The sequence below is a fragment of the Harmonia axyridis genome, chromosome 3 (assembly GCF_914767665.1).
Source record: "Harmonia axyridis chromosome 3, icHarAxyr1.1, whole genome shotgun sequence".
NCBI lineage: Eukaryota > Metazoa > Arthropoda > Insecta > Coleoptera > Coccinellidae > Harmonia > Harmonia axyridis.
Genome location: NC_059503.1, coordinates 37,313,405 through 37,601,762, shown reverse-complemented (window position 1 = coordinate 37,601,762; position 288,358 = coordinate 37,313,405). Strand labels below are relative to the sequence as shown.

Here is a 288,358-nt window from a genome sequence, read left to right as displayed (position 1 = left end):
TTTATTCAAATATGCCATCATTTTCTTGAAAACCACTCTCTCAAAAACTTTGGAAAGAACACTAAGAATCGATATTGGTCGATAGTTGGTTATTTCATTTATATTACCTTTTTTGTGAATTGGTACGACAATAGATTTTTTTAAAGCATTGGGAAATTATCCCGATGTGACAGACCATTTAATTATAAGAGCAAGATGTTCGCTTATTATTGGAGCAATCTTCTTCAGAAGCTTGGTTGGAATATTATCTATGCCAACAGATTTTTTATTTTTTAAGTTTTCGATAACGCCCTCAATTTCGAAGCTCAAAACAGGTTGAAAAAGGAAATTGCATACTGAAGGTGATGAAGCTGTACAGAAAAGAGGTAGAACATCACCATAATGCGCGTTTAACTTTTCTTTTGCTACTGAGGAAAAATATTTTCCGAATATATCAGCCACTTCACCAGGTTCATCATATGTCACCATCAAAATTAATGGTAATGTGATCATCTGCTTTATCTAGTTTTCCAGTGTATGTACTGACAATATTCCACACCGTTTTATTCCGGTTTTCAGAATTGGCAATAAGGGAGCAGTGATATTTATATTTTGTCATCTTTAAGAGGTAGACATGTGAATTTTTTGCATGTTTATAATTATTGTGAGTATCTGATGACCCAGTAATTGAATGAAGCCAATGTAGATTCATCAGATTCTTTTTACTTTCAATAACTTCGGGAGTAATCCATTTATTTTTTTTTTTTTGATACGCAAGTAATTGTTCTCAAGGGACAATATAAATCTAAATAATATTGCAGTATGTTGCTTAAGGTTTCAAAGCATTCACTCACGTTCGTCTCAAGCATTATTTCAGAAAAATCACACTCATATAAAGAGTTCATTAAATTGTTCAGATTGTTTTCACTCAATTCCCTAATTGTTTGGACATTTGATTTTTGGTTCTGAACAAGATCGGTCTTTAACTCAAGTGACATTGCTCTATGATCACTTATATCAGGATCAAAAACAACAGACTCACAGTTTCGAACTATTTCTGAATTAGTTATTATGTAGTCCACTTTAGAAATGGAAGTATTACCTCTAATGTTAGTAAAAACCCTGGTAGCCTCCGTAGAAGTAACAGTTAGGTTAAAGCAATCTAGTAATTCAACTAACAATTTTGACTTATAACTATTATTATCAAAGTAATCGATATTGAGATCTCCGCAAAGGAAAACATAATCAGAATCGTTGAAACAAGTCTGAAGGGCACCAAGCAGTCTCTCAAAAAATATTTCAAGATTGCCAGAACAAGGCCTGTAAACGCTAATTATGCCTAGATTTTTATTATTCAATGAAACTATTATTCCAGAAATTTCAACATGCATTTCAAGAGAATACTTCGAAACTGGCAACTTTTTCACTCTTAGACCCGATTTGGTGAATAACATCGAACCTCCATGAAGTCTGAGGACGCGGCAAAAAAAGTCAGCCCTTACATACCCTGGAATAGCCACAGAATTCACACTATCCACGCTGCACCAGTGTTCCACCAAACTCAATACATTAGGTTTTATCTCACTCTATAGTACCTCCAAACTTTCCAATTTATTGGAAATACATTGTATGTTCAACTGAAGAATGCTTAAAATTCCTACACCTGAACCATTCGAACTGAAGTTTAACCTACTGGATGTTGAGTCACTCTTTTTTGAAAAAACGATGTACGTTTACTTTGTTGGGCCAATTTGAACCATTCAGTGCTTTTTCATAGTCACAACTCGATATAAGTACCTTGAACGAGGAATATGAATCAGGGTACCTAGATGTTAATTTCTCGCATTTTACATAGGTGAAATTGCGCTATAGAAAATTTTCTAACTTTTCCACAGAAGTTTCCGGCTTCAAATTTGGGACATGAAGGGCTACAATCTTGTCCAATCCCTCAACTTCAGCTGCTCCTGTGAAGCTGCCCGTAACCAGGGATTTTCGGGTTTTACGAATCGGTCTTTTTTGGTTTACCACTTTCTATTTTCATGAATTAGTAGATTCATTAATCAAACTCCAGATTTGTTTATAATTATTTTTAGACTCAATAATTCTATATTTATAATATTCGTTTTTTGTTGACCTAATAACCCTATTCAAGAGTGTAATGATATTATTCAGTAGAGATGTAACCGGGGAGATGGTTCGTTGAGAAAAGTCAGATTGACATAGTATATTTTGGTACTGAATTGGAAATACATCTTTGTAGTATTAACGTTTATTTAATTGAGATAAACCCATAACATGGCGCAGTCGTGAAACGAAGCTACGTTATTATAATCAAAGGAAGAAGAAATGGAATTTTTGAAGCAACCAGCGTCAATGAGTATGAGTGGGGACTTGGGATCAAACTGGCGGAAGTTCAAGAACAGTTTCACCCTTTACTTAGTTGCAACAGGGTGTAAAGAAAAACCGAAAGAGGTCCAGGCGGCGGTTCTATTACATTGTCTAGGAGAAGAGGTTAATGAAGTTTTGGAGACATTGGATTTGACAGCTGATGAAAAAACTGATCCAGATACAATAGTAAAAAAATTAGATGTTTATTTCCTACCTAAATGCAATTCTAGTGTGGAAACTCACAAATTCAATTCAAGAAATCAACTTTACGGTGAATCATTTGAACACTTTTTGGCAGAATTAAAAAAAATTGCTAGAGATTGTGAGTTTGGCACATTCAGAGACAGGCTTATAAAAGACAGAATAGTAAGTGGGATCAGAGATCGGAAAGTGAAGGAGCGCTTGCTGCGTGAAACAAATTTAGATTTGACAAAGACAATTGAAATTTGTCGTGTTGCTGAACAAACTGAACAACATATTAAGGAAATGATAGATAAAACAGAAAACCTTGAAGTTAGTGAAATTAAACATGGAAAGAACAGAATGACTTATGATGAAAATAGCATGTATGCTAGAAGACAAGAAGGAAACCAATATAGAAGACAGCTCAATTTGAACAGTTCCAGTCATGAAAATAGACGGGAACAGAACGTATTCACTAAAAGAGGCAGAACAAGTGATGGAGGAACGCATAGTGAAAATTCTCATCAGTCAAAATGTGGCAGATGTGGATTAATGCACCGTAATCGTAAATGTCCAGCTTTTGGCAAACAATGTAGAAGATGTTTTAAGTTTAATCACTTTGCTCATTTTTGTACAAATAATTTTCAATCTGGTGTGAATGTTATTGCTGATGATGAACATGTATTAGGATCAATTCAAATTTTTATGTTGAAAAACTCGGAACAAGATTGGTTTGAAACACTTTATATTCCAGATTGTGGCAAGTACCTAAAATTCAAGCTAGACACGGGGGCTCATGTTAATGTCATACCAGAAAATATGTGGAGAATTTTGAAAATAGGTTCACTAAAAAAAATTAAACTGAATATTACGAATTATGGTGGTCAAACATTGGATGTTGTTGGTTCCTATAACTTGCGAGTTGTTTTCAATGGTAAGAATTACTTTCTTGATTTTATTATTCTGAAGACCAATGGAAATTCACCGCCTGTATTGGGAATTCGAAGTTTACAAGAGCTGAATCTTGTTCAGCGAAATATATTTCAAATCCAAAATAATAATATTTTCACTGAAAATCCAGCATTGTTCGAAGGTATTGGTAAAATTTTGAGTAGTCCGGTGAATTTTCAATTGAAACGTGATTACCAGCCAAAAGTTGTACCGTGTCGTAGAGTACCATTTCATCTCATGGATAAACTCAAAGCCGAATTGGATAGAATGATATCTGATAATATAATCACAACAGTAAAAAAACCCACAGAATTTGTAAATCCAATAGTAATTGTCAAGAAACCAGACAATAGTATTCGTATTTGTCTGGACCCCCAAAATTTAAATGATGCATTGTTAAGAGAACATTATGAAATTCCTACTTTTGATGAAATTACACGAGATATGTGTGGTGCAAAAATATTTTCAACTCTTGATGCCAGCAAAGGGTTTTGGCAAATTGTGTTAACAGAGGAAGCTTCTGAGCTAACAACATTTGCAACACCTTTTGGTAGGTATATGTTTTTACGTTTACCATATGGTGTATGTAATGCTCCGGAAATTTTTCACAGAACATTCACAGAAATTTTTGGAGACATTAAGGGAGTTAAAGTATATATTGACGATATTATAATTTACGCAAAAACCTTAAAAGAACATGATGAAATTCTGGAAAAAGTTTTTTTTAGAGCAACAAGAATGGGCGTTAAATTCAATAAAAATAAATGTAGGTTTAGAGTAAAAGAAGTTAAGTATGTGGGACATATTCTGACAGATGAAGGTATAAAAATTGATAATGATAAAATTGAAGCAATTAAACGAATAGATATTCCAAAAAATACTAAAGAATTGAGCAGGTTTTTAGGAATGGTTACATATGTTGCGAAATTCATTCCAAATTTATCCAAACTCACATCAAACTTGAGGGCATTGCTAAAAAAAGATGTTGTATGGGAGTGGAATGATATTCATAAAAAAAATTTTGAGAATTTAAAAAACCTATTGATGACAAGACCTATTCTACAATATTATGATGAAAATAAACCGATAGTTTTATCAGTTGACAGTTCAAAAGATGGGCTAGGGGCAGTAATACTTCAAAATGGAATGCCTGTTGCATATGCTTCGAAAAGTTTAACAGATACACAGCAAAATTATGCACAGATTGAAAAAGAAATGTTGGGAATTGTTTTTGGTTGTCAAAGATTCCACCAATTTCTTTATGGTAAGTCATTTTTAGTAGAAACAGATCACAAGCCACTCGAAGCTATATTCAAAAAACCACTGAATAAATGTCCTATGCGTTTACAAAGACTCAGAATTACCTTACAAAATTATGATTTGAATGTTAGATATAAACCAGGAGCATTAATGTATTTTGCCGATACTTTGTCGCGTGCTTATTATGATGACAAAAATTTTGACATCATTGAAAATGATTTAGAAGCTCAGGTTGGTATTATTGAATTCAATAGTATTAGTCCTCAAAAATTTGATATATTGAGAATAGAAACTGAAAGAGACATTGAACTAATGGAAGTTATGAATTACATAAAAAATGGGTGGCCTCGAGATAAAAATCAGGTGACTCAATTGGCAATGCCTTTCTGGAGTGTGAGGGATGAACTAGTTGAACAGAGAGGTGTAATTTTCAAGGGTAATCAGATGGTTATTCCAAAAAACATGAGGGATGATATCAAAGCTAGGTTACATTACAATCATATGGGCACTGAGAAAACGTTATTACGAGCTCGCGATATGGTCTATTGGCCATTTATGAATAAAGAAATATCTGACACTGTGGGAAATTGTTCTTCATGTCGTAGATTTCAAAATAGTAATCAGAGGGAACCTTTGTTAAGTAGAGATATTCCCACTCGTCCATGGCATACTGTGGCAGCTGATTTTTTTTATCTCGATGGAAAGCAATTTTTGTTGCTGGTAGATACTTACTCAAAATTTCCTGAAATTAGATGTTTAGATAATGATACAACCAGTAAAAGAGTAATTGATGCCGTAAAATCTGTTTTTGCCATTCATGGTAAACCAGATATTTTCTATAGTGATAATGGTCCGCAATTCGCAAATTTTGAATTTCAGCAGTTTCTCAAAGAGTGGGAAGTTATTCATAAAACTAATTCGCCAACATATTCGCAATCTAATGGTTTCATTGAAAGACATGTACAAACAGTAAAGAAAATGTTTAAAAAGGCTTTATTTGATGGTAAAGATTTACATTTAACACTTCTGGAATACAGAAATACACCAATCGGTCGAGATACTCCATCTCCGGCACAACTTTTGTTTGGTCGCACTCTCAAAGGTCATGTACCTGTAAGAGAAAATCTTTTGAAGCCTAGGAATTATCATAAAAATATGAATAAAGTTTTCGTAAATAATCAATATAAACAAAAATTATATTATAATAGAAATGTAAGAAACTTACCTCATATAAAAACTGGTGACCATGTAATGGTTCAATTTGGAAGTGTTTGGGAACCAGCATCAGTTATTAGAGTTGACATAAATAGACCTCGATCATTCGTTGTTAAATTAAATAAAAATGGTAGAATTTACTTGAGAAACAGAAGATTTTTGAAGAAAATTTTCTCAAATTTCTGCAGTGGCACATCTGATACAGAGTGTGATTTGTCTTGTAATGATAACGAAAATCAAAATATTGAGAATGAAGAAGTTAATGTGAATAATGATATTTTGGAAAATGAAAATGAACCAGGTGGAACACCAATAAGTGAAACACCAATAGGTGAAACACCATTAGGTGGAACACCAAATGCTGAAGAAGAGGGTAGTATATATAGAACTCGTTTTGGTCGTATTACAAGAAAACCTTGCTACCTTCAGGATTATATTTAGTTTCAGTTCCGATGTTGTAAATGTTCAAATGTGTTTTAATTTTGTTTATTTGAAAAGGGGAAGATGTAATGATATTATTCAGTAGAGATGTAACCGGGGAGATGGTTCGTTGAGAAAAGTCAGATTGACATAGTATATTTTGGTACTGAATTGGAAATACATCTTTGTAGTATTAACGTTTATTTAATTGAGATAAACCCATAACAAAGAGATTCCTAAAACGTTTAGGTATATTTCGAGATTTCTATAGAATCACTTGAGGAGTCATGAATAAGGCTTTTCTTAATTGCATCTCTGTGTTTTATTGAGTTCAAAATACCCTGAGTAATCCATGGTTTTCTTTTACGGTTTCTGCTAGATATCTTAATGGTCTCTGTGTTCCTATAAATATATATTTTCTCAGTTTTTCTATAAAACAGGTATAAGCCGCTTCAACATGGATATTATTTTCAAAAATTTCATTCCAGCTTTCATTTTCTAAATCTTTATTCAAATCATCATAGTTTATTTTATTGACCTTGACCTGCTCATAAGGAATTGAGCTCACGTTACCTGGCAAAGGGATACTCAAAATAGTGAAATAATGATCAGTTAGCGCACCACGAAATACCGCCGATTGACGATTCCAGTTGTTTTTTCTCAATGTTTACATTTTTCACGAATATATGATCGATACATGTATAAAGAAGAATTAGTGGTTACCCTTGTAGGTTTGTTTATACAAGAAAAAAATCAAAATGGTTATTATTATTCTTCTTCTTTAACAGATCTGAATATGGGCTCAGCCTGAGAGATTATGAACCCAATATCGGAATGTCAGTCTTGATCCTGGGTCCTGGGGCAACAGGAGTCTTGGAGATCCAATCCCAGGACTGATTTTCTAAGGGTGATTTCAATAAGTTCGAGAAAAGAAGGAAAATTCTTTGATTAGAGAATTCTATAAGCATTAAGTATGAGGAAAAGGGGTCAGAATGAGCAATATAGGAAAGAAACAGGGGAAGTGTCGAATCTAGGTAATCGTATCCATACTTGCTACAGTAATAACCTACTTTTACTCACAAAGGTAAGCAGCTGATCTAGCACATCTAGTTTTTGGCTAAAAATAATAATAGTTGAGCCGCTTATTTTGAAAGTGGCCTAACTCCATTTATCTTCAAATCGAGATATTGAAAGTTTTGCGTTTCGAACTACACGGCTCAGTAATTCAATTAATTCGGAAAACTTATGTGTAAAAAATGTATCGTATTTTCTCTGAATATAAGCAATCTGAAGTGCGTCACTGATAAATAACATGAAGTTATACATGTAAACAAGGTAACCGGCAGAAAATTGAAAAACGGAGTTAGGTCACTTTCAAAATAAACGGCTCAATTAATCCTCTATAATCATTGTTAACAAAGAAGAGATGACAAGTCCAATATAAGTCATCTTAGATTTATAAATTATCTCTGCATTCTTCATAAGGTGCTTGGTTAGTTCTTTTTTAAATATTTTTACGTTACTTATAACATGAAGGTTTCTGAACAGGGAGTTGTAGATCTTCATCCGTGCTACTTTGTATGAGTGATAGTTGTCTTCTGGGGTATATTTATGGATATGTTCTCCTTGAATTATGTTGGTTTCTGTATTGTTCAAATAGTTCCCTGTTGCTGAGAAGAAAAACTGAGCATCATAGTCCATAGATTGCTGTCAAAGTCAAAATACCCTCCCTCCTGAAAACACCCCTACTCGATTCCCGGTACTGTCATGAACGGGTTAGTCAGAGAATGTTGACCAACGTTCACTTATCTCCGGTTGGGATGTTCTTTTAACCCCTGGAAGAGCGGCTTTCCAGAGGTCTCGGAGAATTAATAATTATATAAATTCACAAAGATGTTATGTGTGAGTCCGGCCCGTCGCTTCAATGGACAGGTCTTTTTAGTTGACTTTCTTTCTCTAGGGACAGGATTAGTTTACTGGATCAATAAAAGTCGATTTAAATTTTAAGACTAAATATAATAAAGAAAAATGAAAATATTAGAAATTACAATATCCCCGAAATTTCTATGTTGACTCAACGGCCAAAACTTTAAAAAAAAAACAAAAAAATGTCTCAAATAATCTGTTATTCAACCAAAAGAAACAAAATACCAACTTTGAACTTGGGAGAATCGGGACTACTCAAATAAACTTTTTTTTCATCGAAAAAACATTCAAACATCAACAATTGAAATAAAAACTAAATAGCCAAAAGACTTGCCCTTATCCCGCGATGCTAGGTGAGTATTTTAGGCCCTGCCTAAACCTAGTTTTAATTTCTTTAAACTGTTCACTCGAAAGTGTAATTCCTTTTATAATAACTTACCTCCCGATCCGCGAACTCCGATCTAACCTAATTTATTCCAAAACAAATTCTAAACTTTATCCAAAAAATAATAATCCCTATTTTTCTATTTCTGACCTAATTCTTCCTTTCTCAGAGCCAAAACAATCCCTTTTCCTGAATACTTAAAATCCCGAAAACTCACACATATACCAATTTACCATCTATTTAACTTATCCTTAACTTAAATATTACTCTGTTATTGAAAAGAAATTGTCCGGTTTCGTGACCGACGTTCGAATTCTCAACCCTTCTCAATAAAAGACCCTAAGCGATACTGACCAAAAACTTAAGCCTCATCATTCCTTCTTCATTTTTCGTTAACAGACCCCACCAGCTCAAGCAAATTTTTCTGCTGTCTCAGCTAGAACCATACTTCGAATATGCCTACAGCCTAACGGATTTTCTGCTGTGTCATATGTGATCAAAACGCATTTACTGAACTTAGATAAGCTAATATTTAGTTTATTCTTTCTTATCCGTGGAAGATATATCGATTTCACCAACGTGGTGTCGAGACGTCTGGAGACGGTAATTAAGAAAAGCAATAATTGAAAAATAAAACATCCGGCTTCTAAACTAAGATCGGTTTACACAAGTCGCGATCGCTCTTTTGAATTTAACGTATATTCCCTCTGCATAATAATTCCAATAGTTCCAATAATTTCCAAATATCCGATTTACTACAGTACTTTATACTGTAAATTGCTCTCAGAGTTCGATTGTACGTTGGAAATATTCTGTTTTGCAGTGTGCTGTTTCCCCATAATAAAATTCCATAAGAGATGAGCGACTGGAAATTGGCAGAGTACAATATCTCCATTACATTTTTTCGAACATGGTGCCTCATAAAGTTAAAAGTATAGATGACTGAATTGAGTTTTTTTTTTTTCAAATTTTCAATGTGTGATTTCCACTTCATGTTATTGTGTTACCAGATTCCCAAGAATTTAACTCTTCCTGTGGGTACTATCTATATGTTACCTAGTGATATATGTTCGGTTATTATGTATTTTGTTCTTTCGGTGTGGAAGATGGTACATTCTGTTTTATCAGCCTTCAACTTAAGTCTCTTGTTCGGGCACTGTTTTTCTACTCTGCTGAAGATGTTATTTGCATTGTGTGTAACTGTACGTACGTCGTCCGCCGATGTCAGAACATTTGTGTCATCAGCATAAATCGTGATGTTGGTTTTACATGATTTGGGGATTTCTTCCGATATTTCTTGAATTTGTAATATATCAGGAAGGTCATTGATGTAAACAATGAAGAGAAGGGGTCCTAAGTATACTCCCCTGTATGACTCCCATCGTTAGTTCTTCATCTGTGGATATATATGTTTTCCTATTTGTTGTAATTATGACTCTTTGTGTTCGATTTTCTAAGTAACTTTCTATTAATTTTAGGGAGGATACAAAAACTTTGGAAGAAGCAAGTGCGTCACAAACAGGACTAAAGAAGAAACAGAACCAATATGGAAAAGTTACTCCGAAATCCTCTGTCGGAACTAGAATGTTCACAAGGTTGAGACCAAGAAATAGATCTGCCCAATAGTACAGGAAGCAGAAAATGGTATTAATTTCAATAAGTTTAACTCAGAAAATAAAATTACTTCAATGAATAAATTCCAATAGGAAATAACTAAAAATAAACTGTCAATATCAAATATCCTTACATGTGTTTGTAGTTTTACTATCTTTCAAAATGAACCGCTATATAAGGGATTATGACTGCTCAGCATATGATACTATCATAGTAGATATTAATGACTTAAAAAACTATAAATTAAAATTGAATAATAATTTCAACATATTGCATGTAAATATACGTAGCTTAAATTTAAATTTTCCTGAATTGATCATATTTCTAGAGTATTTATCCTTGGATTATGGAATCATTGCACTCACTGAAACATTTCAAAACTAAAATTGTAATCTATTTCAGTTAAATGGATTTAACACGTTCGCGACGTTGTGACCCACCGGTGGGTCTCACTGGTTATTACTATTGGCCGTTCGTGACCCACCGGTGGGTGACCGGTGGGTCACACTGGTTATTACTATTGGCCGTTCGTGACCCACCGGTGGGTCACGCTGTGTTCAGTTTATTTAGCCAAATATATCTCTGCATTTTCTAGGTAGATCTTTGAAATTGTAGCTACGGCTGCAGGTGAAGTACATGAAGCTATGTGCAGTGTGGTTTTGGAATTGTGAAATTTGGATAAAAAATAAGGCCATAATGCCAAAAAATGTTTTATTTCTGGAACAACAGACGAAAGCATAATATATTTAACAAAAATAAAAGTAACATCATTCTTTCATAACATATAAAAATTATAAAAACATAATTATTTTTCTCAAAACTCAATAATTTTTTACGTGAAAATGAAAATAAACTGCATCTATTTGTGTAGTTCATTGAAACAAGAGATACAGAGAGTTGGTTTTTCATCACAATCAACACAATATGTAAGCACTTTTTTTGCTTTTACTCTCGCCTCTTTGGAACCCATCTCTTGTTGGATACGTTTGTAGCAAGCACTGCACCTTCTTCTGTTTTTTCTTGCACTCCCTTCATACTTCCCAATCTTATGTTGCGACTTCGACCGCTTTCTCTTTCTTGAGTGCTCCAAATTCTCATTCATGGGTCCATCGCCTCCACCTTGTATATCTGCACTAGTAGTTGCATCTCCTTGGTTCAGCAACCCATGAATAACGTTTTCTCTGAACCTAAGCATGTCCATTTTTTTTCCACCTTTGTTGTAATTGTTGTGTAAAACCCAAGCATTCACAATACATGTTCCGAGCATAATCTCAAATATAACTTTCTTATACCATTTTAGGCTTTTTCTCAGACAAGTGTAGTAAGAGGACATCTGGTCCGAAACATCAACACCTTTTTTTGCTTTGTTATAAGCAATAATTGCATGTGGTTTGACTATATCATCTCCATTTCGGTTTTTCCTACCCGTTGGTACTAGGCAAGCTGCATGAGCCGGAACAGAACTAATCATCAAAACAGGTCGTTTATCTACCCACTTCAATACACGAATTCCATCTTGATTCTGTTGGCCATAAACTTCTCCCCTCTTCAGTTTTTTCGTGCACACTGTTTTCGGATTTCCCTTTCGATTACTGCGTAGAGTTCCACACACATATGTGTGAGATTGCAGAAGATCGCGACACAGTTGCACACTGGTGTAAAAGTTATCAATATATAATATGCGTCCCTCATGTTTGAGGTCTTTCAGTAAGTCCATACAGATGTTATATGTGTGTCCCTTCCCATTTTGTGCTGTGACACCAGTTGAAATGTTTTTTCCGGCGTAGATTCGCAAGTCATAGGTGTACCCTTCTGTTGTACACACTTTATATATTTTCACACCATATTTATGTGATTTCGCAGGAAGGTACTGCCGGAATACTAACCTGCCTCTCCAAGGCACCATACTTTCATCTATCACGACCTCTTCGTTTGGTGTAAGTGTCTCTTGGAATTGGCGACAAATTAGCTCAACGACAGTTTTTATTTTAGAGAGCCTGTCGGCATTGGCTTCGGGATCAGTGTTATCTGTAAAATGTAAACACCTCAACATCATATCAAATCGGTTCCGTGTCATGGTTTTCTTGATCAGATCGTTTCCATACATTTCGTCGTTTGACCAATATAAGCGCATTTTTGGAAGTTCATTGATGCCCATAATTTATTTATTTATTTATTTTTATTTAATTACTACACCCATCTACAGCCTAAGCCAATTACAGAATGGGGAAAAATACAAAATTACAATAAACAATACAAAATAGTATATATGCAGATAGCTTCTTAAAGAAATTGCGACTCTAAAACAGCCCTTCTTATATCAAAATGAGTACAGCAAAAAATGTCTAAAATATTCTGAACATTGCAAAAATCTTGACACATTCTGAACAGAGGCGAAAATCGAAGTACGTTTGTACGCGGAAAAGGAAGGTAGAACGTGGTTACATTTCGAACAGGCAGCCTTGGAACGTGCCAATCCACTGAGGCTAGCAAGTAAGGGCAATCAATTTGAGAACTTATAATATTATGTAGGAAAAGAATTCTCAAGTAAACACGGCGCACTTCTAGGGAGTTCACATGAAATCTATTGAATAAATATTCCTGTGGTATGCCACGATTTGGATACATGCCATCAATTTTGAAACAAACGCACTTCAAAAATCGCCTCTGTATTTTCTCCAAACTATCAATGTGAACTTTATAACCAGGGCTCCACACTACACATCCATACTCTAGCTTTGACCTCACAAGCGCCGTAAAAAGGAGGAAAAGGGTTCGAGATTCGAACAAGTATTTGGAGTTTCTGAGAACGAAACCGAGAGTCCTGAGTCCCTCCGAGACAACTGCACTCACATGTGGCACAAAAGTCAGCCCCTGATCAAATAAAACTCCCAGATCTCTACATTCAGTCACTCTGTTTAAAACGCTGCCTTCAATGTTGTACTGAAAATGAATTTTAGATTTTCCACGACCAAAGGATATCACATTGCACTTTTTGATATTTAATGAAAGCAAGTTTCTTCTACACCAATCAATCAGTTTATCAATGTCGCTCTGAAGATCCCAACAATCATGGATGGAACCAATTCTGCGAAACAACTTACAATCATCAACATACAAAAGAAACCGGCAGAGCAAAAATGAATTCAAATCATTCATAAATAACATAAACAGCAGAGGCCCCAAATTAGAACCCTGCGGAACTCCAGATGATGCTAAGAAATCAAATGACCTGAATCCGGAACACTGAACGAACAATTTTCTATTTGTAAGATAAGATTCTAGAAAAAGGACGAAATTCGTTGTTAAACCAAAAGAAGACAACTTTGTCAGAATAACTCCATGGTCTAGCCTGTCAAACGCCTTGGAAAAGTCCGTATATATAACATCCACTTGGGAGGACTCATCCAAAGCAGTGCACAGATACTGAGTCAAACAAGTCAAGTTCGTTACAGTGGACCGACCTCTAATAAAACCGTGCTGACTATCATTTATTCTGCATTTTACGTGTGCATAAATTATATCATATAATACACGTTCGAAAACCTTACTGAAATTGCTCAAAATGACAATGGGTCTATAGTTCTCCACGTCTTCCTTGCAGCCATTCTTGAAAACAGGGCACACTTTCCCCTCCTTCCAAATACCCGGAAAGCAGAGTCTAGAGAGTGATAGCTTCAAAAGCGTGGTCAAAGGCTTTACGAAAATGATGGCGCAGTCCCTCAATAAAAAGGATGGTATTTCATCAGGTCCAGCAGTCATGCTGCTCTTGCACTCTTTCAAACATTTTAACACATTATCTTCACTTATATCTGGAATAGGAAGAGTTTGCTCAAAACAGCCCTGGCCAACATGATTTTGTTGATGTCTAGAAGAGCTTACAAAAGCAGATTCGAAAAAAGTCGCAAAAGCATCAGCAACATCTTGAGGCGTCGATAAAACGGAACCATTAAATTTCATCGATCCCGGAACAGATGAACTTCCTTTAATTTTATTCAGATAAGCCCAAAATTTAGATGGATCCCTAGACAAATCATCCTCAGCCTCACGACAGAAACTGGCTCGAGCAACCGATATCTCATTCTTCAGATCTCTGCGAAGCCTCTCGAACTCCTCCAGGAATGAAATGCAACCTGTAGATTTATAGCTACGTCGACATCTATCTTTGGATTTTAACCTAAAAATAATTTCATTAGTGAACCAAGGTGGGTACAGGGACCTTTTACCCGCTGTTTTGGGAACACATGCTGTCAGTATGCAATTCAGGTTTTCATAGAATCCTACACAAGCCAAATTAATATCATCATATTCAGTCAAGAAATCCCAGTTAGTATTCAGCAGATAGTCATAGAGTAACGAGAGGTTAGCTCTTCTGAAATTGAATCTCTTGGAACCACCTTCCTTTATTTTATCTTTAGGCTGTCTTGATGTCAAAGTCAGAGAAAACTCCAGAGGAGGATGATGAGCATCTACAGGAACAAGAGAAGAATTAGACTTCACAACGAGGACCTGACGTCGACAACAAACAAGATCCAAAAGTTTTCCATTTATATTTACAATATCATTGAATTGACGCAAGTCCATATAGTTCAAAAGTCCCCTCAAAGCTTCAACCTTACCTACAACATGGGAAGAAGATAATTGACAATCCACATATTCAGGAATATTAAAATCTCCAAGAATAATGAGACTGCCATCATCCAGAAGCAAATATGGTAAGCTCGAGACAGCATCGAAGAGTTCTTCATATTGTTCAAGTCTGGAACTAGGGGGTATATAAATGGTGAAAATATATAAATTAGAACCTCGCTCTGTCACCTTCAAACCAAAAATATCAATGTTATGAAAGACTTCGGTTATGCAGCTGAGATCAAGATAGCTAACCTTTAAATCTGAACGCACCGCAATCAGAACTCCACCACCCCTCGTCGCGGTTGTGAGGCCAAAGCTACGGTCCTTTCTATACAAAATATACTGATCACTACAGATTTCCGAGCTTGAAACATCAGAAGAGAGCCAGGTCTCAGTTAAACATATAATATCGTAGTCACATTGAGAAATTCTATCATAAATAGTATGCAATTTCGACCTTAAACCCCTCACATTTTGATAGTAAAAATGCAGGTCCGCTGACTGAGATGCAAGAAAACCTCCAAAAAACCCATTGGGCATTGATTGTTATTTATTAGCAAACAAAGATGATTTTAAATTGTTGAATTTTTTTGAATATATAGGACATTTTCCGGCATCCCAGGCAGCATGCTCAAAATCATTCAATTTAGCATTAAAGCAATTAATACACTTTCGAACAGAACTCGTACAACTATTTAAACAATGGTCACCGGCACATCTTGGACAGGCCGTGTTATGAGAACATTTTGATTGACCATGATTGAAGCCACTACAATTGTAACAAATCATTAACTCTGTGGCATCATACACAGAACAAACATCAAAATTCACAAAAAGTTTTCCTTGCTTCATCACCATAGTATAAGTATCGGCATCCATCTCAATGATTGCTTGAAAAATCTCAGAATTTTTATTTGTGGCCCAAGTTTTTAATACTCTCAGATGAGAGCTATTAGAAATTATATTATTTTGACCTCTCAGAAACTTCACAATCTCATCAGCTGGATAATTTTCGTCTAGACCAACAATTTTTACTTTTGGAAGAAATTTCTTCACATCGGAAACTCGATAGTCAGGTGAAAGTTTCTCACGAACAATTTTCTTGATGTTGTCGGCACCCTCGGAGTCTTCACAGCTGATAAATAGACCACCATCCTTGACCTGCTTGACCTGTGAAACCTTCAAATTCAAATCTACTGGATCTATATTCTTCATAATGTCACGTTTTGTTCTGGAATTGGTTTGACTAGTGTCCCTAGGTTTAATAACAATCATTGATTTAGATTTGACTGCGTTTGAATAACTAGGTTCCGTAGATTGAGGTGTAAAACAAATTTTCGAAAAAGTTTCTTCAGCCTGATTGGAAATCTTAATTAAAAGGTCATTGAACATATCCTTGAATCCACCAAGCATTTGGTTCAGTTTTGAATCGAAAGATCCCTTGATGTATTCCTCGTATTTATTTCGGATTTTATAACAACCAGGGCAATACCAACAAAAACCAGGTGTTTTCAAACATTGTATGTTTTGGGACAGCGTGACGACTTGGTCGGTGCTGCGGTTTAATCAGGCCTCAATCTGATTAACCTCGGGACAACTAGAACAGGACATGCGCTAACTAGGCCTCTATCTGCCTACTCCTAGTTAGCAGGGAAAAAATAAAACAGTAAAATAAAATATACAAATAGATATATTATAATACACAAAATGCTACAGAAGGTAGGTAGGTGTTTATTTGACTGGAAATCTTCGGCTTGTATTCCGTTTAAGTTGTGTACTTCGAGGCTTAAACAGATTGTTGCGCCCTCTGTTGGGGGAAGTGTTAACCTGGTTGGCGGCGCCACCATGATGGTAACGCAGGAATCTGTAATCCCCACAGTACCCCCTTGCTAGTGATTAACGATATATTACATCCCCGCCTGGAAACGCTCGGGGAAATGAACTTGCCGACCTGATCTGGTCGTGTAAGGTCGTCGTACTGCTGGCGCTTGCGTTGCTGCCTCTGGTTCTGCTGGAGCAGGTGGGATGGGTTGTTGGGCCGGGGGTGAGTTCTCGCCTGGTACAAAGAGAAGAATTCCTTCGTCTTCATCGTCCTTGTTCGAATTTACAGCGTCCTCCGGTGAATTTTCGCTGACCGCGATGTAGGCTGGTTTCAGCCTGTCGATCGAGACCGGGACGTTGGTACCGTGAATTCGGAGGGTGTAGTGCTTTTCGGCTCGAGAAACCACCTCAAACGGTCCATCGTAGGGGTGCTGGAGCGGACGCCGAACGGCGTCGTGCCTTACGAAGACGTGGGATGCGGTGGCGAGATCTTTAAAGACGAAGATCTTCCGCTCACCGTGCCTGGTGCCACTGACTGGTCGGAGCGCCTGAAAGTGCTGGCGCAGGTCGCGAACGAAATCGTCGGAGTTATCCAGGTTCATCGTCGACGTCGAACCCAGGAACTCACCAGGAAGACGGAGTGGTTCTCCGTATATCATCTCAGCAGCGGTGGATTGGAGATCTTCTTTCCAAGCGGCGCGGATCCCCAGTAGTGCAGTGGGTAGTGTGTGGACCCATGTGTCAGAGTCCAAGCATTTAATGGAAGCTTTGAGCTGACGGTGGAGTCGCTCGACCATTCCGTTGGCGGCCGGGTGGTACGCCGTGGTTCTGAGGTGGTCCGTCCCTAGTAGCTTGTTCAAGCAGCGAAATAGGTAGGACTCGAATTGACGTCCTTGGTCTGTAGTTACCCGGAGCGGGACGCCAAACCTGGCAACCCAGTTAGTGTAAAATGCTCGGGCGACGGTTTCTGCTGTCTGGTCTTGGAGCGGTATCGCTTCTGGCCATCGAGAAAATCGATCGACGCAGGTGAGGCAATACCGATATCCTTTTGAAAATGGCATCACGATCAGGTCGATGTGCACATGTTCGAAACGGCTCGACGGCGGTGTAAAGTTACCTATCGGAGACGAAACATGTCGTGACACTTTTGACCGCTGGCACTGGATGCAGACTCGGGACCACGCTCGGCAATCTTTGGAGATGGAGGGCCAGACGTATCGTTGGCTCATCAGCTTTGTGGTGGCCTTGGCGCCTGGATGGGACAGGCCGTGGATGGCGTCAAAAGCTGGTTTCCGGAATGGAGCCGTCAGGAAGGGTCGTGCCTTAGTGGTGGATATATCGCAGAAGACGGCAGCGTTGGATCCTGGTATCGTGACTTGGCGTAGAAGTAAGCCAGAGTCTTGCTTCTGGCGGAACTCCTGGAGCTCTGGGTCACATTGCTGGGATGCTGCGAGGGCCTCGAAGTCGAGTGGTGCTGCGATCTCGTCCACCCTGGAAAGGGCATCTGCGACGACGTTTTCTTTTCCGGATATATGCCGGATATCTGTGGTGAACTGCCCGATGAAGTCCAGGTGGCGGTATCGGCGTGGGGAGCATTGATCGGACTTTTGACTGAAGGCGAAGGTCAACGGCTTATGGTCAGTTAAAATGAAGAAGTGGCGTCCTTCAACCATGTGTCGGAAGTACTTGACCGACTTGTAGATGGCCAGGAGTTCCCGATCGTAGGCGCTGTACTTGCACTCAGCGCCAGCCAGCTTCTTCGAAAAAAAACCGAGTGGTTCCCACTCGTTGCCAACCCGTTGATGCAGTGCAGCTCCAATGGTGTGGTCCGATGCATCACAAACCAATGAAACCTCGGCGCCAAGTTCGGGGTGTGCCAGAAGTGTCGCTTTTGCAAGTTCTTCCTTGCATGCGGCGAATGCGGCATCAGCGTAGTTGTTCCAATTCACTGGTGCCTTCTTTTTGATGTTTCCTTGGAGCAGGTCATTGAGTGGTGCCTGGGTCTTAGCAGTTCCGGGCATGAAACGCCTGTAGAAGTTCAACATGCCAAGGAATTGTCGTAGATCTTTTGCTGTTGTTGGCCTGGGATATTCGCGGATGGCAGCGACTTTCTCGGGGAGTGGTTTTGTTCCATCACCAGATACTAGGTACCCCAAGAACTTTACTTCCTTAGCGCCAAAGTAACATTTCGCTGAATTGACGACAATTCCGTACCGCTGGAGACGTTCGAATAGAATGCGTAGGTGTTCATGATGCTCTTCCTCGGACGAGGAGGCCACCAGTAGGTCGTCAATATAGGCATATACGAAGTCGAGTCCCCGGAGAACCTCGTCGATGAACCGCTGGAATGTCTGAGCGGCGTTTCGTAGTCCAAAGCTCATTGCCGGGAATTCGAATAATCCGAACGGAGTGGTGATGGCCGTCTTCTCCACGTCTTCAGGGGCCACCGGGATGTGATGGTACGCTCGTACCAGGTCAATGGTGGAGAAAATTGACTTTCCACGGAGCATTTGGGCGAAGTCCTGGATGTGGCGCACTGGATACCGGTCTGGTAAAGTGCGCGCGTTTAGTCCCCGGTAGTCTCCACAAGGGCGCCATTCGTCTCCCTTCTTTGGCACCATGTGGAGTGGCGAAGCCCAACTGCTCTTCGATGGGCGACAAATCCCCAATTGAAGCATGGATTCGAATTCCTTCCTAGCGGCGAGGTAACGGTCCGCGGCTAGGCGACGTGGCTTCTGGAAGACGGGTTGTCCTTGTGTGGTGTGGATGTGATGCACTGTACGGTGTTTCACATCCGCTGCTTTGCAAGCGCCATCGGGGCGCGTCAGCTCCGGGAACTGCTGGAGCAACGCGTGATATCGCGTATCGCCTGCGGATGTTCGGATTCCGGCGATAGTCGCGCACTTGGAGTCCCGTCCCGTGACACTGAGACTCGTGGATCGGTCAAGTAAGAGTCCGTTGCGCAGATCCACGAGGAGGTCGTAATGGGTTAAAAAGTCCACCCCGATGATGGCCTTGGACACGTCCGCTATGACGAAATTCCACGCGAAATCACGGCGGAGACCGAGGTTAAGGGTCAGTGGAATTGAGCCATACGTATCGATCGCACTACCGTTAGCCGCGGTTAGCTCGTAACCGGTTTTTACCCGTCGGCCTTTCACTAGACGTCGCGGAAACACGCACAAGTCTGCGCCGGTGTCGATCAAAAAGTTTTCTCCACTGTTTCGGTCCCTCAAAAACAAGCGGCGTGTGTTGGGGCAGCCGTCGCCTGCCACGTTCAGCGACTGCCTTTGCCGTTTCCCTGTAGTACGCGATGTAGGACCATCGTGGTTCCGCGAGTGACCGCGCACTTCCGCACGAAGATCGTTTAACTCGCGACTTTGTTCGTCGAGGCGTACCGACAACCTCTCCAACACTTCACAAAGCTGTGATTTGCTTTGTGACACCCGAGGTGATACCGCAGATACTTGCTGCGGCGCGACAGTACCTAGCGCTTCCATTACGCAATCTGCGGTCTTGGCCAGGTCGTCCAGGGTGACATTGGGTTGGCCAGCCTGCGCGGCGATGCTGGCGCGAGCGAGGGGGTTGATCCGCTCCATCCACAAGGCGCGGACGATCTCGTCTGCGGCGTTGTCCCCAGCGAGCTGTTGGAGGTATCGCAGGAACTGGGAAGGCTTCCTGTCTCCAATTTCGACTTTCTCCAGAAGTTGTCGCGTCTTTTGGGCCTGTGATTTCCCCAGGCGTTGGAGAAGCTGCTCCTTCAGCGTCTCGTACGGCTTTTGGCTGGGAGGGTTGATGATCAGGTCGCGGACCTCTTTCGCGTACCTTCCGTCGAGAGATTTTACCACCTGACGGAATTTAGCCAAGCTGGCTGTTAGCCCGACATCTTCAAGTGACCACTCGACCTGCTGAAACCATACTTCTGGGTCCTCTGGGGTGAACGCCGGGATTTGGAGGCGTGCGAGTATTCCGGGAGTGGGTGCTGCGGCGGATGGGTTCGGCATCTTGGCGTCTGGCGTCCTGGCGTCTGTCGATCTGGAGTTAGTCGACCAAATCGTCCCTGTCACTCATAGTTGACGTTGATCACATCGGGGTCACCAGTTTTGGGACAGCGTGACGACTTGGTCGGTGCTGCGGTTTAATCAGGCCTCAATCTGATTAACCTCGGGACAACTAGAACAGGACATGCGCTAACTAGGCCTCTATCTGCCTACTCCTAGTTAGCAGGGAAAAAATAAAACAGTAAAATAAAATATACAAATAGATATATTATAATACACAAAATGCTACAGAAGGTAGGTAGGTGTTTATTTGACTGGAAATCTTCGGCTTGTATTCCGTTTAAGTTGTGTACTTCGAGGCTTAAACAGATTGTTGCGCCCTCTGTTGGGGGAAGTGTTAACCTGGTTGGCGGCGCCACCATGATGGTAACGCAGGAATCTGTAATCCCCACAGTAGGCTTAAACAGATTGTTGCGCCCTCTGTTGGGGGAAGTGTTAACCTGGTTGGCGGCGCCACCATGATGGTAACGCAGGAATCTGTAATCCCCACATATGTTATCAGAGGGAATTCCCACACATTTGACCTGATAAATTTTACCGCACATGCCAGAGCATGTGATGCCCGGCGATTTTCGACGATCGAAAATTTCATCACAATGTCCACAAATAGACATTTCTATCAATTATTTCTCAGTGAAAACTTTGGAATGGAATAAACAAATATCGTACCTTAAAGTCCACTAATATAACTGTACAAGTCTTACAGCATACGATGAAGGCACTAACCCGAAAACTCAATTAAACTATAGGAGATCTCCAAAACACGTCCTTCGCTTATGAATTATGAATATCTTTTATATCAGTAGAACAGCCAAGAATCTTTGCATCTCTTCTCTGTTTGTGTCTACCCATTTGTGCAATAATGATCGAGGTCGAAGTGGTTTGGACTTCAGTTGCGATGCATATCTGTTAGTTTCCGAAACAATAAGATCAATAATTTCATTTGTTATAAACTGTTGATATATATCAAATGGTTTATTCAAATCCAAGCTATCTTTTTTCAAACCACTTTGCCTAGTGAATTGGAAAGTGACTGGCAGTTCCGTACAAGGTCCCCACCTGTCCAAATCGTCTGTTTCCGCAACGTTGCCATTATCATTTTTGTCGTCATCACTTGATACTTCACTTTCTGACAACACGTTGGGAGTTTCAACCTCGTCATCTGAAGGTCTGTATGAATCTTCAGAACTCTCAAATGGTTCAGATTCTGAAGACGATATAATATATGCCCTGCTTCTTTGATTTGAACCTGCTGCTTGTGGAAGTAAGGGAGAATTTCGGGTGCAGGGTGATTCCTGCGATGATGGGTCTGGATCAGCAGACGATGTTGCCTGTTGAGAATCTTCCTCGTTCAAAGATTTCACTGCTAATGAAACTATTTTTCGAGCTCTTGAACTCATTTTTCAATGATCTGAAACAAAAAAAGTCCAACATATGTTAGCGTGCTCAAATGACCGCTGGTTCACACAGAGCTAATATAAGCCCTGTGTGACCCACCGGTGGGACACGACGACTATGAGAGACAATTATAACTTGGGAACGTCGTGACCCACCGGTGGGACACGACGGAAAATGGTCAAGAATTTGAACGTCCACACGGGTATCTTTGTGAATCACTCGATGTCGCGAACGTGTTAATTGTATTTATAATGAAGGTTGTTACAATAGGAACGACGGAGTGGTCGTCTATACGTTAAAGAGAACCTTACATTCGATTATAAAATTGTTGAAATCGGGAAAACAAAAGCGATAGACATTTCAATAAAGGGAGCATTCAATAAAGATATGAAGGTAACAGCCATATATAAATCTCCACATCAGTGTACCAAACTGTTCAATCAAAGCTCATACAACTATCTGTAAACAAAATCATGTCAGAGGCACGTAATAGTAGGTGACATTAATATTAATATTCTAACCAATGAAGATTTTGCTGAGGAATACAAAAATATTATGAACAGCTTTGGATTTGTATCCTTCATAAACAAATGCACTAGACAAGCAAGCGGCTCTTGTCTCGATCATTTTTATGCTAAGGGTTGGAATTAGAAGAGTTCTCCAGACTGTGTGATTGGCTATTTAATAACTGACCAAAGCGCGATTATGCTATCTTGCGGTAAAGCTGTGCAACCCAAACAATTAGACACGGAACAAAGAAAATATTTACATGAATTATGAGCAACTTAAACAAGACTTACTGAATGAATCCTGGCAAGGAATGTATACGAAAACAGGCGTGGATTCAGTTACTGAAACATTTATTACCATTCTTACAAACTATATAAAAAAATACCATTTATGTGAAAATCGAAAACATAAATTTCAAACGTAATTCCTGGATAACACTATTATGGATTAACATTATTAAAATTAATAAATGAAAAAATAATATGTACAAGGAACTCAAAAAAATCCTATTTTCAGAAATATATATCAAGAAATTAATCTGAACCGAAGGCTTTATGGGATTATGCCCATAGAGTATGTAATGATATCAAACTTGCAACAAGGATTGATATGATAAAAATAACTGAGGGTAGGTACTTCGGAAAATCTAAAAGACATTGCTGAAGCATAATGAGCACTATAGCACTGTAGGAGAACGATATGCCAAAAATATTCCAAATATTGAAAATAATGAAGAAACGGATAAATTTCAGAATGAAACTTGTTTATTAGTCCTACAGATCCGAAGGAAGGCGAAAATATCATTGAAAGTTTAAAAAATGGAAAGTCGCCAGGAATCGACGTCATACGTGCAGAGGCACTGAAACAGATAATGAAAGAAATCTCCGAACCCCTTTCCCATGTTATCAATTGTTGTTTTGAAAATGGTATTTTTCCAGAGATATTGAAGATAGGCCTCATAATACCTCTTTATGAAGGTGGAAACAAGACCGAAATATGTAACTATAGGCCGATTTCATTGATTTCAAATGTGTCTAAAATAATAGAAAAAATTTTGAAAAAAAGAATGTTAAAGTTTCTGGAGCGCAAAGGCATATTAGAGAAGAGCCAATATGGATTTAGACAAGGTAGTTCCACGGAAGATGCTATAGGAGATTTAATTGGAAAAATATAAGAATGCTTGGATGAACAAATTCCAAGCTTGTGCATATTCGTGTATCTCGCCAAAGCCTTTGACACTGTCTGTCATAAGAGGCTTCTAAATAAACTGTGGAACTATGGTTTCCGCGGCATAAGTCTTGATCTACTAAAGAGCTACTTAATAAATCGCCAACAGATTGTTGATATAGGTAGAGATAGGAACTCTTCGAGGATAGTAACTTACGGCGTTCCTCAGGGAACGGTCCGCTTCAGTTTTTAGGGTACATTAATAGTTTGTCCAGATGAACAAGTGAGGGCGGTATAGTTAGCTTTGCAGATGACACCGCCATACACTACAGAGCGGATACATGGGAAGATCTAAAACATAAAGCAGAGAAGGATTTCAGACATTTACAGAATTCATTCCAATCGAACAATCTTACCTTGAACCTTGACAAGACTAAATACATGCCCTTTTCGTCATATTCCTTTGGTCCAATAGGGCATCTTGAAATAAGTCCAGAAATTAAAATTCCAGAGACTAAATCCATTAAGTATCTCGGGATAATAATTGAATGAACTTGAAATGGGACCAACATATGTCAACATGTACAGGGTCATGTAGTTAAAAGACTTAGAGGTCTTCTGAATAAAATTAGAATTATGAAAAAATTTTTGAAAATATGGGGGGTAATTACCCCCCCCCCATGAATATCGAAACCCTGAAAAAAAGTTACCCAACGTGGTGCACATAAAACATTTCATGCAATAATTTCAAATTGGTAATTTCCCAAATATTGCAAATTTTTGGTTTTGAATAATGATACGTTAATCATGTGAGCAATTATATCTGTGATGGGTTCAATTGTTTCCTTTACTAAGTTCATTGGAATTTCATGGTATCCCCTCGAAGACTTATTTTTTATCGATCTAACTGTTTTTCTGATTTCTTCAGATGTGATTCATTTTTCCTTATTTTGGAGTTATTATCTCCTATCGGTAGATCTTTATTCAGGTTTGGAGTCATATTAACATAATATTTGTTGAAATTATCTGCCAGAGTTTGGGGATTGCCAGTAGGAAGAGTAAGGAGAGTTTCGTTGTTGGAGTTAGATTTCAAATTTTTTATGATTTTCCATGTTCTTTTTGTTTTGTTGTTGAATGATTTAATTTTTTTAGGGTAGTAATTTTTTTTAAATTCTTGATTGTGTTGTCATATATCTTCTTTAGTTTTTTATAAACTTCTGTTAATTCTGATTTTTTGGTAGCTGCAATGAATAGAAAATCCAATTTTAGTTTTAGACTTTTAATTTCTGGGTCTTTGTTATATGGAATCTCGTTTTTTGGTTTTATTCTTGTTGTTGTGTAAGGTGTATAGAGCGTTACAGTTAAAAAAGTTTTTTTCGCAACCAAAAAAACATGTGTATAATATCCCCAAATACGCCACACTCACATAAAGCGGATTCTCTGAGTCCTATCCCGTATAAGTGTGAAGGGGTGAGGCAGTGGCCTGACCTGAGTCGAAGAATGGTCGTGAAGAAACGGCGCGGACGATAAATTTTTGCAAACCAGGGTGTTCTATAAACTGAATAGATTTTAAGGAATGATGCATTTATTCGACCCTTATGGATACATATATTCAAAAATTAATCTCTCCACCTTTGTGCTTGATCAGATAGAAACCTTGGCCAAAGTTCTTGGGGTCCACCAAGAATATTTGGGGGATCACTTTGATATCTACCCTCATTAGCTAACAAATCAGCAATGCCATTCCAGAGAATATACGAATGACTGGGAATCCATAGACATAACCATCACTATATCTGCAATGAAGGCATCATAAAACAGTTGGTGGGTGAGCGATTTCGAATTTTTTGGCCTTGAGCGATTGTAAAACACTAAAGGCCAGAAATCAGAAGATTTCTTAAGAAAAAATCAGAAAGCGGGATGTCAAAGAAAGGGATATTTGGTGAAGTTTTAATGAGATGTTTCCGTGATGAGAGATCTGCAACTGCCTGAAAAAGAGGAGGGATGGTAGTTCTCATCCACAAGCAGACAAGATTTTGTTCACTGATTGCTTTGAGAACTGGATGGTTTTCAATTCTGTAAAGTTTTGAGACGTACTTGAAGGCCTACCATTAATCGTCGATCTGGGCATCCTCATAAAGTATATGCATTAGTAGGGGTTGATTTCAAGAGAGATAGTGCTGATCGAAGTAGAGCATATTGAGCTTTGTCCAGTCAATTTGGGTTTGCCTTCGAGCATCTGCCAAAAAAATCTGAGAAGAGACATCAGAGCATACAATACCTAAGTTATTGAAAACAAAATAGAAGAAAATCCAAATATAAGGGTCTCCAGTTGATAAATTCCTGTCAATATGGATTCCAAGAAATTTTGTACAATCAGCTGAAGTTATAACATTATTTAAAAAACTCAGTCTTAGAGGATCAGACGCAAGGCTATTCAGGCCGAAATGCAGACAAACGGTCTTTCTAATATTCACCATCAAGTTGTTAAAACGACACCGCCTGAAAAACTCTGCTATCAAGCTTTCACAAGCCTGCTGTAGCTCCTCACGACTCCGCGCCGAAACAACCACCGATGTGTCGTCAGCAAAAAGTATCAACAAAAAAAAAGCCAGATGATAGGACAAATCATATATGAACAACAAAAATAGCAAGGGTCCCAATACGGAACCCTGAGGAACACCCAGCTCTTCCTCTCTTCCTCGAAAAGCATTCTTCCAATCTTACTGACATGGTTCTATCATTTAGAACACTGCGCAACCAGTCCAAGAATATTCCTCTGAAACCCATATTGTTATACTTCTCAAGAATGAAACTGAAGCTGAGAGTGTCGAAGACACAAGAGAGGTCAAAGAAAATCCCTGCCACTCCCATCCAAGCATTAATAAATGGATTCCACGAAGCTAATTGCAGCCGATTGAGTAGAGCAACTGTTTCTGAAGCCATGCTGAGCTGAGTTCAATATTTTGAACTTGTTAAGATAAAATCTAACATTCTCGCAAAAACTATTTTTTCGAAAACTTTTGAATAAACGTTCAAAATTGATATTGGACGATAGTTAGTTATATCATGTAGATTTCCGTCCTTGAATATCGGTACAACAATAGATTTTTTGAGAATCTTCACTAACATCAATAGAGAAAACAACTGAATACAATGTACCCCTATATCTGGCATTTATAGATTTTCATACATGAGGTGTTCGATTCTATGAGACTTGGGCATTCACACAGGCAATGCATGATGCCAGAATAGATTCTCGTTATACAAACTTACTGCAGAAGTAAGTGTAAAAGAATATATATATATATATATATATATATATATATATATATATATATATACACTCGCGAGCAACCAAATCGACTCAAGCCCTAAGTCTGCGTACAAACTCTATTTTTACGAAAAGTATACAAGGTATTTATAAAGACGATATATCATTTGAAAGCTCAATATGCAAGCTTTCATTTAACACTAATATTGATAAAAGAAATTAATTCTAACGGATCCATTGTCGCATCAATAGGACTTTGAGTAAGTTCACTCACTACGCTACCCGCGCCTTGCGCTAACTGCCACCCCTATAAAATCTCCCGTAACCGGTATACCTTATCAGTCGCTTATCACAAGTTGACAGGTACACATCTCCGTAAATTGCAATCATTGTTTCCACGAAACCATGGACACCACACCTGCAGAAGCCGCTCAAGTTGTTGCCTTGTTGGAACAAGGACTTAGCCAGCGAGTAGTCGCTGCCCAGCTTCGCTTGAGCCAGTCTGCTGTATCCCGGGTATACAGACGATTTCGAGAGACCGGTGCCTTCAATCGAAGACCAAGAACCAGCCGCCACCGGTTTACTTCTGATAGAGACGACCGTTTCATTGTCTCTACCTCACTGCGAAATCGGCATCTGACTGGTGTTGATGTGCAACAACAACTCAGACGCGTTCGAGGCGTGGTTGTGAGCGAGTGGACAGTAAGAAGACATTTGAAGGCAGCCAACCTGACTCCAAAAAGGGCTGCGACGGGGCCCAAATTGACTGCAGCCCACCGACAAGCGCGTCTTCAGTTTGCCAGAGAACACATCAATTGGACCATTGCCCAATGGCAGTCGGTTCTGTTTACTCACGAGTGCAGAATGTGTCTGCATGGCAACGACAGGAGAGCCCGAGTCTACAGACTTCCAGGCGAGCGGTTTGCCCAATGCTGTTTCGCATTTGGCGGTGGTTCCTGTATGATGTGGGCCGGAATCTCTTTAGAGGGAAAGACGGCCCTTGTTTTCGTGCCTGGGGGAGGCCGAGGAGGCGGCCTAACAGCGGATCGGTACATCGCCGATATTCTCCTGGATCACGTTGTTCCCTACGAAGGATTTGTAGGCGAGGACTTCATCTTAAAGCACGACAATGCTCGTTGTCATACGGGCGCATTACTCAGCAGTTTTTAAATGAAGTCGGAATGCGCACAATGGACTGGCCTGCGCTCAGTCCAGACCTGAATCCGATCGAGCATTTATGGGACCAGCTGAAACGAAGAGTACGAGCCAGAGATCCGGCGCCCTCGACCTTAGGAGAATTCAAGACAGCTTTATTAGAAGAGTGGAACAACATTTCTCAAGAGGACGTCAAAAAGTTAATAAGATCAATGAAGAACCGACTTCGAGCTGTAATTAGGGCTAGGGGGGGGAACACTAAATATTAATTAATAAATTGTAATGTACTGTTTTCACAATTTTCTTTTATTTCTAAAATACCCAACCACAACAACCTCTCCCAAATTCCCTGTATTTCCTGCATTTATGTTCAGATATCATTAATTACAAAAATAATGAACGGATATTGATAATGACGATATCTCATTAAAGCTGAAGTTTCAAGCTTTCAAATGACATATTGTCTTTATAAATACCTTGTATACTTCTCGTAAAAACAGAGTATGTACGTAGAGTAAGGGCTTGAGTCGATTTGGTTGCTCGCGAGTGTATATATATATATATATATATATATATATATATATATATATAGGACACTCGATAAGAATCGGCAAAGAAAATCAAACAGCAGAGATAAAAAAAGAATCAGGCTAACTTGGATAGCTTTTGGAAGGATGAAATATATGTTCAAAAATAACGACATCCCAATAAAGCTTAAAAGGAAAGTTTTCGAAGCCAGCATATTACCGGTAGCGACATAATGCCTGGAAAGTATGGCAATAACTAAGACCGCAAACCAGCTGAGGGTGATGCAGAAGAAACGAACTATGCTCAATGTCAGTCTTAGAGACATGAAGAAATCCGACAAAATACCAGATGATGAGAGTTAATGTTTCTAGCCGCAACCTAGTATCCTTCAAGTTTATTAGTTTCGCGAGATCTTCTTAACTATAGTGCAGATGGCAGTGGTAGTTTCATTGTTGAGTTGGTTAATGTTCATTTTCTCAAGAGTGTTGGTTGGTCTCAGTTTCTTTTCTAGTTCTCTTTGATACCCAGTAGATCTCTGTTTCAGGTCTTCAGCTGAAGGAAGTTTGTCTTTGCTGTAACGTTATTCAATATAAATTTTGGCTTTCGTCAGTGCCGCGTTCGGGTGTTTCCGTCAAACAATCTGCTAGAAACGATCTGCTATAGATTCACAACTTCACACCGACGTTCTTTTTGATATAAATAGATAAAAAATCGAATTCGGTAACCTTATTGCATCATAACTACCAACTATCGGACTGCTTCAGATTTCTCACTCAATTCCTGAATTATCGTCAGCACACAAAAGTTATTAATTTTATTGAAGTTGAGTAAAATTTGTTTTGCACTGAGATCAGTCACTAATCACGGCAATTCAAAAAAGAGCAATTCGAATAATTTAATAATAATTAACAAACTTTATATCAAATAAAGAAGATACAATGTACAATGTCACATTATCCACCTGAATTGAAATAGTGTCACTGGGTTCAACACCCATTCATTATATTTGTTTCCATTTTTGATATCATATTTCTATTGTGTATGGTTCGATTTGAAGCAATAGTTTGTAGATTTGCCTTTTGAATAACTTAAGGTTTGATGAATCTTTTATGAAGTTTGGCATCTTATTATAATACTTTATACATCTATATTCAGGACCTCTATCTGTTAGTGTGAGCCGACGTTTTGGAAATTTCAATTCTACTGTTCTTGTGTTATATGTGGTGGGGGTTTTGGTTTCAAAGTTGTTCTTGTTCTTGAAGAGAAATATCAAACACTCCTGGATGTTTATGGCAGTTGCCGTAAGTAATCCATTTTTCAGGAATACTCCTCTGCATGTCTCTCTACTCGTCATTCTCATAATCGTGCGAATTGCTCGCTTTTGCATCTTAAATACTTGTTCCATATTACTTGCTCCTCCATAAAACATGATGCCATATCTTAGCTTGGATTCAAAAGTTGCTTGATAAATAATTTTCATTGATGCACTGTCTAGGTAATTTTTCAGGATACCTAAAGAACAGCATATCGATCCCAGTTTGATGGACAGCTTTGATATATGTTCCCTCCAGTTCAGGTTTTCATCAATTGTGAGTCCCAAAAAGCAGCCCGAGTTCTGAAGGGAGATTTTGCCATCATTTAGATGGATGTGAGACGGAGTTTCAATGCACAACTTATTAATTTCAAACCATTCTGTTGCCTCTTGCAAAGTTGTTCATACTATGCTGCCCTCTGGCACTCCAAGTTGTAAGAGTGCCCCTTCAGATATAGTTTTTATACCATTTCTATTAATAATTACTCGCTGTTTACGATTTGATAGGTAGGATTCAAACCATTTTTTCTCTACCCCTCTTATTCCATACATTTCCAATTTTATTAGTAGATATTTGTGTATCAAGGTATCGAAGGCCTTGGAAAGATCCAACAGTAAGTCAGTCACGACTTTTGAGTTCTCCAATGCGTTTATTACATCACAAATAAACTCATATGTCGCTGTAGAAGTTGACTTTCCCTTTATACAGGGTCTTTCACGAGGAACCTCACCCATATTTATACGGGAAACTACTGAACGTATTTTCATGAAATTCAGCACTTATAAGTATTTCACGATGCTGATGAAATCTAAAATATTTTCAAGGCATGAGCACCTCCGGTTTTTCCGGAAATGACGTCAACTTCCGTTTTTCAAATAAGAACACCATTTTTTTTATTGCAGAAATAGATTCCTTAGAAAATTTCAAGTTATTTTGATGTAACATTTTTCAATTTTGGTTGGAAAATTCTCTCTGAGCGAGAAAATTCGAAAAAAAATCGAAAATAGAGCTCCGCTGAAACAAGAATAACTTCGAGGTTTTTGGATGGAAAATTTTCATTTTTGGGATTTTTCAAGATGTAAGATTGATGTATCCACTTCAAAAATCGAAATCGCGATTCATGATACAGGGGGTGAAAAAATCGCTTTCAAAGTTAGGGATGACAAAATCGTGAAAAATCAATTTTTTCAAATTAGAACCCCATTTTATTATGGCAGATATTGAATCTACGTTAAAAAATAATGTGAGTGTATGCATCACACCCTTGCCCTAAAGTGGATATTTTCTGAGTTATTCACAAAAAACTGTTTTTCGTCTTGAATTTTCAGCCATTTTTTTTCCCTTCACGCCAAAAAGATGAAATTTTCAGGAATTGTTACTTAAACCATGTTTTAGATTTTACTACCCTAATATGCAAGAGAAAAAAGTTACAGGTTGTTCCTAAATAGATGGCGAATTTTGATTCGAATTTGTATCGGAAACCTCTTTATTTCAACTAATCGGCCATCGGTTTTCTCTCCAGTGATAAATAAATAATTCCTTATGAACCATATGCAAAAACTTACCATGTTTTACATTCTTTTTTTTTAATGATAGATATCATTAATTACATCTGCCAAATTCCTCTTTATTCAGTAGCATTTTGTGTTTACTATTAATTTGGTGATAATTCGTATTAAGTTATAAAATCGATCACTATGCCTAATTTTACCAATGAAGATTATTTAAATCTCATTCTACTTCATGGAGAATGTAATAAAGTTGTAGATAGAACGATTCGACTGTTCATTGAGAGGTTTCCTGACCGACCCAGACCAACGAGAGATACCATTAACAGAACCATGACAAACTTGAGAAATGTCGGATCTTTCGTTAAGAAAACTATACACAGAGAAAAAAGTGTAGTAGAAGATGAGAACAACGAAATTACAGTTCTTGCATATTTTCGTGTGAATCCTCAAAATTCTCTCAAAGATGCCGAGATTGATCTGGGATTATCTCAATCGAGTGTTTGGAGAATATTAAAAAAACATAAAATGCACCCATATAAATTCAATAGGGTACAGCATTTGAAGGAAACTGATTTCGTCAGGAGAACAGAGTTTTGCGAAGCTATGATGATTCGATTTCAAGAGAATGAAAACTTTTTGGACTGTATAATTTGGACAGATGAATCTAAATTCACAAAGAATGGTTCTTTCAATAGGCATAACAGTCATTATTGGGATGAAGAGAACAACCACCACTTCAGACAATGGAACTTTCAAGAGACCTGGAGTTTCAATGTTTTTTGCGCCATCAAAAATAATGCAATTCTCGATGTTCACATTTATGATGGGACTTTAACTGGTAAGATAGAACACTACACATGTTTGCATTATTTAAAGAATTTTCTCCCTTAGGAGATAGATATTCTGACATATTGACTCAAATAATTGAGCCGCTAGTACAGAACCATAATGACTTATGGTATCAACAAGATGGCGCGCCTCCACACAATTCACTCAATGTGTCAAATAAACACTTTTGCAGATCTCTTCCTCCCGATGAAATAAGAAGAGCAACGCACGAAGCATTCCTGAGACGTATAAATAAATGTCTAGAAATTAACGGTCAAAACTTTGAGCATCTTCTCTAGTTATAACTGCGAGAGTTTGCCATGGTTCTCCTAATAGTAACTTGAAGTCGGTTTCAAGAAGGGGTGAAAAATCTACAGCATGGTTCAAATAACAGTTCCTGAAAATTTCATCTTTTTGGCGTGAAGGGAAAAAAAATGGCTGAAAATTCAAGACGAAAAACAGTTTTTTGTGAATAACTCAGAAAATATCCATTTTAGGGCAAGGGTGTGATGCATACACTCACATTATTTTTTAACGTAGATTCAATATCTGCCATAAAAAAATGGGGTTCTAATTTGAAAAAATTGATTTTTCACGATTTTGTCATCCCTAACTTTGAAAGCGATTTTTTCACCCCCTGTATCATGAATCGCGATTTCGATTTTTAAAGTGGATACATCAATCTTACATCTTGAAAAATCCCAAAAATGAAAATTTTCCATCCAAAAACCTCGAAGTTATTCTTGTTTCAGCGGAGCTCTATTTTCGATTTTTTTTCGAATTTTTTCGCTCAGGGAGAATTTTCCAACCAAAATTGAAAAATGTTACATCAAAATAACTTGAAATTTTCTAAGGAATCTATTTCTGCAATAAAAAAAATGGTGTTCTTATTTGAAAAACGGAAGTTGACGTCATTTCCGGAAAAACCGGAGGTGCTCATGCCTTGAAAATATTTTAGATTTCATCAGCATCGTGAAATACTTATAAGTGCTGAATTTCATGAAAATACGTTCAGTAGTTTCCCGTATAAATATGGGTGAGGTTCCTCGTGAAAGACCCTGTATATCCATGTTGTGAGGAGTTCAAAATATATACAGTGGACTCTCGATAAGTCGAACTCCCAGGGACCACATAAAACTGTTCGACTTATCTATAGTTCGGCTCACCAAACGTTCGAGTTATTGAGGTGGGAGTTCGACTCATTGAGGGAAAAACTCGAGGTAATACATATTGATCATCGTTAGTCAATGAGAAGCAAGCGTATATGTATTTTACATTTAATGAAAAATATGTATACATACATTGTACATATTCTAATCACATATCTTCATAAAATTCATACGGGTTTAAAAAAATCGTTAATTTTCATTTGCTTTAAACGTTTTTTTTTCCAATTTGGAAACGACCGAAGATATTTCATTTAGTTTCCTGAAAATGTCGTATTCGATATCTTCAGAACTTTCCAGAAAACATCTGATCGTATCGATAGCTTGTCTAGCTTCTTGAACAGTTGGTGGTGTAGGTGGCTCAATTTCAGGGTCCTCCAAATTGTCCAAACCTGCATCGTCTTCTTCTTCCCTTCCTAACACTTCACGTACGATGCTTTCATCAGTAGGTGGAAAGCATACCGGTAGATCACAATCCACCTCCACAAATTCGTTAAAGTTTGCATCCACATCAAATACAGATGAAAGGATTCCCCATCCATCAATTTCCACTTCTTCTGGATTTTCCAGCGCTGTGTCTGATTCATCGGTGGTAATCACGTCGAATCCACATGCAGAAAAACAATTCTGAATTGTTCGAGGGCTCACTTCATCCCATGCCTTCTTGATGAAATGTAGAGCTTCTAATACATTTATTGGGACTACAGCACGATTTTCCTGTATTTGTCGAAGCACATGGTTTACTACTTCAGTACGGTATTTAACCTTAAAATTTTTAATGATTCCCAAATCCAAGGGCTGTAGTTTCGATGTCGTGTTCGGTGGTAGAAACTCTACTTTTAACGATATAAGAACAGGCAAGGGATTATGAGCTGGACAATTGTCTATGAAGAGAAGAGCCCTCTTCTTTTTTTTTGTCAACTCGTTATCCCACTTTTGCAACCATTCTCTAAAAATAATTCCAGTCATCCATGTTCTAGAATTCGCAGTATACTCTGTAGGAAAGGTTTTAACATTTTTGAAACAACGGGGCTTCAGCGATTTGCCTATAACGCATGGTACATGTTTCACTGAACCGCTCATATTAACAGCAAGCAAAACAGTTAAACGTTCTTTACTTTCCTTACCACCATGACAATCTGTGTTTTTGAAATCTAATGTTTTGTTGGGTAAACATCTGTAAAACAGCCCGGTTTCGTCTGCGTTGTAGATCTCATCGGATGTGTACGTTTCCAATAAATCCGATAGATGAGCTAGCCATTCAGCACAAGTGTCTTCATTAACGCTAGCACTTTCGCCTGACAAGGTTCTTCCAGCAATTCCGTACCTTTTTTTAAAATTGGATAGCCAACCACTACTCGCTGCAAATTCGTGGCCTAGGGAAGATGCGAATTCCTTCGCTTTCTGTTGAAGAAGTGGTCCATTTACTGGAATATTGTTTTTGCGCGTTTCCTGGAACCACTTTATCAAACATTTTTCAACATCTGAGTGCTGAGGCAATTTTTGACGGTACCGGTGTACTGATTTTCCTTCTGCAGTGGAAGCGATGATTTTCATTTTGTTTTTGATGATGGTTGACAGGGTAGATTTAGGAATTCCGAACTGGATAGCGATGAGGCTTTTACTTTTTTCGCCTTTCTCTACTTCCCGAATGAGTTCCAGTTTATCTGCTACTGATAAAATTTTGAGTTTTCGCGGAGCCATGACTTATAACGCTCTTGGCACACGATGGCTTCATAAACAAATAAGGAATGAATTGAACTAATGTCCCTCGACTCCTGAGCGGTTGAAGAACACATTATGATGGCTGCCACTTGTGGTGATTGGTTTGCGTAACGAATCCTTTTCGCTTTCATTCGTGAGATCAAAAAGTTCGACTCATTGAGGCGATGGTGGTCAGGAGTACGACTCATAGAGGTGGAGATTTCCGCGGAGCCCTTCCAGCAGTTCGACTCATCTATTAGTCTCTTTAGTCCCAAGAACACTGTTCGACTCATTGAGGTGAAATTACATAGGGTAAGATACGCAGGAATCGGGACTGGAGAAACAGTTCGACTTATCAAAGAGTTCGACTTACCGATGTTCGACTTATCGAGAGTCCACTGTATATATATATATATATATATATATATATATATATATATATATATATATATATATATATATATATATATATATATATATATATATATATATATATATATATATATATATATATATATATATATATATATATATATATATATACATATCGGTTTAAAACGTGCGACGACGTTGTCCGATGCCTAGAATCCATTGCTTGCGATCAAAAGTTCAAAATACCCTTCTGAATTAGAAATGTCATCAACTGCTCACATATAACCATTTCCAATATTTTCGAGAATGAGGGAAGGAGGCTGATAGGCCTATAGCTTTCAGGATTGTTTTCATCTCCTTTCTTATATAGTGCTTGTTTTAACATAAATATGCCATTTAAAAATTGAGGATCAAGGAATCATCTAGACGAAAAGTTAAATCCAACAAATTTTTCACAGTATATGGTATGTACCTATATGAATTTGAATGTTTTTACTTCAAAATAATTATAAATTCCTATTTAAAATGTGAATAGAATACAAGAAATTTAAAGTTGATGTTTCTAACCCATAGATTGACATTAACTGAAAAGAGTACTATGAGTATTCAAACCTTTAGTAAGTTTTCTAATGATATTAAATTATTAAATGTATAAAAAATTATAAATCATTCAGAAAAAAGGTAAAACATCTACTTTTTTTATTATTTTTTCAAACCAAATAGTATTAAAGAATATTTTGAAACTACAATGTAGCTTAAATTTTGTGACGTCATTTCATTGGTTGAACTAAGTGTAATTAACATGTAACTTGAATTTATATAAAATAAAGAAATGTCTTATTATGTATTAACCTGGAATAGCGAAAATTTTGTGGACAAAACACGTATTTAATGAAACTGTCTTAAGAAAAACGTGTAGACGGAGAAATGCTGGCGATTATCAAGAGGCGGAAGCAAACTAATTGGGACATGTATCTACAGGATGTCCCGTAAAGACCACGTCAAACCGAGGGAGAATGTAGATCAAAGGATAACCCACCTGCTATGACAAAATTCCCATTATAAAAGTCTTACCGTCTTCGAGATATATTTTTTTTTTAAATAATGAATTTTTGCCCCTTTCAATAGTTTTTTCCTTACGGTTGGTACAATTTTACATCTTTTTGGTTAATTTTTTCAGTAAAATATTGCTGAAGAATGATTTTAACGTTTACGTTAAAAACATCCTCCGAACATTTTAAAGGGGGACTATGAGAAATATTTTTATTGGAAATTTTGGTATTGGATTATTTTGTTCATGAAGTTTAGCCCATCGTAGTGGGAAAAAAATGTACCGAGCTACTGCTGCACATTACACCAATAAATCGTCTGTTTTATAGTGATTTCAAAGAGGTATCACACAAGTCATTTGTTATTCAAAGAAAAAAGATATGGCTGTTTTTATCCAAATGGGTACGTTTCTGACAAAATCAAGTTTGTCAATTCTGTTAAGAAATCTTCAATATTGCATTACTTAGTGAACAATGGCAATTGTTTACGTGCGAAAATATTACTCGCATAATTATTCACCTCAACGAAATTCAATTTTGCCGGCAAATTTTGCGAAAACATCATGCAGATCCAGATTTTTTTAATAAGATCATTAGGAGCGACGAGTCTTCCTGTACCAAGGATGGGTACATGAATCTCCACAATTTGCATGGCTGGAATATCATGAATCCACACTAGGTGAGAGAATATAAATCACAATATCGATTCAAGATCAATTTATGGACTGGAATATTTAATGGTCCAATTTTGGGCCCGATCGAACTGCCGCCATCACTGAACGCAAACAATTATTTGGAATTTCCAACCAACCAGCTGCCCATTTTATTGGAAGATGTGCCACTGGCGCTGCGACGTAGTCTGTGGTTTCAACATGATGGATGCCCAACACATTACGGACTCGAAGTTACCGCTCATTTAAATAGAACTTATCCCGACCGGTGGATTGGAAGAGAAGGTGAAATTTTGTGGCCTCCCCGTTCACCTGACCTAAATCCTATGGACTTTTATTATTGGGGCTGCCTAAAAGACAAAGTATACTCAACACCCATACGTGATGAAGCCGAATTGCGGATGCGTTCTCTCAATTCGGTTTCATCACACATGGGTGTTGAGTATACTTTGTCTTTTAGGCAGCCCCAATATTAAAAGTCCAGAGGATTTAGGTCTTCATGTACCCATCCTTGGTACAGGAAGACTCGTCGCTCCTAATGATCTTATTAAAAAAATCTGGATCTGCATGATGTTTTCGCAAAATTTGCCGGCAAAATTGAATTTCGTTGAGGTGAATAATTATGCGAGTAATATTTTCGCACGTAAACAATTGCCATTGTTCACTAAGTAATGCAATATTGAAGATTTCTTAACAGAATTGACAAACTTGATTTTGTCAGAAACGTACCCATTTGGATAAAAACAGCCATATCTTTTTTCTTTGAATAACAAATGACTTGTGTGATACCTCTTTGAAATCACTATAAAATAGACGATTTATTGGTGTAATGTGCAGCAGTAGCTCGGTACATTTTTTTCCCACTACGATGGGCTAAACTTCATGAACAAAATAATCCAATACCAAAATTTCCAATAAAAATATTTCTCATAGCCCCCCTTTAAAATGTTCGGAGGATGTTTTTAACGTAAACGTTAAAATCATTCTTCAGCAATATTTTACTGAAAAAATTAACCAAAAAGATGTAAAATTGTACCAACCGTAAGGAAAAAACTATTGAAAGGGGCAAAAATTCATTATTTAAAAAAAAAAAATATATCTCGAAGACGGTAAGACTTTTATAATGGGAATTTTGTCATAGCAGGTGGGTTATCCTTTGATCTACATTCTCCCTCGGTTTACAGGACACCCTATAGATACAGACAATGTTTTCTGGGGTTGATAATGGTGGCAATAATGGTGGTTGATAATGAGAGCAAGGAATGTTCTTCAAATATTGGAATAGAAAAAACAAAAATCCATACTCTCATATAAAATTGAATTTTCAGAAAACCATTTAATGAATTCTACCAAAAACGATCCACAGAGCTGAGCTGAACCACACAAAGAAAATAAGGAGCCAGATCCATAATAACAGAAATAATCATGCATTCTAACTTAACTCTGAGACATCATGTATAACTGGAGTAGTGCTGTTCTGTCGAGTATTGCACAGCATACGAGAACCATTTCAATTTTCCAAACGTTTAAAATTGTAATTGTTTAAATTACGCATTTTCCCCTCATTTCTATTCTTTCTAATTCATTCATGTTCTTTTCAATTGTTCTTTTTATAATTACTATGTATAATTTTCTTTTTGTTTTTTGGTAGTGCACTTACATTGATATAATAATGTACAAGCAGTATATACACTGCTTCTGTTATTTGAATTTGTTATCAGTATCCCCGATATCCTCCTTATGCCTTTTTCTCTTCAGCAGCTGTTGTTTGCATCTGAAAAACAAGAATTGGTGAACTTGAGAGCAATTGCTATATACTCACTTAAGGTTTATAAATTTCTTCTCGACTGATTAAGGGATTTCTTATGCTGAAGTCGTGCATCATTTTTTCTTGTCCTAAAAAGGACATTTTGATGGTGTAGTCCGTAATATTTCCATTTCAAAAATTATATGATGAGTATTAATCTTTTTAGGAACCTTTTTTTTTTTTTTTGTTTTTTTTGATGCCCCAAATATTTATGTTGATATTATAAAATATACAAATTCATTTTTTACAACTATTTTTTTTCAAGTCAGGAATTTTTTATGAAATATCTTTTTTTTTATACAAATATTTTTTGGGCATTGAACTCCTATTTTTTCTTACCATAACATTATATTATACAAAAATTCTTTCTGAAAATCTGTTCTGATAAATTACAAAACTCAAATTCTTCAATAGCTATACCTAAAGAGACCAATTCTAGGATAAAAATAAGGAAAATCCGATAAAAACCCTCGAGATTGTCCCAATCAAAACAGACCATCAGTTCACAAAAGAATATCATCAATCTGAATTCTAAAACCAAAAGTTGGAACAATTCAACAAGCAATATATATATAAATTTCAATAGATTCAAAGAACTGAATATGACTAAATAAAGTTATAAATACATTTTAAAATACATTCTGTGGAAATTAAGGGTAAATTTATTTTACAGTGACGACAGCTTGATGAAATATGGCAAACAGTTCAATGCATTACATCTAGCTGTCGTTGTTGCCCATACCATCTCTGTGGCTATCGCCTCCATGAGCGATCCTCATCATCATCTTCATCATCATCTTGTAGAAGAACCTCTTCTGGAAGTTCTTGCTCAGTTCCGTTAGCCTGAAAAAAAGTTGTTGTAAGTTGAGAAAAATTCAGGAAATGCACTCAGCAATCAAGAGTCTTGAAGTACTCATTCATGCAATATGTTTGATCATTAAGTCATTGATGTCGGTTAGTTTAGCTAGATGAGGGTCATCTTACGGATGGCCATCAGCAAAGATCATCAAGATGAAATGAAAGAATCATCTATTCAGAGAAGGACCGTTCCAAAAGATAAGATCTCAGCAAAAATGAAAGAATTATTTGAGTTAAAAAAACAGAACTGGAATGAGTCAAAAAATTATAATGAAGTAATACTCACTTCTTCATCTGCATCTAGAATACTTTGATCTATGAGCTGTTCCTCTTCAGTCTCAGACATAACAACTTTTCGTGTTAAGTTATTATTCATTTGGTTGTTATGTTGCACATTACTGCACCATGTAATGGAAAGTGTACGATCCTAAAAAAAGTTTTTTAAGAATGAGTTTGCCATTAGAGATGTATATGAAATTGTTTTTTTTCTATAATTTCTATATATACAAGGTGATTCAATTTATAGTGGATAGGTGGAGTGTACACTACCTTTTGAGATAACATTTTACACACAACTAAACAGTGTAAAAAATACATTCTCCAGCTGCTTAATCATTCTGACACACGAAAATTTTCCATTGAAATAATTGTCATAATACATAAATTATATGTAATTTTTTTTCTTCAAACGATTCTAAAGGTTTATTATTTACAATAATGAATAAAAAACTAAAGAATTATCTTTGGAAACAGCTGAAAAAATGCAAAAAGATGGCTTTGGCACACGGCACATCATAGATGCAACAATTAATTAATCATGCAGCATCGATTCTTATAGAGACTGAGCAGAAATTATTGCTAAAAACTTTTCAACAATAACTATAACATAATTTTCAACTTGAACAGGTTTATCTCATTGTGCATGAAAAGTATGTATAGATAATCTAGGATTGGTCCTCTAAGTAAGGGGACAACCAAAGTTTTGTAAAAATATTCATTATAGAGAAATAATATTTTTATTTCTATCAATGAAGTATTTTATTTTTCTAAAATAAGATTCCTGATGCTATTCTTGAGGACTTTATTGATCAATATATATGAAGTCATATATAATAATAGATTAACCTTAATTTTTGAAAAACATCCATTAACACGTCCGCTGCGGTACGTATCCCCGGGGCATGTGTTGAGTCTTAAAGTTAGTGCGGCACCAAAAACATGAGTGGATCATTCCAGTGCGAAAGTCATAAATAAGTTGTTTTTTACCGATTTGAACGATGCAAACAGCAATTCTATTCTATTTGAAAAATATACTTATTCGAAAATTTATCACAACACATGCCCCCGGGGATACGTTCCGCACAAAACTAATATTTCATTAGTTTGATGCGACTAATATGTCTAAAAATCTGGTGTATGGACTGATTAGATTTTGTTTTGCCAATTTTGAGAATATTAGTTAAGCTTCGTTAAGTCAACTGTAGGTAGCGCTATCAACAAATTGAGATTCTTGTTATTTATTATTTATGAGGTCTGCGCCATTATGTACCTATATGTATATCTTTCATTATAATTATGAGCTGTGTAAGCAATTCTTGAAATTGTAATGCCCAATAAATACCAATAAACTCTCTATCTATTTCTAATATTTGAATTCATTCTAGTAAACGTTTTGTGTTTTGTTTCACGACTTTGCACGGTCATACTCGGTTACACATCGCTTTTGATTGGCCAGAATCAGGTTTTAATTAATGTATCCAATCAAAATCAAAGGAAATAAGAACAAAATGACAAGTATGACATTGCGGCGCCATAATTTCCAACAGTTGGTACCTTGAATATTAGATTATACCTTCGTTAGACGCAGCCCGAAAAAAATTTACACACGTATCCCTGGAGGCATGTGCCGCACAGAGATCAAGGAATGTAAAATGCCCCCGGGGGCATGTGCCACACATAGATTGAAATGGGCAAAATCTATAGTCGCAGTGAACGTGTTAAGAACCAGTTCAAGGTATTTTCTGAAAATTATAAGTGAATTCTTTTATGTGCAGTTGATCTAACTGGGCCTACAAGATGATTCTTCACTACTCCCATCAAATGGTTAAAAATATAAATGTTTTCCTCAAAATTGTATAAATAATCCATTGTTGAATCTTTTCCACTTTAAATTGAATCACCTCATATATTTTATCAGGGTAAACTTTCTGTTTGAAGAACTTACCTCGAAATGTTTCCCTTTAAGAAGAGCGGCTTCTGAATCCTTCCTATTTTTGAAATTGAATGTAACACTAGGTAGTGTGGGATCAGTGATGTATTCGGCAATTTCTCCAAATTGCTACAAACAAAAGATATACCATGAGTAAAAAAATAACGATTAGTTTTGAAACAAGTTCAAATTCTTAGAAAAAAAAATTACCTGAAAATGAGCTAGAACATTTTCCTGTTCTTCAATTTCATAACCAGAGACCAATATTCTGGTAGGCCTATGATCAATTGAATGTGTGGTTGTTTTATGAAAAGGTGGATGTAAGTTGGTATTTGAGTTAGTCCTATCGATTTTCGTTGCAGATTTCACTGAAAAGGACAATATCTAGTTAACCAAAATATCAAGAATTCAAGGTGCTTTTATCAAAACAGAACAGTTAACTAATCCGCCTACCTGCATTATCTAAAAGATTGTTTTTACTGAGAAGACTATGTCTTTGCATAGGATTATATCTCCTTCCCCTTCCTCTCTTCAACATAGCGGTTTTGGCCTTCAGCTCATAATATTTCTTTTGAATCTCAGTGACATCAGCTCCTTCTTGTTGTTTGGCTATTAAATCAAGCTCAATGTCTAAGATTTCTTTTTGGGCATCCTCTTTAGTTTTTTTTTGTGGTGCTGCCATTTTACTCGCGATAGACTGCGCAATATCTTTACGGATTTCTTCAATGGATTCTTGTGTTTTTTTAATAGTTTCTTTAATAAGATCTCTTTGGGGACCAGGTGTCACTAAGGAAAAAAAATAATAGATGGTACCAAATTATAATTTCATGTTCATATCTTTGCATAATTCCAAATATTAACTACTTACATTTTTCCATCTTTTCAATAAGAATTTTCTGTTGACTAAGCTGTTTCTCCAGAAGCTCCTGCTTCCTCTTCCTCAAATCCTGATTGATTTTCATGACTTCTTTCCTTTTATCATCTTGGTTTTTCTTCAACTTTTCTTTGGCAGCCAAAAGTTCCTGACTTTTTTTGATGTTGGCAGCAGCTTGAGCTTTTGCCTCTTCTTTATTAATAGTAGGAGGGGAGTTTTCAGACGTGTGATTCTTGACATCGTTAGCTTCACTGCCTGGAGGAATTAACTTGGGTTCCTCAGCTTTGAGTTGAACTAAATTCAGGACTTTATTAGTATTTGACGGAACAATCTGATTCAGGCCCAAACGTTCCTTCACTGGTCTAGGTGGGACATTTTCTTGTTTACCTTCATACCAACACACAAAAAATTGTTGTTTCAATTTGGAAAATGCAGAACAATTTGAATTTAACTATTCCCTTCATAAATAAAACGAAGAAAACTATTTCAAAAGTGTAGCCTTTTTTCAAACAATTTTCAACATAAAAACAATTGCTAAACATTTCTGTATATTTTAATGATCGACTTTCAACCCTATTGCCATCAAATTAAGTAATTTCTTTCGATGGTTCACTGAAACTTTTATTAATTGGAACTTTTGCAGATTTCATAAAAAAAAATTACCACTGCCTTCTTAAAACGTTTCAATTCATTAAAAACGAATATGTCAAAGATTTAAACTTAGGGTTATTAGTACTAGGGAATCCAATCCTGTAAATACTGGATCCCTCTGAAATTCTGCGGGATCAATATTGCGGGAATTTCCATGCGGGATTCAATATTAAAATTGCAAATTAGACAATAAAAGCGCAAACGTCTTTTGAAACGTCCCAAAAAGCAATAAACCACTCATAAGTAACGGACGAAGATGCAACACTAGTTACTGCATCCCGCGGATTTTCGGGATTGATATTTTGATGCGTTATTGGATTCTCGTATTAGTACCAACTTTCAAAAATTTCAGAGAAAGTTAAATTTTTCTATTTTTCCACAATCCCAGCTGAAAATGATTACCCGAACACTGGAATTAGGTATTTTTGTCCAATAAAGCAATTGTATTGTGTTTTGAATATTACTATTAATTTAAGGAAAACGTGTTCTACAAAATGAAGTTTCAAAAGAGTTGATCTGGATGGAAATATTTCATGATTTATATACATTTGAATTTTTTGTCTAAAACTATTGGAATATTACTGAATATTTATAGCATAAATCAAGAAAAAATCTGATATCAAACTCACCATCATTGTTGGTGTTATGCCAAAACACCTTAATAAAGCGATTGTTGAGAACTGCCTCTGTGCTTCTATAAGCAGCACTGGCTTCTGCATGACTAGAAAACGTGACTATGGCTGCTTCAGTGTCCCCCTCATAGTTTACCTGAATATTTGTAATTTTCCCAAATTTGGAAAAGTGATTGTTGAGGTGAGTTATACTATTTAATCCTGCCGGAATCTTTTTTAATTCTAGCGAACAATTTGCTAGGTTCCTAGGTGCCCGAGCACCCAGGCGATTGAAGTCAAACTTGTTTTTCTTCTGATGGTAGAAGGAATCATGATTTTCCAAGGGTATAAAGTTGGATTGAGGCGGGTATCCAGGAGAATAAACTGGTTGCTTATTATCCATAACAGGAACCGAAATGAGTTCACGATTGATGTTTGGTTGTGGGGGAAACATGGCCATTGAAGGTAACTGAAAAAAATATAGTCAACAATTGAAAATTTTTCAATGAATTGATAAGGAATAGTCAATAAATCAGAATTAATATTATGAGGTTTGAAAATGTGGTTTAAATAAGAAAGCTCTTCAATAAAAACAATAAAGTAATAAGCACTTGTTTGATTCCAAAGGTTATTGAAAATAACAAGACAAATAAAAATGTTAACAGTCATCATATCCCAAGGTGATCAATGTAATCCAGAGTTGTTCCCCAAGAGATGAGGGATAGTTTAATTAAATATTTCCTAAATCAATTGAATTTTTTTGTTGAGTGCATTTTTGGACTTGACAAAATGAAAAAGTAACAGTAGGTTGTAAGTATCAGTACTTTACTTACATTAATTGAAGATAAACGAGCTAACAAAAAAACACATCAGGTCAGAAATATCCTGAAGTACAGACCCCAGAATGTCCAAAAACCTTGGATATGTCCTTAATTATCAAATTCAAGCATATCCGATTATTGAACCACAAAAAACTAATATATACTAGTAATAACTTGAAAATAACAAGTGATTGAATACTTGTTGAATATGTAATGATGATGAATACTGAGTTACTGACTGACTGTATATTACTGGGTGAATACTGAATTATTGAAAGCACTCTCTGGTGGTGGGACTATGGTGGGAGAAAGCATCGAGTAGAATCACAGGAGTTCTTCTTCTTCCTCTGTAAGCCTCAACACCTAAGAAATCAACGCATTGGAGAGGAAGAAGAAAGATTACTTCAGTCGTCAGTTCTCACAGTCAGACAGATGGAAATCATTGAAACCATAGACAAACTAATCTTATTTTACGTAAAAGAAAAACAATAACAATTCGTTTGTCTAAATTTTGTCCGACATGACATCATGGACCAACTTGTTTTTAATAATAATTATTATCTGTAATCTGTGGTAATAATCCAATTAAAATTGTATCTTGCAACGTAAAGGTGAGAAATAATTAGTGTTTTTCGTTAAGTATAGTAAAAATTATCAGTGTTTATCATGGGTGGTGCTCTTAAATGTTCAGTACTCGGTTGTAAAATTAATTCCCTTCGGCGGCACCGTTTACCGAATGTCAGGAAAGGTTTCAATAATGGCTGAATATTATACAAAAAGAAGACTCAACGGACTGCTGCCAGAATCTATATACAAATATATGTCTGTTAGTTCATTCCGATAAAAAAATATTGTTCCCCAGGAACAATACGGCTACATGTAGATGCAGTACCAACTCTTTTTCTTAAGAATGGATCAGCATCAGGTTTGTATTTTTGTTCATATTAAAGAGTCTATTCAAATAGTATATTATTACTAGTGAAATTCTTCGTATATGTACTCCATCATTATTTTCAGGTACTGAGAAGGAGCTTGTTTTATCTCAAAGTATTGACGAGATGGCACCAACGACCACCTACAGTGCTTGAAAACCTTGATAGAAAAAACTATTGAATATAATAGCCTTTAGTCCTGACATTTGTTGATTTCCACAAAGCGTTTGATACAGTAGAATTAACGTCCATTATAAAAGCATTAAATGAATGCCGAATCGACCATCGATACACAAATGTCATCAAAAATATATACAACAACGCCAGAACAACTATCAACCTTCACTCCCAGACAAAGAAAATTAAAATAGGAAGAGGCGTAAGACAAGGTGATACTTTTATCACCTAAACTATTCATCACTGTCCTAGAGTATGCGCCCAAAAGGTTGGAATGGGAAAGCAAGGGCATCAGTATCGATGGGGAAAGACTCAATCATCTTAGATTCGCCGACGATATCGTACTAATCTCTGACAATCTAAGAGAAGCCGCTATTATGATCCAAGAACTAAAAACGCAATACAGGTGGTCGGTCTGAGGATAAATCTCGAAAAAACAAAGATGATGACCAATCTAATAAGCTATTAAGTGTAGACAACAATCAGATAGAAATGGTCCATAGTTACATATATCTGGGGCATGAAGTGAGGATTGGTGGAGACAACCAAACAGCAGAACTGCTCAGAAGAACAACTTTAGGATGGGCAGCATATGGCAAACTTCGTGATGTCTTCAAGAGCGATATTCCAACCAAGCTGAAGAGAGATGCTTTCAAATGTGTGTTCTACCCGTTCTAACCTACGGTGCAGAGACCTTAACCCTGACCAAAGCATCGGCACGAAAACTGCAGAAAACGCAGCGCAGGATGGAACGATCGATGCTGGGAATAAGTCTAAGAGACAGAATTAGAAACGAGGAGATTCGCAGAAGGACGGGTGTGGATGATGTTTTGGAGAGAGTGACGGGAGCTAAATGGAGGTGGGCAGGACATGTTGCAAGATCTAATGACGGAAGGTGGACGAGGAAAATTCTGGAATGGCGACCAAGAGCAGACAAGCGAAGCCGAGGCCGACCAGATGGACCGATGACTTGAAAAGAATCCACACCATTGGATGGAAGCCGCACAGAATAGAGAAAGATGGAAATGCCTTGGGGAGGCCTATGTCCAGCAGTGGACGGTTTAGGGCTGAATGATGATGATGATTGACGAGATGCCATCTGTTTCAAATAATTTAGAAGAACAGGAATGTAAGCAACCAATTATAATTAAATATTATTTTTTGATAATGATAATAACTGTTCTTTATTGACCATTAACCAAAGTCCTTCAGCCTAGTTTTTAATAATACATATTAAGTCATTTTAATTTCTGTTAACATTTTATGTATTGTAGAATTAGAATAATCTGATATGAATAATTTATTTTCAGTTCTAGGAGCATCAGAAGCAAAGACAGAAGAAACTAAGCTTTCTGAAACAAATAAAGAGAATATTAAGTGGAAGGAACTGAAGAGCATATATGGATACAGACCCAATCAAAATTGCAGCGATTGAATTTTCAATTATAGGAAAAAAAGAATCGAAAAGGGTTGAAAAATACTTTGATAAGGATATTATACATCAAAACTATTTTTTTCGATCTTCACAGTCCCCCTGTCTCAAATTTCCTTCACTAATAGACTTAACTTTTTGCCATTCCAGTTTAATTTTTCCACTTTTTTTTATTTAACAGTTATTTCAATATTTTGAATCTCCAGATGTACAAATAGTTTTTTCCTTAAAAACTTGTTTTTTTTTCCATAATAAAAACAAATGAGATGTGATGACGACTGACATTCTCTTTAAACCAAAAGCCTTCACAAATTTAATTCATATAAATGTGATACACTCCTGAAACCTATTCCTTATAGTATTTGTTTTTGCAATCTTGTTTCAGGCATACATTGTATACCATACCTGCCCTATAAGTGGTTTTGACTCTATTTCATTTGTAATGTTGCTTTCATGTCCTATTCATTGTTCAATTATAAGGTTTCTTATATTCTGTAATATAGAAACTAATCCAACACAATATACATAGTTCATTTATTATAATATTGTTTTGAATTGATATTTTTGTATTTGAATAACTTGGCAGCATACAAGCTTGTCGTTGAAGAAATTGGTTTATTTTGATACATAAGATTATTTAAGCAACGATTTTACTATTAATTAATAGACAGAAGGAACGAGATTCAATGCCAGTAAGTTTGAACTTGAAGTTCAAACTAATAAACACAGCTTTTTACAAAATCTGGGGAATGATACAGGATTCACACTTACTGGTATTAATCTCGTTCCTTCTGTCTATCAATTTATACTGAAATCGTTCCTTAAATACTCTTATTTATGAAAATTAACCAATTCCTTCAACGACACCGTACTAATTGGAATGACAATTTATTCGTTTGGATTCCAAACACTGACAGGAGAACTAAAATGGCGGTGTGTGACGTCACAGTCGTCACACTAACAGAGCGTATTATGTCTAAGATTCTCGAAAAGGTTTTAGAGGCTCAACTTGTTGAGTATGTCTATGCTGAGAACATTATTCCCCAACATCAGTTGGTATTCCGTAGGGGTCATGGTTCCATGACCGCTGTGTCAAAAATTACTGATGACATTTTCCAAGCTTCTGATCAGGGTAAAACAACCGCCTTGATCCTTCTAGATTATTCAAAAGCATTTAAAAGTCTTAATCATGAGCTTCTGGATGTTGTACTGGAATTTATTGATATCCCTCCAAACAGCAGAAGACTAATAGCTAACTTCACTGGTGGGAGATGCCAAGCGGTTTTATAATGGTGTTGTATCTTCTTTTCTAGAACCCAATAGAGGAATGCCCCAGGGTAATATATGTGAGCCAGTTCTCTCGCTGTGTCCTATCATGTTTGTTTCATTATTATGCTGATGATACTCAGATGTATTTGTCCTTCTCTCCATCAGAGTCTGATCAGGCAGTGGCGGCAATCAATTATGATCTCTATTCTATCTCAGAATTCTCTGAGAAGCATTGCCTTAGGTTGAATATTTCTAAGTCTACGGTTGTGGTATTTGGTGGTCGGCGATCCGACTTTGAGGAGAATTACAAAAATTGCATCAGTAATCGATGGCGAACAAATTATATTCCAGAAAAATATAAAGAGTTTGGGGCTCATGATTGACCAAGACTTGAGATTCACGGATCATATAAATAAAAAATTACAAAGTGCATATATTAGTCTAAAATTAATTTATCAAAATAGGAGTGTTTGTCGCGTCCACTTAAGTCTATAATACGGGATTCTTTGGTATTATCACAGCTTAATTACTGTGACGCGATAGATGGTCCATGTTTGACCAAAAATAATGCTTTACGTATGCAAAGGTTGCAGAATTCGTGTTTAAGACTGATTTTTTGTGTGAGAAAATTCGATCACATTAGTCATTATCTTAGGTTAAATGGATGGATGAACATAAGCGAGCGCAGATATTTGCACGCAATCTGTTTTTTCAGGAAATTTTTAAAACAAAGATTCCACTTTATCTTTATAATAAAATAACCTTCAGATCTGAATTTCACGATATCAGTGTACAGTCAAGAGGTAGACTATCGATGCTTGGGGATGTTCGAGCGATCCTTCTCATATCAGATTGTTAATCTTTTCACTAAACTGCCTTTTGACATTTTAGAGATTGTTTCACGGAGACGTTTCAGAGTAAAGATTTTTGAAAACCTTATTTCGTCCCCGCAATCTTTCATTTCCCTTTCTACAAATTAGGTATAAGTAACGACAATGTTTTTTTTGTTTGTTTCATTGGGCTGAGAGATTATTACTTTATTAGTTGAATTATATCAATTTGTATAGGTATATGATGTATTTTTTTGTGTATATTTTTTTTTGTCTTTTATGGGTTAGGTGGAAGAGCAGACCCCTCACTTGAAGTGAACTGAACCTCGCCCTTTGCCATACTTTTCAGTGACTATGACGTATTTTTTTCTCTGTCAACTTCAATAAAGACATATTATTATTATTGAACTTCTTTTGTTCTTGCCCAATGAAGAATTTCATGTTTTGCTATCCCGACTCTCCTAAGCCTCTGTTAGACGTCCCAGAAGCTTGTACAAGTTAGGAGAACCCATTGTGTTCTATGTAGGCTTTGTGACTGTGTCCCAACGCCACTTCAGGGACAGCATTGTTCATTTTTTACCCAACAGCGAATGGTTGGACACTTCATATAACCTTCAGTTTAAGAGTTCAGGCTGTCCCAAATTCAATGCTGACTGAGAGCTTGAGAACTATAAAACTAAGAGAAAAAATTTTCCAGAACCCAGACGTCGAGGGGTCTTCAAAAATGTTTTCCCCAAGTCTTATATTTCTCGAGATGCTCTCAATGAGAATCTAATTTGGGACAACCTGTACTCCTAAGTAGAAGGTTATGGGGAATTGCCCAGCCATTCGCAGTTGGGTAAAAAATGAAGAGTGTTGTCTCTAAAGTGGCGTTGGGACAGTGAAAAGCCTACACAGAACACAACGGATTCTCCTAAATTCTACAAGCTTCTGATAAGTCTAACAGGCCTAGGAGAGTCGCATACGAGACTTTTTGTGTTATCAGCTCTCTTCATGCTATTAGATAAGGTAAGATTTTCATCTCGGTTAACCATCACTGAAGTACACCATAGTTATGTGCCTACATAAGAAATCGAGACAAACAATTTGTACAGAACCTTTAAATTTTTTTTTGTATTTTTTGAATATGTTTCTGAGTGAAAAATTTGTTAACATTTATACATTTAATTAATGTACGTAATTTGTAAGTTCTATGAATTTTTCTTGAGTAATACACTACCAATTATTTCTAAGATGGTATAAGTGACCATTCTCCTTTCTTAAGTGAACCCTAATTTTTCAACTTTCAAAAAAGCATGAGTTGAATTTTTACACTCACAGTTTTCACACAATTAATTATTTTCCAAAACAACTCAGAAATTTTCTGAAAAGCCGGTATAACTCAGTATCCGCTTTCGACTCCTAGTTGACTGAACTTAATTTGTTGTGAATGACCTTTAGTATGACCCCTTCAAAGGATCACATTGAACACCCTGTATAGATATATACATCAGCATATCATTCTACAATCCGTAAGGATTTCAAATAGGCATCTAATGGCTTCAGAAATGGAAGATCCAAATTATTGAAACCAAATCGGTTCAAGCCAATTTAAACATTCAAAGAAACCAAATCATATGAACACAAAATAGCAGATTTCTAATCTACCAACTATATGAGAATGCATTTAGATAACACATAAGCTTAGAGGGAGCATAAAAAAATAAAACAGATTGACCTAAAAACCAAAGGCAGAAAATCACAACTGGCATGAAAAAACAAGATAGATTGTATAATAACGCTCTCAAGGAGTGGCAGACAAATAAGTATATCGGACTGACAGAAATCTAGGAGACATGATCCATCACTGAAGATGAGCGGCGATAGACCGGTTTCACTCTTTTTGGAGCTCATATCCAATATCAATGACAACCAAATGAAAACTATTTACCATCTCATGCTGGATTTCAATCGTATACAAATTATTGTTAGGGCAAAAAAATAAAAAATATATCATCCTGAACATCTATTATTAGAACTTTCAACGGTTCTGAGGATCCTTAAAAACATATAATATGTAGTTGTTTGCTTTTGTCTTCTATTGTTAAAAATAACAATAACGCTTATTCTGGCAAGTGATTTTCGGATATTTCTTGAAAATTACTTCTTTCAATTCTTCTTATGTTAGTTTGAACAGATATCCTAAAGATGTAAGTTTTAGTATACATTTCATCATAATTTAATTGTACTCACATTCATTATGTTTTTTAGGATCCTGAAAAATTGTTGGTTTAAAATATAGATTATTTAGACCATAGATTATTGATTTTCACCCAAAAAATAACTTGCCTAGCACCCAAAATCTACTTCTCCTTATATTATACAACAACTATACGTATACAAGTACATATTATACAAGTATTATACTTGTCACTGGAGAAAACCTCACAATGTCACTTGAGAGCTCCCAGCTCTGATCTAGCAAACAAGCCCGTAGAATACATAAAATTCTGATTGCTCATTGAGAATTTTCTGAATCTGTTCATTAGACATTCTAATTGCTTATAAACGAATGAATAATGAATGAGTTAATATCAACAATTATTTGGGTCATTTTTGGAATTCCTATTAAATAATTCGCGTCAATAATTGTCACATACCCTTGCTTTGTTTTTCATAGAGCTTCAAGTGAATATAATTTTTTCATCTCAAACCAATCAAAAGTGAATTATTTTCAAATAACTTCAAACCACTTACCCTTGCTGGTCCTAGAGGTCGTGGACCTCTGAAACCCCTCAAGAATGGAGCTTGAGGATTGTACTCAGAGGGTATGACGCCCCTGGGACCCATCATCGGGTGGCCAGGGGCTGTCAAAATAGGTGGTGGTATATTGGTTTGTATCTCCGGTGTGGCTCCATTGGGATTGTAATTTAGTACTGTAGAAAGAGCTGCATCTTCTAAAACAACTGGATCGACACCATGATCAAAAGGACACATCTCTCCCCTCATACATAATCCTTAAAAAAATTTTTGCATATATTGGCAAACTATAATATAAAAACTATTTGGTCTTGATTGACAAAAGTGATTCAATATTAAGATTTATATTATTTTTTACCTTTTTCATCAAAATCGCGACATTTCCTTTTTGTTGAAAGTACAACACAACTTTGAGTGGAAGTGTTCAGTCTCAAATCAGATTCTCCATGGTTTGAATCCTGAGTGGGAGTTCCAGGTCTTGAATGTTCTCTATCTTTTTCCTTTACAGTCTCTCTTCTGGCTTTTTCTAACGATCGTGACCTACTTCTACTTCTACTTCTTTCCAAGGATCTATGGAAAATACATTTTCAATGAAAATAGAGAGTGTCTACAACTATCACTTCTTTTTTAGATGATGTGACAAATTTGAAAAAATTTAGTTCTATAGAAACAGATTCAGTAAACCCTACTCAGATATTTATTAGTGTTCTGTTCTTCAACTCTCAAACAAATATTAGTATCAAGTATAGTCCCCCACTGCAAAGTATTTCAACATGTATTAAAATGCTTTCAATATAATAATAATAGTAAACTCTATTGCTGATCTTAAATCATTAAATATACACCAGTAACAAGGCCTAAATTTATAAATGAGCTACTACTAACAAATGTGATGTCTTTTCTAACAAGAATAAAATAATAATTCCCTTTATTTCTGCCCTTCATTAGTAATACCAATAACAATTATTGTATAAATACTTATTATTATAATTAATTATACTTATACATAATTATATATGAATGATATTAATATCAAGGAGGTACTGAATCTGTTAAAAATATGCAAAATGAAAATATCCTCAATTATTGTCCAGGAGTAAATAAGAGATAGGAGTAAAATTCCTTAATTTTTTACCCTTAAAAATTCATGGATCATGTTCTCGGGCTAGAAGGATCAATGCAGTATAGCAATTGATTTTTGTACAAAAGTCATGCAAAATGCACCAATAGTGCATAATATTGGATGTTGGACAGATGCATTTTTTTCATTCTAATTGTCGAATCTACACATCACAAAATTCTCAGAAGGAATACAATTTTTTCATCCTCAAAGGATTCCAAAGTTTTATTATTAGAAAAAAAAAAAACTAAAACCTGCAGTTAACCATATTATCATTGAATGTCTGACTACGCACATTGGAAAATGTGAAATAACTATTATAAATGAAGAAACACTGTAAATTTTATGCTATCGTTTAATATTTCCAGGTAGAATATCTCATGTCATTAAAAAGAGTAATCAACAAAATTAACAATAAATATCAGAACACACTGAACTCGAGCCTTGAATGTCAAAGTTCCAACACTAACCTTTGAGGCAAATAATTTGAAGTTGTATCGTATCAATAGATATATGTTATCAATTTTATGATTTTTTGCTTTAAGAATTCATGGATTGTATTCTGAAGAAAAGAAGATTTATGGAATATAGCAATTGATTTTTGCACCAAATTTCGTGCAAAAAAAGTCTTACAATTTCCCTGAAATGTTCTGGAAGGCCGATGGGGAGATTTCAATTAAATTTTCGAATTCTATACTTTCCAAAATATAAACTCTGAAAATTTTAGGAATTCTGGAATTTTTTTCTCAAAAAATTCTAAAGATTGATTGAAGATAATCAATCAATAAACAAAATCTCCCCTTCGTCTTCTATCTCAGAAGCACACGCAGATTTTCAACAGGAAATATCCAGAAAGATTTTATAATTTATGCAGAAATAACAATTATTATTATTGTGTACATATTGTCAAATTAAACATCTTCATACCTATTTCTGTACCTGCCACTCCTGTGTTGATATCTAGGACTTCTAGATGGAGAAGGTGGAGTCCTAGACCTTCTTCTTTCATACCTTGAAGACCTCATAGGTGGGGATTTGTTTCTCCATATGCGTGGTGGTCGATCTCGTTTTTCTCTTTCTATACCACCAGTTCGATGAGATGGGGATAAACGATCTCTCGATTTATCTCGACTGCGAGACCGCTTTGAACGATCCCATGAACGTGATCTAGAACGTAACCTGTCCCTAGATGATGATCGCTCTCGTCTACGAGTACTTCGAACTTTGTCATCTTTTTCTTTATTGTCCTGTTGATAAAAACATTTACTTGAGTATAAATGGTTAATTGGTCTTATCTACAATATAGATGAAAAATAATCATTAGAATAAAGGAATAGAGCAATTGGTTAGTTGACGAAATTATTGCAATTTATATTCTTAAATATGTTAAATTGAAAAAAATTGATTTTCTAAGTTTTCAATTCAACAAATGTAACAACTACTACTTATTAACCTACCCTTGAATTTAAAACTCAATAACAGTATAAAAACTTACAATACAATCAGGTTTTCTGCTCTCACGAACTTCCCTATCTCTTTTAATTTCGGATTCTTTTTTAGAACCATTTATCTGCTCATTCAAATTTGGCAGTTCACTTGGTTGCACTATCACTTTTTCTTTAACACATTCTTTGTCTTTTTTCACTATGTTTGGATTAGGCGGATTGGCATTTGGGATCACTGGGGTTGTTATGTATTCTTGGGTTTGTAGAGTTTGAAACACGAGATTCACGAAAGTTTCGGTTTCTGAAAGAAAAATCAATTACCAAGTCATAAATTTCTAAATATTATCAGTATTAACCCACCTTCTTCTAAAAATACTTCCAACTGTCCTACCATACTCTTTCTGAGTTCATCGTCAGCTTTATCCTTCTTAATCAAAGCAATAACGTATTTAGCTAGTGCTGCAGGATCAGCATCACACCTGTGAAAGAAAATGATATTTTATAACTTTCACCCCACGCAAATGAAAATTGAGGTTAGTTACTAGAAATTTACTTTTCAATTTTGGTTGAAATATTTAGTAAAGATACCCTTCATTCATAAAAAGAATTGATCACAAACAGAAATATAATAAAATAAATACGAACGTTTTCTAAAGATATACTTTAAAATGTGACCAAATATGGGGTCAACTTACATAGGTTTCAAAACGGCTGTTAGCCAATTTTTGAAAGCTTCAGGTTGCTCGACTATCATGATGCAACTCCTTTTTACATCAACAACAACAAATTTCGTTCAATTCGTTTGTACTTCTGATATTTCACTTATTTTCATCAATTTTCAATGCACGGTAACAGCTTGCCATTAGCAAACTTCTAACAAATAGAAACAATTGTGGGAATGCCAACCTAACACGGAGATATGTCACTGTGATAGATTGTTATTAAAAATAAATTTTCCTTTGCATCGTCTATTTTCAATAAATTCAAGATTACCCACGATGGATGTATAATTAGATGAGTTTGTTCTCTTGCAGAGACGTTCTAAAAATACAGTAACTATCATAAAACAAAACACAGATTTCTTCTTAAGAATCTGTAGAAGTCTTATAATATTATATAAGTAACCAGTGGCGGAGAAAAATTTTGGAAACATAGAGATTTGTTAATTAAAATAAAATTTTTTACTTCTTCTTCTTCAAGTACCTATCCGATTTGAATGCTGACAATAATAATATAATATTTAATGAAAAAAGTATGTATTTGCACACGACGAATAATAATATAATCACCATCAAAAATTTACATGATCTGTCAAATATAAAAAGAAAGGCTAAGCTAATCAAATATATAAAAAAATAAATATAAAAAACATTTAAATGTATAAAAATATACACAGAAAAAAGCACATAATCGAAGAAACTCACAGTTCAAAATTTAATATAATTTGAAATCACTCAACCTATATATCGTTTTCTCCAAAAGTGACTTTTTCACTCTTTTGTGAAAAACGGTGGGACTCAATTTCTTGAAAGATCCTGGAAGTTCATTATACAGTTTGATACAGACAGATACCAATCTGTGGCACTGTTAGTCATTTGTTTACGTATCTGTAATATGTGTTAATTTTGTTTTGTTTTATTCAGTTAGACTAGTGTTCTGTGATTATGACCACAGAAAACTAATATCTTCTTCTTCGTCCCTCCTTTACAATGTGCTTGGTTGATATCCATCGACACATCAAACAAATGAACCTCTGAGAAATGAACACTGTGCTGACCATAGAGCACTAAATATGAAAGTATTATTAGTATTCTATGTATGAAAGCTTGGAATTTTTAAGAATTCATTATTTTAGGTTATGTTGCTATAATTTCATACACAGAAAATTCTTGGCTGTTTCGTTTCTACTCTGTTATCTGTGTTTCGGTCCAGTGTTGCCGAACACACCGATTTATCGGTATTTATACCGCTTTGACAACTACTCTCCCGATATACCGAAAGGTGATAAATATATACCGTATTTTCAATTTCATAGATATCATGTCGAAATTGAATCTCTTACCGAAAATTTAATTATTTTTTATAATATGATGGATGGAGAGTAGATAAGATGAACATATCTTGCTCGATTTAGATGAATTAAGATTCACAAGGGTCGTCGGCCTTCATTACTGGAAAGTAACAGAGTAACGGGGTTTTCGAAATTCCTAGAAACTTGTAACTCTGGGATTTCTGGCTTATATATGTTTATTACCGACAACATTTTTGCCTGTAGGTAATTTCAATTCAATTCAAAATTTGTAGAAATTGACGATATATAATATATACCAGATTTTAGCTGTTTAAGGGTCAGCATTAAAAAAATATTATGGTGCCGCTGTTACGAATTATTTTCTCATTGGCAACGAACATCTTACAAAGAACAAATAAAAATTCTCAAAGTCAGGTGCTTGGATTTTTATGACTTGTGCAAGCAACTATATTGTTATGCAATATCACCAATAAAGGCTATTCTATTCTATTCATATAGAGGCCTGTCAACAAATAATTACTAGATTCCCATTAAAAAATAATATAATTAATGACTTGAATATTTTTGAAGCCACGAATGTTAAGGATAGCAAAACTGCCTCTGTGATTCCAGTATGCCGATTGTTTCCCCGTTTGATAAGTGACAAAGATTTTCAAAAATGCGACACAGAATGGAGAACTTTGCGAAATAAAGAAAAAATTAAAGATTTTCCTGATGATACTGTGTTATATTGGAAAGAAGTGGCCCTGATTAAGAATGATGATAGCACTTCCACTTTTCTGACCGTGACTAAATTCGTTTTCGATATTTTTACGTTACCTCAGCAAACGTGGAAAGATTTTTTTCTTCTATAAACTACATGAAAACGAGTCCATGCAACAGACTCTCAACAGAAACAACTCCCGGTTTATTGCACTCAAAAAGATTGATAAGAACAGACCTAACTATTTTGATTTTAGTCGAAAAATTTTATTTATTTTTAACTTCATGTTATTTTTGGTTAGAAGAGAATGTATTATTAGAGAATTAAATATTCTTTTGTTTTTGTTTCATTTAAAAATTCGATATTCTTGGAAAAATTTGCCTTATACCGATTTCTACCCCAAATACACCGATTTTGCGCAGTCATTTATACCGATATAGAGTTCAGACGTTCGGCAACACTGTTCGGTCTCTACTCAGGACTGTAACTAGAGCATGGCAAAGGTGTTACTTGCCACGGATGCAAGTTCTGCAGAAATATCAAAAGAAAAAAATATTGAAGCACTAGGCGAAATAATTCGAAAGATCACAACTCGCTTTTCATGTACATATGCGATGCCGAGGAATCTGGAAACATTTGAAATATTGCCTAAAATAATTATAAGAGAACAAAACTTAAAGGACCCCGCACGGTTTCTATGGAAAATGGGTCCCAGTCGAATTGGCTGAAAATTTAGTATAATGTAGTTTATGAATGTCTCCATGGGCACAACAAGATCTAATGTACAGTTTTTGAGATACAGGGTGTCAAACATGCAGAGAGAGGGTTGTTACTTACCTTTAGAAAATCAATAACGTGGCGATTTTTTCGTTACAAAAAGTTGAAGATAATAATTACAATCTCAATATTATCGACACGAGTTGTAATAAGAAGTTATAAGACTCCTTATACAGGGTTATTAATAATTATATAATTTTTATGTAATTCTTTAAACAAACTCAGTCAATCGCAAAAGCTCGTAGACTTGCAGAATAAGTAAAAAACATTTGATGAAAGCCATCAACAAATAATAGAATCCGTACATAATCACAATTACAATGTCTTAACAGATATGGTATGAACTGGTAGGAAATGTTTTTAATACAGTAGTCTCCCATTTGATTGCTGCATCATCATGCGGTCGACCAGGATCCGTACAAGATGCAACAAATAGACAAGAGCCACAGAATATGGATCATATTATATTTAGTTTAGTTTATATTCTGGGTTCATTCAATCCAAAATGCAAGCGTTCTTACACTTCTTGCTACCCTAAAAATTTAAAACTTTTCTCACTGATTCCATGATAATAAGAATTCAAATTGACCACTGGTTTGAATACCACTTTTTTCCTGACCTCTAGATAACAAAATATACTCAATTAGCCCAAATTTCTAGTAATGTACAAAACTTCAACCGTTTGTTGTGTTTCTTGAATTTTATTGACAAAACATAACATAACCTTTAAACATAACATTACAGATGCGAGATGATTAGTATTCATAGGTACATAGATTTAGCTTATTATTCTGTAGGTTTTTTGTCATTATAGTGTTTTATGATTGTAAACTTGGCAACGTGGGAAGTCCACAGATGATTATCATTTATGTTTATTTACCTATATAAAAATGAAAGGTTATATGAATAGGTAACTCTTGTACGAAACGAAGTGAAAAAGCGAAAATAAATGATTGGATATGAATATCAGATTTAACATGGGTGGTTGCAAGCTGAATTTTTATTATTATTATTTATTATTTTATTATTATTTATTTACACATGTAGAAATATAAAATTAGTAAAACATACATCATGTGTAAATATTTGTCATCAAAGAATTACATGGCTTGTCAAGTTTGTTAAACATACACCTATAGTATAATACAATTATAGTATATATAAAATTATAATAAATAGTTGAAACACTTAAAAATGAAAGTCGTAGAATTCGTTCAGCTCGTATATAGTCTCTTCCAAAAGCAACTTTTTCACTTTCCTGGTGAAGGCAGGTAAGTTTAACTCTTTTACATAACTTGGGAGCTTGTTATACAATTTGAGACATGTGTAATTAGGACCTTGCTGTGTCTTCCTTATTCTTGCTTGCGGTATAGAAAAATGTTGTTTCTCTCGTGTATTATAGCTATGGAAGTGAGAGTTTTTAGGAAACTTATCTTGATGTTGGTGAACATATTTGACGCATGTGAGTATGAAAACCGAAGTAGCGGTGAGTATCCCTTCCCTCTTAAAAATTTCTCTGCAAGAGTCTGTTGTTTTCATATTGAAAATAGCTCTTATAGCACTCTTCTGTTTGAGAAGCACTTTTTTGGCCTCCACAGACTGTCCCCACAGAATAATACCATATGTCATTAGACTGTTGAAACTTGAGTAATATGTGAGTTTAGCGATGTTGGTATTTGCTATTTGTCTCATTCTTCTGATCAGGAATATTGAAGTCGATAATTTTCTACAGAGGTTGTCTACATGTTTTTTCCAACTCAAAGAAGGTTGAAACTCCAAACCTAAATACACCATAGACGAATCAGTTTGCTCTTTGCTAGTGAACACTATCCTCTGTGTTTTAGTGCCATTCATCAGTAGTCCATTCGCTGAAAACCATCTCTCCGCTTCTTTTTCACTAGTTTTTGTCATTTCATGGAGTTTACTTCTTGATTCTGATTTATTAAGAATAATCGTATCATCGGCATAGCTGCAATTCTTCCTAGATGTTATATTATGGAAAAGGTCATTGGTATACAATAAGTAAAGTATTGGGCCCAGTATAGATCCTTGGGGAACACCACATTCATTTTTTTTCAGATTAGATCTAGAGTTATTCCACTTTACTGATTGATATCTATCCGTTAGATAAGAGTAGAATAGCCGATTTGTCATTCCTCGTACTCCATAAAAGTCAAGTTTTTCCAAGAGTATTCCATGACAGACACTATCAAAAGCCTTGCTTAAGTCCACAGACACTATTTCTACCTCTTCAGAACAATTGTATGCCTCCAACACAGTTTCGAGAACGTCTATCATTGCAGTAATTGTTGATTTATGCTGCCTGAAGCCGTGTTGGCCTGCATGGAGTAGTGATTTTCTCTCCAAAAATTTGACAAGACGTTCCCTGAGTGCTGCCTCGAAAACCTTTGATACAACCGGGAGTACTGATATGGGTCTGTAGTTTGTCTGGTCGCCAGTATCTCCTTTTTTGTGAGCAGGTGTTACAGTTGCCAATTTAAGTTTAGCGGGAAAAATGCTTTGGCTAAAACAGTCATTAATAATTTTGCTCAATGGGCCTTTAATATACGGGATAATGGATTTCAACAACTTGACGGACATTCCGTAATAGTCTTTAGAATCGGTATTTTTCATTTTTTTTACTAAGCTGAGCAACTCATCTTCATCAACTGCAGACAAGTACATAGAGTCCGCACTGCACAAATTACTGTTTTTCAGAAGGTCAAGAGAAGTTTGCAATGATGGTTTCACCTCCTCTTTCATTTTTTCACCTATGGAAGTAAAATATGTATTAATTCCATCTGCTGTTATCCGTTCATCATGTGTTTTCGGAATTTCCTTTCTTGTATGCTCATTTATCAACCTCCACACTGCTTGAAGTTTGTTGACTGTCTTGTTTATTCTTTTTGAGTTTCTAGTTATTATTATTATTATCGAATATAAAATAGAAATCAAGAGAAAAATAATCAACTTATTTATCTCCCACGAAATTGCAATAACTCATTTATTATATCGAAAAAATACTTCTGTCACCAAAGGGAATGGAAAAAGTGAGTTTATGCTTGTTTTACTAATATAGTAACCCATTTCCAAAGTTCAAATGGTATAAATTTATACTTGGGAAAACTTCAGTGGGCTGATTTCCAGGATCGGCATAGCTCATTATGAAAACTTAAAATGACCATATCTTTTCAACCGAGCCGAATCGGAAAAAATGGTAAATGAAAAAAGTATTTCTTTTGACCTCAAGAATCTACGGTTAAAATATATGTACAAGTCAAAGACTATATTTTGAAAAGGTACGATTCCCGATACTGACCTTCCACTCCTCTCTCCATCTTTCCCAAACAATTCTTTTGCATTTAGGCCAAAAGTCACTAATATCTGCCCTCTTGATAACTGATTCCTCAGAACCTTGTTTTGCGAGATTATCAGCCATATCATAACCTTGAATGTTAGTATGACTTGGGATCCATATAAGTTTTATAGAGAAACCATGGTCACTCAGATATAACAGGTTTGCTCTAATTGCGAGAGTGATATGGTCGTTTTTAGCTGAATTCCTCCATTTTGATATTTTTTTAAGGGCACTCATTGAATCTGAGATAATCAGACATCTTTTCAGGTTTTTACGTTTGATTTCTCTTGTTGCTTCCAAAATGGCGATTAATTCTGCAGAACAATAGAACATATAGAAAAATGGTCAGGTATTTTCTGAGACATGGAGATACCCACAGGGCTAAATATACCTATGCCTGTGAGAGTAGGACTTTGGGAAGCATCCGTGAACACCATTATATGGTCAGGGAAATCTTTAGAGCAACGAGTAATAAAAGGCAATGAGTTATCGGGAGAATCCTTTGAAAGGCCAAAGTTGATATATGGTATGAAAGATGAATGGACAGTTAAATCATGAGAAAAGCAGGGAAGCTGGTACGAGGAGTAGAAACTTTCTGGATTATCTATGAGAGAGAATGACTCTATTATGGGTGGTGGATTGCCAGCAGAAGTCCAATTTTTAATGGAGAGGATTTTATTAAGGACAGGATCGTTAGAGATTCGATGCAACTTTGTGACGAATTTGGTTGCTAGGTAGAGTCTACGATATTTGAGGGGGAGTTCATTAGCCCCCATCATAATAACGGGAATGGGGGTAGACTTCATGTATCCCATTGCTGTGCGCAAAGCTGAATATTGGACCCGGTCCAGTTTATTGAGAAGGGCTTTCTGACATTTCCCATAAAATATGCTACCATAGTCAAGGAAAGGGCGAACAGTGGCTTTATATAAAAGTAGCTGAGTCGATGGGTGGCTACCCCACCATGTCCTGCACAGAGCCCTCATTACATTAATACCCTGTAGTGATTTAGAACACATGTTGTGGATATGCTGAGACCAATCGAGGGACTGATGGATAGTGACACCCAGATATTTCACGGTTTTGGTCCAAGGGATACTTTGTTGGAACAGATTCAGTGATGGAATATTTGAAATGGGGTTTGTTCTATTACAACAGAGTGCTGAGGACTTTTCAGGCGACAATTGGAGCGATTTAAAGTTTGACAATCTTTCAACACACTTCAATGCTTTGGTCATCTTTTCAAATGCTTCTTTGAAGGAAGCTCCAGTTGAGATAATTGTGCTGTCATCTGCGTACTTCAACTCAGTAACACCAGGGATAGATATCCCTACACTGGTTGATTGTTTTGTTGGTGACTTACAGAATTGCATAGATATGCAATTCTGTAAGTCACCAACAAAACAATCAACCAGTGTAGGATTCTTTGGAGAACCCTGCAACAAGCCTATATTCGACTGTTTGGGCCCAATAAGTTCTCCTGAGCATGGATCAACGAGAAAAATATTTGTATGTGGTTATGTACCGTCAGAGATCTCAACAGCTGTATAATAGGCAAAGGGACTTTCATGGACCTGAGAGTCTTCTCGAGAAGGTCAAAGCGCACAGAGTCATAAGCTTGCTTGATGTCCAAGAACACGATAATAACTACCTCATTCCTTGAGAATGCTGAATACAGTGAAGCAACCAAATATGCTAAAGCGTCATTCACTTCTCGATTGTCAGTTGATTGCTGGTAAATTATTGAAGATCTGGGTCATTAACTCCTTGGCTTGAATTGGCAAACTTTTCAACATTCCATAAGAAATACCATCCTTACCTGGGCAAGATTCCTTTTTAGATTTAATGCACATTATTAATTCATCCAGGGTGATAAGCGGGAAAGGCAAAGGACGGTATACTTCCGGTATATTCGTTTGAATATTCGATGTATTCTGAGGGGGGCACAATCGATCAATTATTTTTTGAGCACAGGTTGTCGAAGAGACCCGTGCTGCTGGAGGTTTACAACCATGTTGGAATTTCGCTATATCTGACCACAACTTCGCACCGTTGCGAGTAGACAAATTCTCACAAAAAGCCATGAAGGATTCACGCTTAGTATTCCGTATTTTATTTTTAACTGCTGCTTGGATATTCTTAGCATGAAGGTATTGTTCGGTACTAGGATTTTGCAGGTACATTTTGAACGCTTCAGACCTTCTTTTAACAGCCTCAGAAAGCTCAACAGTCCACCAAGACTTCCTATAAGTAGTTGGCTTAGGAGGTTTTTTCTTTGGAATGGATGAATCGGCAGCCTCTTTAATGAGATCGCAAAACTTTTTAAGGGTATTGGGTGTTCGGGATTGGATCCCATTGGCGATGGTTTCCTGATATTTACACCAGTCAGCCTGAGAGAGGTTGTATTCCCGTGTAGAGAACCGAATACGAGAGGTGGGTAAGGAATGAAAGGGATTTAGCGATATTGATATCGGGAGATGATCACTATTTCCAGGGTCAGAAATCACCCACCATTTGGAATTAATCCTGAGGTCGCTAGAACTTAAAGCTAGATCAGGAGCACTCAAGTTTTTGCCAGGAGCAGTGACCCTGGTTGGGGAGCCATCGTTAAAAAGACAAATATCGTTGGATAGAAGGAATTCTGCCACAATTTTACCGTTTAGGTTTAGCATACCTGAACCCCAACTAGGATTTTGAGCGTTTAAATCCCCACAGATAAGGAATGGTTGCGAGATTTTGCTAAGTAACATGTTCCAGAATGATGTTGGCAAGGTTACATGTGGAGGGGAATAAATATTAATTATGGTAAGGTTCATAGAAGTTAAATTGATTCCATAGAATTGAATCATATCAGGAACTTTAATAGAATCTAGGTTGAGGACCATAAAGGAAATATTTGTCTTTATCAGTGAGGCAATACCTCCAGCTCGAGAGACTCTATCCTGCCTATAAATATGAAATCCTGGAACTTTGAAATTCCAAAATTCATTAAGCCAGGTTTCCGACAATAAAACAATACTTGGTGAGTACTCCTCTATTAGTGATTTTAGATTGTCAATATCAGATAGAACCGACCTGATATTCCATTGTATGATGTCCACCACAAGAGTGTGTACTTTGAAAATTACATCAACTCAAAATAATGTAAGAGGAGAAAAATTATGAAAGACTATGGTAGTGTTCACTGGGAAGTTGAAGGAGTGGAAGGGATGTTATTAGTTTCAGGGGACTGGGGTATAATGTTTTTCAATAATCCAACAATATTGTTCAATAACTCTGAACTTTTATTATCCATAAGACGCTTTGAAATTAGACTTAAGATCTCATTATCTGAGATAGAAGGATCTGAATCCAATGGGGTTTTATCTGATGAAAAGTCAGAAGCAGATTGGGTAGATTGTTTGTTGCCTACGATGGGCGATAAAGGAAGGGAGATGTTTAAAAGTTGGGAATCATGGAGGTCCTGATCATAACCTGGGGACTGTGGATTTTTCCTTCTTTTCTTACCTAAGACTGCTGAATAGGAAGGAACTGGAGTTGATCGAGAGTTAAGTAGAGTTCTTCTATTGTGCACAGAGACAATTGTTGAATCCTCTATTGTATTGGTAGCCCTAGAGGGGAGCTGCGGAAACAATTGTGAGCGTAGTTGTTGGGAAGGGGAATAATTGTCCTGAGGCGACAGGTTCACCTTATAAGTTTTGGGGATGAGTTTAACAGCCTCAAAGTAGGATATATTTTCTACAGCTATTAAATTATTGATTTTCTTCTGATGTAGGAACTCAGGACAATTACGATCCGTTGATGCATGTTTTCCAGAAAGGAAGACACATTTCGGGTTGTTAGGATCAGGGCACTCACCCTCATTGTGATTACTAGCACAATTTCTACAGCGTTTGGAGTCAACAGGGTTACTGCAGTTAACCTTGGTATGGTCATACCTCAAGCAGTTGTAACACTGTATGACAGGACCCACATATAGGAACACATGTCTCATACAGCCCCACAAGATAATTCTATCTGGGAGGTTTTTTCCCTGAAATGTTAGTATCCAAGTATTAGATGGGACTTAAGAAACTACACCTTCTGTAGTTATTCTTCTATTCAGTTGTCGAGCATCTAATATTTTAACTTTACTTTCTGCATGGTTGATTATATCCTCTTTTGTTATTTTCGACCCAAAATATTTTATGACCCCCTTACTTGTGACCATTCTAGATGGGATAAATACATCAATATCGGGATCATTCACAAATGGATTTTCTTTTAAAAAATTGTTAGCTCTATCAGGAAAATCAAATTCTAATGAAATTCTATTTTTGCCTCTTTTAGAGATATTTTTGATTCCCTTGTAGTTCAAAGTGTTTAACTTTTTAGCCAAGTTCATGGGGTGGATGTTCCCGATATTTCTGGTAGATTTTGATTCTATTATTACCATAAAAAGGCCCGGAACTGTGTGGTTATATTCGAATTGGAGCTTAGCTTTATTTGGTTTTGAGCGGTTAGCTTTTTGTGTCATAACTTGAGAAATTGATTGCGACAAAGATTTTGCTTCCTCAATGATTTCTGAATCATCGCGGAAGGAGTCTACAAGATTATTAACCTCTCTTGATAGGAGAGACAATTCAGCAACAGAGAAATTCTCACCATCTGATTCTTCACTAATTGAATATAAGTTATTTAATATTTTTTGAGAGGATGGGGTTAGTAAACCTATGGTTCTAGGGAACATAGGCGATCTCAGGGGGGATATAGGCGATACAGGGGGGTCCTCAGACCCCCCTGAATTCCAATCCATCAAAAAACAAAAGTTCTATCGGCTTCAAAGATAACACCTCTGTTAATGATGTAAATAATCCCAGTAGTGGCATACCTCACTTATATTTTGTATCACAAAGATTTAGTAAGATATGAAAATTAATCTCAACAAGGATTTCCACTAGTATTCAATTTTTTCAATAAAACTCAAGACTACACGTGGTAACAACAACGATTAACCTCCGAATCTATGGAATTCCTTATACTATGCTATGAGTATAAGGAATTCCATAGATTCGGAGGTTAACCGTTGTTCTTACCACGTGTAGTCTTGAGTTTTATTGACAATGACAATGACAGTATCACCAGTCACCACTCCAAGATGGAGAGGAAGGTGAATTTGGCAGAGACCACTGGTTGCCACATTGACGATTCCATCAGTGATCTCGGGATGAAACACCGCAATCCTCAGAGTGGGTGCACCTTTGAAATTTGCTCGAAAATGCCTCACCAAAATACAAGTCATAATGTGTGCAAAATTTCAACTCGGTCAGTTTTGATCAAATTTTGAAAATTTTCCAGTCGGTTTTTGCTCATGAACGAACTTGACCGGGAAGCTAACGCTCTAAAGCTTAATGCTATTTTCAATTGACCGATTCGCTGTGACACCTTTTCATCAAGAAAGAGCACGCCTATGGTTATTGGGGAACAGAAAAAATTGTTGGCAATTATGTAGGGATGGGAATACCGATTACTCACCAGTCGCGTTACATTCGCGACCACTCCAGAAAAATAAAGCGATTTTGAGTACCAGCGACAGAGGAACGAAGGAAACGAGACTGTTGGGATACCTAGACTATTTGTGGACTGTCCTGTTGAATGATAATTCATTATTTATTGAGTTTCTACGTAATTCTAGAAGAACGTACACAAGCATAACAAAATCATAAAACCATAAAATTTTTTGGTGGCTCAGAATAACAACAAAGGGCACCTCATTAAAAACAGATGGTGTAAACTGGTGTAATTCTATTACGTGAAAGAAATTAGGTATATCTACATATATGTATCTGGAATTGCATTGGCAAATTGACTGAATATTACAGATTGATAGATACTCATTTCATATATCTATATAGTATATAACATTACTAGCAAGGTAATGGGGTTTTTACTGGCGAATGGAGGATATAATTGACGAGCCGCAGGCGAGTCAGTTACCTCCTTGAGCCTGTAAAACCCGTTACCTTGCGTGTATTGTTTTATATTTTATTTGTCTCTCATTTGTAAAAAGGTTAGATAAATTCCAAAAAAATCTCAATAATTTGTCTCAAATGTCGTAAGCTATCATAGACATAAGTCTATGTAAGCTATGGAAGCGTTGCCATGAACATGTCAGTTTATTTTTCTTTACATTTGTTTTGGCGAAAACGAGAATGAATGTACCATAAGAAATTATTGAGGCAGCCAGTAGTGTAGCTTCAAGTTTATTACCTGCAAAATCAGCTTCAAGGTACGAGCGAGAATACGACGACTTCAAAAAGTGGCAAACTGAAGATGTTTTGTTGGTCTACTTGAATCAACTATCAGCTAGATTCAGCCCTAATACTTTATGGGCGAAATGGTCTATGCTGAAAAGCTGCTTGGAAATGAAAAAAAATGCCCCTGTTCGCAAGTTTGTTTTCCTTAAAAAATTTATTGAAAAATATGACGTTTAGTTGTCATTTGCAGATTTCAAAAGGTAATAGCGTTTCTGAAACGAAAAAATTAGCGTTATACGCCAAAAAAGGCCAAGGTATTAAGTAAAGAAGAGGCTGAACAATTTCTTTTACATGCTCCTGATGACCAGTGGTTGCTGGCGAAAATTGTAACAATATTTGGGATTTTTGGATGTTGTCGATGTGACGAAATTCTCTCCTTAAACATGAATGATGTAGAAGATATGGGAAAATACATTATTGTGACATTGCGGCAAACAAAAAATTTAACAACAAGAAGATTCACCATAACCGATGATGGCTGCAGCTTCAAGCCTTGCATGTTATACAGAAAATATGTAAATATTCGGCCTCCTGGAACAGAAAGCCTAAGATTTTTTTTGACATACCGACATGGAAAGTGCATTGCCCTTAATGCTGGCCAGCACACTATTGGTGGTATCTCAAAGCAAATAGCGAAATATTAAGGTTTAAAAGACCCAGAGTTATACACCGGCCACTCTTTTCGCAGAACTGGAGCCACTATGGTTGCGGATTCGGGTGGAGATATTTTAGCACTAAAGCGTGCAGGAGGGTGGAAGAGCACCGAAATTGCGATGAGTCATGTAGATGATTCGGTCAACAAAAAAATCGAAATGTCTAGCAAATTATTTGGTAGTATAAGGAGAGTACAAATGTTCTGCAGTCCTCGAGTTCAGCATCAGTTTCTGAGTCAACAGATGGTTCATCATCTTCAGTATCACTTCTTTCATCATCAAAAATCTGTGTTACTGGAAATAACAATTGTACCATGATTTTCAACATATATGACGATAAAACAAAATTTTCTAATGTAAATAATACTACTAACTCGTAAAAATTTTGCAAGTCAACTGTCAGTTTTACAAGTTAGTGATTTGATAAAATAAACTTTCTTGATTAATATTGTGTTTTTGGAAACTGACGTTTACAAATGAGAAACAAATAAAATCGTTTTTTTTTGTTTACCGCTATTTTACAGAGAATTTTCAAGTATCCTTGCATTTCCGATTGATTCAATCGTTCAATTGTTGAAAGTAATCTCGGACTAACTAATTTAAACTTGCTGCAACCAATTTTTATCGAAGAAATAATAAAAAAATTTTAAAAAAAAACATCAAAAATATTGAAAATAATTATTCGAATTGTTTAGTGTTAATTCTGGAAGATACTATACAAATCAAATATATTTCAGTAGGCACTAAAAACACAATGGCAGAAACGATGTTTACGAAGTTAGAGGAAAAGGAATTTTTCCTCATTGAACATGGCGCAAATGAATGTAAAAAATTATAAAAGCACTGACAGGAGTTTTTGAGCGATCGTAAATGATTTAAGTTTTGTAAAAGGCACTGGCGTACTTTTTTTTCACAAATATGAAAGTCAATGCCAGTACGCACAACACTGTAGTTGATGAAGACGAGGTGTTCAACGTGAAACCTTAATGAGGTCTCCATATTTACCAAACCTCATTCCAATATCCCAAACCGTTTCGAAAATAACGGGAAATTGTTATTTATTTGGAATGCATAGGAAATGAAGTATTTGCAGGAAAACCCTAAAGGACCTTCCTGAACCCAAATATCTCTGAAAACAATATCCTGAATTCGTTCGCACTGTTTATGGAACATCCTGTATGTATAAATATATATAAAATATATACAAAGAACCAATTATTAGGCTACTAGGCTACTTCTTATAATACAAACTCATTTTGAAGCTGATTCACATTAGTTAAGCTATACCCAAATCCAAATTAACTATATATATTATATATAGGTACATATACAGGGTGGCCACTTTTTCAATGGGATTGTATTGGTAACTTTTAAACCATAAGAGTTGGAAGGTCGGTCAAATGGACAAAAAGTTGCATGCATAGAAGCATTATCAAGCAGTTCAAACAAATCGAGATTATCAGGGCCGGTTTTCGAGATATCGTAAGAAAAGTAAATTATGTCATTTTGATTTTTCTTTTTTTCCCACTTCATTTCAAATATCATCGAAAAATGTCACATGATTTTTTTATTTGACAGTAAATTATCCTCAATTTGACGTAATCAGATTTCGTATCCAACGTTTCGTACTCTCTGGGCCACCCTCAACCTCATTTTTTTCAATACGGACCTGCATATTTTATGACATTTTTCGAAATAACTTTTAACGCTGAATTCAACGATATATCATACAATGTCATTCAAAGTAGATTTTCAGGTGATTTTGACCTTATCCAATTTTCTTTGGGTCGGATCTGTATTACCTTCATTTAGTTTAATTAACAACATGCAATATGCAATAAATTTCGATAAGAAAATCAACTTACCCATCTTGAACTAAATGGAACATATTAGAATCAAAGCAAGAAACCAGTATACTGGTTTCTTGGTTCTTCTTTTATAATAATCATTTAAATATTTCAATTCATAATAATTAAACGAAAGTATCATTTAATGAAAGAAAAATCAAATGATTATTCGAAAGTAAATGAAAATTAATGAAGTAAGTGTTCGAAATGTCCACCATTTTGTAAAATGCACTTTACGGTTCTGGAACCCATACTTCTTATACATTTGCTTGTTTGGTCTCCTTGAATACCTTCCAAAACATTCTCAATTTTCTCGCGAGGTATCACTATTGTTGTATTTGTCATTTGTTCCGTTGAAACAAATTACAGAATCGAACTTTATTTTGAGAGCATTACGATATAATTTTTGCAAGGCTTGGTACCTATTCAAATTTGAAACCATTGTATTCGCGTCTCTTGACTATTTTATTAAGAGCAGTTTTTAAAAATTCCATTCACTGGCCTCAGTTCTCGATTTTTTTTCTGGGTTCGATTGAATTTGGGTCAGAACATTGATATCGTTAAATAGACTTGTTTTTTCCTACATACACACCTCAATTTTGGATGAGCGTCAAAATCTCCTGAAAATCAACTTTGAATGACATTGTATGATATATCATTGAATCCAGCGTTAAAAGTTATTTCGAAAAATGTCATAAAATATGCAGGTCCGTATTGAAAAAAAATGAGGTTGAGGGTGGCCCAGAGAGTACAAAACGTTGGATACGAAATCTGATTACTCAAATTGAAAATAATTTACTGTCGAATAAAAAATTCCTGTAACATTTTTTTATATTATTCGAAATAAAGTGGGAAAAAAAGAAAAATCAAAATGACATAATTTACTTTTCTTATGATATCTCGAAAACCGGCCCTGATAATCACGATTTGTTTGAACTGCTTGATAATGCTTCTATGCATGCAACTTTTTCTCCATTTGACCGACCTCCTAAATACCTATTATGGTTTAAAAGTTACCAATACAATCCCATTGAAAAAGTGGCCACCCTGTATATCGATGGATATTTCAATTAGTTTATTTTTAAATTCAATTCCATTAAAAGTTTCAGTTTAAGTTAAAATTAGGTACCTTTGGATACATTTTTCACTTTTATTTTTCATATGATAAATTTAAATTGAGTCATCCCTGTTACTTTGAAACCGGTTACTTTACGTTTGTGGAACGCGCGACTAGGTTACTCAAAAATATCGTTCCAAAATCGCGGTATTGAAATATGCTCCGTCCCATCCCTACAATTATGTATTCTGTTCTGTAACTGTATTCGACATTGACATTATTGTCACTTTTGGCTGTAATTGTCAAATAATCTTCAAATTTCGAAAATTAACAATGAAAATTCCCAATAATTTTAGAATAAACTGATGTTCTTTCTTCTCGTTTCTATGTAAAACAAGCATAGGCTATCATAATTCACCATGGGAATAGTGCATGCAAAGGTGAATTCGTATTATCACTGTGTTATATCATTTCATCAAGAAATTCATTTTAGGCCCCACATCCTCCAAAATATCCCTTAGATGATCCCCCTTTGATGTCGTTTGCCCCGAATCCTGACGATCTACCGAAGTATAACTCCGAACAAGGCGAACCGGACCCAAATGCTAAAGATATTATAATAGAAGGGGTTTCAGTAATATTTTTGAGGTTATATGTTGGGACATTAAGTTTTTTATAGAACTTTTGTTTATTCTAGGCTAGAGTAGATAAAATACATATTGATGGTCTAGAACGAACCAAAGACGATTACGTACAAGACTGTTTTGATGACCTATTCTCTGCAACAACGTTTCAGGATGTGCTCATTGGGGCTCACCGAGCTCGTTTAAAACTGGAAGAACTTGGTTGTTTTAAAAATATAGCTGTATTTGTTGATACAAGTAAAGGAGTAGGAAGTACACCTGAAGGTTTGGATGTAGGTCGAACTAAAAATTGTAGCATTTGCATAGTAAGGTTTTCCTTATTGATAAACCTGGAATTTTTTAGGTAACTTTTAATGTTAAAGAATATAGAAGATTAACAGGAGGTGTAAGTACCCATATAGGAGACAATGAAGGCTCTTTATTAGTAGGTATGAAAGCTCCTAATATTTATGGTAGAGGAGAAAAAGTTCAAGTGGAATATAGTCATGGTTCAAAAAAAAATACTCAATTTAGTTTGGCTTTTATAAAACCACTTAAAGGGAAATTTCATCCTATGTAAGTGCGTTCTTATAATTTATTCTTTCTTCATCTAATGAATCTAAATATTATGGAAATTCAGAGTAAAAATTCTGACAATTTTCAGAATCACTGCCAGTGTTTTCCAAAATCATTCCGAATTTGATGCCTCAGGATTCCGAGAAAGGGGTAGAGGAATTTTATTAGATTTGGGTTTTCATTCTTTTCCTTTAGTAGGTAATCAAAAAATTGACAATTCAAGATATGACTTCAATTCTTTTTTAGGTAAAACATAATATTCAGTGGGAGGGTATTATAAGAGAGTTAGGTGTGGCTGGAAAATCTACATCATTCGAGGTTAGAGAACAGTCTGGAGCAACTTTGAAATCAGCTTTAAGGCATATTGTTTCTACAGATATGAGGGATGATAATATTTTTCCTACTGGTGGGACTTTAATTCAAAACACTACAGAAATAGCTGGTTTGGGTGGTGATGTTGGATTCTGGAAAAATGATGTGTTTCTTCAATCCAATATTTCCCTGTATGAGGATATTGTGAGTAATATTTCGTGAAATACATCGACACAATACTAGAAACAGGAATAGTTTAAATTCAGGAAGGTGAACACTGTACTGAGTAGAAGGTCACCTGTTCACACAGGTGTATATAACTACACACCCTTATCTATAAGATTGTGAGAGATTATACACAATTTTTCTCAAATTATTAAATTCTTATCTATAGGAACAAATGATAGTTTGATGAATAAATATATAGATATATGTGGAGGTCCTTGGCGATCGCTGACCTGTCCAGACCGGGCCTGGTCACTACCTCCACACAGTGATTAATTGCGGTTTTTCCTTATTTAAAGTTTTTTCTCGATAACTCTTAAAGTATTCATTTTAGGTTTAGGATTTGCTTAAGTAACCCCTACTATTTTTGTACATAGAATCGACTGAAATAATATAAAATATAGGATCTAATTTGACAATCTTGAGTTTTGATAGATTTGAGTTGTCAAAGTTCATGATCTTATGATAATAGTACATTTTGAATCAAAAAAGACAAAAATGTTTTCGATAAAAGCTTTTTCTGCCAAAATATTAAAAAAAAATGCGATTCCTCATCGGCACCATTTTTTTCATAAGAATCCCATTAACTCATGAACCGTTGAGTTTTTACCTAAGGTATGGCATATTGCTGAAATTGTCTTCAAAAAAGCTAAAAAAAATGATACATTTATATACTGGGTGTGCCATTTGAAATAAGGAAGTAGTAGGCTGTTTCCGGTATAACCAGAAGTTGTAGAGATCTGAAAATATTTTAGGGAGAAAGATCATTGTCTCAAATCCCATTATGTAAATTTTCAGCTCAAAATTATGATTAGTTTCCCATAAACGTCTAATAGGCCATCCCGGTTAATCACCCTGTATATAATAATATAATAATTTTGTAAGTTAATCACTGAATTAATAAACCATATTTCTTAATTTTCAAATCTCCCTTGGTAATCAAGGTCCAACAATAAGATTAAATTAATTCAAATGATTTATTTGTGAATAATTTTTATTATTAGGTTCTGCAAAGTTGCTTTGGTTTTGGACTTATGAGGGGTATAGGCAATGACATGAAGATAGGCCTTTCTGATATGTTCTACCTTGGTGGCCCATTATCCTTTAGAGGATTTCAAACCAGAGGAGCTGGCCCCCATTCTGATGGAGATGCCACTGGAGCCCTTGGATATTGGGCTGCTGGTCTCCACCTTTTCACCCCATTACCTTTCCGACCAGGAAGCGGTGGGCTTGGTGAATTGTTTAGAACACATTTCTTTGTCAATACAGGAAACATAGGAGAATTTCAACCTGGTACTATATTTTTCAATATGAATTATTCTTTGTATTTATTTAATTTATTTAAATTGTAGCAGAAGGAGAACCAATCACTACAGTTTTAGGAAATAACCTACGACTATCTTATGGTATTGGTCTTGCCCTTCGACTAGGAAACATGGCGAGAATAGAATTGAACTACTGTGTTCCACAGATATTCGACGAGAATGACCTTACACAACCAGGGATACAGTTTGGTATTGGAGTTAGATTTTTGTGAACATCTGATCAATCAGTCTAGTATTAACAATTTGCACTATTTGTACAAAGTGGCAAATGTGGGTATAACTTTTACCTTTTTGAAATTTATGTATTGTAGAAGTTATTAATAAAGTTGTTAACTTTATGTGTTTCATATATGTATTCATTGAAAAAAGTTTTATTCATGTATACAGGGCGTTTCAGAATTATATATGTATACTTATATAAACTTTAAAAGGTGATTTTGCAATACTTGTTAAGACCGTCAACATGTTGAAATGTCATAAAAAAAATAATACTTTCCAATATTTCTGAGTTAATTTATGCCATTGAATTGAAGTCTGATACACAAATTTCATTTGTGTAAAAAATTCAGGAACATTTACATATATTTCATCAGTAGGTAACTGAGGTCAAAAGAAACACTTTTTTCTTTTACCATTTTTTCCGATTCGGTTGAAAGGATACAGGCTGTTGAAAATCTATAAAAAAATTCATTTTACAAATTGTTTTATCAAAGGAAATGATTTTTGGAATATGGTTTCTAATAGATATGATGAATCTTCGCCAAATAAAAATCTTCAAATTTCATATTTATGACCATAACATTTCATAAAAGTACTAGAAATTCAAAGAACCCAACTCTTAAAAGCAATTTGAACAATAATTAAAAATATTTGACCATTTTGAAAAATAAAAGTATACCTTATATTTTATCGTACCATGCGCCATTTTTGGGCCTTAAAAAATATTGTCCACGGCAAATTTATAATCCGTACATTTCAAATGATCTTTCAGAAACGTAATGATAGTCATTATGCACTACTGAAAATTTTAAATCTGTCAGGACTCGAACCCGTGAATCTCGCGAATGATGGACTTGACTATGATAAAAGAATAACCAAGCTGTCGGCGCGATAAGAATTGCAAGTGGATATATCCATTTAATGATTTCAAAGGGCGTAGATCTTTTTGTTTCTTGGGTGGGGTAATTGAAAAATTTTTTTGACGACAACGTTTACGTTTTTATCTGTAATATGAGAAAGGTTTGATGACGGAGGTTTGAACCAAAAATACTCGAAGTAATAGAATTTTTTTGATTCGATTGTTTATACCATTCGATTGTTCCTGGAGGTATGAAGAAAAATGAAAAATTCCTTGAATAATTTTAAGAATAGAATGTCCTATACATGGGCCCGCAAATGCTATGTTTTCGAGATACAGGGTGTTTCTTGTAGTCCTACTTTTTTGTGATGCATATAACAGTGTATCGAATCTTTATTGATCTTCTCTGCATGTTGGATGAATATTTTGAGTACCAAAACTTATAATTAATTATTTATTAATCACAATTTTCTTGAGGATTACTAAAAAATTGACAAGAACCGACAAGAAACCATAAATTGTAGTACTGGACCAGTGTTTCTTATTACATTTTTCTAAACTACCAGTGGTTCACCAAAAAAAAAAGGTCTGGAAAGAAGAAGCGGGCACCCAGAAAAAATATCATCACCCTGTAGATTTGCATTCAAAATTCACATATCACATTATGAAGACTTCAAATTGGAATATCTATGTCAAATTCACGTCAATTATCTTGTGAAGGGAAGGTACTATGAGAAAAAAACTTGAACTTCAATATTTGTATCTCGAAAACAAATCGTTTTTGGACCCATGTTATGGAGAACTTTATTTCTTAAAATGATCCGAGAAATCTGTCATTTTCGATTGTACCTCCTATTCAGGAACACTCTGTATGGTCAATTCAAAACTGATGTCTTTACAAATGAATTACAATTTGAAACCAACAGCATTATGGAGCCATTATTCCATGCTTTAAAGTATTCTCTTCATAAATGAAGGCGTTGGAAAATTATATTAAACTGCGTTCACTTGAGGAAAGGAAATCAGTTGGCTATCATCTGAAAAAAGCATATAAGTATTTTCTTGCGATGAAATCAAAAAATTTATCTCTGAGGCATGTGATGAAAAATATCTTGTAATTAAGGTAAAACACTAGCTTTATTCAATGAGTCGTTTCAATTACATTCATTAAATATTCTTTTTTATCAGGTTGCAAGGATAACACACAGGACAAAAAAAATTTTTTTTTGGGCCTGGGATTGAATGGTTTTATTGTCAGTCTGTAATTGAGTAAATTCCAGGTAAATCTATAAATAGTGGAACCATTGCCTATCAAGTACCTGAACTGACCCTTTTGATTCCTTAACTCGGGTAAGTAATAGAAAAAATCATACTTCCTCTGTTACATATAAAGTTGGGCTTGATGAAGCAATTTGTAAAGGCTCTGGATAAGAATAGGTCGTGTTTTAAATATATAGGGGTGATAATGCATCAGTTGAACACAAAAAACTCAAAGCAGGGATATTTGACGTCCCACAAGAAGACAATTAATTAAGGATCCTGCCTTCACAAATTCAAATAATCAAGTTGAACGAGAAGCTTGGACATCATTTGTTGCAGTTGTAGAAAATTTTCTAGGCAAACATAAAGCTCAAAACTATGTTGAAATGGTTAACAAGATGCTTAATAGTTTCAAATCTTTAGGGTGCAATATGAGTATTAAAATACACTATTCACACAGCCATTTAGACAGTTTTCCAGAACATTTGGAAGACATGAGCGAGGAACAAGCAGGGCCGTCGCTAGGGGGTAGGCAGGGTAGGCGGTCGCCTAGGGCGGCAAAATTCAAGGGCGGCATTGCCGGCATTTCAAAATTAATCAACAAAAAAATCACATGTGGAGAAATTCAAAGTACCAAATGAGATTTAATTCAGTCAGCAACAACAGGAAGGAATACCGACAAATTTAAATAACATCAAAAACCATAAAAGGTCCGCATTATACATTATACTCATAAATATCCAGATGTGGCGTGATTCCCTCATAGTGCTGTTCACGAGTTATTGACGCTAAAAAAACACATGCACTCATCAGGCTTGTCGGCGTTCCCTTTACGTTGTCGAATTTTATGGCCACTTGGGGTTCTGGATTATTTTCTTTCCAATTCCCTAATCAGAATGTTGATTCCTCGGAAGAGAATGCAAAATATAAGAAAACGATTCCATTTCATCACTTCCAACTGATACTTCTCAAGAAATATAAGAAGTTTTATTATTTCATACGACATTTCATTATTTTATAATATTCTTCATTTTTTATATCAAATTAATTAGTGTTGGGCATGGGCGCATTCAAATGAGATAATGGTTCATTCGCATCTTCTTGTTTTACTCGATAATCTTAAACAAAAAAAAAAAACAAATTTTTAAGCTTTTTCTAAAATCGAAACTGAGCTAGGAACCTGAAACTGCAGAGCCCACTCTAGAGGGGCGTCAAATAATGGAGGGCGACATTATCTACATCTACATTTACTGGAAGAACGAATTAAATATTTTTTTTTATTCATTTAACAATTTAAATTTATTATTATTTTTAACGAATTTCACTGATGATTTTTTTTTATCAAATCGAAAATCGAAGGATCTGAAACCTGAACTAAATTCATATATCTTATCATTTATTCTTCAGAATTCAGTGGAGCACGTTTATTACATTCCACTTATCCTAAATCATCTATTGGATTAAAATTTGAATCAATGAAAAACTAAAACGGTAGAAACGCTTGAGAAGGCGCTGGACCTCGATTATCCAATATTAATTTTTAGCATTCTGCAGAGTTAGCTTCTGTTAGGGCGGCAAAATGAGTCTCTGCCTAGGGCGGCAAAATGGGTCTCTGCCTAGGGCGGCAGTTTGGCTAGCGACGGCCCTGGGAACAAGGTGAAAGATTTCAAAGTTATGGAGGATCGCTACCAAGGGAGATGCGACATGCACAAGATGGCAGACTACTGCTGAATTTAAAAAGCGACTCTTTAAAAAAAACATACAAGAATGTCGCGGAAAAGAGGTTTTTGAAATGTTGAGTGACTATTTGATTTCATCAATGTTTATTTTTTGTTTGTAAGTACGACATAATTTGTATAACTAAAATAAAAATTTCGTATTTCTTTTGTTTATTATTACACTTACGGATTTGAGTGGATTACAAATAGCGCTTAACTTGTTCTATATACTTATTCACAAAACGGTACAAAAGGGGGGCGATTTTCGAAAAGGCGCGATAAGTTTGGACTTTTTTCGACCGTTGGGAGGGGGGTAGGACGGGAGGAAAAGATATGTTTCGAAAGGGGAAAGACGGAATTTTGTACCATATTACTAAGTAATATTTGTTTACATACTTCGAATTTGGGAACAAGCTAAACGCTAAACGTATTTTCCTTCGGTCCGTTCGGTCATAAATAGTTCAAAATTGAAGCGGACGTTCTCAACATCTACTTATCTATGGTTCTCAATACTGAATTATTCATAGATTGTTTCATATGTGTATAAGTAGTACAGATTGTAGAATCAGGCAGTATTAGATGGTCGATCACAGTTGTTTTATTAAATTTAACATGAATGAAATTGAAAAATGAGCCACCTTGAATATTATAGTTATTTTTACAGAGCTCTGTTTACAAACTAAAAAATCTTTAAAAAAGTCACATTCTAAAAAAAATTGAATCATTTTATCATGCTTACAATAAAAAAAATTAGATCTGTTTTCGAATCAAATGTTCAAATTGTTCTCCATTGACTTCCATACAATAATACAATATCTTGAATGTAAACCGTCTCTAATATGGTTCAGCATAATTCGAGTTTTTTGACGATACTCATATTTACAATTCGTTTTCAGGCTGTCACAAAAATAATTTCTTTTTTCTTTATTTACATCTCCTTCACAGAATATGATGACGAGTTCTTACCAAGCCCGTCTCCTTGAGTTTTTATCTGAATATACACTATTTGTCGTATTACAAGACATTTCATCTATGAATAATTCAGTATTGAGAACGCTCGTTACATGCATTTTATTCGAAGCGTTAGCGTACACGAGCCACCCCGTATATTTCTTATTCTATAGTGATTGGAAAACTTTCCCCAGGTTTTTGTGACTCAGCCTGAAAATTTGGACCAACTGCGTCAACGAATTTTAAATGAGTATCGTCAAAAAACTCGAATTATGCTGAACCATATTAGAGACGGTTTTCAGTCAAGATTGTATTATTGTATGGAAGTCACTGGAGAGCAATTTAAACATTTGATTAAAAAACGCAGATCTATTTTTTTTTATTGTAGGCAAGATGAAATAATTCCATATTTTCAAGAATGTGATTTAAAAAAAATTTTTTTAGTTCGTGAACAGAGCTTGATGAAAATGGGCTTGTTCATTTCCATACACCTTTGTAAAGAGGCTTCCAAGACCTTTCATATGAAGTATCGTTTAACCCCTCCCTCCTATTCAACTTTGAAGCGTCGAAACGCCCGTCTTAGGGGTTGCTTGTTCAAGCCTTAAATATACGTCAAAAGATCTCTCCCAAACAAAATTCAAAGTGTTTTAGGAAATTTTTACAATCTCTATGGGATAAGAAATCTTGGAGGTGGCTCGTCTGAGATTGAACACCCTCTATGTTTTCAATCAGTCTGTATAAAAAAATTGGGTGGACCCAACATCTCCGTCTTCTGTCTCGTCGTTGCTTCCGTCGGTATAAAATCACCGTTAAAACTGTTTCTACTTCCATTTTTGACGAATGTAGAATTCAAACTGGCAACGCGGGTTCAAGGATTGACAAGCGCGCACAATGTGAACAGTATACAAATTCTAAAAATTGGATACTTTGACTAAATGCAACTATATTGAGAAAATCAACAGAAATGAATAGTTGCTATGTTGTCACTAAGATGTCTAGTATTTTGGACATCTTAGTTGTCACGAAGAAAATTTTAGAATTGAAGCACTAGCAAACATAGTTTGAAAATGAAGTTATTTGAATACAATAAGCTCACCTCAAGACCTACAATTTGATTTTAAATTACTGAGATTCGGTAAAGCTGTGATAATTTAAAGATTCACAAAATAGTCTTGTTATGAAATAATACCAAAAGACCCACTAAAGATTGCTTCTACAGAACATTACTGTATTCTTCTTCAAGTCACTCAATTTACATTGAAACTCACCACTATATATTGAAATATATTTTATGGGATTGAATACTTCTATTCATTTTCTATTTGTGTTTATACATAATAGTTTCCAATATGGTTTAAACACGCTAAACATAAAAAATCATTTCTGAAATGTTTTATTATTAAAGTAATATTGCCTAACAAAGCTATCATAATAGCAAAAAATTAAATACAAAAAATATGATGGAAATTTAAAATAGAATAAAATGATTCCTTAAATAAATAAAACTAAAAATAACAAATCTATTAATATAAGTACCTACTTCATCTCTGTCTTGAATACAACTTTATGAGCAGATGCCATATGAACGTTCAATTTATATATTTTGGGGAAAGATAGTTTACAAATAACACAGACATGGGTGTTCCCATGCATATCTACACTTCCATTTGACTTTTCATGCTGTCTCAAAATATGCTGTGTTAACCTAAACTGAGTGTAAGCACCATAACCACATTCCATACATTTGAATGCTTTTTCACCTGAAAATATCAACTACAATGATAAGCAATACAGTCAATGATATCAATTAAAAAAATTTGATTTCTTTTATTCTTACCTTTGTGGATTTTGATGTGTCCTGTTAGAATACTTTTAGACTTGAAGGCTTTCTCACAGTAGGGACATTGATGGGGTCTTTCATCACTGTGGCTCTTTGAATGTTCAGTTAAATGACTCTTCTGCGAGAAAGATTTGCCACATTCTGGGCAAAGATATGGCTTTATACCTGAAAAAAAAAAATGTTTTGATTGACTGCTAAGGCAGAAAGTAAAACAAAATCAAATATTCAAATCAAAAATACCTACCAGCATGTTTAGTCATATGGAGTTTCAATTCAGCAGGTCTACAAAATCGTTTTCCACACAACTCACAGACTTCAGGTTTTTCTGTGTGTCCAATCATGTGAGTTTTCAATGTACTCGCTCTACCAAAAGTCTGAAAAATCGAATTTCAGTCCCAAAATTTCTTTTATCAGATTTTACATACCTTTCCACAAACACTACATACAAATGGTCTATCTGTGGAGTGGATTTGTTCATGTAGCCTCATCTGAGAAGGAGATTTGAATTTTTTGTCACACTGTTTGCAACTATATAATTTTTCTTCATGAGTTCGAAAATGATTTCTTAATTTAGACTTTGTACTGAAAATGTTAAAATTAAAATTGAGAGTAGGAGTATTTGAATGGATTACTAACTCGTAAGTTTTCTTACAAACAAAACACTGAAATTCATTTGGATTCTCAGAAGTGTTTGAATGATAAAGATGAGAATGTATAAGTAAATCTTTCACCTTTCTGTTGCAGGGATGACAAAAGTTAGGCAAGGATACTCTAAAACAAAAACAATCATAAAACTCTTCTCCCAGTTGAAATAATAACAAAATATTATATTTAACACGTTCACTGTGATACGTATCCCCGGCGGCATGTGTTGTGTCTTAAAGCTAGTGGAGCATCAAAAACATAATAGAATTACTCCAGTGCAATACCCGATACCAATATTCAATATATAATAAGTTGTTTTGTTCTATATAATTGTATAATTATCATGACACATGATTGTGATGCCCATGACATTGTTTGTTGATTAGAGGGAGTTCGAACAAATTTTTACACATGTATCCTCACAGTGATCATGAATTGCCGCCAGGGGGTTGAACCACACATAATCTGAAATGGGCAGAATCTATTGTCGCAATGAACGTGTTAATATTTTTTATCCTAAGTCTCCTAGGCTTCTAGGATACTTCTCAAAAGCTTAAAATTTTTGAATTAGGTTATTTGGTTGTGTTAAGTGTAGGTTTTGTTACTGTCTCCCATCCCAATTTAGGCACAGCATTGTTGATTGTTTACTGAACAGCTAAAGATTGGATGATCCCATGAAACCAGAAAATTTCTTTCCTGACCCAATGTTTAATCTTCCAACCTTCAGAATAGAAGTACGGGATCTTAAGTAGCATTACAACCAACATGACATATATATTTCAATTTTTTTACTTTGGGATATTAAATACACACTTTTCATCTTCAGGTATGAAGCCATCTAAATCTTGCATAATATCCTGATTAAATTCCATCTGTTCTGATTTTATCCTATTTCCATTAATAACATCTGAACCTTCTTTATTATTTTTACACTCATGTTCATGTAATCTTTTTTTATACTTGAATCTCATAGAACAATTATCACACTTAAAAGATCCATGTTTTGCAGCATGCCAACTTAGAGTTTTTGAATCTGCAAAAGCAGCACCACAGTTTACACATTTGTGAGGTCTCTCATCTAAGTAAGGTTTTTCATCAGCATGAGCTCTCAGGTGAGTCTGAAGGCTGTCCATTCTCATGAAACCTCTTTGACAGTATGTACATTGAAAGGGCTTAGATGCTATAATAAATTTATATTATATACATTGTAATAAACCTCACGCTGAAACTTGGTTCAACTAAATATAATTTAAAAATTTTACCTAAATGTGTTTTCAAATGACTGACATAACCTGTTGGTTTCGAGGTTCTTGAACAAAATTTACAAACAACATTTTCCATATCGGCATGAACTTTCTTATGCTCTTCTAAATCTTCAACTACTTGACTGCACATAAAGCACCACTTTCCTTTATATTCCCTAGAATTCACATAATAGATATTTATGTATATATAAAGATGATTTGATAAACCTACTTATGAAAGTTAGCTATGTGGGTGGCTAAAGCAATATAAGAAACGGTTTCAAGTTGACAAAACATGCAAGTTTTTTGATATTTATGCCTATGATTCTCTCTGAATTCTGCAATCTCTTCTAAAACTAGTTTAGTGTCAAACTTTTCTGATTTGACTTTTTTCTTATCTTTAGTTCCTTTCTTGGCACAGGTTTTTCTTATTTTTTTTTTCTCAACTTTAATTTGAAAGTCTGAATCACTACTGCTGCTAGTATCATCGTTATCTGTATCATTTGTTGGTAAATCAATTTTAGCTTCTCCATCAGAACTTTCTATTTCTTCATTATCATTTTTAAATTGCTTGATTTCTTCCTCAACAGTGTTTTTTCCAGAAAGATTATCTGTCATTCGCCGAAGTCTGTCCTCAATCAGTTGATTTGACTCTAGACAAGTTTTTTTGAAATTATAAGAATCAACAACATTTTTACTGCAAACTGTACAAATATATGATGGATATAAACCCTTCCATAGTTCCATATCCTGAAAACTTTCTGTTTTGAATTTAAAGTTGAATCATTTATTTTCACTAATGAAGCATAAATAGTGTAACACAAGCTGTATAAGAGTAACCAGCTGAATAGAAAATTTCTTCAAATCAGCAAACTGTGTTTTATTTGAGAATTGTACCTCTAGATTTGTAATATGCTTAAACATTTCTAGAATGCTTATACATTCATGAACACTAGAGGAATCCAGGGCTACCATTTCGTTTGTATCACTCAAGCAGGCCCTACAAAGCTTCTCAAGATCTTTCGAAGTGCTTCCCATTTCGATAGATAAAAATATTATTTAATTGTTTGAAACTTTTAATTCAAAATTTGTATAAATACAGTTTCTGTTTTAGGTTGTTATGTTAGAAACATCTTTCGACAGGTAGAGTTTGCGTCATTGGCTTGTCATGTCAGAGCAAAAATAAACGGAGACCAGCGTTGCCAACCCAAAATCTTGAGATTACCGTATCAGGGACAAGAAATTACCGTATTTGGGACACTTTTACCGTACACAGAACCACAGAAGTACATAGAGAAAGAGATAAACAATTCTTTCTATTCTATGGCCATACCTAACCTACAAATTGTAATTTAAACTTGTCAAAATTTAACTAAGCCCTAAATCAAAGATTAGGGAGAGAAAGAAAAAATGCTTTGTCAAATTAGTGGAATTTTTAATTCAATTGAATAAACATAATAAAATGTACAGAAGAATATATACATAAAAATAAGTAATATATAAGTAATCTTAAATGTGAATCATTATTCATTGCATAGATTTCTTAGTTTTTAATTTTTTGTATTCACTTAACAAGCACATTTCTTTCAAGTCATCATCATATCTTCTGTTGAATTTATTAACAAAGTTTGCTTTCAACTCATTAGCAAAAATAATATGAGCATCTTTGGAAAGGTATCGTTTTGATTCACATATCAATCTTGAGATATTTGTTCTATTGGTAGCCTCGATGGGTCTTCCTTTGCAAAAACAGTTGGGAACTTTACGCCTAAATATTTTGCACTTCAAAGAATTGATTTTAGACTTCATTCTTTCAATTCTCTGGTTGGTTAAGGGGCTCAGCTTACTACCACTACGTTTTGGGGGTGGCCGAACTGCTACTTGCTTCTGTAAAACCTTCTGATTCCATTGTAACATCTAGAAAAAAGAAAAACATTTTCATCTTATTGCATTTAACACTAATTTGAATTGATAATTTCATTCAACAACTTCAAGTAACTAGACTTACAAATATGATTTGCATTCATGTGTCCTCTTTTCAAAAATTTATATTTCAACCGTCTATGACAAATTCATCTTCATCAACTTCGATACTAGAACTAGAAGAATTAGAATACATATCAATTTTGTTCATTCTTGCATACATATTCTGAGTAGGTGTAAAATCTACGCAGTTACCATCTTTTTTCACACACTGAGACGTTAATAAACAACCATTGATTGTATTAGTCATCAACTTATTACTTGATTTTGTTTTAACCAAGTTTATTTTACTGAAGACTCTTTCGCATTCAGCATTTGAGTGTGGAAGGGATAATATATTCAGTACGAACTGTGACAATTTCTGGAATTCAAATACACCCATTTCATTTGTATATTTTTGGAGTTTTCCCCAGAATATGTCAATGTCCTCGTTGATGTCTATTTTTTTTTCTTCATCAGCAGTAAAACGGTAATCTGGCAGCAACCTCCACTGTTCATCGATTAGTTGACCTTCACTACTGTCATAAAAACGTGTCATATTTTGGAGCAAATGAGCTAATGATGGGAACTGCTGGTATATCTGAAGAAACTGCATTTTTAGGCACAAATATCTGCAATTTTGGCAAAATAAAATTGTCGAAATCATACCATTTTCTAATTTCTACACAGAGACATGAGTAGAAAAGCTGGCATCTTTCAAAAAACATTTCTAATAACTGAGGCATTTCTGAAATAATGGGCTTAGAAATTTCATTCATTACATCTATGCCAACATAAACATTTTTCTTTGGTAAAAACCAAGTTTTGTTAGACGGATCTATTTCAGATATTGCAGTTTTTGTTACGTATTGTCTTTCCATGTAGCATAATAGAACATTTCTATAAGCTTCCTCCATCATTTTATGCAAATACGGCAGTACTACCTTATCTGACTGAAAATTTTGATTCAAATTTGATATTTTCGGTAAATTATAATTGAGATGATTTTTACAGGTTGTTATTTTACATGAACATAGAATGTTGTGCTATTACACAGAAATAAAACTTCTTTTTATCGATACATTACAATTTCAAAAGCCACTATTACAATGAGCTAAAAAAAAAAAATCGCAATTGAAATTACGAAATTACCGTATTTTGGCGTACGGTAGCCCCTTCGGACCGTATACCGTATTTGGCATCAATTTACCGTACAAATACGGTAATTACCGTACGGTTGGCAACGCTGACGGAGACGATCAACCAGAACCACAGACTCACAGATCATAGAGTAAGTATATAGGGCTGGGAATCATGAATGAATGATTTGAATAATCGAATATTCATTGAATAATTATTCGAATAATTGGGTTTTGCATTATTCAAATATTCACTGAATAGTCGAATATTCAGTGAATTGTTGAGTATTCACTGAATAGTTGAATAATCAATGACTATTTTTCTATTCATGAATGATCAGTGAATAGTCGAGTATTCACTGAATAATTTTCTATTCATGAATAATCAGTGAATAGTTGAGTAATCACTGATTATTCAGTGGATAGTATTCTATTCAGTGAGTATAATTGGATATTTATAAATATTCGTTACTATTCATAATTATTCACTGGTGATTAGTAGTTACAGTCCATTCAGGAATTATTGACATCGAAGTAGGCCATGAACGTTTAGTCGAGGCTTTATTTCTGGTTACAAAAATATCACTAAAAATTGCTATGATTCATCATAGAAATAACCAGTTTAAATTATTTTCATCATTTTTGTATCCGAAAGATCCTGAATTTTCAAAATTACGATAATTACGAAGGGACGCATACAGTCATGATTTCATAAATTAAAATTAAGATTATATAACGTAAAAATATAGAGAAATGCTATATCATTTTAAGGAAATCCAATGAAGAGATATCTATTCATTTAAGAGTCGCCCATGAAAGATCCCATTGAAGATCATTAAAATATGCATATTCCTTTTCACCAAAGGCTCTTTAAAAATTGTTGCATTACTGATGGACCCTGGATACCAACCTGCTTGCAAAATTCTTATGAAATAACTCTTATGGATCATTTTAACTGTGGTGTCTAAACTGGTGAAGAAAACAGAAAAAACTGGTTGATAAATTTAAATAGTGTAGCTTAGTGAATGGAAGAGCCATATCATAATAAGACAGAAATAAAATTCAAAGAATCCATTTAGTACATGAAAAATTTTGACATCACAGTTGTACTGTAACTTTCAAAATTGGAACCAATTTATCAGCCGATGTGTAAATTGCTTTCTGAAGTCACTATTTATTGAAACTGTTCATGACATGAATGATTGATTTAACTTGTATGAAAAATATAGGTGCTATTTGTACTCGAGTTTTCTGTTTTTTATTGAAATGCTTTTATACTAGTTTCTATTAAATTACATAAATTATTTTGCCCATAACAGCTTTAACTCACTCACTAAAAGCATTTTTGCATGAAATTATTTTTAATTTGTGAATTTTAAAATTTTATTGCATTCTATTATTATCTTCAAGTGGGTAAGAGGTGAAGAAATTCTTCAAGTTACTCTTCTGAATATATTTTTCTATTAAATACTCAGGAAAAATTCTATAAAGCAATTGGAATTTATTAGATTTTTGGATTACTCATTGAAGAACAAAAAACAGATGTAACAATACTTAATTTCAATATAGAATATAAATAAACTATAGATGCAATGCCAAGACTTTGTTTAGCAATCCAATAATAAAATAATTCTCTCTATAAGATTTATATAATCCTCATGATCACCACTGTCAAAACAAAACATCCAGGTAAAAATCCAAATATCCAGTATTCAAAATAGTGCTCCTTCTACTTTTACCCTTTAATATAGGGTAGATGCACTGGTTCTCGACCAGTTAACAGAAACATCGATTTCGAGCACGATTTTTTCACACATAAACTTATCAAATTTTAATGGTGTTGGTGTTCATCGATTCTTTGGCGAGTTTTAAATGATTTGTCATCTAATTTTAAGCGTTCTTTCCGCATTTAACCTTTGAAATATGAAAACATATAGAAAATCTCAATAACCTCGGTTCTCGACCACGCCGCAGAGTTCTCGACCATTTTTGTGTTAGTTTTCGACCACTAAGAATAGTGGCCGCTCCACTTAAAAATTTTATAAAAAATTTTAGAGCGAGATGAGTGATTAGTTCTTACTTACGTACCGTACCATCGACATCACTACCTATCACTCAGATGGGTTTCAGATGAGGTAATCAAGTAAGAAACACTCGGAACGTAAAAAAAATTATTTTGCAAAAGTTTCCACTTTCTATAAATATTTCAAAATAACAACTCATACAACATTATTTGGTTATTTTGCTCCTAATATCTATTTAGAAACTAATGAGTAAATAAAATATAAAACACCGACCACCAGTGGTCGAGAATTAAGTACAATCAAATTGGTTCTCGACCGCGAATAAATAAAGGGTAGAAATAAGTGTTTCAACGTTAATTCGGTGGTCGCAAACTAATATTCACAAAGTAGATATATGAATGAATCAAGGTATCGAAAAAAAACGAAAATGATCCAACAGAAATATATCAGTTGAAATGAACAATTATTGAAGAAACATATTGGTTCTCGACCACTTTGGTCGAGAAATAAAAGATACAAATTTTCCAATACCAGTTCGCGACCGCCGAATATTAAACAAAAAAAATATACATTTATTTGCTTTTTGATTGAAATACACTCGAAAATATATCTTATAGTTGATATGGAACAAAATATACACACATAATTCATTTGAAATAAGAAATAATTACTATTTTCTGGTCATATATCACAAAGCACTTTTCTAAGAGAGGACGAGAAAGAACCTTCCTCTATGATAGACGATTATAAACTAATTTTTAGCGCGAAAACTCTGACCTATACCACTACTATGCAAACTATCTTGGAAAGGTAGAATGGTACCGTACACGTACACGTACCGCGAAAATATTTTGCACTACATGATATATTTTTATTATTATTTCATCTCAAATCACGGAATGGTCGAGAACCAGTGCCGGTCGGCTAACCAGTGCATTTACCCTACTTGAAAAACATTTTGTTTACTTTCTAGAGTCCACTGTTGAATAATGCTGGCATTTTCAAATAACCAAGTTTCCTCCAGATAAATGAATTTCACATTTTGTTGCAAATATTCTCTGTATTCACCATAAAATCGTTCTCAACTTATTATTATATTTTTCTGTTTATCAATAAGAATTTTCCTTTTATTAACTGTTTTGAACTTGTAACCAATTAAGTTTATGTAATGTTGTCTTTGATTGATTAAAATCCAGATGCTTTTTTTGGTCAAATTTCATCCAAGCTGATATATTGATTGCTTTTGGCTCGGCTTTTGGTAACAATTAACAATCAAATCATTCAATGATTCTTTGAAGGTGAAATCGTATTGCACAGGTTTTCTTCCACTAATAATCCAGGTTGTAATGACTTGCCTTCTTCTTTTTTCAAACAGTACTGTGAGAAATACTCAAATTAACTAATCAATGTGTGTTTGAAATTGATACAACTTTTAAGTTTCAAAATTTCTTCGATCAAAACAAACTGAAATCTAACCTCCTGTCAATGACATTGCCAATGCCAACCCGAAATCTGCAATTCAAAATGTTACTGAATGAGCCAGTACCAACTTAATTTCGATTTTCCAAAGCCACCCGGGATGTCAATAATTCCTGAATGGACTGTAGTTGAGTAATTAATCAATTGTGAAGTTACGAATGAAAGTTTGAATGATCACTTAATTCACTATTCAGGAATTATTAAAACAAGGTTTTGTAATTTACTATGGACAAATCGTTTTATTAATATTAAAATTACTGGAAATTACATATATTGAAATTGAAAGATACAATTGAATCAAAATTATTTATTCAATAGTAAAAACTGGTATTCATCCAAAGAATAAAGAAACATGAATAGAATTGGGATTTTATCAATAAAAAAATATGAAAATGGAATATAAGATTCTAACACGTCAATTAAGCAATAAAGAGTTCTAATATTAATAATATAAGATTCTACATTCGAAATCTAATGCCGTCTTTTTAATCGATTGCAAAGTTTTTCATTTAAAACCTTGCTTTCCTGTTCCGTATGCATTGCTATTTCTAGACATTACTCTATTTCAGTGATTAAATATTGTTTGATTCTTAATTGCGAACCGATGAATCCTTCTTTTCTGGGTTTAAAAATGTACACACAGAAACTGGAGTAGCATCCTTCCCTAACAAAACTGTATCAGAAAAACATAGTTTTTGAATCTTTCATAGAATTGAACACGTTTTAATGTTCTCAGAATCCGCTTGATCATTGAATATTTACTCAATATTCATTGAATAATCAGTTATAATATCATAAGAGCATAGACATATTTCGATTATATACCGAGTCAATAGAGCGCCACTCGAGTGGTGTTTCGCGAAGTAAGTCGTATAATCAAAATATGAATAACATTTTCAATTTCTTATTTATTAATAGATCTACAATCGAAGTGCTGCCTTTTGAAGAATTCAATGACATTTCACTGAGCTTGACTTTTATTTTGGCGAACGTCCAATTACGTATCATTAAAGCATGAGTTTAATCAGTGAATATTCATTGATTAATCACTGAATATTCATTGAATAATCATATGAATAGTTGAATATTCATGACTACTCAAGCATGAATATTTGTTTGAATGAATTATTTGAATAATAGAATAAATTTTGGAATGAATATTCGAATACAAAAAGGCGAAAAAGTCCCAGTCCTACTTCATACCACAGACTACTAGTAACTGTAGTTAGTTTTTGTTCATACGGTACGGCTGAACGGCTCCTACCCAAGAACCACTCAAAATTTGTCCGATTTAAGCATAGAAATATAGTATTATATTATATTTCTATGGATTTTAGGAACACTAGAGTGTATGATCTATCTGTTCTGTGAAAATCGCACTTGAGTGTAATTTGAATCTATTATAGATGGAGTTTCATTCGAATTATGGAGAATTTGAAATTTGGCAAAGATACATAGAGCTGAATTTATGAAGTTTGGTATGCAAACGAATATAATTGAAAAAAATATTCCTGAGGTAAAAAACATGTTTTTCCTTCACTAATACTTTACGCATTCGATTTTTTTTCTCACTTAGTATAATGGGCATTCTGGAGTTAACCGGACTTCATAATGGAATTTTATGTTCAGAAAAAAACATAGACCAATCAAAATAATATAATAAGTCTATGATGAAAAACTATATTCCGAAAATCATTTCTTTCGATTCCATTCCATTTGCGAGATATAGTTGAAAATTACATTTTTTTATGGAATTGTTTCCTTTAACCTCAGGAATCTTTTCGATTGAAATATATGTATAAGTCAAAGACTCACCCTGTATACAGTTCTGTGGTCTCCAAGGTGAAAGACTCATTAATAACGAACGCCCAACAGCTCCTGACTTCACTTCAGTGCTTTCCTCTTCTTTTACATAATCTGCTTGAATTTCCTATAATTCTTACATATGCACAAAACTTGGAATTGTTGTAAAACCGGTCTGATCTTGTGTATATTATGAATTTTCTATGGTTTTATAATTAGGTACACTTTCAACGCGAAATTATGTATGCACAAAGCTCCAAATTGTTATTCTTTATATACCCGCAAATCTTAACCAAATCGTACGCTGGTTCTGATGATATGAATAGTTTGAATATTTGCTAAAGCTATTTTTTTTTATTCTTTATCTAAACTCAAAATCTCAAATTCGTTGGTATTGTGGTCACGGAGGCATTGAGTACCTCCCTTTTTTTATCAATTCAATTGAATTTTTTATGGTTCTGGTGACGCGATTGAGATGGAATATTATATGGAGCTTTCACATAATAGAATAATTCTATACGTATTACTCTGACATAAAATTTAGAAAGTCAGGCAATTAAAATTGATGATTTCACGATATTGAATATTTACAAAGATCATAAATCCCCATTATGCATAATCTAACTGTCAACCCTTATGGCGCTAGGTCATAAAACTCTCATTACAGACGACTTCAATAGCAGGAATACCCTATTGAATTGCCGGTCAAACAATAAAAATGGAAAGTTGCTACAAAATTTTCTGAGAAACTCAAACTAGAGAGAGAGAGAACTTTATTGACTACACATCAAACGGCTATCGACCAAAGTCTTCCAGCCAGTAATTTACATCTCGATTAAATACATTTTATATAAAAAATTAAGTAGTTGCAATATAAATACTATTCTAGGGATAGCAAGTGTTCATAAAGTGGGAGCGCTGGTAGTTTTGCCTTTTCAGTGGTTTCTCTATTATAGCGGTGTACTAGTGGTTCCATAATATTTCTGTTATTTTGGTTTTTGATAAATTTCATGCCCAGCCTATGCAGTCTCGTCAGTATTGGCTCCACTTCTGTTGTTTCATATAATAGAGTGTTGGAGGGGTTGTGTAAGGGATTGTTGGGATGTCTCAATTTTGTTATCTTTCTAAGGCAAGTTCTTTCTGCTATTTCCAGGTTAGGTTAGGTTTTTGTCGCATTCGAGAATATTATGCTACCATATTCCAGTAACGGTCTGCATATCATCTCAAACTATATTCTGAACTATCCTCATAATTCATATACTTTCTATCCAACAAGAAACGCAAATCCTTCTGCAATAGATCTGATGCTTACAAAGAACTTGTCGATAAGGGAACCATTGCGATCAACGACTTTGATTCAGACCATCTACCTGTATATTCTATAATCTCAAATTCCTTTCAAGTCCATTTATAAACAAAATTATATCTACTCAACTGACTGGAAAAAAATCAAAGATAAGTGCAACTACTATATAAAGTTAAATCATCAAATCAATTTCATACCTGAAATAGATAAAGCTGTTAAAAATCTCACAATATATAGATATTTAAAAGAGCTTCATATATCCTCGACCAACAAAACGACCGAAAGTAACAATTATCCAGAACTTCCCACTAATATAAGAGAACTGATTCCAAATAGAAACATAATCCGAAAACGCCTTCAAAATAATTTCGACAATAACCTTCATCAAAAATACAAGGAAGTAGTCAACTTAATAAGATAGTCATTATCTTCTTCAAAAACTTGAAGATGGGAAGACCTGACTAGAAATTTGTCAACAAGGTCTCTTATTCAAAGACAAGAATAAAGCAGATCATATAGCCGTGTCATACGCGGAAACCCACGACTCCACGAAATCCCTTTCAAATACAGAAACAGTGAATATAGTTGATATGTTGATAAAACAATAAAATCTTTTTTGAAACTTCCAATAGTCATACCAGGCGAAAATTTGACGTACCCTGCGGAAATTAAAAATATAAAATCTTTGAAAAATAGAAAAGCACCGGTTGAAGACCGTATCAGCAATAAAACTTTAAAAAACCTACCACGAAAAGCGATTGTTCAACTAATGAATATTTTCAACAGTTGTCTCTGGCTAAATTATTTCCCAACCTCGAGGAAAAATGCAATAGTTCTTCCATTCCCAAAAGCATCAAAAGATCCAAAATTTGCTATTAATTATCGACCTATTAGCTTACTACCAACATTATCGAAAATCCTAGAAAAAATAACCCTAGTTCGTCTAAGAAAATACCTGGAGGAGAAAAATTTGATCATCGTATGGCTTTCGTGAAAAACATAGCACTATTCTGCAACTTGCTAATCTAACCGATAAAATTGCCAAAAACTTTAATTTCAATAGAATTTCAGCTATGATTAGCTGAGATATCCAAAAAGCATCCGATACGGTCTGGCACGAGGGTCTCATTTATAAATTAATTAAAAATAATATCTCACCATTCCTGATCAAAATCATTTTATCATAATTAGACAACAGGACATTTCAAGTCAAAGTAGGAAACGTATTGTCAGAAAAAATCCCGATAACAGCGGGAGTTCCGCAAGGGGGATTATTATCCCCAGAATTATTTAAATATTTTATAAATGATATTCCAAAATCCAAAGATTTATCTTTTCGCAGATGACACGGCTATAACTACTGAATCCTGGTCAAAACCGCAATCAACCAAATATCTTCAAGAGCACCTGCACGTCTTGGAGGAATATTATCACCGATGGAAAATCAAAATAAATGCATCCACAACCAACTTAATTTACTTCACTCACAAAAGACGTGTATCAAACCCCAAAACATTAACATTTTATAACAAGACTATAGAAGAGAAGAATTTTTTGAAATATTTAGGGGTCACTCTCTTGACAAAAAACTGAATTTCAATCAACATATTCATGAAATAATAAGAAAAACCAACTTCCAACTCAGTAGCGTCTTCCCATCGATCTGTAGAGATAATAAACTCAGTATTAAATCCAAACTTAAAATATACAACCAGGGTGTAAGGCCAATGATTCTCTATGCAAATCCGATATGCAGTAAAACTTCAAAATCGAATTATGGCAAACTCCGACGTATCCAGAACAAATATTTATTTATTTATTTAAGTATTTACGGACAAGTCATTTCACATATTGATATACATATAATAATCAACAACATTTTGAAAAAAAGAAAAATCAAAAACGAAAAGAAGAAAAAACAACAGATATATCGAAACACCTCAGATATCATTTGAAACATGAAAACGATCTATCTCCACCGAACCAGCAGCTCGCAATGCTCTATCGAGAGGATTATTCATTGAGTAGTTGGTTCTGCCGAATTTTATTTTGAATTGTTTCCAAGTTCTGAGATTCTTTTGGGGTACATTCAAATTTATCTTTTGTAAAAGATAAGGACAGTCGATGTAATTGTGCAAAATCTTATATACAAGCATTACTTCAAAATTATGCCGTCTCATTTCAAGGGATCTAAGGCACAATCTATTGCGAATTTCTTCGTATTGAACATTTTCATAGGTTAATCCCCATTTGTATTTTATCCACTTTGAAAATTTATTTTGGACCCTTTCAATGGATTGTTTATGTTCTGCGTAGTGAGGTGACCATATTATACATGAATATTCAACAATACTTCTTACATGTGCTATGTACATTGCCTTAATGGAAAAGAAATATATTGTTATATATAACAATATCATTGTATTAGTTCGGAAAAATCGCATGGTCTGGCACTTGTTTATAGTAATTTCCACTTCGTTTCGGATACACCATTCTACAACGTTGTCGATATCTCTCTGAAGTAGTAAGCAATCATTCACGGAATTTATAAACCGAAACCATTTAAGATAATCCGCAAATAGGAGAAAATCACTAGATGTTATAACAGCTTTTATGTCGTTGATGAAGCATAACTAACTTCAACACCATCGGACAATACCTCAGAAATCCTAACGAACTATGTCAAACCTATCAAAAGTTCCGAAATCCACTGGGTTAAGGGTGATCTAAAACCTAATGCTCTGAGCTTAGCAATGAGTAACCAATTGCGCAACCTATCAAAAGCTTTCGTGAAGTCTTTATAGACTGCGTAGACCTGATATTTCTCATTGAACGATGGTGAAGTCTATGAAACATAGTAGGTTAGTTGCTACAGATCTACCTTAAATGAATCCATATTGTTCATCAATAAAAATTCGTCTAAATATCTGCGTTAAGTTGCTAGTATCCAACATTTTTGGAATATACGAGCTTTTTGTTGCCGGTCTATAATTTCTTACGTCACTAGCATCGCCTGACTTGAATATCGGAGTGACCCTATATCCTACGTGAGCGACTAATGTTACGACGCGAGCGACGCGAATTTTATGTACTACCCTAGCGATGCGAGCAGCGCGACTTTCAGTGTCCTACGTTGAAATCTACAAACACGACACGCCGAGACAAATATATGGTTGGGGTTGGGATTGTGCATTGCGGAAGATCAGTCGCGCGAATTCCGTGCAGAAATATCAAATAATTTGATCACCGACATCGCGCGAAATTCGCGTCAAACAGTTCTACGACCGATACGACTGCACGTAGGACAGCGCGGTTTGATAAATTCGCTTTGGTCGCGTCGCTCGCAATAATTCGCTCACGCAGGACACAGCGTGGCTATTCAGCGATCTCTGCTTAAAGCTAGGTTGACATGGGTACTGCATTGCGACCTATGATTTTACGCCTTATTCACGGGCGATGAAACGACGTGTATTCGTATCGCCATAACCTATTTGGCAAATTCATGTTGTTTCTTCGTCGGCACAAAGGGATGCCGACCAGCTCTGATGACTGCACATGTCTTTCTGCGTCAATCTAGATATTTATGACTATGATGCGGCTCCTTTTTAATGGGAATTAACTTTGTCGGTATTTCTGCCTGTTGTTTATGACCGAATTAAATCTCATTCCGCATTTCTAAACATGTGATTTCTGTTGATCAATCGCAAAACGTTTGTGGCTCTATTTTCATACGACTTTTTTCATCCAAGGAATATCGCTTTTTCATTTTCTCTTGCCGTTAATATTTTCACAAAAGTTTTTGTCTGAGAATATTTTTATATAGTTAGGCTATATGCAGGGTATCCCGGGAAGAATGCGACAAATGGATACATAAATGGAGGTCATTATGGGGGACTTATATCAAGATCGCCATTTGCTATATACAGGGTGATGTTAATCTCATAAGTGAAATTTCACAGTTCAATAACTCTTTAACTAATCGACCGAATAATTTCAAATTTTGGAGAGTAGTCACTCTACTATCGCCTTCCTTCAATATTTCTGAAATCGCGAACAAATCAGATCCGGACTTTTTCTATTTTTGGAAATATTGGATCACCCTGTACGTGCACTTTTCTCGAATTCGTAACCACAAATAATTAATTCATAGAGAAAATTCATAAACCATTATTGGCACCGTCATACAGGGTGATCAATAAACATTGCCTTATATGGGTGGAGTTTTATTGTTCGATAAACTTATCAGTAGAATTAAATTCAAATTTTGCAGTTCGCATTTCACTAGGGATTGAATCAACAATTCCTCTAATGGAATTGGACATGATGAATCTTTTCCGAACATGAAATTCCATCAAAGTCCGGTATACCTACTAAGTGAGAAGAAAAACGAATCGGAAGAAATAGTAAAGAAAAAAAGTGTTTCTTTTGACCTCAGGAATCTTCGGTTCAAATGTATGTACCTGCAAAGACTCACTCTGTATAGTTGGGGTACTATATACATATTTCTGCTGACTGATGTCTGTCAGATTTTCAAACAATTTACTGATAACTGATTTCCATCCTTTGAAGAAAAAGTAGAGTTATTTTTGAAAATCTGATCAGAACAAGACAACTGCACAAATGTAGCAAAAGTATCTGAATCAATTTTCGCCGAAGAAAAACGAAAGTGCAGGACTGACTTTCTTCAATTTTTTTTTACGGAAATGTCAGGGGCTCAACTTCCCATAAGTGCAGCACAATTTTTACACATATTTTCATAAGAAAAATCGAAATACAGATGTGCTTGGATGAGATTTTTCTAATTTTTGAGTGTTCCTGTGAAACCAGAAAAATTTATGAAATGAGTGCTGGCCTAGCTTTTAATTGAATTTTGTAATATTCAGTACATGTAGTAAAAATTTATTTCATCCGTTGAATCCCAATAACATGTTTTGGGAAATATTTTCAAAGTCGTATTTAACAAAAAAAAAAATCAATTTAACAATTAGTATCACAAACCTAGTACAGCTCAATTCATTACAAAAAAAAATCGAAAATAACCTTTGTCTACTTCCACTATGGTCGCTCCAAGACCACGCAACACGTTAAATATCTTACATGTTTGATATCCCATTTTCATGTAGGTGGCTGATATTTCGATTATTTTCTCCACTGACATCTTAATCAAATCATTTCTTTCGCGGTAGTTGGTGCCCTGTTTTACACAAATTGCCGAACCTTCATGTTTATTTGTGGATCGACAATAGAAACTTGTTAATTGAAATCTCTTGATCCCATAGATGAATTTGTGTTAGCACTGTTATTTATTTTCATTAAAAAAAAAATATTTATGAAAAAATACATTGAAATCAAAGCATATAACTCATAAAAAATAAATAATAAAATAAAGTATTCCAAACAGCTTGTCAAGTATTATTTATTTTTATTTAAACAAAATCGATGTACAAGATAGATTGAAATCAAAACATATTACAACAAAGTTTTTCATGAAAAATAAGCAATTAAATTGAGTTTATTCTAAAAAAACAAAATTTAAAGAAAAAAGAAAACTTAATAATTTAACAGGCAATAGCAAAACTATTGATATGACATGTTGTTGCCATGATTCAAAATTTCCTTCATAAATTGACTCTTATAATCTGAATGAGGTTTTCATCAGAAAAATTGAGATCTGCCTTTGAAGGATACACATTCTTCATCGTCCCTTCCTCATCATTTATTCTAACCTGTAGAACATTTAAATCTGCTTCAAAAAGTAACACCATTTCTCTAAGTAGGTTGTTCATTACATTTTTGCATATTTGAAGCGATTCTGAACTAGTTACTTCCAAAAATATATCGGTTGAGCCAAGTTCCATCTGAAAATCAATGTAAAAGTTAGGAAAATAAATAAAGCTATGTTTGGTTCGTTAGTAAAATAATTGGATTATACATGGTATTTAATTTGAAATAATCCAGGAACAAATGTACTAAGAGAAAGATACATATGCCTCTAAAACAAAAGTAGCGTGCATGCTTGTTAATGGCATGTATAAGTGACATGGATAGTTTTGCAAGCTTTACTTGAATGGGAAACATTCAAAGTGAATTGAACAGCATCGTATTGCTACTAGCATTGGCCAAATCAACGAGAGAAAAATTGACGTGAAGTCAATGTCATTTGTTGACCGTTTGTTCATTCATGCGACAATTTTACTCTGGGAGATTAATTGGATCAATGAATCACATCTTATACAAATATAGGTATATAGATGTTTCATTCCAGAATATGGTTCACAGTTGAAAAAGAATATGACAAATAATTTAATTTTCTAGATGTGATGATTGAAAACAAATTTGTTCAAAAAACCCTACAGTTCAGAGAGATCATTGAAATATTTCTCAAACCATGATTTCAAACATAAAGTAGCAGTAATTATGGAATTGATTCACAGAGTAAAGGTTTCAAGCAGTCGTGAATTTCAAATTGAAAATAATTAAAAAATAACTGGAACTTAAAAATTATCTCATAAGCTTCATTAACAGGATAATATAACAGATGAGTAGAGTAGATTATACATGCCAAAAACCAGGAAAAACAAATAGAAATAATGAAACGGTGAAATATTACAGACTCTTAATCCAATCAAATTAGAGCATTTTACAATACAAAAAAAATTTTGGAGGCTAAAAGATTAATTCTATTCACTTCAGCGGTCTAATGTAATTCACCAGATACCCTGTATTGACTGTGATAAAAGTTATAAAAGACAGAACAATATTTAAAAAATAGAGTCAGGCAGCAAATGTGGCTGTAAAGTTTAAAACTGTAATAAAACAGATAAATCTACTATAATTAAACAAAGAACTACACACATTCAATTTTGAAAATGTCAGGGTTTTAAATTATAAAACTATTAATCGAAATCCATTCCAAAGATTGATGTAAATTGCACTCAAATGTTGTTTCACTTCTTTCATTTACTGTAGAATAATAATTTATATGAATCATTTTGCTGATATATCTCTTAAGATATATCAGCAAAATGATTCATATAAATTATTATTCTACAGTAAATGAAAGAAGTGAAACAACATTTGAGTGCAATTTACATCAATCTTTGGAATGGATTTCGATTAATAAGAACTGACTAGGAGAAAGAATAACATATGTATTCATTGGAATCTGTTGTCAATATAGTGGAATTGTTTTCTTATCTGGCTTTAAATATATTATTTTATATTTATAACCTTAGACGTAATAGTACTTTATCTGTACACTGTGTGTTTGGATTTTTTTCCTTTATTAGCCTAAAAAATATTTAAGGACCAGTTTTTACTACATGTTAAATATTATGTATTGATTCATTGTATAATTCTAGCATAACATAAAATAAAGGAAAACCTGTACTAACCGCCATAGCACAGTTCAGAAAAACATAGTCAAGTCATTTGAAGATAATATCTGAAGATATATATCTGAGATTGTGAACATATGAGTTACTACGTTTATCTTGCGCTCCGTGAGTTTTTGGTGATTTTGGACAGATTTTCCGGTTGTTAATTTCGGAAATTATATCGTTGAGGTCCTTGTTGCCTGTGCTATCTGAAATTGTGATTTTCCCAACTTTCAGTGAGTAGGTTTGAGTGACTGTTCTCAATTGACAAATATTTAAAGAGACGTTATTCGTGAATTAAAAAACATGCCTGTCAACTGTGTATCATGTGGTACACCGGCCAGCAGAAATAAACCAGCTGTGAAATGTTTTTCGTGTACTAGCGAAATTCACCTAACTTGCCTCGGAGTAACGACCGATTCTTTGAAAACTCTAGGTAAGGCTGGATCAATTAAGTGGGTTTGCGTGGGATGCTCTTCGGAATCCACCAATTCTGGCAAAGGTGATATAGGAAGAAAACTCGATAAAATCGTAACGGATTTGGCTTCTGTCGCTAATAAACAGTCTGAATTCATGACGTCTCTCAACTTTTACGGAAATAAAATAGACGATTTTGAGTCTAAATTGGTTGCCTTTGAGAACATGAGCCGTAGGTTGGAGGGAATGGATACGCGCCTTAAGACTTTGGAGAGCGAAAACGAGAAACTACATCAGAGCGTCAATCTGTTACAACAACAATTAAAATCAAGGAGTGTGGATGTTGTTGGAGTTCCAGAAAAGAAATCTGAAAATGTACTAAGCATTGTTGAAAGCATTGCACGGAGACTTAACGTTTCTGATGTAAGAAGTTTCATTGAGGGTTGTCATAGGATTCATTTCATGCCGAAGAAAGATAACATGAGCAGACCTATTGTGATAGATTTCAGGAGCAAGTCATACCGGGATAGTTTTTTGCGAGCCTACAAGGGTAACAAGGATGGTATAAAAACCAGCGACATCGGTTTTGACGGAATTGAAAGTACTATTTATGTTAATGAAAGTCTTTCTCAGGACACCAGGAGAATTTTCAATGCTACAAGAAAGTTTTCCAAGGAGAATGGTTACAGATACTGTTGGATTCAGGATGGAAGTGTTTTGTTGAGGAGGGATGAAAGGAATCGTTCGCATCACTACAGAGAAGGACTTAGCCAGGCTTCCTCCTCATTAATTGGATCTTTCCTTCATCTGTTTTTGGTGTCTTTGTGATGTTCTCTCTCAATATATACTATCAAAATTGTCGAGGTCTAAGGACCAAGACAACTGAATTTCTGAAGTCTTCGTGGAATTGCTCTGCTGAACTAATTTGTGTCACAGAGTCATGGTTGAAGCCCTCAATAAATAGTTCCGAGTTCATTTGTGATAATTACAATGTCTGCCGAAGAGATAGATCCGAAACAGTCAGCAACAAAAGAGAGGGAGGTGGTGTTTTCATTGGTGTGGCAAAGCATCTGCGTTATGTTCCAGTCTCAAACTGTCTTCATTCAACACCAATTGAGGATTTATGGATCAAAATAAAGTTGAGCGGATCGGTGATCCTGTTTGTTGGTGTATGTTACATTCCTCCAGGAACGTCCTCCCATGATTACTTGGCGTATTTCGATGCTGTTACAGCCTTGATGGACGACAATTGTGGAGACCAATTTCTGTTGATAGGTGACTTCAATCTTCCGCGTTTTTCTTGGACTTCCGGAATGGGTGGATATATGGTTTGTGATCCGGTACAGGGGGATCTCTATACCTCTTTCAGGGACCTTTACATCTTACAATTCACTGGAACAGTTCAACTCCCAGAGCAATGTCAATGGTAGAATATTGGATTTGATTTTGTCATCCAGCCTCAATGTCGTCACCAAGCGTTCGTTGCCTCCATTTGTCACTGAAGATGTTCATCATCCCGCCCTGGATGTTTTGGTGGAGTTCGCAGGTGAGATGGTATATTCCAGAAGATCAAGATCCATGTACAAATTTTTCAACGCAGACTACTGCACAATCAATGAGGAGATGTCGCTGATCGATTGGGACACATTGTTAAGTAGTGAAAATGTTGATGTGAATGTTGAAACTTTTTATAATAATATTAATACTTTAATTGAAAAATTCATTCCATCTAGAATTGTAAAGAATACGAAATTTCCACCATGGTTCTCGACCGAAACTATTAAATACGTCAAAGAAAAGGCAAAAGCTCATCGTAAATTTAAAAAGTTCAAAACTGCTGTAGATTACGACAAATTCTCTTGTTTACGTAAAGTATGTAAAGAAATGATTCGGAGAGACTATACAGTTTATATTTCACGTATCGAAAACATCCTAGAAACTTCTGGTCATATGTTTCAGAAAATCGTAAAGGGGTCAATGTACCCAGATCGGTGACTCATGAAAATATCGAACACAATGATAATCAGAGTATTGCGGATGCATTCGGTAGATTCTTCGCAGATGTATTCGAGGATCCTCTTAAGCCTGTTATCAGAAAAACCGATGTTGAGAATATGAGGGATTCCACATATGTTCACCTTGATAGCATCAGTTCGGACGAAATCATAAATAAAATAAATACTCTGAAAACAAATAAAGGTCCAGGTCCGGACTTGATCCCTCCAATATTCATTAGGTCTTGTGCTGTTTCGCTTATTTCCCCACTCCATATTATTTTCAATCAATCACTACGTACTGGAGTTTTCCCCAGAGAGAGGAAACTTGCTAAAATAACTCCTATTCACAAGAGTGGAAAGACGAATTTGATATCCAACTATCGACCCATCTCTGTTCTGAGTCACTTCGGGAAATTGTTTGAATCTATTGTAACCAACTTTTTATTTTGTTCGCTTCAATCGACAATCAGCATAAGACAGCATGGTTTTTTTGGGGGAAGATCTGTTCTCACTAATCTATCGCCATATATTAGTTATTTATCTCAAAATATGGACCAGGGTACCCAGGTGGACGCTGTTTACACCGATTTATCCAAAGCCTTTGACAAAGTTCATCATGCGACACTTTTACAAGTCCTCTCGGATTATGGCGTGGGATCGAATCTGTTGAGATGAATTGGGTCATACCTGTGGGAAAGATCTCAGTTCGTCATTATAAATGACGCATTTTCATCCCTTTACAGGGTCGAATCAGGAGTGCCTCAGGGTTCTCATTTGGGACCACTCCTTTTTATTTTATATGTCAACGATATCTGCAAATGTTTTTATAACATAAATTTCGATCTTTACGCGGATGACATTAAGATGTACTTTGCAGTGAAGGATTCGGGTGATGCCCGGAAGTTTCAGGATGATTTGAACAGATCTGATGAATTTTGTTCCCTACACTATCTCTCCTTGAATATTAATAAGTGCAAACACATAACATTCACTAAAAACGTCAACATCGTAAGCACTTCTCTATCTCTGAGCAATAAGATTCTGGAGAAAGTGAAAGTAGTCAAGGACTTAGGAATATATCTGGATTCGAAATTATCATTTGAACGCCACATAGATGATATTGTTTCCAGAGCTTTCAGAATGCTCGGTTTCATTCTGAGAATTTCGCGTTCATTTAGAAGTGAGGAAACGCTAAAGGTTCTTTACTTTTCGCTTGTTCGCAGTATAGTTGAATATGCAACACCAATTTGGAATCCCTTTTATCACAAATATATTAATCGGATCGAAAGGGTACAAAGAAAGTTCACTAGAGTCTTATACTACAGGTTCGGGAATAGACAAGTTGAGTGTCCTTATGATGCAAGGTTGAGGCTTTATAGATTGACTACTCTGGAGCAGAGAAGGGTTGTATTCGATCAAACTTTTTTATATCGGATAATGAATGGCCACATCGATTCCCCTCTCATTAATGAGGTTTATTTGAACACTCGTGCTTTCACCGGACGTCGAAGAGAGCTGTTTTATGTCCCAAGAGCGCGCACGTCGTTGTTTTATAACTCCATTTTTTTGAGAATCATGCGGTTTTATAACTGGCACATTTTTTTTGTTGACATTTTCAATATTTCTCAAGTTGCTTTTAGGGAAGAATTATATTTGTATCTATGTAGAAATTACTGAATTGTTTATTTTTTTTGATATTGTTGATATGTTTTATCTTATAGTTTATGTTCATTCTCAATTGTAAATATCTTCTTTTTTGTGGTGAATCCTTGTAATTGGGTTATTCCTGTTAGGATTCCTGTTTATGTTAAATGAATAAATAAAATAATGAGATTTTGCTGGGTCTATTCTTGGATCTATTGAAAGCTTTCGATTCGCTTAACCATGAATCTCTACTGATCAAAATGGAAAAATACAGAATTCAAGGAAATGTGCTGAACTGGTTCAAATACCTAATCAGGTATTATGGTGAAACAATATGGTAAATTTGTAAAATCAGAGATGATAGGATGCATACTATTTGTTCTCTTTATGAATAATATTATCAGTGTTCTTGAGAATTCTAGAGTGGAGTACTGGTTTGAGAAGAATGGTTTGGTTTTGAACCCAGATGAAACTAAGGTGATATTATTAAAAACACTACAACAGAATGGAGACACCAACCACAATAAGGTTGTTGAAGAAAAGACTGATGGGAATGAAATTTAATTCTGTCTCATATAGTACGAAAATAGTAAGTCGACGTGAATTCACTAAAAATTTTTTATTTCGCCAACTTTGAGAGCTTGATGATGTTGGTTTGATGTTCTATGGTATGAACTCAAACACTCTGGAGATTTTTCGTGTTCAGAAGAGGGTTATCAGAACTGTGTTTGGTCTGGATTACCGTCAGTTTTGCAGAGGAGTCTCCAAGAGGAACCATATACTCACTGTTTATGCTCTCTACATTTAGGAAGTGCTAGTTTTCATGCTTAAAAATTTGGAATATTATGAGCAGTGCGATTCTATGCACAACTTTGGTTCTCGAAAACTCAATATCAGTTATCCGATACATCGATTCACGATAACAGAAACACACCCTTCTAATGCAGGTATTAGATTGTTTAATGAACTCACCGACAACCTAAAAATGTGTACAAGCATGAAAGTGTTCAAGAGAAAAATTAAAGAATTGTTGATTGATTTAGAGCCTTATTCTATAGAGGACTATGTACGCGCAAAGTACATGTTGTATATATTTTGAATTGTGGGGTTGATTTCTCTTTCCATTGGGTTCTTTTATATGACGTTGTTTCATTTAATGTTACCAAATCAACATCTGTACGACACTGTAACATTCTCTGGAATATACCTATTTATTATTATTAGCAGTGAAGAAGTCTAAATATATAGACGAATCGTCGCTTAGTTAATTTGTTTCTCAAAGCTGTTCTATTCCCATTATTCAGTATCTATATCATTCAGAACCTTCTTTCATTAATTTTACAGCTGTTAAACAGGCTAGTGCATACTATACAAGGCTCGTAAGAGGGGAAAGCATCTTTCATATGGAAAGTTAAAAAACGCTTATGTGTCACGTCGTCTCCCTTCCCACCCCTACCTCTAAGAATTGCATGCCTGCTATGCTTAGGAACCACACTAATAATGAATGTACCTTGGAAGAACATCTCTCAACCTTGTTAAACTAGAGTAACTTGGGATTGGATGGCTTATCAAAACAGTTGTTCTCACATGCTCCAATGATACTGCCTTTTCAAAGAGTAAGGTAGGTAAGTCTTCTGAACTTCCTGGTACCTATAGAACAATTGCTCTTTCACCATGTATTACTAAAATTCTCGAAACACTTGACAAAGCTCGTACTGAAAAAATAATCGAGAATCGGATAAGTCCTAATCAACCACTGTTTCCGAACTGGATTGCCTTGCATTCATTGCTGGCTTTGTTAGAGGGCATTTGCACATCGTGAGAGAGTGATGCTGTTCTCCCATCAGCCCTCTTGGATGAGTTGGCTCCGTGGATTTTGCAGCTTCTGACAATTAGAAATTTATACAGGATGTTTATGAATAACTGTACGCTGCAGGACAATTTGGATAGTCTGAATCAGCGTTGACAATTATCATAACTCTATTCGTTTATGAGATACAGGGTGGTTTATACATTTCATCAAAAACTAGAAGTACCAAACTATACATATTTTGCACTTTCCTCACATAGATATCCTCAACTCTTGATATTTCAATCAATTTCAGTGATAAACTGGATGCGTTGAATTTGCCAGTGACATTCCTTGCTGATAGTAACTTGATGTTATAGTTAATGTGCTTAAATAACCTTGACTTGACACCCCTGATTTTGCCCTATGTTGCTTGCCTTCTACCATTTTCCTTCGGTATGCTTTGCATAGAAACTATCTTTGCCTTATAAGTTTGAGTCCCAGTAAAGCTGACCTGGGTTCAGAATTCCAAGTCTCCCAGGATTCAAGGTCAGGACAACTTTAAATACCACAAAGAATGGGTACATATTTTTCCAGACTGAGCCCATATTCAGACTCCTGAAATAAGGAACATTCATGGTGGCAGATCAGTTTGTTTCAGACGAAGAAGTAACATTAGGTATTAGGAATGATATGCCTAATGACAGTACCCAATAAGATGAATATAACACTACCCAAACAAAACAGTAATTTACCAAGTTTATGAACTATGTAATGAGAAAGGAAATAAATTAAAAGCTGTTTATTTAATTCTTGATTGTTTCAGTCTCTAATTAACGGAAATTCATCTTAGTATGATTATTATTGCAGCAGCTATTCTCAAGACCAACAAACTAATAATGTCTTTTTGTAATAACTAGTGAGTCACTCACATTTATTTTGATTTTCCTTATGAAAATGTCAATATACGATTTTGTTACTACACTTAATTCTTTCAAAGCAGAAGTTGCGATAATTTTTTTTATTCACGCTTATACATGTGGAACAAGTGAATATCGATATAAGTCTGATTACCCTCAAACTTCTCAGTTTCATTATTAGTATATTTTTAGATTCGTAAGCAAACATGGTAAACATGTTCTTGGTAGTCAGCTACAGAAATTCATCTGATCAGTTTGATTTAATTCCCTCGAAAAAAAAACGATTCAAAATTAATTTATTACACATTCTGTCCATAGAATAAGTATATACATACTTGTTCTATGATTCTGTCTAATGGTAGTTCCAACCTAAAGTTAGGTTTAGGTCCCTCTCTTTATACGCGCATGATCAATAGCGGCATTATGAATATCGTCGTCGATATCCATTTTTATTTAACGAAAATTTATCTAATTTTTTTTTAAAGTAGAACACTAACATTAGCGAAAAATCTATAATTCTTTAAACTGTCGTATAATTCTTCTGTGGATAGCAAGAGGTGGAATATTTTCATCAAGATAAAAGAAAAAATTTTTCATTCTATGATACAAGGAAGAGTGTATCTTGTTTTCATTCTATGGTAAGAAGAGAAATCTCGTCAAGGGACACACGGTGTACTTCACAGACACGTGCAATCATTTGACAAGTGTAAGCAGTGAGTGATCTCTGGGACAGTGTTAATTTGTGATTGAGAAAATTTATAAGTAATTATAAGGTGAGTTAACATTTATTAATTATTAATGAACACGGATCTATAAGATAGATTGGATTGGTTATTTTAATTAGAAAGAAAGTTCTCAGAAATTACTGGATTAGTTTTAAAATGGGCCAATTTTTTCCATATCAGATTAATTTCTAATAATTCAATCAACTGACTTTGAATTGGATCATTAGAAGCTCTCCTGATATTGAAAAAGTTTGCGTCTTTTAAAAATGAATTAAAAATCTAGCAACCCTTGACCATACAAAAAATATTTGAAAATATTCCAGGTTTAAATACAGTAAAAAAACTTCTTTGACTCATTCAATTGAGTTTGAGTAAAAGTATTCTCAGAATGGCCCTTCCAAAAAAGATAATTTTTTATTGTTTTTATTCAACTTTTGTATCCTATTGGTCATTAGGTACCAATCAATTTCGCATGGGTAAGTTTCAAAATAAATATGTGAGTTGAGATCCATATGGGTTTCATATGAAGTAGATTTTGTTAATATTCTCCAAAATTTTTTTTATTGTTCACACATAACTTGCTTGCGGCTTGGATATGATTTTCTATTTAGTGATCACTGTTTCAGCAAGCCAATATTAGAACTCCCTCTATACTATATAGGGTGTTTGGAAATTCGACGTGATTCTTTGAAGGAGTTATATGCAACAAATTAAGCCTACTCAACTAGAAGTCAAAAGTGAGATTCCATAAGAAAAAACATGTTTGGTTATTTAGACTTTTTTGGTACACCCTGTGTATTTCTAAACAATTCGAGAAAGTAGCAAATGGAGCCTAATGATACTGTCAAAACAATAATTGAAAACTTTCAGCGCTTAACGTAAACCACCATTGCGTCAATGGTGTAACACCCTGTATAAATAACAAGATTAACTAAGGAGTTAACGGCCGCGTAAAGCAAAAAGATCGGTAACGCATGTAGTTTTGTTACTGATAGGTATCAGTTTGGTAACGTAAGTATTAGTATTCTTGTCTGTTATCTGCTGAACGAGTTGCTCTTTTTCTTGACAATGCCTTGATGTTTTAAAAAATAATATGTTCTGTGGGTCCTTCTTGAAGGTTATGTTATTTTCAGAGACAAATTTCTGTTATATCAGTCATTGTTATATTTGAAATTTAAATTTCGTCCCAAAACCATTGTCACAACTGTCACTAGTCGGTTACTTAACATGTAGCATAGGATAAATTCACTACCAAAGATTCATATATTTCATATGCACTTGGTGAAATTTATATGAATGATATTCCAAAATCGTTTTAGGTTGAATAATGAAATTTTCACTCATCTTGGGCACTCGACTGGTCTTTAACATCAAAAATGGTATAGAAAACAAGTTCTGATCATTTTTTTTTTCATTTAATCTTCCGGTTTTCTGAAACCGCTCAATATACTCCATAAATTAAAATATGTTTTATAATTTCTGTTTTTACTACCTATAATTGGATAAGTAATATCAACATGAGGATTACATTGTGTATCGCGCAGTTTCGAACTTATTTCAAGTTCATCTTCAGACACTAAAGATTGTAAAAATGTATTTATGTGAATCCAGGTACAGAAAGGTGAAAAACCGGAAAGAGCTACAAAATTCGGTAAGGACGAAGAAAACATTTTTGACCGTTATGCAAATGTCTAGAATTGCAGGTATTAATAAATGCTTTTCAGTCAGGTGCGTGTCACCCCAGGGCTCGGCGCACTAGAGCCTAATGTCCTTGCTATGACTGAAACGCGCCAAAACCAAACTGTCAAATTGAACGTAAACAAACCAGAAGGTAAAACGAGGGCTCGATGCTCGTTTAATTTGGGTTCTCGGTAAGTATATATATATATATATATATATATATATACTTACCGAGAACCCAAATTAAAAAGGATTTTTTCCTACTATATGATTATATATACAGGGTGAGTCGGGAGGAACAGGCCAAACTCCAGAAGCGAATTGTACACCTGAAAATAATCAAAGAAACTCATATGTTCTTATACGATTCCCATTTGTTTTTGAGATACATTTTTACAGTTAGAATTTTTTTCAAGTTTTTGTAGTATCTATAGTAGTATTCAGATATTCAACTGAAATTTGGCCTAAATATTATCATTGTTAGTTCACACTATGTGACATGCCAAATTCGATAGCAAATCTAGAGAGTGATATTTTCTCTGGAACACTGTCCACTGTTTTCCTCCAGAACTTTTTTATTGTGAGCCACTGTTAATTTGAAAAAATGTAAAAAAAAAGCTTTGTTGATGTGCTAAACTTTATGGTCTCTTGTAGTTTTGTCCTATCTGCTACCGATTTTGAAAAAAAAAAAATTTGAAATGATTCTCTCGAAATCCTCGGAAAAATCCAAATTCGCCATGAAAAATCCAGTAAGTGAGCTGTGGTGAAAAAATTCATTATTAGCTTTTATGGTTATTTTCCTAATCTGTAGCAATGATTCATAAAGATTCAATAAACTCGTATAATCATTACAAAAAATGTATTCAAACTTCAACACCCTGTATCTCCAAAACAAATGAGAATCTTATAAAAACATATGTTTTTTTCAATAATTTTTACAAGTACAATATGCTGGAGTTTGGTCCGTTCCTCCTGACTCACCCTATATATATATATATATATATATATACATATCGATGGTCTCAAATCAATACCTCATAAGTCCGAATTGAAAATTGACGGGTCCGAGCAATTTTTCACATTTTCATTTTAAAGTCGGAAAATAAAGGTGTAAATCACCAGGTATTTATTTGAGACCATCGATATATATACATATATACTTCAATTGCAGTAAGTAGTTATAATAAGTGGTTGAAAAATGTATCTACCTTTGAAATATCTGCATTTGTAATAGGAGGAAAAGAAATAACTTCTCCCTTTGAATTAAGTAGACAAGGGAATTCTGGTTTTCCTTCAATAAGATACAAATATCTGTGTATGCCAGAGTAGGTATTACGTTTCTTCTCTTTTCTAAAATTTTCAGCTTCAATTTGGAGTTTCTCGAACAGTTCTTTCCCAGTCATTTCTTTACTTCTGTTCAACGGTCTCAGTTTCAATTCATCGGGTTTCATGGTAGTATATGTTAAGTTTCCAGTGCCCTTAAAAATACACTTATGTACAATTTAATTAAAGAATATTGCAAATTTCATACTATGGATTCCCATTTTCACAAACCAAATGTTTCTGTTCTCCAACGTTTTCAGGTTTATTATTGAAATAATAAACAAAAAATCAGAATATATGTTGTACTTGGTACTACTGTTGAATATTGGTTCGTTTAAACTGAATAAAGTTCTACCTAAGTCTTCTCAAATTTCTCTCAGAATTCACGAATGAGCACTAATTTTGATGAAAAAATTCAATAATTTTGAAATGTTTTTGAAGCGTGTATCTTCCTATGAATAAATGGCATAACCAACTGAACACAAATGACATAAGAAATGTTAAAAAATAATACATAGTATTACCAATATAACCATTTCAAATTGTATCTTTCCTATTGGTGAACCCCATACGTACATAGCTTGAAATACTTGTCATTGAAAGCATATGTTACATTTGCTGATGATACAGTTTTGATATTCAGTAGTAAAAGTATGGAAAGTCTTGAGATGTGCTCGGAGATGTGTTTTAATGAAGAACTTCAAGTTTATGCTCAGTGGCTAGCACAGAATAAATTAATCATTAATATAGATAAAACAATTATTTACTTATTAAAAGCAAGAACAAAAAAGAGACAACACAAGTTGACCATTAGGCAAAGAAACTTGTGAACTAGATCAAAAAAACCAGCATAATACAATGTTCACGAATTTAAATTATAAGTAAAATCTATAATCAAATTCCTAAAGCATTCAAAATTAGGATATAAAAGTAACTGCTTTAAGGTCATAGTTAAATTCTACATAAATAAATGAAACAGCTACAACTCACCAGTTTCTTGAAATCATGTGTTGCTATAGTTGCTGCATTCCTTTTACAACATTCATTTTCATGAATTTTATTTTGAAGTTGTAAAAACTTTTTTAAAGTACTTTCACTAAAAACAATACTTTGTACTATACAGCAGATTATGTATTTCCTCACTGTTTCCACATTCTTAGAAATGATAACAGCACAATCATCATCTTTGGCACGGAAAACTGTAATTTTATACTTAAACTCTGAATTAGATGAGATGTCATCCGCATTTTCAGATATTCTGTGATTTTTCTTCCCTTTTTTGGAATTACCCTGTACATTCCTTGCTGTTTTTGGACCATGTTGCCTGACATAATCTAAAATTTGCTTAGTTCTACATTGGTCAATTAGTTTCAATAGTCTTCTGTCGCAAATTGGATTCTGCTTTACATTTAATTCTAAAATTAAAATTTTCAAACAAGAGATTGCTAAAAATTTTCTCAATTTAACCTTTTAATTTTCCACAGTCTCCTAAATTGCCTGGTAAACTCTTAATTTTATTAGAACCCACATCTAATACTTTCAACAATGGCAATATATTTATTTCTTCAGGAATCAACTCAATTTGATTCTGACTCAATTTTAACTCACTTAAATTAGTTAATTCAGCATTACAAACATCAGGAAATTCCTCCAATTCGTTATTGGATAAATTTAATTCTGTCAATTTTTTATTATTCCTCAATGTTGGAAATCGTCTAATATTATTCCTTGACAGATTTATTGTTACGATTTGTTCTAAATTACTAAATATATCTGGAACTTCTGTGAGATGATTGCCTGATAAATCCAGGGTTTTCAATTTATTCAACTTCTCAATTAGAGGATTCAAATGGATGATCTGATTATCATATAAAGACAAGGTTTGTAAATTTGTAAGTTGGGATATTCTGTCAGGAATTTCGCTTAAACAAGTACTATTTATACATATATAATTCAAATTTACTAAGCTAAATAATGAATCGTCTAAACCATGTTCTTTTATCTTTTCATCAATGGCAGATCCTGATAAAGCAATCTCATAACGATTTTCTCTTTTAACAGTTTCAATTTCAGGCCACATGTTCTTCATGAAATTTTCTTGAATGGAAAATAATAAAATTAACATTAGTAGTTTAAAAAGTTTCTTTTGAAATTGTATATAATTCTTACCTTCTTGGAAAATTTTTAACCTCTCATGTCTTATGCGCGGCTGAATGAAACTGAAAACTGAACCCATAGATAAACGAAACGAACCTATTAACTTGGAACTACTGTCCAGAGACAGTTATACAGTCATTCGACCTATTCAATGAATTTCTTTATAGTTCGTTAATCCTGAATGTCCTACACGTGTGTAAATGACACTTGACATAACCTAAATTATTACAAATAATTTCAACACAATGATGGATGGGGTATATATTGTATATTGTATTGCTGGTATCGAAAATACAATCAGCCATTTATACAGTTTTATATTTCAAGAAAAAAATGTAGAAAGAAATACCCATTTCGAAAAATTATTATCATTGTCATGTACGTCAAAAAATTGCCAAAAAGTGTGAATATATGTTTTTTGAACTGTGAATCAACTGTGATAGCTACAAATCAGAACAACAATTTTATGGGTACCAATAAGTAATAAAGTGTGATATCGATAATTTATAGTCCAAAATCATTCAAATGTGCAATCTTGTTTTTAAGGTATTTATGATTGTTGAATAACTGATCATACTTACACATGCATCCTAGAACTTGAAATTGATATAATTCATGAGAAAACAGGGACCTTGATTATGGCAACTTGTTACTTTACTAATATTGATTTTCCTGAGTAAATGATACATAATGATTCATAATTTAGCGGACATTAGAAGTGTTACAACCAGAAGGAATAATTTAATTATTATTTATTTTTTAACAATGATGTGGTCTTTGTTTGAGAATGAAACATTTGCAGACAAACAATCATAAATCAAAAGCGAATTCAAGCGAATAACCTGGTTATCATTAATAATTACCAACAATAACCAACTGCATTCAAGCGCTTTTGGTAATTAATGGTTATATCACATGATGATTATATCATATTTAGCCCTTTCTTCGTCACCGATTCGGACTGTAGATAACCAAACGTATCCACACTTGAGAGCTGGGTCAAACTTTTGGTCATTAGTGACATTATAAAAGTAAGGTTTAATTTGATCAAAATAAGACTTGATGAATTCCAGACTGAAAAGTATGCAATCTCGCAAAATTCTCTGTTGATAGCAAGCTTTGTTTTATTAAAACGAAGCATTAATACAGAAGGATGATTATTCGAGGTTATTTCCAAAGGGCTATAACCAAAACTGTCAAAGAAATATTAACATCGATTTCCATTTGTGACACTTCATCTCAACATGAACTTGATGGATTTTCTTTGACAGAGCCTGTAAGAGAGGATTATGTTCAGTAGACAATCTCCTCTCTACCTTAGCATAATCATATTCAATGGGAATTAAATCTGTTGAATAAAATGGATTTAGCAAAACTTTTGTTGTGCCTTTTTCGAAGAACACATGGAGGTGTGTTACTCTTATATGACCAATGTGCATATCTAGAAAGAATTGGGCTTTATTGCTGAAGATGCCATTCTCCCTTCCAATGCTGCTCTACTTCTTGCAGTATTATTCTGAGGATAGTCTTGTGGGCTAGTCTGTCTATCACTAGATGTAAAGGTGTGAGATCTATGGATGGGCACATTCTCATAGCTCCAGTCATGCACACATAGGCCAGCATTTCTACTTAGTCAATGATCTTCATCATGCAATTCTGACTTGCATTGGTCTCAAAATCATGATGTACAAGTGTATTGATTGATACAACTATTGCAGTATTTTACGGTTACATCCCCAGGTCTTAGCCGCTCAGCTTGTGCTCACTATTAAAGCCTTTATTGCTTTACTAGCAGTGATCTCAACAAGCTTATTCCCTAGAAGTTTTTGGCCTAGAATTCTTCCTTAACCCATTACAGCCCCGTGGCAACTTAAGTTGCCACGGCGCATTCGACTACATTCTATGCGCACGCGCATAGATATTGAAGTTCCATTGGTAAATTCCGGTCATGTGATATGTCCTGTCTCGAATAGCACAAACGTCAGTCAGATATTGTCAAACAGTGAGTTAGTGTATAACGATTTATTCAGAGCTCTTGAACTTTTTCATTCACCATAATGGCCGTCGATGAGAGATTGTAAGTATTCTATTTCAATAATGCATGCACATTTGTATTTTTGTACCAGTTTTATTCAATATGAATTCAGCAGTATATTTCTTCTTCACAGTAATATTTTCATGCAATATTTTGCTTTTGCCATACGGGCAAAGTTTGATGGCAACTAAAGTGGCCAACGGGAACACGTGACAACGGTTTCTGCAATATTTACATTTCTTACTGAATGATTTCGACAGGTATACTCGTGGAAGATCAGGCACTGGATTACTTCTTCATGAATTAATTGACCTTATCGAGAACGATGAGGACATATCAGCCACCAAATAGCCATATGTCCACCTGATGAACTTCCTGGTGCAGATACAGATAAGGACTCTGATTTATCGGATGAAGAGGTAGTTGGAGATTTTGACCACCTTCCTGCCCGTATATTACGCTCTCAGGTGGAAATGCAGAATCCAGAAATCGATGATGATCACGGCAATCCAGTCGTCCAAGATGAGAACCATTCAGAAGAACCTAGACCGACGACTTCTTCGCAGACAAGAGTAAGAAGCACCAAACGTAAGCGTCCCACAGAACGTACTTGGAAGCCGAAAATGAATGGGTTATCTTCAAGTATTCCTGAACTTGAATGCGAATACCGACCGGTAGCAGAAGATCTTCTGAAAGAAACGGTAAAAAGCCCTATTGAGGCTTTTAGGGCTTACTTCTCGGAAGATTTATTGAGTCATATCGTAACCGAAACTAATCGTTATGCTATGCAGAAACTCGTTCACAACCTGAATGCCACTGCTGAAGAAATGATTACATTTGTCGGAATTATGTTGATGTCAGGTTACCACCCTCTTCCATATAGAAGACTCTACTGGAAACAAGATCCAGATGTTCATTCGCACTTAGTTTCCGATGCCATCCGTCGAAACCGATTCGATGAACTGATAAGTTTTATTCACCTTGCCAACAATGAAAACAATGATGGAAGTGATAAAATGTACAAGGTCCGACCTATTTTTGATCACCTCAACAACTCTTTCAAACAAATCAGTCCTGGGCCCACTATTAGTATCGACGAGAGTATGATTCCTTATTACGGAAGGCATGGGTGCAAACAGTTTATTCGCGGAAAACCTATCAGATTTGGGTTCAAGTTATGGGTTGCCGCGGATCCATCTGGATACATCCATCATGTTGAACCCTATTGTGGAAGTTCAACTCGTCTTCCAGAAACTGGACTCGGTCAAGGAGGTGACGTAGTAATTGGACTTGTAGACCACATGAAATTGTCAAAGGGTATTCGACTCTACTTTGACAATCTTTTTACATCGGTTGGGTTGTTGGAAGAGCTTAGTTCTAGAGGACTTGGTGGAACTGGTACTCTGCGTGAGAATCGCTGTAGTGTTTCAATGAAACTTCCAGATAAAAAAACGTGGAAAAATAAACCCAGAGGTGAAACATCCACCAGTTCTTCAGGAGATATTTTAGCAGTCCGTTGGAATGACAACAATGTTGTTACTGTACTTACTAATTGTGATAATGTACATCCTATGTCAAAGTCAAACCGATACTCCAGAATTGAAAAGAAGGTCATTTCTGTCAAAGTACCAGGTCCTATTGCTCGTTACAATAGTAACATGGGTGGAGTAGATCTTTCTGATCAATTTTTGGCTTCCTACCGAAACAGAATCAGGTCGAAAAAATGGTGGTGGCCTTATTTCTCTTGGACTGTGGATGTATGCAGCACACAAGGTTGGTTACTGTATCGTCGCCTTGGGCATGATATTCCTCTATTGGATTTCAGACGTCAGTGTGCTATTTTCATTCTGAAGTCTTACGGCAGTCCTCCAATGGTAGCAGGAGTTCGATCATCTCTAGAGTTCACACCAGCTCTCGAAGAAATAAGAAAAGATCGAACAGATCATTTCATCGAAAAAGGTGAATCCAAGTATCGCCGTTGTAAAGTATGTGGCAGGCGTACAATTTTTGTATGCAAGAAGTGTGAAGTTCCTGTTCATCCTGATGAGTGTTTCAAAATTTTTCATGATGTAAAATAATAATATTTTATGTAATTTCATAGGAAATATTATACGGTTGAATCACAATAGATGTATACGATTGATATGCTAGTTTTATTGTACTTTGGAAAATTTCTTCATGAATTATCCCAGTGGCAACTTAAGTTGCCGCTTCATAGTAACTCTCCTGCATGTTCGATCATTATTTTTATAACACAATATCACTTTTTGAGTCTAAATAACTCATCAGACAAAGTTTCAGTTGAAAATCTTCACGGGGGAATTATGGGCTTTAATGGGTTAATATTCAACTTCAGACTTATATTCTGCTTTGCAGTCAGTCTTGACAAGCATTAGTTCTACCCTAGTCAGAGTAGATAGAGATAAAGAGGTGATAATTTTATTAGAGTTGACACTAATAGTCCAATGATTTTGTATGTTTAAGTCAGCTATGATGAAGAATATTTTGGTTTTTGAAAAAATATCAAAGATTAAACTAACTTGTTACTAAAGCATATAATCTTTTTGCCAAAAATTCATTTAAATAAATAATTCTTTCTAAATCTAACACTTTCTTCACTACTATACAGATCATCTTGTCTATGTCTGTGACAATAAAAAACAGTTCTCTCTCTCTATACAGATCAGATATAAATAGTTATATACAACTTTCTAGTGGCTTCTGAGATATTCTTTACCACTTCTCACTGATACTTGCAACTATTCTATAAGATAAAATTTTGAAATTGACAGTAATAAATTGTGAACTATCAATTCTTATTCAAATTTTGTGAAATCTTAGTTTGCAACACTAATAGGAAAATAAAAAATATTTCAATGACCATTGATGATAATCTCATGATTTTTTCATTTGTGATGTTCTTTCAGATTGTTTTGGCTGAAAAGTATTGGCAAATTATTTTATTTTTGAAGAACAATGTACGATTTGGATGACGATGATGATGATTGTTCTGGAAGTGATTTTGAAGAAGATCCAGATGCCATGGATGTTCCAGGTTAGTATTTGAGATAAAGGATTTATTTCTGTTATCTGATTCAAAGGAATCAAATAGCAGAAAAACAACTTCAAAATAGATTCAACATGAGACTAAAACACTCTCCCCTTTAAGCTATTTTATTTTGTATGAGAATCCTTTGCATATACTTTAATTTCAATATTTCGTGGTGGAGTGATATATTTAATTGAATGATTTCCATTAAAATTAATATGAGAATAATTTGATATGAGATACCAATTTTCCTCCTTTTAGGTTTTGCTTTTAATATTACAACTGAGCCATCTGTGAACATTGATTTTACATCAAATAACTCTCCTTATATTCAACAACCAGGTAATAAATCTGTTAAAATCAATAATCTTGTATATAATTCATATATATTCAGTTTTAGATATAGATGGAATGTTTGCCACAGAAAACACACACAATAATAATTCAATGAATATACCTTCAGGTAAGTTAATTTTTACATTGTAGAATATAGAATAATATAAAAATTAGTATCAGTCCTTAAAGAATCTGGTTCAAAAATTTTATGATTTAAAAAATTTCAAAAAGCTAATAAAAAATAATTAATGAAGGTAAATTATTTTTTCATTCATTCTTTGTAGAATAACGAACCAGAAATTTGTTAGTGATCTTACTATCTGGTTTTTTTTCCATTTAGATTAAGAATCCTTTTATTATTTTCATAGTCTGAGATGGTTTTTTTCTAGTAGCCAGAAAAACATGGGTAATGCTGATGGTTCCTCAAAAACAAAAAAAAAATTTTGAGCTGGTGTTCCCTGAGCGGAGTGATATATAATTTCGTCACGATGTCTTTATTGGTCCCAAACGATAATATTCAACTCACTGATGACGCTGTCAAATTCGATTTTTTTCATCCGTCTTACCGTAAACACTACAACTTTCGAACGGAAAAAACCTAGAAATTGAAAATTTTCAGAATTATTTATTATTATTTTTCGAATCTCCAATGTCACGGTTGAATTCGTCAATGTTACATTAATAAAAAATGGAATACAGGACATAATTTTGACATTTTACACATTGAAAACAAAACTTTAGACTCAGCCTATTAGAAATTAATAGATATCATAAAAAACAGGTTTCACTAAATGGACAAATAGACTTGCATCGATCCCCACAACTGAACATTTTTTTGAGAATCCCAAAAATTGTCGCCTATACTATATTTTTTGTACACATTTTTAAAATCTCGTTGAAAGGAAATCATAGAGGACAATGAATCATATCAATTTGTAGAATTAATTCAAACAAGAGTCATACCTGAAGAATTCATGGAATCATGAAACAATTATCATGAAGATAAAAGCGGAAGTAAAATAATTTCTTTATGTAGAACAACGTCTAATCGAAAGATACTGAAACACATATCCCTGAGCAAGATGAACAGCTTTATTAAAAATTATAAAATATTAGCCGAGCCACAATAAACCATAAAGGTGCATTGGAATGACGATAAGTTGTCCACTCAATATACAGGGTGTCCCGTAAAGACCACGTCAAACGGAGGGAGAATGTAGATCAAAGGATAACCCACCTGCTATGACAAAATTTCCATTATAAAAGTCTTACCGTTTTCGAGATATATTTTTTTTTTTAAAATAATGAATTTTTGCCCCTTTCAATAGTTTTGCCCTTACGGTTGGTACAATTTTACATCTTTCTGGTTAATTTTTTCAGTAAAATATTGCTGAAGAATGATTTTAACGTTTACATTAAAAACATCCTCCGAAAATTTTAAAGGGGGGCTATGAGAAATATTTTTATTGGAAATTTTGGTAATGGATTTTTTTGTTCATGAAGTTTAGCCCATCGTAGTGGGAAAAAAATGTACCGAGCTACTGCTGCACATTACACCAATAAATTGTCTATTTTATAGTGATTTCAAAGAGGTATCACACAAGTCATTTGTTATTAAAAAAAAATATATATATGGCTGTTTTTATCCAAATGGGTACGTTTCTGACAAATTCAAGTTTGTCAATTTTGTTAAGAAATCTTCGATGTTGCATTACTTAGTGAACAATGGCAATTGTTAACGTGCGAAAATATTACTCGCATAATTATTCACCTCAACGAAATTCAATTTTGCCGCCAAATTTTGGAAAACATCATGCAGATCCAGATTTTTTTAATAAGATCATTTGGAGCGACGAGTCTTCCTGTACCAAGGATGGGTACATGAAGACCTAAATCCTCTGGACTTTTAATATTGGGGCTGCCTAAAAGACAAAGTATACGCAACACCCATACATGATGAAGCCGAATTGCGGATGCGTTCTCTCAATTCGACTTCATCACGTATGGGTGTTGCGTATACTTTGTCTTTTATGCAGCCCCAATAATAAAAGTCTATAGGATTTAGGTCAGGTGAACGAGGAGGCCACAAAATTTCACCTCCTCTTCCAATCCACCGGTGGGGATAAGTTCTATTCAAATGTGCGGTAACTTCGAGTACGTAATGTGCTGCGCATCCATCATGTTGAAAACACAGACTACGTCGCAGCGCCAGTGGCACATCTTCCAATAAAATCGGCAGCTGGTTGGTTAAAAATTCCAAATAATTGTTTGCGTTCAGTGATGGCGGCAGTTCGATCGGGCCCAAAATTGCACCATTAAATATTCCAGTCCATAAATTGATCTTGAATCGATATTGTGATCTACCTTCTCTCACCTCGTGTGGATTTATGATATTCCAGCTATGCAAATTGTGGAGGTTCTTGTACGCATCCTTGGTACAGGAAGACTCGTCGCTCCAAATGATCTAATTAAAAAAATCTGGATCTGCATGATGTTTTCCAAAATTTGGCGGCAAAATTGAATTTCGTTGAGGTGAATAATTATGCGAGTAATATTTTCGCACATAAACAATTGCCATTGTTCACTAAGTAATGCAACATCGAAGATTTCTTAACAAAATTGACAAACCTGAATTTGTCAGAAACGTACCCATTTGGATGAAAACAGCCATATCTTTTTTTTTCTAATAACAAATGACTTGTGTGATACCTCTTTGAAATCACTATAAAATAGACAATTTATTGGTGTAATGTGCAGCAATAGCTCGGTACATTTTTTTCCCACTACGATGGGCTAAACTTCATGAACAAAATAATCCATTACCAAAATTTCCAATAAAAATATTTCTCATAGCCCCCCTTTAAAATTTTCGGAGGATGTTTTTAATGAAAACGTTACAATCATTCTTCAGCAATATTTTACTGAAAAAATTAACCAGAAAGATGTAAAATTGTACCAACTGTAAGGGCAAAACTATTTTAAGGGGCAAAAATTCATTATTTTCAAAAAAAAATATATCTCGAAAACGGTAAGACTTTTATAATGGAAATTTTGTCATAGCAGGTGGGTTATCCTTTGATCTACATTCTCCCTCCGTTTGACGTGGTCTTTACGGGACAGCCTGTATACATATATACAAATAAGTTATCTGTTGTTATCTGTGTATGTATTTTTCAAAATTATTTTGATTATATAATTTTGAGGGCTCTGATTGAAATTCTTCAATTTTCAGATGGCAGCCTAGTTTACAGTCCAGAGTTATATATGTATAATAACAATGAATGCAACACAATATTGCAAAATTCTCGAATAAATTTCAACACTAATCAAAATCAACCTAAAGGTAATATATAAGTATTATATACTATTTCGATGATGATTTCATATATATATATATATATATATATATATATATATATATATATATATATATATATATATATATATATATATATATATATATACGGAAGGTCGTATACCCCCATTGATCAAAAAGAGGGTTATCCTTGATGCCTTGGCGTCCGGATAACTCTACGAAACCCACTAATAAGTGTGAATTAAAAAAAAAAAAAATATATATATATATATATAATTCGTAAGAAAATTATTGATCGCAATATATCTAATAGATAAGAATGTTAGGATGTTTCGATCTAGGAAATTCAGTGATACACTTTTATATCATTCAAGCTTTCGGTAAAACTTCTTACCTTTCGTAAGGATCTGCAATATATATATATATATATATATATATATATATATATATATATATATATATATTGATTATGTTATTTACCTGCTTTTCAATAGTCAATAGAATTTTCTTTATTTGGAAGTGGGAGAATGGAATGGAAATGGGAGATGATACACATACAATCAAACTTGGAAAAACCAGTAAATGATAGACAAGACGTAAAACAACTCAGTCAATTTTATGTACCACTCCTTAAAAAACCGACACAACAAAAAGAAAAAGACAAGACCTAAAACGTGACACATACCAAAGAAGACTGACTTTGACATTCACGTTCCAATATTGTAAATTGACGAGAAATTGAAGGTGAGATACATTTATTTTAATTAACTTATTTTGTGAAGTAAATTATTGTGTATACTATTTTAAATGTTTGTGTTTTTTTACAGATTCAATTTCAATTCATATTTTATATTGTAAACTATCAAATAAATCATTTTTACTGAAGAAGGAGAGTCTCTCCGAAACGTATAATTATATATATATTTTTTTATATTAAATAAATAACTTCATTAAAAACCTGACACTTCCAAATAAAGAAAATTCTATTGACTATATATATATATATATATATATTTTTGTATCACCATAATGGGTAAGCTCCGTAGAAAAGAGCCGGGTCGACTCACGACCAAGGCTCTCCTAGGTTGTTGTCAAAACCATCCTGACAATCCTTGTTGTCCACAGTATTACCTCCTTCTGAGCTGTGCTGATCAATTCAAGGTCTAGATCAAGGAGTTTCATGTTATCTGGAAGGTGACTTTCCACCAATCTGTTGGTGGTAATGATCAGTGGAAGAATAAGAACTGTGTTCAATCTATACATTTCCTTCATTTCAAAAGCCAAATCATGGTACTTTGTGAGCTTCTCAGTGTATGCCTTACTGATGTTATGATGATGTTTACAATACAAGCAGAATATAAAAAAAAAATGCCCAATATTCTCGGAACAACAAATCGGATTATCATTTAACTCGCATTTAAATAAACTACTAACTGATAACAATGACATCATAATAAAATCATATATCTTATATCTATATTCAGTTCTATAATATAGTTCTAAGGGCGCATGAATGCTCTTAATATCAAACTTGTGATTCTCTTGATTTTTTATATGCAAGACAGAAACAATTACTAAATCATTATTTTATTCATAGATGGAATTTTTGCTCCTCTACCAACAGTGCAAACTGGTCATGGTGTTAGTGAACCACAATCCATTCTGAACATCACTAAGCCCAATTTTAATCAGATAGCACCCTCAAGTGAGTTAATTGTTATATTTTTATATAATTTTTTTGTCTAGTATTTTGTATCATTTAACTCGCATTTAAATAAACTAACTGATAACAATGACATCATAATAAACTCAAACTCATATATCTTATATCCATATTCAGTTCTATAATATAATTCTGAGGGCGCATGCATGTATGCTCTTAATATCAAATTTGTGCTTCTCTTGATTTTTTTTATATGCAAGACAGAAACAATTACTAAATCATTATTTTATTCATAGATGGAATTTTTGCTCCTCTACCAACAGTGCAAACTGGTCATGGTGTTAGTGAACCACAATCCATTCTGAACATCACTAAGCCCAATTTTAATCAGATAGCACCCGCAAGTAAGTTAATTGTTATAATTTTATATAATTTTTTTGTCTAGTATTTTGTATCATTTAACTCGCATTTAAATAAACTAACTGATAACAATGACATCATAATAAACTCAACTCATATATCTCATATCCATATTCAGTTCTATAATATAGTTCTAAGGGCGCATGCATGTTTGCTCTTAATATCAAATTTGTGCTTCTCTTGATTTTTTTATATGCAAGACAGAAACAATTACTAAATCATTATTTTATTCATAGATGGAATTTTTGCTCCTCTACCAACAGTGCAAACTGGTCATGGTGTTAGTGAACCACAATCCATTCTGAACATCACTAAGCCCAATTTTAATCAGATAGCACCCGCAAGTGAGTTAATTGTTATAATTTTATATAATTTTTTTGTCTAGTATTTTGTATCATTTAACTCGCATTTAAATAAACTAACTGATAACAATGACATCATAATAAAATCATATATCTTATATCCATATTCAGTTCTATAATATAGTTCTAAGGGCGCATGAATGCTCTTAATATCAAATTTATGCTTCTCTTGATTTTTTTATATGCAAGACCGAAACAATTACTAAATAATTATTTTATCCATAGATGGAATTTTTGCTCCTCTATCAACAATGCAAACTGGTCAGGCTGTTAGTGAACCACAATCCATTCTGAACATCACTAAGCCCAATTTTAATCAGATAGCACCCGCAAGTAAGTTAATTGTTATAATTTTATATAATTTTTTTGTCTAGTATTTTGTATCATTTAACTCGCATTCAAATAAACTAACTGATAACAATGACATCATAATAAACTCAACTCATATATCTTATATCCATATTCAGTTCTATAATATAGTTCTAAGGGCGCATGAATGCTCTTAATATCAAATTTATGCTTCTCTTGATTTTTTTATATGCAAGACCGAAACAATTACTAAATAATTATTTTATCCATAGATGGAATTTTTGCTCCTCTATCAACAATGCAAACTGGTCAGGCTGTTAGTGAACCACAATCCATTCTGAACATCACTAAGCCCAATTTTAATCAGATAGCACCCGCAAGTGAGTTAATTGTTATAATTTTATATAATTTTTTTGTCTAGTATTTTGTATCATTTAACTCGCATTTAAATGAACTAACTGATAACAATGACATCATAATAAACTCAACTCATATATCTTATATCCATATTCAGTTCTATAATATAGTTCTGAGGGCGCATGCATGTATGCTCTTAATATCAAATTTGTGCTTCTCTTGATTTTTTTTATATGCAAGACAGAAACAATGACTAAATCATCATTTTATTCATAGATGGAATTTTTGCTCCTCTACCAACAGTGCAAACTGGTCATGGTGTTAGTGAACCACAATCCATTCTGAACATCACTAGGCCCAATTTTAATCAGATAGCACCCGCAAGTGAGTTAATTGTTATATTTTTATATGATATTTTTGTCTGGTATTTTGTATCATTTGTTGAAATGATTTGAATTTTCTTTTCTTTCTCATTTAGGTTCTTCGGCTGGCATTTCTTCTTTAAAAAACAAAAAAATTTCAGTGAATTTTAATGGAATAATGAAGGAATTAGATTTGAAGAATGCTGTTATTATAAGACCACCAAAATCATTGGAACCAATAGGTAAGTATTTTACATTCATTTATTAATACTAGCACGCGCCGCAAATCTTCCTACTTTGTCAACTTATCTACCTTGTACTCGGACCTATAAACCTTGCCCACTGATCTAGCTTGCCCACAAATCAAATCATGAGCTGGTCTATTTGACTCATAGATCTATCTAGCCCACAGATCAGTAAGAAAAGAAAAGTATCAGTTTATTTCGCAGAGTTATCGTTATATGACAAGTGCAATTAGTTCTGAAGTTATAATACAAATTTTATTTTAAATGTAAACCATACAAATTTCTATGACAAATTAAATGGCCTTTTTTCCCTTTTCCAAAATATATAACATGATTTCTTAGTAAACAATAGAAATCTTCAAAAGTTTCAGTTTCACACGTCAAATCAAACAAGTGTTAATCCGTTAGAATTTTTCAACAATTTCTAATTGATAAATCCTGCTCTTTAAATGTGACCAAAAAAAATCTAACAATGTTAAATCCGGAGACCTTGTTGACCACCAAATATTCGAATTATCTGAAGTTGACAGATTATAATAGACCCTTCGTTAATTTGTCTTGTGAAACTGAAAATTTTGATGATTTCTATAGTTTGATAAGAAATTTATATATCATATGTTATATTTTTGAAAAGGGAAATTAAGGCGATTTTATTGCTTATTTTATTTATGGTTTACATTAAAAAAAAACTTGTATTATAACTTCAAAACAAATGATTACACCAATGGATTCTTCAAAAAGGGCCTGTAGAATGTTTTTGTTACATGTTTATAGCACCAGCAATAAAGAAGTTGAACTGAGAACTTTCCATTTGATGCCATTTTCCAGTTTTAGACTTTGTTCCACGAAATCGAAAAAAATACAGATAATTGGAACTATTTTTCTTGCAGTCAATTGAGACTACTAAACAGGCTTCATCTTGCTTGTCTCGGTTTTAAGATCCTGAAGTACAAAGAATCTCCATACTTCTATGATATGAGATCCATGGTCTCAACTTGCGTCATCGATTTCTTGTCACACTTCCAAAGCATCAAAAAGAAATTTACAAAAGATCATTTTCATATCTGGAATCTTCGTTCGAGACGCTAGATTTGTACTTGTTATTTTGGGCCTATTGCTGGTAATATTTATTTCATCTCATCCTTCTCCTTTCCTATTCGAAATTCAGATTGGTTGTGTTAAATAATATTAAATTTTTGCGCTGCTTACGTCCATCAACAAATTTGTTATATTAAAGGCTGAAACAGATTCCTAAAGGGGAAATTTAATTCCTTCATGCCTTTTGTTACTTATTATCATTGTAATGTAACAATTGAATTAAGTGTTGAAATTATAGCTCAAAAGGCATGTTGCTTCAATAACTCAGTGCTTTCAATATACATATTCTATACTTTATGAATTACAATTATACTTACTACAAATTTTGATGTCATATGCTTTTTATCTTATCAATTTTCCTTATAATTTCAGTTGGTCTCCAAAGAAAAAATGATAAAGCTGTATCTGTGATTAATAATAGTTTATTATTTAATAAGAATGCCATGGTGAACACCAATATGACTCCCATATCAAAACTGAAATTGCCACAACCAGGTATGTATTTCGTGTGCTATTTTTTTTTTTTTTTTTTAATAACCACCACAAACTAAATTTGATATTTATACAATTTTTTTTAGTTGACAATAAGAAAATAATTTCATCTTCAATAAAACAAGGTATTCCTACAATCTCAATAGGGGTTACACCAAATTTTAACATAAAGGGTGCAGTAAGGGTACATCCAAATATCATTGGTACAACAAAATCCATTGGTAAGTAATTGAATGTTGGCATAAATTTTTATGCAGTTTTATATTTCTCATTTTGTGTTCTGTTTCTTGTGTTATAATTAAAAACATTCTACAGGTGTGCCAAAATTAATAAATAATAATAAATTTGAAATTGCAAGCGAAAAAGATCCCATTGTGCATAGCAATACATCATTGAGAAGGAATACTCAAGGACCTAATCCTGGTACTCAAGGACCTAATCCTGGTACTCAAGGACCTAATCCTGGTACTCAAGGACCTAATCCTGGTATGTGTATTATTATTTTATTGAATTATAATAAACGAAAATGTTATTCTCCAATATATCAGTGAAACGGTTTAAAAATATACTCATTTCCCCTAATTAAATAATAAATTCACATCCATCTAATCTCATATTTTGAAATTTTTCAGGTTTTTTGACTACAGGAAGTGCAAGAAAAATTCTTATTGTAAATAAAAATAATCAAATGAATAAATGTGGAATACTACAAATGCAAGGTATTTATATGGTCTGATTGTTTAATACTTACATGTTATCATTGTGCAAAGACATGGGACTTGTTTCACTTCTTGCTGATAAAGTCACACATGTCAGATAAGTGAACTGGCCAGATAATTCAACACCTAAATTAAGTGGCTAAGATATTTTAATCCTGCAGATAATCAATTTTTTTTAAGACAAGTGTCCTCCTATGAGTATATCATGACCAGGCGAGGATATTATTTCTTGAAATATTTTTGGCGCAACAGTGATTTGTGTGAACACAGAACTTTTTGAGTTTTTCGAAGACGACTTTAACGATTTGCCTTTAGATCCACGAAATCTTAGAAATTAGTACACAAGTTCATTTTTTTGAATATGCTATGAAGTATTCAGGTCTAGTTTTTGATTACCTAAATTAGCAGTTGGTTATTCTAAAATCTGATGGAAAATTCCAAAAATTTATAACTCCAAAACTATGAGTAATAGGACTATTTAGTATCTTTTCAGCTATATAAATATGTCGGAAATTTTAAAAGGTAGACACTTATGTTTTATAGACTTTTCCTTCAACTTCATAGACACTTATGTGTCGCCACGCTTCGCAGCTCAATGCCACACTATGATACCGGATTGGGGGACGTTGCGTGGATCTGCGTTGGATAAAAAGGCTTGTCTCAAGCGATTTAGCTTTTTCTGAAGGTATTTTGGTCCACATATACATTGAGCTCTCTACGTTTTTGTTGTGGATGGTAATTAGAGACCTTGTGCAAATGTCTGTGTGGATAGGTTTTCTGTGAACTAGAGTTACTCTAGAACCATAGTTATTCAGGAACAAAAGTGACAAAATCGTAATAGCGACAAAGTTGGTATGAGCTATGCTACCAAACCGACCTACCATTGAATTATCAGATGGCTACCTGAAAAATATTTTGTTGGAGAAAAATTTTTTTATACAAATTTTTCCAGCAGATATTTTAACCCCTAGATTTATATCCGGATTTTATCACAAGTTGTGGAACAGACCCTGAGTTATGAAGCCTTTATTCTTAACTTCTTTGCTTTTTTGTGTATTTCATATCTTTGAGCATTTTTAGGTAATTCCTATTAGTTTCAATAACCTTGGTTACCTTATTGCTTCTTTTCTCTTTGCAGAAATCTACAATTTATCTTATATAATAAAAAATTATCTGAAATATTTTTTTTAGGTAGTGTGCGTTATATCCATGGTAATAGGGCTGTAAGAATTTCAAATATTGCTAATTCTAGTACACCCAAATTCAACATTGTTGGTGAGTATTTATATAAAGAATTGGTAAATTATTTTTATATAAAATATTCCATAATTCCATAACTGGTGGGGTTTATACAATAAAAAAATTAAATATGAAAAATTCATTCTATAATTCGGAGATTGAACTGAAGGTCGAAATAAAAAAGTAAAAAGTAATAAAATAAATAATTTTGAATATTTTAAAATGAATATTATATTTATAAATATATTTATAATTATATTATCTATAATATTTTTAAATATTCCTAGAATAGCTAATATATTTTCACTATCGAATTCAATATCATAATAAAGATTCAACAGAGCGAGCCCAGTCACTTCCCTCTTCTCACTCCTTAAATACGTTTTCAGTCTTTTGAGGGTATAATAAGTTCTTCCTGACGTAGCTGTTGATTAAAAAATACTTTAAGTAATATAGATATGTTAGGAAATAACTGCACATCATACACATATTTAGAAAGTACCAATATTGCATAAGCTTTGAATAGGGAATTCTCGATAATTCCTTCTTTCACATTTTGAAATCCCATTCATAGGTTATTTGATAGGGTCTTTCTGGAGTCATTTCATATAATTTTGTTTAATTTTTTTGAATCAGTCGAAGAGTCATCACTACGATCAATCACTGAATTCAACACTGAACTACTACCTAATTGGTGCAACCCCAAAATCAACCCATCTTAACACCCACTTCAATAAAATAACAAGAAATTAATAACATTATTAAGGAGATTTAAATATTTTTTTAAATAGAATTACAAGGTGCTAATTTACCTCTTATATTTAAGGAAAAACAGATAATAGATTCAATCCGACCAAAGTCAATGGAACTGCTCCAATCACAATGCCGAATGATATATCTATACCTGGAAGTTCAAAAGATACAGGTATGTACATGTAAAATAAAATATTAATTCTTCTTATGTCGAATAAAATCTATCTAGCTTATTTTTTCAGATATCTCAGAAATAAAAAAAAATACATCTAGTCCTAGAACATAGTGAATGATAGAAAATATAGTTTTATATAAATTGAATTAAATTTAAGCTTTGGCCTATTCTAGCAAATCACTTTGGAATTTTTATTTTTAAAATGAACCACGATGCACAAAAGGTATTCCAAATTGAAAAATGAAAGCCAAGGAAAAGTTTCATATTTGTTTGTTATACTATTATAACAAACAAATATGAAACTTTTCCTTGGCTTTCATTTTTCAATTTGTTTAACATTGCTCAACATACAGCGTCCCAAAAAAGTAACGTAACTCGTCAACAATTCTTGTAAGAAAAATTATTAAGGAAAATCTTCGCACCCGTCGATTTTTGATTTCAAAAATTATTTATCCTGTGCTTTTTTGAATTTGATATTTCTCACCCCCTACGCCCCGCAACCTTCTACTTAATTTTTTCAAATAGGAATATATGGATTGTGATACATCCAATGAAAGGTAATTTGATTACCTATTCAGCGATGTGGTTAAAAGTAGAATTGGTTGTGCTGTTCTTATCAAAAATTCAAATCAAATCAATTTATTCAGGAGAGTAATACACTGTGTCCGTAAGGTATGGAACAAATTCATTTTTAGCTAAACAGACTATTTTAAGAAATAATCCTGAAACACGTCGATTTCTGATTTTAATTTACCGTATTTTAAAATAATTATCTAATATACAGGGTGAATTACGTTCGAGTAATGACGTCACCGTCATTTTTTTAAATGGAACACCCCCATTTTGTCTTAATTTTCCGATTACTCTAGCTGAGCTGATTCCAAAAATGTATCACATGTTGATTCCAATTGGTACAGGGTGGACAAAAATAATAAATCAAATCTAAGCAATAATTAAAACATTCACTAATACCAAAAATATTGCAGTACTAAACTGTCATTGAACACCAATAAATTACTAAACAAATAATGACATTTCACAAAAAACTAGACGACTATGTTTTTTTAAATTGATAAGAAATAATTTCTTTCATATTCTGTCTGCTAGACCACAAGTAACAAACCATGTTTGGAAACAGCTCATTTTTATTAATCTAAAAATGTAACAAACTACAGAGTGTTACATCCAAACCAATTGCCGCTAGACAATAAGTATTTTTGATAATATTGTTAATTTAACTAATAATGAATGTTACGCGTTATTTTATGAGCACACACAAAACTATTGTATTTTTGTCCACCCTGTACCAATTGGAATTAACATGTGATACATTTTTGGAATTATCTTTGAGCATTTTTAGGTGATTCCTATTAGTTTCAATAACCTTGGTTACCTTATTGCTTCTTTTCTCTTTGCAGAAATCTACAATTTATCTTATATAATAAAAAATTATCTGAAATATTTTTTTTAGGTAGTATGCGTTATATCCATGGTAATAGGGCTGTAAGAATGTCAAATATTGCTAATTCTAGTACACCCAAATTCAACATTGTTGGTGAGTATTTATATAAAGAATTGGTAAATTATTTTTATATAAACTATTCCATAATTCCATAACTGGTGGGGTTTATACAATAAAAAAATTAAATATGAAAAACTCATTCTATAATTCGGAGATTGAACTGAAGGTCGAAATAAAAAAGTAAAAAGTAATAAAATAAATAATTTTGAATATTTTAAAATGAATATCATATTTATAAATATATTTATAATTATATTATCTACATATAATATTTTTAAATATTCCTAGAATAGCTAACATATTTTCACTATCGAATTCAATATCATAATAAATATTCAACACAGCGAGCCCAGTCACTTCCCTCTTCTCACTCCTTAAATACGTTTTCAGTCTTTTGAAGGTATAATAAGTTCTTCCTGACGTAGCTGTTGATTAAAAAATACTTTAAGTAATATAGATATGTTAGGAAATAACTGCACATCATACACATATTTAGAAAGTACCAATATTGCATAAGCTTTGAATAGGGAATTCTCGATAATTCCTTCTTTCACATTTTGAAATCCCATTCATGGGTTATTTGATAGGGTCTTTCTGGAGTCATTTCATATAATTTTGTTTAATTTTTTTGAATCAGTCGAAGAGTCATCACTACGATCAATCACTGAATTCAACACTGAACTACTACCTAATTGGTGCAACCCCATAATCATCCCATCTTAACACCCACTTCAATAAAATAACAAGAAATTAATAACATTATTAAGGAGATTTAAATATTTTTTTAAATAGAATTACAAGGTGCTAATTTACCTCTTATATTTAAGGAAAAACAAATAATAGATTCAATCCGACTAAAGTCAATGGAACTGCTCCAATCACAATGCCGAATGATATATCTATACCTGGAAGTTCAAAAGATACAGGTATGTACATGTAAAATAAAATATTAATTCTTCTTATGTCGCATAAAATCTATCTAGCTTATTTTTTCAGATATCTCAGAAATAAAAAAAAAATACATCTAGTCCTAGAACTTAGTGAATGATAGAAAATATAGTTTTATGTAAATTAAATTAAATTTAAGCTTTGGCCTATTCTAGCAAACCACTTTGGAATTTTTATTTTTAAAATGAATTTCATCAGCATTGTCTAATGACCTCTATAGATGTGAGGTACTAGTCGTCAGAAAATATTAGAGGTTAAGAGTGTTTCGACTATTGGGCAGTTAGTTAAAGTCAATTTGTATTAACAGCTCTATATTTCGTCCGAACTTTGCAGACTTCTTAAGGAAAGTACTATAAAATATAAAATTTTAACTTTTATATATATATATATATATATATATATATATATATATATATATATAAATGTGAAAGACAGTGGACTCACAATACTAAGACATAAACAGGAGCATAACATCAATAAAGAAACATATATGCTGAAGGTGGTCAATCTACACACTACCATAATTACAAATATGTTTGAGATATTGAAACTATCCAATATAAACAATAATCCTTCGATTCTTTCAGTACGATCCTGAAGAAGTCTCGAAACACCCTTAACCTCTAATATATATATTTATATATAATAATAATAACCTTTATTCAACAACAATTACAGAAAAAAGTGTTTCACAATAAAATAAAATGAATGAATAAAGTTGACTAGCGATAAGTGTTGTTACACTTGTTTACATTTGTTTACATTGTTTACATTTACTGATTTATCATTTTAGGTAATAACTATGCCATATCTAAATCAACAACATTGTGTTATAAGGACGTTATCTCACAAATAAATAGAAGTATAAATTCGAAGGAAGCTCTGGGTAATTATTTGCTGCATTTTTATTTTTTTTGTTTTATCTTTAACAATCTTTTGAAATAACACAAATAAATATCTAATAATTTAAAATTATTAATTCAATCCAATCTATTTAGTAACTATTCAGTGTTTATAACAAGTATTCTTATCATTTCAGATATTTCACTTGCTGGATTTTTGCAAACAAACAAAAATCCTAATCAGGGAAAAAGAAGATTGATGATGCCTATGAAAAATGAAAATTCCTCGATTCCAAAACGAAAGCCAGTGTCTATGGATGATGTAAGATTGAAGATGCTTTCATTAATCAATGTTGTCAGCTAAATTATCAGATAAATTTTAGTACAAATAAATATAACTAGCACTAATGAAAGTGAAGTAAATCTTAGTGTCTTTTATATAAATATAGAGATTTATGCTTGTCATATATAAGATATATAGGGTGATTCAACGCAATGGTCTATTAGACGTTTAGAGAAAACTAATCATCATTTTGTGCTCAAAATTTGCATGCTGGGGTTTGAGACAATGATCTCTCTCTGAAATATTTTCAGATCTCTGCAACTTCAGGTTACACCGGAAACATACTACAACTTCCTTATTTAAAATGGCACACCCAGTATATTATTGCATCAGTAGATAGCTTTTTTGATGACAATTTCAGCAATATGCCATACCTTGGATAAAAACTCAACGGTTCATGAGTCAATGGGATTCTTGTAAAAAAAAGTCTAATAGTACATGGCGGTGAATCACCCTGTATATTTAGTCTCAAATTTTTATACTTTGGAATGAAAGTTGACACTTTTCATGAATTCATGAAAAATTTTACAAAACACCTCAAATGAGAAACTTTTGTTTCTCCAGAAACTATACAGAATGCATTCAAAGACACTTTATATGAAATAGTAGTATGAGAAGTTTCCAAGTCGCTCATTAATTATTTAACATTTTCTAGGTCGAGAACGATATGATGGAGCTAGGAGTAGCCGAGACATATTCCACTTATATGCCCTCAAAATTGAAATTGGGATGTAAGCATCCAGATCCTGTAGTAGAAACGGCATCTCTTTCATCTGTAGCTCCTGTTGATGTATGGTATAGGTTATCAATACCCAAGAAAATAATAGAAAGTGGAGCACTGTCTGCTCTCCAATTGGAAAGTATCACATATGCTTCACAAGCTCATAACCAATTTTTGCCTAATGGATTTCGAGCTGGATTTCTCATTGGTAAGGACAACAACATTTTGTAACTTCTAAAAATTAAAAGAAAATTTATATCAAAACCAATACTGGAAAGTGGAAAATAAGTTTGTTTGGGTTTTTATTTTGTTTTCTGAAGTTGAAGAATCTTGGTTGGTTATTTCTTTTATGTGTTCACTTACTTAATTTTTTCTCATTGGATCTTGAACAAAATTAATTATCCATTTCAGGCGATGGTGCTGGTGTTGGCAAAGGTAGAACTATAGCAGGAATCATTTTGGAAAACTTTGCAAAAAATAGAGAAAGGGCTGTATGGGTATCAATATCGAACGATCTGAAATATGATGCTGAAAGAGACCTTCATGATATCGGAGCATCAGACATAAAGGTCTACCAATTGAATAAGATGAAATATAATGCCAAATTATCTTCCGAGATCAACGGTTGCGTTAAAAAGGGCGTGCTATTTTGCACCTACTCTTCTCTGATAGGAGAAAGTAATTCGTCTGAAGGAAAATATATCAATAGAAAGGATCAGATTCTCCAATGGTGTGGAAGGGATTTTGATGGACTTCTGATTTTTGATGAGTGCCATAAAGCAAAAAATTTGTGTCCGAGTGGATCAATGAAATCTACAAAAACAGGTCAAATGGTGGTAGACCTTCAAGAAGCCTTATCAAAAGCTCGTGTGCTATATGCTTCTGCTACAGGAGCTTCTGAACCAAAAAATATGGCTTACATGACGAGATTAGGTTTATGGGGCAAAGGTACAACCTTTGTCACATTTGATGATTTTGCAAGCGCTGTGGAAAAAAAAGGTGTTGGGGGAATGGAAATTGTAGCCATGGACATGAAGCTGAGAGGTCAGTATAGTAGCGATTTTTCGGATATAGTTCTTCAATTTATGGTGGTTAATTTGAATGTTTAACCTCCAGAATAATTTTTATTTTCATGCTTGCTCAGATCTTTCACCTACTAAAGTAGTGGATCATGACGGGACAAGTTGCATCTGTGGTATATTCTAAATTTTATTTATACATATTTCCTGCAGGAATGTACATAGCAAGACAACTCAGTTTTCAAGATGTCAAATTTTCTATAACAGAAGTTTCACTCGATGAAAAATTTGTAGAGGTCTACAATTCTAGTGTTAAACTGTGGACAAATGCATTGAATAAATTCACAAAAGCGGCTAATCTTGTCTCCGCAAATAATAACATGAAAAAATCCATGTGGGGGCAATATTGGTCAGCCCATCAACGTTTTTTTAAGTATCTATGCATTGCTGCAAAAGTGGATAAGGCAATGGAATTGGCTCATAATGCAATAAAATTTAATGATCATTGTGTGGTGATTGGTCTCCAAAGCACTGGAGAAGCTGGAACATTAGATCAGTTGGAAAAATGCGATGGCGAGCTAATGGATTTTGTATCCACAGCTAAAGGTATGTCATATTTCATTTCATTTGAACTTCTTAATAGTCAACATTTTGTAGGAGTATTCCAGAACTTGGTCGAGAAACATTTTCCCTCTTGCAACAAGAGCAATGTAAATAAAATTGTTTCATCCCTATCAAAAGCTAAAGTGGATAACATCAAACCGAATATTAGAGTGCGTAATTTGGAACTTGAACAAGAAAAGATGAGAAAAAAACAGAGAGGTAAGTATTCTTTATAATTGAACAATTATACTAATTCATCAAAAATCAAAGATATCCTTAACTTTCCATTATTTTTAATCAAACAAAATAATAAAAGCTTCACTACATTACTGGTTCATCAAGTTCAATATTTTAGCTGCTACTGAATAGTCGATGTCAATTCCTCAAAAATTACTCTCATTTCAATATCTGAGCGCCATCACAAAATAGTTGAACTCTGAATTTTTCGAAAATATCTAGGTGCGGAATGGACTGCAAAGTCAAGTTTGCTGCTATGAAGTAGTTCATAGTAATCTGCCTCTTCTATTGTAAAATTACCTCCTAGAGAATTGTAGTTATTGAAGAAATTGTCCTACCAAGAATTTATATTTTGTAGATTCTCTTGATCATAGCTGCTATAATGGTTGAATTTGAAGATATCTGTATAGTGGTTTGCGAATGCGTGAGCTTTTTCTTCTGCTGTTTTATATTCTTTATTTGTATTTCTATTAAATAGGATTGGTACTTGCTGTTGTCATTTATACTTGGACAGTTTATTCACTTCTCTGTAGAAATTTTTCCCTTTGGAATTATTCATTTTGTTGCATGCATTAATCCAGTTTTTTTCTCTATACTGTTGTACCATATTATTATCTCTATTTATGTACTATTCCCTGTAGAGCTTTCTTTTATATTTTATTAATTTTATTGTATAAGGGGGAAGTTCATGAAGGTAAGGATGTCTGTTGGCGTGTGTTTCATTTCATATATATATATATATTATTTTTCTCTTCACCATATAGGGTTGGACACTCTTCGCTGCCAGGCAGATTCTGCCAAAGCAGGTCAGAGGGATGTCAGGAACTTCCTCACCAGTCTTGTGTTCGCGAGGATAACTTCTTTTTGGGCTGCGCTGATGACCTCCTCGTCCAATTCCAGTCTGTGTGTATTCTCTCGTTTACAGCTTCCCAATCGGTTAATTTATGTTTGAGTTCTTTTCTTATTAATAGGGATACTCCCTTGCTTGCTCTACTGCTTTTAGGGACTCCGCTGTAAATATGGATATAGTCTCCAACTTGTTCGATACCGTTTCCTTTCTTATTTGTTTCGGTTAAAGCAGCAATGCTGACTTTCCCCTGTTTGATAATTTTCTCAACTTCCTCCAATTTACCACTTAATCCTTGAACATCCCATGTGCCAAAAATCATTTCCTTATATCGTTGCAGTGCAATTTCCATTCAAATTCCGAGGCTGGTTTGTATTTTTTTGCTGTTTTTTGTTTTCCGAATGATGGGGAACAGACCCATTGCTTCAACCCCCAATCGTTGTTACTCCTCGATCCCTCACCCTTTTATACCTGGCTTGGGACAGGCTTATGCTTCCTTGTAACTGACTTTTTTCTTCTCGTTCTTTAGCTCTAAAATTCCTTTTTATTAGTATTGGATTTGAGTATAAAGCCGTGTTTGGTTTTGAGAATTATATCTCTGGACTTGGAAAATTTCGTATTTCAAATGGTCGACATCTTTATTCTATCCATTTCATTGTTTTCAGAATTAATATAAAATAAATTTGAATATTCCATCTCCTTGATTTCATTCATCTTGGTTGGAACGTTTCTGATTATTATTACTTGGTTATCATCCATTGTTATTTAATAAATAAGAAAATATTGGGAATATTGGACACATTTTTATTCTATTGTTTAATTTGTAACAACGCCGACGTTTCGAAACAGTTCGTTTCTTTTTCAAATTTATGAGGTGTGAAAGAATTTCGATTCCTTGAAAATTGTCTTAATGATTTTAATAAGCGTACAATATTGTTTGTCGTAACTAGGTAATGTGTTATCATATTAAGTCACATTGTATGCCTTATATTTTTTAGCCTTGAAAAAGAAACGAACTGTTTCGAAACGTCGGCGTTGTTACAAATTAAACAATAGAATAAAATTGTGTCCAATATTCCCAATATTTTCTTGTTTCTGATTATTATTTTACTTGGTTGGTTTAATTTGGTTTTCGATGTTTTTTGTTGTTGATTATTTCTTGTTGATATCGCAGATGTTGACTGTTCATTATTTTCCTTATCAATTTCCATTGATGAAGAAATGTTTTGATTAATTTCTGGGTCATTTATTGATTGGGGTTGTTTGAATACGATATCAGGAGATTTATTATCGTTTTTTTTTTCCCTTTGTATCTGTGGCGTTTTTGGTTGACTTTTTCTCACTTTTTTTACGCTTTGATTCTTCGTGGTTTCTAGGTTCTTCACCTTCTGAAAAGGTATAAGTAGAGGTGCCGCTGACCTGGGACATTTCTGATATGAAAAAAAAGGTTCGAAGTCACTGCGCTAGCAGTAATTCGCTTAGGAATACTGTTTTACCGAATTTGTCAACTAATAACAATAACTTTTTTAAAGAAATTCTGAAGGAACGTTGAAACTATTCACATGCGCTCACCATGAAGATTCAACACAAACTGTATTTGTATTATTATTATTATATATTTTCCATATAAATTTTATGGCATTTTTGTTGACCTTTTATTATAACGAGTGTTCTTTTAAATTCGTGGTCTAGTGTGCTGTGCCAATCTAATGCGCATAACTTTTGTACACGAAACTTCAAATCAGTAGAATGTCACAGCACTCTTGACCACGAATTATTTGAACGCTCGTTATCTTGAGATTTAATCTTTTCACTTGGATGAAGTCAATATTGCTTTCTGAACTTAATTTTGTCTATTTTCTTTTACAGATCTTTTGAAATCTCTAGATAGTAATCAGGATGATTCTGACAATGATGATGATGATGATGATTACAGTAGTGATTCAAGTAATAATAGCGAAAAAGAAAGACTTGAGAAGAAACAGAGAGAATTTGAAGAAAACCAAAAAGTCAATAATATGATCAATTTCATTTTCAAAAATAATATGAATAAATATGAGACTGCAACAAGTATGTTTAATGTTAAATATTTCAAAGGTTATTCAATTGTATTTGATCCTTTACATTTGTGTCAATATGAACAAATTCAAATAACTTTTGTGACCAAGTTTTCTTTTTTTTTAATTCAACATCTAATTCAACTTTTTTATAGAAATTGAAAAAGAAGAGAAACCCAATTTACCTTCATCATATGATATTGAAGAAGCTAACCAAATGAAGGAGGAATTGCTCAAAGGCATCGAAGAACTTGGTAAAAGTTTACCCAAAAATACACTTGATGAGCTAATTGATAGCTTTGGAGGTCCAGAGCATGTAGCAGAAATGACTGGAAGAAAAGGTGAATATTCATAAATTCTTAATTTTTTTAATATTTTTATGTTTTATTCAACTGAAATGAATATGTACACGTAGAATCCAGTGGCGTGCTTGTCTTTTCAAAAGGGTCTTTAATTACGAAGCTACGACCCAAAGTTATGTTTTTTCAAATGAGAACACTAGATTTCTGTGCCATTTTTTGAAAGCTTAATTTTTCTTGATTTCAAATATATATATATATATATATATATATATATATATATAATAATAATAATAATAATATGGTCGAAAACCTTTTTTTTAGAGTCCCAATATTTCTATGGTTTCAACTGTTGATGAGCACAGAAATGATGAGCTTTTTATAACAAGAGCAGTGTCCTTCCGTTAAGCTGATTATTTCTATGCTTTTCACTAATTTCTATCATATTCGAATCTAGATATGTTTTATAAATTTTTCATCTAAAAATTGATTTGGAAATAACGAAAAGATCCACAAGATCGAATTCTTCAATCGAAGGTGTTGTAATGAATACGCATCATTTTAAAAAGAATATGAAATAACGCATAGCTGCTGAGCTCAACAATATTACGAAGGGAACAAACAAGAAATAATATTTAACCTAATAATGACAACAATGCACAGTCGACACATCTTCTCGATATTTCGCACCGAATTCAATAGATGAATATTGGAAACTCCGTTCAAGCAACCTAGGAAATTTTCTCCGAGTTCTTTTATATTTTCGAAACTACACTGCGCAAAAAAATTAACGCACATGCTGAAAATCTCAATTTTAATGAAAGTTAACTCTACATTTTATGTTCTCTCGGGAAGGTTTTGAACGAAACAAGACACATTAAATGGAAGAAAAATTCAGGATTTCGCCGAATCTTATGTGAAAGAAAAGAAATAAACAATTTTCATAATACTGGAATGCTGATAAGTGATTTAGTACTTGGTATTTCCACCCCTTGCCTTAATTACAGCTCGGCAACGATGGTTCATACTCAAAATAAGTGATCTTAAAATGTTCTGATCTAATCCTTCCCAGATTTCTCTGAGTTGGATTCCTAAGTCATTAAGAGTAGTTGGATGATTTTCTGAACTTCTCAGCCTTCTATTGAGGTTGTCCCAAACCTGCTCAATCGGATTGAGATCTGGACTTCTTGCTGGCCATTTCATTCGAGAGACTTCAACCTCTTCAAGGTACTCCTGAACGATGCGCGCACAATGGGGTCTGGCATTATCGTCCATAAGAATTAAATTTTCACCGATGTATGGGGCAAACGGCACTACATGCTCTTCAAGAATGTTCCTTATATACCTATCAGCATTCATAGCTCCATTATCAACGACCACTAGGTCTGTGCGAGCAGTCAAATATATTCCACCCCATACCATAATCAATCCTCCCCCGAAACCAGTACCTAGTATTCAGGAAATTGCACTGAGCATATCTTTCATGTGGACGTCTGTATACAAGGGAACGTCGATCACAATGGTAGAGGCAGAATCTAGACTCATCTGTGAAGAGAACTCTTTCCCAATCAGCCGCTTCCCAATGGATATGCACTCTCGCAAAATCCAAACGCGCCTTTCGATGGGCTGGGGTAAGAGCTGGGCCTCTTGCCGCGACACGAGGCCTTAAATCATATTCTCTGAGGCGATGTCTTATTATCTGAGTGCTAATTTGCACCCCATGAGTTTGCTCAAGCTGATTTTGAAGGAGGCGAGCGGTTGCAAACCGTTGTCTCAACGAAGAAACTCTCAAGTAACGTTCTTGAATGGCAGTTGTTACCCGTGGTCTACCCTGTCCTGGTCTTCGGACATTCATACCTGTCTCCCTGAATCGCTGCAACATTCTGAACACACTTGTATGGTAAACTCCAAACCTTTCTGCAATTCTTGTGTATGTCCACCCTTGTTCTCGCAAAACTACCGCTTGGGCACATTCCTCTTGGGTCAAATTGCATGTTTCGCGTTGCATAGCGATCGAGTGTAGAAAATCAAACAAAAGAAAAACTATTGATCACTAGAATTGATCGAGAACAACTGATTTCAGAATGGAGCCAATACATTCAAAATCTGATAATCTCATCTTTTTTTATTCCTGCTGGGAAAAAACATCTGTATTGAAGAAAAACGTTGAAAGTGGATAACATATGCATGCATAATTCTGATAAAAATAATTATCATTGAGAACATCTTCAGTTGTAGAATAAATTTGAGATTTCCATAATGTGCGTTAATTTTTTTGCGCAGTGTATTTTTATAAAATATATCTAGATTCGAATTTTGTAGAAATGAGTAAAAAGCATAGAAATAATCAGATTGACGGAAGGACACTGCTCTTGTGAAGCTCTCTTTTTATGTGCTCATCAACAGCCATAGAAATATTGAGACTCTTAGGTGAAAAAAGGTTTTGAACATTTTCTGTTATTTATTTCAATGCAAACAGTAAGATGTTATATATTTTTGAAATCAGGAAAAATTGAGCTTTCAAAACATGGCACAGAAAATTAGTGTTCCTGTTTGAAAAAACATAACTTTGGGTCATAGCTTCGTAATTAAAAACCCTTTCGAAAACACGAGCACGCCACTGGATTCTACATAAAAAAGTGCCTGTATAATGTTTTAATTTGCTCACCCTGTACTGATGGTATGTGTGGTAAGTTATATGCAAAAACAAGGAAAATTACACTGTTTACTTTTCCCATTCCTGGGACTAGGGTTGCCCGATGTATATGAGGAAAAAACCGGACAAATTTTGAATTTTTATTAGTTCATATTACAAATTACAAAATATAACAAAAAATTACGAAAAGCTTACAGTCTACTTCTTTATACAGGGTGTTTCCTAAACATGCGGCAAAAATTCAGGGGGTTGTTCCTTGGACTATTTTAAGCATGTTTTGTCCTTGGATGATTTTTGAAAAACCTCTTTTTTTTTTTTTTTTGAAAGGGTTCGGCAGTCAATGAGGAGAAGATTGGATGCTTGTATGCTGGCTAGAGGTGGTCATTTTCAACAGTTTTTGTAGGTTGAAATGATGAATTTTCATGTAATTTTTCATAATGAAATGTTATTATCTGAAATTTTGTTTCCCCTATATCTTCGAAACAAATAGGTTTTTCAAAAATCATCAAAGGACAAAATATTCTTAGAATAGTCCAAGGAACAACCCCCTGAATTTTTGCCGCATGTTTAGGAAACACCCTGTATACTTAGCATTTGACGAGACTGCTTTCAATAAAGATTTATTGCTTGACATGGCATCCTTAAATTCCGTGCAACTAACATTTATTTTGACATAAACACACAATTCATATTTTGCAGTGTTTACGTCGAGACGATTTCTTTCGTCAGTCCATAGATTTCCCATAACATTGACATGCGCAATATCTATCTACGTAACTACAAACAATACCAATTTGAAATTCGAAAGTTATGATCAAATTTTGTTCACAATTTTTGGTACAATATTTGAAACACCCTGTGTTGATATTTTTCAAATTCAAGATATGCACGATAATGAATCATCATTCTAGTTTGAGAAAAAGAATTGAGTATACGTATAGGATATTCACAGTAAAAATAATTCATGTAATTGTGACTAAGGAAATTCTCCCTTTTTTACAGTTTTTTCTTAATATTTTGAAAACTATGAGGACTAAGCAATAATTTTAGCAATGAGTAATTGAGAATGGAAATCTTGATAATATCTGAGACATAAAATGAAAAAAAAGTTTTTTGAAAAAAAATTGTTAAATTCTTGTATAACCGGAAGTGCCGGAACTTCGAAAATATTTTAGCTGAATAGAGCATCATGAACAATGTCATATTCCGAATTTTCAGATTTCAAATCGGCCCTGTTCTCCAGAAACGTCTAATAGGCCGTCGAACTTGAAACACCCTGTATATATAGGTTTATTAAAAAAAAATGTAATTACACTGCCTAAAATAATCATCACCTCGTTAATGTGATTTTGTATGAAGGAAATTTGAAATACAAACAGAATCAGAATATGTGCAGTGTTTTATGATAAGAAAAAGAATATGGAGAGGTAAAACAAGGAAGATTTTGGGCTATAAATTTTACAGGGATGTGGTTATATTGAGTAGCATCAATAGTTCGACTGATGTTAAACTTTCATTGAAATAAATCACATCTTTTCCCAAACGCTCTAATTTTTACTTCAGCTTCCTATCACGTTATTTTGAGAAGGAAATTAAAAAATCGATAAATTATTTTTGCTTCTATTGGTTTTAGAATATCCTTCAAGATATTTTTTTATTGTATTACGGTACAAGTTAAATGTCATTGCAATTATTCTAATTATGTTACTGTAGGCCGAGTAGTTCAAAAAGAGACTGGTGTTCATTATGAGAGTCGTTCAGAGCAGGATGTACCTTTAGAGACCTTGAATGTGAAAGAAAGAGAACGATTTATGAATGGAGAAAAAATGGTGGCAATAATTTCTGAGGCTGCATCTAGTGGTATATCCTTACAGAGTGACAGGAGGGCAGCAAATAGGAGAAAGAGATACCATATCACACTGGAACTGCCTTGGTCGGCAGACAAAGCTGTACAGCAGTTTGGAAGAACTCACAGAAGCAACCAGGTCAGCGCACCTGAGTATGTCTTCCTTATTACCAATTTAGCTGGAGAGAGAAGGTTAGTTTTCTTAGTGATATTGAAATGAATTATTCAATCATAACCTTACTTTGATTTCATCAACAACCTGATGATAATTATTATTAATTAATTTTTAGTTCGAGATTGAAAGTTTCCCTACATGCTTAATAATAATAATAATAAACTTTTTAGGTTCGCATCGATTGTGGCTAAGCGTTTAGAAAGTCTTGGGGCGTTAACTCATGGCGATCGTCGTGCTTCTGACAATAAAGACCTTAGTCAGTTCAACATTGATAACAAATATGGAAAATCTGCATTGGAATTGGTGATGAAAGCCGTCGTAGGAAAAGATCATCCCTTGATTCCTCCACCAGTAGATTACAAAGGAAACTTTTTTCAAGACGTTAGTAAAGCACTCATAGGAGTCGGTTTGATAACTAGTAAAAAGGAGAATGATTTGACTTTAGATAAAGAATACAACAACATGTCCAAGTTTTTGAACAGGATACTAGGAATGCCAGTTGACCTCCAAAATAGATTATTTCAGTATTTCACAGATACTATGAACGCACTTATTGATATGGCCAAGCGAGATGGAACTTTCGACTTAGGTATACTAGATTTAGGCGTCAGCAGTCAGGATGTCATTAAGAGGGTACGGACAATAACATTCTTATATAAGCATGCAACTGGTATTGCTCCTATTGAGTTGCACAAGTTGATTGTAGAAAGAGGAATGTCTTGGAAAGCTGCTGAAGAAAAATATAAAGAGGTCTGCACTGAAGAATACGAAGGGTTTTTCCAATCTCATCAGGTTTCTAATGGCAAACACTATGTTATATTATTAACAAAAGTCGATTCTACAAAACGGAATTTCAAAAATGAAGATATCAAATTAAGATTGTACCGACCCAATACTGGTAGAAAAAACAAGATTACCACAGCTTCTGAAATACAACTTCAATACAAAAAGGTAACTTGATTATCTCTATATTTAAAGTTTTTCAACGATCATTTATAAATAGCTTTATACCTTTTCAACTCCAAATTAATACCTAACATCATCAAGTTGAGCATCATCATATTTAAATTGGTATTAAATGAAATCGATATGGGACTTGATATATTCAAATTGGGAATAATCACTTTAATAAATACGAAAATAAGACTAGCAGAATCTAATTTAAAAATTAATCGCAGGGATGAGTAGAAATGGACAGGTTTCGTTTTTTTTCTACCACATTATCCATTGTAATATTTCTAACTTCTACTGATCATTCTATCGTTCTGGTAGCACCAGAATACAAAAATGCTCAAATTTCAACAAATATCGGAAAATGACTATGCATTTTTTTTTTTTTTTTTTTTATACGCATCTCTCGGGAAAAGACTGAGCTTATAACGCCCTTTCAAGCGCCCCGAGATGAATTTAGAATAAATCGGTTTGTGCGTGTCTTAAACTGCTGCAAGTTGTAACCCAGGGGGAATACATCTTGAGGTAGGGTATTCCATAGCCTTGCAGTTCGGTAAAAAAAAGCCTTCTGATACACCGATGTCCTAGCTGTAGAAAGATGCACGACAAACTGGTGACTATTATCGGCTAGCCTTGTTCGTCGATCAAATTGAGCCCCTGGAGGAATCATGGAGGCAATGGCAGCAGAACACCTTCCGTGGTAGTATCTGTAAAAAAGGCATAAGTCTCCAACCTTCCTACGGTGATCGAGACTATGAAGGTTGGCAGTTAACGTTGGATCGTCTATTAGGCGCACTGCTCTTTTTTGAATGGAATCAAGTAGGAGTAACGAGTGCTTAGGAGCTGAACCCCAAGCATGAGAGCAATATTCCATAGCTGGACGCACTTGAGCTTTATAAAGTAATAAAAGCTGCATTGGAGTGAACAATTTCCTCGCACGAAATAGATAGCTAAGCTTCTGTGCAGCTGACTTGGCAACTGAGCAGACGTGCTCATGCCAGGTTGCATTTGGACTGATATTGACCCCTAGAAGCTTAAGTCCATTGGTTGGTTTTATTGTTTTATTGTCCATTATTAGTTGGGGTGCAACTGTCGATGTTTTTCTTGTGAGCAGAGTAGCCTGGGTCTTAGAGGCATTGAATTCAACCAGATTGTCAGAACCCCATTGTAGAATAACTTCTAGATCTTTGTTGATTGTCACAGCTTGAGCTATTCTTTGGGAACTGGATGTTGACGCTGTTACAGGCTTCTTGTTTGTCGTGGACGCTATAAGAGTGCTGTCATCTGCAAAGCTTAAAATCTGATTCTTGGTTGAATTTAAAAGGTCATTAATATGCATTAGGAACAGAGTCGGGGACAAGATTGAGCCCTGAGGTACACCGGCGTTGACGGAATGAAGTGCAGACTCCGCACCATCGACCACAACACAAAGTTGTCTCTCGTGGAGGAAACTTCCGAGCCAGCTGCAAAGTCCTTCCGGGAGACCGTAAGATGGAAGCTTAGATAGTAATGCTCTGTGCCATACACGATCGAAGGCCTTGGATATGTCTAGGGCAACTGCAATTGATTCCCCATGCTTTTCTATAGCGTTTGTCCAAAGATGGGTGACATAGGTGAGCAAGTCACCCGTTGAACGACAGCGCCGAAAACCGTATTGATTGTCGCTAATGAGATTGCTTTCCTCTAGGTGTTTTACTATCTGCAAATTAATAGCAGTCTCCATTACTTTGGACAAAATGGGTAGTAAAGATATCGGACGATAATTTCGAGGCATGCACTTTTTCCCCTTTTTTGGTATTGGCTGAACTCTAGCAACCTTCCAGATGTTTGGGAAAGTTTTCTGCTCGTAGGACAGCTTAAACAGCCGACACAACAGAGGTGCGAGCTCGGGTGCGCACTTTTTCAGAACAATAGCTGGTATTCCATCGGGTCCTGTTGACTTTCTGCTGTTCAGCTGTTTCAGGATTCGGCAGATGCCCCTTGTACGGAATTTAACTTCTGGCATCGAAGCCTGAACCTTGGGAATATTGGGGGGTTCTTTGTGGCCTGCTTCTAGAGTAGAATTTTTGGCAAATATAGCTGCAAAAAGGTCAGCCTTTTCTTTGGAGCTAGTTGCCAGAGCACCGTCGTCTTTAAGAAGTGGTGGAAAAGTCGAATGGCAAAAATTATTGCTAATCACCTTAGCGAGTGACCAAAAGGGGCGCGAACCACTTGGGCAATCTAGAAGCTTTTTTGTTACTGTGTTGTTAAATACTTGTTTTGCGGCTTGAATAGTTAGATTGCAGTTGTTCCTATCAAGTATATACGCTGCCCTCTTCTCGTCTGTCGGGTTTGAGCACCATTCGCGGAAGGCTTTATTTTTATTGACGCAGGCTCGCATAGTGATTATTTGGGAATTTATACACTAGGGGTAGCACTATACGACGGTCGATTATTCTTTTCATGAAATGATGATTTTAGCTCTTTTGAAATGTATTTTTGTTGTTTTTCTTTGAGAAAAATTTCAAAATATATCAGTGATAGTCTCTTTCCCCATATCATCAATTCTTTCGCGAAAAACGAAAAGTTGTCAACTTTTTTCATTCGTAAATTAAAAATAGTCATTCCATTCAGATCATTGTTTGAAGAAATGATCAGAAAACCCCATAAAAATCGGTGATGTGTAAAAATCATTCATTATTTCGTTTTGAACTGATCAGTCAATTGGTATCATTTCCTCTTAAGTTTTTGATATTAAAAAATATAGACAAAATTCGAAATTTTAACAGCTCATCAATAATAACTGTCCGTTGATCCTTCAAATCCTTAGAAAAGGCCTGTGGATTACATAGATTTGAGAACTATGATAGGATAGTCAAATTCAGGAAGATCTAATCTAAAAAACACGGGTCACTTTATATTCTTTGGGTACCCAAATAGAGTAGTATCGGCAGAGCCGTTTCAAGGTACTATTGCGCCTGTGGCAATATATTAGAGACAGCGCCAGCGCCCCCCATTTTCGAAGAATTTTTTGTTTGTTCATAATTTAAGTCATACATTTAGTTTTAAAATAATATACAATATTATACAGGGTGTATATGAATAGCTGCGGAAAAATTCGGGAAGCGATTTCTTGTCAAAAAATAGGGTGGGTTTTTCATTTAAACTTTTTTTTGAGCTTCCCCCCGCTTAACTACAGCCCCCTAAATATGGCGCCCGAAAAGTATTTTTTAATTTGTGAAAAGTTTATAATTGTTTTTTTTTTTGTTACAATTACATATTTTATATTTGTACTAATGAAAATATTGTTTTGACATGCGCCTATTGGAAATAATTCGAGGTTGAAAATAATTTCAACCTCCACAACTCAGGCGTATTATCTGTTGATTTTTTTTTTCTGAAAAACCCTGAATTTCAGCAAAAAATTACAAGAGATGTTTTTTGATAAGAATGGATCTATCCAAAATTAATTTTCTTATTGTAAAATATGAAAAAAAAAGTTATTGCGAAGCAAGTTTGAGGGGTTGCTTTTTCTTTGAAATAATAAAGGAACACCACCAACAATTTTTTTGAATGCCTTCTTGCCGCATAAAATGTCAGCTTAATTTCATATTTGTGATTTTTTTGGTTTTCAAGAAAAATATTGAAAACTACTTTTGGGGTACCTTATTTAGGTGGTTGTAACTAAGCGGGAAGGGGCTCAAAAAAAATTTTATATGAAAGACTCCCCTATTTTTTGACAAGGAATCAACATCATATATTTACTTATTTTTATTGAAATCATTGAAATACTCGTTTCATATACATGAAAAGAGATAAAAAAAACCGTTCGTTGAAAAATTTTATCAAAGAAAAAGAAGCCGCACTTCACACAAAAACAGATGGTACCATTTGTCGACGAAATATCTATAAATTTGGTGAATACCGAAAAATTCGCTAAAATAGGGGTAAGCACACATGCTGATGTGCGACTGTAATTAATATTTATGATCTGAATGCGGCACCTTTGAACATGCCGACGCCCGACAGAAATATTTATGACTAGATTACGGCACACTTGAACATAGTCATATTTATATTATTTCTTGCCTTAAAGTTGTTGATCTTGTAATTATTTTAGGTTCAGTACGCAAATTTTAGCTTGAACATGCTTTTTGATATTTTTGGGCGACCTTGCAGATCTTGCGCCCGTGGCAAGTGCCACCTTTGCCACGCCCTAGATACGGCTCTGAGTATCGCCACTCTATGATCCGATAAACTGGGATATTATGCATATTATAGAAACTAGTAATTCGGAGGTTGCGGGTTCGAGTCCCGCTCGGGGAGGTATTTTTTCCAGAATTGAAAAATTGTCTGAATGCCGTGAAATTAATTTAATATTATAGAAACCATACAGTAGTAACACTTCAAGGATTTTTTGTGAATTTCTCGGAGACGCGCATCTTCCATGCACAGCAGAAGAATTGGACCAGATCATAAAAATCATTGATTTGCTCTGGCACGTACCTTGTTCTGTTTACAAGTGAACATTCGTTTGTTAATTGTGAATTTCTAAGATTTCAAAATGGTGAATCAAAGCATCGTGTTTAATTGTCGAAAAACCATTATTAATTAAAAACTAAGTTCTCAAATTGTAGTAAGAAAACTAGAAGTGAACATGAGTGAGGAGAAAGAACTAAGGTATTTGGTTGAGGCAATATTTTTAACTGACCTCAAAAAAAGGAGAAGATTTTCAATTTGACTGATTTTTTTTGATACCTCAGAACTTCTACATGAACCGATTTCGGAATTTTTTTTACATATCTTTGAAACTTGGCTTCCGAGTGATATTCAAGGAAATTCATGAAAATTAGAATATTACAATAGTTACCTATGATATTGAGTTCTACTTCAGGTATTATTGTAAGACAAGGACCCCAAGAAGAAGCCTTAGCTGTACTTAATTATATGTTAAATTTCAATACAATCTTCTTGACAATATTTAGAAATCGGTTCTGCTTTTTGTTGAAAAAAACTTTTAAAGGGAATCGGTATTCATAATATGGAAATGGAATTATTATAGGAATTAAATTATTCGACAAAAATTAATTGAATATTAGTTGCAAGCCAAATGGTTATAATAAATTTTCATTGTTTTATCAAATTGTCAACTGATTTATTGAAAAGTATTTCTGAGGAAAAAATATTATTAAATTTGTAAGAGGTAATTATGAAATACGTCCTTATTTCTAGTGCACTATAATAAATATACTAACCATTGCTACATGAATTTTAAAAATACTTTAAAAAAATGACTTCCAAAGCCACTCTCCTTTTTAAAAATCTTAAGATATGTACGAGATTTTTAATATACTTTTGAATTCCTGCTCAAATGAATGAATATCCTAATGGCTTCCTCCTTCGCGTCGAGGAATGCGTAAATTCTCGATTGGAACAAAATTCCAGTTCATTTTATCCAGAGTGTTACTACTGTCTGTTTCTATACTGTGGTACATGTAAGCATAGATATAGGTCATAGTATAAGTTATACTGATTTAAAGTAATTGTCAGTAGTTGTGACCCATCAGAAGCCTATTCCAGTCATGTGAGGCGTCGAAGGTCCACCTAGCACCTAATCTGTGACGTCAGGTGATACTATAAATAATATGATCAATAAATATTAATGATACTTTTTCAGCTGAAAATATGCTGTCAGTTGGAACTCCTTAAGATAATTCATGACTATGTTTCTGTTTGTTCGCGTGGTCGCCATTTCATTTCGTCAAAATGAATTTTTCCAAATATTTTGATGATTTCTTGCATTTGGCTTATCTTTAATTGATGTTATTAGTAGGAATTAAGTAGAGTTGAGTATTCTTATCTCTTTGAAACTCTATGCGTGGAAAATATACTGCCAGCAAAGTATTTAGAAAACTATTCATTTTAGGTACAACATGTCTCAACAAAAAAAGGAAGACTACTCACTGAACTATCGTACCGGGGGGCATGCCATTTGAATAAATGGACTCGTTCACATTTTTTGAAGTTCATTTTTTTAAAACTGATTTGAGGTCTGAAATTAATGATTAAAAAAAAATTGTACTGTCTTGTGAATTCTCTCTAAATTTCTCAAGTCAACCTAAAGAATTTTATCTCAAATACACAACTTGTTTTATTCAAAAATCAAAATCAAGGATATTTATCAAAATATTTTTTGTTCACAAGAAAACTGTATAACATATTTTTTAATCTAATGAAAAACTGTTGATCACCTTTTGGATAATTCATTTTCAGGTGGAGCCACAGGATGCAATGAATTTATGGATTGAACAGTATAATTGTACAGTTTGTACCCATAAATACTGGACAGGACACTGCAGTATAGGTACTACTTGTGAAAGTGGACTTAGAAGTAAAACCTATCACGTTCTTGCTGGATCTGTTTTACCAATTTGGTTGAAAATAGAAGCGGCAATTTCAGAAAAAAAATCAGAAAGCAAGATGCAAGTCATCAGGTTAAAGACACAAGATAATATTAAGATAGTCGGTGAGTATTCTAGGCGTACAAGCTCTAAGATTCTGAGAGGTCTCACAGAGGCCTAGGAGAGTCAGAATAGAACATTGAACATAAAAGAAATATAATAATTTTTATTTACATATAGCAAATAGTTTATTTTATAAAAATTTTTTCAGGCACTCTTATAAAGAATAACTTGGTCAAAGGATTAATCAGGGTCTTGAGAGAAGAAGCTGAAAATGTTAAAGAACATGATTTCTATGATTGATATATTTTTTTATTTATATATAGATTTAATGAAAATAAGTGATATTTGCTGTGATATTTTATTCAATATTTATTAAGTGTCATCAGAACTATAAATAGATACCATAAATGCATTGTTCTTTAAAATTTTTAATCAGTCATTAGTACCTAATATTTAATTTTCTTTTAATTGTGTATTATTTATGTCCTCCCAATATTGTGAGTTTTCAATGTACAATTTGTGCCATTATGTGCAAGGATAAATAGAAATGACCAAGATTGTCGAAAATCTCATTGTTCAATTATTCATTTATAAACTGATTGACAACTTTTCAATAAACAATTATAAACTGTGTATTTTGTTTGATTCTATTCATTGGAATTTACTTTCCTCCAAAACTCTACTCACAACTTATCGGAAGTTTCTAATTGAAAACTTATGATAATACATCATCTTTTCAAGTATTTAAATTAGCTACAACCCATGATCTAATGAAATACTACTTCCGAGAGGTAGAGGAACCACCAATGCAGTTGAGAAACGTCTCTTGAAGGATTATTTAGAGTCTCATTTCCAACCTTATTTCATTCTGACAAAATATTTATTCAAACAAATTAAGAGGAATGCAAGAAAATTCAAATTAGGAAAATTTTTGGATATTCTTAGTTATAGTACAAGAAATAGTGATTTATGCATGCCTTGGCTCACTACAAAATTTTAATCCTTACCAACTTTCATAGGAATTAAATTTTATTACCACTTACCTAAGCAGTTTATGGGATTGAAAATGCAGTATTTCAATTGGAAATTTGAGTAGAGTAGTATGAATTAAATTAACTTGTGTGTAGCTACGATATTTAAACAACAAAATAACATTCAACTGAATGAAACTCATTAATTTTCCTACAAAATTACCCATACATTACTTTGAAAATATAAACGTGAAAGTGCCTGTTTCAAATTTCTTCAAGAAGTGGTCATTGTTTCATGGGTTTGTACTATGCCAGAAATTTTCGCGAGAGTATACTCAATAATTTATTATAGGGAAAAAATATAATATTCCGAAGAGTGATCTGATGTGAAAAACAACAATTAATCAGGTTTCAAAATGGTTCTTCGATTCCTGCAGTGAGATGACTATTTTGCTCTGCTCGTCTATTGTGCTGCTTCAAATGTGAATAATACTTGAAAATTTTGTTGATGTTATATTGAAAAGATTGATGTTTGAACAGTGTAAATTATTGAACTTTTTCGTGAGGAACTATGGTTCATTCGAAAACGTGACTTATTAATACATTGGATCAATTCAAATATTTGTCAGTGTGTTTGTCTAAAACAGTGCTTCGCTAGTATTGAGATGTCTTAAAACATCATAGCTAGTATTTTCAATAAAAGACATTTCGTGCCGTAACGAATATGTCCATAAATTACCGCCATGCAAGTTCAACTTTTTTTTTTTGATTTTTTGGCCATCTTAAACTCATTGAATTCAAAAATGCTCTTAACCATAAGAGAGAAACTTGCTAGAGCCGATGATCTTAGAAATATCTTCATAAATCAATTAGTTTTGGTTGAAACTTCTGTGCCGCCAATGCTAAGTTCTACGATTCTCAAATTTGCAGCTTTGAAATGCCATAAGAAAATATAATAAAATGAGGTTTATTTTCCACAAATATTTAAATATTTATATCTATTGTTATAAATATAAATAATGTAAATATAAATATAAAATACATTTACAATACATGGTTTCAAGTTTCGAATATCATCAGTCAAAATTTAACATATGATGCAGGCAAAGAAAAAACTGTTGTAAGCATTAAATAATTGGTGAAAATTACTTTGTTTTACTTTATTTGATAATGAATTTAACCGAATTCATTCAAAAATTTTGGGAAGCAACATTTAGCGATTGCTGTCACTTAAGCAGAAGTTATAGTCTTAAACTGCAGGCTCACCCAAAAATTATAAATTATTTCAATTTTCGTTATCTGGAAAACGAAATTATTTTTTATTTGATATCTAGGTATATACCGGTCTCATCCGATAAGGGAAAGCCAGAGAAAGCTTTCAACCAACTTTTTTTATCAATTGAAAATCGAGTTAATAGAATTCGCAGGAATCTGGGTATATATGCAAAAGAAATTTAATTTTTTTTCACTTTGCTTGGCTCGCACCTAATGTGCGTTATTTTATCTTTATAAAACAAATTCATATTCAAAATTTTATTTTGTTCAGAGTGATTCTGGTGACTTATAATATGGTAATCTATTTAGAGATTTAAAATATCAATATATCGTGTTCGTTTTATTTTTGAAATAAATTGGATAAAATCGAAAATTCGAATTATTCTGGGGCGCCTAACACCAACACAATACATGCAATATCCCTATTTTATTGAGTTTCTTGAAGAAAAAATGAAAAGTCCCTAACTTTTTGGTGGTCTTCTTATTCTTTTGTCCCTAGAAATCGATGTTGGCAACGCTTAGTACATAGTAGGTAAATGGCGGTGGCGTGTTAATCAGTCAAATAAAGTTTTGGTTTTTAATTGATTATGCTTCATTCTCAGAATCCTGTAAGTCAAATACAATGTATTAACATTCTTGGAATTCATACATCAAAGAAATTGTTCAAAAATTTGAGCTATGATTATGATTTTGCATGTCATTAAGTTAAATAAGAATGGTATGTCATTTTTTAGGTGAATGTCTGAGATACATGATTTTGTTTATTTTCTGTTATTGCGAGAAAATTAGCATTTAATTCACTTATTAAAGCTTTGGGAGCATATCTAAATCATTAAACTGATCAGAATATATCATAAATCTGTGAGAAAATCCTTATTGTTTCGTTTAAATCTCAGTTAAAAATTCATAACCACAAAAAAAAATAAAAAAATCAACTAGGTATTTCTCCAGTGTCCAAGGGCTTACAGCCCTCAAATGTGTTTGAATAACGAAAATTATAGTTGTAATATTGTTTAAGGGCGTTGGTTTGCGCCATGTTTGCTGTAAATGAAAAAAAAACTACTTGGAACTTGTGATAATGTCCATGAATTTCTTATGATAGCTCTTGGTGTCTTATGATTGCAAAATCTTTATAGTCAAATTGGTTCTAAACTTCACAATGGTTTCCTTGCAGAGAAGTATTTCCTAAAATACATTTACAATACATGAGTATTATAGAGGCCTTCCATAACTGATTATATTACTTCAATAAACTTCAAAGACTGAAAATTCAATCAAATAGCATTTACTTACCATGAAAAAATCTGAATAAATCACGTCAAATATTTTATTAATTCAATTTTTTCTGAATGAGATAAATTGTACTTGATATATTTTACTTGGACAAATTTGTCATAAAACCTTTTATTTACAGACTGACTAATTTTTCCAACTTTGGGATTAGAGTTATTTCTGTAAAAAATTCAATAAGCAATAATGACTACCAAGGAGGAGGAAAAAGAGGAGTTCTCAGGAAGTGATTTTGATGAAGATGAAGATCCAGATAAAATAGAAGTACCAGGTTTGTTTGAAGAGAAATTTTTTGTTCATGATAAATGGTCACCTATTTTTCAAAAGATTAATTTTCTATATATAGTGGAACCATTTATCATTGAAAAAATTTAATATACTCGTAAATATTGTTTGATATCGGTTGGTGTTACATTTAAAAATTTTCTTCACCCTTTGCAACTAACATACTTTGTAAAAAAGCAAAAGTTATTATTTCTTACAGGTAACAAATACTTGTGAAAAAGATAATTTCACTGTTCATTTCATGTGTAATCATTATCACTGTCCAAATGATTATTGCAATAGTAAAATAATTCATGCAGAACTTGTATCTTGTCAGAAATAATTACTCTTATAAATGATTCAACAAAAACATAAGGGTATAAGTCGTAAATTGAAACAAAAATTACATTAAAATATTCACTCCCTGGAAACTATAACTTAAATTTTGTTCTTTGAGTTTACTACATATTGTACATTATATTTAGAAATTGATTTGATGATGTCATAGTTTCAGCTTTCAACTAAATATTATAACTCACAAATAAAATTTTTAGGTGGTGGCAAAGATTTGGCAGCTGCCGCTGCTTTAGCTGGTTCAAAACCCAAACCAAAGACGGCAATGTTTGACATGCCAATCCCACAAATGCCTAATATGGGCCCACATTATGGTGGCAACAGTAAGATGCCATCTGGTATGCCATCACCATTCGATATGATGAGGTCCCCAAGTAAGTAATTACTAAAAACAAAAACATTTCCATATAAAAAAAATGTTAAATGGTAATCTCAAATACATAACATTTTGTTTTATGTGGGAATCCTTCATATTCAGCCTCATAGTACTCTCAGGTGCCTATAAACAAACATGCCAGCAATTGCATAACTGATGTCGTATTGGAAATGTATTTCTAACATAATTTTGAAGATCTGTATCTTGTATAGTGTATATCATGTGTCTCTTATTACATTGGGTGTAAGACAGAATGAATAATATTTATATAAAAGATCTGTAATGTTGTCTCAAAAATTGTCCTCATCTCACAGTGGGCTCACCATATGGTATGGGTAGCATGGCGGCAATGGCAAGCATGCTCAGTGGACTGGGTGGTCCGATGAACATGGGTCAGATGTTCCCCCCTGGGGCTGGTGGTGGGGGAAATCCTGCCAGCGCCGCATTTCACGCTGCCCATTTTCTACAGCAGAGTAAGTTCCCTTAGACACTGTGAGTCATTATATTCAAGCTTTGGAGTTTTTTCTTATTATGCATTGGTTTGTTAGCCTTCTTTGATTTTGTTCTCGATACATGGTGTGTTATTAATATAGAGAATTTTCTGCTACTAACAGGTAAAGTGTGTTTAGGCTTTTTGATTAATAATTGATTTATCTATTCGAAATGAACATATGAAAGTATAATTCTATAATAAATAAACATATCATTGAAGACTAGGTTGAATCACATATCGTCGGCTAAGAGTGTAAATCTGCTAAGTCCATTTTGAACAATTTCACAGGAGACCAAAAAAACCGTACAGTACAGTGTTATAATAATAATAATAATAATAATAAGAGAGTTTATTCATGAAAATACATTCAATAGAGTTTATTGAATGTATTTTCATGAATAAATTCTCTTATTATTATTATTATAACACTGAACTGTACGGTTTTTTTGGTCTCCTGTGAAATTGTTCAAAATGGATTTAGCAGATTTACACTCTTAGCCGACGATATGTATTATTATATAAAGATTACATAGTGAAATAAAGCTATTCAAATAAGATTCCAAAAAGTTTTTGTTTCATCACAGATGATGTTTATTAAAATAACTTAAACAACTTTACTTTGTATCTTTCTGTTTAATTGTAAATTGGCTTGCCGTTTAATAAATAAATAAATAAATAAAAAAATAAATAAACTTAATTCTAATAGAGCTTTCTAACACTACCACAGAAGCTTTCATTCTTGAAAGATCCTAAAAAATGTAATAGTAAACTTGCTCCAATGATAGAAGGTATAAGAAAATAAATTATTTGAAAAAGCAAATCAAATTGTAAGTAGTGAAGGAATGGTACAATTTTTTTATCAGAAGTCAACTTAAGCTATGAAATAATATCATCAAAACAAGTCACAAAACATCTCAATTTACAATAGCATCAGTGTATACAATACTATTTCTAGATGATATAACAACAAACAATCTTTATCTCAAATCAATGGTAACAATAACATATTACTGATAACTAATGAAATTTCATACAAAACCTAAATCATCAAGACAATAAGGCTTCAAATTTTCAGGGGAGTAAATATTCTTGAATGAAATTTTTACTTTTGCTTCAATTTGTCTGAGTGGTATCATCTGTTCAGTGTGGTCCGATATGTGTGTTTGCAGCACCTTTGTAGAAAAGGGATGTTCGAGTCGGGTGTATATACCATCAATCAGAGAGGCAGTTGTTGGTGTAACTCTGGTAGATTAAAAAATTTCCTGTATGGTATTATAGATTCTTAGAAAGTTAAGCCATTCATTCTTGATTCTTGAAGCATATCAATATTGAAATATCCAAGGATCAATATTTGTGTATGCTAATTTTTTCTATTGTCCAGTATTGATGTTAATTGACTCATCATATTGTTTTTTGATTACCATTGCTGTATAAAACTATTAAAATTATTTTCCTGTTGTTTATTGGAATTTCAACTGCTGCACACTCAAATTCCCCAATTCTCTAGTGCTCACTGATATTTTTGATCTCTCTTGCTTTAACATTCTCAATCATCTATACAACGAATATTTCATTTTCTATAAGACTCTTTCAAATTCAATAACCATCACCAGACATATACAACATCCTTGACCTTGAGCCAGGATTCTAACCTGCTACCTTCAGCACCACAGTCGACTCTTCAGTCCACAGTACTACCGAGGCAGTAGTTATTGTTTTTATTTGTGACTTTAGTGTTTTGGACGACCACAGAACTGCATGTTGGATATTCATCCCTGTCAAGTTTTTGTGACCATTGTTCTGCTTTTTTTTGCAATTGCATTTAGCTTTACTTCGATAACGATTTTATTATTTAACAATTCGTTATTTTTGGATCAGAATCGAATTTTTGCTATTTACTTCCGCCAAAAGTCTCTCTAAAAAATCATTATGCATTTTGATTATCATGAATTCCACATTTGTATCTTCCAGGTGTAAATTTTCATCCATCTCTGCTGTTATGTGTACACAAGGAGCGGATTTCTTATTCGCTGACTGCATGAGACACGCTGGGTGAAATTTATTTTCACACTTCACGCACCTCACATACATAATTTATTTATTGAATTAGAATTAGAGAAATATTTCGAATTGCAACAATAGTATTAAAAGCGTTTTCCTTATAGAACTAAATTCATGAGTATACTGTAGTATAGTTGTTAGAATTATTAAGCAATATTGATGTTTGTCTTTGTTACTGCCCTTTTAGAGTATTTCACTTCATACTGATACATTGATTGTTAAAAATATAAAGTAAACTTTGAGATTTTCAGATTTCCAATTGGATTTTGTCTTTTTTATTCACTACTTAACTGCATTATATAAGCATCCATCCTTCTGCACAAGTAAAACATTTCTTCAAAATGAATTTTTTTTTTAATAGTTTCTTAATAGGCTATTCACTTTGTGGGTATCTATTTCAAGTCATAATATGTAAACCATTGCTAAAATGTGATGTTTTCAAAGTTATACTATACCATCAACAATTGGTTTGCAAAATACTCTCATGTTTGGAATTATGTTCATTTTGTGTTTGATTAAAAAAAAACTTAAATTTACATGGTTGACATAATGTCAACCTCGTGAATTGATGGCAACAGTAGGACAACCAAATATTTCCAGATTTGTGGAAGCTTTAAACACACAAAGACAAACAAACAAGACGTTTTTGCTTGGTACTAAAATCTCACTAGGTTTGACATCATTTCATATCTAAAGTTAATAGGCTATAATTGATTATTGAAGAATTTAATATTAAATAGTAGGTACTCTTTCAAATATGACTTCTTACTACTTCACACTTCTATACTTATATTGAGTACCTAAGCTGTTATGCTGGTCTAGAGGCCTAAATTTAGGTGAATATTTGAATAATTCATAAAGTTATAGGATGGTGAAGATTACAAAATGAAATCTGCATATATATCGACAAGACTTATTAAAAGTAGCCTGAATCAAAATAAATTGTAAAACATAATTATTGAAGATGTTGCTAGTTTGATCATTGGAAGAGAAAAAATCACAAAATGGCGGTTATAAGGAAAAAATTGACCTTTTTTGTTTTTCAAATACTGATCAACTCTGAATAATCTGAGTAATTCGAATAATAGTTTTCAATTCTCACATTGGATTAACCTGCAATCCCTAAGCAAGCTGTTCTGCCTTCTTTAGAAGTAGCAGAAGCTCTCAATTCAGAGTGATTATTTTTGAAATATTCTTGTGATGACAAATTTTTCATGGTCTGAATTTGGAAGATATGCAGAATGGCAGAATATTTTCTTTAATATCTAATCAATTATGTCGAAATAGCTGTTTATTTTATTTTTTAAAATGGTTTCCTTCTACAGTGGAAATGGCTGCCTTAGGCCTCAATGGTCAGTTGCAGAATCCCTTTTTCCAGAACATGGCGGCTTTACTTTATTCTACACCTCCTGGTCAGCCCCCATGGGGTCCCCAATTGAGCAACAAAGCTGTAGCTTCCATGTGGATGAATGCAGACGCCAAACCGATGCATCACCAAGAGGAGGAAGAGGTATCGTTATCAGATTAGTATCATTATACAGCTGTTAAAATTCAGAAGGTTTGATTTCTTCATCTTGATTTTTTGGAAATGTGTACACAAAATGTGATGATTAATATATGATTGTGAACTTAGTAGTTTGATTGTGTCAAATTTTGTTGAGTATGGTTCAGTCTTCTAGGAAGTAGACTGTCCACAAAAGATTTGAATTCTATTGAATATATGTGAGATATGATGGGAATCATATCCCTCATATATTCAATAGGATTCAAAGCCCTTTTTTAAGGGCGGTCGCATGAAAAAAAATATTTCTGTCTCTTGGAGAAGATAAAAGTGAGGGCCCTTAATAACAGTACTACCTTCTTCTACAGCACTGACATGTAATAGCAAAACCGTCTAGTAGCTAGTTGTCTATCTGGACGCTCTGTAGTTGACTAGTTGTTATTTTTTCTGTTCCTCTGTTCACACACTTATCGTTATTGCAGTACAATTAAAATAGCCACCCATTTCTTGATATCACAAACTAAAATCTGCAAAACTTCTATTTTTAACGTGGTGATATTTTTGACATCTTCCAACTCGAAATATTTTACTATTCTAATACTTGTAGAGAAGTCAGTTCCCAAAAGCATGTTTCTTCACCAAAAATTAGAAATCTAATTTTATATCTACAAGGGATTATCTAAAATCGACTGCTAGCATTGCTACCATAGCATACTTTGAATAAAGCCACTCAAAAATTGAATTGAAGAAGTTATTCCTTTTGGGGTGTAACACTTTTATTGGGTATTAACACCAAGTACAATATAAGCAATGAAATTCTTTGTTTCTTCTAGGTTGATGACGAAGAACTTGGTGTGGCAGAGACATACGCAGACTATATGCCTTCCAAATTGAAACTTGGGAGGAAACATCCTGATCCAGTGGTAGAAACAGCTTCGTTATCATCTGTAGCTCCTGCAGATGTTTGGTATAAATTATCGATTCCAGATGAGACAATTCGTACTGGAGCTCTTTCTGCATTGCAGTTAGAAAGTATTACTTATGCTTCTCAAGCTCATGAACACATTCTGCCTGATGGGACGAGAGCTGGCTTTCTTATAGGTAATTTGGGAATATTGCAATTTCAACAATATAGACCTGGAATCTGTGGTGATGCGAAAAATTGACTTAGATTGTATACAAATGATTTGATCATGACAATCACCACAACAATTTTTTACTACTATACTATTTATCTACTTACATAGTTGGAAAGGCATTATCATGCAATAAAATTCAAAAGTTTATACTTTACTCTTATTCTCAGTTTTATGGAATATATTGATCCAAAAATATTCTCATATGCTCGTATGAGACATACATGCGGCAATTTCATTTTTCATTGTGTATTTACCATTTGCTATTTTCAGGTGACGGTGCTGGAGTTGGTAAAGGTCGTACAATAGCTGGTATTATATTCGAGAACTACATGAAAGGCAGAAAGCGAGCAATTTGGGTTTCTGTCTCGAACGATCTCAAATATGACGCCGAAAGAGATTTGAAAGATATAGGTGCTGGCAAAGTAACGGTTCATGCCTTGAACAAGTTCAAGTATGCTAAGATCTCCTCAGTTATCAATGGCAACGTCAAGAAAGGTGTTATATTTAGCACTTATTCGGCCCTCATTGGAGAAAGTAATTCAGCTGGCGGTAAATACAAAAGCAGGTTGAAGCAACTACTTCAGTGGTGTGGTCAAGATTTTGATGGTCTTATAGTTTTTGATGAATGTCATAGGGCGAAAAATTTATGTCCGGTAGGATCTTCCAAACCTACAAAGACAGGTAAGTAGTGAAAAGAACACCTAAATTAGGATTTTGTCTTTAAAAGCATATAGTGTATATCAACTGAATAGAATAAATTCAATTATGAATAATAAGTATTCGAACAAACGCGATTATTATTTACAGTTTTTTCAAAAAAATTCCAACAAAATTTCCTCTCTTATTATTTAAGAGAGGAAATTTTGCAGAAAAAATTTCCACTTGCATGAAAGTTTATTGTTTGCAAAAAAGCAACCAACTTCGATGTAATCATTAAAACCAGGACAAACGCGATTATTATTTTCAGTTTTTTCAAAAAAATTCCAACAAAATTCCTCTCTTATTATTTAAGAGAGGAAATTTTGCAGAAAAAATTTCCACTTGCATGAAAGTTTATTGTTTGCAAAAAAGCAACCAACTTCGATGTAATCATCAAAACCAGGACAAAATTTTAGAGGTAAATTTTTTTATGAAATGATATGACTATTTCACAAGATCAGAATAGTAACTTGCTTATTTAACTATGAAAATGTAATCTGATTTTATCAAAACTGAATATGTTATAATAATTATAGACATTTTGAAATCTTCAATAATAATAATAACTGTTCTTTAATGGACATCGACTGAAGTCCTTCAGCTTAGTATATTACATATCATAAGACAAAAAAAATTCTACATATATAAGCAATTCTTAATAAGTTCAGGCAATCCATCGATCACGCTGTGTTGGAAATTTTCTGGGAAGGGCAGTTACTGGATCCTATAGGTATTTAATTTTGTGGGAAAATCTTCTATTCAAGTTGACTAGTCTTTCTTTTATTGACTGTATGAGTTTTTTCATATAGTAGCTCATTTGTTGGGTTGTGAAGCTTATTAAGTGGATGTCTTATACGTGCTATGGTTCTGAGTGCTGTTCTCTGTCCAACTTCTATTTTTCTCAATACTGAGTCTGCAACATTTACATATAGTGGATGCCCATATTCTAGGATTGGTCTACAAATGATTTTGAAAATTTTGGAGTGGAGTTTTTCAGACTAATTCCTTTGTCTTTATATGTAAGGCATCTAAAGTATTTAGCTTTTTCTATTGTCCTTTTTTGGCGATGTTCGTATTTATTTCGTTCGGAAATTGTAAAATATGCCTGTTATGGATCACTCATGATCCCTTTGGGTTAATAAATAAATAAAAAAAAAAAAAATATTGGCCACTTGTATAATAATAATAATTTATTCACATGTAATGAAGATACAGATTATCAATAAAATAATTACACAGAAGCAGTTAGTGCTACTTGCGTGTGGATATGAAACATATAAGGTTAATTAATAGAAGTTCTATAGATGATCAATATGAAATACAACTATTAGTGAAATTGTAAACGAATGTATCGATGTGGTGAAAAATTTGGTGACTTCTGAAAAACGTCATCCTTAATATCATAATATACAAAACATATGCTTGCATATTCCCCAGTTTACCACGCTCATGCCATGAAAGTACATATAAATGAACAACACACAAAAAAAAGAAACACCACGGAAGTAGCGGTAAACTACTTGTATGTGGCGCACTGATTTCAACATGTGCCCATATTACAGTATCTGAGATCGTCTGCGTATTGAAATCGACCAAAGCATTGAAATTTGCCGTGTACGAAAATAATAAAAATAATACAGTTGAAGATAGGACGTTAGGTAGAGGACATGAAATTCATTTGAAGAATTCAAAAAGTTTATAATATATGGAGTGTTGCATTTAAAATATGAAAGCGGCGGTATGTCCAGAATAACCTTCATCGCTGTGTTGGACAGAAGCTCACAGCTCCAGTAATTGTAAGGCAGAGAGATCTTTGCAATTTAAAGAGGTCCTCCCCACTTTGAATTTCAATTTAGGTCACCCAATCAAGGCTGCAGGGCTGCCCTTAAAGCCGAAAATGAAAATGTATTATCTTTATAAAAAATGGAAATCTTCAATTCGGTTGAAAACTGTAACTACATTAATTACAATCGCTAATGAGGTCAAATTATCACCACTTCTTTTTATATTTTTGATATATTTTCTAGGTTTAACAGTCTTGGAACTACAGAATAAACTACCCAAAGCACGTGTAATTTACGCTTCAGCGACAGGAGCATCTGAACCCAGAAATATGGCTTATATGGTCAGATTGGGTATGTGGGGAGAAGGAACTCCATTCAAGGAATTTTCCGACTTTATTTCCGCTGTTGAGAAGAGAGGCGTTGGAGCTATGGAGATAGTTGCGATGGATATGAAATTGAGAGGTTAGTAATAAGATTTAATCAGCTAAGCCGTCCTGATCACATCACTTTTTAATGGCGTTTTCATTGTCATTCATCATAAGAGCATCATTTGTATTGTGGCAGTTTGAAAATTTACAGTTAAATTTTGATATTTTTTTGTTGGTTTTGTACTATTTGAACCTCATAAAAATAGACAGTGAACATGTTAAAACCCTACCCAATTTCTGCCATGACGAGATCGATAGCCAACTACAATGCACATATTATGCATTTTTGTTTAGTTTAAGCTCAAATTATTGTCCACAGTTAAAAAACCAAATATACAGAGAAAATACAATACAAAAAATAATTACATTATGTATTCTCTTTATTGCCTGGTAAAAAATGAAGAGTAAGGTTATTGACCCAATCATTCAATGTAACGATTTTTAATAGAATTGGAAAATTCCGGGATTTTTGCTTTGATCCAATATGGAGTTATATTTTACAGCCTGGAAACCTCTGTAGATGTTTACCACAGTAGCAAGCGAAACATCAGGTGAAGAACCCAATAGATCACGGTTAAAAAGCCCAGAATTTTTCAATTCTTTTGAACAGTGATATTTGTTTTTCATTTATTCATTTAATAAAGATAAAGAGTTCGGGCGGAGCCTATAAAACTCAGAAAAATTAACATATACATTCCAAATAAAACATAATTTTCTTGGATTTGCTAACGTGTAGACGCTTTTCGTCTTCGATAGGAGGGTCTCAACAAAAGTTGAGTCTCTTCGCTGATGATGCTTCGGTAGTAGTTTCGGCCCCAACATTCGAGGAACTTCAGGCTCTCTGTGAGCTTCTACTACAGAGCTTTGTGAAATGGTGTCATAAGAATAATTTAACGATCAATATCGATAAAACCGAATGTATCCATTTCACAATTATCCATAGTGATCGTGAGCTGGTGATTCGTCATTTGGATAGTGCTATTCTATCTAAGAGTGGTACTAAATTTCTTGGCATTCACCTCGATAATAATTTAAAATGGGGTATGCACATTGATTCTGTATGCAAAAAACTGAACAGTTCTTATTTTGCCATAAGTAGGGTGAAAACCCTACTTCCTTTAGAATCGATAATAAATATATATTATAGCATGGTCTATAGCCACCTGTCGTATAATATACTTCTGTGGGGAAACTCTTCGGATGTTGGAAGGGCTTTCATAATACAAAAACGTATTTTACGTATGATATTCAGCATACCTCCACGTTCGTCGTGTAGACCCATATTTATAGAAAACAATATTATGACCTTATCGTCAATTTTCATTTTGAAATGTCTACTATATGTGAAGGAGAATGAGGGAAAATTCATACAATTGTGTAGTTTTCATAACTACGGAACCAGAAGTGAGAGAACATTGTATGTTCCCAAGCACAGAACAACAAAGTTAGAAAAATCTCCTATTTATCATTGTGTTAAACTATACAACCATTTGCCTCACAATATTAGATCTCTTGTTTTTAGTAAGTTCAAGAAAATTGTAAAAAAGTTATTAGTGAATAGATGTTATTATACTGTAAATGATTACCTCAATGATGTAATAGTGATTAGTTGAATAATTTTTCTTTTTATCTGTATGACTTATCCTATACATTTATTTGTCTCAGAGGATTAATAAATTATTATTATTATTATTATATAAGAAAATGAGGAAACAAACACAAAGTACATCAAAGTGAGAAAGAAAAACGTATCCTCCGTCACGAGTATCACTGACGTACACGATTGCACAAACTGTCATAATTGTTTTTGAAAGCATTAACCGACACTGAGTTCACAAACGTCGAGAGCAAACGATTCCACGCACCAAGAACCCGATATAAGATGAGATTTTGTCTCTGTGATGATTACAATTTTCACTTGATAGCTTCTGAGCATGTCCACGAAGACGACCATCGAGGTTCAGTTTGAAGAAGTAGCTAAGGTCAACTCCACAGAGATTGCGAAGAGCACGGTAGGTTGTGATTAGATCGCCTCGAATCCTCCTGTCTGCGAACGAGTGTAAGTTCATTAAAGATGGTTTCTCTTGGACGCAGAATGCCGTATGGTAGGCGCGACGCTCGGCGCTGGATACCCTCTAACAAGGCCAAATCACTATTGAGAAGTGGACAACAAACTCTATGATGGGGCGGACATATGTCTTGAACAGGGCATGTTGAGGGGTCCGTTGAAAGTCTTCTGTATCATGAACAGAGATCTCTTAGCCCTATTTGCAATGGAAAGAATCTGGTCAGACCAGCTAAGATTCTCAATTATAATAAAACCGAGGTCACAATTACTGCTATAGGTGTTGATAAGGGCATCGTCCAGATAATATTGATAACGAGGATTGAAGAGACCTAGGTGTAAAACAACACATTTTTCCTGGTTGAGGGGCAACTGCCACTCCCGGCCCCAACGGCTCGACGCCTCAAGGTCCTCCTTAAATTCTCCAGCGGCGCTGATAGGGCATCCGAACAATTTGATGTCATCGGCGAATTGAGAATAGTTGGATTTGTGGATCTTGGGCAAATCGGATATACAGGGTGAGTCTTTGACTTGTACATATATTTCAACCGAAGATTCCTGAGGTCAAAAGAAACACTTTTTTCCTTTATAGTTTTTTCCGATTCGGCCCGGTTAAAAAGATACAGGCTGTTGAAAATCGATAAAAAAATGTGATTTTCAGCTATATCTCGTAAATGGTTCTATAGAAGGAAATGATTTTTGAAATATAGCTTTTCCTTGATGTGATACATCTTCTCCGAACACAAGATTCCCTACACATCTTTTAGTTTCTTCATTATGAACATTACATCACATAAAAATACCAGAAATTCGAAGAACCCAACTCTTAAAAGTAATTTGAACGTTCATTGAACAATATTTGGCCAATTTGGAAAATAAAAGTACTCTTCATATTTTCTCCTACAAAGCGCCGTTTTCGAGTAACTTTATCTTAAAAAAAAAAAATTATCTGTGAAATTCGGAAAATTGGGTACTTTGGCTAAATGCAACTCTGTTCTGTTGTGGAAAAAAAACCACAGAAATGAATATTTACTATGATGTCATGTCTCAGATTTTAGAATTGAAGTACTAGCCAACTTGGTTTGAAAATGAAGTTATTTGAATAAGCTCACCTCAACTCTTCTATTTGATTACAAATTACTGAGCTTTGACACAGCTCTTATAATAAGTAGATACTTCATTAAAATCAACATCCTATTTTGAAAAGTCCAGATTTCCCATAAAGCCCATGTTTAAAAAAGTTTTCACAAAATAGTCCCATTATAATGACAACAGTCAATATCCCACTAAAGACTGCTGCTATCGAACAATACTGTATTCTTCAAGGGTCATTCAAACTCACACCGAAACATACCACTAAGTACATACTAGACAAATTTTCATGTGATTGAGATTAAATACTTTTATTCTTTTGCTATTCCATAAATTCATCCTAGAGCATATGATTGACATACTTCCAAGAGTGCCATAATTGTTTGAATATGAAAACAAATAGGTGAGTTGAAAGAAACAGGATATTCAACTGTGGATATTTATATTGAATACTTCTCATTTATTTTCAATGGCAAAATCAAGAAGAATCAAGTAGTAGAGTTGGCTATAATGTAGGTACATATTATAGAACAAATTTGATTACAAGTGGAGTCTAACATTTTCCATTGATTACAGAGCCATAAAACTTCATTTCCATATTTTCACACTGATGGCTCCAAAAATATTGAAGCAGATCATTATTTTTATTTTTATGAGATAGTTGGAACAAATCAAATGCTTCATTTCATAAAGGAATTACTTTCTATCAGAATGCACACTTATTTATTTTGTATCCACACAATTATTTTGGAAATTGTTTCTAAATTTCTTGAAAATATGTATGGAACTTCAATATTCTGTTGGGTTTCTTCAAATCTTCGATGATTTTCATTTTATGCAAATATCATAAGACAATAACAGTGTAAACTGTAAATGAATATTTTACATTTTAGGTTAGAAGTTAGAACATAGATAATTCGAACTGCTGTGTTTAAATTTGCAACACTCGAAATTTGAGGTTCAAACTTAAAACCACAGACTACTAGTCTGTATTAGAACTGTCACAGATGAAAATTATTTATTTGAGAATGTAAGGTTAAATTGCAATTCTACGAAATTGAAATAAACAACGATATATTATAAATGCGATATAATAAATGAATGGATATGAATTATGAATATCAGAGCTAAGCTAATATGGGTGGTAGCGAGCTCAATTCGTTATGATTATCGAAAATGAAATAGAAAATCAAGAGAAAAATATTTCATCTTTATCGTCAGTGAAATTGGAATAACTCATTTATTGTATTATAAATACTACTTTCTCAACAAATGGAATGTTAAAAGTGAGTTTATGATGGTTTTTCCAATTTAGTAGCTTATTTCCAAGTTTCAAATTGTATATCTTATAATTGCGAAAACTTCGGTGTTCCGGTTACCAGGGGTGAATTAGCTCATCATGAAAATTTAAAATGGCTATATCTTTTTAACAGGGCCGAATCGGAAAAAATGGTAAATGAAAAAAGTGTTTCTTTTGACATCAAGAATCTTCGGTTAAAATATATGTACAAGTCAAAGACTCACCCTGTATAGAGAAGGAAAAGAAGCGGCCCCAATACAGAACCTTGCGGAAAACCGCTTAAAACTGGCCTTGGTGAAGACAGAGCTCCGCCAACTCGAACTTGGAAGATTCTACCAATAAAAAATGCCTCAATCCAACGTAATAGAAGGCCACGAATTCCTATGTGCTTTATCTTGTGAAGGAAAAGGACATGAGGTACACGGTCGAATGCACGAAAGGATAGCCATCAGAATGATTTGATCGGAATTTTCCAAAGGATATTGTTCAATTTTTTAAATAAAATTAGCATCGTTGGTCAAAAAAAAAAAAAAAATTTGAGCTGAAACAAGTTGCTGTTGTGGAATGAATCAATGTGAGCCCTGGATGGTGAATTGTAGGTTTTGGATGAAATGGGTCATTGAACTCGGACACGTTGAAGTCACCAGCTATGACTAGATTGAGTTTGTCGGTGGAAAGTTCAACTAGGTGAACTGCCATTGCTTCATCAGATTGGCAGAGAGCGGGCTATACAGGGTGTTTCAAGTTCTGGAGAACGGGGCGGATTTGAAATCTGAAAATTCGGAATATGATATTGTTCATGATGCCGTATTCAGCACTCGCCTTTCAGGCTCGTGCCACAAACTTCCACACTCGCGAGAAAAGTTGGACTTTCCCCATTTGTTGCACAATATATACTATTTCCTACAACTGCTTTGAAAAGTAGCGTATTCTTCATAGCTTACTCAATTTCAAAACTATGTATTGCTCATACTGTGGGAAATATTATTTCTCACGGCACTTTGCCCACACCTCGCTTGGTAGACCAATGAAATTGGGTTTTTGAGTAGTTTCTATGGAAACGCAATAAATTGGCACATACTGTCAACGAAGGCTATTTCGATTTGATTCAAGTCTATTACTTGAATTATTGCAATTTGTGCAGTTGTATAAAAATTACTTTTTTTTTCTAGGTATGTACATAGCAAGGCAACTCAGTTTTCATGGTGTCGCCTTCAAAATAGAGGAGGTGCCTCTATCCAAGGATTTCGAGAAGGTATACGATGCCAGCGTCAAGCTATGGGTGGAGGCGATGCAACGTTTCCATGAAGCTGCTGAACTGGTCGATGCAGAGAACAGAATGCGAAAGACAATGTGGGGCCAGTTCTGGTCAGCGCATCAGCGTTTCTTTAAGTACCTCTGCATAGCAGCGAAAGTGCCACACGCCGTTTCTGTGGCCCACGAGGCGATAAAGTGCGGCAAATGTGTGGTGATTGGTCTTCAGAGCACTGGTGAGGCGAGGACGTTGGAACAATTGGAGAGGGACGAAGGAGAATTGACGGATTTCGTATCAACAGCTAAAGGTTGGAATTTAATTTGTTACCGTTACTGCATCTTACCTCATTGTCGAGACAGTCCCAATACGGATATACGACAATTATAGGAATTATAGGATCTTGTATATCTAGTTATCAATTAGATTTTAGCTTTACTATAACATCTTACCTCATTGTCGAGACAGTCCCAATACGGATATACGACAATTATAGGAATTATAGGATCTTGTATATCTAGTTATCAATTAGATTTTAGCTTTACTATAACACAACAACAATAACATGGAAAAAAAATTGGTGCCACTCAACGATTTTAAAATTTTTCATGTGCGGATTTTAAAAACGACACAAGATTTTTTCAATCAGCTCTTCAATCAGTTTTTGGGAAACAGGTTATTCATATTCCGACACTAGCCAAAATAAAGAAATAAATATATTTTTAACGACCAAAATGGAAACTTTCTACAGAAAATTATAATCTGATTGGCCAAATAAATATCTGAAATACCTGAATTAATCTTCTATACTAGTTTAACCGGCCTTCATATTAAATGAAGAAATATTCAACGAACGAAGGCCGCAATTCGATATGAAACAACTAAAACTTGAAGGAGGTTCACTTAAGTGACTACACACTTATCTGCAGAAAATAAAAATAAAAAAATAAATAAAAAATAACGCCGATTACAAACGTGAAGTTAAAATGAACAGTTAACCCTCAACGTCGCTCTAGTTGTCACGTGCAATAACAACAACAGAACCGTGTTGCCAAATCCAAAGAATATTCGCAAAACATCTATGCCACAGAACGGAGAAAAGTTTACTTCTTCCTCAGAATGGCAACGCAGTACATTATAAGTGTTTGTAAACAAAAATGTTATAGCGATGTCAACAAATGCTATAAGGCACCTCTATCTTTTCTTTCCTCTGAGAACATAACCAACAGTTGTTTGAGTTGAATGGCCTTATCTTGCCGAGTACACAATCAAATCTTAGGAGTGACACATTTCTATTTATCGGTAACTTTTCCAGGAGTTTTCCAAACATTAGTGGAAAAACACTTTCCAGCGCCAGACAGAAATAGGATACATAGGTTATTAGGGCTAGAACCTCCACCATCTAACTCTAAAAAATCTTCTAATGGTGTCCACGAAGAAGGAAACACTTCGAATTCAAGTGGCAAAAGAAAACCAAGTAAGTTCTAATCTAACCCTAATGTCAGTTGCAGGTGATTATTATTGAATTATAGTACAATTTTGGAACATTTTCAGTGAGACAGGCGGCAGCTAGAGCAGTAAAAAGGAATAAATGGTCAACTTCTGACAGTGAAAACGACTCTGAGAAAAGTACAGATTCGGAGTTTAAGATGACAGATAATGAGAGTGAAATATCAGAGGAACATTCTGACTCGGCACAAAGCAGTGATTTTAACCCTTTCATTTCGGACAGCGATTCAGACAACGATCCTTGGAGTAGGACCAAGAAGAAGGGTAAAAAAACAAAGAAGGTTGCTAAGAAACGCCCATCTGCGCAAGAAAAACTTTCCTTGATGATCACACAAAAGAGTAATAAAGGTACATTTAATTTTTCTTCCGAAATACATTTCATCTTCGCAAATGAGTAGCGTAAATTAAACTTCCGCCCAATAAAGAAGATTATCATTATTAAATGCATCCATCATTTTTCGCTTCTAGCTAAAAGTAATGGAGGCTCATTTACTGGCGCTCCTCCAAAAGACGCCATCGAAAGGGCGTGTTCCATGAAGGAAGATCTCCTAAGTAAGATTGAAAGACTTGGGGAAAAACTGCCACCGAATACTTTGGATCAACTAATTGATGAGTTGGGAGGTCCAGAGAATGTTGCTGAGATGACAGGGAGAAAAGGTAAGACAATAGTAACAATCAAAAAATGATTTCAAATCTTATAATTTGAACAAATGGTGATTTTTTAAATGAAAAAATAATGGGGTAATTATATATACATATATCAATTCTGAGGTTCTACCAATATTGACAAGATTTTTTTGTGAATGCATTTTGGCTTTATGAACACTAATCTGAAGTTAAAATGAGGCGATCTCTCTTGGTGTGTTAGCTGTAGATCCAAAAGATTACAATAATGACTCCTGTGCACATCACTTTTTCTATAGTCCGTTCAACTATAAGATGGAGTAATATAAACAAAATAAATTACATGTTTTGCCTATAGGGCAACTGTTATTGGTCAAATGGTCATCAATCCTATCCCTTGTTTGTCCCTAACAGACTTCCAGGATCGTACTCGTAACGGAATTATTTTTCTTATCATTTTTCCTATATGTTAGATTCTTCACATTATTTTTGTATATAAATTTTATTTTTATTAATGTTTTAGATTTTGCGATATTTCTTCGAATGTCATTTTAGGTTTTTGACATATGAAATGAAATGATTGATTCATCCTCTCTGACACAAAGTGTATTAGAAAAGTCTAAAAAATACAGATATTCAATGCAAAGATTAAATCTACATCAAGTTTGTTTCTATCAAATATTCGTCTACAGTGTAATAGGCAATTTTCTCCATTATTTTATCATGTTGACATTTACATAAATATATAGAATTAATAGTATATTCTAAAACAAGTTGCAGAATGGGCTCCTATTCCAATACGAATGCGAAATTCGAAAACGAGCGACGAAGGAGCGAGTTTTGGAACGCATGAGTGTTGGAATTGCCTTCTGCAACGAGTATTAGACGATATTTTCTCTATTTCAATCAAGTTTCGTGAAATATTGTCGAAATTCAATAAAAAATTCAGATTATATATCCTAGTGACTTTTTTATTGTATCTTGGCAGTTGGTGTGACTGTTACGAAAATTGACAGATTACGGAATTTCTATATGAATCGTATGTTTCGAATTTAGACATAATTGTCATAATTTACAATTACCCATTAAATTCGTAAATTATGTCTGACGAAATCGATTTAACACTACCAGAATTAAGAGAATTTGCAAATAATGTAGCAAATTATTTCACTATATCCTCAAATTATATTATATTGACGTTTGTCGAAATTTGATAGGATTGGAAGTCAACATAGGCAACCACACGAAAAATATATCTGAAAACAATGCTGTAATGAGTTCATTACAGCACTGTTTTCAGAACTGTAATGGACTCATTACGATACTGAAATAGAGAAATTTACTTATTACAGTATGTGCAAATACATATTTTATGTTGAGATGTTTTGTATATTTTGTGGTAAGAGAAATAATAATGTATTCCATGTAAATCTTTATTCAAAAGAGCAAAGCGCTTTTGACTACCAAGCCATTATCATGTGCATCACCTGAAAGTAAAAAGTAAAATAAAAGCAAAGTTGAAATATTTAAAAAGGGGATGAAGGTTATGTTACTCACTAGTCAAGTGTACAGGAAGTTTTCTATCATAAAATCCAAAATGCACAAACATTTGTCCAAACAAAATTTCAACATAGCTGTCCAACAATATGCTTCTTAAGGATATGGCGGAATATTATCTTCCAAATCTTTCCTTGTCTGCTCACCAGATTGCGTACATTTAGGCTTTATAATTATTTCTGGGTTTCTTTCCTTGATCTGCTGATCCACGAATCCCCCAGTCACCTGAGAATATGTTCTTGGACCCGCAATCCCGCCCAGACCTTCCAGACGAGATATCTTCTCTTTCAGTAATTTTATTATTTCTTCTTGATCTTGAATAATCTTTTCTTTATATCCTATTTTATTCTGCAGAATAACCGCAAAATCGTAAAATCGACATCTTTCACATAGAAACTTCAATGTTCTCTTGCAACCTACAGATTCTATTCCCCAAATACACTCCAGCTGCTCTTACGCTGTGTCCTGCGTGAGCGAACTATTGCGAGCGATGCAAGCGACGCGACCAAACGCGATTTATCAAACCTTGGAATATAATAGCGCTGTCCTACGTGCAGTCGTATCGGTCGTAAAACTGTTTCAGGCGAATTTCGCGCTATGTCGGCGATCAAATTATTTGATATTTCCGAGCGGAATTCGCGCGAACTTCAGTAGTTCTTGTTGATGCAGGCACGTTTACTTCAATCGCTCTACAATGAATGATTTCAACGAAGTTTTAATACTGGTTGTTAGAAATTCCAGTATACTCTGGGACAAGACTGATAAAAGATATCATAATCGACTGTTGGTGGATAGAGAATGGAGTAGAATTGCCGATGAACTGGGAGAAAAAAGTAAGATTGACAAATTAACTATGGTATTATATACACTGAGAGAAGTGTTTATTTGATATTATCGAAAATGCATTATAGTTAATAAATCATTTATGGGATATATGGACAAACAAATATTAGTTTCATGGAAATAAATAATTTATTTGAAATCCCACCAATAATCATCATTTATTATTACACTTCATTTATTTACGCATAACTTATATTAATAATGCTGAAGAAATATCCATTTAAAGGAAATAAATATAGTTGAGGTTAAAATATCATTGAGTAATAATTAATAAATAAATTGAGGCTGTATCGCATTCACTATATAGTCAAATGTTGTAGGAAGCAATCTAAAATAACTGTGGAATAAATTTGGAGAAGTCCTTAATTGTTTATACAAGTGGTGAAACTCTCCAAAATTCATTCGTTCCAAAAAAATTTCATTTGTTGGATTTCTCTTTCTTCCCATTTTTCTGCGTCTTAAAATTAGCATTTTTAAAGCCACATTTTCACATATTAATAATTTACGTTTCCTTGACCACCTCATTATAACTGTTTCTCTACAAGCGTATGACAACAGACTGATCTTCCGCAATGCACAATTCCAACCCAACCATATTTATGTCTCGTCGTGTCGCGTTTGTAGATTTCAACGTAGGACAAAAAAAGTCGCGCTGATCACATCGCTCGCGTTGCAACATTAGTCGCTCACGTAGGACATAGGGTTACACTCCCAATCACAATTATGACGACGTCTTCCGTCACAAAACCCAGAACTTGATATATATTCCTGAATTTTATTTCCCCAATGTTTGTTTTTTCACCAATTCGCCTAAGCAAGATGATGACTCTCGATCCATTCATAGTTCTTTTTCCGAGATATTGATGCTTGATGTGCCTTTATTATATTTTATCATGATTCATTTGTCTCAGGTCGTGTGGTTCAGACCGAAGACGGTGGTATCCAGTATGAGAGCAGATCAGAACAGGATGTCCCTCTAGAAACGTTGAATCTGACGGAGAAGCAACGTTTTATGGACGGTGAAAAGGATGTCGCTATCATTTCTGAAGCTGCATCGAGCGGTATATCGTTGCAGAGTGACAGAAGAGTCAAGAACCAGAGAAGAAGGGTTCACATAACACTGGAGCTTCCCTGGTCTGCTGACAGGGCTATACAACAGTTCGGTAGGACACATAGAAGTAATCAAGTCAATGCTCCAGAATATATCTTTCTTATATCCGATCTAGCCGGGGAGAGAAGGTGAGTTTCTTTTTATTTGTGTACAGCAAATTAACTATTTATATTGGTTTTGATACACCAAGAATAGGTAGTAGTAGAAATGTCTTAGGAATCTCAATAATCTCTGTAATAAGCCAGTGAAATGCAAATATAAATAACATGTATAAATATACAGTAATAGTATATTCAGCATAATCATGACTTGAAGTTATATGCAGTAATAACGAATATGCTGCGGGAGGCCTGCCTCCATCATGTGATTTCAGCTCGGCTATCCTACTTTATTGAAAGTGAAAATGCACATACCATGTTGTCACTTCAAATGCAGTAGGATATTTGATTCACCTTCTTACCTCACCGAGTGTATCTACCCTCCCTGCTTCACTATATTTATACCTTTAGAGTTATCACCTCTTTCTGCATCAGGATAAGTTTGAAATTTTATATTGTAGCGGATCTCGACTAGAATAGTCAGAACTCTGTAGTCCTTTGTATTTTTTTTTATTCTTGCTTTGTCAATTATTATCTGCTGCTGTTGCGGAAAATATAATGGAATATTTATTTGAAAAAATATCCTAAAATATAAATATTTTATCGATCAAACTAAAATATAGTTGAACTGTATTTAGAATTACGTATAATGCTGTAAAATTAGGGGAGGTCCGGCTTCCTCCGAGATATCTTTACTGCCGTGTACCTATACCACGCGTTCCTAATTCTACCGAAAATTTTAAACGTTTTTCGTTATTTTTCCTCAATCGTAAACAGGATGATTGTATTTTCAGGTTCGCTTCAATTGTAGCGAAACGTCTAGAAAGTCTTGGGGCCCTCACGCACGGTGATCGTCGCGCTACTGAAACCAGGGACCTGAGCCAATTCAATATAGACAACAAGTACGGCAGGTCAGCCCTAGAGGCAACCATGAAGGCAGTAATGGGTTACGACGCTCCCGTAGTGCCGCCACCGAAAGACTACAAGGGTGACTTCTTCAAAGACGTCGCAGCCGCTCTGGTGGGCGTGGGGCTGATAGTGAACAGCGAATCTATGCCCGGGGTGCTATCCCTGGACAAGGACTATAACAACATGTCCAAGTTCCTGAACAGGATACTCGGCATGCCAGTTGAGCTTCAAAACAGGCTATTCAAGTGAGTTGAATCAAAATCAGTTGGTGTCATGTGTAAGCTAACCATTGACTTTTCTTGTTTTAGGTATTTTACAGATACCCTGAGTGCGATCATTATACAGGCTAAACGTAGTGGAAGGTTTGATCTTGGTGAGTTATTCTTATTGGTTCTATTATTTCCATTGATAAAGAATGTTTAATTGTTGTCTTGTACATTTTGAGGAATATATAATGTGAAAGAATATTATTGCTTGGATAATCGTTAAACGTCTGTGTGTTAATAAATGAAATTAATTTCAGGGCATTCAGACAATTTTTCGATTCTGAAAAAATGGTCGGTTGGTCAGAAGATTCAGAAACCTGAATCAAGCTGAAGTCGCTATATGTCGACTATGCGAGAGGAAAGGTTAATAGAGTCGCGATGATCACTAACGATATTATGTTCTTTCTAATTTCAACATTCCTTAACCCTTGCGAATTATATATTACTTCTATATATATAGTTCGTAACGAATATTAACACTTGATTCTGGGATTAGTGGTTCCTCATTGCGGAGAATCTTCTGCTTCATCGGTGGCTTAGTGGTTTGAGCGTCGAACTAGTTATTCGGAGGTTGCGGGTTTTAGTCTGCTCGAGGAGGTATTTTTTTCAGAATTGAAAAATTGAATGCCGTGAAATTAATTTTATTATTATTATTATTGCTTGGTTTTTGAGCTCTCGTTTTGCTTGGTTTTTGAGCTCTCGTTCTCCCAATAGAGCGCTATATAATGACGTCTTACATAATGCCGAAGGATGTTCAGACCGGAATTTCTAGTGGTCTATTTGGGTTTTCAGCTAGCGTTCGGCTACAACTTCGGTAGGCATGTTTAGAGGAATTTTCGGTCGTAGATTTTAATGAGAAACAGGATTACTCTGAATTAATTGTCCGGATATATTTATACCTTTTTCATTTAGGTGATTTATCCCCTTCGCTTCTGGTTGGTTTGGTTCAGGTTCGATCTATTGCTGATAATCAGGAGATATAAACAATTGGGTATCTTTTCTTATGTTGATGTTATTTCAATGTGAACTTATTTGTTTTATTCAAATAGCAACATCGTTCGTATTCTTGGACTTTGTTGTATATTTTTGAAATCAATAAAAATTAAGCTTTCAAAATAGGGCACAGAAATCTAGTGTTCCCATTTTAAAAAACATAACTTCGGATCATAGTTTTGTAATTAAAAACCCTGCTAAAATTAGTTTCTCCGAAAAAGAGAACGAGAGTGGGGTGCCGGATTTTGTCTATCTCCTCTGTTTCAAAAGTTGTAGTGCTAAAACATCTAAATTTGCCCACCCTGTACACATACATTCATAAAATGACGCAAGCATTCTGAAGAGAAAACCCTAAATTAAATGCTAAAATTATAATAAAACACATATTTCGAATGCAAATAATAAAATATACTTAACCTGAAGACCGAATCAAGCGAATATCAGGCTTAATGAAATCACAAGAGAAGAAGGAATTTCATTCAAAAATTTGAACCCAAAGAACTACTTCTACGGATATTCAAGAAAGATCGACGCTATTTTTTTTTTAGGTATTCTGGATCTTGGAGCCGGTGGTGAGGTTGTTAAACGAGTGAAGACTGTAACATTCCTGCGAAAACATGCAACGGGCACGGCACCAACGGAACTACACACCGTACACGTTGAGAGGGGCATGTCTTGGCCGGAGGCTTTGGAAAAGCTGTCCGAGACGACGGGCGAAAACGAAGGATTCTACGTCTCCCACCAGGTCCGCAACGGCAAGCACACAGCCATACTAGCCATGGAAATGGATTCCGGGAACAAGAAGAAGCTAGAATCTAAAAAAGAACAGATGTTCTCAGTGTACAGACCTAATACGGGTTTACAATTCAGGCAGGAGAGCCTTGCAGAGCTGGAAAAGAAGTACAAGAAGGTGAGATTTGTTTCAATTCATTCAAATCAAGATAAAGTAGATGTCCAATCGATATATTTATATATATATATATATATATATATATATATATATATATATATATATATATATATATATATATATATATATATATATATATATATATATATACAGGGTGTTTCCTAAACATGCGGCAAAAATTCAGGGGGTTGTTCCTTGGACTATTCTAAGAATATTTTGTCCTTTGATGATTTTTGAAAAACCTATTTGTTTCGAAGATATAGGGGAAACAAAATTTCAGATAATAACATTTTATTATGAAAAATTACATGAAAATTGAACTCAACCTACAAAAACTGTTGAAAATGACCACCTCTAGCCAGCATACAAGCATCCAATCTTCTCCTCATTGACTGCCGAACCCTTTCAAAAACACCAGGATCATTTCTTATTAAGTTACACCCAGCAATGATCCGATTTCGCAAGTCTTCCACATTTTCTACTGGAGTGGTATAAACTAATGCACTTATCAATTTTTAGTCAAAAAACTGGCCGTTTTTAGTAATTGGAATGTTGTTAAACAAATTTAAAAATAAATTGTACCTACTTAGTAAACACAGTGCGGTACGCATTTTTATTTAAACTATTATTAATTTTAAAAATATGAAAAATGTTGTTCGCCCTGTATCTTCGAAACAAAGAGGTTTTTCAAAAATCATCCAAGGACAAAACATGCTTAAAATAGTCCAAGGAACAACCCCCTGAATTTTTGCCGCATGTTTAGGAAACACCCTGTATAATTTTTTTTTTTTCATATATTAAAATTGGTGTACACTTGTAGGTTGAATCAGGTGAAGCGGAGAAAGCTTGGACGGAACAGTATGATTCATCTGTAAATACCTGTTCTCACGCCTATTGGCGTGGTAATTGCAGAATGGTGAATCTTGGACAAGATTGTGAGGTCGGTTTGAGAAGAAGAACGTACAATGTTGTGTCAGGATCGGTATTGTCTGTATGGAGTAGAGTTGAAGGTGTGTTAGCTAGTAAGAATGGTACACATAATAATAAGATGCAAGTTATCAGATTGAGAACCAAAGACGATTTGAAGATTGTTGGTATGTATTCCTTTCAAACCCACCCATGTCAGTTATAGAAAATGAACTTGTTCTGCAGGGCTTATACTTTGTAAAGCTCTTTTATTGATCTTACTGCAATTTTCAAGAATTTATTTTTCTTAGCAGATTCATTTTGAACTTATATACCTGACTTTTGTGCAATTTATACCTCTGATTTCGATTCATATTTCCCTCTATAAAGTTTCACAATTTCCGTTTTGGAATTTGAAGAACTCAGAAATCTGAAAATTCAAATTCAATAGCTTCAGATTTCTTAGTTTTTGAAAATTGTTCACTCTCAGATAACCTTATATTCATTAAAAAATTTCTTCATATGAGTTGTTGAGAAGTCTAGACATATAAGTGTGCGCACTCACTCTTGGAAAATAAATGATCGCAAATTATTGCAACCAATTTCAGATGACGATAACTATTGAGAGATTAAGCAACTTGAAAGAATTTGTGTGCACTTACCTCGTGAGTTAAGAGAGATGATGTCTGGGAATTGACCCCCTAATCTGGTGGCAGAAGATGGTCAGGTGGATGGGTAAAAGGGATGATTAACCTCTTCTGCACCGGCTTCGTGGTTATCACTCAATTTGAGTAACACACAATTAACTCGAAATTGCTCAATCAGTTTTTAACAGAAGAAATTGAAAATGTAGAAAGATGATTAGATGAATTTAAAGTATTCAAATAACTTAACTTTTGATGAAATTTAGAATAGATAAGCACAGTTTGACACTTGAGAAAGTTATTATTATTAATTATGACGATGTTTGTTTACCGACCGGGTAATACCGCGGCCGCAGGTGGCGCCAACAAACAACAAATTTTCACGACGTAACATGCCGCCCGCCCTGAAGAGTCCCTTCAGTAAGATCAATTGCAAGGAGTGAACAGACGAAAAAGGGCCATCTATTGACTTGGAAGAGGACACAGCTTGACGACTGGTCGTCGAATTATCCCAGAGGAAGTAGTAACATCAGCTACACGAGTGGTGGAGTCAGTTCCAGGAAAAACAGATGATATACGACCGATACTCCATTTCAGAGGAGGAAGATTATCATCTCGAATGACGACTACAGTACCTGGAAGAATGGGGGTAGATGGTTGCAACCACTTGTGACGTTGCTGCAAGGTATGCAAGTATTCCTGACGCCAACGCTTCCAGAAGTCCTGCTGAAATCGCTGGACTAGTTGCCAACGAGATAACCGGTTCACAGACACAGAACTGACATCGTTGTCAGGGGGAGCTGTTAGGGACCGGAAAACCAAGAAATGCCCTGGTGTAAGGGCCTCAAAATCAGAAGGATCAGATGATGGAAGATACAGAGGACGAGAGTTGAGGATGGCTTCAACCTGAGTGCAGACGGTGAGAAACTCCTCGTAAGTGAGTTTCTGCTCGCCAATAACGCGAGTAAGATGATGTTTAGCAGATTTTACAGCGGCCTCCCTCAGGCCGCCAAAGTGAGGACTGGAAGGGGGTATGAATCGCCAGTCAGTTCCGGACGACGAGGCGGCATCACAAAGACTCTGCTGATGTTGTGGAGCAGACAGTAAGCGACCAAGGTCACGAAGGTAGTTATGAGCACCAACAAAGTTGGTCCCGTTATCCGAAAAGATGACGGAAGGATGACCTCGGCGTGCAACAAAGCGCCGATAAGCAGCGATGAACGCTGGGGTTGACAACTCAGATGCCAATTCTAGATGAACTGCTTTAGTAGAGAAGCAGATGAAGACAACCAGATATGCCTTCGTGCTAACGGCTCCGCGTAGTCGTGCACTCGTCACATAAAATGGGCCGGCGTAGTCGACACCAGTAGTTAGAAAAGCCATAGCAGATGATAGCCGCTCTGGTGGAAGATTGCCCATTGGCTGTATTAGAGGACGGGGCTTGCAAGAAAAGCATCGGTTGCACTTGCGCAGACGATTGCGTACTACATTACGTCCGTCCAATATCCAGTACCGTCGACGAATGTACGAATGAGTAGCTAAAGCACCGGCGTGCAGAAGACGATAATGGGCATCATCGATTATCAGATGAGTGAGATGATTGTCCTTCGGTAGAAGAACAGGATGTTTGTGTCGATATGGTAATAAAGAGGCTGAAAGGCGACCTCCAACTCGAACAAGTCCATGCTCATCGCAAAAAAGGTGAAGTTTCATGATGAGTCGATGACGAGAAGATGGTTTCTGCAGCTCAGCCAGCTCCTCGGCAAAATGAACAGATTGAACCAGACGTATTAAGCAGATCTCTGCTTCCTGAAGCTCAACAGAGGTGAGAAAACCTGTGCGAGGTAAAGCTGAACCACGAGCATTCAGTATGAAACGTCGACAAAAGGCAATGACGCGCTTGAGTCGAAGATACGAAGAAAAACGGTCAATCATGGTGGGTTCACCGGAGACAACCGTCAACACTAAAGCGGAGAGCGGCTTGGCTTCTTCGTCCACTTGATCAATTTGAGATGAATCAACAGAGGACAGGGGCCATAGAGAGGAATCGAGAGACAACCAGTGAGGACCACGCCACCACAATGGGTGATGATGAATGTCTGCAGGCATCAATCCTCGAGAGGCACAATCAGCTGGGTTGTCTTCAGACACCACATGCCTCCAGTGATTTGAGGGAATCAGATCCTGGATCTCAGCGACTCGATTGCCAACAAATGTCTTCCACCTGTGACTCTCACCACGAATCCACGACAAGGCTACAGAAGAATCGCAGAAGGCGATGCATTCAGTAGTGAGATGCTGCAAAACACGAGCGGACAGGTGATGCATGAGCTTGGCGAGAAGATGGGCACCGCACAGTTCCAAGCGCGGCAGGGTTGTAGCCTTGCAAGGGGCAATTTTGGACTTGGCCGCCAGGAGAGACACATGGTAATGTCCGGAAGATGCGAAAGTGCGGAGATAAACTACTGCAGCGTAGCCAGATTCAGAGGCATCACAGAAGCCGATCAACCGATGAGCAGAAGAAGAAATGGCTGAGATGAATCGTGGTATGTGAAGCTCTGTCAAAGTGGGGAGCTGGGATTGAAACTGCAACCATGGGGGCTGAACCTCACTGGAAAGAGGTTGGTCCCATTCCAGATGGAGTAAGCAGAGCTGACGGAAGAAAATCTTGGCATAGAAGGTAACAGGAGCTAACCATCCCAAGGGATCGAAGATTCTGGCCATCTGACTCAACACAGACCGCTTGGTGATTGCTGTTGAGGTCAAACGAACAGAGTAGAAGAAGTGATCAGATGCTGGATTCCATCCAAGTCCCAAAATCTTGAGACTCGGTTCACGGTCGAGAAGAAGGGGGTCAATGGAGGAGGATTCTCTACGATGATCAGAAGGAATACCATCCAGAAGAGGAAGATGATTAGAAGCCCATTTGCGTAGCTCAAAACCGCCCGCCATGAGCAGATTCTGAACTTGTCGACGTAACTCAAGAGCTTCAGCCTCGGACGAACAACCTGTTAAGATGTCATCGACATATATTTCATCTAGCAAAACCTGCCTAGCAGCAGGAAACTTGGGTCCGTCGTCCGAAGCTAGCTGTCGGAGGGTCCTAAGTGCCAAATAGGGAGCTGAAGAAACTCCATAAGTGACGGTGTTAAGGCGATAATATTGGAGAGGTTCCTGTTTGGTGAAACGCCAGACTATGCGTTGATAATCCCTTTGCTCAGAGCTTATCAAGATCTGTCGATACATCTGTCTGATATCGGCAGTGAAGACATATCGATGTAGACGAAAGCGAAGCAGAAGAGTGAAAATATCCGCTTGCAGTTTCGGGCCAGTAAGAAGAAGATCGTTGAGGGATTTTCCATTAGCAGATGCGCAAGAGGCGTTGAAAACCACTCGAATTTTAGTAGGAGGGTCGTCAGGGCGATGTACAGGATGATGAGGGATGTAATAGGGTTCATATCGCGGACAATCAGAAGATTCAGGAACCAATTCCATGTGTCCACTTTCGAGATAATCATGCATGAACTCATGATAGGCGACACGAAGAGCAGGGTTATTGTCTAGACGATGTTCCAACCGAATAAACTGCCTAGTCGCCACGTTGACGGAGGTACCCAGCCGAGAAGATGACAAGGGTAAACCAACGGTGTATCTTCCATTGGAGTCACGAGTTACATCAGCGCGATACAGCATTTCACATTCTTTCTCTGCAGGAGTTAAAGGTAGCACTTCAGGTACCTTGTCGAGTTCCCAAAAGCGACGAACGAGTTTGACACTTGAGAAAGTTATTATTATTAATTATGACGATGTTTGTTTACCGACCGGGATTACCGACCGGGTTTTTACCGACCGGGTAATACCGCGGCCGCAGGTGGCGCCAACAAACAACAAATTTTCACGACGTAACAGAAAAGTTTAAGATAAAACTGGCAGCTTGTTTGAAATGCTTTTTAATTTCGTAGTTATCATCATCTTAAGCTCATTAGTAAATGGATATACCAAATAAAACCTGCTTTGTGAGAGAGGAAAATCCTTGTGAGAAAGTGGGTGCCCACAATAGTTCTGGCTAATAAATAAATAACATAAAGCCAACGAACCATTAAAAAAAACCATCCTTGGCTTTTCTTAGGTAGTTCATAAAAATTTCCAAAAGACAATTTCAGTGAATCACTTATTTCATATACAAGTATTCGTTACCTATGCAGATGCACTAATTTGAAATGATATAGTGTATAATGTGTTGTTTTTTTGTTAACCTAATTAAATGGGTTAATATATAATGGTATTAGCTGGACTATGTATGTGATGTTAAATGCACCCAAAACAAGTTTGGGCTAAACATATATTATCCACAAACTTAAACAAAAAAATCTAACGATTTGAATTTTTTGGAACTTGACTATTCAACTTAATCTTGGAATTATAATGATAAAAAAACACTGCTTTGTTCATAATTTTTAACTTTCGAACAAATTTTGATATCTAAAATGGGACACAAGGAAACTTAGTAGCCTCACTCTAACTACCATATTTTTATAGCTTTTTGGATTTATTTACGCCAAGTCTGATGGAGTTACAATCCAATAACACTGTCTTTCATGGAAAATTACCATTTTAGTATATAGCACTGCATACGGAAGAAAAGGGAATTATCAGCAGTCCCGGGAAGCATCGCCTGAATTATCTCAAACAAAATCTAATCAGTGAACACACCAGTATTTCTAGACTGAGAACATATAGAAGGAAATAATAAATAATTTCATAGAACTTGCAGCATTTTCATATTTCAATGTTCGGTATTTTTACAGGTACACTGATACCTAAGAATTGTGTTGATGCACTGATAGAGGCGCTGTCATCTGATGCAGAGAAAGTGGACGAACAAAAATTCCCGTAGGATCTACAAATATCATTTAAAATGGATTTACACAGGGCTGCAAGTATTACTAAAAAAAAGTGACAGTTATTAACGAACAGATCGTTGGAAAAAGTAACTGTATAATATGTAGAACTGAATGATTGATATTTGTTTTCATTTTAGATGAAAAAAGTTGAGGTTCCGAAATATTTCCAAGAAATTATCGAAAAAAAAAATATGAGAAAAATCTGTGACATAGTTATTTTAGGTAATGTCTAATGTATTTATATAAACGTAGATTTTTAATGATTTTTTCTTATATCAAAATACACAGGTTGATGATAAAGGACACCAAAACACAAATGACACATGCCAACACTAGTTGTTTTTCAATTTATAATAATTCCGTTATACAAAACAAATTCAGCTTATTTCCTAGTACACCAGTGGAGTTGTCAGATTTTGCTGAATTGATTAATTTAACTTAAAAATTTCCTGTGATTTGTCACCAATTTGATATGTAGCCTTGAAAGTAATAATGGCTATAAGCCCTTCTGCTTTCGTGAATGTTGCAAGTTCCTAAAATAAACACTTTTCTGGAATGTATTTTGATATTTCAAGAACCACAATAATCATTTCACTGGTGTGTTCTAATTTCAAGCAAAATTGCTTATATATCTTATGTATATTTGGATGTGTTCAAACGCTAAATAAGCAGAAAAAGAAATGAAAATTACCCACAATACATGTGTTTTATTTCGAACACTTTCACATTATGTACTACTTGCAATCGCTTTGTTTACTCTTCGTTTCAGCCCTGCTGATGGCTTTTTTCACGTTCCTAATGAGATATTCCACGTCTTCTTTGTATGTTTCTGTACAATTGAATTTCTGTGTTATTTCCTGTAGACGTTCTATTCCTTCCTTCATTTTTTTTATATGTATGGACATAATTTCATCATGATTGCTGCCATCTGAAGAATAGACTAGTTTACATTGATTGAAAATAAATGTCGCAACTTTATAACTAGAATACTTTGAAAACTGTTTTGGCGAATACACTTTCACCATTTATAGATTACATGAGAGTTTTTAAACAGATTACAAACTCTATATAAGTAACAAAATTTTTTTAGTTTTAAAACATTTTAAAGAAATAATAATTGTGAAAATTTAAAGGGATTCTAAGCAGGATCCCTAGGAACATTTTGATAATAATAACTGTCTTTTATTGATATGTATATAAAAATTATGATTGGCCATCGACTCAAGCCATCATGAATCTATAATACATTTCAACAAAAAAACCATGATCCACTCTCTGTGGATGAGATCACTTATGGAATCAATGCTTTCCAGTCACCCTCTGGAGCTTGGTACGGCTCTGAACCATACCAGTCCATATTTTTCCTGTTCCAGTAGCAAAAAAAAGAGCGTCAAGCCGTCGCACCACCTTCCCCTGACATTCCCCCCGAATTTACGGTGTGTCGAGCACTGACAGCTGTGAGAGAGAAATAAGACCTTTACATCATCGAGATAGAATAGAAGGAGACGCTATGAGCTGTTATCGTGCTTAAAAAAAGTGACCAGTAGGCGGGGCTAATTCTTTTACTAAAATTGGAGAAAGATCAGGGTCAGATTAAGTACACTTTCACGAAAAAATATAAAAATAAACCATGTTCATCACTTTATAAACAGCATTGTTGACAAACAATTTTTTGTTTCAAATAATGTATAACATATCCTGCCATATACATTTTTTTATATTTAGAGCATGGTGAAGAGGGATATGCAGATATGCAAAAATTGGCTGCGCTCAGCGGAAAGAGCAGTTGCAAATCTGATTACTAAGCGCTCACAGATCCTAAAGTGATCAGAAAGCGGTTTTCTGAACGGTTAGGAAATATCTAACCTCTAAAACCTCTGTTTTTGACAGTTCTCACAACGTGTTGAGCTTAGTGAGCGTAAATCAAAGTCGCTCACTAAACATGTTGGGCATTCGCTCGATCAGATTCGTTCACCGAAAATTCTTACAACTGTTGTGTCAGCTGAACGCAGCCATTGTGAATACGGATCTGTTCACTACTATGAAATGTTATTGGTCAAAAGTTGACTGAGATCTACATCCAAAATGGCGTACTCGTACCGCTTTAAGTCACGAGATGTCGACTCCCCCTCTATTCTATCTCAATGCTTTGCATGAAGTACGAAACAGCTGTTAAACGCTAGTTTGGTTATGTTGAGACTGGGTAATTATTACCATAGTATGTTATTACCATGTATTTTATTGCACTGAGGGGTTCCTCTTTTTTTTTCTTAGTACTGATGTTTTCATCACTTCCATAATCTTCAACACTGATTTTTTGTATTTAACATATGTATTATGTTGGATGAACATACTCAATCATGGTTAGTTTTTATATGTTGAATATCTTAAGATTACTTCGTTGTAGAAATGTTCGTTGAAAGTTAGTAAAGAATCTGCTAATTTTATAGTGTGGTTAATTAAACTTCAGCAGAATACTACGTCCACTATGAACTCAAAAAACTTCATAGTCTATTTGGAATACCTAGGTATTTTATTGATTGGTCATTTGGTTACACTTTTTTACCATTCAATGAAATAGTTGGGGATGTACGGTGGTCAAATTTCGATGTTTCAGTACTACAACTTCAATACTTGAAATCAGACGAGTTAGACAAAATCTGATACCCCATTCTCGTTCTCTTTTTCTGAGAAACTAATAGTGTTTTATTCATTTTTAGCCACCTTTTATTTTCGAGTTATAAACGAAAATTATTGGAAAAATATGTAATGCCTTTCTTGAAGCCATTGTTTGAAGAAAATCTTTTATTTATTTTTTTGTCTGCTTTGAATTGAAGTTTCTCACCATTATTGGGTACTTTATATACAGTGATGCTTTTATCAATTTTCTAGCATTTGGCAGACCAAGTAGGATGATTAGTACACTGAATTTTGGTGGGAGATGTGTTTTTCATTGCTCTTGGAATTTGCTACAATTTAGTTGTTGTTTATATTTTTCCCTGGATGTTATAGAATTGATGGCATTTGTTGCATGAAATCGGTTTAGAATTAGGTAGATGGTTTGTGTACACCAGGAATTAAATGTCTGCTTATGAGAACATACCGTCATTAAGCTATTTGTCAGATGTTGAAACTCCACCTATAATTATTCTTATATATTATTGTCTTGCAAAATTTATGTTTAAATCGATTTCATTAAGGTATATATTGAGACTGTTGATTATTATCCCTGCTGCTGACTGATATATTCGTTTTTTATGTACTAAAATATTTGTAGGGGTTCTGGTCTTTCTCTGATGTAAGATTTTAGATTATGAATTCGAGCGATCTCTAAATATTAATCATAATAATAAGCTTGCGCGTAGACAATGTCAACATTGATGGATCGGTCCATAACGCAAGATACATATGGATTCAATATAGATTTGATGATTGATTCGTACTTAGTTCGCCAAAATAATGCTTGGCTTTTCTTAATATTCTTTTGACTTTCCGCTTTATTTTCTTGAATTTTTACGCTTTTGAAACACGCATTATTAATCGCTTTCGTATTCTGTTAGTCAGTGGCGTACCCAAGGGGGGGGATAAGGGGGATATATCCCCCCCCAGAAGGAATATCCATTATATGTAACAACCTCATTCACAATCTATTATGAGTAAGCAAAATTCTTTGGAAAACTTCTTCAAAAGAAGGAAAAATTGAAAATTTTTTTCTTTATCCCCCCAAGGCTTATGTCTGGGTACGCCACTGCTGTTAGTGTTTTTTCTACACCGCTTTTGAAACTAGCATGTTGGAGCTGATAACCCGCACCAAGGGCCCTGTGAAGAGCTGAGATTTGTAAGTATTTGGTATTTGGTAAGTCATCGTTGTTGACCGCAATTTATAAATTATTATTTAACAAAATATTATCAAATATTTCGCTGACTTCATACGCACGCATAAACAATATATTGTGAGAAAAATGGACTGTATACAGTACTATATTTTACTGAGCTGTCGGACGTGACAGTTGCTTGTGTTTAGTTCGGTTATTTCGTTTTCCGTTTCTTGTTTCTTCTGATGCATAATTTGTCTTGGGATTTAGGAATTTTTTGTTCCATTCATTGGCCACTTAGCATCTATATATACATTTGTAATAATTTTTTCCTATATCAGCAATTTTCTTCTCATACATATAGTTGTTGAGTTTATTTTCGTTTATTATTTTTTTATACAATTTTTAGTTATCTTTCAATTTATTTGTGAATCTGCATTTCCGTCATCCTCGCAACTTCCTTTTCCACTGAAAATCGTCACAATTTTCTGAATTTTCAATGAAGCCTTAGAACATTAGATAATAATCTATATAGGTATATTCTAAGGTTTCAGCTGACCTTTCAGTGATTCGTTGTATAAGGAAGCATTAATTGTTCCTGAATAACTGTTCGATTGGTTTTTTTTTTTTTGCAGAAAATTTTCTCGAATGCTCATAAACTTACGATTCTTTTTAGATGGACGAAGCGGTGGACATTTCTTAGTAGCGGACGGTGAAAAAGTCCAAGCTGATATGATAAGCTTGAACTGGATAATAATGTTGCATATTTGGTTATAAAAATTTGAAACACAGTTCGAATAATTTGGGTGGAGAAAAATTGCTAAAATTTGTAGTGGTCACCATATAGATACCTAGTTTTTTAAAAATTTAAAGTTACTAAAAATTTGCTCACTTTTCTGAATATCCTTAATTTCGTTTTCGGTTAGAACGGGATGTGGCTTGCGCGACGTCTTGAATAACTTGCTCAAGTCGGTATGAGATGATCTTCTTTCTACTTCTCTTGAAGCATACATGGCGTCCAGAATTTCCACTTGCTTCGTTACTTTAGGTGGTTTTGGTATCGTCAGTATCCTGGACCTTTTCTGTTTTGTTGTTTTTAACACATGCAGCGGCCCTTCTAGATGAAAATCAATTTTCTTTGAGGGTTTCTCCAAAACGTGAACTTTTGTGGTATAATCTTTCTTAGTTCTTCTTGCTGTCTCGTTACGTACGTAATTGAAAGGGTTGATGGAGTTTTTCATTTCGAACATGTCGATGTAGTTTCGTACTGCAGATAAAACACTATTTATATGTTTTCATCGTAATATTACCATGAAATCTGACTCACCGGGAAATTTATCCATTTGGTGTGCTTCTGACACTTCATTGACAAATTTATTGGTTCGTCGGGAATGAATTTCCCTTGTCGCAAATTATTTTCTGTATCAGAAGTATTAAAGTATAACTTTTATATCTAATCATTTGAATATATTGTTATTTTCAATAATTCTTAGTCTTTCTGGACTGAAGAAACTAATTTTATATTTTATTTTTGAATAATAATAAGGAGCAATCATTTCAGTCAAACAAGATTTATTCAAACATAATAAAAAAAGATTTCCAGCAGTAAGATATATAGAAAAAAATCAAATTCATATTAAAGATATTTACAACTCCTTTAACAAAACTAAAGTTTGAGTTATCTTTCTTCTGAAAGAATGAATCAGATCACTTCTTTCCCCCTGAAAAAAAAATTACCAAAATTACTCCCATTGTTCAAACGATGATTTAACATTCAATAACTCAATTATAATTGGTAGACTATTATTTACCTTTTTTTCCACCTTTTGTTGCTTGAGGTTTGGTTTCGGTTTTGCTTTCCGCTCCTTTAGTTGTACCACCTCCAGCTGCGGCTTTTTTCTGTAAAATTAATAAAATGAGACACACTCCTGAAAATAGAAAAAAAAAATTCTTACATCTGCTGGAGGATTATTTCCTTTATTTCCACCTTTGCCTCCTTTACCCATATTTTCTGCGTATCTATTGAAGACTAGTAATGCTTGTTTATCTGAAATGTTTATTACAAGTGCCAAAATATTTCTAAATTTAAAATTTTGGCACTCTTATTCCAATAGAATAAAATTGCACTGGATAGAATGAAATTTTAGTGAAGACCAAAAAACTTCTATTTAATTTCTTTGGTTGACTATAGAAAATTATACATCAAATCAGAAAGAATTCAGAGTTATAAACATAAATTTGTTATGATCATCTTTGATATAATAAATGGATAATCCAAAACTTATCTAATGCAGTGGTTGACTCCAAAAATTCGTCATAAACATCCAGCTTATAATGAATAATGAGTTAATAAATAACATTCAAGCATGGAGTAAGTTCCTAATCTTGAATATACAATTTCCTTTAATTGTTTCACATTTTTAGGTTTTATTGGTATTATCGGAAAAATAATTTAGAAAATCAGGTTTTGTAACGAATCTAAGAAAATGGAAGTCATTCTGAAATACGACAAATGGTATAAAAATATAATAATATAGCCGCAACCGTCTACCCAAGAGAAATATTTTATACTCAAGAGGGCTATGATATTCCTATATTTGGTCAGTGCTGATGTGCCCATTATATATTTCAATTGAAGCACTTTGAAAAATCGACGCACGTATAACATGGATAACAAAAAAAATGGTGTTAATAAAATCTTAAGAGAGGATATGCTCAAACATTTCCAGAAAAGAGAATTGAAAATGAATAATGTTGATTTTAAACTCAAAACTAAGTATGTTTATTTGTTAATGGAAAAAGTCTGAAATTTCAGTTATTTTCATTTGTGGGAAAATATTTTTGTGAAAATTGGTTTTAGGATGAATGAGAATGTACAAGACTTTTCGTGCCATAGTGGAGAAATGAAGAAAGAAATAACTGATTGTACTGATAGTTCTAAAAATAACTTTATTGTAACAGATTTTGTTGAACAGGTGAAGATTGAAGAAATAGATGATAAAGATGAATCTACTATAGAATTGATGCAAACTAACGAGGATAAAGAATTTTTTAATAGAATAAATAGTCTAGCAAATGTTGAAGTTTGTAAATATAATGAAAAAGAAGCATCTTGTGATAAGTGAGTTAATGAAGAAATATTCCTAATTTTCTATTATTTATATTATTTCTTCTACAGTAAAAGTGCAAATGACCTGAATAAATCCAAAGAAAATTTTAAATGCTGCCAGTGTGACTTCCTTTCATATATCTTGGAAGACTTGGGAAGGCATATGGACACAGCTCATCCAAATCTGAGAAACCATGAATGTAATCTATGTAATTTCACCTCCAATCCAGTTATTATGCAGTATTACAAATGCACAGCTTGCGATTTCAGTTCACATAGCAAGATTCTTCTTGAAATACATGAGGATGTTTTTCATAGGGATCTCCGGAAGTATAAATGTCAATTTTGCAAATTTGACTCCAGTTGGAAATATGACCTCAATAAGCATGTGTCTACAATGCATAAAAACACAAGGAATCATAAGTGTGACTTTTGCGATTATAGCTCAAGTCGTAACAATGACTTGCAGCTTCATATAACCAGTGTCCACATGAAGGTGAGGAAACATAAATGTGATTCCTGTGAGTACAGCTCTAGTTGGAAGAATGCTTTAAAAAGGCACATTGATAGTGTTCACAGTCATTTGAGGCCACATAAGTGTGAATGGTGCGAGTATAGTTCTTTTCGTAAAATTCATCTTCAAACTCATATTGAGAATGTCCACCTTAATCTTAAAATCCACAAATGTGAGTTGTGTAATTATAGTTCAAGTAAAAAGGTTAATCTTCAGTCACATATAGATAATGTACATGTCAATCTCAAGAGTTTCAAGTGCGATATATGTGATTTCAGTGCAAATCAGAAAGGTAATCTTAGAAAACATATCGATAGTGTTCATAAAAATCTTAGGGTTCACAAATGTCAGTTGTGCGATTATATTTCATCAAGGAAAACTGATGTCAGGAGACATGTTAGCATGGTTCATTTGAAAGCAAAGAAATTCTCGTGTAAAATCTGTATTTTCTGCAGTAATGATAAGGAGGCTTTGGAGACACATATTGAAAATGCCCATATGATTACTGCTCATGAAATGAACTCTTGAAAATTACTGAGAAAAAGACGATTTTTATTAATGCTCTACAATTTTTTTATGTGACAATGTAATTTGTATTCACAAAGAAATATGGAAATAAGTTGATCTGAAAGTGAAAACAAGAATTTTCTAAATTTCTTGTACTCCATTTTTTGAGATATATTCCTAATGACATCTGTATAGAATAAATATGCAACAAAATTTTGTACAGTAACACCTTCAACCAATAATTTTTGTTGCGGTTAAAGATATGAGAGAGATTTATTCAGTAAAATTCCATAAAATCTAGTTTATTTTTGTAAAGTACTACAAAAAGATAGATGTTACTACAGCAGCCAATTGTCTATGCACTATTATTTAACGGGTATCATCAACTTTCTCAACACAATTTGAATTAAAAAACAATGGAAAACAAATCACAATAATGTTCAGCAGACCTGTACAGACATGAAATCACATTGATGTGACCCTAGAATACTGAAAACCCATGGAATGTTTTGATGTTTTTTTCTTAAGCATTACAGTCTAGATTAATTGGGCGACGGTGTTGTATATGTGTACCCAGGTTTTGATTTAAAATTGGATTATCACATATGGTATATTTCTTGGTTAATTATTAGATGACTCGTAGAGTGCCCTAAAAAGTTAGTGGCTTGAAATACAAAAATCAGTAGTGAAAGTCTGTGATCAGATTTTATTTCTCCTTTCCAAAAAAGGCTTATTTATATGTCTGATGTTTCTAAATAACAACAAGCCGATTTAGTACACTTTTGAATTTGGATATTTATGAATTTACACTATGTTACTATTCTACTAGTTTTCCTAATAATATCATGAATTCCAAGCTTATGAAGGGTCCTCAAGTGTCTGATTGGGATAAAAAAAACAATTGAACTTATCTGGAGATTAAAAATATAGGAACTGGTCAAAAATTTCATCCAAATCCATACAAATGTTCAATTGAATGCAAAGGAATATAAAGCAACTTTGGCTATTGAAAGAAATTGTTTGCAAAAAGTGATTCTGTTCACAATAATTTGAAGAAAAATATAGATCAATCATGTGGAAATAAATTTTTTTCCTCTTAGAAGTGAAGAATTTGTACGAAATTAATGAGTTGACCCACAATTTTTTTCAATTTGTTATGGTGTTGAACTTTAGGCACAGTTAAGTTTTCACCCAACAGAGAAATAGAGGAACATTACGTCAGGGTCAGAAATATTTTTCCATATCAGTGGATTCCAACCTAAGATCTTTCATTTCCATGAAAAAACACTGCATTACTTTACCATCAAAATATTCATCAACTTGTATACCTTTGTATGTAAAGTAGCCGCCAACAGAGCAACTGAATTTTGTTAAATGAAAATTTTTGATGTATTGGATACATAACATATTTTTCAGATGGAGATATATTATTGAAACAAATTTAATCATTATATTTTATTTCACCCTGAAATAACTTTCAATAAATCTTCATTCAATATTATTTATAACTATAATCAATAAAATACCAAGTTGACTATAAAAATTAAGTAATTACTTATTACCTATAGATGAAAATATATAATAAAATGGAGTAGATAATATTTCAAAAGATTAACAGAATTAAAAAGTCCTAAAAATCCAACGACTAGACAATTAAAAAGTTATAACTACAAATTTCAAACACTGGAACTATCTTAAAATGACTTAGATATAAATTTTTCTAAATATCTGGAAGATAAATGCATTATTGATACGGTATGGTTAGTAGGGAATTTGATTTTGATAATATTGTATCATATCATATGTCCTAGTCCTGAAATTAAGGAAACTATTTCGAATAATTTGCAACATATATGCTGCTGCTTCTCTGTCAGTTGCACCTGGACTGAATCTACCTCGAAGAAGCTTGATTGTTTGTCCACGAAAGCATTGAAGTCCAGTATCCAACATCAATGATACTAAAGTAATAATTGCATCTTGGTAAGGCCTAGAAATAATAAATTATTTAATTATGTTTAAAAGTGAACCTATATGTGATAGAGATAGAAAACTCTATTGATCTTATGCCAAGGCTATCGACTTCGCTCTTCCATCCAACTAGAAACAGTTTTATGGGTACAGCGTTCCATGGGTGTAGCCAGAGGGGGTTAACTCACTAACCCCCACCCAACGAAACATGAAGATGTCACCATTTATCAGAATAAAAAGAGGCAAGCTGGCGTGCAGCATATCTCGATCAACCTTAGCACAGCAGCAGTCGATAATCTAAATCTTGAAACCCCTCCCCCAAAATTGAACCTGGCTACGCCCATGTGGCATGTCAAAAAAGTTACGCAACAGACCCATAATTTTTATGAAAATTTATTGGAAAATCCTCGCACTCAACGACTTTTATTTTCAAGAGCAAGTTATGATATCCATTTTTTAATTTGATACTTCTCACCCCCCACAACTCTTTTTTTTTTCAAATGGTAATATATGGATTTTGATATATCAAATAAAAGGTCATTTGATTATTCATTCAGTGGTGTGACTAAAAGGAAAATCCATGATTCGGTTTTTTCATTGAAAAATTAACAATTTGTGAATAGAGTGAATGGAGTACTGAAATCATAATAATTAAGAAAAATCCTACCACTTGTCGATTTCTATTTTCAAAATTAAGTAAATCCTTGCATATTTGAAATTGGAAGCTTATGCCCTTAACCCCTTATCCTTCCCAATTTTTTTTTTATTGGAACAATATTGAAAGCATATATTAGTGCGATTTATTATGCTGGTGTCTATTTTAGTATGTGGAAAGTTCTCTGATTTTATGGTTGGATGTTATAACTTTCGATTTTGTTGAATTCAGTCTTCTTCTAACATCGCATTCACGCTACTTTGATGTCTGTAAGTTTACTCCATGCATTTAAATGTTGTGTTGTTATGGGTCATAAGTGATCTATAAGAATATTACATTGTTGAATTTAAATTACCTGACGGCTAAATAAGCCTCAACACAAAGTTCAGAGAACCATTTGAAAGGTGCAGCTTCCATTTTTCCACCCATAATCATGACCATTTCATCAGTTAACTTAATATCGGGCTCAAAACCAAGATTTCCACCTGGTGACGACTCAAACATAAATCCAAAATCTATAAATATAAAATCGTTATTAAACGTTTTATGTTTTTCTATCCCAACTCTCCTAGGCCTCTGTGAGACCTATAAGATGCTTTGATCTTATTATTATTACTACAACAGACGCGATCACATCTTTTCAAAACGTTTTTTCATCATTTTGATATACAGGGTGTTGTTTAAAGGATACAATCATTTCATAATTTTTTGTTAATCCGGACCTGGAGTTTACTTGTGATCATTAAGTGATTCATTTAAGCTTTGAATAAGAAAGATATATGCCAAATATAAAGAAAATATACTGGGTGATTCACTTGTTATAACCTCGAAAAGAAATGAGCAAAATTCATAAATCACCCTGTAACTAAGACAGTCCCAATAAATGGAGTATTACTAGAACCGACTCGGTGTCCTCTAATAACTGTTTTTCCGTTTATCAATGGAATACCCTGTATAATAAAATTAATTAAAACAACAAGAAAACATCCTATATTTCCAATAATGAAGGTGCACTTTTTATATTAGATATTCCATTATAAAATTAATACCTATCTTATGTTAAATTAAGCAACATAAAAATGAATTCTTAAGATATAGACTCAAGGCCATCTGATTGATGGCATAAGCTATAAAAACAGTTATTCTTATCACTATTTACGCAAAACAGATATTTATTCCAAGAACAAACTTAGCCTCAAAAATAATTTTGAGGTAAGCCCATTTAGGCTCAATAACATACCAATATGTATTAAATGCCCATCTTTATCCAACATAATATTTCCGTTGTGTCTGTCTTTGATCTGTAATAAGAATCCAACAACACTATATGCAGCCATTGATATTATAAAATTTCTTCTCGCATTTTGAAATTCTTTGGTACTCTCGTCTCCATATGTTTTCAAAAAGTATTCATACATTCCAATATCAGTCTGCCTACCAAGTTGATCCCTGGACTTAGCATTTGGAACACATTCAATAACACCACACTAAAAAATCGATGGATGTTGATTTCTGTTGAATGAATATTGCTGTTACTCTTACCCCAGGTGATGTTGCTACAACTCTGTAAGGGAACAGATACAATTCTAATCCTACGCTTTGAAATATATTTTTGAAAATTCCAATTACTTGAAGAGCCAACATATCTTGTCTTACATCATCTCCCACCTTAAAAATTGCAGACTGCCATGTTTCCAGGCCCATGCTTTGTTCTTCAGTCCACTAAAATGAACACAGTCTACAGTTATAGTAAAAGTATTAATTCAAAATATTGAACCTGATTCAAAGAGATCGCCATAGCCATCTTTTCCATCTCGCTCAATCCACACTTTGCTATTTTGAATCTTGCCAAATATGGTGCTTTGGCAGCACTTTGCATCGGAATACCACTCTTATAGTCAATATCTAAGACCATTGCTTCAGGGTTACTGGGAAGGTAACATCCTGGAGTAACCTAGATATAAAATAGGTTGCTATGAATTTCATGCTGCTCTAAAAGCGTAAATACTCACTTTTATTTTGCTTAGGCATTCCAGACAGGCCCTTCTACGTTCTGGCCCTTTAGGATAAGGTTTTATCTCACCAGAAATACTTGTTATCTTTTCAAAGAAGTCAAATTCTCTTTCATAAAAAAGCCTTGATGCTCCAGAAAAATTCTGTATGATGTTGTTCACTAGAATTTCCAACACATCATAGAGAGCTGAAATCAATTATATTTATATTTGCTTTCACAAAGGATAACTTTCTTCTTTGAATACTAACGATCTTTTTTTGTCATAGCTTCATCCAAGTACATATTGGTCTTCATGTTCCATATGAGTTGGTGGGCTACTATTTGAGATCTATTAGCAATGTATTTGATGAATTCCGTGACGTAACCCATCTGAAACAATGGTGAATATTATTTGACATGAAAAATGTGAAATATTGTCAAATCTCCACAATTAAAATTTTTATGAATGATAAGCTAAACTTACAGAGTCATGTCGTAAAGCTTGAACTATCTGAGGAATGTAAAACAGTATAGCGTCTGCTTGATATGAACTAAGTACTCTTACTGCATACTGGGCAGTTATGGGATGATGAGGAAACTGTCTGCTAAAATACGCTAAAGCCTGCAATCTAAAAGTTCAAAAATCATCGTTTAACAGTTATCCAAAAACTTACTTGAATTGGGGAAATTCTTGACCAAGTTAGCATATGTACCAGTTTTATATTATCATTAAGTATATTGTCAGTTGTTGCTAAATACTGTAAGGCTTCAGGTATGTGAAAAACAGACACAGGGTCTAATCGAACCTGATGCTCTATTTCGCTTATAATAGCATCATTCATTCTAAACCTGAAAATATCATATAACTTATACCCTTTACATATAGCCCAATTAAAAATAGCTGATACTACCTTGTTGGAAGATAAACTGCTAAAACCGGAGATATATCCCAAGCTAATCTTGTATAATCATGCCACTGTTTCTCTGTTATCGTCTTAGCTCTCCAGGAAGCTATATTATCTTCACCAGGAATTAACCACTCAGTTCTACTATTTGGATTGTGCCACGCAATCAAAAACTCGATTTCCACGGCCTGTTAAAAAAATATATATTACCCTCATTAAAATGACTAAAATGGTACTGTGTAATTTAACACACTCACCAAGAGTTCCAATATAAGATTTCTTTTTTTTAAGTAACATTTGATAAATCCATCCGCTAATTGAGGTCGTTTAGTATTGGTAGACTTAGCAGATCTTTTACTCAAAGTATTTGTACTAGTTGACAATGGAACAGTATTAATCCAACCAGAAGTTATACTTCCTGTTGTACTTATATTTCCTGGTTTCGCTAATTCACTTAGAGTGGCATTTGGCATATTAGATGGTGTAATTCCGAGGTCCAAGTCTAAAAAGCAGTTTTTACATGCATAATGATAATAATGAAAATGGATTTTAAGAATCGATAGTGGTGTTCAATTTTAAATGAGGAAAACCTGTAAATTTTCATTTACAAAATTTGACAAGATTTTTATCATATCCTGTATATCGGTGACCACGTTCATATACTGTGATATACTGTCTGAGATAGTAACTCAAGTATAATATTTGACAAGAAATAAATAGGGCTCATCATGACTTTGTAATTTCAAATATTCCAAGTGATTAATTTTGAAAAAAAAAAACCTGGGTTTCTTGTTGAAAAAATAAAGTTGGGAGACCCGTCCAGGAAAAACTGAACAACCTGTGCTACCAATAGTTATTTGTTTCACTAGACAGCAAAATAGAAGATTGACTGCCGCGGCTGATAGTTCATAGCCGAGCGTAACGAGAGTAAGAATTCAGCCAAGGCAGTCAATCTATTTTGCTGCCGAGTTGAACATATAATTTTTTCCTCGATTGTATCTAATGATATATGTAGATATTGTATTTGCAAATTATTACAATTCTCACAATTTTTTTATTTTTCCCATAGTGATAAATTAAAACGGAATTTGATAGAAATAGCAATTGTTGGAATGGTTGGTTGCTATGGAAATGTATGTGTGTCAGTGTGTAGACCAAATATTAGTTTTATTTTGTGGCGGTGCCGTCATACTAGTTGATTTTGATAGAATACATTAATAATTAAAACTCGATCCTGGCCGAACGTTCACTAGAATGAATTCAAATATATATTTGAAATAGACAGAGAGAGAGAGTATATTGGAGTTGAGGTGTTCTTACAATTCCAAGAATTGCTTACACAGGTCATAACTATAATGCAAGATACATAGGTACAAACCATCGAGATAGAATAGATTCTATTCTATCTCGATGGTACAAACTGTCATAAAACTAATAGCGTATTCGATTGGGTGCACCAGTTCGAATTAATTGGAGCTAATTATGTCATTTAGTTCTACAAAAATTCGAATTAATTCGCACTGATGCATCCAGTCGAATACGCTATTATAAATAATAAATAACAAGAATCTATCTTAATTTGTTAATAGCGCTACCTACAGTTGACTTAACGAAACTTAACTAATATTATCAAAATTGGAAAAACAAAGTCTAATCAGTCCATACACCAGGTTTTTAGACATCTCAGATATATTCATATTATGGACAGTGATAGCGACTTAGAAGTACTTACTCCTCCAGAAAAATGAAGGTAGCTAAAAATATTGATTGTCAGAAAATGTCAAATGTTTTATTTCCATTGAGAATCATTTTGCTGCCTAGGCAGGAAAGTCGTTACTTTGCTGCCTAGGCAAGAAGAGTTATACTTTGCTGATTGATATGTGTCTGCAAAATTAATAATTGCTGTTAATCGGAGAAGAAAATACTCTTCATTAGGTGCTCAAGCAATAAGGTGACTCTATAAAAAGTTAGACATCAAAGAACTAGATTATGAACAACAATGAATCAAAATGTGGTCGAAAACAAATTTTAAATATAGAGACCTCGAATTTCATATAAGGTGTCAGTGGGGAATACTTTTAACAAAAACTATTCCAATTATCATCTTGTTCATAGGAATAGTACCTATCTAATAATTTTGAGAGAAATATGAAGAATCATGTGAATACATGTGCAAAATAATGCAGAAGGCGGTTGTTTTAGGTACGGTGAGAAAATTCCTGGGATGGACAGACATATCCAAGGATTGTTACGACCACATACAATCTATCGATTTTCATTCCAATTCTGTGAACCCTCTGTTTCTAAACTCGTTATAAACCAAAAATATTTCACAGTCCCCTATGATGTTAGTTATATATGGGACTTGTATAAAAAAACTATGCAAATTGGGCATGTTTTCTCGTTCGCTGAACTTTATGGCCTAACCCAAATCCTCATACAAAATTTTTTCAAAATTGATCCAGTAGGACTAAGATATTGAAGTCCTGGGAATTTTACATTTGCGCAATGAGTGCAGTACAATCAAAAGCTGAAATTTCTTCAGAAATACTCGCGTCCTGAACCGAATATCTTTACCAAATTTCATCAATATCTGAAAGGTAGAATCCGAGATGTAGAGACTTTTATTCTAAATCATTCGGTGTTGAGTGAAAATTAATAGTGCTATTCCTAAAATGAGGATGAGGCACATTAACCGTTTCGAGATCCGAACCTACCCTGAAAACGTCAAGATTCTAGGTATTTCCCTTCGAGTTATAGTGTTTACAGACGGACGGACAGAATTGAATTTGGGGACGGATTTGTCAACAGTGAGCCGAACCTTATCGTTTGAGATCATGCTATCCTGTCAAAATGATAAAGAGAGCAACATTCAATAAAAGATTTAAGTTTAGGTGTGATATTACTTACCGCCTACATCACTAGCTTTTAAGTACTTTTTATCGGAATGTAGGGTCTGCCAGAACCTAACCAAAGTTGTAATGTCTTCTCTCAACTCTGAAGCACTTTGAGTTGGGCATGTGACTGTTTTGCAGAAATAATCAAGACAGCTACAGTAGATACGTTCTCTTAAAACATTTTTGGCCAAGCTTTTTGGCAAAATATCCCCTTGAAGAAGAGACAATCCACAAGTGAGTAGCCTTGAAGAAAATTTATGAGTGAACTAGAAATTATTCGAGACAAAATCTTACTTGAATCTCACACCTATTGCTGCTACATGTCTAGTTTGATTAGGAGGCATAGCTCCAACTGTCATACCTAAAGATCGATGTATAAGTCCTGCTAACATTTCAACCTTTTCATAACTGCTGTATTTAACTGTTTCAACAAGTTCACAGATAAATTGAACCCATATAGCATGAGGTCTGATAAATGGAGGATTGGTTGATAGATTACATCCTGAAATAATGACATTCATGTTAGTAACAACTTAATTTAATAATTAGTCAATTCAGATCACGGAATTTCTATTTATATTCAAACAGTATTAACATATTACAGAGGAAAATCTGGGGAAAGGAAAAAAAGGATAGGATTGGTATTTTTCAAAAGTAATGGGCTGGTAATCGATTACCTTCGAATGCTGCTAAGGGACTTGTGCCATTCATTCCAGGTGAAAATATTCCTAGTTTTCTCTGAACAGTGAAGTTCCAAGCAGCTACCATTTCTTGAAGAAATCTTATTTCCAATTCTGGTTTGGAAGTTATCAGCCACTGCCAGCATTCTACTGCAGTTTTCATAGCATCTTCAGTAAATAATTCAACCTTTAATTGAAGTTGATAGGATTTTGATAAAATACTATGAAAAAAATAAGTCGAAATATGGATAACAAGTTAAATTTCACTTGCAAAGATAAAACCATATTCATGCATGTCATATAATATACCTACTTGTGACCAAGCAATACAGTGTAAGAGATTCCTATTCAGTTCTTTGTTCGATATCAAGAGAGCAGTAGCTTGCCAGAGAGCTTCATTGTGTAGGTGATCTTGCTTTTCCTTGCAAGACTTCCATACTTTTTTCAATATAGTATCATCTAAATCGTTTGGATGAGAGCAGTATACAGTCATCATACCTTGAATCTAAAAGGAAAGAGGAGATAGTCAGATATTTTGATAAAGACTCTAACCAGAAGATTTACTTCTCCAGTATACTTAGCTCTCAAAGAACTGGTCAACATCAATTTCGAAGAATCGCTTTTAACACATTTAGGCCTCTTTTCTAAAGTACTTATACTCAAAGGTAAACTGTATAGATTAAGAGGACCAAATTGCAAAAGAGATTCCAAAGCCATTGACAAACCAGTATGAGGCCACAAATCTGACTGTACAACTTGATTTATATATTCTTGGATATGGCTCCTAGTCCACTGTGGAGCCCATTTTATAGCTTCTTTTATTATACGCTCTGAATTTGCAGCGAAATCTTTAACAATGCCCTGAAAATATCATCAAGTGAATATAAACACAGTCATCCATGAGGTAATGTTTTGTACAGTCTTACTTCTCTTGCTTCTAAAGTATCCATTAGTTGAATAGACCAAGGAGTCTGTGGAATTCTCAAGTCAGGAGTGGACAGATTTGGATCTAATCTTAAAGAATTAGATAATACCTGGAGGATATCTAACATTGTCCATAGTACTCTGAAAAATATTAAATATTTGAAATGAGCCTTGAGCCAAAATTCCTACATGAAATTACCTCCTACTCCATAATAGATGTGGAAACTTATCTACAAGGCTTGACAAAAATCTATCGGAGACCCTCCTGATTTGTTTATGAGGATGGTTGAAAGCGACAAGTAAAAATTGGGCATGCTTCTCAAGTTCCAATTCCCTTGCAGCGTTCTTCGGTTTATTCTTCATCACTTCTAGGAACTTTTCAAAAACTCTTTCACTCACAGAAGAAACGCAGCTCCACATACCGGCTTTGTCCTTTTGCAGAGCAGAATCACTGAGGTAATCAGTGATAATTGTAACCAATGAAGGTTCCTCTGAATATTGAATTCTGGTGGAAATATTAATATAGAATAATAGCAATAATTATGCATAGTAATTATGTGTAAAATTACCTTAAGGTTTCAACCCAATAAACACTCAATAAAAATGTGCATTGAGCAAAGGAAAGTTTATTAACTATAGCTGTAACATCTGTAGGATGTTTCAACAAATCCAAAATTTGGTTTCTCAATTCTTGGAGTTCCGTAATTGATACACTGTCGTTCCTCACAGCACTAGTATATTGCAGTTCCCTCATTTCGGATCTACTTGATGTGGGAGATATTAAGGCAGGAGATTTGACAGATATTTCTTTGACGCCATCATACCACTCAGCAGGCCATAAACCTAAACATTTTTAATGAAAAATTCAATAAATTCGAGACTTGGACGACTTGTATGACATGTATAAGCGCTTGTTCATTCATGAGCCTATTGCCTATAGAGACTATAGAACGGTTCTTTTTTCGATCAACATGGTGGTTTTCAACTAATCAGAAAAACAAAATTTCGAACGACCATGTTTATGGAATCCCTAGCCGGATTTTGCTTGTTAATCTTAAAGGCGTTGTTCGAAATTTTCAAGTTTCTCGGTCATTCCGTTCGAGAAAGTTGACCACGAATACTGTATAGTGGGTCGAATCTTATAGTTTGAAACCAAAGTTTGTTTCAAAATTCGAAAATTACATCTTGACGAAATTATAGAGCGATCTGTTCGGGGAACGACCGCTCAAAAACACATTGACTATCATCTAGAAGCGCAAAAAATAGATTTGAAGAAAACTTATTACCGATAAGAAAAATTATTTTTTGGCCCAATCTTTCAAGTTCTAGATGATTTGAATATTCTCTAGGATACAATAGCATCTAAACAATCTTCAAAGATTAGTTTTTAGTTTGATATGGTTTCTTCTTGGATTCGATTTTTTTACTAAACATTTTAGGGAATTACCACCGAATTCCTCTTCTTCTGCTTCAGTAAGGCATTTTGCCTGTTTTGGACCGAATTCTAAAGATTATAAAAATTTTTTCCTACATAAAAACATTTTTCAATCTAGAACAAAAAAAATGATGCAATCGGGAGTAATGAAAACTACAAATTTTACACAATTGTTTGTCATTACTTTTTATCTTGAAAAATATCCCAAATCCAAAGATTTTTCCGCAGGTGACTTATGAAAAAAGCTTGTTAACCACCTTCGGAATCGGACCCTCGGCCTCAAGACTACTGACTGGAATACAACCTGACTGTGTTACAATCCTAGGCCATTACAGAGTGACAGAAAAGGAGGTTGTAATGTAAGATAGTCTATTCGATTTAGGTATGACATGACGTCACTCATAGTGAGATTTTGGTATTAACGAAAAACCTCTTGTTACGCTGTGTCCTACGTGAGCGAATTATTGCGAGCGATTAGCTCGACGCGACCAAACGCGATATATCAAACATTGGAATATAATAGCGCTGTCCTACGTGCAGTCGTATCGGTCGTAAAACTGTTTCAGCCGAATTTCGCGCTCTGTCGGCGATCAAATTGTTTGATATTTCCAAGCGGAATACGCGCGAACTTCAGTAGTTCTTGTTGATGCAGGCACGTTTACTTCGACCGCTCTACAATGAATGATTCAAACGAAGTTTTAATACTGGCTGTTAGAAATTCCAGTATACTCTGGGACAAGACTGATAAAAGATATCATAATCGACTGTTGGTGGATAGAGAATGTAGAATTGCCGATGAACTGGGGGAAACAAGTGAGATTGACAAATTAACTATAGTATTATATACACTGGGAGAAATGTTTATTTGATATTATCGAAAATGCATTATAGTTAATGGATCATTTATTGGATCTATGGTCAAACAAATATTAGTTTCATGGAAATAAATAATTTATTTGAAATCCCACCAATAATCATCATTTATTATTCCACTTCATTTATTTACGCATAACTTATATTACTAATGCTGAAGAAATATCCATTTGAAGGAAATAAATATAGTTGAGGTTAATATATCATTGAGTAATAATAAATAAACCTTATTTATATGTAATACGTAGGTATCCATGCAGATTGAAAAAAAATATTTCAATTCAGTAATGGTTTACGTATTTCTTAGATTTTTTTTTATTGTTGCTATATAGTCAAATGTTGTAGGAACTGTGGAATAAATTTGGAGAAGTCCTTAATTGTTTATATAAGTGGTGAAACTCTCCAAAATTCATTCGTTCCAAAAATATTTAATTTGTTGGATTTCTCTTTCTTCCCATTTTTCTGCGTCTTACAATAAGCATTTTTGAAGCCACATTTTCACATATGAATAATTTACGTTTTCTTGACCACCTCATTATATGCGTATGACAACGGACTGATCTTCCGCAATGCACATTCCCAACCCAACCCAACCATATTTATGTCGCGTCGTGTCGCGTTTGTAGATTTCAACGTAGGACAAAAAAAGTCGCGCTGCTCACATCGCTCGCGTAGTACATAAAATTGGCGTCGCTCGCGTCGTAACATTAGTCGCTCACGTAGGACATAGGGTTACTGCTTGATTCGTTCATAAATTTCCATCAATTTACGATGTTGTCGATGAGTCAGACTTTTCTAGTTCAATAATTTAAATTTGACGTTTTCATTCTTTCAAAATTGCTTTGATTTGGTAACTAAAATAATGTAACAGTATGAAAATTTCATAATTTTTCAAAATCGAACACAAGATTAAAAAATTCGGAGCGTAAGAGTTGGTGTTGATTTATGGTCAAACTTGGAATATATCCACACTATAGCAATTATCCTGCAAAAAATTTTATGATGTCATTTCACTGCAAATATTTTTTATATATACAATAGAACCCTCGATGGAACCTAATGGGAAGCTCCAGCATCTTTGTTTCGGTTCCAGTAAGTCAGATTTCGATAGCCATTGAGGGAAATTTGAGTCCAAATAAATGGTGAATATAAATAGTACTTATTTTGTATAGTTCATTTATAGTATAAATAAATGTTATTGTGAATAATAATTGGTAAGTTTATTAACCTGATAACCCGGTATTTGAGCAAGTAAGCTGAAAATATTCTTCAACAAACAATAATTATGTTCATTATACGAATATATGAATTTCCGTTTTGGCTTATTCAATATTATTTTCAATAATAAATCTTGGGAATCGGTCCAGAGCTCTTCTCAGAAACTTTCACAGCTATTTGTATCAAATTTACAAAAATTGGTTTCATATGGATGAATCTTGCTAGATCTATAACACGATCCATGAATTTTTTATGTGACAAAATTTTGAAACCAAAGTTTAAGAAATTCATTTATCAGAAAATCAACAACACGTAATCATTAAATTGAAAACATGTTTTATAACGATGTCACTGAATACAATATTTTTACAGCAAAGTCCTAGCAGTTATGCTTTCAGAGATATGAATTTTTGAAATTTTCATTAAAATTTTCGAAGTATTGACCCCGGAGTTTCGAATCTCGTCGCAGAATATTCATTAAAATTTGTTTACATTAAGAATTTTTACTTTTGTCGTCACATTGATAATTCAATTTTTTTTGCACTCTAATCAGTATATTCACAAAATTTATTTTACATGTGTCGAGATAATATAATAATAATAAAATAATTCACTTTTCCTATCCTACTATTGCTACTACTATAAGAAAAAATAATAAATCATAGTGTAAAATTTGCTGCTTTTGTTCCCGAGCGTGGAGATGAAAACCTATTTAGTGGAACTTGTAGAGGACCTTTTGTTTTACATCAATCCATTCCCGAAATTCGAAAAATTGTAACGAAATTTTATAGCGCTCTATTCGGAAATTACCGCTTAAAAAGGTGGGTGAGAAAAATGAGTGTATTTTAGCTCTGTGCCTTCGGCTTGACCTTTCGGAGATTACCCCGCTGATTTTTTTCATGAACATGTGACTATACTTACCCCTCTTACGCGCGGAAGCTACGCCAGAGAGGAGAACTCTCCCCTCCGTACCATTTCTCCTTTGCCGGCTAGGAGTGGCGCTGTAATCCACAGTGCCCGCGTTTCTTCAGTACGCTGTTGATTCTCGACTAGTGAACAAGTGAAATAAAAGCGTTCGTTGTTATTACGATCGTTTAACACTGTGTAGTGTTCGGAATTGTGAAATTATCTTTCCGGTGCCTAGGGGTCCTATTGGAAAGGTAAGTTTATGAATTATCCCTTTTTTCGTTGTAGGAAGCTACGTTCTACTAAGATCAGCCGATTGCCTCCGCAACCGCAGCCGTCCGTCTCCGAAGACGCAGCCGAAAGGCCCCGCAGACGCAGCCGAAAGGCTCAGCAAACGCAGCCGAAAGGCTCCACAAATGCAGCCGAAAGGCTCTGCTCATGCAGCCGAAAGGCTCCACAAAAGCAGCCGAAAGGCTCTGCTCATGCAGCCGAAAGGCTCCACAAAAGCAGCCGAAAGGCTCTGCTCATGCAGCCGAAAGGCTCCACAAATGCAGCCGAAAGGCTCTGCTTATGCAGCCGACAGGGCTCCACAAACGCAGCCGAAAGGCTCTGCTCATGCAGCCGAAAGGCTCCACAAATGCAGCCGAAAGGCTCCACAAAAGCAGCCGAAAGGCTCCGCAAACGCAGCCGAAAGGCTCTGCTCATGCAGCCGAAAGGCTCCACTCATGCAGCCGACAGGCTCTGTTCATGCAGCCGAAAGGCTCCACAAACGCAGCCGAAAGGCTCCACAAAAGCAGCCGAAAGGCTCCAGAAACGCAGCCGAAAGGCTCTGCAAACGCAGCCAAAAAACTCTGTTTTACTGAGGCAGTCGATCGGCTGTTCAGCTGAATATCTGTACCACTCTCTCAGGGTTAGCTGAGAAGGACTATTTGGTCTTGAACTTTTCAGACTTTCTGAATTAACTCTCTATTCTCCAGATGGCACTACCAACCCACTTCATTAAAATCGGTGAACTGCTTGAAGAATCTGCAGAGACAGAAAATGATAATCTGATTTTGGAAAGGCTGAAACTTTTGGCTCAGGAAAACTTGCCAGAGGGTTGGACCGAGTGGAAGGTGGCCCAGCTGACGAAAGAACAGGTGATAGGAAATCCAGTGGATCCCCTGGTCCTCAACAAAATCAGGTTTGCACTTCCTACTCTGGGAGTAGTGAGGGCTTTTTCTCCAGAAGCGGATCATCTGTGGGAAAAAACCTACAGGGACATCAAAATGTCTATGTTAGAATGGGCCTTCTGCAGGGCCCTGATTATGAGTCCCCCATTTGTTTCCAATCGAATAAGAGGTTCGGCCGCCCAATCCGAAATCTTCAATCAGGCGGTTAGAGATATGAAACCTTTGCTAATATCCAGGCAAGAAGCTTCAGGCCAGTTGGGTGAGAAGTCAGAAGCTGGTTCAGAAGAAGAAATGTCTGAAGACTCCCATGGTAAACGTCGAAGATATTCTTCAAAGGAGCAAGTTGTGAAGAGACCAAGGCTTGATCGAGTCGCCCTTCTTGAAAATAAGGTGGATACAATGTTTGCTTCAATCTGCGCCCGCCTGGATGATTTAGCAAAAACTCAATCTACAGGGGTCGAGTCATCGGCCGAAGAGGAAGATGAGTTACCTTATAATTCTGATCAAGAGAGCTCCCAAACTTGGCAAGCGCCAGCTATTGATTTCACAGATAACCTAGATCTAGATTTTTTACCTGATGTAAAGGAAGCTGCTCCGGACATTCCGGAGCCCAGTCCAATCATAAAGGCAGAAGGTATTGCCTGCCAACGTTTTGGTTCAGAATCGTGGAACAAAATTAGATATAAAGAAGTTCAGAAACGCTTGCAGGCGGCGCCAGTTTTTGGGGCTCTCAAAGTTAATTCGCAGTTGGGAAGTTTAGCGACTAGGTCTTTCGCCTCGGACCTACTAGTAACATTTGATGATACATTAGGCACTATCTGCCATGGCCTTTTAAACCAAAGAAAAGCATTAGCTGAGGTTTTGAAAGGCCTTACCGCTAAGCACCCTGATATTGTCGACGACCTAAAGTCGGTCCTAATTGATACCAATTCTAATTTTAAGAACTATTCAGATGATCTTTTACAATTTGTATGTGCTCATAGAGCAGAAACCATTAAATTTAGACGTCAAGCATATAAAACGAAATCGGACTTTCAAACAGTCAAATTGAACCAAATTCCCCCTTCTTCGACGCACATTTTCGATGAAGAAAAATTAACAGATTTTTTAAAAGAACAAGGAGGTTTTTTCAATGTTTTTTACAAGCAGTCAGATAGATCCGGGAACAGAACATATTCTGTCCCTCAAAAAAAGTCTCGGTTAGAGCACAAGAGACCGTCTAAATTTCAGCCATCGAAATCTAAGAGCTCATCTTGGCGAAATCGTTCGAGTCCTCATTCTACTGCAGTTGCTTCATATAGAAATCATCGAGAAACAAGGGGTGGTCACGTAGGAAGAACCAACAAGCCGCGTCGTCCAGAAGGCAAGAGGCGTCTTTGACGCGCCCTTTGTAGCAGGTTAGATCAAAGGGTACTCGAGCATCTGGAAAAAGCTAGGCGCTCCAACATACGTGATGAAAGCAATAAAAGGTTATTCCATCCCCTTTGTAAAGAAACCTCCTTCTGTTCCGTTGACAGGTGCTATTATAAAAAAATTTTCCACAAAAGTTTCAGAAACTATGTCAAAAGAAATCAATACTCTAATAAATCAACAAGTGGTGGAACCATCGGTGGCAAAGACCGGGTTCTTATCTCAACTATTTTTAGTCCCGAAACAAGACGGGAAGATGAGGCAGATTTTCAATATTCGGCGTCTCAATGGGTATTTAAATCCCAAGCCTTTTCGTCTGGTAAATCAAAACAAAGTACCAGGGTTTCTTCAAGAAGGCGACTTTGTAGGGAAACTGGACCTATCACAAGCATACTTCCACATTCCAGTAAAGGAAGAGCATCGCAGGTACCTCTCCTTCGCTTACAAAAGGAGAGTATTTCAAATGACATGCTTACCATTCGGTCTGTCCAGTGCTCCTCTGATTTTCTCTCGAATAAGCAATTGGTTAGCGAGTATCCTTCGTGCAAAGGGTATTCGGGTAATCGTTTATCTGGACGATTTTCTTCTTGCACACCAAGATTCAACAACACTAATGAGACAGTTGGAATACGCAGTAGATCTTTTTCAGAGCCTAGGCTGGAAAGTAAACCTAGAGAAGTCCAATTTGGAGGCACTGAAATCAGTGGAGTTTTTGGGTATAATTTGGGACACCGAACAGAACAGAAAGACCTTACCCTCCAAGAAGACTCAACGAATTCGAGAGAGCTTACACCAGTTGGTGAGCAAGGGTACTTGGAGCTGGGAGTCGGGAAAATCCTTGATAGGCAGGCTAGGTTTTGCGTCTCTGGTTACCCCTATGGGTCGCCTCTTTACGAGAAGGCTTCAACGGGCAAGCAAATGGTTGCCAGAGATCCAACCGAGAAAGAAATTTCCGTGTCCCAAGGAGGCTCTAGCCGATTGTCGATGGTGGTTACAGAACCTTTCCACTCCCGGAAGGATTTTCATCCCCGAGCCGACAATGTTTTTGTCAACAGACGCATCGGACATGGGTTGGGGCTTTCAAATGAGCGAGACGCAGATGTCGGGGACGTGGACACAGACTCAGAAAGCCTGGCACATCAACAGGAAGGAATTGTTCACCGTGCTTATAGCCGTGAAGAAATTGAAGAAATCATTGGTGGAAAAATCCCTGATGAAACAGTCAGACAACAGAACTGTTGTGGCCTACTTGAGAAATCAAGGGGGGACGAAATCAAAGGCTCTTTTGGAACTAACGAGAGAGATACTTTCCATAACACACGAGTTTCGGATATCCATATTTCCCTACTACCTTCCCGGATATTGCAACACAATGGCAGATTGCCTGTCAAGGGGTCTGATTCTTCCCGATTGGCATATAAAAGCGGAGGTGACATCGATGATTTTTTCCAAATGGGGAATCCCGGAAATAGATTTGTTTGCGACGAACCGATCGAGAGTAGTTCCAGAATATGTAACGATAGATGCGAGAGACACGCGAGCAGTGTTCATAAACGCGTTCAGCAGACCCTGGGTGTTCAGGCTCGCCTGGATATTCCCACCACCTCCACTAATTCCCAGAGTTCTGCAAAATTTGAACAAATCCCAAGGAACTTTCATTCTAGTAGTCCCACGTTGGGAGAAGGTATTCTGGAGGGCAGACCTCAAACACAGAGCTCTAGAAGCTCCAATAATTCTAAGGAATTTGTCCCACGCTCTTATCGATCTTTCGACCGATCTTCCTCCGCCCAGATCAGAGGACCTTCGTTTGGAAGTTTGAAAGGTACGGGGTGGACTCCGTTAATGTCAGGTCTATCACCAGATGATGTCGCACTTCTTCAGGGTGCTTGGAGAGATTCAACTTTACGAACCTATCACTCGGCCTGGAAACAATGGAGGTCTTGGTGCGAAAGGTCGGGTGTAAGATCCAATGGACCAAGCGCATCAGATATTTGTGCATATCTGTCGTTTTTGTTCAGAGTTAAAAAGTTAGCTCTGTCGACGATCCTGGTCCATAAGTCTGTGGTGATAACTCTCTCTTCACCCGAGGGCGCGGAACGACTGTCAGGGCATCCATTGATTAAAACGATGTTGAAAGCCATAGGCCTCAAGACCTCGGCATGTCTTACGCATAAGTCAACCATTTGGAATATCCTAGATCTAGTCAAGTGGTTGAAGTCACATCCCCCGGATCAGAATAGTTTTTTTCAAGTATCACGACACACAGCCATCTTGTTGCTATTGGCCTCAGGTCGTAGGATTCATGATCTTACACTCATCAGCCTGGATAAAGATCACTGCCAGCTTTCGAATTCTACGATCATATTCTGGCCTATGTTTGGGTCTAAAACGGATCGAACCAAATATCGCCAATCCGGTTGGGAGCTAAGAAGTTCGGGAGATGAACTCTTAGACCTGGTCAAATGGGTTAATCTCCTAATTAAAGTGTCTGAGCAGAGAAGGTGGGCTAAGAAAAAACTTTTCCCTCTTTTTATCACAACCAGAGGGACAGTTAGAGCAGCAACAAGGACAATAATAGCAGGATGGCTCAAAGAACCTTTCAAGAATTTGAGAATTGAAATGGGTCCCGGGTCTATCCGTTCCGCAGTAGCATCTTTTGATTTTCAAAATAATGTTTCAATAGACTCCATCTTGGAGAAGGGTAATTGGCGAGGTTCAAATAACTTTTTCAAGCACTATTGCAAGAATGTTGAAAGACCAAGCGAATTTAAAAGACTTAATTTACGAAGTTCCTTCAGTTCAGTATGATCCATCAAACTCGATGCTGTGATTTCTCATGTGATATCATTGGACAGATTTCTTGGTCATTGTATGAAATGTTTTTCTTTCAAACCTTTATATATATATATATATATATATATATATATATATATATATATATATATATATATATCTTTCCTACATATATACATATATATATTTCATAGTTATATATACATTATTACAGAGTTGAGTTTTGTTTTTTGTTTGTGAATCTAGAGAAATATTTTATTTATTTTTTTTTTTTTTAACATTATATACTTTGAGTAAAGAGGAGGTTTTATTCCATACTCTTAATCTGATAGTCACAGTACGCTGAATGCCGGCAGATGCCAAACACTTCTCCGAAAGGTCAAGCCGAAGGCACAGAGCTAAAATACAACCGTTTTCCACCCCGAAGGGCAAGAAAACGGATATTTTAGGTCTTGCCGAGGCTTGACCTGAGTAATGCCTTGCCGTCATTTTAAGAGAAGGTACTGAAGAAACGCGGGCACTGTGGATTACAGCGCCACTCCTAGCCGGCAAAGGAGAAATGGTACGGAGGGGAGAGTTCTCCTCTCTGGCGTAGCTTCCGCGCGTAAGAGGGGTAAGTATAGTCACATGTTCATGAAAAAAATCAGCGGGGTAATCTCCGAAAGGTCAAGCCTCGGCAAGACCTAAAATATCCGTTTTCTTGCCCTTCGGGGTGGAAAACGGTTGTATTCTTAACATTTCCATTACCTGATTCTGATGCAGTAAAACCCATTATAACACAATATAACCAAAAATCCCTGAACAATTTGTGAATTCTTGGTTTGGGATTTTTAATTGGCGGTAATCTTCTCAGCAAAACTGCTATAACTGGTATCAATACTCCTAGATTTCCTGCAGAACTTGATGCTTTGAGTGCACCTGAATTTAAAAAATGCTTCGAGTGAATATTTGATTACATCTTTAATTGAATTATAATTTAAAAACCAGAAAAAACTACCTGGTGATTTTTCACTAGCTCTTTTTCCTTCGAGTCCCAACTGTACAAAGAGCTCTAGGAGTCGACCAAGTAATTCATTCATTTGTTGTTCACCCTGTATATTTGCTGCTATATTTGCCAATGCATTGATCACTGGTCTAGATACATGCCTGTAAGAAAAAACAATCAGTAAATTACCAATAATTGTTAATAATATTACAGAAAATAATAACTCAAAAACTACTCATCAAACTCTCCCAGGAGTATCAAATTTCCTATACAGGGTGTTTCATGGTGAAAAACATAAGCTAACCTGAGGTAGAGTTACCCTAGACTAATCCAAAAAATCTAAATCTATATTATGTCTAATCTTCCCCATGGCCGAGGAGATACAGGATGGTTTATGAATTCACCAATATTTGCAATTCCTCATGACTTTTGAATCACCCAGTATATTTGATTGATATTTGGAATGCACAATTCACTCCATTAGGTACATCAATTAATCTTTGAACTAATTAAAAAAATCAGGTCCGTATTAGAAAAATATGGAACTTTTCACAAGCTGTATAATCACTGGTCATATAACTGTTGGAACTAATGGGTACCGAGATACATCATTTTTAAAACTGTGAATTATAGTGGAAAAAACATGTTTTTGGTCTCATAAAATAGATGTATACCAAATATAATATGTAGTAAAAGTTTGTATTTTTTAATCTATTCAATTTCACATCATTCCAACAAGATAAGCTTCATTATTCTACTGATGACTGAAATGGGGGCTAAGGGTATCTAAGAAATGTAGAAGAAGATGCAGATGTCATGATTTTCAAAATACCTGAAGGAGAAGCAGAAAAGTTTTAGATTACTCCCATTACTGGAGAAGACATTGATTTATAGTTCTTCTTACTGCATTAGAGGAGAACACATTAGGATTTACATAGTATGTAAGGCATACATGTTGAATTTATAATTAATTATCTATGTGTCAAAAACCATGTTTTCATTAGCTGATATTCTCATTCGCCAAAATGCAGTAACAGTATCTATTGGTTTAAAAAATTGTATGACCAGTAATTTTTATAGGAAATTTGATGCTCTTTAACTTTGTACTGACAAACAGTTCTCATTTAACATGTACTTTTCGAATTATAATAATAATAATAATAATAATAACCTTTTTCGGCAACCGTCCGGGAAGTGCTCACTTCCCGGACGCTTTTTCTCTGAGAAAGTAGCATTTCCCGGCCTAGTCCGGAAAGTACGTACTTCCCGGACTAGGCCGGAAAAGAATCATAGAATCCCTAGCAACCGAGATAACGACTGACAGTTCATATGAAATTAGTTGTCAAAAATTTGCATGTTTATTGATCGCAATCGCAATAAAATATGGAAAGCAGCAGCGATAGTGTTATTTTACATGTTTTCCGAAAAAATATTGTACGCAACACGCCCGAAAATGGTTTTTTTGGACTCACAGACTTCCAGGACTCGCTTACGCTCGTCCTGGAATTTTGTCTATTCGTCCAAAAAAACCCTATTTTCCGGACTTGTTACGTAAATTACTATTATTCAACAAATACAAAAAAAATAATGTTTAATTATAGGGGAAAATTTAAAAAAAGTCGACAATCAAGGTTTCTTCTTCAAGTTAGCGGAAGTATCATGAGTTCAAAAACTCAGCATTGGCATTCCATAGGATCTCTAAGCAAATTTCATTAAAATACTTACCACCTCAAACAAGCAATAACAAAATAGAATATTCAATCACTCTATGGGCACTTATAATACAAATCAAAAAGATACTTGTGGTAATTCACCTATATTGTGTTTTTTCACTTCCAGCATGACCATAAGCAGCACTGCTACTTTCAACAGTAATCATTGTGAACATTTTCATCACCACTTCATAAACATGAGGTTCAGATTGTGCTATTATCATACATCCAAGTTGATCAACTATGAGGGTGTCCAAGGCTGAAGGAACCCTACAAAATCTCTGTTGGAAGAATTGGAGAATGGTATCTGTAGTTTTTGGGGTTCCTTTCATTGAAACTGCCACATGACCTAGCATTATCACTATATTTGTCGATATCAGGGTAGATTCACTGTGGATTATGTTGTTGATTATGTTGTGAAACATGTAAAGGAATTTTATGCATGAAAATTACCTATCGCTTTTTTCTGCAGTAAATAATCTGTTAGACACACTAGCTACTAGAGCCCTTACACAATCTGGATCTAAAGAATGGGCAGCACTAAGAGAGTAACATAAATTTTCTATAGCAGCATCACGCAATTTTTCGAAAGCCATTTGGGTTTGACTGGGATTTTTTGATGTTTCAACTTTCAAAGTTCCATTTTGGGCTGAAACAAATGTTGTGAATTTCACAGAACAAATGAAATCTCGCGAAAATTATGGAAAGTTATCGTTCAGAATATGAAACTTAGGTTCAGTACAAATTTCTGATAATTTTTCACCTGTAATTTTGATATTGTTATCTTTGCTGCTTTTTTCATTAGCTTGACGATGGAGTTTTGATAAAATAGGTGAAGGTGTGATCAAGAAATCCCTTAGACAATATATTGAAGTACTAGCAATATTTGGAAATTTTTCTGCCAACTTTCCTAGGCCTTCTAAACAGACCATAAGTAGAGGCATATGTGCTAATACTAATCGATATCCATGATTCGAATTGATTTTTTCTGTTAATCTTCCACATAAACTATCAGCACCTAGAAAAAAATAACAAACTTATTGAGAATATACATTTTTCAAGTTGGTGAAAAGTGTTAAGGAATTATGTTAAGTACATAGCTATAAGCTATAAAGACAATGAACATATCTGCTTTCAAAGCAAAACACACATGCTAGAAGTTTACTGGGGGATATAACATTCAAAATACTTCAAATTAATATAGTTGAAAATATATATCATTCTACATATATGACACCCAATGTGAGAATTATTCAATAATTTTTTGCAGATTCATCAAGCACAATGAAAATTTTGGTATTATTTTGATGAATGAAAACAAACGGGAATAAAAACAAACTATAATGGACAGGGCTAGAAAACACAAATTTTTCACCTAAAATTGATACTATAAAACGAACCAAAGTGGAAAAGTTGTATTGAATATCAACTGAAAAAAAAGTTGAGAATTAAAGATTGGGAAATCATAAAGGTAGTGTAATTAATTGTTTGGAATTTGTGTATATCACTGGATATTTTAAATACAAAAATTTGAAGTTTCATTGAAAATTCACTGTAATGAAAATGAATTAAGAATTGTGAGAGGATTTGAATAGTTAAGTGTAGACTTAATGCAAAGAGGTATAATACAGAACATAAGATGGGGTCGATCAATAATACATTTTTTTGAGCATATAGTCATGCTACACTCAGATAAATTTGAGTTGGTAATGCTGAAAGATATTTTTGAAAACTGTTGCTATATCATTGCGTTATGTCTGTATTTTGAACCAGGAGTAGTTTTCAACAATGAGGTTGAAACTACTGATGAGTCAGTGGTCAAATTTTATTCTGTCCAGTCATAATCAAGATAAATCTTGACCAGAAAAACTTAGAAACTTGAAATTTTCAGGGTAGGTTGGGATTTTGAATGCCGCGATAAATTTCGTTAGTTGGCAAAATCTGATTAGGTGTTCCATAGATATGTCTGCTCGAAATTTTATTTTCCTGAATCGGATTTGATCAAGATTTAATTTTGCATTTGGAGGTAAAATAACAATTAAAAGCTTCATGTCGGTTGCGTTACTAGAACTAGAAAAAATTGAACATGAATATCGAAAAAACTCAATAACCAGCGTTTAAAAGCTCATGACGCAAAGTAAGTGCTCTTCTCAAATTTTTGAAAAAATTATATATAATATTGTAAAATTACGTAACATCTAATATGGACATATTTTTATTATCTTATATTCTTAGCTTGTCATAATTTATTTTCATTTACTAGGACTTCATGTAGTTGGAAATAATTTTCTTGCTAGTAGAAAATATTCACCATCTTAACAGTGGAAATCAATTGATTAATTCTGGGACATTGCCATGTTACTTATTTGAATACTAACCAGTTTCATCACCTATAGCCCAAACAAGAAGATCCACACATGCAGCATTGGCCATTACATTCACTTTGAATTTATTTACTAGTGCATAATTACTCTCTCGATCTTCTCTCTCGCTGGCATCATGATTTCTACTTTGTAATTCTGTCTGTCCATTCAAATATAATCCTTGAAAACATCAAAATACAAACTGATTCACAACACTAGCTGTACTAACCTTTTACAAATTCTTGGACATCTTTTGTGAAACCTACTGGTAATTCTTTTTGCGGTTGTAACAGCTCCCTCATCAAGGTTACCATTACCAAGTTAATTGTTTCAGAAAAAGTTTTATAAGGAAAAATTTTTATTTTATTTGTGGAATACACCTCTAAACTTTGTTCATCAAGAAATTTGAGGGTATCTTTTGTCAATAATTGCTTACTAAGACCTAAAATTGTCTGTAGTTTGTTCAAGGGAAAGACAAATTTTTCTTTTTTATCTGCTGGGTCTGTGATTCTGAGATATGGGAATTGATTGAAAGAGGATCCGAATTTAGCAAAAAAATAAGTAGTAATATCATAATTTCCTAGGTTTTGAGTAATGAGGGAACCACGTTTCAAGGAATGAGAATTGTATGCAATATCTGTAGTATCATATCCCTGCAAAAATCATGAATTATATAATAGGATTGGAGATGAAAGATAAGGATATTTACCTCAAGTGAGTTGGAGAGATTACAACTCAAACTTCTTGGTATTATTGAACGGAAATTACTAAAACTTCTTTTGGTACCATCATTATTTGAATTGACAGAAACAGGAGTTTCAATATTCTTAGGGAATAACTGACATATTAAGGGTGGTTCTAAGGTACAAAACCTACCCATTGCTCTAGCAAGGCCGATGAGGACAGGTAGAGTAGTTTTGCACAAGAAAAGTTTAGTTGATGAGCTAAGACTTTCAGCATTTTGATATTTCTTAATACTCTGAGTTATTGAAACTAAACATTTCACTTGAAGATCAACTATTTCTTCTAAATCATGTTCGCTTTTGACTGCTATGTCGCAGAGTAGAGTGTGTAGGCAAAAGCTGAATTTTTCTGCAACTGGGATTCCTGAAAACACATTTGATGCAGTCTTAAGTGAAGTTAGATCAAAGGTATTATATATGCTAATTCAATTTAAATATAACAAAGAATATTTGTTATTTATATTTTATTTTTGAGTAATAAACTAGGCTGAAGTACTTCGGTCGATGGCCAATAAAGAACAGTTATTATTATTATTTTACTTACTATCAGTTATGTTTATTTTATTTTCATCACTCCAGTTGGCCTTTTCAATAAGTTTTGCAATATTCAATAGATATGGTAGTATACGATTTTTATGCTGTAAACCTGATTCTAGAAGAAATATTCCTAAAGCTATGACAGCATCTTGATTTCTTGTACTGATGGTAATTCCTCCACTAGAATTTTCTGTTGGACATAAGGAAAACAAGGGTTGGACCTATAAATAAGGGCAAGTGTTGATATCTATACAATTAAATATTTATAATTATAAATATAAACTTTTATGGTTATGGTTTTTATTCTCTAAACCTTGGAATTTGGATTAGAACCTTTGACTTCATGCAACTTACTTTTTCCCAAGAAACATTTTTTATTGCTGCAAGGGATTGTGCTAATTCATGCACTGTCCTATGGAAAAATAATTTATCGTCTTTCACCATTTTTCATTAGTTATTTTGATTTCTTGGTACTGTACAACTCATATTTACAAACTTGAAGAATTGTCAAATACAACTCCTCACTTCTCAGCTGATGTCTGTTTCAATCATAAACTTGTCATAAACAGAATACGCTTAGGGATGGGCAAAAATATCGAAATATCGATATTGTTTCAGGAAATGTTCGATAAATATCGATATCGATATTATCAGTTATAATATCACAAGAGCATAGACAATATTCGATTATATACCGATTCACGAGAAGTAGTTCGCGAAACACCACTTGAGCTCTCGTGATGTTTCGCTAACTACGTGTGGTGAAGAGGTTCCTATAATCGAAATAGGTATATTGTTCATGCTCGAGTTAGTATTTGTTACGATTATACTACTCATGTTCTGATAAACCAATAGAATCACAAGAGCTCAAGTGGTGTTTCGCGATCTACGTCTCGTGAAGAGGTTCCTATAATCGAAATATATTGTTCATGCTCGAGTTGGTATTTGTTTAGATTATATTACTCATGTTCTGCTGAACCAATAGAATCCGTAAATTTCCCATAGTTACGGCGTATTGATAAGTGAATATAATACTTGATGACATGGTATAATCGTTTTGGTGTTTCGCCTTCTGCCATATTATGATCATTTCCATAGTAACATTCTTGGACCTTTGCCAAAATAATAAAATCAAGCTCAGTGAAATATCATTGAATGCAGTGCTTTGGTTATAGTTATTGAAGTTATTCGTTATATAACGAATATCAACTCAATACCTATAATGGTTCAACTTAAACTAAAAATCTTGAATACCGTTCGAGATAAATTTACGATTATTTCTTTTTTGAATTCCAGAAAGTTTTCAAGTGCATGAAAATAATGAAATAACAACAAAGGATTCAAACTGAAAAAATCCTTCCTCGAAAATATGAATATTTATTTCCTTTACGATTTTTCTTCTCACGTATCGAGATGTTTTTCGATAATAGAAGAAATATTGATGTATATTGTAAACTTTATGGTTTATTATTTCCAATAATAAATATTTTTCACACTTTACATTATAAATTATGTAGCATTCAATAATAAAATAGAAATCCGTTCACCGCATTATTCTTATAGCTGAGAACACGATCCAGAGCATTCCTACCAGCCCAAAAAAGCTGTTGACATGAAAGTTGTTTCAGCATATTGAACCCCCAACTTGAGAATATATTACCCTTGAATTTTCAAGGGTAACAATCCAAGAAACGTAAAATTAATATTTTTATTTATATCTAATAATTTTTCGCCAAAGCCTACTTAGTAGGGCCCTTCACAAGATAAATTGGAGGAATCGGAATGAGGCCAACAATTCCATTCTTAGGTCATTTTATAGGCTTGTTATAACATATGTTTTCAAATCAAGTGAACGATTTCCTTTAGTTAACTTCATTGAAGGAAATGAACCTAGACGCAGGTCAAGGTTATCACGATTATTTATAAAGAAATTTTAACTATTTAGATTTCAGGTTTTCAATTATATAATTCGTTTTTTTATAGTGAAGGTTAAAAAAATGATTGGGAACAAATTAAATCTGTAATTGAATAACTCAAAAGCGATTCGATAATGAACAGTTAAAAAAATTATCAAGTGAAAATGAAAAATATGTAATTTAATAAGGAAGGATAACGTCTAAATTGCCACAATAACACGAAACGCAACCAGACCCAGAGCAAAAATTCAGCTGCCAGTAATTAGGGGAGCGATGGCTAATGGCGCTCACTCATTTCCCTCCAAATTCTTGCTTCAATCTGATTTTTCTGTAGCGTACCATCACTACCATCTTTATTAAAGTATTTGAAGTATATCGTGAACGCGCCATGTTGTTGGCACGTTGGCAGTAGAGATTTTCGAGCGGTGAGGGTAAACGTATTTTTTATAGTCCTGGTATAATTTCACCTACTACTTCCATAAAGGTTTGTAGAATAATTTTTCATTATTTTTCAATAAACTAATCAGCTAAAGTTGATTTAAGGTGTTCTGCTTGAAATATCCAAAGCTATTACCTATTCATAAGATTAACCATTGAGGTTATGCCAATGTTTTCAGAAAATTTCGACAATTCGGGTTATTGCGCTCAAACTGAGCGCAGTTGCGAAGAAGATGAGGAATCTATAACCAATTGACCATATTCACCGTCGCCATATTGTTTTGCGACAATACCAACTACCCAGTGTTCCCAACGGAGAAATTTTGAGTTTACTAGAAAAATACCGCTAATATCAAAAATACTATCAGCCATAGAGACTATTCTTCCACTGACTATTTCCAAAAATGAAGCGAAGCCTTCATTTATACACTCGGCCACAATTAATTTGTTCAGAAAACCACCTTTCACTAATGTTTTTATTTCCAAAAGGTGAAATTTTTGCAAAATATTGTCCCAAACAAGCCTATCTGACGTAGCAGCCAGAAAAGGTACACATAAACTTCACTTAGAAACTTTATATTGTGGAATTTTTCTAGTAAACTCAATATTTCTTCGTTGGGAACACTGGGTGGTTGGTATTGTCGCATAACAATATGGCGACGGTGAATATGGTCAATTTGGAGAATAGCAACAGCCAGCCAGTTCCTGAATCAGAAAGTATTCAACCCACATCTGGATGCTCTGGGGCTCAACCAAAGGCAGTTTTTGAACCAGGGAGTATTCAACAATAGCTGAATGCTCTGGGACTCAAATATATTCAATAAAACATAAAAGTGTCGTTGGTTCTGTTCCATTTTCTCTAATGCCACCCAAACCTGATGCCAATACAACCGTAACCAGAAAAGTTATGAAAAGAAAGAAACAGAGAGAAATTTTAACTTCAACTCCTAATAAAGAGCAGCTTGAGATTTTGGGAGCGAAAAGAAGAAAGAATTCAGAAAAGTCAGCAGGAAGAATAAATGGAATTTGTAATTTTTTATTCCTTATTTCACTTGCAATAAAACATAGGGAACAATCAGATGAAAAATGCATCATTTGCAGTGAATTTGGAAGGATGACCTTTGGTTCAGATGCTCTTCATGTGGGAAGTGGGTCCATAAAAGCTGCTCATGAGCAGATCGACCACATGAATACATCTGCGATTATTGCAAACCTTAATTTTCCTAATTTGAACTATTATTTGAAACAAAGTACTAATATATCGCATCTGCAGGGTGTCCCGTAAAGACCACGTCAAACAGAGGGAGAATGTAGATCAAAGGATAACCCACCTGCTATGACAAAATTCCTATTATAAAAGTCTTACCGTTTTCGAGATATTTTTTTTTTGTTGAAAATAATGAATTTTTGCCCCATTCTATAGTTTTGCCCTTACGGTTGGTACAATTTTACATCTTTCTGGTTAATTTTTTCAGTAAAATATTGCTGAAGAATGATTTTAACGTTTACATTAAAAACATCTTCCGAAAATGTCAAAGGGGATCTAGGAGAAATATTTTTATTGGAAATTTTGGTAGTGGATTATTTTGTTCATGAAGTTTAGCCCATCGTAGTGGAAAAAAAATGTACCGAGCTACTGCTGCACATTACACCAATAAATTGTCTATTTTATAGTGATTTCAAAGAGATATCACACAAGTCATTTGTTATTCAAAAAAAAAGATATGGCTGTTTTTATCCAAATGGGTATGTTTCTGACAAAATCAAGTTTGTCAATTCTGTTGAGAAATCTTCGATGTTGCATTACCTAGTGAACAATGGCAATTGTTTACGTGCGAAAATATTACTTGCATAATTATTCACCTCAACGAAATTCAATTTTGACGGCAAATTTTGGAAAACATCATGCAGATCCAGATTTTTTTAATAAAAACCTTCTGTCATGCCACTGGATTTTACGCAGAATTCTGATTCAAACGTAGTTTTTACCTCAGCATTATTCCTAATAACTTCGGAGATAAAGGAGGGGTCCGAAAAGTATCAATTTCCAAAATCGCCCTGTATCTCTTGAACGGAAACAGTTATGCAAAATTTGATTAGACCAATTTGAGTTTCACGAAAAAGTAGGACAGGAACGTAAAACCCGCAGGGCTCTATCTAAAATAACAAGCGAGAAACCTGGCTGTCTCACCCAAAATGGGATGCACTGTACAACTTTGCTTCCACTGTTTTGCAATAGATGGCTGTAGCGGTAAGTGGCAGTCGAAATACAATACAATAGTAAATAGATTGTAGATGTCATACAACGAGCTTAGGTATTTGTTAACATAACGCCATCGAAATATCAGACGATTTGTGTCTGCATATAGAGTTTTTCCCGATTAAATACGTCAGCTTACGAGCCAAATTCTCGTTATTTGAGGAATGTTTAAATTTTATTCTCGTCATTTGAGGAATGTTTGAATATTTTGCTTTAATATGAAGGAATCTGCGGCTGAGGCTCATAGCCACTATTAGTGAAAGAACGTGCCGAGAGTGGTTTCAACGCTTCAAGAACGGTGATTTTGACGGGCGAAGACCAAATACAGAAGGTTTTCGAAGATGCAGATTTGGAGGAATTACTTCATCAAGACCCGTGTCAAATGCGAAAAGAGTTGCCAGGATCATTTCAAAATACCTGAAAGTCATGGGAATGATTCAGAAACAAGGAAATTAGGTGCCGTACGAGTTGAAGCTGTGAAATGTTGAACGGCGTTTCATTGCTCGTGCTTTGCTGTTTTGTAAGGCAAAGACGGAAGACAACATACATTTATGCACGAAATTTTAATCTGTTGGCATTCACCGTTTAGAAGTTAGGTGGGGAAATTTTTTTATTTTTTCAATTTTGAAAGGATATATATATCCCTCAATATGCATATTGAGCCATAATTTTATTTTTCTACATTCATGCAAAAAGAAAAATTCTATTGAACTATATTTAGTGGAAAAAGAAGTTCTTTATTGCACTAGTCCAATAAAGTTTTTATTGCACTCATCTGTCATTCTACATCAACGTGCTGATGGAAATCGTCGACAGTAGTGGAGGGATACGTAGAGGAATCACATGCAAACAAACTCAGTGTTGCAAAACAAATATTTCAGCCTGAAGGAAATAACGATGTACAGTTACCAAGTACTAGTACGTTTACAGCAATAACAAATCAAGAAGTGGATTTAAAAAGTACTTCACTACGAAATATTCATATTGAAAATTGCACCAATTGTTCATTCACTTTCAACATTGAGGGTAAAAATAAAGTTTGAGTTAAATTGTTCGTAACGTATTAGTTCCTGTTTCAATGCGAATCGATATTAATAATAAAGTATTAAGTTGCGCTTTTCATTTTCCTACACCTAGTGCCGCACCTAAATAAATCATTTTTTGCTTTTTGCATGAACGTAGAAAAAATGTTAAATGCAACTCGTGCAAAAATTGTATATTGCACTCGACGTGAAATTGTCCGACGAGGCCGTTAGGCCGAGTTGGTCAACACTTTTTGCACTTGTTGCATAAATAACTATTATCAAACTATACTTATTTTTCAATGTATTATCACCCCCAGAAAGCTCATTTTTGACTCACGCTATAAGTATATGAAATTGACGAGACAAATTTATCAGAGTGCAACAAAATCGGAGATTTGGGCATTATATTCGACTCAAAAATGACTTTCAAGGATCACATAATGGAAACCTCATCTCGTGCTAGGAAAATGTTAGGCTTTTCTCTTCGTTCAGCAAAGGTACTCTCCGTCAATGTTATCAACTTAATTTTTTTTATATAAATCAAGAGATTTATATCAACCCTCCAAAAGGAGGGTACCCAAAATAAGTTCTTTAGATACTGTGGTTATAGACTGGAAATGAATAGAAATGAATACAATTACCCACAATTATTAAAGGCTCTGAATTCGAATACTTAACCACATAGAAGACTGGAAATCAGTCTGATATTCCTTCATAAGATTATATCTTTCACAATATATTCATTGTCCTCATATTGTTGAGCTTACTCCGCCCCCTGTTAATGTTAGAAGAAATAGAAATTGTGACTTTTTAGAAGTTTCCTTTTACAGGACTAGTTATGTTCTTAATTAATCCCTCAATGAAACAATGACATCAGCAAGGGTTCACAACAATAGGCTGGAGCTGTTCGATTCATCTTTGGCATCTTTTAGGATGTCTGTAAAGGAATTGTATAGTATCGTTTTTTTCCCTTTCACCATGACTCCTATCATGTGTACACATGTATTTTTGTTTGTTTTTTTTTTAATTAGGATTTTTTTGTAATTATGAAATTGTAATTAAAAAAAATAAAATGAATAAGTCCATTATAAAATTGCAATCACCGTCAGAGCAGAATGTTCATTATTGAAAAAAATATAGCAAGAGTAGACAAGGCAAATCTTATTTGGTGTTTCATTCAAAGAATTCCGAACAAATTTGCAATTATGAAACTAGTCTTTGAAAATAGATAAAATCATCCTGTATTAGTAGTAGAATCATCATTTAAATACAATCGATCATGTGTATAGAATCTTGAATGATATCGTGTACGTTCATACGTGTTTTATTGATATACTCCGGAAGGGAATTCAAGAAGGCCTTTGTACATATTTATTTCTCCAAGTTTGATATCTATCTTTGTTGATTGGAAAAACCTATTAAGTCATGCTTATTAATCATATTTCCTCTTTCATGTACTTAAGTAGGTACAGATAATAACATCATAATTAATAGATTCATGTGCCAATTGAACTCTTGGATACCATATAAACCATATTCAAAATATTGGTTTGACGTCATAATTTTTATTTTTTCTTCGATATTCTGCTGGAATTTTCTATGGTTCTCTATTAACCCAAAATTTTGCATGAAGCTTAAAATTCCTATTATATCGTGCGTTCATTTAAATTCGTGGTCAAGAGTGCTGTGGAGAAATTCGAGTTGATTTTTTCTGATTACAAGTAGCGCTTAGCTTGTACCATATAGTTCCTAAAATCGAAGAATGTAAACAAATGTAAGTAATATGTTTCAAGCTAAGCTAAGCAGAGAAAATTCACGCTAATTCCTCCACAGCACTCTCGACCATGAATTTAAATGAACGCTCGTTATATGAATATGCAGAATTTCGGCTCGATCTCTCGATTCTCTATGTTTATTTCTCCGGGTTCTCTGTCTTCATGAATGTATTGAGATTTTGTATTTTAGAGATGAATAAAAATTATATTATTATATTATCTGTTGTCATAGAAATCTTGGGAATTACTTCTTCAATGTTTTCTATGGTTTCGACTACGTGATTAAAATTTTGCTTTGAGTTTGAAATCGTCATTTCATTATATGATTTTTGTCGAGATTTTCTATGGTTTTGGTTACATGAAAAACATGAAATTTTGCACGATGATTGAAATTGTCAGTTTACATCTAAAATCCAAATTTTATGAGCACTCAAAAAAAAACGTAAATTTTTCCTTGTTGTTTCTCTTTCTCTTTGAAAATTTCTTAAGTTGTATGGCAAAAATAATTATCACAATGTGAGCTTTGACGGGAGTAGGTATGTTTAAAAACGTCTATTTGAAGTGCTGACATTCTTTTCAAATGTAACTTTTTTATTAATGAATATTCTTCCAATTCGAACTACTAATAGAAGATTTAAACTCTTCGAATATTAATATTTGATTAAATACATATATACTAACTGAGAATGAAAGTGCAACATTCAGAAGGAGCTGTTTGAATTTAAAATTTTTTTTGGTAAAACGTAGATAGTATGGCAAGGAGTAAATGATTGAATGTGGAAAAAAAATCTTGAAGGTTTTTTGATGTAAACAATTTTTGTTACTTAAATATTGTAACAAGTAATTAGTTTGTTGCAAGTCGATGTTTAGTTGTTGTTGAAATGCCTAGAGCACGTGTACGCGGAATTTTTCGCCAGCTAAGTGAATTTGAAAGAGGTCGAATTATTAGTCTACGGGAGGCGGGGTTGTCATTTAGAGAAATCGCTAACCCTACGAACAGAAATCCAACTACTGTTATGAGATGTTGTCAAGCGTGATTTTATAATGCCAAAAATTGAAGAAGAGTAGGCACCGGACGTCGAAGGGGCACAAATGAAGTTTAAGATCGACGTCTAAGACTTATGGCTATTAGAGACCGATTTGCGACAACTCGATCTTTGGCTGATGAGTGGTTAGGAGAACAAGGCCATCCTGTATATGTCCGAACGGTTTACCGCCGGATAAGGTCTTTTGGACTGCAGAATTATCGACCTCATCTTGTGTTACCTCTGACGGTTGAGCATCGCCGGCAACGATTACAGTGATGCAGAGAACCTGAACATTGGAATGTGGAATGGCATCAGGTCGTCTTTTCTGATGAATCTCGATTCTCCTTGGGTGCACATGATGACCGAAGAAGGGTTAGACGACGTTGAGGAGAAAGACGTGAACCTCAGTTTGATGTTGAGCGTTATGTACTCTGGACAGTAGGCGTTATGGTATGAGAAGCTATTGCACATGCAAGTAGGTTATATTTAGCCTTTATTCGAGATAACATGAAAGCGCTGCGTTACCTTCAAGAAATAGTGGAGTCATTTGTTATCCCTTGCCTCGAGAATCCAATATTTAAGCGAGATAATGCCCGACCTCATGTTGCCAGAGTTAGTTAAAACTTCTTCGAAGCGACCCATGTGAATCTTTTGCCATGGCCGCCCAGGCTTGGAAATTTACTCCAGCCCCCACGGACTTTGGCGGCTTATATATATTTCCGGTTCTGTTTCTAGAAGTAATTCAGAAATTTCGTCATCGGATTTCGAATATTGTAGTTGGAAATGCTTCACATTCTTCCGATTTGGTGAGATTTACAAAATGAAAGAAAGTTCCCTTTTCTCAATGAAACTTGAAATTCTCCAGGGAAAAATATTCTTTCTCGTTAAGTGCATTTTTAGAGCGCGTTGAAGATTTAAAATTGGTCAGGAATGCAACTCAGGAGCATTATTTTAATTCGGCTATAGACTTATTTGCTGGTAGAGTTCTAGTATGGTATCGTGCTACAAGGGGTCTTGTTAAGAATTGGTCTTCTTTAGTTCGTTTGTTACGTGAAGAATTTCACCCCCTGATTACAACGATCGACTTTTCGATTGAATTTAAAAAAGAACCCAATCACCTGATTAAAGTATTGGTATGTACATAGCCGTGGTGACAAATTTGTTCAACCGTTCCACTGAAGCCAAACAGCGTCGGGCACGGTTAGTAGTACTTGGATGGGTGACCGCTTGGGAACAACGCGTGCTGTAAGCTTTTTTGTTCTTCGAGATATTTTTCTTTCCATTTCAGTCACATTGATTCGTATCGATGGGAAAGGAGAAACGTTGAAATTCGACTTTGGAATAACAGAAAATCCTTCCGTCCACCTTTACGTTTTGCATCGGTCTAAGTCTGTTTACGTGGTACATCAGTCTGCTCAAATTTACGTTGTGCATCGGTCCAGCCCGAGTATACGTTGTATATTGGTCCAGACCTAGTTTACGTTATGCCTCGGTAGGCTCGAGTTTACGTGGTACATCGGTCAGCCCTAGTTTACGTTGTACATCGGTCCCGCCCTAGTTTACGTTGTGCATCGGTAAGATCGAGTTTACATTGTACATCGGTACAATGTAAACTCGATCTTACCGATGAGCTGGACCGATGTCCAGCCCTAGTTTACGTTGTGCATCGGAAAGCTCGAGTTTTTGTTTTGCATCGGTCTGATCTTGTTTACATGGTACATCGGTAAGCCTTAGTTTACGTTGTACATCCGTCAGCCCTAGTTTACGTTGTACATCGGTCCAGCCCTAGTTTACGTTGTACATCGGTAAGATCGAGTTTACGTTGTACATCGGTCCAGCCCTAGTTTACGTTGTGCACCTGTAAGCTCGAGTTTATGTTTTGCATCGGTCTGATTTTGTTTACGTGGTAAGGTAAGCCTTAGTTTACGTTGTACATCCGTCAGCTCTAGTTTACGTTGTGCATCGGTAGGCTCGAGTTTACGTGGTACATCGGTCAGCCCTAGTTTACGTTGTACATCGGTCCAGCCCTAGTTTACGTTGTGCATCGGTAAGATCGAGTGTACGTTGTTCATCGGTCCAGCCCTAGTTTACGATGTGCATCGGTAAGCTCGAGTTTATGTTTTGCATCGGTCTGATCTTGTTTACGTGGTATATCGGTAAGCCTTAGTTTACGTTGTACATCCGTCAGCCCTAGTTTACGTTGTGCATCGGTAGGCTCGAGATTACGTGGTACATCGGTCAGCCCTAGTTTACGTTGTACATCGGTCCAGCCCTAGTTTACGTTGTGCATCGGTAAGATCGAGTTTACGTTGTACATCGGTCCAGCCCTAGTGTAAGTTGTGCATCGGTTGGCTCGAGTTTATGTTTTGCATCGGTCTGATCTTGTTTACGTGGTATATCGGTAAGCCTTAGTTTACGTTGAACATCCGTCAGCCCTAGTTTACGTTGTGCATCGGTAGGCTCGAGTTTACGTGGTACATCGGTCAGCCCTAGTTAACGTTGTACATCGGTCCAGCCCGAGTTGACGTTGTGCATCGGTCCAGTGCGAGTTGACGTTGTGCATCGGTCCAGCCCGAGATTACGTTTTGCATCGGTAAGATCGAGTTTATGTTTTGCATCGGTCTGATCTTGTTTACGTGGTACATCGGTAAGCCTTAGTTTACGTTGTACATCCGTCAGCCCTAGTTTACGTTGTGCATCGGTTGGCTCGAGTGTACGTGGTACATCGGTCAGCCCTAGTTTACGTTTTACATCGGTCTGATCTTGTTTACGTGGTACATCGGTAAGCCTTAGTTTACGTTGTACATCCGTCAGCCCTAGTTTACGTTGTGCATCGGTAGGCTCGAGTTTACGTGGTACATCGGTCAGCCCTAGTTTACGTTTTGCATCGGTCTGATCTTGTTTACGTGGTACATCGGTAAGCCTTAGTTTACGTTGTACATCCGTCAGCCCTAGTTTACGTTGTGCATCGGTTGGCTCGAGTGTACGTGGTACATCGGTCAGCCCTAGTTTACGTTTTGCATCGGTCTGATCTTGTTTACGTGGTACATCGGTAAGCCTTAGTTTACGTTGTACATCCGTCAGCCCTAGTTTACGTTGTGCATCGGTAGGCTCGAGTTTACGTGGTACATCGGTCAGCCCTAGTTTACGTTTTGCATCGGTCTGATCTTGTTTACGTGGTACATCGGTAAGCCTTAGTTTACGTTGTACATCCGTCAGCCCTAGTTTACGTTGTGCATCGGTTGGCTCGAGTGTACGTGGTACATCGGTCAGCCCTAGTTTACGTTTTGCATCGGTCTGATCTTGTTTACGTGGTACATCGGTAAGCCTTAGTTTACGTTGTACATCCGTCAGCCCTAGTTTACGTTGTGCATCGGTTGGCTCGAGTGTACGTGGTACATCGGTCAGCCCTAGTTTACGTTTTGCATCGGTCTGATCTTGTTTACGTGGTACGTAAGCCTTAGTTTACGTTGTACATCGGTCCAGCCCGAGTTGACGTTGTGCATCGGTCCAGCCCAAGATTACGTTTTGCATCGGTAAGATCGAGTTTACGTTGTACATCGGTCCAGCCCAAGTTTACGTTGTGCATCGGTAAGCTCGAGTTTATGTTTTGCATCGGTCTGATTTTGTTTACGTGGTACATCGGTAAGCCTTAGTTTACGTTGTACATCCGTCAGCCCTAGTTTACCTTGTGCATCGGTTGGCTCGAGTGTACGTGGTACATCGGTCAGCTCTAGTTTACGTTTTGCATCGGTCTGATCTTGTTTACGTGGTACGTAAGCCTTAGTTTACGTTGTACATCGGTCCAGCCCGAATATTCGTTTTGCATCGGTCAGCTCGAGTTTACGTTGTACATCGGTCAGCTATAGTTTACGTTGTACATCATTCTGGACTTAACGAGATATTTTCGACGTGAAAATGTTCCTATACAAATTTTGAACCAAGATAGTTAGAGAGATGATTTTTTCTGGGATGTACGTTGATTGTGGAATAGAATATGGGAACTTGCCATGACCGAGGTGTTCTCGGAATTTTTATTTTTTATTTTGGAATTTTCTCAAATCTCATTTAGTTGACTCTTAATGTGTTCTTAAAGCGTTAATTAAAAATCAGAATCGATTTCAATTTTTATAAGGAAAAATACATAGCTCCATTTTACTATGGGGCCCACAGACGAGCAACTTAGTCGCCAACCAAGTTGCTCGTGTGTGGGCTAGTTGGTGGTTGGTATTCCAAGTTGCCAACTAGGTTGGTGTGAAATCAAATCAGTTTGATATTTGATGGTCGGAGCCCAATGTTGGCGATTAAGTTGCAGCGTCTTTGGGGTAGTCCGCAACTAGGTTGACAACATCAGTTGGATTTGTGGATGTGTAGAGGGAAGATATCATTTATTCTTTGAATTCGAGGCAGGCATCCAAGTGAAATAATTGAATACATAGACATTATGGCAATATTCCACATAATCTTTTTTATGTTAATGCAACTAGGGGAGGGGTAATTTTTTCAGATATACTCTAATTTCACCGAAAATACTAACAATTTTAAATGAGACATCTTTCATTTTATTGCATATTCAGAGGTTTTTCTTAATGCTTACGTTCATTTGGTGTGCATTTCCAATTTATGTTGAGTATAGCTCTTGAGTTATTTGCCGTTTCTAGGAAAAAATAACTCACGAAGCTCTATAAGAAATTATGAATTTTTTGAGCGCAATGTATGAAATCAGATATGTTTTACGGGATCGCTTATAGGTAAACTTATCTTCCTTATCAGTTTATTATAAAAAACAGACCAGTACATAGAGGACGATTTTACATTGAAAAAAAAGTTTATGGAATGGAATCTATTGAAAGGTGAATTAGACCTATCAAAACATTCGAAGAATTTAAATCAGAAATTGTTTCGAAATATTTATGAACTTCTGAAAATTTTTGCAACCATACCTGTTACATATGTAACGAAGATATACTTTTTCTTCCTTAAACCTCCCAAAACTAAAAAACTCCACAATTCAAGAGAGATTGAAGAGAAATGAATATCATTTCCCCTTCTCTCTCCTGAATGAAAACGAGAAGGTCATCGATTGATTTGCTTAAAAAAATCCAAAAGGCTCAAAATCATTTTGTGATATGCATATTTTCATATTTTTCATGAAAACTCGGTTATTATTTTACATAATAAAAGAATTCTAATTTTCAATCGGTGCAATTTTGATTGGGTCTGTATCCATATATGCTCTTCAGTTCCTTCTACTTAATATTCTTTCATTTGTTTCAGAAAGCTTAGTTTCTTCTGTCTTTGCTTCTGATGCTCCTAGAACTGGAAATAAATTATTCTAATTCTACAATACATAACATGTTAACAGAAATTAAAATGACTTAATATGTATTATTAAAAACTAGGCTGAACGACTTTGGTTGATGGTTATTATTGGTTATCAAAAAATAATATTTAATTATAATTGGTTCCTTACATTCCTGTTCTTCTAAATTATTGGAAACAGATGGCAGCTCGTCAATACTCTGAGATGAAATAAGCTCCTTCTCAGTACCTGAAAATAATGCTGAAGTACATATACGAAGAATTTCACTAGTAATGATATACTATTTGAATAGACTCTTTAATATGAACAAAAATACAAACCTGATGCTGATCCATTCTTAAGAAAAAGAGTTGGTACTGCATCTACATGTAGCCGTATTGTTCCTGGGGAACAATATTTTTTTATCGGAATGAACATGACAGACATATATTTGTATATATATTCTGTCAGCAATCCGTTGAGTCTTCTTTTTGTATAATATTCAGCCATTATTGAAACCTTTCCTGACATTCGGTAAACGATGCCGCCGAAGAAAATTAATTTTACAACCGGATACTGAACATTTAAGAGCACCACCAATAATAACACTGATAATTTTTACTATACTTAACGAAAAACACTAACTATTTCTCACCTTTACGTTGCAAGATACAATGTTAATTGGATTATTATCACAGATTACAGATAATAATTATCATTGAAAACAAGTTTTGTCATGTCGGACAAAATTTAGACAAACGAATTGTTATTGTTTTTCTTTTTCTTTTACGTAAAATAGATGTTAACGATAGAAAAACGGCCAGAACCGACCGACCAGCCGCGAGTATCAACACGACGGTACTAAAATAGCCTGAACCAATAATATGCCTCTAGTTGGGGGTCTATAAGATTAGTTTGTCTATGGTCTTGAGCGTCTCGGTGGTACTTGAAGTTCAGGGTCAGGGGTTGAGGTTGAGTGTACAGGGTCGGAGTTAGGCGTGAAACAGGGTGGGAGTTAGGCGTGAACGATCATTAACACGTTGTTGCTTTCGATCGATTGTGAGCTCGCGCGGCACCCATTCTGCACACAGTTTTCTCATGTACAAATATTCGTGAATGATATGGTGTACACGTTCAGATGGCATCTTCACAATGTCTGCTATTTCGATTAACTTCAGTTTACGGTCATTCAAAATTATTTTGTGAACTTTTTTTGATTTTTTCGTCGGTGACAGCCTCTTCCGGGCGTCCACTGCCTTCGCCGTCTTCAGTGCTCATTTCCCCACGTTTAAACCTAGCATACCAATCAATGATGGTTGATTTTCCGTAAACTCTTCATCAAGCCAAAATTTTGCTTCAACTGTATTTTTTCCCTTCAAAAAGCAATATTTTATTAGCACACGAAATTCTTTTTTTCCATCTTTTTTCAAATAACAAAAGTAGCTACACTCACAACGCAATATCTCACGGACTACTGTCAAATTTTGACACGAATCATTTGAAGGTTGGTATTAACTAAAAATCATATGGATTTAATACTGTGCATCAGACCGGGGACTTTTCAATTGGCCTTATACTTCCAACGACCTCATCTAATACAGAAACTCGTTGTGGAGAATTGGACTAAAAATTCGTAATATCACTCAAATCGGAAAAAAAAGATACCAACATTTGTATTTATACTCGTTGCTTGTGACGTTATTGAATTTATTTGGTATACGTAACCGGTGAATATAATACGCCTACTGGAATTTATCTTTGATAAGTTCTTGCACGCCACCGTGGAAGGCACTCATAACACTTGAGCCGACATAGTTTTGCGAAATTAACTGATTGATGATTTGAAACGCCTTTTCGTTAAAATTATTGCACAATGTACCATCCGTTCCATAAAAAAAATGTTTACCAGTTTACCACCCTGTATCTACTCCTAAAAAGTATTATGAATACAACTATAGATTCCAGCACCCTAATGATCATCCAGTTGCATGGCTTACGAGGTCTTAATCCACCCCATTCATGCATTCAAGTATAATTCCTAATCAGTGCAAAGTAGAGGTTTCAGAAATTTAGAACTCCATGAATGATCAAAAGGCAGCTAAATGTTCAACCTATGATCCATTCCTTAAGAAATGAATGAAATTGAGGAAAAGTACTACCAACATTTTATAAACATTTCACAATCGCACCAGATTCTATGAAATTCTAATTATTTCTTCCTTTTTTATTGGCCTATTATTATCGACATAATGTCTCATAATTTTCGAATTATGATCAGAAAATGAAAGATTAGGTTTCATTTTGATATGTGAATTGGTCAAGACCACGACTAGATCAATTAGCTTCTGTCCCAACGTGAGTGTTCTTCTGGAATTGTTTTCTTTGAACTCGATCACCCTGTAGGGTCCGTCTCGGAGAGAATTAGGGAATAGGTATGTCAACATAAATAATCCATCGTATAGTTTATCTGAATATACCCTGCTATTGAAAAACTCCAGCATCTATGGTGATTTGTTTGAGAAATGGCATCTCATATTTCAGTTGTGAAGTTTTTTAGAGCTATATTTTTGCACATTCTTATAATAACTGAATGACACGGTGCTGATGTAATTCTTCGCAAATTTTAGGAGTAAGATTCGCGAATGAAGTTGGTAGATCTTCTGATGCATAAACTAGGTTACATAGTTCCATAGCAGATTTTGGATTTCCAAAATCAAGCTGGAACGAATATTGTTCTAAAATATCGTGGTCAATAATTATGTCAGCATAGAGATTTTGAATAATGCTTAACTTGACGTCGGAATTTTCATGTCTTAAGACATTAATGCCTAGAAACGAGCTCATATATAAAAGCGAAGGATCTGTATCCAAGACTAGACAACATTGAGATTTTAGCAGCCAAAATAATTTTGTGTCTGTATATGTTTCGGAACTTCCTCCATTAACTGAAACATCAGCACTTGGAGAGATTGGAGTAATGGGAGCTAGGGCGGTTTGATAAGCCCTTGACTTTTTGAATAAAACAAATTCTTTTCGACAAAAAAACATTTCATTTTTCTACATAATCACCTTTTAGCTTGATACATTTAGTGCAGCGTTTTTATAATTTTTTTATTCCCTCTAAATAATAGATTTTCTCGAGGCTCTCAAAATAGGCGTTTGTTTCGGTAATGACTTCTTCATTCGACTCAAATCTCTTATCGCCCAGCCATTTCTCGAGGTTTGGAAACAGAAAATAGTCGCAGAGGGCTATATCTAGAGAATAAGCTGGATGAGGTAGCAGTTTGTAGCGCAATTCGTGGATTTTGGCCATCGCGATTAGACAAGTGTGCACACGTCCATTGTCTTTTTTGCTTCAAATCAACGTCGAATCTGTTCGAAAGGTTTGAATAATACTCGCCGTTGATCGTTTTACCTTTCTCGAGGTAATCAATGTGAATGACACCGCGTGCATCCCAAAAAACTGTGTCCGTGACCTTGTTGGCTGACAGACTCTGTTTTGCCTTCTATGGACCACGTTCATCCCCTGCAACCCACTGTTTTGATTGTTCTTTGGTCTCTGGTGTGTTGTGATGGATCCATGTTTCGTCCACAGTAACAAAACGGCGCAAAAGCATTAGCCAACTCACGCACTTTCATTCTCCGATCGTCCAATATCATTTCATAGATTTTATCAACGATTTCCGGGGTGATCACTTCTCTTGGGCGACCTGAACGTCCGGCTTCACTAGTGCTGGTACGACCACAACGGAACTCTGTAAACCATTTTTTTACCATTCAAATTGATGGTGCCGAGTTCCCGTAATATTTGTCAAGCCTTTCCTTAGTTTCAGCGATCGATTTTTTACGTAAAAAGTAATGCTTAATTAGAACACGGATTTCACTTTTTTCCATTTTCTAAAAATTCACGAGGTGGTCTGCTTTGAACGGCTATAAAACATCAACTGCACTCAGTAACTTGCTGAAAATTAGAATGTTGCCCACTGATAGATCACCAGATGACGGAAACACTATTGCATTGAAATTAATTGCTCGGGAAATTCAAAAATTCACGGACATATCAAACCGCCCTCGTATTAATGGAGCGCAGCAGCTTGAACAGAAACGGTTCAAACTGCTTCTGTTCGAGCTGCTGCAGTTTAAGTAGCTGCTGTTCGGGCTGATGCAATTTGAACAGCTGCTGTTCCAGCTTATGTAGTTTGAACAGATTCTTTTAAAGCTGCTGAAGTATAAACAGTATCAATGCATATCCGGTTAAGTTATTAAATTCAAATTTTGATTTAACATCATCTCAGTGTATGAATTTCTTTTCTCTAATTCTGTGGTTATTCCGTTCATTCTTCCACATCTTGTAGAACAAAATCGTGCTAGAATATATCAGAAACGCACAGTTTTCATGGTTATATTTTATTATTATATGTTGGTACTCCGAACATTCCACCACGGCTTTATCTGTCAATTCATCAATTTGCCTTGAAGAAATCAGTTCTGCCAACCAACATATTTCAATGCAAAAATCACTAAATGATATTTATGGGAATATTTCATTAATTTCAATAAATATGCAATGAATTAGAGAAAATAATGTATAATACTCGTACAGAAGGCTCATTCTACCACTCGTTCATTCAAAAACTCGCCACTTCGTGGCTCGTTTTTGAATTTTGAACTCGTGGAAGAATATCAATGCCTTCTGCACTTGTATTATAAATAACTATTAAATAAATACCCGTGAACTACTACTACCTTCCACTTCTTATTTGTTACTGATTGAATCATCGACAGGAAATTGTTATTTGGAAAAGGTATGAAGAGTGAGGATATGTTTCGGTGATTAAATAGAATATCTTCACGTTCTAGATTAACTGTATACCCGGTGACATTCAAGTCTAAAGTTATCCCTCTGTGTGAGTGGGGTCGTATAAAAAGGATGTGGTTACCCGTAAATAATGGAAAATCGCACAATGCTTATATTCAAAAAAATTATTTAATACATTTTTCTAGGAATCTAGATTTCTCGGAAGAAGAAGACATTTCTTCTTATAGCTAGTGTTTTCATTGAAAGTCATAATTCATCGGTTTTTGGAAATACCCATTCCCTATCTCAAGAATTTTCGTTGCACGCGTTCAATATTGTTTTTATGAACTTCGTAGTATGGTGATTCGTCTGTAGAGATGAATATTCAGTTATACTCGTAATATCACAAGAGCATAAACAATATAGATAATAATAGATTACACACCGAGTCACGAGACGTAGTTCATGAAACATCACGAGAACGCAGCTCGAGTGGTGTTTCGCGAACTACGTCCAGTGAGAAGGTTCGTATAATCGAAATATATTGTCTATGCTCGAGTGGTATTCGTTATATAACATATTATTGAACAATTTCAATAACGCTAACCAAAGCGCTGCATTTTGATAATTCAATGATATTTCACTGAGCTTGACTTTTATTTTTTTTTTTGGCTAACGTCCAGGGCCGTCGCTAGCCAAATTGTCCGCCCTAGGCAGAGATCAAATTTGCCGCCCTAAAAGAAGCTAAATCTGCAGAATGATTAAAATTAATATTGGATAATCGGTTTGGTAAAAATAAATATACACACTCTTCAATTTTCACCGATTTTAATTATTTCCGACAATTGTTTCGCCGTCTAAGCGGCTTCATCAAGGTAACATTGCAAAATGTTAAATTTTGAAATACATTTTCAGCTCTCTTTTCTCTTCTGAAGAAGAGATAGAAGAAAGTATACATTTTTTGATTCAACTATTTCTAGACGAAACGATGTACATGATTTCAGTATAAATCATAAACCGACATATAGTGATATAACAATACCCCAATCATCCAAACATCCGTAGAGCCAAAAAATGTCGGCATACAAAAGTAGGTATGCTTCATAGATTAGTGAATGTACCTATGAATCAAGAAAATTTCTACAAAGAATTCAATTTAATTAAACAAATTGCAATAAACAATGGGTATAAACCAATGTTAATTGACAAAAAAGAGTCGCTGTAAGTTCATCTTACACTTTTGAAATAAAAAAAAACAAAAAACTATATTACATTCTCAAATATAGAAGGCTTATCCGAAAATATAGCTGAATATTTCAGAAAGAATTATAACTGTTCTATTTCCTTAGAAAATTAAATAATTTAGGTAAAATAATAAAAAATAATAAGGAACAAAATATGAGATCTGGAGTTTATAAGTTAACTTGTAATGACTGCCCAATGGTATACAGGGTGGCCACTTTTTTAATGGGATTGTATTGGTAAATTTTAAACCATAAGAGTTAGAAGGTCGGTCAAATGGAGAAAAAGTTGCATGCATAGAAGCATTATCAAGCAGTTCAAACAAATCGAGATTACCAGGGCCGGTTATTGAGATATCATAAGAAAAGTAAATTATGTCATTTTGATTTTCCTTTTTTTCCCACTTCATTTCAAATATCATGAAAAAATGTTACAGGCATTTTTTATTCGACCGTAAATTATCCTCAATTTGACGTAATCAGATTTCGTAACGTTTCGTACTCTCTGGGCCACCCTCAACCACATTTTTTTCAATACGGACCTGCATATTTTATGACATTTTTCGAAATAACTTTTAACGCTGAATTCAACGATATATCATACAATGTCATTCAAAGTAGATTTTCAGGTGATTTTGACCCTTATCCAATTTTTTTGGGTCGGATCTGTAGTGAATGCAATTTATCAAAAACTGCTATTAATAAAATAGTCAAGAGATGCGAATACAATGATTTTAAATGCACACTACGGTCCCGGAACCCATACTTCTTATACATTTGCTTGTTTGGTCTCCTTGAATACCTTCCAAAACATTCTCAATTTTGTCGCGAGGTATCACTATTGTTGTATTTGTCATTTGTTCCGTTGAAACAAATTACAGAATCGAACTTTATTTTGAGATCATTACGATATAATTTTAGCAAGGCTTGGTATTCAAATTTAAAATCATTGTATTCGCGTCTCTTGACTATTTTATTAACAGCAGTTTTCGAAAAATTCCATTCACTGGCCACAGTTCTCAATTTTTTTCTGGGTTCGACTGAATTTGGGTCAGAACATTGATATCGTTAAAAGACTTGTTTTTTCTTACATACACACCATTAAATTTGGATGAGGGTCAAAATCACCTGAACATCAACTTTGAATGACATTGTATGATATATCGTTGAATGCAGCGTTAAAAGTTATTTAGAAAAATGTCATAAAATATGCAGGTCCGTATTGAAAAAAAAGAGGTTGAGGGTGGCCCAGAGAGTACGAAACGTTGGATACGAAATCTGATTACGTTAAATTGAGGATAATTTACGGTCGAATGAAAAATTCCTGTAACATTTTTTGATAATATTTGAAATGAAGTGGGAAAACAAGAAAAATCAAAATGACATAATTTACTTTTCTTATGATATCTCAATAACCGGCCCTGGTAATCTCGATTTGTTTGAACTGCTTGATAATGCTTCTATGCATGCAACTTTTTCCCCATTTGACCGACCTTCTTACTCTTATGGTTTGAAAGTTACCAATACAATCCCATTAAAAAGTGGCCACCCTGTATATTGGACAAACTGGAAGAACCTTCAAGATATACATGAACACCAGAGGAGTCACACAAGTGATAACACCATCTCGTCATATGCAGATCATTTAACAGAAAGTGGACATAATTTCAATTCAAATTTCAAAATACTTGATGTCTAAAATAAAAGTCACCGTTTGAATCTACTAAAAAATTGAGATTAACTGGTTCAATTTTAGACAGATTTTGTTGAATTCCTGAACAGATGATAATAAGTCGCCGCTTTTGAACATCTTTAGGTAAAAATATTTGGAAATTTCAAATTGCATCAAATAAACTCATATAGTACCCCGAACCGAGAAGACCGTAGATCCATCAAAGAAACCATAAATTAAACATTTTATTGCTCTATTGGCACTCTCATTTTCATGTATATATACATATATAGCTGAAAATGTATTTCAAAATTTAACACTTTTCAATGTAACCTTGATGAATTGATGAAGCCGCTTAGACGGCAAAACAATTGTTGGAAATAATTAAAATTTGTGGAAATTAAAAAGTGTTTATATTTATTTTTACCAAATCAATATAAATTTCCACCAAGTAAGGACTGAATCCATTAAATAATTGGAGAATCGGGTTCCAGGGCCCGCTCTAGCGTTTCTGCTGCCCCCGCACAAATATACAAGTCGGCACCCTTGCAGGTTTGGGGTTTTGTACTATGCAAAAGAGTGAGTTTGGGGGGGGGGGATTTGATTGGATTGGTGAATTTGTATTCACAGATTTAGTGTGAAAAACTGCACACTTTTTATGAAAAGTATTTCAGGAAAGAACAAATGTTTTTCAAGTGCAATTATTTTTAATGGATTTGGAATGTAATAAACAATAAACGTGCTTAACATAATTCTTATGAATAAATGATGAAATATATGAATTGAATTCAGGTTTCAGTTTCTTCTGCTCAGTTTCGACTTCATAAAACGCTCGAACATTTAGATTTTTTCTTTGATATGATTAAATAAAACAACCGGATGATCCGAATGAACGATTATTTTGAATTCGAATAGATGTTACAGATAATCACAGAAGTAAAGATGTTTAAGATTAGTAAATTTGATGAAAAAAATTATTGATGAAATTCGTTTAAATCATAAAAAATTATTTAATTGTTGTTAATGTTGCAGACATTATTCTCGATGCAAAGATATTCAAGATTAGTGAATTTGATAGAAAAATCCTTTGTGGAAATCGTTGAAATTAAAAAGAAATATTTAATTCATTCTTCCAGGAATCTAGGTTTCTCGGAAAGAATAGATAATGCCGCCTTTATTATTTTCCGCCCCTCTAGAGTGGGCCCTGCGGTTTCAGTTTCTTCTACTCAGCTTTGACTTAATAAAAGCTTGAACATTTTGTTTTCTTTTTCTTCAAGATTATCGAGTGAAACAATCAAATGCTGATAAACCATTATTTTGAATTCGAATGCGCCCACATTATCCAACATAAAATTATACCGAATCGAAAAATTGATTCTATACAATCGCTAACACTACAATTGCCGATATTGAAATGCATTTCGTTATCCACACTCCACTTTTGAATATTCTTAGAATATTACTTTGTATATATAAATTGATATCTAATCCTAGGAATGAATCAACGCCTTGAATAAACATGTAATCTATGTATTTATATAGAAAATATGAATTTACGCCTATTATCGTATAAGAAACATCATAAGAGCATCTAATTTTTACGAAAAAAGTCGAAAAACAAATTGCTAAGTATCATTCTAACAAAAATCATGGGTGCTGATGGCAACAAGAATCCGAGTCAAAGAAGTGGATTTTTGCACCTGCACGAATGCTTTTAGTTAAAAAAATCTTATTCTGCATAGTGATTTTTCGATTTTTTTCTCACAGGAAAAATTAAATGCTCGAATGGTATTTGATAAGACTATTTCATGAAACCATAATTTTCAAAGATATTGTAATCTTTTATGACAATAGCTATCTTGAAACCATCCTTAATTCAAAATTGAGCGTTTGTGATTGGTAGAAAATAATCACCTAAAATATTTTTGAATTGTGAACTTGAGTAAGTCGTACTACTCAAGTATTTGGAAATAAATAAATGCAGAAACTGGATCGTTGCTTAAACTCCTATAGGTATTTGAACTGTATAGTTATTCTGCTTTATATTACGAATTATTTATATATGAATTGCAAATCTGTTTAGCAGAAACACTTACTGAATTAAAATTTGTATATGGTATTCGATTTTTTGGCATTTTTTTGTCCTTGATATGATTATTTATGAACATCACTAATTAACATTCTATAACTACCCAAACTAGATTCCGAGTGTAAAACACATTGTCCGGAGATCCGCAAAATCTTTAACCGGTTTCAACAATATCATATTTGTTTAAGGTCGTTGAAAAACTCCAATTTTCATATTAACGAGTATTACTAAATTTTATCGCAATGAAAGGATTTAGTTGATGTTTCATTTCGGTTAGGAATACCTTGGATTGCGATCAGCTAGCATAACAAAAAATCTTCTGGAAATGTTATTCATATTCAAGGCAGAGTCTCGTTCTATTTCGATTTATTATTTTCAGTACAAAACTTTAGAAATTTAAGAACAAAAAAAAGACTAGACAGTAGCCTTATGGAAAAAAATGACCTCCTGAACAAGAAACTCTTTGTCCAGGTCAATCATATAACAAGTTTCCGAGGGTGTCGAAGTTGGAAAATGGCATTCCTTCAAAGTAACATTTCTCGTTGAAAAACGTCTCGAATGAAACATTTTTGTTGGACAAATATTGCCTTTCCTTAAGGTAATAATAATTTTAGTATGGTTTTTAATGAAAATTATTATTAGATAAGGGGTGAGTCAAACATTATTTTAAATGAAATTCATTTACTTCATTATTAAACCTGTAATTAAAAAAGTCATCCGTGGAATTTTCCAATTTTTTATCATGACTTTTATTTCGAGTAGACTATTATAATATCAAGCATTATTTATCGAATTAATAACACGGCTTCAGGCATGACAGGTCGATTCAATCGGCCAGTTGTGAATTTTTCGAATTTGTTTTTTATCTATTTATTTTTTTTTATCTATCGAGGGCATTCGACAGATTACAACATGACTTCATTTTGGATAAGATGTATCAGATTGGATTCAGGGGCGTGTTTCTTGATTGGGTGAAGAGTTTTCTATCTGATCAAAAAGTTTATGTGACATTGAATGACGTTTCATCTGACGAGTACAAAACAACATGGGTGTCGCACAGGGATCTGTGCTGGGCCCGCTTCTGTTCTTTTTTATTTATTAATGATCTGCCTGCATACATCGTAGCCTATATACTGATAATGTTCGCTGATGATACTTCTATCGTTATTGATTAGAGCAAACAGTTTGCAGGAATTGAAGTCACTCTGCGAAACGATAGTACAGTGTTTCATTGATTGGTGCCACAGAAACGCACTGATTCTCAATCTGGCGAAGGCGGTAAAAGTTAGGTTTCGGAATCAATATAATCCGAGTGTAGAACCCCTCATTATAAAACACAAACAAGGAGAATTGAGGGTGACCGACGACGTGAAATTTCTGGGCTTGAATGTGGGCTCCACATTGATCATGTTTGTGGGAAGCTGAACAGTGCTTACTATGCCTTATTATGTCTCAGGAGTTGTCTTCCTGTCGGGGAGTTACTGACTATTTATTACAGCATCTTCTTCTTCTTCTTCCTCAGCCATTCTTCATCCACTCCTGGACGTAGACCTCCTTCAAATGACTCCACTCCGATCTGTTCTGTGCCACCCGATGCCATCCATTTCCCGCTCGAGCCTTAATGTTGTCTAACCATCTCCGTTCCGGTCTTTCGACACTGCGTTTTGTCTGTCTTGGTCGCCAGTGTGTTAGCTCATTTGTCCACCTGTTAGTATCTTGACGAGCCACGTGTCCCACCCATTGCCATTTCAGATCTGCCACGCGATGTATTATATCTACGACTTATGTTCTTTGTCGTATTTCTTCGTTTCTCACCTTATCTCTCAAACTATCGCGCGTTCCATAGCTCTCTGCATTACCTTCAATTAACTTGTAGACTTTTTGATGAATGCCATTGTTTCAAGGCCATATGTCGCCACTGGCAGTATACAGACATCAAAAACTCTTTTTTTCAGGTTTATGGGGATTTGGCTGTTCTTGAAAATATATTTCAGTTTTCCAAAAGCTATCCATGTCCGTCTTATTCGCCTGCTCAGCTCCGCTGTCTGATTCTCTCTACCCAATCTTATTGCATGTCCAAGAAAGATATATTCTGTTACATTCTCCAGCTTTGTAGAATGTAAATAGATGTCTTCTTCGATCTTACTCATTATCTTGATCTTCGAGATGTTCATCTTATATCTTACAGCATGGTTTATAGTAATTTGAATTACAACAGGTTCTTTGGGGCTCCTCGGTAGGGTCAAATCGACTATTCCTTTCTCAAAAGCGTATCGTACGAATTGTTTTCAGTATTCTTCCCTTCCCATGTATTTACATTTTTAATTGCCTCAATTATATCCACCTTAACATCAGAATAAATTCAAGAGATGCTCTGACTTTCATGGTTATGAAACACGCCATACTGATACCATAGTCTTCCCCAGATATCGTTCAGCTAAATATGAGTATCTACTCACCAAGCTTTATAGGCATTATATTGTCCTGTCATGTACTCTATTTGAATAAATAAATAAACCGTTTGCCTAGTAGGTTGAATTCAATGAATGTAAGGTCTTTCAAGCGAGAAATAAAGTTTATTTAAAGGATGCTACTATAGTGTTGATGAGTGCTTGAAGGACTCCATGCATTAAATCTGTTTTTGTTATTTTTTCTCTGTAAATGTGTACACTATTTTATATGACTCATTCTATACATTTCTCGAATGTCGGAAAGGATCAATGAACTTTATTATTATTTATTATTATTGGCTTTGATATATCCAGTTTTTGAGATATACAGGGTAATATAATAAGAGAGACGACTGTTATTACGAAAGTTGTCAAAAAGTTGTATACAATAAAAATTTTACACAAAGTAACGGTAAGAGATACGTTTACTCAGGGCCGGCGTTAGGGGCGAAACAGTGGAGCGACTGTTGACACAAAAATTACTTTGTCCGATCTAATATGAATATTAAAAAAACAAAAATTTGAATATTATCTAGTCACAACAAAGAACCTCCATTTCGATTTTTGATAAATATTCACAATTTTTTTCAAAGACACTAGGACGTAGGACTACAAGAAAAACCGGGTATCTCGAATACAAAAAGTTTGCGGGTATTATGAAGGATAATAGAAACATGGGTAATAAAAAAATGAGAGAACTGTAATTTCAATTCATAATATACAAGAAATAAGCAAACGTTTTTTCCCATGATTCTCTAACAAAGTTTAATAATTTTTATAGAAAAACAAACAGAAAAATTTTGCAGATGTGCTCCATTGAAAACAAGGCTTCTTTTTATTGAATAAAACATTATATTTCACATTGTTCTTTCCAAATTACCGACAAAAAGGTATGTACGCATGTGTTGTTATTATTAAATAATTGTCTATTTTTGTTCGATTCTGCATAGTAAACATAAGTTTGGGTACCTGAATACATCATAAGACTCAAAGAACAGGCAGGGCCGCCGCCAGGAGCGGCGTATCGGACATTTTTCCGGGGCGCCAAATTGAAGAGGCGCGAATTCAGTTAATAAAACAAGACTTTTGCACCTTCAAGAACTTCGCCGTCGTTTTACTATAGACTTATCGTCATTCTTTTGAACAATGCAGAACGTTTTTTGATTAAATCTACAAAACGTTGTTTGACTCGTTTGATAAATTTGTTAAATTTAAAAAATAAGATTAAAATCTTTTCAATTTCATATAAATATGAAATTGAAAAGATGCCTGAGAGGAATTCCAGAGGCTTCTTTGAAGAAAAATCATATGAATTAGGCAAATCAGAACGGCGAATTTTTATTTTACCGAGGCGCTAAAATGTCTGGCGGCGGCCCTGAGAACAGGGATAGATAATTTTGACGGAGGTGGTGAAATAAATATTCGACGTTTAAATCACCCCTCTCTCGAACCTGAAATATCAATCCCATCGGATCTGTCATGACGGAAATATTGGCTATTTATTTTTAAAACTTATTGATTTTTCTATAGTTTTGCTCCATTAATTGATATAAAACAACAATATCAAGCTTTGTGCAAAATTTCAAGCTGATTACATCATCATTACCATAATATACCATTCAAGAAGAATATCGAAGAATTACCCAATTATTTCCGTGACCACAGAACCGACGCAGTTGAGATTTTGGCTGTTGATATGGAATAACAAATTCAAGCTGCGTGTAATATTTCAAGCTGATTATATCATCATAACCATACCATACCTTTCAAGAAGGATGTTGGAAAAAAATACTTAATATTTTTCGTGATTACAGATCTCATCAGTTCGAGATTTTGCGTGTATTTATAAATATTTATATTGCTGTGAAACATTATACATTGCAGACATACCGAAAATGAATAGATGCAAGATAGCCCAATTTGCAGATGACACTGTCATATACTATCACAATAGAATGCGGAAAACAATCACTAGGCAGTTACAGATAGACCTAGATAAACTGATGGAATACTTCAAGAAATGGAGATTCAAACTGAATACATCGAAAACAGTTGCAATCTATTTCGGAGGAACAACAGTAAAGAAGATGAAAGCAAGAAACGTCAAAATAGAAAACCAGACGATAGAATGGAAAAGGAGGCAAAATATCTGGGAGTAATACTGGATGAAAGAATGAATTTTAACAAACACATAGAAGAAAACAGAAAAAAGGCAAGACAATTGCACGGGAGACTGTACCCGCTGCTCAACCCTAAAAGTCAACTTTCTTAAGAAAATAAGCTTAAGATAATAAGAATAGTACTAAAACCAAGCATTACGTATGCAGGAGTTACCTGGCACAATACGAAAGACAATAATAAGGATCAGTTGCAAACCAACCAACAAATCAGAGAGGAACTAAAAATTGAAACTTTTGGGGAAATAGTCCACAAACAAAGAAAGAAGAGAATAGAGACGCTGAAAGAGCACGAGAAAAAGGAATGAAGAAAAATACTACATATCAAAATAAGAATGACAAATAAGAGAAAATACCTCTTTCAAAGAACTAAATAGAAGAAAAAAGTGACATGAAGTAGGGAGGAAAGTTTCCCGATCAGACAACAGTAGAAAATAGGTGAAATGAAATTAGAGGCGTAGGAAATGTAAATTCCGGACCTTAAACAAAAAGAAGATCTGAGAGTAACAGAGTCACTTCTCCTAGATGGTTTGAGAGGGTGTGTCTTAGACAGAGATCGCTGGATAGATTAACTGAAGAGTCCACCAGCAACAAACACCAAATCCCTGGAAGAGGGCGCATCTCGTAACACTTCGAGAAAGACTCGCCAAGAATCAAATTATGTTAAGCTACTTCTATAGTGTCTGTCAGACAAGGAATGAGTGTTGTAATCTAAACAAATGCACCAGTTACAAGGCGATTTCCGTTCCTCTTATCGGTGTTTTAAGATTGGCTATTAAATTTGAAGCTTCAATACTAAATTCCTTCTATACTGACAAAACGCGGGAATTTCGAATGAAATGTAAATAACTTGTTGATTTATTCCTTAGAACATTAGTAAGAGGAACGGAAATCGTCTTGAAGTTGTTTTGTTGCAGTTATTTTCTTGCTCTGCTCTTCAATCTGTCGATCCCATCTTAGAAAATGATTGACATAAATCCCAAGGAACTTGACGCTGTTGGTTGACCGATTGATAATGTTAGCAAAATAATGACCAACTCTACCGGATCAGAGTGGGTTGTTCCATTAACATTCAAAGTGATATTCTTGATAGACCTTTTACGCCCTGTTTCATCATATACTATTCTCCAGATATTCCTCGCACGATTGATCAAGTAAATTTTGCATTGTTGTTCGAAGCATTCTCCTGCATTCAATTTTAGATTTCGTATATCTTCCCATTGCCTCACCTGTGCTCAAGTTTTTGCTTCTATTACCTCACGGCTTATCCACTTAGCCTTGTTCGGACAACGATTCCGGAACAACTGAATGGGGCAGCATTTATTGAACTCATCCAATATTATTCTGAAAAAAGAATCAAAACAGTAATCAACATCAGTGCTGTCATATTCTCCCGAATCAACCTTAGAAAGATTGGCAAGAAAGATTGTTCGAGATTGTCATCAGAAATATTTCTGAAACACCTTGGTACAGGATTTACGTTATTTACAGAATTAATTTTGGAATTATAAACAAGAGACATTACTCTTTGGTCACTTAAATCATCATCGAAGACACAACCGTTCAAGGGCAACATTTGTCAACATATAATAAAGTTGATGTGTGTAACCTGACCTATGATGTGATGATGTGTGACCTGACCAATTTGTGAAAACTCTGGTCGCATTTAAAAGAGTCACGAACAGGTTGAAAGTATCAACCAAATCAATGAAAAAACATCTTCTGAAGCATTTTTCGTCCAGATAATTAACACTGAAAACTCCACAAACAAATATATCCATAAAAAAACTTAACACTTGAGTTCAAATTATATTCAAAACTTTTGAGAAAAGTTTCAAAGTCTCCATCGGGTGGATGGTACACACTTATAATGCAGACTAGCTTACCCCGTATTTTCAATTTCACATCACAAGACTCCAAATGCATCTTCTCCGAAAATCTATAGATAAGTCCAACACTTCAAAGTCCCTATCATAAATGGCAGTTCCTCCATGCAGACGATCTCGACGACAAAATGATTAAATGAGAACAAGAACATTGTTTCTAGCTGATCACCCCTCACCAGTACTACGCCATACTGACGACATTCGACATTTAGTTTCTTGTTTCATGTTCTTCGCTTCATCCTGACAAACAGGCACACTTAATGCATCCGCTGTCATAACTCCTCTGTTGGTACTTTCCTTCGATGAAAAATTTTTCTGATGCAAGCCTCATTAGGACACTTTTCGGAATTCATTGCCTTGCTATAATTGCTTTCGTAAATTTCTACCTTGAATGATGAAATTTTTTTTTCGGAAATTTGCACTGCATTGGTTCACATCCAACCTTCGGAAAATTACGAACCTAGAAAAGAGAACTGTAGTACTAGGCTTTAGATTGGAAACATGAAATGAAATCCTTCTATCAATCTCCTTTACAGTCGATTCACCAGGATATTTACCTATTAGTAGTCTTTCGTGTTTTTACCTTTCAATCTTTTTGAATTTACTATATTCCATTCACGAATATTTGTCATCTTATCTTGTGATGTGTTCGTCATCGGGTCTTCCGGGGAATCCGCTGTCATATGTTCCTGAGTTGATTGAACAGAATCTCCTTGACTGTCATCACGAGAGCATATTGTGTTTCAAGAGCTTAGAAATGGGGTGGGGGGGCACTGAGGGTGATTATCACCCACGATTTTAAAATATAACATTTCACAATTCTCTCAAAGACCAACCAACGAAAATTTTTACATAAAATGAAACAATAATCTTATCTTATACTGATCTTTAAAATCGACACGGCCTAAAAAAATCGGATCCTTTTACAGTTTATGAGTTTATTATTGTTTTCAAGATGATTACTTCTATTGCACTATGAGCATGTCTTTGTCAGCATCCCCATTTTTTTACCATCTGTGATTTTTGCATTCGTCATTGGTATACACTCACCCATATTTAGGTGTTTTTGCATTTTGCTGACAAATTTTAATACCGCAGTTATCAAAGAACTGAACTGAGTTATTCGCATCGAAAAATTGTCTGTGCTGTGTTTCATTCAAATTGCAATTTATTTGAGACGACATCAGTTTTGAATTGACTATACAAGGTGTTCCTGTATTGGAGGTACAAACGAAAATGACAGATTCCTCGGATCATTTTAAGAAATAAAGTCCTATAACATGGGTCCGCAAACGATTTGTTTTCGAGATTCAGTTGAAAATATTTTAGGGACAAAGATCATTAGCTTAGACTCCAATATGCGAAATTTCACCACAAAATTATGATTAGTTTGCTATAAACGTCTAATAGGCGAATCACCCTGTATATAAATATTTTTCATTTAGATACATATTTTGAACTTTAATTCATTTTGTTTGTTGGTGTTTTTTAAATGGGACACCCTACATAAGACTTGATTAAAATTATACAATGGACACAAAATATATTAGATCTCGAAATATTTTAAATATTTATATATAAGGTATCCTATCCGTTTCAAAGATATTGAGTTTTTTGACTATTATATAAAAATATTTTTATTTATTTCGAGATTTAATTCATTTTTTATCCATCATATTATTGTTATTCAGTATAGGGTCTTCCTATTTGATTCGAAATTAATCATCGATTCAGAGATAGAAATATAGAGGAGTGTTGGTGTTTAAATGGGACAACTTATACGACTGGATAACAATTCTACAATGAATAAAAAACGAATTGAATATCCAAATGAATGAAAAATATTTATATATAGGGTGTCCCATCAAAAAATTAAGACGAAAACCTCAATATCTTCGAAACGGATGACATTTTTGAGAAACAGATAACGGAATGCTTTTCGACAAATCTTCGGCTAAAAAACTGGGTTGAAGAATATAGAATGTCTTATTTAAAAAACATGGATTTTGCTCTATATCTCTAAAACGCTAATTAATTTTTATGATCTGTAATTTCATTTCAACCCTACAAACGATTGAAAAAAGCCTTTTGGAATTTTATGAATATTTCGAACAGAAATAGTAATTTTCAGAAACTCCTTGTAACTCGAGAACTAATCGAGATATCTATGATTTGCTTTCTGATGTCTCATTATTCCAAAAAAAGATCTCGGGTTTCTTGAAGATTTTTTATTTAAGTATTACAGATTTCGAGATGCTTTCAGTGTGCAACGAGTTAGGCACACCCTCTACATTAACTGGAAACCAAAGTTGTTCAGGATGATCTAAAAAGCATTTTGACATCTTGAGACCAAACATTTTTTATCCCGAAAGAGACTATAATGCTTCTACTATCTTCGGTATACTTGAAAACATTTTTTCTTCCGAATAGTGATTGATATAAGCTCGAGAGCACTCGAGGAGAATGTAAGGATCTTTCTATTGTACATTCATTAATGCGCTAATTGCACCTTTGGATTTATCTAAACACCGTTCAGTTGTCTCCAAAGAGATATTATAGAAAGAAAGATCATTGTCACTAACCCCAACATGCAAATTTTTCAGCACAAAATTATGTTTAGTTTTCTATAAACGACTATAAAAGGCCATCACGGTGAATTGCCTTGTATATCAAAACACTTCAATATTCTTCATTCAATAATTTAATTTTTCTTGCAAGATACTTCATCGGAAGAAGAACAAGTAGGTGCTGTTTTTTTTTTGGTTATGATTTTCAGCAGGGGCACCGAAAATTTTGTTGCATCAGGTGCCAAAATTGCTCGCGTTTAATATATTTATTTCTTAGAATATAGATAGCAGGAACGGAAAGTAAACATAATATTTCTGCAAATAAATTTAATATTATTATTATTATTTATTATTTTTGCTCGATCCCGGATACAAGAGAGATGGAAGTTCACTGTCGCCAATCACAATCGAACTAGCCGATATAAGCTCGAGAGCACTGATGTGATGTAAGGATCTTTCTATTGTACATTCATTAATGCGCTAATTGCACCCTTGGATTTATCTAAACACCGTTCAGTTGTCTCCAAAGAGATATTTAAGAAAGAGAGATCATTGTCACTAAACCCAACATGCAAATTTTTTCAGAACAAAATTATGTTTAGTTTTCTATAAATGACTATAATAGGCCATCGCGGTGAATTGCCCTGTATATCAAAACATTTCAATATTCTTCATTCAAGAATTTAATTTTTCTTGCAAGATACTTCGTCGGAAGAAGAACAAGTAGGTGCTGTTTTTTTTGGGTTATGATTTTCAGCAGGGGCACCGAAAAATTTTTTGCATCAGGCGCCAAAATTGCTCGCGTCGTCCGTGGTAGTTCTCACCATAATCACCAAATGGACACCGGTCAAATAAAATGACAAATAACTTCAGAAAAGTCGATGCGCTTCTTCAGAATATTCGAAGGATTTTTTTTATCAATTACCTTCTTCGACTTCGTATAAGAAATGTTGTACATCGATCTCTATTCCGAGAACCAGAACGATACTTACGTTCTCAAGGTTTCGAGTCTGAATTTCGACAATCTTCAGAAAACCCAATGGATCATTGGAAAACGGTAACATTTACAAAAGAATAACTTGACTTGTTAGTCTGAGTGGAAAAATTTCTGCGCAGGTAGTCTTAATATTCTTTAAGAACTGATCGCACGTCTGATACTTTTCAGTTAAGTCGTGACTTCCAAATGGAAGTACGAAGAGTTTTGTTTTTGTTTTGACTGGTTTGTGCATTTATTAGCTGTTTGGATTTGGATACGATTTTTCGACCGTCTATAATTGGTGAGTGGGAGTTTGGATATTATTTGAATTATTTTAAGTATTTTCGGTATTTTCTAACCAATTCATGGAATTTCATCTACATTTCCAAATTTAATCAGAAGGCAAGTTTAAAAAAGGCTATACTTTTTTTAATAAACTTACCTATATAATCTCATATCAAAATATTCTATTTTTCAAAAATGTTTTCTTTTTGCATTCAATAGCTCCAATTTTGTTTTTTCCCCTTCCTTATTATAATGCCGTCCGTAAACACGATAACTCTCTAACGAAAAAATCTGAAAGGCAGAATCCGACTTCGGCTTCCGTAGTTATGGCCTTTCGAATTTTTGTTTTTTTGATATTTTTGAAACTACGGGTTCGATAGATATGAAATATCGCACTAATGTTCTTAGATTTATTTGGACAAATCATATCAGAACATTGTGAGGAATCACCTTTGCGCTCATGGAATTTGTCAAAGTATTTTTGGATCACCTTGTATATCCATACTGAATACAACATCTTTATTGAAATTGGTATTATAATTTATGGTTACTATTTTCATTGAGTGAATAATTATTATTCACAGGATAAATATATAGTGTTACCTGCTCCTTATATTTAACAGTTGTACGCGAAATTATTCAAGTGATTCCAACCTCATCCTTTAAACTAGTCCGGGCTCAAAATAACAGACATCGTGAAATCGAAATGACCGTAAAAAAAACCATTTGTTTCTATGACGAGAAAAACGGTTGACATATATCTCTGCTAACTGGTCACAAAATATCACTTGAAATTACTTTTTTCTCCAGGAAAAAAGAGAGTACTTTCTTTCGGATATACAGAGTGATTTATTATCTCATCGACAAACTTAGGCATATGAAAGGTCATGTAATTTTAACAAAAATCATTAGGGGATCATATTTCCCACAAATGGCTTCAAAAGTTTCATTCATGTCTGTTGATATGATTATTAATAACAAAAAAGTGTACTTACACGGGCCAAGGTCGGTCCTAGCCTTAAATTTGGGGGGAGGGGGTCACCGTTATGTGCTTCAAGTTTTTTGATGGGACCTTTTCATACATTGTCTGCTTGAAAGGCATATTAAATGTTAGGTGGTTCCATTTGGAGGGGTTATGACCCCCTTGACCGCGCTTGACACGGACAAGTATTTTTACGATTGTTTCTAAGTATACTTTTTTGATAATCATATCAAAAGACATGAATGGAACTATTGAAGCCATTTATATCCTTGAGTAATTGAAATTAGACAAATGTTTCCATGATGTATTTTTGTTAAAATTACATGACCTTTCATTCTTTCATATGGTTTCATATAAAGTTTGTCGGTGAGCTAATAAATCACCCTGTATATGGAGTATGAAGTAGACATTTAGCTTAAGAATTTGTATTATGCAATATTTTTTTATATCAAAAGTACAATTCTCAAAGGTTCATTGCATGAATGTAATTTTCCGTGAACTATTCGGTGCAACAGTCGAAATTTCTTCTGTTGTAATGATATTTCTTTCTGCTATGGATACAACTCCTTTCGATGTACATGGTGCAAATCGGGTGTTATTTCAGAGCTATCACATGTTCTAAACACTTCATTAGCTATTTCTATCCTGTGTGCCACCGATTCATCAACATACCCTTCAACAATCGTTGATGACTTCCACAGCCATGTTTCTTTAGTGCTATCAAGTCTCCTCCAGATTCAAGTGAAAATGTGGTTAGCATTTTCTAGTTGACGGAAATCAGCTACTGTTTCAGGCATTTTATAAAACTGATTTTTAACCACAACCTGAATTATACATTTCCCATTGCGATATGTATAAAATAAGCGGCGGTCCTATGCTGCAGCTGGACGAAGGCTATGTACTTTCGGTAAAATTTAATATATTCATTAGTAACTACAAATCTCCTGTTTACATTTTTTTTGTATTTTTTAGTTTCACAATTAATAATATCATCTTTGTTACCTAGTTTATCACACGAATTCGGGCAAGTCAAATTTCACAAAAACCTTGGTCATTGAATAAACATCAACAGCGGCATAATTAAAAAAATTCTAAATTTATACACTTGTGGAAATCTCAGCTTTCTTGGGAATGTAACCTCTATAATTTCGATTATAAATATAAAGTTTGGAAGATACATTCACTGCTTCTACCAACTCTGGCGGAGTCAGGGAAAATTTGGAATCAGATATTTTTCAACATTATAATATAGTATAGAATCGAATTACAGAATTTAATTGACAGTAAGATTCAAAGAAACCCCGGTGTGTTTACTTATACCTGGAAAACTTTCAGACAAAATGAGATTTTTTTCAGATTTATGCCTACTTGATTTTAAGAGATCACGACAGTTTCAGATAGCGCATACAGATAGATAGCAAGAATTCGAACAATTTTGAAGAGCGCTACCCTACACAACACTAGTAAGTTTTCCCCAAAGTAACAGGTGGACTATCTCAAAGAGTCTGAAACAAAATCGAATCAGTGCACACACCGGGGTTTCTAGTAAGATGTCTGAAACATTGTTGTACTCACTTAATCTTGAAAAACTTTAAGATTTAATTGGCGAACTTTGAAGGGACCAGCGTTCTTGGATTTCAACAGTATTGCTCCCTTTTTACGTCAATTACGTTTTTTAAGGTTAAATCGAAATAATAAGATCAACTTCTTTTGACAGAACGAATGAAAATTTTAAAATGATGCTGTTGATTAGTCAATTCTTTGTTTAGCGCCACCTTAAGGAGGATGATGGAAAGGTGACCCATGCTGAGCCGAGTCGCCAGAATTATCTTAAACCAGATCTTATCAGTGAACACATCAATATTTCAGACATCTTAGTTTCTAGGCATCTTAATTGACAGATATCACTGATTACTTCGAAGGTTTCCTTAGTAATGTATGTCTAATTGTCTTACATTGTCATTTTAAGACTTTATATTCAAGATATCTGAAAATATGGTGCAGGCACGCGTCAAGTTTTGAATGCAATGACATTTACCCAAATTGAGAATATTAGTTTTACTTCGTGGCGGCGCCGCAATGTCATACTTGTCATCGATCTTTTTTCCATTGATTTTGATTTACATTAAGATGCCTCTTAATTTACATTCGATTGATGTATCAAGTATCAAATCAACAGATGAACTCCAAGGATCAGTTTGCTATGTAAAATAGCAAATTGCTATGTCCTAATATGTATTTTATTAACTTCTCGTTATAAGAAAAATGTACAGAATGCTACTGTGGCGAAAGAAAATATAAATTCCACTAATGACAGGAAAAATACGATAACACTAAAGGTTTTCTGAATTTTTTTCATGTAAGACCCTAATCTAAGAAAACAAGGGTAACTGAATTTTAATGAAGTAGTTGTTTTTATATTAGGTATGTCTTGTATAATTTGAAGTGCATCGTGTCCAAAGAAAAGTGCAAGGAATGATCATCTTGCGAATATTTGTATTTCGTAGGAAGAAGAAAACACTGAAAGGTCATCTCCATTTGGCACATCTGCAGTGAAATATTCACAAAACGTTCACTAGAATAAATTCAAATATTTGAAATGACAAGAATCTGTCATTATTTGTTGATAGCGCTACCTACAGTTGACTTAACGAAACTTAACTAATATTCTCAAAATTGGCAAACAAAATATAATCAGTGCATTCGCCAGGTTTTTTAGACATCTTATTCATATTCTACATCGATAATTTTCTGAATTTATTAACACTTGAATGTATCTAAATGATGTTATTTCTCATTATAAGATCGTCATTTTTCCAGTCACAAAAAAAATTGTATATTATACACATGAAAAATATTAGAAACAACCTTGATCTAATACTTTTTTGTCTTGCATAATGAATAACTATTACTCTTCTATTCTTTTTTCGGATACCCTGAAATATTTTCGGAATAATTCATATATATCAAGTTTTTTTTTTCAATTTCTAGATGCATCGCAGTTCATTGCAAATTCAGTGTCAATGTAATTAGATTTTTGTTTAATTAGCAGAACGATGTGATTGAATATATAAACAGGTATCTTGACAATGAAATCAGGATATTGAAAACTCTTGAAGAATTCAATCACTACTCCATATTAATAATTCAAGTTCAGATACCTACTTCGAAATATCCTGTTACTAAAAGCAGGTTGTACCATTGTTATTGTTCATCGTGAATTAATTAGAATATTGGTGTTGTTTGATTTTTATAGTAGAGTAAATAAACGAGATTGATTTTTAATAAGTTAAAGTGATTGCAGAAATAATTTTTTTTAATGGAAAACAATTTCAGATATTCCGAGATGGCCACTTCGCAGATTTTAGGATTCTACGAAGAAACCAACGTGTTTATAACAGGTGGTACTGGTTTCCTCGGGAAGTTACTTATAGAAAAACTTCTTAGGAGTACTTCAGTCTCAACATTATATTTATTAGTTAGACCCAAGAAGGGCAAAGATGTCGACACAAGAATAAAAAATATATTCGAAGATGTGGTAAGTTAATTTCTTCAATAATTCAATGAATTTTGTCAACTTCAATAACGATTATAAGAAGATATTCAGAAAAATCCTCTGTGTAATAAGACTTACTACGGCTATTGAAGACTAAATAAGAATTATAGTAATTCTCTGGTTCTCGATTTCAGATTTTCGAAAAATTACACCAGGAGTGTCCGAAATTTATACATAGAATCGTGGGTGTCAACGGAGATGTGTCTCTGCCTGATTTAGGAATATCTAAGACAGACAGACAGATGCTGGTAGAAAAGATCGACATCATTTTCCATGTCGCCGCTACAATGAGATTTGACGAAAATCTTAAACACGCATATTGCGTCAACGTTAAAGGAGCTCAGGACATTATCAAGCTTGGAAAGGATTTGAAACACCTCAAGGTGAGAAGTGATAGAGAAAAATGAATGAATAATTCGAATTTATTCGTTTCTACATGGTGAACAAAAGAAAACTAATTTGTTGAATTAATTCAATTTATTATACACATACCAGCAAAATTAGGGAAACGGACAAAATCTCAACGAAAGTTTGTAGTTCATTTTGTCTTGAACCCTTCGGCCGGTTTTGGCAATATTTTACGCTTTGTAGCTTGATTCCTGGTCAACACAAGTGTTCAGATGCCGTCCTCAGTTAATCATTTTGTTTTTATGCAAGGGTGAACAAAAAAAAAATTAAAAGTAAGCTTTAATTCAGCCATGTGATGTGATTCATTGACAGACAAGACTGTGTCCCCAATGTGTTCCCAATTTGCCGACGATCCAAATTATTCGGTAACCCCAACGTGGCAGCTCATCTGATTCAGGAAGACCTGGAGAAATTGAACCGTTGGTGCCAGGAGTGGAAGTTGCCTCTCAACTACGAGAAGTGTGTTGTTCTGCACTTGGGTACTCGCAAATACCCGCCGTCAGTACTATATAAACAACAACCCCATCGCTACTTGTAGTAATCATGCTGACTTTGGTGTAATTGTGACAGAGAATCTAAGCTGGTCCGACCACATTCTTCAGGCGGTGAACAAGGCCAAAAAAACCTTATTCATGATTCAGAGAGCTTTTGGTAGATGTGATCCCTCCACGTGTGCTATCCTTTACAAACTTTACGTGAGACCCATACTGGAGTTTGCTGGCCCCTGTGTGGGGTCCATCATTGAGTAGAAACTCAGCATTGTTGGAGAGCATCCAGCGACGGGCAACTCGTCTACCCTACGGCATCTTACGTCTTACAGTTATGGTGAAAGACTGTCCATCATGAATTTGTCCACGTTTGATGACAGGAGGCTGCTTAGTGAGCCCATCATAATTTTCCGTGCTCTCCACAATTTTTTTGGAGTTGACCTCAGTCGTCTCTTCAAGTTGAAACTGGACGACCCTCTGTGAGGTCACGCTTACAAGCTGAGGAAGGAGAGTTTCAAAACATCGCAAAGACAGTTTTTCATCACAAACTGCGTGTTTTCCGTTTAGAACTCTTTGCCTTCATCGGTGGTGAACTCTGTTTCTGTGAACTCTTTCAAAAATAACTATGGCACCTGGATTTGTCGCGAGTGAGTGCTACTTGTGGAGCTATGAATTACTTTTTCTTTTGTAATGCTTTTTTTCGGTGTTTTTTTCATATATTATTTTGTGAGTTTATAGGCTTGGCCTCAACTCTTTACCTCATAATAATAATTATTATTATTATTGTGTGAGGGTTTTTCAGTGAGTATCCAAACAAGATCTTGAAGTCTTACACTACTGAGAGTGCGAGTGTCTACTGCGATAGTAGACATTAGGAAGCTCTCTAACGTCAATATTAGGAAACTGGTTCAGGAATCTATAAGTGAAGAAATGAATAGAATCAGTGAAAACACAATCGAAGAAACTGAAAAGTGGGGTAAGATTGAACAAAGTATTCGAACAACGTGTTCAACACTACTCAAACAAAATCGAGTGAAGATAAGGGAGTGGATGACTGATGAAATCCTTGAGATGATGGAGGAATGGCGAAAATTTAAAAAAAATATTCCAAAATACCAAGAAGTTCACAGGACAATTAGGACAAAAACTAGAGAAGCTAAAGAGATATGGCTGTCTGAAACATGCAGGGAAATCGAACAATGTGAGAAGAAATATGACTATCATAACATGCACAAGAAGATAAAAGAGACGACGAACAAAAGAAAACACAACGGTCTGACAGCAGGCATATTTGACATGGATGGAAGTTTTATCTCGGAACCAGCAGAGATTCTAAGAGTATGGATGCAGAACGTTGAAGTTTTTTTTGACTCAGATCGCTCTAGTGAACCTCTTATTCCTCCAAACGAAACCACTGATAACGATACTGACCCCTCCATCCTCACAACGGAGGTAGAAAAAGCTATAAAGTTCCTCGAAAATAAGAAAGCACCAGATCCCGATAATATCCAGATGAAGATTTTATGTGTAAAGAACAACCAATTCTTGAATACTTTGACCATCCTTCTGAATAGTGTATATGAATGTGGAAATATCCCGAAATATTGGTTACAATCAACTTTTGTGGCCATATCCAAAAAGCTAAACACCATACATTGCGATCAACACAGACTGATAAGCTTAATAAATCAGACCACCAAAGTCTTCACCAAAATCGTGTACAACAGAATCTACAACAAATGCGAAGGAAACAAGCTACAATTCAAGAAAATAATCGCTAAAATCGGCCGAAGGGTTCAAGAGAAAATGAATTATATACAAATTTCGTTCAGATTTTGTCTGTTGCCCTTATTTGAAGGTCTATGTGGTTGCAACGGAATGACCTTAGATTTCAAGATTCCAATGATTAACTGCTATCCATATTGCAAAAAAATTCTACCTAATTTCTTTAATCAAGAGTATCGAACTGGTTTTTCTATTGAAAAATTGGGTGGAACATCAGTTTATACTGATTCATATTATTTCTAGTTGAGACGTTTTAAGGTTCCTTTCATCATGTTATTTCATTTCACCATTTTCTCGAAATGCGGATCTGAGTTGAAAAAATTGTTGAAGGATCAATATTCATCAAATCATATAACTTACCTTATATTCCACAATTTTTCTCGCATATTTTCAAATGATGATGAAATTGAAGTCTATTGAAATTGAACTAGCTCATTCATTGTTAATGTATGCTGAAAATTTAGCTGATGTTTAGTCCCTATTCTTCGAGTTCTGGATTAGTGGATCCAATCTAATGCCCGCCACTCACGAGGCGTTTTTTAGTGCGTTTGGAATCCAGGCGTCCAAATGGCTTGCGTCCAAATGGCCGCTGGTCTACACTTACTGCCATCCCTTGCTGCCATCGAAACCTGCCACTCAAGAGGTTTTTTTATTGAGTATCCGGGTCGGATTTCAGATGGTCACAGACAGCTGGCAATTCATCAGGTACCGTCGGAACTTAGTAGCGTACCAAATTCTTGTGCGAAATGAAAGAATTTTTGATAGGTTTCATCGAAATATTTAGGCAGAAAACCTGTCGATGGAAAAAGAAATAGTTCAGCATACGCAAACAGGAATATCAAAAATAAAGCCTATGGAAAACAAGTAGAATATTTCAAAGGAAAATTACAGAATGCAAGAGTAGATATAAATTTCTATTTGGTCGATATCGTTTCCATCGTTATTGACAAATCTTCCTCTACATTGAAATAAGCATTCATTGATTTCTTTCAAAATATACTCGTTTTCTTTAATATCAAAATGACAGTTCTTTTTGGAAAACCCCTTCAGTATAACAACTGATATTTTAGCTGATTTCATTTCAAATTAGCAAATAACATTTATAGTTTCCGACATATTTTTTGAAACGACTTTCGGATTCTTCATTCGATACGTAAACAGAAAATTACAGGCTAGGACAATCGAATTGAAAATAATAATCCAATTAGAAGGTTTGGATATTTACTTTCAGACTTTGTCTGGCATATGTCCAAAATTTGTTTCTTTTTATGAAGAGATCTTTCTTCCATGAAATGTCCCATTTGATGGTAGTGTTCCTAGTCAATCAGTATTTTTACCGATATGAAAGCCTAATCGAAATTTTTTTTTTGCAACAACGTGTAATCATATCTTTAATGTGAGAAAATGAGATTTGAAAGTTCGAACCAAATTCTTGAAATAAATTTTTTTATTACCAATTCGATTGTCCTAGCCTGTAATTTTCTGTTTACGTATCGAATGAAGAATTCGAAAGTCGTATCAAAAAATATGTCGGAAACTATAAATGTTATTTGCTAATTTGAAACGAAATTAGCTAAAATATCAGCTGTTATACTAAAGGGGTTTTCCAAAAAGAGCTGTCATTTTGATATTAAAGAAAACGAGTATACTATGCTGTGACCATTTGAAATCCGACCCGGATACTCAACAAAACAACCTCTTGAGTGGCAGGTTCCGATGGCAGTCGGTGTAGACTAGCGGCCAGTTGGACGCAAGCCATTTGGACGCAAGCCATTTGGACGACTGGATTCCAAACGCTCGAAAAAACGCCTCGTGAGTGGCGGGCATTAGCCCAGGCGCAGCCCTGATGCCAGACATTGCTCATGGGTTGTTGTAAATCAGTCGTTCTGGTTTTTGACCTCAAGTAGGTCTCACATCTGGATGGGAATTTTGTGTTCAGCTGTATGAAAGCGAAGTTATTTTGATTCAATTAGTTTAATTACGTTCTTGTTTAAAAATATTGGAATAACTCAATTCGCTTTCTGCACCTGTTTGAAATTCAGATGCCGAACTGGAAGCTATATCTGAATATTTTGAGTATTATTTCACTTGGAACATACTTAAGTACCACGCCATGTCGTGCCAATGTGCCTCAATATGCGGCCGGATTATTTTTTATCGACATTTTTATCGATTTTATCGAGACCTTGAATTCCCAAGATTTGTGGGTATTAGCAGAGTTCCCGACCAGTTTCGGTAACCTTTCCGTTTAACACCCATTTTTCAGTCGCCAAGCTAGTATCTACATGGTACTCCCATTGAAAATCGTCTGGAATCCCCTTATGTTCTCCATACATTAAAAATCAGAAAATGAAGATAAATAAAATAAGATACAGAAATGTGTATTTGACTGTTCTATTATAATGAAATTATTTACATGTTTAAGAAGTTAATCAACTGTTTGAAATATAAATATTCATTTTTGAATGGATAAAAAATAAATCCGGACTCTCCGACTGATGATGTTACATCGGATAACCTGGTTATACAGGGTGTTTCATGAATACACTTATATGCTTTCATGGCAAGATTTGGATAGTCCGAATCAGTGTTCGTTTATGAGAAACAGGAGATTCAAGACATTTGTGATGCACATTTACTCCAACCGACAGTATATATTTTTTCAACTTTTTTTTATCATTTCGATACAGTCACTACTAAATTTTGGCACAGTGTTATTTCTTCTTATATTTTTTTAGCTCCCCCAATATCATTTTAATCAGTGGCGGATACAGGGAGGGGGCGCAGGGGCACGCTGATGCATGTAGAAAAATGGTAATAGGACTTCCTTTTTCCATTACTGCTTCAGCAGATGTGGATAAATAGAATTACAAGAATTCAAACAAGAATGGAATATTAATTGATTGAGGCAGTGCATGATTATTCATCTCTGTTCTGGAATTGCTCTCGCTTCAGACGAAAATAGTTTATAAACCGTTCACCACACAATTCTTTTTTTTAAGATAACCTTTCATTCGTTTTTTAAGGTTCTTTTCGGCTTTTTTTTGATCTACGTAGTATTAATAATAAAGTTTTCAGTTCGGCATCTGAATCAGATTCAGATGCAGAAAGATAATCGAGGTATTAAAACTTTTTAACCTATGTAAATCCCACTCAGATGTAAGACCTGCTTCTGGTTATAAACTCATCCCAAGCAAAGCTAACAGAACCACTTACGAATTCCTAATCTAATGTTCATCGAATATTCTTCTTCTAGAGTTTAATGCATGTTTCGACAGCTTTTTCAAATTGTCACGTCGATGAGATAGAAGAAAAATTTTATGATCACCCCATTCATTATGAGAAAGTAGGGCAAATGCTAGAAACAATGACAGAATCAGAAGCTGACAAGCATACAAAGAGGTAAGCTTTTCATAATGTTTTTTTAGCTTCAATGATTTCACCAAGGAGAAAAAATTTTCATTCATCATTTGATTCCCGAGATTATTTCAGTTATAGAAAAATACAAAATATTTTTTTTTAGCATCATAGGACTTTGGCCTAATACATATAGTTTTACGAAATCCCTAGCTGAGTCAATGATAAGAGACACAAATGAAGAAATGCCGGTAGGAATTTTCAGACCATCAATAGGTAGGTTCTCTAGTATATTTATGTTTTTTTAACTAGCTTACGAATATTCAGAGTGTCCCGGATAATGTTCTATCGAAGAGTACTAAATTCTGATTCAAAGAATGTTTTTCAAATTTGAATGGAAATTAAAGTCACTGTATCTTATGTATGAAGATGACTTCCACGAGGTTCCAGAAAACTGAAGTTATATATTATTCGATTCTCAGGAATGTATTCCAAAAATTTGGAATGTTCTGTGAAGAGCGCGAAATCTCCCTGTATAGCGATTTTCATGATTCCTTCGTAAACTGGTTGCTTCATTTATTCAATTAGTCGAATAATATCACATGTCACCATCAAGGTAGCCGAGTACTGAATTTTTTTCTTAATAAGAACAACAATTTTCCCTTTCGGATCGATATTTGATATCTTATGCATCTCATAACTGAGTGAACGAATTTCATTAATTAAAGATTCATTAGGGGGGACTGGAGAGGGTTTATGAATTTTTTACAAAATTGCTAATAAAAAATTTTTGTTTAACATTTACCAATCCATTTATGTCAGAGTGGAATTTAAGGACTCCGCTTAAACGTTTAGCAATATTTAATAACTGAAAATGGAAATTTCAACCTTGATTATGAATTCTTGAGATTCTCGTAGCTAAGTGTCTCAAACCTCCCTATACATGGGAGGCTTCATACAATAAAAGGGAGGTTTGATACAATAGAAAATAAGGTACAAGCAATAATAAGAAATCAATCTTTTATTATCAAAACACTACTAGTATAAGATCCCGATATAGAACCACCTTCACCGAGATGCTTATTTGATAAAACGTATTTTATATTTAATTTAACATGTCAATAAATATATCACATATGGGTTGCCTAACAAATTTCAGTCCAGAGTAGGTTTAATTAATAATTAAAAAAAATTTTTTTTTCGAACATTGCACCGGTTTGCTTCTTAGATAAATTCTGTACCAATCGAAAGTATGAAGCCCATAGAATGTGCAAACGTTAGGTTGCCTATTTTTTTCCGGTCACAACTCTCGGTTGCCAGGTATAAACAGGTCAATCTATACTAGCATTTTGCAACGGTCTGATTATTTAATCAAAATCAATATGATTAAAGATTATTTTATTATGAACACGGTGGTATAGGGTTGCCTGCGAAAAATCAGTCCAGAATCCCGGTTGTCGAATTTTGAAAAGTTAAATATTGCTGCGAGTGAGTACACAGCATAGCAGCTGTTTGAAGTTCGTCCAGTGAAAGAAAGGGAGTGCGCATGCTATTTGTTCTTGAAAATGAAAAGGATAGCGATAGACTCGTATATGCATTCATCATTTTGGAGCAGATAATTATCAAAATAGATGAATAGTTATTTAATTTTTTTTAAATCAATTAATTATATATGTGTGTATATTTTTATGTGACACTAAATGAAAAGGATAGCGATAGACTCGTGTATGCGTGCATCATTTTGGAGTAGATAATTTTTGAAATAGAGGAATAGTTATTTAATTTTTTTTTAATCAATTAATTATTTATGTGTGTATATTTTTTATGTGACAGTAAAGTATCTTTACTAAAAAAGAAGGTTATAGTAATACATATATAATACTAATCTTGCAAATTTCATCTTTATTATTAGACGACAAAATGAAAAACAACAATTAAAATAATACTTCTGTTTATCATAAAAAATTATAAATACAAACATTTTTTGAAATCATTCAGGTTCCGAGTCATCGGACATATAACTATCATCTCCAACTTGTGTATCTTCGTCGTCATCATCACAGATGGCGCTGCATTAGATTTTAACATTATTCAGAATACACTTTATTATAATGTCTGTGATGGTTAAATTTGACTTCATGAATAGGATATACAGTACAGATGTGTTCAGATTCGAAAATAAAACAAGATTTTATTTCAAAATTTGAACGACAAAAAAAAAGGAAAAAAAAACCGAACAAAAACAAATAGGATCAAAATAGCAAATATAAACAAACATATTTATATATTTAAATAAACAAAAAGATATAAATAGAAATAAAAACTAAAATCTTTCGGATAGAAATAACATTAAATAAAGAAATAAAAATACTACAGTTGAACATAAAAAAAATAATTGAAATATCAGTATCAATCTGCAGTCAAATCATCGTCTTTAACATCCATACATAAATTTTCACAATCCATGGAATCGAGCATATTTTTTGTAGGTTGAAAACGACAACACCTATCTCTTTAAGTCCTTCTTTAGCATGTTATAATAATGCTATATTTTATTTAGAAATCTGTTTCTATTTTTTGTTTTGATGCGGTTAATAGCCGAAAATATTCTCTTGCATTTGGCATTCGAAATCTGAAATATGCAGCCACCCAAATTTGTCGATGAAATTCCAGTTAGACATATTTTTTTCCACTTAATAGAATACCAAATGTGAGATAATGGTATATTTTCAACGGAAGTTAACACACCATCTGTTTTCAATGAGGCACCCTTCGGATATTCCATCATTCTTCGTATTTATTCTCAGCCGACAGAAGTTTTTGATTTTATTATGTTCAATAGGAACGTTCTTCTAGAAACACGTAGAACGTAGAACCTCAATGAGAATGAACAATGAATTGATTCATAGAAACAGTCTAGACATCCGAATTTCCATATTCCCAATCGTCTCGGTTATATTTTTTAAAACTACCAAAATCTACTAAAATCTACCAAAGGACTTCTTCCTACTAAAAACTACATGAAAATGCGAAAAATCTACTAAAAAAGTAGATTTCTACTAAATCTGATCACACTGTATACGAGTCTATCGCTATCCTTTTCATTTCCAAGAACAAATAGCATGCGCACTCCCTTTCTTTCACTGGACGGACTTCAAACAGCTGCTATGCTGTGTACTCACTCGCAGCAATATTTAACTTTTCAAAATTCGACAACCGGGATTCTGGACTGATTTTTCGCAGGCAACCCTATACCACCGTGTTCATACTAAAATAATCTTTAATCATATTGATTTTGATTAAATAATCAGACCGTTGCAAAATGCTAGTATAGATTGACCTGTTTATACCTGGCAACCGAGAGTTGTGACCGGAAAAAAATAGGCAACCTAACGTTTGCACATTCTATGGGCTTCATACTTCCGATTGGTATAGAATTTATCTAATAAGCAAACCGGTGCAATGTTCGAAAAAAAAATTTTTTTTAATTATTAATTAAACCTACTCTGGACTGAAATCTGTTAGGCAACCCATATGTGATATATTCATTGACATGTTAAATTAAATATAAAATACGTTTTATCAAATAAGCATCTCGGTGAAGGTCGTTCTATATCGGGATCTTATACTATACCCAATTTCTTCATAATTCGCAAGTAGTAAACATTTTTATTTTACTACTGACACTTGCACAGGCTGAATGGCACTCCATTTTCTGATGAAGATGACGATCCAGCTTGCATCTACTGCAATTCATTATTTTCGGCTTTCATCAGAAAATTGATCTTTTTCATTGTCGTCTTCAGGATCCAAGTCATCAAACACACTTTTTTTTGTTTCTGCATTTCTCTTTAAAACTTTTTTTTGAGTTGAGATATACTGTATCAAACCTCCCAAGAAGACAAAGCTGCTTATTTTTTTGAATATCTCTCATAATATTCACAACAGATTTTATTGCGTTTCCTCTGTTCAAATCATAAATAAAAAAATCATATCAACATAATTTTGATGTGTGAATATGTAACTCATTTCGAGAAAACTCACAAATTAATAATAACGAAACACTCACTGATATTATTTGTCAGAAGATTTCGACAATTACCTACATACTTGATAATTTATTCAATCTATCTTAATAAGGCAACGCCAAAGTGCATTAAAGGTGCATACTATAAAAAAATACTAACAAACCATAAAATCATATTTATAATTGAAAATGTATAATTATTCGATTGATGAAATTCATTGAGCTCCTAAATTCACTTCATTTATGAGATCAATAAGGTATTAAATAATATCGATTCCAAAGAAAAAATTATTGTGTATATCAAGAAAAAAAATCACAACACGGCCATCTTAAAATTGCCATGGGATATTATTTGCAGAATTGAATAAATAAATCCTAGAGTTCATGCTGATATGAAAAAAATTATGAAATTCATCATATAGGGTGATTTCGAAAATTTTTGTGATACTGAGGTGTAATTCGAATGATAGTTGACTGCTGTAATTTTGAACCTGCTGACATCTAACTTTATACCGAATATCATTTAAATCAGTTATTTCGTTCAGGAGATATTGTTTTTTTCATTTCCATTAAAAAAAACAGTAAATCAGAATGTACTTGTAGCACTATGTGATGCTCGGGAGCATCACATACTTTAGTAGACGCCGTTTGGGTGGCGTTGAATGTTAATTACAGCAGTAAAATTCCCATATCCCCTACCTACCTATGTAAATTTGTCAAGACTTTTTATTAACTGACAAAGAAACTGCAACACCAAGAAGCATTTAAATTTAATTTTTTTTCTGGTAAAACATAGATAGTTTAGCAAGGAGTAAATGATTGAATTTGGAGAACAAAATGGTTAAGGTTTTTTCATCTAAATAATTTTTGTTACTGAAATATTGTAGTCGTTTTTTGCAAGTTTTTTAAATTTTACAACAAACCAGCTGTTGAGGATATCCAAATTAGATGTTTAGTTGTTGTTAAAATGCCTAGAGCACGTGTACGCGGAATTTATCGCCAGCTAAGTGAATTTGAAAGAAGTCGAATTATTGGTCTACGGAAGACGGGGTTCTAATTTCGAGAAATCGCTAACCGATGAGTGGTTAGGAGAACAAGGCCATCCTGTAACTGTCTTAAGCCATATGTTTTCCCTCACGTTAACCGGCTCGGGAATCCAATATTTCAGCAAGATAATGCCCGACCTCATGTTGCCAGAGTTAGTTTAAACTTTTTTGAAGCGACCCATGTGAATCGTTTGCCATGGCCGCCCAAATCCCCCGATCTTTCGCCCATAGAGCATGTTTGGGACATCATGGGTAAAAGGTTTGGAAATTTACCCCAGCCCCCAAAGACTTTGGCGGCTCTGAGACAAGTACAGGTAGCTTAGGATAATATCCCTCAAGAAGAAAAAGACCATCTTATTGGATCAATGCCGAGACATGTTGGGAAGTGTATAGATAATCGCGGTGGACAAACACGTTATTAACAAATTTATTGAAAAAAATTGTAAACCTTTCGTTTTTTGTAAAAATTTCAATAATTTACTCCTTGCTATTCTATCTATGTTTTACCAAAAAAAAATTTAAATTTAAACAGCTCCTTCTAGGTGTTGCAGTTTCTTTGTCAGTTAGTATATTATTAAGTTCATACTCCAAAAAAAATTTCAGTTATTTCGACCTACAAAGAACCAATAGAAGGATGGATTGACAATTTGTATGGTCCAACCGGACTTTGCGTAGGGTCAACCCTAGGACTGTTGAGAGTAACTCAATGTGATACCGACAAAATTGCCGATTTAGTACCAGGCGATATGTGCGTATCAGCCTTAATTGCTGCAGCATGGGACATTGCGCAGAAGCATAAGGGACAAAGGTACATGAAATCTCAATAAAAACGGCTTCAGGAGTTTCAAACAGTTTCATGTTTTAGCAGTACCGAAGAAATTCCTATATATAACTATGTCTCCATGGATAACAATATGACGTGGGGAGAATTTGGTGTAGTAAATCTCATGCATGCCAAAAAATTTCCATTCAGAAAGGCTCTATGGCTAGTGAATACCACATTTATGTGTAACACCTACATGTATATGATTATGAAGATATTTTATCACCTGATACCAGCCATTGTTATAGACGCAATCAGTGCATTATTTTTCAAGAATTTAGGGTAAGTAAATAAAAAATCTAATGGATTGCTTAGACAATGTAAATATGGTTCGCGAGTATGATGGTTCCAGGATATCTGAATTTTTGGAGACGTTCATAATCACATCAACCGATCTCAGTCTGCAAATGCATTAAAAGTTGTGAAGTAATGAAACAATATTCCGCAAGAGAATATAAGTCGCTTGAGTATTTCCATTCACAAGTTTCAAAATTGGTTATTGGAATATGGGACAGAATAAACTGAGTGTTGGTCTGTTTTTGATGTATCTTGTTATTCTCTTGAGCCAATTCCAATTATTCCTATTATCTTTGTAAAAAATAGAGCAGCGCCTGCAGGATGGCTTCAGTTTGTTATCAAAGTCATATCGCGAATTTCCTGAGATGCAAACTTCTCTAGTTTTTCTCTTGCTGTTTGAGGTCGATTTTCACTTCAGAATGCGATCTTTACAGAATTTGTATCATTCCTTGTACTAGTTGAACTAGGTTCCTTTCTCTTGACGCTGGTAGTCTTCTTATTGTTAGGGCATTATCAGTTCGTTTCGGGAATTTGGGAGCTCCCCTATAACTGACTGGGAGTGGACCACAGCAGTTGGCGCATTTCGCTAGCGAAGTTACCGCCTTCTTGCAGTCTTTTATTGAGTGTTTCAGTCCAAACTTGCCATATCTTGGGTCAACTCTTCCCTGTGTGGGGTGAAAACCCTGGCAGACATGTCTTGGATTTGTCGCCATTTTGACATCCTTATCGTCACTTTCGTCGCTCGTCATTTGCGCATTTGCGTGTCTGTGTCCTTTATTACTCTTTGTCTCGTTCACCTTCTCGGTTTCTGATCCCTCGACGATCAAGAACAATGCTAGTTTCAACCCCTGGTTTGTTTCTTTTAGCCTCAAGCTGTGGCTTCAGCTGGCATCTCATTTCAATTCGAATTTCTTGTGAAACCAATGATGTCATCAATTTGGAATCAAGACATAAATTCAAAAAGATGTATAATATTTAGCGTCAATGAAGAAGTAATCGCCGAAACGGATGCCTATTTTGGAGCGAAAAACAAATCGTACTACAAAAATGGTATCAAAAAGTTGGAAGATCGCTATAATCACTTTATCGCCCTGGAAGGCAACTATGTACAACTATATAATAAATTCGAATTTTGTCTAAAAAATGTGTTTTACTATGTTAGACCGGAGGCTTTTCCATTGGCCTGTTATCTATCAGACTCATGTCTGCCGTTTTCCATCTACATATTTACAATGTAGATAATGTCATTTTGGTTATTTTCACTATTTAATTTCTTTCTTCTTCCGTTTTATTCATTTATCAGATGTATTTCGGCGACATCTGACTGCTCTAATTCTGTTCAGATATCTGAAGCGTTTAGCGACAATACTTCTTTTACAAATTGTAATATACCTCAACGAGATTACGAGTGTCTGAAAATTTTGATGTTGTGTGTATTTTAACCCAATCTGACTTGTTGCTCTATTCTAGAGCATATAGAAAAAGGTCCAAATAGTACTCTTATATTAATATTTTGTATAATAGTTTCAAAGCATTGTTTATTTTAACCCATTGAATTTCTTAGATGTTTCATATGACCCATCTTTTTCAGGTTGTGGAAAATGTACCGAAAAATTCACAAATTATCTCATGTCGTTTCTTTTTTTTGTCTAAGAGAATGGACATTTTCGGGTAATAATATTGTTAAGTTATGGAACAAATTGGACGATGCAGAAAGGAAATTGTTCTTCTTTGATATGAAGTCGTTAGACTTGTGGGCGTATTACAAGAACTACCTTCTGGGCATCAGGAAATACATCATGAAGGATTCTCTTGTCTCTTTGGAAGCAGCAAGGAGAAAACAGCGAATGTGAGTTTAATCAATATTTTTATTATTTTTTGTTGGTGATTCAAAATTAGACCCAATTTCCTCAATTTGTCAACATTTTCTTTTGTCTTCTGTTTTATCATCTTGTATTTGCTTTCAGTTTTTCCGTTCTTCACAACATTATGCTCGTTTTTCTCTATTTTACGATGTCAGTATTGGTTTGGACTGTTTTTCAGAAGTTAAAAGGTGATCAACAACCTTGTGTGGATAGAAATTGAATGAAATATATTGTGAACTAGAAAATATTTGTGCAAATTGTTATGTTAAGTACACTTAGTTGCGACAATAGATGAATATATTTATTTCAATTGTCAATTGAATCGCAACTGTATTTGTTTGTTTTAAAAAAAATAAAATATTATTCTTATGTTGATATTATACATACCTACTGAAAATGAAAAATTAACCCCTCCTGAAATGTTCACAGTTTACGATAAAAATGTATAATCTATACACATAGATTTACTTATTCGATATATTGAAATAAGTTAGATTTTTCTCAAATATCTACCTACATTCGAATTAGTATTAATGCTGTGTAAGTACGAAATATTATTTCATCGAGTTTGAATGGAAATGTAGAAAAAATTTGCTTACAATATGCCATGAAGAGCAAAGAGAATTTCCCTGATGTCAATAAATAAATAATCAATAAAATAAATAATAAATGAATTTTTGAATTTATTTTTTTAATTTTTTCTAAATTTTTAGTTTTTTATTTAACCAATTAATTTTTCAGAGTGAAATATATGAATATTATTTTCAGTAAACTGACGGACGATGAGCATCGAATGGTAGGTACGATTTCAATTTTGTCCGATTTCGAAAATTTTTTTCTCAACACAACACAAAATTTTTTGTGATTCTTTTTACGTGACTAACATGAAATTTTGTAAAAGTTTGTAATTGTTATTTCAAAAACTCTACTAGTCATGTTGACATATAGGGGAGAGTGGGGCTGGAAGTACGGCGGTATAATATTCCGATGGTAATAATTTTTTAACGAAAAGAGATATCAAGACATGTAAATTATGCTTCTAAAGCACCAAGTGGAGCGCAAATTTGGCTGTTATTTTTATTACTCTGGCGACGGTAGTTGAGTGGCTGGGTGCACGAGCTCTCGAAACGTCACATAAGTGTAAGTTTTCATATTTGAACTATTTGGTCTATCTTTGTTAATTATGAACTTATTTATGCGTAAATTTCCCAAATTGTAGTTACATAAGTAAGGGATCTTATTGTTTTAGTATTGTTTCAATTGATCTTGTTAGTTTGCCAGTATGTCAATGTTCGTATATAAGAGTAATTTGGGGTCATAAGTTCCTTTCTGGCTGGCTGGTTGTTCAGCGGAAAAACTTACCCAATCGACATTCATCTATCTAAAATTCTCATGACACATTTTTTTTTATTCTAAGGATGTGAAACTACAAGACCTCCTGGACAATTGTTACGTCAAGGCTCCCCTGACGACGGAAAATCTGTTTTAAACTGAGGCAAGGGAAATCAAATTTTCCGCATGACCTTACATCGACTTCTAGAAAATGACGTTTTTCGGCAACCGTCCGGGAAGTGCTCACTTTCCGGACGCTTTTTCTCTGAGAAAGTAGCATTTCCCGGCCTAGTCCGGAAAGTACGTACTTCCCGGACTAGGCCGGAAAAAAATCATAGAATCCATAGCAACCGAGATAACGGCTGACAGTTCATATGAAATTAGTTGTCAAAAATTTGCATGTTTTTTGATCGCAATCGCAATAAAATATGTAAAGCAGCAGTGATAGTGTTATTCTACACGGTTGCCGAAAAAATATTGTACGCAACACGCCCGAAAATGGTTTTTTTGGACTCACAGACTTCCAGGACTCGCTTACGCTCGTCCTGGAATTTTGTCTATTCGTCCAAAAAAACCCTATTTTCCGGACTTGTTACGTAAATTACTATTACGACACACGACTATTTTAACAGACATGCCAGAAAAATGTATTGGCTAACGAACAGGCAGAAAAAAAGACAAATAGATGAAGGCATTACAAGAATCAGAACCGAAAAATAAAAGATACAAGAAAAGTAAATGGTAAAGGCAAGGATAAAAGTAAAGAAAAATATCAGGATCAGGAAAAAGCAAAACGCAAGATACCGAGAATGGCTGCGGTAATAATCTGGAATGGTACCTACTGCATAATTTGTTATGATTCATATTAAAATCCTACTTCCAATATCAGAAAATTTTTTTTTCGGCAACCGTCCGGGAAGTGCTCACTTCCCGGACGCTTTTTCTCTGAGAAAGTAGCATTTCCCGGCCTAGTCCGGAAAGTACGTACTTCCCGGACTAGGCCGGAAAAGAATCATAGAATCCATAACAACCGAGATAACGGCTGACAGTTCATATGAAATTAGTTGTCAAAAATTTGCATGTTTTTTGATCGCAATCGCAATAAAATATGGAAAGCAGCAGCGATAGTGTTATTTTACATGGTTGCCGAAAAAATATTGTACGCAACATGCCCGAAAATGGTTTTTTTCGACTCACAGACTTCCAGGACTCGCTTACGCTCGTCCTGGAATTTTGTCTATTCGTCCAAAAAAACCCTATTTTCCGGACTTGTTACGTAAATTACTATTTTTGCAACTCTGCATTTGAATTGTTCTGAGATATTCTGTATTGAATAGACTAAAAATACCTATTTAAAATAAAATGAAATATCGAAATAAATATTCATTTCGAAATCAGAAGAAAAACATCTGGAATCTGGACTTGTGGTTCCATTCATCTAGTTCTTCCAGTTGTATATCGGGGATATCTTCTTATTTGAGTTCTTTGGAAGTTGATTTTGGCTGATTTTCCTTGGTCAACCGATTTGTTTTAGTTCGTTTACTGTGAAGATATCTGTAGGATTTCATATATGCCTACTTATGCGTTTCGTCCCTGGCACACACACCGGACCCATCAGTGTGACTTTGGTATATTTGTGTGTGCCTTGTCACAGACGCTTGGGAATTTATTATTATCGGGAGCCGCCGGGACTCGAACCCAGCACCTTGTCGCATCTCGGTGAGTGAGTCTACACTCTTAACCTCTAGGCCACCGAGTGCTGTGTTTATTGTTGCTATGTGGAGCTTTATGAGTAGCCGCCACATGATTCCCTCCCCAGTGATGGAGGAACGAAACTTATGCGTGTTACGAGGTCATCGGTGCAGCCGGGTGATTGCCGCCTAATCAGAGCTGCACCTCGCGCCATCGTGCGGACAGTGAATGCCGCCTATTCAGGTCCGCTATACCGCGGCAGACCAAGGAGCACGTATTGCACGTCATGGGAATGGGCGTCTAGAGTTTCGTTGGAAATTGCAGATATATGGGAGCTACGCATAAACCTTCTGCTTTCCAGGACACATCGTTAAGACAGCCATTTCCATCACGTCGGGGTCACCAATGTAGGATTTCACATATGCCTACTTATGCGTTTCGTCCCTGGCACACACACCGGACTCATCAGTGTGACTTTTGGTATATTTGTGTGTGCCTTGTCGCATCTCGGTGAGTGAGTCTACACTCTTAACTTTTAGGCCACCGAGTGCTGTGTTTATTGTTGCTATGTGGAGCTTTATGAGAAGCCGCCACATATCGAATTATATCTTTCTGTGAATAACTTATCAGGTATTTCAAATGCAACAGTGCCGTTGAATGAATGAAGTAAAATGTGGTCTGTTCAGGACATTTTTTCAGTTTACTTTTCAAAGATAAAAACTATTGTTTCATATCAGGATATGAAATTTTTACGTTTATCTTACCGAATCTAAAAGTGACCTTGAGAGATCATCGAGCGTTACGTCGAATTCGAAGCTACGCTGTACTTGATTTGGATTTGATTTTTTGTTAGAATATTGGCAAAAATGATTATTATTATTATTATACAGGGTGTCCCGGGAAGAATGCGACAAACGGATACCATGAAATAAGGTCATCATGGAGGACTCGTATCAAGAGGTTTCAATCGCCTGAGTGCCTTCGTTTGGGATATACAGGGTGATGTTCATCGTATGAGTGAAATTTCACAGTTCAATACCTCTTTAACTAATCGACCGAATAATTTCAAATTTTGAAGTTTTGTCACCCTTTACTATCGACTTTCTTCAATATTTCTGAAATCGAGTAAATCAGATCCGTACTAGGAAAATTTCAGACTTTCCCTATTTTCGTGAATATTGGATCACCCTTTACGTGAACATTATGATTTTTGTCCGTTTTCGTAATCACAAAGAATTAATTCATAGTAAAAATTCTAAATCTCTGCTTGGCACGGTCATACAGGGTGAACAATAAACATTCCCTTATGAGTGAATTTTTTTTAGTTCAATAACTCTTCAACCAATCCAACGAATAATTTCAATTTTTGAAGTTTTGCCTCCCTTCAATATTTCTGAAATCGAATAAATCAGATCCGGACTTGGAAAATTTTAGACTTTTTCTATTTTCGTGAATATTGGATCACCTTGTAGGTTGAAATCATGATTTTTTTTCGTTTTCGTAACCACTAAGAATTAATTCATGATTCTCAATCTCCTGCTTGGCACCATCATACAGGATGATCAGTAAACATTTCCATATGAGCGGAATTTTGCAGTTCGCCATTCACAAGGAATAAAATAAAAAATTCCCATTATTTTCACGTATGGACTCAAAATAATCCAGAATCAGTGATTTATAAAAATTCCCAAATTAGATTTTCGATAAATGTTTGGTGCGGTATCTACAACAACAATTTGATTTGCCCTAATATTTTTTTAAAATAAGTAGACATGAGAAATTCATGAAAATTTTTAGAAACATAAATTTGTTTGTTAGAAAACATTCCAATGGAAACATTGTAGTTGCAACATGATGGATCTAATGCGCACTAACAAAAACAATGCGCAAATATTTGACTGATACTTTTGAAAACAGATGGATTGGCAAAGTGGAAATATGTCTTTGCCTCCTCGATCCCTTTAGGGAGCAATTGCTACAAAGAATGATTAATATTTGCGATATTATTAAATCTCAACCGAAAACAATAGCGAAATCTGTGGCACAACTATATCAACGTGCTCAAAAATGTATTGAAATGGAGGGACACCATTATGAACAATTTCTGCTGAACTGAAAATATTTTATTTATTTTGTTTTTGATTCATTGTTCAAATATTTTCAATTTATTTGCTGTTTATGTTCTGTTCTTCATCCAGTTCGTGGATTAATAGTTTTCTCAAATAATTTGGCAAAAATTTAGGGATGGCATTCGTAAATAAGGGTTAAAAAACTGTAGTTTTCGAAATAATTCTACCGAAAAATTCAGGATATCTTGAACTATGAAATTTCTTTCATAAGGAAATGTTTAGAGATCATGCTGTATGACTGTGCCAAGCAGAGATTTAGAATTTTTATTATGAATTAATTCTTTGTAGTTACAAAAACGAGAAAAAGACCATTATATCAACGTACAGGGTGATTCAATATTCAAGAAAATAAAAAAGGTCTGAAATTTTCCTAGTCCGAATATGATTTATTCGATTTCGAAAATTTTGAAGGAAGGTGATGGTAAACAGTGACAAAACTTCAAAATTTGAAGTTATTCAGTAATTAGTTGAGAGGTTGTTGAACTAAAAAAAATTCACTCTTAAGAAAATCTTTATTGTTCACCCTGTATGACCGTGCCAAGCAGAGATTTAGAATTTTTATTGTGAATCAATTCTTTGCGTATGCGAAAACGAAAAAAAATCATAATGTTAACGTACAGGGTGATTAGATATTCTCGAAGATAAAAAACATCTGTAGTTTTCCTAGAATGATAGTTCCGTTTATTTAGTATGAACTGAAATATGTAAATAATTTTTACTCGTTTCTTGCTTTGATTCTAATATGATCCATTTAGTTCAAGATGAGTTAGTTGATTTTCTCATCGAAATATATTGCATGTTGTTAATTAAACTAAAAGTACCTAAATGTAATACAGATCCGACCCAAAGAAATTTGGATAAGGGTCAAAATCACCTGAAAATCAACTTTGAATGACATCGTATGGAATATCGTTGAATTTAGCGTTGAAAGTTATTTCGAAAAGTGTCATAAAATATGCAGGTCCGTATTGAAAATAATGAGGTTGAGGGTGCCCAGGGAGTACGAAACGTTGGATACGAAATCTGATTACGTCAAATTGAGGATAATTTACTGTCGAATAAAAAATTCCTGAAACATTTTTTGATAATATTTGAAATAAAGTTGGAAAAAAAGAAAAATCAAAATGACAGAATTTACTTTTCCTATGATATCTCAATAACCGGCCCTGATAATCTCGATTTGTTTGAACTGCTTGACAATGCTCCTATGAATGCAACTTTTTCTCCATTTGACCGACCTTCTATCTCTTATGGTTTAAAAGTTACCAATACAATCCCATTGAAAAAGTGGCCACCCTGTATATCAAGAAACGAATAATAGGAGTAAGAATAGAAAAAAGGAGATAAAATCACTGCTGAGGGCCTGAACGAATATCTGGTCTCAGTAGGAGATAAAACCAGAATACAACCCAGAAATCGGAGGACACACTTGCTGGTAGCTGTGAATCTAACCAAAAGAGCATGTTCGTCCTGTAGAGGAGGAAGAAATTCCGAATCCATTGAAAAAAACTGAAAATAAGGATACCCAGGATATTTATGGAATGAGGACCACTTTGATTACACACCACTCTGCATGATTGCATAGATCAAGAGGTTTTTCCCGACGAGCTGAAAGTAGCTAGAGTATGTCCAGTCTTCAAGAAAGGAGACACAGACGATGTTACAAATTACAGACCCATATCTCTATTGCCAGCTCTGTCAAAGGTTCACGAAATGATCCTGAAGAGCCGACTCGTTGGGTTCCTCGAAAAGCATTCGGTGCTTCACGATTCTCAGCATGGATTCAGACAAAATCGGTCGACTATTACAGCGATGATCGAAGTGCTAGAGGAGATAATAAATGCCTACAACAACGGGGAAGAGGCTGAACTTGTTTATATGGATTTAAGCAAGGCCTTCGACACAGTAGATCATGAAATCCTGTCAAAGAAACTCCATCATTATGGTGTAAGAGGAAAAGTCAATAACTTATTTAGATCCTACCTCACGGGTGGAAAACAGGCTGTCGTTTACAACAACGAAACATCCAATCAGAAAGATTTGAAATCTGGTGTCCCGCAGGGTTCCATACTAGGTCCGATATTGTTTCTGATCTTCATTAACGACCTATTTATGAATATCCGCTCAGATAGAATATGAATATGTTATGCTGATGATACCGGCTTTTTGAACAGATCGGAAGAGCGTGCTGCTCTGCAAGAGAAATCCAGGATGGCTGAGGCGGATGCTCGTGGTTCGCAGCAAATGCGTTGGTCTTCAATGCAGATAAGACCCAAAAGTTAATATTCACGACGAAGGAATCTAGTGACAATGATATCGTTTACCTGGGCCTACATTTCCAACCTTCCCTAAAATGGAACGGACATATCGACGAACTCTATAAAAAGTTATCAACCACTATATTTATGATACGTCACATCAAAGAGGTAGCAGACCAGAACACTGCTAAACATGTTTATTATTCTGCGTTCCATTGTTTGGCGACATATGGGATAATAATGTGGAGACAAAGCAGAGAAGCGGAGAGGGTACTATTGAAGTACCTACCCCAGCTTCGTACAAAAAGGGAAGAACAGGGCTCTAATTATACTTGCCTAAGACTGAACAATCGACTGCTAGACGATATCAAAAACCTTAGTAGGAGACAATTCAGCAGAAGAGTGAAAGAAATGTTGCTGATGAGGACAACCTATGATATAAAGGAGTTCCTCGATTAATGCAGTTTTGCCAGTTCCTGGAGTTTTAGTCTTCACTTTCAATTCAATTCAATTCAATTCATTTATTTCCAAAGACAATTTTACAACTGTATAGGAATAGTCAAATTCAAACTTATATCATCAATACTAAATTATACAAAAAAAATAAAAACAAGATAACATATCATATTAAAATTTTTAAATATTCGTCCACACGATAAAAACAATTCTCAATAAAAAAAGATTTCAACTTGATTTTGAACTCATTTAGTGATTGACAAGTTTTAATATTATCTGGCAAATTATTAAATATTAGAGGGCCTAAATTATGGGGAGATCGAAATGCAACTTTAGACATACAAACGTTGGTTCTCAAGTTCGAGCTATATCTGGTATTGAAATTGTGAACATCACAGTTCCTCCTAAATTTATCGGGATTTGTAAAAACATACAAACACATTTCATACAAAAACAACGACGGAACAGTCAAAATTTTAAACTTTCTAAAATAGTCTTTGCAACTAGTAGTTTTCGGTGTACTTGCAATAGAACGTATACACCTCTTCTGGGCCACAAATACGTCCTCACAGAGTGTCGACCAACCCCAGAAACAGACACCATATCTCAGTCTTGCATCAACATTAGCATGATATACCTGAATCAGTTGTTTCTCCGTTAGAACAGTTTTCAGCTGTCTCAGAACATAGCTTTGAGAGTTAACTTTTGGTACCAAATATTCACAGTGTGACTTCCAGTTAAGGTTAGCATCAACATATAGGCCTAAAAACTTTGTGCTGTCACTAAAAGATAATGACTGGTCATATAATCTGATATTCAGCTCATTAATACTCTTCTGAGAATGGTGAAATCTCATAAATGTCGTTTTATTAGGGTTTAAGTGAAGTGCGTAGTCAGAAAACCAACCGTCAATTCTTTCAATCAGATTATTACATTTCCGTTCGAGAGTAACATCAGAACCACCAGATATCAGGGATGATATGTCATCTGCGAAAGCTGCAAATGAAGCATCAAGATCAATATCATTGAATTGATTGATAAACAAAATGAAAAATATTGGACCAAGGATAGAACCTTGTGGCACTCCAGTTAGGGTACCCAACAAATTCGAATTGACACTTCTTATATTATTATCTGAATCAATATTGCTTATGGAAACATACTGTTGTCTTTCACCCAAATATGACTCTATCCACCTTAAACATCTGTCATCAAAACCATACCTTTCAATCAGCTTTAAAAATTTTCCATGATCAACACAGTCGAACGCCCTACTAAGATCACAAAAGATCCCAACAGGGCACTCCCCTGCTTCCATGAAATTTACCAGGTTCTCATAAAAGAAATGCATCGCTGACATAGTATTTTTCCCCTTTCGAAAACCAAATTGGTTCTCCGAGAAGATCTTCTGTTGTTCTAGATGTACAAGTAGCCTATCTAAGAACGCATACTCAAATATCTTGGATAACACCGATGGCACTGTTATCGGTCTGTAGTTTTCAACCATATTCTCATTACCCTTTTTAAAAATGGGGATTACTTTCCCCACTTTCAGTTTTTTGGGGAACTCACCGCAACAGAATGACAGATTGACAAGATGGGTTAGTGGTTTGATAACACATGGTAAAACTCTTTTCATTAAGAAATTCGGTAACTCATCAAACCCACTGGAGTTAGAATTTTTTAGTTTCTTCATAAGCAAATCTCCCAATTCTTGTTCAGTATATGGACATAGTTTGAGTTTATGCTCTATATTGGTGTTAAAATCAGGTATGCCATTGGAGCTATTTATTTTTTTAATGATTTCATTTGGCGCATTCCTGAAAAAACCATTGAAAGTGGCAGCAATCTTTGCCGGGTCATCAACAGATTTATTTTCATGATCACGAAGAACAATATTTTTATGTTGACTTTTTTTATTAGTTATTTGATTAACCACTCGCCAACAAGATTTTGTCGTACTTTGTGACGTGTTTATTATGTTCTGGAAAAAATTCTTCTTTGTATCCCTTACTAATTTACTATGTTCTTTCTTAGCCTTCAAATAAAGTGTTCTCAACTCAGGATGCCTTTGTGAGAAATAATGTAAATCCTTCAAATTTCTGCTAGAGTTCCTTACATTGTTTGAAACCCAACTTTTTGAACCTATTTCTTTAGTCAACTTGTGCAGAGGAAAATGAATATTGAAGTAATACTGCAAAATGTTGAAAAAATCGTCAAATGACCCCGACAAGTCCGAGCTACCATATACAGATGACCAGGTCTCACCATGAAGTGACTGCTCAAACTTAAGAATTGCTTCTTCGTTGTATTTTCTTCCAAGTCGACTCACTCTACTTGATCTTCTAGGACATAAATCAAATTCCCCTAATGTTGTTCTATGATCAGAAAATGTATTATCGTATACACACGTGATATACTGACTATGGTTAGCAAATATATGATCAATACAACTAATAGACGCATCAGTCAAGCGGGTCGGCCAACCACTCCTATGAAGCAGCCCATATGAAGAAAATATATTACTTAATTTCATGAAATTAGTACACTTCTCATCAAGATAATTGAAATTAAAGTCTCCACAGATTATCACATCGCTAACTGTATCATAGATTTCATCTAAGACTTCCTCTATCTTCTCCAGAAAAACACCAGTTTTGCCATTAGGGGAGCGGTAACAGTTCAATATTATAGTTTTTTTACTAAATATATTACATGATATGGCACAAACTTCTATATCCAGCTCAATGCAAAATTTATTTAAGTCAATGGACTTGCACGAAATATCTTTACGAGTGTAGATCGCAACTCCTCCTCTCCGTCGATCGGTTCGGCTATATGAACTAGATAGTTCATAACCATCAATCTGATAGCTTGGAATCGACATGTTATCCGTCCATGTCTCGTTAAAACAAAGAAAAAACATATTCTTGTATGAAGATATATCAATAAGCATTTCATTTATTTTGTCAGAATTCAGTCCACCCAGATTAAAAAAAAGAGCTTGGGATCAAAAACTACCGGGTCAACTCTGCCGTTTTTCTCCGGAAGAAAAACCGCTGTACACAGCAGTCCCTAGGCCACAGCTCAGGGTTCATAGCTGATTTGAAGTTCCTGTCGTAAATTGAGATTTTAAAAGAGGCATATCTCTCAGGGTACTTCGAATTAACTGTCTCAACAGATACTTCCGGAAAATGGGATTTCAGATAATTCTTCATAATTTCACTCGTTGTTTCCGGGGCAAGCCTTGAGACATGTAACACAGCCATCTTCGGGACTCCAACTAGTGTAGTACCATTGTTCTCAATGTGAGTTCCAACGATGGGCTTTCTTCTTTTATGTCTCACATCTTTCCAACCTTCATTATCTGTAGGTTGGACCGCAGAGATTAAGGTAGTTTCCACTGAATGTGATAGCATTTCGGAATTCTTATGAGGCGTCACAGAAGTGCCATCTTTCTGGGTTTGATTGTCAACCGAAATTGATTTCCTATGCCGCGCAATTGAAGTTAATGCGCTCGGTACAGTCACTTGTGATGGATTTGCCGTCCCTACCGAGACTGATGGACTCCGCCCACGATGCCCTGTTTCAACTGATGTAATGTTTTTGTTTTGATTTCGGCTAACCTCACTTTCATTCTTTGAGTTCAAAAGTGAAATAATAGTACTCAAATTTTTATTGGATTTTTCTAGCTCTTTTAATGTGTTGTTTGTACAAACCATATTTCTATTTTTGTATAATCTGTGGTTTTTTGTTTATTGTATTTATTCGTGGACGTGTCATGATGGTGGTCAGCTTGGAAATATCACTAGATAATCCTAATTCAGTGGTGGGCTAGTGATGAAATGAATCATGATAATGACTATATATCAGATGTCCAAATACCAGTCACCAGTACTAATCAGGATTTGAGAAGATCGAAATGAGAATCAAAGACAGTTCAAGGTCACATAACGTACATGTATGTTTCAGATGGGACGGAGAGCAATGGAAGGCAGCGATGGAGGAAGAATATGATTCGTTCATCAGGAATAATGCCTGAGAAACTGTAGAACTGAACCTGAAGGTGCCAGTGTTTAAGAAAAAGCTTGATAGTGATGGTTCGCTATGTTATGGAACAAGACTTGTAGCTCTGGGTTTTACTCGGAAGTAAATTAAACAGGGCAATTTATGTCCTATATAGTAAAAAAAATTTTGATAGATATAAGTTTCAACAAATCAACAATTGAGCATAGTATTTACATAAATCAAAAAATAACTTGCTTACTATTGTTGCATTGTACGTGGATGACTTTTTTGTTTTAACTAATGTTCATACTGAATGAATTTTCTGATAGAAAATTCAAGTGAAATTTTATGATAAAGAAATTTGGAGAAGCTAAAGAATGTTTAGGGATGAATATTACTAGAAATTATGGAAAAGGTAGTAGAGCTATCGATTATATTCTTCAAATATGTATTGCAATAATTCAACATGTCTGATTGTAAACATGTGAAAACTCCTTTGAAAACTGAATTGAATTTTGATTCAACAAAAGAGAGTTTTAATGATGAACCATACAGGGTGTCCCATAAGTGGCACGTCACAGTGACACCGGAGGTAGGTCAGCTAAAGAGGGACCTAACCAGCCTAACATGACCCCAGTAAAAGTTGCATGGTTTTCGAGTTATTACCAAATTACGTTTTTTAGTGAATTTTCACCTTTTTTAACATTGTCAGGGTCAGAATTCTGCTGGAAAGCTCTCGAAGCTTATTTTTTTTGTTGTAATGGAATCTTAAATAGTTATTTAAGATGACATGAGTATGATTCTGTCAAAAAGTTATGTGGATTTCCGTAAATTAATGGATAAATCTTGATTTCAATTGCTAGCAAAACGAGAACTTCGACTTTGGACACCTGCTGTGAAAAAAAAACCTTGAAACAAAACGAGCAAGTAACATCAAAAAATTGGGCATTTTAGACAGATTTAGAAATGGTACAATACACGAATCTTATGCCCATAAAACTAGGTATTTTCATCATTTTACCGATGCCCTACTTAACTAAGTTGAAACTAGGAACCCCGCTATCAGGTAATTTTGCCGCTTGCTATGACATTACATTTGATACCGGGCTTTGTTATTATTTGTTAAAGTCACAATAGGGAAAAAGATGGATTAGGGGAAGCAAAAAAGGAATATTATTGAAAAAAAAAGGTAAATTAATCAAAAACAGACTTAACAGACGATTATTTATTTAATTCTTAAATCTAACTTACAGTAAATGTTCAAACTGTTTCCCTCGGACTCTAATGCATAAATGACACCGTTTTATAAAATTACGATTCAATTTTCTTAAACTAATTTCCGATATGGTCCGGGCTGCGTCGAATACGCGTTCACGCAATTCTTCCTCGCTTCTTATTCGACGCAGCCCGGACCATATCGGAAATTAGTTTAAGAAAATTGAATCGTAATTTTATAAAACGGTGTCATTTATGCATTAGAGTCCGAGGGAATAATCGAAAGTTAAGTCTGTTTTTAATTAATTTACCTTTTTTTTCAATAATATTCCTTTTTCGCTTCCCCTAATCCATCTTTTTCCCTATTGTGACTTTAACAAATAATAACAAAACCCGGTATCAAATGTAATGTCATAGCAAGCGGCAAAATTACCTGATAGCGGGGTTCCTAGTTTCAACTTAGTTAAGTAGGGCATCGGTAAAATGATGAAAATACCTAGTTTTATGGGCATAAGATTCGTGTATTGTACCATTTCTAAATCTGTCTAAAATGCCCAATTTTTTTATGTTACTTGCTCGTTTTGTTTCAAGGATTTTTTTTTCACAGCAGGTGTCCAAAGTCGAAGTTCTCGTTTTGCTAGCAATTGAAATCAAGATTTATCCATTAATTTACGGAAATCCACATAACTTTTCGACAGAATCATACTCATGTCATCTTAAATAACTATTCAAGATTCCATTACAACAAAAAAAATAAGCTTCGAGAGCTTTCCAGCAGAATTCTGACCCTGACAATGTTAAAAAGGTGAAAATTCACTAAAAAACGTAATTTGGTAATAATAATAATAATAATCTAAGTTTTGACTGATAAAACAGTCCCTCACAACAGGCCAGATATATTGCTAGTTGATAAACAACAAAAGGCAGCAATACTCATCGACGTAGCAATACCTAATAACAACAACATGCGTCAAAAAGAGGTCGAAAAAATTTCAAAATATAGGGACCTCGAATTTCAGATAAAGCGCCAGTGGGGAATGATATCAACGAGAACTATTCCAATTATCATCTCAACAACAGGAATAGTACCCAAACATCTCAAGAGAAATATCAAGCAACTAGGACTTAGTGAGTATATATGTAATATAATGCAAAAAGCTGTTCTTTTAGGTACTGCAAGGACGGTGAGAAAATTCCTAGGAAGCGAAGGACAGGTCCAAAGATCGCGTGTAAGAGGACCAGAAGTTCGACGAGAACCAGGGGGACCACAAGGACCGGACACGACCGAGCTCAGCCCTTCTGATATTTTAAATATCTGGGATTGAGTGAATGTTCCTCTTAGCGAGGAGTGAGAAGCCGACGGCGAGGAAAAATCCTACGCGTATAGGCAAAAGTCGATAATAATAATGCCTTTATTGAAGAGAATAAAAAATATTACAATTCCAAAAAAAAAACATCAGAAAAAATCAATCACAAGGCGGAGTTCAGATGGTGATGAAGCCATACACCACTGCTCTTCCACTCAAACCCTGACGAAAAATATATGAAAAAAAGCTTTATACATCTCGAGACAATAATGATTGAAAAAGAAAAAAAAAGTGACATAACACAGTGACATAACACAGAGTAATAACTCGAAAACCATGCAACTTTTACTGGGGTCATGTTAGGCTGGTTAGGTCCCTCTTTAGCTGACCTACCTCCGGTGTCACTGTGACGTGCCACTTATGGGACACCCTGTATAAGAAATTAATAGGTTTATTAAAATCTTGAGCAGTATTAACTAGTCCTGATTTAGCATACTCTGTTAATTTCTTGAGTCAATTTAATAATTATCTCATTGTTGAACACTGGAAAAGTGCAAAACTCATTTCAAGATACAAAGATCATTGTTCAATTTTTACTTCAGTCAAAAGAACCTGAGTATTTAAAATCGGTACTAAAATTGTATCGGCCAATACTATTGACCCATATTAGTGGGTTCGATAAATACACTGACTTGATTTTTTCAAATGATAACTTTGGATCTGAATCAATGAATAATTTAATTTTTACCAAAATGAAAAGCAATCAATAAATCAGTAGGATAGCATTTTTGAACTGGCCATATAGCACCTATTCCTATAACGATTAAAAGATTGGAAACTTTAGTGAACAAATAGGTATATACATTTTTATAAAAGTTTAATCATTCATTCATGACATGGAAAGTTTTAATGAATAGTTACTTTTTGAAGAATTTTATAACTACATTGAATTGCTGGAAAATTGATACCAATTTCGAAAGTAACTCCCATGGCCTATGTTACCTCATAAGCAATTGTAATATCATATCTTGGTGGAACCTTTTTGAGAAATCAGGTTATAAGTTTGAGAGTCTCTAATTTCCAAGGTTTATCAATACATGTTTCAGTTGAGCGGCAAATAATATAACAAGGTATATATAGTTGAAATTATTCGTATGAAAGATTTGACTTATTCATTATAAATTCAACAGCACTGCACTCAAATTCTTCAAAAACGGATTGGTCACTTATATTTTTGCATTCTTCTCTCGTAAAAGTGTATATTTTAGATATTCAAAAAACACATGGAAACTTTTGAATGTCATCTGACTAACTTGCCTCTTTTTTCCAGTTATAAAGCCAATTGTCAATTATATATAAGGAGTTTTTCCATCTGTTTGATACTGTTTCATAGTAGCACAACTTTTACTCCAATCCAAGACTTAATTGATGAATGAAGCTTCTGTTCTCTTTTGTAGTTCCATCTGCTGTCGCAATAGATTCAAATTCTCACGAATGAGAATGTAGTTTTATAGTTTGTGGAAAATAAACAAAAAATTCCTGAAATAAAGTAACATTCATCCAATTGAATCAATAATACAAACCCTTCAAACGAACTTGAACTGAGGAAAATGCATTCGATGATATCAATGTTCATTTCCAAATTTTGACAAATATCTATCGAATTTTTGCTTCGCCGAAGACTTTGCATTTTATCTGTCGGCATTTATTTAAATATTGAATAACAATTTTGGAAACTGCAAACTTTCTCAAGA

At 34.6% G+C, this 288,358-nt stretch overlaps 15 protein-coding genes across 42 annotated transcripts; 6 read left to right on the top strand and 9 right to left on the bottom strand.

Annotated features, from left to right (window-relative positions):
• Positions 1–10,847: 10,847 nt before the first annotated feature.
• On the bottom strand, positions 10,848–23,828 carry LOC123676232 (piggyBac transposable element-derived protein 4-like). The gene is made up of 2 exons (XM_045612012.1): positions 21,636–23,828; positions 10,848–12,482 (listed from the first exon to the last, which is right to left on the bottom strand). Exons 1-2 carry the CDS (start codon positions 22,233–22,235, stop codon positions 11,181–11,183), a joined length of 1,902 nt encoding a protein of 633 aa, XP_045467968.1. The 5' UTR covers positions 22,236–23,828; the 3' UTR covers positions 10,848–11,180.
• Positions 23,829–33,877: 10,049 nt separating this feature from the next.
• On the bottom strand, positions 33,878–35,389 carry LOC123675289 (tigger transposable element-derived protein 6-like). The gene has a single exon (XM_045610635.1). The coding sequence runs from the start codon at positions 35,387–35,389 to the stop codon at positions 33,878–33,880; it is 1,512 nt and encodes a 503-aa protein (XP_045466591.1).
• Positions 35,390–39,629: 4,240 nt separating this feature from the next.
• On the bottom strand, positions 39,630–56,355 carry LOC123674840 (zinc finger protein swm). Of its 2 annotated transcripts, none has more exons than XM_045609945.1 (13): positions 55,952–56,355; positions 55,617–55,735; positions 55,307–55,557; positions 54,739–55,058; positions 53,050–53,261; positions 52,689–52,948; positions 44,510–44,960; positions 43,224–43,616; positions 42,809–43,141; positions 42,566–42,723; positions 42,371–42,484; positions 40,433–40,573; positions 39,630–40,131 (listed from the first exon to the last, which is right to left on the bottom strand). In XM_045609945.1, exons 1-13 carry the CDS (start codon positions 56,008–56,010, stop codon positions 40,042–40,044), a joined length of 2,901 nt encoding a protein of 966 aa, XP_045465901.1. In that variant the 5' UTR covers positions 56,011–56,355; the 3' UTR covers positions 39,630–40,041. The 2 variants fall into 2 exon arrangements, with proteins under 2 accessions (XP_045465901.1, XP_045465902.1); XM_045609946.1 differs by having other exon boundaries at positions 54,751–55,058.
• Positions 56,356–65,307: 8,952 nt separating this feature from the next.
• LOC123675288 lies at positions 65,308–66,120 on the bottom strand. The gene has a single exon (XM_045610634.1). The coding sequence runs from the start codon at positions 66,118–66,120 to the stop codon at positions 65,308–65,310; it is 813 nt and encodes a 270-aa protein (XP_045466590.1).
• A 6,119-nt stretch (positions 66,121–72,239) lies between these two features.
• LOC123676165 (sorting and assembly machinery component 50 homolog B) lies at positions 72,240–75,378 on the top strand. The gene is made up of 8 exons (XM_045611894.1): positions 72,240–72,419; positions 72,473–72,613; positions 72,677–72,895; positions 72,967–73,178; positions 73,267–73,372; positions 73,425–73,694; positions 74,720–75,008; positions 75,068–75,378. Exons 1-8 carry the CDS (start codon positions 72,399–72,401, stop codon positions 75,250–75,252), a joined length of 1,443 nt encoding a protein of 480 aa, XP_045467850.1. The 5' UTR covers positions 72,240–72,398; the 3' UTR covers positions 75,253–75,378.
• A 6,048-nt stretch (positions 75,379–81,426) lies between these two features.
• LOC123675682 (zinc finger protein 260-like) lies at positions 81,427–84,960 on the bottom strand. Its single transcript, XM_045611135.1, has 9 exons — positions 84,674–84,960; positions 84,009–84,526; positions 83,795–83,952; positions 83,346–83,712; positions 82,524–82,658; positions 82,313–82,469; positions 82,132–82,261; positions 81,885–82,052; positions 81,427–81,807 (listed from the first exon to the last, which is right to left on the bottom strand). Exons 1-9 carry the CDS (start codon positions 84,812–84,814, stop codon positions 81,584–81,586), a joined length of 1,998 nt encoding a protein of 665 aa, XP_045467091.1. The 5' UTR covers positions 84,815–84,960; the 3' UTR covers positions 81,427–81,583.
• A 13,920-nt stretch (positions 84,961–98,880) lies between these two features.
• LOC123676707 (leucine-rich repeat-containing protein 47-like) lies at positions 98,881–113,683 on the bottom strand. 2 transcript variants are annotated; one of them, XM_045612849.1, is made up of 5 exons: positions 113,530–113,682; positions 112,828–113,457; positions 112,351–112,775; positions 111,246–111,515; positions 98,881–99,347 (listed from the first exon to the last, which is right to left on the bottom strand). In XM_045612849.1, exons 1-5 carry the CDS (start codon positions 113,594–113,596, stop codon positions 99,108–99,110), a joined length of 1,632 nt encoding a protein of 543 aa, XP_045468805.1. In that variant the 5' UTR covers positions 113,597–113,682; the 3' UTR covers positions 98,881–99,107. The 2 variants fall into 2 exon arrangements, with proteins under 2 accessions (XP_045468805.1, XP_045468806.1); XM_045612850.1 differs by lacking the exon at positions 98,881–99,347 and adding an exon at positions 106,385–107,330 and having other exon boundaries at positions 113,530–113,683.
• Positions 113,684–113,750: 67 nt separating this feature from the next.
• LOC123676704 (protein strawberry notch homolog 1-like) lies at positions 113,751–152,589 on the top strand. Of its 15 annotated transcripts, none has more exons than XR_006746996.1 (32): positions 113,752–114,063; positions 118,480–118,607; positions 118,863–118,943; positions 118,996–119,064; positions 122,170–122,280; positions 123,851–123,958; positions 124,213–124,320; positions 124,573–124,680; positions 124,924–125,031; positions 125,280–125,387; positions 125,641–125,748; positions 125,843–125,968; positions 127,442–127,564; positions 127,648–127,782; positions 127,877–128,047; positions 128,194–128,280; positions 129,472–129,555; positions 130,346–130,444; positions 131,919–132,002; positions 132,797–132,895; positions 133,711–133,803; positions 133,957–134,081; positions 134,758–135,031; positions 135,235–135,867; positions 136,056–136,448; positions 136,500–136,664; positions 139,399–139,599; positions 139,742–139,927; positions 144,255–144,579; positions 144,733–145,513; positions 151,046–151,120; positions 151,766–151,900. XR_006746996.1 is itself a non-coding variant. In XM_045612837.1 (32 exons), the coding sequence occupies exons 2-32, from the start codon at positions 118,529–118,531 to the stop codon at positions 152,254–152,256; spliced, it is 5,454 nt and encodes a 1,817-aa protein (XP_045468793.1). In that variant the 5' UTR covers positions 113,755–114,063; positions 118,480–118,528; the 3' UTR covers positions 152,257–152,589. The 15 variants fall into 15 exon arrangements, 13 of the variants coding, with proteins under 13 accessions (XP_045468803.1, XP_045468798.1, XP_045468800.1 ...); XR_006746997.1 differs by having other exon boundaries at positions 151,043–151,120; XM_045612837.1 differs by lacking the exon at positions 151,046–151,120 and adding an exon at positions 152,165–152,589 and having other exon boundaries at positions 113,755–114,063; positions 127,877–127,984; positions 151,766–152,018.
• Positions 115,362–117,898, top strand: LOC123676708 (piggyBac transposable element-derived protein 3-like). The gene is made up of 2 exons (XM_045612851.1): positions 115,362–115,594; positions 115,813–117,898. Exon 2 carries the CDS (start codon positions 116,026–116,028, stop codon positions 117,628–117,630), a length of 1,605 nt encoding a protein of 534 aa, XP_045468807.1. The 5' UTR covers positions 115,362–115,594; positions 115,813–116,025; the 3' UTR covers positions 117,631–117,898.
• A 2,106-nt stretch (positions 152,590–154,695) lies between the features above and the next one.
• On the top strand, positions 154,696–186,271 carry LOC123676161 (protein strawberry notch). 6 transcript variants are annotated; one of them, XR_006746859.1, is made up of 20 exons: positions 154,696–154,810; positions 155,617–155,763; positions 156,311–156,484; positions 156,801–156,959; positions 160,366–160,550; positions 161,375–161,642; positions 161,951–162,361; positions 164,407–164,625; positions 170,221–170,610; positions 171,616–171,777; positions 171,855–172,157; positions 172,278–172,466; positions 175,745–176,072; positions 176,837–177,196; positions 177,260–177,324; positions 178,759–179,120; positions 179,941–180,214; positions 185,479–185,606; positions 185,712–185,796; positions 185,863–186,271. XR_006746859.1 is itself a non-coding variant. In XM_045611887.1 (19 exons), the coding sequence occupies exons 2-18, from the start codon at positions 155,679–155,681 to the stop codon at positions 185,565–185,567; spliced, it is 4,023 nt and encodes a 1,340-aa protein (XP_045467843.1). In that variant the 5' UTR covers positions 154,696–154,810; positions 155,617–155,678; the 3' UTR covers positions 185,568–185,606; positions 185,712–186,271. The 6 variants fall into 6 exon arrangements, 4 of the variants coding, with proteins under 4 accessions (XP_045467843.1, XP_045467841.1, XP_045467844.1 ...); XR_006746860.1 differs by having other exon boundaries at positions 185,479–185,796; XM_045611887.1 differs by having other exon boundaries at positions 185,712–186,271.
• On the bottom strand, positions 186,262–190,861 carry LOC123676164. Of its 2 annotated transcripts, none has more exons than XM_045611892.1 (3): positions 190,717–190,861; positions 190,282–190,656; positions 186,262–186,514 (listed from the first exon to the last, which is right to left on the bottom strand). In XM_045611892.1, exons 1-3 carry the CDS (start codon positions 190,730–190,732, stop codon positions 186,309–186,311), a joined length of 597 nt encoding a protein of 198 aa, XP_045467848.1. In that variant the 5' UTR covers positions 190,733–190,861; the 3' UTR covers positions 186,262–186,308. The 2 variants fall into 2 exon arrangements, with proteins under 2 accessions (XP_045467848.1, XP_045467849.1); XM_045611893.1 differs by having other exon boundaries at positions 186,262–186,502.
• A 689-nt stretch (positions 190,862–191,550) lies between these two features.
• LOC123676163 (zinc finger Y-chromosomal protein-like) lies at positions 191,551–194,964 on the top strand. Of its 2 annotated transcripts, none has more exons than XM_045611890.1 (4): positions 191,551–191,760; positions 191,814–192,165; positions 192,243–192,510; positions 192,568–194,964. In XM_045611890.1, the coding sequence occupies exons 2-4, from the start codon at positions 192,141–192,143 to the stop codon at positions 193,538–193,540; spliced, it is 1,266 nt and encodes a 421-aa protein (XP_045467846.1). In that variant the 5' UTR covers positions 191,551–191,760; positions 191,814–192,140; the 3' UTR covers positions 193,541–194,964. The 2 variants fall into 2 exon arrangements, with proteins under 2 accessions (XP_045467846.1, XP_045467845.1); XM_045611889.1 differs by having other exon boundaries at positions 191,552–191,760; positions 192,250–192,510.
• LOC123676160 (phosphatidylinositol 4-kinase alpha) lies at positions 194,960–220,246 on the bottom strand. Its single transcript, XM_045611884.1, has 29 exons — positions 220,043–220,246; positions 219,696–219,909; positions 219,118–219,515; positions 218,638–219,061; positions 218,424–218,588; positions 216,809–217,063; positions 216,499–216,694; positions 216,148–216,435; positions 214,346–214,494; positions 214,096–214,266; positions 204,111–204,384; positions 203,741–204,046; positions 203,544–203,682; positions 203,182–203,478; positions 202,931–203,122; positions 202,615–202,804; positions 202,232–202,439; positions 201,951–202,180; positions 199,298–199,542; positions 199,047–199,228; positions 198,810–198,984; positions 198,620–198,757; positions 198,405–198,525; positions 198,155–198,342; positions 197,920–198,096; positions 197,685–197,864; positions 197,383–197,629; positions 196,498–196,657; positions 194,960–195,506 (listed from the first exon to the last, which is right to left on the bottom strand). The coding sequence occupies exons 1-29, from the start codon at positions 220,130–220,132 to the stop codon at positions 195,281–195,283; spliced, it is 6,225 nt and encodes a 2,074-aa protein (XP_045467840.1). The 5' UTR covers positions 220,133–220,246; the 3' UTR covers positions 194,960–195,280.
• A 13,000-nt stretch (positions 220,247–233,246) lies between these two features.
• LOC123676449 lies at positions 233,247–234,318 on the bottom strand. Its single transcript, XM_045612330.1, has 3 exons — positions 233,774–234,318; positions 233,604–233,681; positions 233,247–233,449 (listed from the first exon to the last, which is right to left on the bottom strand). The coding sequence occupies exons 1-3, from the start codon at positions 233,961–233,963 to the stop codon at positions 233,370–233,372; spliced, it is 348 nt and encodes a 115-aa protein (XP_045468286.1). The 5' UTR covers positions 233,964–234,318; the 3' UTR covers positions 233,247–233,369.
• A 1,413-nt stretch (positions 234,319–235,731) lies between these two features.
• On the top strand, positions 235,732–272,576 carry LOC123676153 (fatty acyl-CoA reductase wat-like). 5 transcript variants are annotated; one of them, XM_045611875.1, is made up of 9 exons: positions 235,732–235,864; positions 257,892–258,093; positions 258,246–258,494; positions 264,049–264,194; positions 264,316–264,425; positions 269,826–270,030; positions 270,088–270,327; positions 271,934–272,191; positions 272,310–272,576. In XM_045611875.1, exons 2-9 carry the CDS (start codon positions 257,902–257,904, stop codon positions 272,425–272,427), a joined length of 1,518 nt encoding a protein of 505 aa, XP_045467831.1. In that variant the 5' UTR covers positions 235,732–235,864; positions 257,892–257,901; the 3' UTR covers positions 272,428–272,576. The 5 variants fall into 5 exon arrangements, with proteins under 5 accessions (XP_045467831.1, XP_045467832.1, XP_045467829.1 ...); XM_045611876.1 differs by lacking the exon at positions 235,732–235,864 and adding an exon at positions 253,439–253,589 and having other exon boundaries at positions 270,091–270,327; XM_045611873.1 differs by lacking the exon at positions 235,732–235,864 and adding an exon at positions 253,439–253,589.
• Positions 272,577–288,358: the final 15,782 nt, after the last annotated feature.

Bases quoted from the DNA above. Each gene is read 5' to 3' on its own strand.
- LOC123676232 (XM_045612012.1), bottom strand. From the start codon at position 22,235: ATGAGTTCAAGAGCTCGAAAAATAGTTTCATTAGCAGTGAAATCTTTG. The intron at 12,483-21,635 runs ATATAAAAGATA...ATAAATAAATAA, and splicing joins GATTCTTGGCTGTTCTACTG to ATTATGGGCATCAATGAACT.
- LOC123675289 (XM_045610635.1), bottom strand. From the start codon at position 35,389: ATGGCTCCGCGAAAACTCAAAATTTTATCAGTAGCAGATAAACTGGAA.
- LOC123674840 (XM_045609945.1), bottom strand. From the start codon at position 56,010: ATGATAGTCGAGCAACCTGAAGCTTTCAAAAATTGGCTAACAGCCGTT. The intron at 43,142-43,223 runs GTAAGTAGTTAA...TTTTTTCCTTAG, and splicing joins TATTGAAAAGATGGAAAAAT to TGACACCTGGTCCCCAAAGA. The intron at 40,574-42,370 runs GTAAGTTCTTCA...AACTTTTTTTAG, and splicing joins TTAAAGGGAAACATTTCGAG to GATCGTACACTTTCCATTAC.
- LOC123675288 (XM_045610634.1), bottom strand. From the start codon at position 66,120: ATGAGACATGTGTTCCTATATGTGGGTCCTGTCATACAGTGTTACAAC.
- LOC123676165 (XM_045611894.1), top strand. From the start codon at position 72,399: ATGGGAATAGTGCATGCAAAG. The intron at 72,614-72,676 runs GTAATATTTTTG...TGTTTATTCTAG, and splicing joins TTATAATAGAAGGGGTTTCA to GCTAGAGTAGATAAAATACA. The intron at 73,373-73,424 runs GTAGGTAATCAA...ATTCTTTTTTAG, and splicing joins GTTTTCATTCTTTTCCTTTA to GTAAAACATAATATTCAGTG.
- LOC123675682 (XM_045611135.1), bottom strand. From the start codon at position 84,814: ATGGGAAGCACTTCGAAAGATCTTGAGAAGCTTTGTAGGGCCTGCTTG. The intron at 83,953-84,008 runs GTAGGTTTATCA...TGTGAATTCTAG, and splicing joins CACATAGCTAACTTTCATAA to GGAATATAAAGGAAAGTGGT. The intron at 81,808-81,884 runs GTAAGAATAAAA...TGATATTTTCAG, and splicing joins ACACATCAAAATCCACAAAG to GTGAAAAAGCATTCAAATGT.
- LOC123676707 (XM_045612849.1), bottom strand. From the start codon at position 113,596: ATGGGTTCAGTTTTCAGTTTCATTCAGCCGCGCATAAGACATGAGAGG. The intron at 112,776-112,827 runs GTTAAATTGAGA...TTTTAATTTTAG, and splicing joins AGACTGTGGAAAATTAAAAG to AATTAAATGTAAAGCAGAAT. The intron at 111,516-112,350 runs GTGAGTTGTAGC...TGTATTTTTAAG, and splicing joins CACATGATTTCAAGAAACTG to GGCACTGGAAACTTAACATA.
- LOC123676708 (XM_045612851.1), top strand. From the start codon at position 116,026: ATGCAGAATCCAGAAATCGATGATGATCACGGCAATCCAGTCGTCCAA.
- LOC123676704 (XM_045612834.1), top strand. From the start codon at position 118,529: ATGTACGATTTGGATGACGATGATGATGATTGTTCTGGAAGTGATTTT. The intron at 125,032-125,279 runs GTAAGTTAATTG...TTTTATCCATAG, and splicing joins TAATCAGATAGCACCCGCAA to ATGGAATTTTTGCTCCTCTA. The intron at 125,969-127,441 runs GTAAGTATTTTA...TTATAATTTCAG, and splicing joins AAAATCATTGGAACCAATAG to TTGGTCTCCAAAGAAAAAAT.
- LOC123676161 (XM_045611887.1), top strand. From the start codon at position 155,679: ATGACTACCAAGGAGGAGGAAAAAGAGGAGTTCTCAGGAAGTGATTTT. The intron at 155,764-156,310 runs GTTTGTTTGAAG...TAAAATTTTTAG, and splicing joins AGATAAAATAGAAGTACCAG to GTGGTGGCAAAGATTTGGCA. The intron at 172,467-175,744 runs GTAAGACAATAG...CATTTGTCTCAG, and splicing joins TGAGATGACAGGGAGAAAAG to GTCGTGTGGTTCAGACCGAA.
- LOC123676164 (XM_045611892.1), bottom strand. The intron at 186,515-190,281 runs GTGAGCAAATTT...AATGTAAACTAG, and splicing joins AATTAAGGATATTCAGAAAA to TCTATTCTTCAGATGGCAGC.
- LOC123676163 (XM_045611889.1), top strand. From the start codon at position 192,056: ATGGATAACAAAAAAAATGGTGTTAATAAAATCTTAAGAGAGGATATG. The intron at 192,166-192,249 runs GTATGTTTATTT...AATTGGTTTTAG, and splicing joins GATTTTAAACTCAAAACTAA to GATGAATGAGAATGTACAAG. The intron at 192,511-192,567 runs GTGAGTTAATGA...TTTCTTCTACAG, and splicing joins AAAGAAGCATCTTGTGATAA to TAAAAGTGCAAATGACCTGA.
- LOC123676160 (XM_045611884.1), bottom strand. From the start codon at position 220,132: ATGGTGAAAGACGATAAATTATTTTTCCATAGGACAGTGCATGAATTA. The intron at 219,516-219,695 runs GTAAGTAAAATA...ATGTGTTTTCAG, and splicing joins TAAAATAAACATAACTGATA to GAATCCCAGTTGCAGAAAAA. The intron at 218,589-218,637 runs GTTAGTACAGCT...GATGTTTTCAAG, and splicing joins TGTCCAAGAATTTGTAAAAG to GATTATATTTGAATGGACAG.
- LOC123676449 (XM_045612330.1), bottom strand. From the start codon at position 233,963: ATGTCAGGAAAGGTTTCAATAATGGCTGAATATTATACAAAAAGAAGA. The intron at 233,682-233,773 runs GTTTGTATTTTT...CATTATTTTCAG, and splicing joins TAAGAATGGATCAGCATCAG to GTACTGAGAAGGAGCTTATT. The intron at 233,450-233,603 runs GTAAGGAACCAA...ATTTATTTCCAG, and splicing joins TAATTTAGAAGAACAGGAAT to TTCTAGGAGCATCAGAAGCA.
- LOC123676153 (XM_045611875.1), top strand. From the start codon at position 257,902: ATGGCCACTTCGCAGATTTTAGGATTCTACGAAGAAACCAACGTGTTT. The intron at 270,031-270,087 runs GTACATGAAATC...TTCATGTTTTAG, and splicing joins CAGAAGCATAAGGGACAAAG to CAGTACCGAAGAAATTCCTA. The intron at 270,328-271,933 runs GTAAGTAAATAA...CATCTTTTTCAG, and splicing joins TTATTTTTCAAGAATTTAGG to GTTGTGGAAAATGTACCGAA.